The 288358-nt window shown below is 39.3% G+C and overlaps 1 long non-coding RNA gene and 2 pseudogenes across 1 annotated transcript; 1 reads left to right on the plus strand and 2 right to left on the minus strand.

Moving 5' to 3' along the window:
* The first annotated feature begins 2311 nt into the window (after positions 1-2311).
* On the plus strand, positions 2312-182385 carry LOC129135469 (uncharacterized). The gene is made up of 5 exons (XR_008536340.1): positions 2312-2362; positions 28790-28897; positions 33087-33136; positions 177485-177596; positions 180743-182385. It is a non-coding gene; the product is annotated as an uncharacterized LOC129135469 (long non-coding RNA).
* Positions 146307-161396, minus strand: LOC457496 (large ribosomal subunit protein eL29-like; annotated as a pseudogene).
* A 1597-nt stretch (positions 182386-183982) lies between the features above and the next one.
* On the minus strand, positions 183983-187316 carry LOC107973763 (small ubiquitin-related modifier 1-like; annotated as a pseudogene).
* Between the last annotated feature and the right edge of the window lie 101042 nt (positions 187317-288358).

A 288358-nucleotide genomic window follows, 5' to 3' on the forward strand; every position in this document is an offset into this window, starting at 1 on the left:
AGGTAGGCCTTATGTCTTCATCAAGGAATCCTAAATTGTTAGACCTGAAAGGAACGTGAGAGATCATATTATGGCTGATGATATCTTTTTCTGTTTCCCTCACATGACCTGGCACCATACCTTGTATACAGTAGGGGGTTTAATAAATAGCAATTGTGTAAGTAGATAAATGCTTTGTACGCTTTGTAATTTGACCTCTCCCCCATATCGTCTATGAACAATGATACAGGAACAATTTGAATCTCTGAACACAATTATTATGTGTTTTATGCAATCATAACCACTCCTATAGGAATTTGCTTGTTTTTGTAAGTGTTTTCCTCCTGAAATGACCTTTACTATCAGTTAGGTTTAGCTTAGAATATGAATTCCATGTATTCAAGTATTTTGTAGAAAAAATACCTCTGTCCTCTGTGATCATATTAGAGCTACCTGATGACAAAAACAGCATTTGGGTAACACCATGAAACTGCATCACTCACTGTACTTACTTCATCAGTATATCGTCTGTACCAAGCCTGGAAACCAGTTTACCTCTGCCCTGGCTTTAGGGCTGACTTCATCGGTGTGCAATCTATGCAGTTACATGGCGTCCTTAGCTTAGTGGAACCCCCTGCTTGGATTAATGCTCAGTTGTCACCTTTTTGAAATTCTTAATAAATTTTTTAGCAAGTGCCCTGCATTTTCATTTTGCACTGGACTCTGCAAATTATGTAGCAGGTCCCGACTCCCTGTCTGTGTTTGAGCATTTTCTCTCTCCCTTTCACATCCTCCAATCTGGCTTTCCAAAGGCAGAGACATCACATACCCTCATCTTAGTGGGACCTGAAACATCTGCCAGGCCTTTAGAATAAACTAGTAAGTGAAGTATTCAAAATAAATGGATATTCATACATACTGGAAAACTAATGGAATGGAATGATCATGCATAAATCATCAACTGGTGCCAGCCACTGAGCTATGGGTTTATATACTAATTTTGTTTAACTGCCACCTCAAACCTGTGAGAGAGTGCTATTATTCTGATTTTACAAATGGGAGAAGGGAGGCTCAGGAAGGTCAGTAAGTGGCAGAGCTCACATACTGAGTTCTGATGTGTTTGAGTCCAAAGCCCATTCCCATTTCACTGCATTCCTAACTGAGGCCTGGAAAACTTACCCCTGAGATCACAGCATTGCCTGAGAGGAATAAGGACTTTCCTATGGTTTTCACACCTTCACTTTTTGCACTGGATCTTTCAGTTGTCTGGTTAACAACTAGGTTACGTCATTCTATATGGGGCTTTCAGATACAGAGCAACTTTCCCAGGACCACCCATGAAACTAGAAGTGAAGTGATATCGTTGTTCTCACTATGATGGTAGGGTGAAGGAAGCAGATTGGCCATGCCAAAACTGATGTCCTCTGAGATCCCGAGGCCCAAGCCAACATTTAATGGCATACCTCACTCAACAAGACTTTTACCTGTGTAATAGAAAACAACAGCCATTTATAACTCGCTTATTCATTTTTTTTTCCACAGGCCTCTGCACAGCATCTGCTATGTGCAGGCACTGTGCTAGGCCCTGTGGAGACAATAATGAAAAAGATATAGCCCCTGCTTTTCAGACGGTCACAAATTGGCAGAAGGGTGCAAACTCGTAACTCTCTTTATTCCAACATTTTGCCAGCTCTGGTTGTAAAGTTGAGGAGTTAGGAGTTGGAGTAAATTTAGGAAATGGGTAGAATATTATTTCTGCAGCTCATTGGAATTCTCCCTTGTTACAGATCAGGGTCCTGGGTTGGGTGGCATACCTATGCCTGTCATTATTTGCATCCTTGGTTTAACAGATGGCTCTGGCCAATCTCATACGATCCTCTACCTTAGCAAACAGAAACACAGTTTTTGAAAATTCACATGAAGAAGAGTTGAATAGCAAATAAGTTCAGCCTTGAGGCTCCACCTATTACCTGGCTGTTGAGCTTTGTAAAACCATTGATTGTTTAACAGCCAGCAGGGCAAGAAGGCCAGAATTATGCTCAGCAAATGCAGAAACAGAGTACAGTTGTCTATGTGTGTTTCCATGGTAACAGTGATAACAGCTTATATTTATAGACTCTCTATCTCCAAGGAGCTCAAAGCACTTTACAAACACATCATCTCTCTTCTATAGGAAAGAGAGAGAAGGAGAGAGAGGGGGAGAGGAAGAGAGGTAGAGAGAGAGAAAGAAAGGGAGAGAGGGAGGGAGGAGGAAGGGAGAGAGGGAAGCAGGGAGGGAGAGAGAACAGGAGAAGAGGGAGGAGGTACAGAAGGACTTGCTGTGCTATTATGCACATTTCACAGATGGCACAGAGTGGGGAAGTCAGTGACCCAAGGTGGCAAGGTAAGCCAGTGACAGATGGTAGATTGGATGGACCTAGTGGCTCATATAACTCCTGGAACTTTTGCTGCTGGCCTTGAGCAGATGTCAGGGCTGAGCTGCTGTCTCCTAGTCATCTCGCTCTGTTCAGTGTCATCTAGGTGATCAGATAACTCCGGGGACATCAAAAGCAGTTTGGCTCAGTATTGTTGGTGGGAAACACAGGGAAAATTCTTCCATGGGGAGTTGGGGATAATGTCCAAAGTCCTTATAGCCAGACAGCCACCAGGCAATCCCAGACTGTGTTCTGAGGGATGACAGGCTCAGATGTGCTGTACACTCATACAGAGGCTCTGTGCACATTGATGGAAATGGTTTTCTTCAAATAGAGCCCATTTCACAGTTTCTGAAGGACCTTTGGAGGAAATGTCTTTTGGGTACTTCTTTCTGAGACAACTATTAGACATGTGATGTGACTTGGAGTTATCTGAAGGCTGTAGCCTATGAAATTGAAAATGAGTTTTGCAAATCTCAGATCTACTATTTTCTGTATAAAATTCTTGTATGAATAGAGCCATGTCCTCTGGTGGAGGCCTGAACTCTGGGAGTGGGTTAGCATGAATCTCAAGCTCTTGAGTCCTGGAGCAGCCTGTCCCCATTCTTCTTTAGCCAGAGTTGGCCTTGGTCCCCACTTCTTACCCTCACAGGCCTTCTGTTTTCCCCCTCACTGCCACCTCACTCCACATTTAGCCTTTGGAAAATAGCAACTATTTTCTCTTCTAAAAAAGAGTCATTTTCTGCAGAGCATTCAGTCAATCCAGCCAGCAGTCCCCATGGCAACACTGAGATAAGATCCTTCCTCCCGCAGGTTTTCAGTGGTCTTGATAAACAAATCCCACCAGTTCCTGCAGCCCATGACCTCAGGCTGAAGCCAAAGATGAGCTTCTTGCCTGTTTAGGCTTCAGGGATACTGGACTAAAGGGCTGATAGTTTGAGTAGCTGAGTCCCAGCAAAGTTTAAATGCTTTACAAATAGGCTTCTGACCCCCAAAGCAAAAATGAATTAAGCAAAGAACCTCCTGAAGGAGGAGGAGCAGTTGTTGGAGGGCCTTCTGGTTTCTGCACCATCTTAGTAGTTGACCTACATCCACCAGCGCCTGGAGGCTCACCCACCTAGGGGGAGTGAGTGGGCTCTTCCTCTGACCCTCTCAGGGTGGGCTGCACTCAGACTGAAGTTCTTTCTCTTCCTCCAAGATGCCAAGCTCCCTCTTACCTCCTGGCCTTGAGCTCCAAGCAGGAAGGAGCCCCAACCCCTGGTTTTGTGCCTGGTGCATACTCAGAATTTGTAAAGGAATGAACTCCTTTTGGCTGTTCCCTCCCTCCCTTAATCTTCACACCTTTTTCTTGGCCTTCCCAGTCCTCCTCCTTAAGGTCCCTCTTAGACATTCTGAAATTCCATCTCTCCCACTTCTTGCTATATAGTATTTTATCTTTCCCTCATTACAGCACTTATCACACACTATGGCAATTGCTTATTTTGATAGGAGTTTCTAGATGTCACTGAAACTGGCTTTTGGAGGTTTGTTGGAAACAGCATTTAAAGGTTTACTTCTGAATTAAAAATTAATATTCTGATTATTAAAGTTAGGATTAAAAACATAGTTTATTTGGGTTCAACTTATATGTGTAATTATTTTATTTTATATTTTTCCCAACTTTTATTTTAAGTTCAGGGGTACATGTGCAGGTTTGTTACTATTTTATTTTTTAGTCTAGCAGAGTTTAGCAATCACTTCTAAAGGGCCTATGAATAAAGTTAATTACTTTCAAATAGTTTAAGCTATGATTATTAGTTATAATCACCATCTCTTTCTTTTCCTATATGCATTTGTCTGTATTAACAAACTAAACTTTTTGGAGGACTTTAATACTCATATACATTTAAGCTCTTAAATGTATAAATATAGGATCCTAAGGTTCTCTTGTATGTTCCAGTAAACTTAAGAACTCAAAACCATAAAATTTCACATCAATTACTCAATTGTATTTTAAATGGGCCTTACAAGGCTATCATTCTAATAGGTCTGATTCTATTAAAAATTGCAAATACACAAAATAGCAACTATACACAATTTTATTCTTTAATACAAAATTATCAATACTATGGTTTGGGTCTCTCAAATCTTTCCATACTTAATTCTCAATCTTCCTGGTGTTAGGAAACACATAACCTACCTAAGGGAAGGCATTTGCCATCACAGGTAAATGAAGTTAGTTTTGCCCAGAAGATGGTCTTCTTGGTGACTATGAAGGGACTTAGCCTTATTTAATGCTTATAGAGTCATAGGTTTTCACACTAAAGAGGCTGGTCTCCCAGAGCCTTTGTCATTCCATCTGATTCTTTGTTTACTCAGAGGAAGCCTGTAGTTCCCATTCTTATTGATCACTTCACTGGATTTTGTATTTCCTTGTCCCTTAAGATTTGTCAATATATTTACAAGTAACGCTAACTTAAACTTGATGGAATCATAAGATTTATATACATTATCTTCTTGTTAATAATAAATACATTTGACCTTGATGGGGTTTCCTATTCTCTTGTATTCTTAGGATCATACACGTCTTAGGGCTATTACACGTGATACTCTGTTGGGTTTTGTCTGACTCGTCATGACTCTTGAGGTCATTCTGCTTGCTGCTCCAAGGTCTCCTCCATTAGACTGTGAGCTTCCTGAGGGCAGGGCAAAGATGATTTGTTTGGAGTCATAAGCCCAGAATTGAGCATCTTTCTTGGCAAAGGACAGACATTATTGTCACTTGACCCTCCAGTTAAAGATAACCAGGAGCACACCTATCATTGAACATCTTGGCCCTATTACTCATTGCAACGAGGCAGAATGCACACCGTGGACAACCATGGGGTATCTCAGTAAAAAGGGGCCAGAAGGACTTAGTAAAGGATTGGGCTTGTGTTAGGTTATTTTGAGTAGGGTTTAAAGAAGGAGGCTCTGCTCTGGATTGGATGCTATCAGAAAGCAGGAATAATTGAGTATGAGGAGTGAAGACTATAAGGAGTGAAGACTAGAATGGGGCTAAAGCTATGATTGCCAAAGAAGTAGCAGTCACTCATATTATCAGACTAGGGGAATGTTTAGTCATTTCTGAGATTTGAATAATGTTCACATTTTTGTCTGTTTATGTAAGATCAGAGGAGTGTTCTTGTTTTTGTCTTGCTCCATTATGGTCACAGAGTTTCCTCTGTTGTGTGAAGTTGTTTCTGTTTAACAGAACACCAAAACCTCTCTATTAGTGCTGGGCCAGCTGGTAGCAACACCAGGGCCTAGCAGTGGTATCAGGGCAGCTCCCAGATGTCAGGGGCTGCTTTCTTTTTCTCACTATGCATATTTGAAAACAAATAAATGAAGGGATGTCTCATTTAACTCTTACTGCAATTCTGTAAGGGAGCTGTATTTCCATGTTATAAATTAAGAAACTGAAGCTCAGAGAGGTTCAGTAATTTGCAAAAAGTTGCAGAACTATTCAGTAGAAGAGCTGGGATTTTAATTTGGATCCACTGGACTCCAAAGCCCAGGCCACCACATGAATGAACAACCATTCTGGCACAAAACAGTTCTGAAAACTGGTCTGCTGCCTCATTCCTAATGGATGTATATTAGGATTAGAAGCCACTTATTGCTTGCATAAAGAATGAATCTTGTAATTCAAGTTGTTCCTGGAACTGAGGGTTATGATCTGTAGAGGAAAGTAGATTGACTGAGGAGTCCATAAAGAAGTCTGAGGAGAACGTGAGGGTGGTAGATGTTGGTACACACACAATCTGTGAGCTTCTTAAATCTAAAGACCGTGGGCAAAGTAGTAATCTTGATTGGGTTGACAACCGAAAGCCAGTTTCCTACCTGGCAGTAAACCTACAGACCCATGTCCAAATGTGATAGGTTTCCCCAGAACATAAAAGAAACCACCCACCACAAATGCCACCAATAAACATAATAAGATAATTGAAATGTGTGGAATAATGTAAACTTCCACTTATTTCGGAACTGTATGATATACGTCATTGTAGAAATGGTCCTGCAGACTCTTGATCAGAGTTCATAAAAGTTTCATTTGTAACTGCTTGCCTATAAGGGGCCCATATTCTCAAAAGGCACGGGGGCTGGCAGGAAAGTTTTGATTTGAATTTCTTGCAATGTTAACTGGATTTCAATCTTATTGCAGATCATCAACAAAGTCCTTACTGTGGCGTGCAAGATTCTATACCTTAACCCTGGCTGCACATTCTTAATTATTTGGTGAATCTTTTTTTTCATAGCAATGGGATCTCACTGTGTTGTCCAGGCTAGTCTTGAACTCCTGGGCTCAAGTGATCCTTCCACATCAGCCTCCCAAGTAGCTGAGACTACAGGCACATCCCTTGGCACCTGGGCTGTGATTTCAGGAGATTTTTAAATATTTTCATGCCAAGATCCCACCCTGGACCAACTGAATCAGAATCTCTGGGAGTGAGGTTTATATAGGGATCTTTTTCATTATGGTATAATTGACATACAAGAAATTGCACATATTTAAAGTATACAGTTTGGTAAGTTCGATGTATATAACCCCCATGAAAACATTACCATAATCAAGATAGTAAACATATCCATCACACCCAAAACTTTCCAAAGTTTTGTGTCCCTTTGTAATCCTTTCCTCTGACCTCACACCCCTCAGCAACCAGGGATCTGCTCTCTGTCACTATAGGTTAATTTGCATTTTCTAGAGTTTTACCTTAATGTAATCATGAGTATGTACTCATTAAAAAAATCTGCCTTTTTTTTTACTTGACATAATTATTTTTGAGATCCATCTGTGTTATTGCATATATCATGGGTATTTTCTTTTAAAATCATTTTTTTTTTCTTTTTTTACTGTAGCCAGGTTGAGAGCAACCAGCCAAGGTCTACACTCAGGGGTGCTGGGGAATTCCAGATGCTCCTCAGCATCTCATTCACAAAGGCTTTGAGCAGCTCTAAGACAGGGCTCCTCTAAAGGCCGGATCGGAGTGGCCCTTAGCACAGCTTTGGCTGGCCCAGGCTTATTCTCCCACTGTACCCGCTTCAGATTGACTGGGCCCAGGAAGTAGCTTGTATATGGCCTTAGCATCTAATACCTCTTTTCCCTCTCCCCCAGCTGCCTGTCTCCAACATTCACCTTTCAGTGTCGCAATGCTCTATGCCTTGGAGTCTAGGGAGCAGGCTGGAGGGCCCAGCCAGCAAACATTTCCCTTCCTTGCATGGGCTTTTGCTTACCCATAGGTCAGATATTTCCACCCCGGTTGGTGGAGTCAGCAAGGCTGGCACAGACCAGGCTCTCAGCCCCCTGCTGTTTACTTGCCAAAAATATTTCTGCAACTGGAATTCAATTTGGAACATGTTTTACATTTGGATTTTCTTAGGAGAATATTTTAATTTCCTGATCAAAGTATGATGTGCTGTTCTTCTGGCTAACAGCTCCCGATGTTTTAGGAAATGGAGATCCCAGCCGATTTATCTTCCTCGATTTCATCCCAGTTCCTTAATGTGGACACTGTTGAAACTAGCAAAGACTCCAAACATAAAAACGCCTAAAGTGTACAGACATATTTAAAATGTTGACTCAGGGAACTTGTTATTTCTGCAAAACCTTTGACTGGAAGGGAAAATGTCCTTTAGAGGAGCCCTGTCTCAGAGCTGCTCAGAGCCTTTGTGAATGAGATGCTCAGGAGCATCTGGAATTCCCCAGCACCCCTGAGTGTAGACCTTGGCTGCTTGCTCTCAACCTGGCTGCAGAAAAAAAAAAAAAAAGAAAAAAAGTGAGTTTAAAAGAAAATATCCATGATATATGCAACAACATGGATGGATCTCAAAATAACTATGTCAAGTTTTAAAAAAGGCAGTTAAAAAAAAAAGAGTAAAAAGCCCAGCGCTTGATTGTTTGTGTCATTTACTCTCCAGCAAGTCTGTTCTCCTATTCCATTTTCACCAGCTATGCAGAGTCACTTTGAAAAGTATAACTTTTGAAGAATGACTCCAATCTTTGTAAGGCAAGAAGGAAAATATCTACATCTATGTCTATCTAAAACATTATTGCAAGACTTTTTGATAAAGAAATTTTAGGTGGTTTTTAGAGTGACATTTTAATTCTAAAACCTGCCTAGGAAGTGAACTATATTAAAATCTTATCTGATATTGGATAGATATATAAATATCTTCTGTCTCAAAAAGCTGATGTTGTGTTTGTTAGTAATAACAATGACTTTCCTCTGGGAATGCTTGTTAAACCTGCAAGATAAAGAAGATGTTGGTTCCTCCTTGGCCTTTAAGTTAAATTGCAGAATATCTTTAACCAAAAAAAAAAAAGAAAAGAAAAAAAAACCACCACTGTTCCTTAGAAAGACTATTTGAATGAAGAAGTAAATTGCTGGGGAGAAATTGAAAAATAGGTAAGATTTACAGGTTGATTTATTGTTGATAGACATTGGCCTCTTTATAGACTTGCGTTTTAAGTTTTATATAAATGTGATGATGGCAAAGTACAGAATCTAAGTGTGCAGTGGGTCCTGGCATGATGGAACATGAACTGTTCTGAGAATCAAGAGACCTGAATTCTAGTATAGCCTTCGCTGTTACATTTTGAGCTTAAGCAAAACATGAAAACAAAAATATCCGGATCTCAGTTTTTGTAAAATGAGAATTACTAGCTGTGAATCTATTATGTTCCAGATAGCATAAATATTGTAGATTTTGTAGGTACAAATGCATTCAGTCAGTCATTTACTACAGGAATCTCACAGAAAAATAACTCTATTATTAGTGCATGCTGCCATTAGGTGTGGATGATACTTTATCCATAGGTTCTGTGCTCCAAAATGGTAGGCTGGGAGGCTGAGGTGGGAGGATTGCTTGAGCCCAGGAGTTTGAGACCAGCTGGGGCAACATAGCAAGACCTTGTCTCTACAAAAAGTAAAAAAAACCTAGCTGAGCATGGTGGCATATATCTGTGGTCCCAGCTACTCAGGAAGCTGAGGTAGAAGGATCACTTGGGCCCAGGAGTTTGAGGGTACAGTGAGCTACGATTGCACCACTGTACTCCAGCTGGGCCATGGAGAGTGACCCTGTGTCAAAAACAAAAACAAAGAAGCAAACCAACCCCCCCAAACCAACCAACCGACCAACCAACCAACCAAACAAACAAAAAACCCAAAGTGGTAGACTTATGCCTATACTTATGCCATACCTGTGGTGTATCTGAAATACATGCTATATTTCCACTTTCACCCCTTTAAAACAATATTTGTTTAAACATTAAGCTTAGCCATTATCACACACTTACTAGTCACAGTCATGACTTGCTCAAGATCTCATTATTATTATTATTATTGAGACAGTGTCTCACTATGTTGCCCAGGCGGCTGGTCTCCAACTCCTGGGCTCAAGTGATCCTTCCACCTTAGCCCCCCAAGTAGTTGGAGTTACAGGCACCCAACTATGATCTAATTTTATCCACTGTCTACACGTGCTTCTTGGTCTAGCAGCTCAGACTGGGCTCTTGGTGATAGCAATGTGGTCCATCTCTGTGCCCCTAAGATTATGAAACAAAACCTTGTCCAACCAGAAAACAGTAATTCCCCTGTTTCTCCAAAGGCTGGAAGTGCTTTGTATTAATGGAAAGATCCTAGGTATTAATAGCTTAACTAGATGTTTACTTGAAGTGTAAATATTGCAGCAAGATTTTTTGTTAAGAAAATTTTAGATAGTTTTTTTAGTTGCTTTTTTTTTTTTTACTTTTAAAACCTGCCTAGGAAGTGAACTATTTTAACAATATCCTATTTGAAAACATTTGTTTATTTTCATCATTGTACATTATATGCTAAATAAAATGAAAATACAATAGTTCACAAGGTTTTTCCAAATAGTGGGCTTTCAGGAGAGAAGACCTTATCAAAAGTTCAGTTGGGGACTTAAAATTTAATCCTATGCCCTTCAATAGCAAAATCATAACTATAACATGTGGCAGCTGGAGACCAAGAAGGACACTGGGAAACATTCAGAGGACAGACTGTCTGGCATAAAAGCCTCCATTAGCACCAAAACCAGCCTTAGGCATACAGATCTACTGTATTGATTTTGGCAATGTGTCTACCTTGTCAGGCCAATAAAATTAGCTGAAGTTGAAAATTGAATTAATAGCACAACCTAGTTCCCTCTGTCTCTCCTTTCACTGGATTGCAATTTGGTCTGGCTGAATGTGGCAAGACCTCTCTCTCTATGCCCAAGCTCTTCCTCCTCTCCTGGTCAGGACCTGGGCAGCCCCAGCTTCAGGAAGAGGCAGGCTGCCTGAGAAAATCACTCTTGTTGGCTTCACACATCCACAGGCACTTGTTGTCTGTTTAAGAAAAATTAAGCTTCTGTTTACTCTGCAAAGTGTATTCAATATGATTCTATCTACAGACAGATGTGTGCCTAGTTAATCCAGTTGTGCAGAAAAAAAAAGATTAACTTGGATCTAGCTAAACAGTAGCAGCAACAAGGGAAGCATTTCAGCACTTGCTTGGGTGGCTCATGGGACATTCCTTTATGCTTGCATAGCTTGGAGATCACAGAACAGGTGTGCCCAGGGGAACCATGGATGGAGGGAGGGTAGGGTGGCAAGAACATCTACCTGTCCCATATCAATTAGAAGTTAGGATTAAATATATATATTTTTAAAGAATGCCTTATAGCACTCCACCTGAAGGCAAAGGGAAAGGAAGGATGTGGGCTTCTTAGAACCATGGGCTGTTTGATCTGGAGAAGCCCTTAATTGTTTTCAACTGGAACCTGCTCATGTTACAGGTAAGAAGGCATAGTTCCTGAAAGGATAGGTGTCTGCCCAAGGACACATGGCTGATTAAGTAACAAAGCCAACCTCAAGACCTGGGTTTCCTGACTTCCTGTCCAGTGGTCTTTTTATTATACAGTGTCTCCTTTATTTACTAGAGACTCTGACACTTTGGAAGACAATGGATTCTAATCAAAGCCTCGCTGCTGATTTTCCGTATGACTTTGGGCAAGTCACCCTCTCCGTGCTTGAGTTTTAGTCTCTTCAGATGGGGCTGGAATGGGCCAAAGTGACTACTGTCTAGAGCTCAAACTCCCTGGAGAAAGGTACACTCTAGATGTTATTTCATGTGAGCTTCCTGGAAGGATGCTCTCAGTGGTAAACTTTACCTAGACATGCCTGCTTTCTTTGCTTTTCTTTTGGACATGGAGATTGCTTTGTTTCTTCATCAGAGTTTGTTAGAGATGGCTTTATACAAGTGTCATTAGTTATAGAAATCTACCTGTTAAAAGACAAAATTGCAACAAATTAAAGATCTCAATCGGCTTTACTGCAATTCTAGAATCGGGCAAGACTTTTTTCCATAAAATAGAATGTATTCTCATAAGTGCAGCAGAGGAGGCTGGTTTTAGAGAGAGAAAGGACTGAAGAAAGCAGAAACAAAGAACAAAAAATAGACTGGTCATTTCAAAGTTTCGTTATAAGGCAGAGACAAGAAGACAGAACAATAAAAAGATAACTGATTAGTTAACATAAGGTTAGTTCAGGCTACCTTTTTGTGTAAGGATTAAAGTACAGGTAACTTTATTATCATGCCAATTGAAGATTGAAACTGGCCAGTTTGGGAAATTGGTGTTAACTCTTCTGATTTCTTGGAAGGGCAGTAACAACTTTTAGATTTATGATGTGGAATTTTAGCATGGGTGACTCCATTTTGATTTTTCGTTTGGTCTGTTGGGGCCTAGTGCAGGAGCTTAGTCCAAAACAATGGTCTTCTCTAATTTTTATTTAACAATTCAAATTCTTTAAAAATGTGAATTCTTCCCTTTCAGTCTTTTCCCAAAATCGTGGAGAAGGTGACTGTACCCTGCAAATGGGGAAAGTAAAAATGCAACAAAAACCAAGATCTTTCTTAATATGATTGAGATTAATGCTTTGATCAGGATATTACAAAAAAATAATTAGTTGGTTGTTTTCTGGTTTAAGGAAATCTAAAAGTTGAAATGCTGTGAACTTCCAAGAAGAAACTCTCAAGGCACTAGTTATTCCCATTCTCAAATGATTCTTTGCTTTCTTGCAGATTTTTTCATTAGCATGATGGAAAAATGCAATTCACTTTACATACATCTGTTGTATGAAATTTTTAGAACTCATTAGGGTCATGTAGTATATGATCCTCTTTATCCCGTATTTACCACACATGAACCACAGTTCTGGTGATCTCTGTCTTCTCCCATTATTAAGTCATTTTAAGTATTATTTTGAAGAAAAATAACATATATATGTTTTGTAAAAGGCACATGTAATTATTGTGAAAGAGTAAAAAATTACTCCCCAATTCTACCACCCAGAGATAACTACATTTACCACCTTGTTACATATCCTCACAGAACTATAGATATAAGAACACTATTATGTAATACTAAAAGTACTACATAACTTATAATAATGCTAATGTATTATTTTCTGCATATTTTCTTCAACCTGCTTTTTTCTATTAATATGTTATGAATAGTTTTACTGTTGATAAATATTAACATAATATTTTAATAGCTATAATTTATGCAGACATTCATACACATTTATTTTGCTAATGCAATTGGTAGACATTAAGTTGCTTTCAGTTTTTATCTATTAAAAACAACACCACAATTCAATGTACATCTTTAAAACTAAATCTTTGTGCATGTCCTTGATTATTTTCTTATGGTAAATTTCTGAAGTGGAATTGCTTGGCCAGAAGCAACACTTACTTTAAAACGCTTGATACCCATCATCAAACTTCTCTGAAGAAAAGTTGTACCCAGAATCTGTGAGTGATTGTCTTTCTCCACATTCCAATAGCCATGTGCATTATCTTTTCACTTTTGAGATACAATTGACAAATTATAAAATTCACTCATTGCAAGTAAACAATTCAATAATTTCTAATAAATGCATACAGTTGTGTAATCATCACAATTCAGTTTTAAAGCATGCTCATCTTCCAAATTTCCTTCAGCATTATCTCTTAAAGCTTGTCTTACTGCGATATAATTGAATACAGTAAAATGTCAAATTTTAAGTGGGTTTTGACGAACGCATGTCCAGACACGGGGCATTTCAGTCATCCATGAAAGTTTCCTTGGCTCTTCCCAATCAACGCCTCTCACTCTCCACTCCAGAAGAAGCCACTGATTATTTATATCACTGTAGATTCTAGAATTTCATATAAATTGAACCATATATGCTTTCATTCAATATAATCTTTTTGAGACATACAAGTTATTGCAGATATCAGGAATTTGTTACCTTTTTATTGCTATTACTCTATTGTATGAATATATAACAGTTCGTTCATCCTGTTGCTGAATATCTGGATTATTTCTAATTTTAGCTATGATGAATAAAGCTGCTATGAACATTCTTGAACAAGGCTTTTTGTAGACATATATATATATATATATATTTGATAAATAGCTAGGACTGGAATTGCTGGGTCACAGGGTAGATGTGCATTTTAACTTTTTTTTTTTTTTTTTTTTTTTTTTGAGATGGAGACTTGCTCTGTCACCCAGGCTGGAGTACAGTGGCACGGTTTTTCCTCACTGCGACCTCCACCTCCCATATTCAAGCGATTCTCCTGCCTCAGCTTCCCGAGTAGCTAGGATTACAGGCATGTACCACCATGCCTGGCTAATTTTTTTGTACTTTTATTTAACAGAGACGGGCTTTCACCATGTTGGCCAGGCCTGTAATCCCAGCACTTTGGGAGGCTGAGGTGGGTGGATCACTTGAAGTCAGGAGTTCGAGACCAGCCTGCCCAAAATGGTGAAACCCTATCTCTACTAAAAATACAAAAATTAGCCAGGTATGGTGGTGGGCACCTGTAATCCCAACTACTTGGGAAGCTGAGGCAAGAGAATTACTTGAACCTGGGAGGTGGAGGTTGTAGTGAGCTGCGATCATGCCACTGCACTCCAGCCTGGGCAACAGAGTGAGACTCCATCTAAAAAAAAATAAAAACAAAATAAAATAAAATAAAGCAGTTATACCAATTTCCACATTGGTCAGAGTCCCATTTATTGTACATCCTCTCCAACATACATGTTGTAAATCTTTTTCATTTTAGAAATTCTAGTGGGTATATAGTGGGATTTCATTGTGTGAGGTGTTTTTTTTTTTTTTTTTTTTTTTTTTTTGAGACAGGGTCTTGCTTTGTCGCCCAGGCTGGAGTGCAGTGGTTCAATCTCAGCTCACTGCAACCTCCTCCTCCTGGATTCAAGAAACTCTCAGCCTCCCAAGTAACTGGGATTACAAGTGGGCGCCACCATACCCAGCTCATTTTTTGTATTTTTTGTAGAGGCGGGGTTTCACCATGTTGACCATGCTGGTCTCGAACTCCTGGCCTCAAGTAATTTGCCTGCCTTGGCCTCCCAAAGTGCTCAGATTACAGGTGTGAGCCACTGTACCTGGCCTTCATTGTGGTTTTACATTATCTTCAAAATGGTACTACATTTTTGATTACTTGATTACCAGTAAGGTTGACTAATTTTTATGCATTTATTGGTGATCAGATTTATCTCATTCTCCTTCATAAATGGAAATGTCCAAGAAAAGCCACACATGAAATATTTAAAAAGTCAGAAAACACTAGATCTCTTTTAGAATTAGTGTTTAATTTCCAAACTAGTTTTAGATTTCAGGACATGGACCCGTCCTGGCTTTCAGTGTTATCTATGGAAATAATGTTTTCTTCCAAATTTATTGTGCATTCATTAGGGAAAGAACATAAGTTTATCCCCCTTTTTAATTTTTAATTGTTATTATTTAACAAATGAGGCTTAGATAGAGACTCACTTAAGTTATAGAACTAGTTACGTAGCCAGTACATTGTATACAATAGATGCTTTAAAAACTTTTATTGCATAAAGGGATAAATGAATGAATGAGAAATTCAAAGCCTGGGATTCTTTCTGTTGCAACTTCTGTTCTTTTCACTTGTGTTTGGTTTTCTTCCTGTTCTTTCCTTGCTAAGGTTTCAGTAACAAGGTGCTCATGTGGATATTAGGACACTGACTCTTTGTAGTTTGAGTGTCTTTAGATAGAGTACCTGTGGTTGACAGAAACTGGAGGAAGTTAGAGTCTTAATTACTTTCTTTGTCCTTCTCTTCTATGTATTATTATTTATATTTTGCCATTCGTGCCTGTGTGCTTGTGTGTGTGTGTGTGTGTGTGTGTGTGTGTATGTGTGTGTTGTAAGTTGCCCTCCAGCCTTTCTGGAAAGGATCACAGAACAAACAAAACTCAATGCACAAAATATAAAAGAGCTAGCCCTGGCCCTAGAGCAGGAACAATCTGGCCGTGGACAAACAAAACACAATGCACAAGAAATAAAAGGGCTAGCCCTGGCCCTAGAGCAGGAACAATCTGGCCGTGGAGACAGATCCACCCACAGGAAAGCTAAGAGCTCCAGTAGATGCAGGGGTAATCCCAGCACTGAGTGATCCACGCCAGCCAGGGCTTTTGGGGAAGGAATATTGGGAGGTGGACCTTAGGAACAACTAGGATTTAAATAACAAATATTGCAGAAAACGAAGACAATGTAGACATGCAAAAGGAAGAACATTAATGGGGGTATGTAGGAATAAAATAGGTGAAAGAGTAGAGGAAAAAACAAACAGGTGAGCAAATGTTTGTGGTAGGAGAGAAGTGCACACTGATCAGGAGACAATAAAGCTGGGGTGGAGTGGATAATGCACATTACAGAGAGAGGCAGGGCCCAGGCAGAGAAGGGGAGTGGGGGGTATGGTAAAGTAAGACACTTAAAAGCCAGGCTGTGGAACTGGAGCATTCCACATGGATAATTAGGGACCCCTGGGAATTCTTGAGCAGGGGAGCAATAAGATGAAAACCAGTGTGTTAGCACAATTAATCTGGTAATATTTGGCCAGCTGTCTGGAATCTGGGAGAGACTGAAGAGATTGATTCTGTGATAACTTGGTAGAAAACTTTTCTGTTCTACACCCATTGCTCTGCCTTTCTCTGACAAAATTCTATGACAAAAGAATTTTATCACCTTCCTAAGATGTTAATCAAGTTTTTCAGGCTGGACATAGTGTCTCATGTTTGTAATCCCAGCACTTTGGGAGGCTTAGGTGGACAGATCACTTGAGGTCAGAAGTTTGAGACCAGCCTGGGCAACATGGGGAAACCCTGTCTCTACTAAAAATGCAAAAGGAAAAAAGAGTTAGCTGGGTGTGGTGGTGTGTGCCTGTAGTCCCAGCTACTCAGGAAGCTGAGGTGGGAGAATCTCTTGACCCAGGAGGCAAAGGTTGCAGTGAGCTGAGATTGCACGACTGCACTCCCTCCTGGGTGAGAGAATGAGACTCTGTCTCCCAAAAAACAACAACAACAACAAAAAAAACCCAAAATAAAAAAAGATATTAATCAAGTTTAATCAAGTTTTTCAATATTTTCTTCATATTGCTTGTACTTCATTAAGCACAGTTTTCTCCACAGTTTTGTCTTCTTTAAGAAAATATATTATACAAAAGTCAAACTTAATAGGACAAACTAAGCTGTTGTTATTTTCCATTTGAAAGTATATTTTACTTTATGAATGTCTTAAGTAAGGAGTCCAGCTGAGAGTAGCACTGGACACATTGTAATTTACAATATCTCTCTTTTTTTTTTTTTTTGAGATGGAGTCTCTCTCTGTGCCAGGCTGGAGTGCAGTGGCAAGATCTTGGCTCACTGCAACCTCCACCTCCCGGGTTCAAGTGGTTCTCCTGCCTCAGCCTCCTGAGTAGCTGGGACTACAGGTGTGCGCCATCACTCCCAGCTAAGTTTTGTATTCTTAGTAGAGACAGGGTTTCACCATGTTGGCCAGGATGGTCTCAATCTCTTGACCTCATGATCCGGCCACCTCGGCTTCCCAAAGTGCTGGGATTACAGGTGTGAGCCACAGCGCCCGGCCGTAATTTACCATCTCTATAGGGGGCTATTACACATTTACAGAGCACTTGCATGGACATTATCTCAGGTGATTCCAGAGCTTAATGTTACAGATGAAGAAAATTGATATTTTAATTAGTGTATAGGCTGGGTGCAGGCTATAATCCCAGCATTTTGGGAGGCCAAGGTGGGCGGATCACTTGACGCTGGGAATTCAAGACCAGCCTACGCACTCCATCTCTACTCACAAATACACACACAAAAAAAACAAAAAAAAAAAACATTAGTTGGGTCTGGAGGCGCACAGCTGTGGTCCCAGCTACTCAGGAGGCTGAGGTGGGAGAATCACTTGAACCCGGGAGGTGGAGCCTTCAGTGAGCCAAGGTTGAGCCACTGCACTCCAGCCTGGGTGAAAGAGTGAGACTCCATCTCAAAGAAAAAAAAAAAGAAAGTGAATAATGTTGCCTAAGAACATAAAGCTAGAAAGAGGTGACACAAGGACATTGTTTAAAGTAAAGAGTTAAATTTATCAAAATCAGACAGAACTGTTTCTGGAATTATAAAAGAATCTAATAGAAAAACAAGGTTTAATTTTTAAATATTTAAATCCAGATAATCTCTCAGGAATATAGCTTTTGTGGGATGTGAGCTTCCCTAGAGTATTCTTTGAAATCTAATCTTTTTTTCCTGACTCTTTGTTGAGAATTGCTAAAATATCACCACCACCATCACCACCACCACTGCCATCACCACCACCGCCACCAGCAGCAGCACCACCACCATCCCCTTTTTACCCCAGGCTTATTTCAAATCCCACCACTAATATAATACACCAGCATTTATCAAGTGCTTACTGCGTGTGAGGCACTGTAGTAAGCACCTTTCCACATCACTTCATTTATTTCCTACAAAGACCCTGTAACGAAGGCATTATTATGATTATCACTTCCATTTTATAAAATGAAAAGGAAGGCTTAGCAAGAGAGAGTATGAACCTTGCCCAAGTTCACACAGCCAAGATGTAGAGGAGCCGGGAATCAAATCCAGCTTTGTCTTCCTGAAGAGTCCCAGCTTTTAACCACTGAGAAGTAAGCCTAAGATATTTCTCTGGTTTCATTTCCTGGGAAGGTCCTGGACACTCTGTCAAGAAGCAGGGAGTATCTTGTTTTTCTTGAGTGTCTTCATCTCTGGTGAGTGACAGGCTTGGGCAGCTCAGCCAGCAACCAGTCCTCAGGGGAGAGCTGGTATTTCACTCAGCCTGTTTCTCATGTTTTTTGTCCTCTTTCTTTTGCCAATATAAGTTAGTGCCAATAAAAGATTATTGGCTTGTGAAGAAGATGCCAAAAAAACTGTATAGGAAAATATCCTCAATAATAATACTCTGTGCTTGGCACATGATATCTGAAAATCTTCAAACATAGTGCAGCCTGCAGGTCCCTGAGTCACACACACAACCCAAAAGACGTTTCATGTGCCAGGGGAAGAAGGTGAAACAGAGATGGCCATTCTCAAAATCTTCCCAAGGCAGTAACATGAGGCTGACCAAGAAGTTATCATTCCTGACCTTACCTTAGTAATAGGCAAAGAGATACAGAAGGCAAAGGTTGGTCCCTGGAGACAGTTTGGAAAGTCTTTTGCTCTACCAAGCTCTGCCAAAGCCTGAAACTATGCGAGGTGGTGGAAAAGTAATTAAATGCACAGGTTCTAGACTCAGACTTATTGGCTGAAGCTCAAATAACCAAATAATTCTATGCCTCAAATTTCTCATTCGTAAGATGGGCATGATACACTTGAGTGACTGCTTTGTAGAATTATTATGAGGATTGTGAGACAGTTCTAGAGAGATGCTTAGCAAAGTGGCACCTTAGTTCCCAGTCAATGGTAAATGTATGTGTAAAACTTCAGTGGGAGCCAACCTCTTTTAACATAAGGTGTTGGTTACTAAGGAGGAAATCACAGCAATAAGAGAGAGGCATCCTGCCCTTGTGAGGAAAACATATTAATGAGCACCTTGTCTATGGTGGTGGGTGTTTTGGATGGATTGAGTTATGTATTATTGTTACCATTTTATAAGTTAAAGTGTGGAAATTCAAGTAGTTTGCTCAAGTTAGGTGGGAAAACCATGATTATAACTTAGTTCTTTCTGAATTTTAAGGATTTCCACTCTATTATGTCTCAGGTACGCATTTTTAGACATAAGGTGTTAAGATGTTTCTATGAGCTAACACCTCAGCGTGACTTAGCTCTGCTTTACTGGTATAAGAAATCTGACTCTACAAAAGTGGAAAACTCAAATGCCCATGGGGTCCAGGGAGGGGAATCTGAGTGGATGTAAGAGAAATAGCAGGGCAAGCTGCATGATAGATAGCAAAGAAACCTGGGCCTAGCTGATAGACAATAGGGAATGGTGAGGACTGGGATTACCTGGCAAATGGGATAACGGGTGCAGGCTTGAGGTACAACTGTTGCTCCTCTCCAGCATGTTTTAGCCATATTGGGAAGTGGGTCAGATCTTGCAGTTTTTTTCAGTGAAGGTAGAGATCTAGATTTTTATGTGAAATCACATTAAACTTTTTTAAATTAAACTTTTTTATTTTGAGAAGATTGTAGATTCACATGCAGTTGTAAGAAGGAATACAGAGAGGTGCCTTATACCCTTACCCAGTTTCCCCCAATAGTAAGTTCGACATTGTGATTTACAATAAGAAATATGAATTTGATCTTTCTCCTCCTTTCCTGGCACACAGCTCCTAAAATGCTTGGACTCTCCAAAGTGATGGGTCTTGTTGTATGCTAATAAGATAGCTGATGGCTAGGGGCTGTTGATAGCCTTAGGATGGGAGCTGGGTGCCAGGGGAACTAACCCTGTGATTAGAGGATTGGAACTTTTAGCCCCATCCTCTCAACTTCTGAGGAAAGGAAAGGAGCTGAAGGTTGAGTTTATCACCAATTGCGAAGGATTTAATTAATCATGTCTTCATAATGAAATTCCATAATACCAAAAAGGACAGAGTTCACAGAATTTCTAGTTTGCTGAATATGTGGGGGTGCCAGGAGGGTGGCATGCCCAGAGAGGGCTTAGAAGCTCCGTGCTCCTTGCCCCATATCCTGCTCTATGCATCTCTTCCATCTGGCTGTTCCTCCATTGTATCCTTTTATAATCACTGGGTGAATGTAAGTAAAGTATCTCCCTGAGTTTTGTGGGCCATTTTAGCAAATGATGGAATCTGCAGGGAGGTTGTGGGAACCTCTGATTTATAATTGGTCAGTCAGAAGCACAGATAAACAGCCTTGGACTAGCAATTGGCATCTGAAATGTGGGCAGTCCTGTAGGACCTAGTCTTTAACTTGTGGAATCTGATGTTATGTCCAGGTAGATCGTGGTCAGAATTGAATTGAATCATAGGACTGGAGAATTGCTTGGTGTGTGGAGAAAACGTACCTCCCACATCTTGATAACCAGAAGTGATAAGTGTTGAGAGTATAGCAGGAGAAAACTGTTTGTTTGTTTGTTTGTTTGTTTGTTTTTTGAGACAGGGTCTTACTCCAGTGCTCAGACTGGAGTGCAGTGGCGTGATCATGGCTCACTGCAGTCTTGATCTCCTGGGCTCAGATGATTCTCCCACCTCAGCCTCCTGAGTAGCTGGGACTATAGGGATGTGCCACCATGCATGGTTAATTTTTGTTTTTTGAATTTTTTGTAGAGACAGCGTTTTGCCATGTTACTCAGGCTGGTCTCAAACTCCTGGGCTCAAGTAATCCACCCACCTTGGCCTCCCAAAGTGCTGGGATTACACGTGTGAGCCATTTCTAATTGAATTATTTTGAGCTTTGAAAGTTTTTAAAATGTATTCTAGGTGCTCATCTTTGGTCAGATGTGTGATTTGTAAATTTTTTCTACCATTCTGTAACTTGTCTTTTTATTCCCTTAACAGAGTTTATAGGAAAGCAAATTTTAAAAAATTGTGATGAAGTTAGTTTATTAACTTTTCCTTTTTTTGGCTTTTGTTATCAAGTCTAAAACTTTTCACCAAGTCTTAATTTCTGAAGATTTTCTATGTTTTTAATAGTTTTGTAGTTTTACATTTTACATTTAAGTTCATGATCCATTTGAGCAAATTTTTATATAAGGTATGAGACCTAGGCAGAGAGTCATCTTTTTTGCTTACAGATGTTTATTTACTTCAGAATCACTTGTTGAAAGTCTTTCCTCCACTGAATTGCTTTAGCACATTTATCAAAAATATATTGGGCATATTTGAGTGGGTGTCCTGGATTCTCCATTCTGTTTCATTAATATGTGAGTCTATCCTTTTGCCAATTCCATTTATTTAGGTCTTCTTTCATAACTTTTATCAGCATTGTGTAGTTTTCCAAATACAATTCCTATAGATGTTTTCTTAGAGTTTTATCTATTTCATTTTTTGTGCAATTGTAAATGATATTATACTTTTAATTTTAGAGTCCACATGCTTATTGCTAGTGTCTAGAAATACAATTGGTTTTTGCATGTTTATTTTGAATTATGAGACCTTGCCAAACTCACTCATAGTTCTGACATATTTGTTTTTAGACTTCTTGGGATTTTCTATGACAATCATGTCCTTGACTCCCTTCCAAGTACTTACCAGGCACAACCCTCTTTAGCTTCTGAGATCAGACATTCAGGGTGGTATGGCCATAGACAATCATGTCCTCTTCTAAAAGATATAGTTTTATTTATTTCTTTCTTTCTGATTTGCATGTCTTATTTCCTTTTCTTGCCTTATTACGATGGCCAGAATATTTAGTACCATGGTGAATAAGTGTTGTGAGAGTGAACTTCCTGACTTGTTCTTCATCTTGGGGGGAAAGTACTCAGTCTCTCACCATTAGGTACAACATTAGCTACAGTTTTTTTGTAGATGCTTTATCAAGTTGGGGAAGTTACCCTCTATTGCTATTTTCTTTTGAGGTTTTATCATAGCCTGTTAGTATGGTGGATTTCATTGATTAATATTCAAATAATAAACTAGGCAGGCTTGCATCTCTGGAAAAAACTTCACTTGGTCATAGTTTATAATTCCTTTTCATATATTGTTAATTCTATTTGCTAATATTTTGTTAGGGATTTTGGCATCTATATTTCTGAGGGATATTTGTCTATAGCTTTCTTTCTTTCTTTTATACTGTCTTTGTCTGGTTTTCATGTCTAGGTAAAACTAGGTACATAAAATAAATTGGAAAATGTTCCCTCCTCTTCTATTTTCTGGAAGAGATTGTACAAATTAGTTTTTAGTTCTTTAAATGTTTGATACAATTCTTCAGTGATACCATATGTGCTTGGAAATTTTTTTCTTTTTAAAAAAGTTACTAATTCAATTTTCTTAAGATCTATAGGGCTGTCCAGTCCCTAAAATTCTACAGATAAGAAATAGGCTGATAGAACTATGCAGCTACAAACAAGCACTGCCTTTCATGGAAAAGAAAGGATGACCCCAAGGATGGAACTGTGAGCTCAGAGGATAGAGCCTTGGGCCACAGAGGCCTTGAAACCTAAAAATTTGCCTAGCTGCATTTCCCAAAAGTCCCAGCAATAACAAGGCCCAAAAGTTATTTGGGACTTGTGACTCCTTTCTTTCATTTTTCCTTTCGAATGGAAATGTTTACAATTGGTATATTATGGCAGTCCCATCATGCCATTATTGTATTTTGAAAACAGATAATTTTTTTTGTTTTGTTTTTTAGAGATGGGGTCTCACTGTGTAACCTAGGATGGGGTGCAGTGGTGGGATCATATCTCACTGTAGCCTCAAACTCTTGAGCTCAAGAGATCCTTCTGCCATGGCCTCCCAAGGTGTTGAGATTACAGGTATGAGCCTCCGCACCTGGCCCTGTTTTTGTTTTCAGTTTTATAGATCCTAGATGCAGAGGAATTTTACTCCAAGCTGATCATACTCAGAGTCCTACCCATATATATTTAAATAACATAGAAGAAGACATTTGGGGCTTCTAAGCTGGTGAGATTTAGATGAGAATTTGAACTTTGAGTTGATGCTGTAATGGATTGAGACTTTTGGGGATCTTGGGATGTGGCGAATGTATTTTACTTGTGGAACAGACATGAATCTCTGGGAGCAGACTATTGTAGGTAGAAGAATGGCCTCCCAAAGATGTCTACATCCTTACCGTGGAACATAGGAATATGTGACCCTTCATGGAAAAAAGGACTTTATAGGTGTGATTAAATTAAGACTCTTGAGATGGAAAGATTATCCTGGTGAGCCAAATATAATTACAAAGGTCTTTATAAGTGAGTGTGAGGGGCAGGACAGTCTTTGTCAGAGTGATACAATGTGAGAAAACATGACAGGTCATTACTGGCTTTGAAGATGGAAGGAACTCACAAGCCAAGGAAGGTAAGTAGCTTCAGGAAACTAGAAAAGACAATGGAACAGATTCTTCCCTAGAGCTTCTATAAGATAATACAGCCCTGACTCATCTTGATTTTAGCCCAGCAAAACCCATTTCAGAATTCTGACCTCCAGAGCTATAAGATAATAAATTTGTATTGTTTTAACTGACTGTATTTGTGATAATTTGTCACGGGGGCAATAGGAACTAATAGAAGTCCATATATTGAGCTTTCAAATCTTGATTTAAAAGCTAATACCTTTTAGTTCTGGGCTGGACAAAGTGGCTCACACCTGTAATCCAAGCACTTTGGGAGGCCAAGGTGTGGGAAATGGCTTGAGGCCAGGAGTTGGAAACCAGCCTGGTCAACACAGTGAGATTCCCCATCTCTGCAAAAGAAAAAAAATAAAAAAATTAGCCAGGCATGGTGGCACATACCTGTAGTCCCAGCTACTCTAGAGGCTGAGGCAGAGGATCATTTGAGCCCAGGAGATCAAGGCTGCAGTAAGCTGTGATCACACCTCTGCACTCCAGCCTGGTCACCAAAGTGAGATCCTGTCTCAAAACAAAACAAAACAATCTTTTAGTTTTAAATTTTCCACTTGGTTCTTTTTTTTACATCTTCTATTTCCCTGCTGACATTTTACATTTATTTGCTGAGGCAATTTTTCTATTTGTTTCAAGCAGGTTTATAACTGCTTGTTGAAGCATTTTCATCATGGGCTGCTTTAAAATCTCTGTTAGATAAATTTAATATCTCTGTTATCTCAGTGTTGGCACCTATCGTAGGACTTATTTCATTCAGTTTGAGAGCAGCTTCCTGGTTCTTGGGATGATGACTGACTTTTTATTGAAACCTGTACATTTTACATTTATGTTATTAGGCTCTAAATGTTCTGTAAATCTACTCTTTTAGCTGGTCTCCTCTGACACCATTCCAGCAGGGTAAGAGGGGCCTGCCACCTTATAACTTTCAGGTTGGGGTAGAAGTCCAGGCTTACCACTTGGCCTTTGTTGACAGGTGGTAAGAGTTCAAAAAACTCCTTATTACTGCTGGTGGGATGGGGACTTCAGTGGTGGGGGTGTCTTCATTACTGCTGGCTAGGAGTGAAAGTTCTTATACTCTATGAGGCCTCCTCTCACACCTTCCTATTGGAGAATGAGAGATGTGCCTCATTACTGCTGCGTAGTGGTGAAACTCCAGGCTCCCCACGTTGGAGAAGGTTAGAGCTGCCTACTGGTCATAGTAGATGAAAGTCCTGGTTCGTTCCTCGGCTTTCACTGACACCACCCCGGTCAGGTGGTTGGAGTGCCTTGTGATATAGCCTCCTGATGGTGGAAGTTGAAGTTCCGTAGTGGGCTTTGCTGTTGTGGGTGAAGTGGGGCCACGTTTCCCCCCACCACTCCTCTAGTGTTTGGTTGGAGTAGAGCAGTTATGGTCTGAAAGTTTTCTGTTTTGCTAGGTTGCTTTTTCCCTGTTTTTCCGGCTAGGGATAGCACACTTTTCTTGGCACTATTTTTGTCTGCTCCAGTTGGTGTTTCTGGGTTGTGGGCTTCTTCAGTTCTAAGTCTGGGATGTATGAGTCAAAAAGAAAACCCATGGAACTCACTAATTTGCTGTTTCTCAGGTCCTCAGTCTCTATCTAATCCGGCTTCTTCTCTTTACATTTTGGAGCCATTTATATTTTATAAATAATGTCCAGAATTTTTTGTTGCCTTCAGTGAGAGGAATAGGGAAAAAGTACGTCTATTCCATCTTCCTGGAGGCAAAAATCTCTCTTCATTTTTTAATACTGACAACTAATAAAAAGAAAATTAACACATTTTGGAAAGGGGCATCAAAGAAAAGAGATCTATAGACCCCATTTGGCCTAAGGGTGACTTTTTGTGATTTCTATGCTAACAGGAGGGCATTGAAGGAATAAGAATCTTTACTTGTGTGTGGTGATGTGGTCAGGAGGTATGGTGGGAAAAAGGGAGGGATAATAGAGAGATAATGTTGGAGCCTGGGGATCCATGCGGCATGGCTTAGAAGTCAGACACTTCTAAAACAGATCACAGCAGGTCTCTTGAGGGAGCACTCCTGGCTTCTGGGAAAACTTTAGTGCTTGAAATGCTGTGTTCAAGTTTGTTGGAGTACTGTGAAACTAAAAAAAAAATTAACTCAAAAGAAAACTGCTTTTCTGATTATAAAATTAATATGGTTTCCTGTTGGAAAATTAGGAAAACACAAAGAGAAAGAAGGAAATAATACTTAAACCGTTTTTCCAGAGACTACTGTTAATATTTTAGTGTGCTCCTTCCATTCATTTTTTAAGTCTGTCTATCATGTATATAAATGATACTGTGGCTATTCTTTTTGCATACTTTTAACTACTTTTTTCCACTTTAGTTATATCATAAATATATTCCCCTGGCAATGAATATTTTGGTGAGAGTGTGACTTTTGATAGCTTCATTGTATTCCATTATGTGAAATTTAGCAACAGTTCTACTGTTAAATGTTTTGTTGTTTATGACTTCTCAGTATCATACATAGTGCTGTGATGAGAATGTAAGAAATATTTGGCCACATGTCTCATTAATTTTTAGAACTGGGATTACTTGAGCAAAAGGCATTTAAGGCTTTTGATTTATATAATTGGATTATTCTCCAGAAAGATTACCAATTTACATTCTCGTCAGTGGTATGTAAATCCCTGCTACACTGCAGTCTTGCAGGTATTGAGTGTTATCATTTAAAAAAATCTTCACAAATTTGAAGCCAAATAGGTATCATATTATCTAATTTATATTTATTTTACCAGTAATTGCCACTAAAAATTAAATAGCATTTCTCTTTTTGTCTTAATTTTTTTCTGATAACTGCTCTTTGTTATTTGTACATTTTTTTTCCTATTGTGCTTTTCTTCTTGTTTGTTAAATCTGTTACAAGGATGTTTTTCAAGTTTGTCATTGTCTTTTAATTTTGTATGTGATGATTACTTTTGAAATAGAGCAGTTTACAATTTCAAATCTATTATTCTTTCCTTGGATTCCTAATGAACTTTTGTGCTTAGAAGGTCCTTCCCTACCAGTCCAGTTTTATCTGTCACTGCATATCAAGTGACCTCAAAACTTAATAGCTTAAAACAACAGCTGTTTTATTGTATTTTATAATTTTTTTTAGGTCAAGGATTTGGGCAGGGCTCAGCTGGTGGGTTTTCTGCATTATGCATGGTGTTGACAGAAGTCATTCAATGTTAATTAGCTGGTGGATGGGCTGATTTGGAGAGTCCAAGATGGTGTAGTTCATGTGTCTGGAGACTTGGTAAGAATTGCTGGAAGGCTAGGCTCAGCAGAAATGCCCTACAGAGTGCTTGTATGTAGCTCATCCAGTGATCTTGTGGTAGTTAGAACCTTTACATGGCAGCCCAGGGCTCCAAAAGCAAGTGTTCTAGGAAACAAAGAGGAAGCTGTAAGCCCTTTTATGACAAAGCCTTGGACATCAGCTACTCTGTTGGTGAATGCAGTCTCAAGCCTACTCACATTCAAGTGGGTGTCATGGGAGATAGCACAGAATCTGTGGCCATATTTTAAAATTGCCACAGCACCTCAAGATAGGTTAAATGTACACTTATATTTTCTTCTTGCTTGTTTATGCCCCTCTCCCTCCTCCTGCCCCTCCTCTTCCTTTTCCTCCTCCTTCTCTTCCTTTTCTTCCTTTATAGAAATGTTAAATCCTTAATCCGTATGGAGATAATTTTATACAGATTTATAATGAGGTTCAAATTTGAATTTTTTCCCTAGTAAACAGTTTCACTGTAATTTTTTTGTTGTTGGATAATCATTTCTTTACTGACAGCTGCTAACTTTTGTAGACACTAGGGACCGTGTGAATGTTCTTTTAATGGAGAAAAAAAATACCCTTCATGCTTTATGCTTCATTTTCTAGCACTTGTCTCCCTAGTCCAGCTTTCAGTCTGAGAAGAAACCAAGCACACTGCTGATGCAGGGCTGGTCAGTGTGTGTCTGGGTGGTTTGGTTTCTCTGGGTTGCTTGCTTTCCAGATGGACTTTCTTGGCTAGAAGAGCTCTGAGACACGGGGCCTGATTGTTGACCTCATTTAGAGGGGCTCTTACTTTTCAATCTACTCAAAATAGCAGGCTCTAGTACTTTTGAGAGTTCTGTCCCTTGGACTATTGCCCTGGGATGTGTCTGAGGTAGTTTTGTTGTTATGATTTTAAGTGTGATAGTTCCTGGGGGAGATTATTTCTGAGATGAAGTAACTTGACTGTTTCTAGTGGGGAGAGCATTAACTCATTTCATTAACATACTAAACTAAAAGAGGGGAGAAACTTCCATACCACAGGAAGGTTTCCCTACAACCTCCCCCTCTATCTCAAGATCTTATCTAACCCTGGCTCCACTCAACATTCCTCCACTCCGGAAGGACCTTCTGACCTGGCCCAGCTTCCTCACCCACATCTCGACTTCCTCCTTTCTACTTCTATTATCACCAAGAAGTGCAGAGCTCAGCCCTGTGTCAGAGCTCTTGAAATGCTAAATCTTGCTTGGTCATTTGTTTTATTAATAACTACCAACCCTATTGCTGTTGTTGCTGCTGCTATTCACTTGCCTATATACCCTATAATCTGCTAGTTTTACTATAATATCTTATTTAATTCCACCCAACAGTTTGTTGAGATAGGTACTAGTATTCTCATTTTTTAAAATGAGTGGATGGTGGTTTAGAGATGTTGAAAAATGTGTTCAAGCTGTGTAGTTGGTAAATAAATGGTGGAGCAGGACTTTTAAGTTTGGTAGTCTGCTAATTTTTAGACGCTGTGTTTCTTCCTCCCTTCTCTCATAGTAATCCCCAGTTCCTAACTATAGGTGGGTATTTCCACTTCTCCTCCCTGGAAAAGGGCCACATGCTGCTGATATTGTGGGTCACAGGGAGAGACATCTACTTGAGGACATACAATCCCTGTCTGGCAGGGACCCACATTTGAAACTCAGTCCTCCTGAAGGTTTACTTACCTGATCCCTCTGCTTCCAGCCAGCTCTTGCTGATGGTCAGGAGCCTCATTATCTTAAGACAACACACAGTGGAGACGTGCTTTACGTAATTGGCCTGCCCTGTGAAAACCCCTGGCTGTTTTTTCAGGTGAGTTTTCTTATAACTTAACTGCAGCTCCGTGACTTACTGCTTCTTTTCCAGGCTCTTCTAGGGAAAATTTGCGTCTGTGGCCTTAGTCCAGAACACACCCTAGTCTTCTCTGGAGAGAAGCACAGCCAGGGAAGGAAGAGATTTTGTAATGTGGACATTGTTCAGCGTTCATCGCTGAGGAATCTGAGTGTCAGTTTGCATTCATCATGGGCGGAGGGCCCCGCAGCTGGCGGAAGGCCAGCTGCAGTGTAAAGGTAGGACTAAATGGAGAGGACTTCCTGGGGTGGAGGAGGTAGAGAAATCAAAGGATGCTCCCTGAGGTTATGCCCCCTTGCTGCCTGTGTTCATTTTCTGGAGCTGCCATAACAAAATACACAGCCTGGTTGGCTTAAACAACAGGAATTTATGGTCTTACAGTATTGCAGGCTGGAAGTCCAAGATCCAGATGTCTTCAGGTTTGGTTTCTCCTGAGGCGTCTCTTCTTGACTTGCAGATCATTGCCTTCTTGCTATGTCCTCAGATGGTCTCTCCTTTGTGTGCCCCTGGTATCTCTTTTTGTGTCCAGATTTCCTCTTCTTATAAGGACAATAGTCAAAATGGATTAGGGCCCACCCTAATGACCTCATTTTAACTCAATCACCTTTTAAAGGACCCGAGCTCCAAATACAGCCACATTCTGAGGTCCCAGTGGTTAGATCATCAGCAGGTGACTCTTAGAGGGAACATAATTCAGCCCAAATGACTCCCTTTTGGCCATTCTGAGAATACTAAGCAGTGGAGACCTGAGCTTTTAGCACCTCTGGTCCTGCCAGACCTCAGAGAGCATGAATGGGAGAGAGAATGGCCAGCCTAAGGTTAAGTAAATGAATAATGAGTCACAAGTGTAGCAACAATTTGATCATCAAATTTTGTGTTTAATATAAATCTTGGCGAGGGAAACTTATTGGCATGTCTTCAGGGTCAAACAGTTCTCCTACCTATTTTTCTATTTCTTTCACAAGGAATTAGATGTTTTCAAGTTAAAAAAAAAAAAGAAAAAGAAAAAACTAAATCTTTATAAAACCTTAGCAGAGTCTCCAGGGAAGTTGTGAATTGTGTGTTTTGGTCCATAAAAAAAAATACTGTATTCTCCAGAGGAAGGCATTGGTCAATTTTGTAACAGAGATTGAAACTGAGGCCAAATATTACCATTTCACTCTTGATATTTATCTGGATTAGGATGTGTACAAACCTTGTGACCTAGCATTACAAGAAGATTTTGTTTGCTTTGCATTAGTGAGCCTACTTGAACATTTGCTATACTAGAAGATTTTGGTAGTGCTTTGCTTCTATTGCAGCCTATATGGGTAATGATTGTAAAATCATCTTGAGCTAATGCTTCTGAAAAGGCTTTATCTCTGAAACCAGATTGTAGCTCTGAGTAAGAAGGGTCCTTGTCTTACATTGGCTTGATTCTCCTAAGCATAAAATTGGAGTAATTTTACTCATTACTTACTACTTAGAGGTCCAACCTTCTCTGTTGCAGACACTGTTGGTTGCCCACCAGGGAGTTATTTCCCCCTTTTTACCTTGCTATCAAAACCCTGATTTTAGTAACCCTCCTCTGAGGGGTCATGTTCTTTTTAAGAATTTAGTCTCTACCCAACCATAGAAGGTAAATCTTCACCAATTTATGGTGGTCTTTCCTTGTCTGGTGATTGTTTAATTAGGGATAGACTATGCTGATTCTTGACAAGGAAAGATAAGGGGATATCTGGTAGAGGGACACAAGATTGGGACATTCTCTTTTTCTGCCTCTGAAGATTGTTGATAGCATGTGAGACCTGACCCACAGCAGATCTTGAGACTGTGGAGGAAAACTGCAGAATAGCTGAGCTAGATCCATACTGTGTCTGTGTCAGTGAATTAATCCACCTTGAAATTGCTCTACCTCCACACTTCATGTTATACACAATAATAAATGTCCTTATTGTTTAAGCTACTCTTGGTTAGATCTTCTATCATTTGCTACCCAAATTATCTTCCACAGACTTTGGAAAGTTGCTGTTGCCTGGGAAGCTGAGTGTCTTGGTCCATTTTGTGTTGCTGAAAGGAATATCAGAAACTAGGTAGTTTATAAAGAAAAAAGGTTTATTTGGATCACAATTCTGATGGCTATAGAGCTCAAGATTGGGCATTTGCATCTAGTGAGGGCCCCAGGGGGCTTCCACTCATGGTGGAAAATGAAAGGGAGCCAGCATGTGCAGAAATCACATGGTGAGAGAGGAAGCAAAAGAAAGGTTGGTGGTGCCAGGCTCTTTTTAACAACCAGCTCTCATGGGAACAAATAGAGTGAGAACTCACTCGCCTCCTAGGGAGGGCATTGCTGTATTCATGAGGGATCCACCCCCATGACCAAAACACCTTCCATTAGGCTCCACTTCTAATACTGATGTTCAAATTTTAATGTGATGTTTGGAAGCAACAAACATCCAAACCATAGCACCGAGTCAAAATACTTCCTTTCTCACATATGAAAAAAGAAAGAAGGCAGCCATGTTTGACTAGCAGTTCTGGCTGGTCTGTCTCCTGAAGAAGCTTCTCTGCTAATGTTCTTCAAAAACATGCTACTGATGAGAAAACTATTTCCTAAGATTGAGCTGGTTCAAAAAGAGAACACATTCAATAGGTAGCAAAGAAAGATCTCTTTCCATGTGACAGGAGACAGGATTCATTGCTGATGATTTTCTGGATACCAAGAAGAGATTCAAGCCAGGTAGGCATTAGTTGATTGCAGCAATTTTTGCACAAACATGATGTCAAAGTGTGACACTCATCTTGCCAACTTGAGATTGAGGTAAAGATCTAGGTGTCAGGCCTCTGAGCCCAAGCTAAGGCATCATATCCCCTGTGACCTGCACGTATGCATCCAGATGGACTGAAGCAACTGAAGATCCACAAAAGAAGTGGAAATAGCCTTAACTGATGACATTCCACCATTGTGATTTGTTTCTGCCCACCCTAACTATCAATGTACTTTGTAATCTCCCCCATCCTTAAGAAGATTCTTTGTAATTCTCCCCACTCTTGAGAATGTACTTTGAGATCCACCACCCTGTCCGCAAAACATTGCTCCTAACTCCACCGCCCATCCCAAAACCTATAAGAACTAATGATAATCCCACCACCCTTTGCTGACTCTCTTTTCAGACTCAGCCCCCACTGCACCCAGGTGAAATAAACAGACTTGTTGCTCACACAAAGCCTGTTTGGTGGTCTCTTCACATGGATGCGTGTGACACTAGCCAGGGATGGAGAGTGTGTAATACTGAGAGTAGGGTGAGAAATGAGCACTGTACCCAGGTGTAGGGGCATGCTGGCAAGCACACATCTGACACTAGGGAGCAATGAGAGCTGCCTCTGTTGGGATTTCAAACACAAATAAATTCATTAATTGGACTGACAGTCACTGGGTGCATACAGTATGTCAGGCAAGATGCTTGAGAAAGAAGGAAACATGGTCTTTGCCCACAAGGAACATACAGTCTACTGTACAGTCCAGCCTTTAGGCAATCCCTCCCCAACCCCACCACTGTATGTCAGTCCCAATTTGGCACCTTGATGCTTTAGACATCTCCTCCCACTGCTAAGTTATAGTATTATTGGAGTAAAAATGCATGTATGCCAGCTGCTGTTACACATATTCTATATGATAGAATCCTTGTTATCAGGATTCAGAATTGTAGTCAGTTTAAGGCTGTGAAGAGTTACTAAGCACCTACTATGAGCCAGTTGGTGTAAGACACACAAAGGTGAATGAGCTATCCTGTACTTCTAGGAAACAATAGCTCAGTTGGAGTTATATGATTTGCACACTAAAAGTCAGAGAAAGCAACTAGGTGACAAGCAGCATATGAATGGAGCAGACAATAAATGTCAGAGGAGTTTAATTCAATTAAACTTATATATGTTGAGCTCTTCAGTCTGTCAAGTGTGAATCAGGCCCCTAAGACATAGGAATGGATGAATTCAATTCTTTCCCTTCTAGGAGCTCACTGTGAAAAAATGATACAATACTACTAGTTGTAATCAGCTAACATTTATTAAGGATTAATTATTATTAAACACATCTATATGCTTTCTATATAATAGCTCACTTAGTAATTAATCCTGTGAGGTAGATGCTAATATTATCTCTATTTTACAGATAAGGAGACTGAAGCATCTAGAGTTGGAGCAATTTCCACAAGATCACAGGTTAGTATGAAAGGTAAGAGATTAATGAAGCATTTATTCATCAATCTTACCTGTAATAGGTCTAGATATGGAAGAGCTAGGATCTTTAGGCAGAAGATCTGTGATAACAATGAATTGCTAGCTTACTATGGGACAGTGATATGGAGCAGGGAGTGGGTTAAGTTGCGTGAATATTCCCTCAGCACTGCTAGAAGCCACAGAGCCCAGTGATATCACTGCCAGACAACTGTGCAGTAGCTAAAACCATCGAGAATAGGAATCTGAGCTTGAGGCCAGCCTGGGCAACATGCCAAGAAGCCCATTTCAAAGAAAAAAAGGTAGCTGGGTATGGTGGTGAGAAACTGCAGACCCAGCTACTCGGGAGGCTGAGGTGGGTGGATGACTTGAGCCCAGGAGTTTGAGACTGCAGTGAGCTCTGATGACATCACTGAACTCCAGCCCGGGTGACCAAGCAGACCCGGTCTCAAATTTAAAAATAAGGAAAGAGAAAGAAAGGAAGAAAGAAAGAGGGAGAGAGAGAGAGAGAGAGAGAGAGAGAGAAAGAAAGAAAGAAAGAAAGAAAGAAAGAAAGAAAGAAAGAAAGAAAGAAAGAAGAAAGAAAGAAAATAGGAATCTTAGAGGGAAAGTAAATTGTGGTAGGGTGGCAGCTTTCTTCTGTCCCACGTGCTGAGCTGAGGTTTATTTGGGACATTTGGTAGTGGAACACCTTGTGTTAGGATTCCATTGAAAGTTAGTGAATACTACCATGTTAGAATTCCATGGAAAGTTAAAATCAGACTAGGAGGCCAATCTCCCCAATCATGCTATCTAAAAAAGGTCATCATCAGCAACACCCACTGAATGCCAGAGGGGGCTCCTTGGTACCCTGCTTTGGGCTCAGATAGACTGAGGAGTATGGGGAAGGCAGTTCCTGGTCTGCATCATATTTTCCTCCTGAGGGACCCAGGAACTCTCTTCTGCTAGGCAAATCCTAAGTAATCTTTTCAAAATGATACAACCCACGATAAGTCTTACCCTGGGATGGCATATGACCTACATTTGATAGGGGTTATAATCTTTCACCTACAAAGCTATGGACAGCTCCAAAATGAGTAGTTCCTTTAGATTGTAAAGATAGATTTCTACTCCCTGCAACTGAGTTCTTGAATTCAGTGTGACCTCCAACCTGCATTCTACACATTTTTCTTCATTCTTGGTATATTTCATACCTTATCCTGTAGGTAGGAGCCAATTAACTACCCAACTACCTTCCCACCATCCCCACCAAACCAATTTATCTATATTCCCTAGAAGAATCTTCTGAATAGAAGACAATGCTCCTCAGTCTCCAGGAAGAATCTAAAATGGTCAAATAGGAAAGAAAGTCAGAGAGCAAAAGATAAATCTCTCTAAAAGCCTTTGATCATTCATTCATTAAAAAAATATTTATTAACTACTACTCAGGAGGCTGAGGCATGAGAATTGCTTGAACCTGGGAGGCGGAGGTTGCAGTGAGCCAAGATTGTGCCTGGATGATGGAGTGAGATGCTGTCTCAAAAAAACACAAAATGTTTATTCAGGTCCTACTTGGTCCTACTTGGTGCTATGCTCTGTGATAGACACTAGAGATGCTGTCATGAACAAGATAAACATCTCTGCTCTCAGGAGTTCATAGTCTGAAAAAGACAGAGAAGGTGACAAAATATTCAATTATAAATTTGAATAAGTGCTTCATAGGACAAAAACTGGATAATAAGAGGCAAAGCGTGGAGGGGCAAACCTACTGTACTTTTGCAGTCAAGGAAGGAGGTCACATTAAAACAAGACCTGAGGATCAAGGAATCAGTTGTGAAAAATCTTTCTAGGAGAGGTATACACTGTACTTTGAGACACGGTGGTAAGAAGAGACTTGAGTGTTCAAAGAATTAAAAGACAGGGCATATGGCTGGAATATTGAGGGGAAGGAGAGAATTAGAAAAGGAGACTGGGTCTGGGTGTGGTGGCTCACACCTGTAATCCCAGCACTTTGGAAAGCTGAGGCAGGAAGATCCCTTGAGTCCAGGAGTTCGAGACCAGCTTGGGCATCATATTGAGACCCCATTTCTACAAAAAATACAAAAATTATCTGGCCGTGGTAGCACATGCCTGTAGTCTCAGCTACTTGGGAGGCTGAGATGAGGTGGGAGGACTGCTTGAGCTTGGGAAGTTGAGGTTGCAGTGAGCTATGATCTTGCTGCTGCACTCCAGCCTGGGTGACATTGTGAGACCCTGTAACAAAAAAAATAAATAAATAAATAAAAAGAAAAAGAAAGAAAGAAAAGAAAATGAGATTGGAGAGGTTGGAGAGGTTGGCAGGGGCTGCGGAAAGGATTTGGACTTTGGATTTTATTCCAAATGCGGTGGGAAGTCAACCTCGCAATGGCAGCTCCCCTACCCTGCTTCCATTTAATAAAAACTATGTAATTTCATTTCTAGAGTGCAGGAAAGAATGCTTGCATGCAGAGTGATAAGGGAGGAATATTTGATTTCCTGTGATATCACCAGGCTTTTGAAAGAAGTGTGCCTGACTGTAAACGATGCTATGTCAAGTATGTGATTTACAATATCAGGATTAGCACTATTAATATAATAAATTGCCCTTCAAAAGAGAACTTGATGAACCAATGTTTTAAAAGGAAGTTCTGATTGAAGTAATTGTGAAACCTTCAGATTTGACTCAGTTTCCCACCCAACTTCCTCAGTGATATAACCAAAGTGACACACAGTCAAAATAAGTACATCTTTATTGAGTATGTATTCCATGCCTAACACTGTGATAGATGTGGTGGCTTCAAAGACGTGTGGATGGCCTCTGCCCTCAAGGACTTTAAAATATAGTAGGGATGGTAGAAAGAGTACACCAGCACAATCACTCGAAATGCATATAACCTCCGCTTTGGATTTCTAATTGGCACATCACACCCAGAATTCAATCTGATCGAGGGATGAGGATTGGAAGGATAACTTAGGAGTCATTAATGAGGGTTGGCCAAGCAAAGAGGTGAGCAAGAATAATGACATTCTGCTTACACAGTGTTATTTCTTCCCACAGGATTATTCTAGGCACCTGAATAGAACAGCCAGCCAGGGTGGCTTGTTCCTGCTCTCCTATGCTTCTATCATTGGCAGTAAACTTGTGCAAACACTGGGATCCCTGGATACCATGGTAATTTCCCAGACTTTGAAATTACCGTGGGTGGGGCCTGTCCCCATGTCATACTTCCCCTTTTTGATACAAAGCATGGAATAGGAAGGAAAACAGGGTTCCACAGAACTTATGTAGAGAAATCCTAGGTTCTCAGGCTTAAATGCCTCTGAGATTGCAGGCTGGCATGGCAGAATTCAGAGTCTGAGCCTTTCATCTTGAGCTGTAGCAGGACCACCCACAGACAAAACTCCTCAGACACCGAGTTAAAGAAGGAAGGGGTTTATTTGGCCAGGGGCATCGGCAAGACTCCTGTCTCAAGAGCTGAGCTTCCCGAGTGAGCAATTCCTGTCCCTTTTAAGGGCTCACAACTCTAAGGGGGTGCGCGTGAGAGGGTCATGATTGATTGAGCAAGCAGGGGGTACATGACTGGGGGCTGCAGGCACCGATAATTAGATCGAAACAAAACAGGATAGGGATTTTCACAGTGCTTTTCTATACAATGTCTGTAATCTATAGATAGCATAACTGATTAGGTCAGGGGTCGATCTTTAACTACCAGGCCCAGGGTGTGGCGCCAGGCTGTCTGCTTGTGGATTTCATTTCTGCCTTTTAGTTTTCACTTTTTCTTTCTTTGGAGGCAGAAATTGGGCATAAGACAATATGAGGGGTGGTTTCCTCCCTTAGAGCTAGACGTTCAATTTTATTCTATTGGAATGAACAGGTTGGACTTTATGAATGCCAGCCAATAATGTCCCATTCCACCTAGTTGACCCCATTTCTCCTGGAAGTAAGGGTCTCAAACTCCTTTTGGTGGAGTCAGAAAGGTCTGTCAGAAAGATCTCAACTATCTTGTTAGAGATTATATAGGGTACAGTCATGTCTTTAGTTAAAGAAAAGTCTAGCGGTGTGTTCCTAGATATAGCTGTGCCAAAAATCCTTCCCCAGCCTCTGCCATGCACAATAGATTTTCATTTTTCTCTGGCTTTGTTTTCACTAGAATGGGCACTGGAATTGTTGGTATTGTAGGTAATGGCAGCATCTGGGAGTGGAATTGATGAACTGGGAGAAGGCCCCTGTTTTATTCACCCATGATTCAGTTTTTTGTTCCACAGACATTGGATGGGGTGGTTATTATGTGACAAGACATTGTCACAGACACAGGCCTTACAGCTTTTTGGAGTCAACATAGCCATTACAGAAAACAGGCTGATTACCTCAAGTGCTGTCTTAGATCAGCCCTCTTAAATGACTTCATCCTTCCTGGGGTTCAAGCCTTGGGTCAGAGTGTTGAGTTGTATTTCTAACCACTCAGCTACTGGCATGTTAAAAATACCACCCAGAAGAGGGTGTTTTCTTTGGTTTATATTTGGAGTTACTGTTATTTCGTGGTGTCCCTTCCAAAATTCACTTTGAAATTTAATCCCCAATACAATAATATTAAGAGGTATGGGCTTTGGGAAGTTATTGTCACAAGGGCTCTGCCCTCATGAATGCAATTAGCACCCTTAAGAGAGGGCCAAAGGTTGAAAGGTGCATGCTCATACCCTTTGGCCATATGAGGACACAGTGTTCCTCCCCACTGGAGTTTGTAGCAACAAGGCACCATCTTGGGAGCAGAGAGCAGCCCTCACCAGTCACTAATGCTGCTGTGTCTTGATCCTGGACTTCTCAGCTTCCAGAACCAAGATAAATAAATTTGTATTGCTTATACATTACCCAACCTGTAGTATTGTGTTACAGCAGCTCAAATAAACCAAGACAGAATCCTCCTTTATCCCTTAGTGGGCTTCTTGTTATCCCAGGCATTGTGACATCTCTCCTTCAGGCTTCCTCCTCCAATGCAACTTATCCAAAGGGTTCAGACCCTGAGATGGCTCATTCCTTCTTAGTCACAAAGGAGAAAACTCAGGAGATGTTTGTCAACAAAGAGTTGAAGGCAGCTTGTTGTGATCCAAGGCAGATGATTATTTAGAGCGGTAAGACCTCTAAACTTGGGTTTCTTCACTTACTAGTTGCATGATGCTGAACAAGTTAATCACTGTAAATGAAAATTTTATCATCAATACAACTAATTTAGTGTCTATATCCTAAGCTGGTGAAGAGAATCAAATGAAGTCAAATACACAAAAGATCTGGGTAAGCTACAAAGTATTACATAGATGCAAATCAGTCCAGTTAGTCATACTGCCAAGGTAAGTGACAGATGTTAAGAGTGCCTGGCTCAATTCAACTCCCACCACTCCCTCTGTGGAGTTACAGGGTCTAAAGATCCATGGTTTCTCATTTTATCCATTTGATGCTGTAAGCATAGGGTCTAGGGTTTATATCTTTTCAAGGGTCTGTTAAAATATTTGCGACATGTGAGACATGGTGAAAATGTAAACACAAAACATACAGAAAACTGCAATATAAAAAAAGAAATGAATGTTTAAGTTAATGTCTATGAAACATTTATTTCCAATTAGAAAAGAAATTGAACAGAACTCTTATTCTGTTGTATATCAATTATTTTAAATGTGTGATATGTCTGTATCTTAATATGCTTGATATAATAAAAAGTAGGACTTCTGAAAGGAAGTTTTTAGAGCCTGTGAGATATTTGGGCAGCTTTGTCTAAATCTATGGAGAATGTGAAGCAAGAACAAAGGCCTTTTCTTTTTTTGTAGTTAAACTCACATTTGTCTGTTAGGATCTAGTATCATATTTATTTTTAACTGGATCATTAAATGCTCTTTTCACTTCTTTCCTTCCTTTGGTGTCTTGCAACTTATCCACTTCAGCTAAAGAAGATGAACTAGCTCCTTCTATTCAACTCCGACATCAGATATGCCCACTTTCTGTAGGTTTTGGGAATGTTTATATTTCAGGAAGTTCACCCCAATTCCCTTCCCCACATCTGCCTCTCAGCTTCGTTTCCTATTCTTGTGGTCTGCTATATGGGACTCTTGTTACTTGAAGGTATTTGTAGAGTTGTAAGAAGGCTTTTTGGCCAGGTGGGCCCAAGCTGGAGCTAAGAGGCTTTGTGAAAACAGATGAACACCACATGGGTTTCCCTTCTTGCCTCTGCCACTCTGCTGCCTGACCGTGGGCAAGCCCTTTCCTGTCTGCTCTTCCAGGAGCTTCTCTGTGTAATGAGATGCATAGCATTCAGGAGAGTGGATGAGCACTAAGACCTAGCCTTTACGTTCTGTTCTTCTGATTACACTTTCCAGTGATCCTGGCATACAAGTGTGTGCCCAGCCACTCAGTGGGGAGGCATATCCATAACCTGCTCAGTGGAAGAGGTCAGGCTTCAGCAGAACTCGGTTTGCTGCTTTCTTCCAAGCTGACAAAACTTTTCCAAATTTGGAAAGCAACTTAATGGACTTGGCTAATGAAGTGTTGCATAAACCAGATGATTAAAAACAAAAGCATAACAAAGCTCTTTCATCTCAGGAACAGAAAGCCACTTGACATTTGTTTCTCCCCCATTAATCACCCTGCTTTCTCATAGATTTCTTTGTGATGGTGGGTGGGGGATGATGGAGGTGTTGAGGTCACACTCCGGTGGCTGCATGGCTGCCGACAGCCATTCACTGCACTCTGTCTTACTAACTGAACCCTGATTTGGCTCAGGTATCAGTGGCCACACTCTTCAGGGATAGGCACCTCTAGGAGGTGGAAGAATCTGGATTGGATAAGCCAATTACAAAAATTCTATTCCTGCTGCTTGTAATTTTGTGCTATGATTCCATCCAGTGAGATATGAAGGGAAATCTGCTAGGGTGGCAGAACCTACTGGAAAAGTTCTTCTCATTTTTTAAAAAGGATTCAAGGTAGGACTGCTCCCTCTCTTTCTGCCCCCCTTATCATTGTGTGTGTATATGATGCTTGACTGTCTGGATACTACAAAAACAAATATCAACAAGCTGAGAATGGCAGAGAGAGAAAATGGGAAGAATCTTCATCCTTGATGACATTTTTGAGCTTCTCATTTAAGCAACCTTGGAGCTTCTTTACTTTGGAAGCTCTTACTGTGAGAGAGAATAATTTGTCCTTGTTGCTCAGGGCCACTTCTAGTTGGGTTTGCTGCTACAAGAGCATGCTAACAGCTGAGCGAAGCTGCCTCTTTCGCTCCCATCTGCCTCTCCCTTCTTAGAGAGCATTTGGGAGAGGTTATTGTAAAGGCAAGGGCACCATCGGAGTGCAGGTCTCTTACCAGAACTTTCCAAACCAATCTACAATGTAGGGCAGAGGAGAGGGAAAGTAAATCCCCTGTAGAATTGGTTGGGGTGGGGTGAGGCGGGGGGCAAAGCCTAAAGCTGCCAGTCAAAAAGCTGAAATTTATTTGACTTCCTACATTCTTAAACTTTGAAATTCACGTGAAATTTTCATTCTAGTTTTTTAAATGTCTTGTTCTTAATGTAAAACTCCTCTTTTATCTATTTAACAGTTCAATTATTTGGTGCTTCCTACCATGTAACATTTTCAATTTAAAGTGAGGCTATGCCAACCCCTGGCAAGGCTTGTGCCCCACATGATACCAACCAGCCAAGTACCTGCTTCCAGAAGCAATCTGTGGACAGAGCTTGCAAAGGTCCATGAGATCACTGTTGCAAACCGGGGAGAGGTCAAGGCAAGAGGAAGTATCTTGGGTGGATTGTAGCAACTTTCCCCTCCCACAAATCCTCTGTCTGGAAAGTCCAGGCAGTGAGTGATGACAGAAGCCAGGCACAGACCACATTCCTGCCACAGGTAAGGTCTGTATGGGTGAATTTCCAGGCTGCACAGGTGGCCCTTGTAGGATGGCTGAGAGGCCAAGTGACTTGCTGCAGGCCGTCGTTCAGTGCCAGAGATGGCATCTCACTTCCATTATGCTTCACAAACTCTGGCAGGCTGCAGTTTCAGTTAGATGTAAAAGGAAAATTACTGACATTATTTCGAATGTTTTTCCTATGTTGCCCTCACCCACCACCTAGGCTATTTTTTGGTGAAATCTGAATTCTTCTTTTGTTAAGGCTCCCTGGACTATAAGCTCAGGGAAGCCAGAGACTTTGCCTATCCTGTTTCTTGCAGAATCCCTAGTACCTAGAACCATGTTTGGCACATAGTATGTGCTTCATAAATATTTTTTGAATGATGGACTTTGAATATATTGAATTAAGGATACTTTGAAGGCTATCCTAGAATAAGAGAGAAGAAAGTACTTTGAGGGCAACTATAGTCTAAAACAAGTTCAGACAACAGGGATGGAAAGGAACAAATGAAGAAAGGGCCCTGGACACCCAGGAGTGGATCTCAGAAGGCATCCAAGGAATGAAATGCTGGAGGAGGCAGTGGTGGGGACCTAAGTGTGGCCAACTGCAAGAGGCATTGCTCTAGTTCTCAGGAGCCCCGAGTGAGACCACAGCTCATCTCTACCTGTGCCAGAACCTCCATGGGTCTGGGTCCAGGGTCTGAGCCACATGATGCTCTTATGGACCCTGGAGAAAACTGTGCTCCATCCCCTTAGTGCCTCACCCAAGGCCTTACCAGGAAGACTGAATCTGATGACAAGATTTTCCTCAGTCCCTGTTCAACAATCTCTTCCTGTTTAATCACCCAGCAAAGTTTCAGGACACCTGTCAACTCAAAGTGGGGTGGTTTCCACATCCTGAAGGAAAGGCTGTGGGGAATCCCCTGAATTATTCCTGGTGGGAGGAGAAGTAGGAGGCGGTGCCAAACTGCACAAACTTGAGATAGCTAAGCTGGCACAGTGGTGGTGGAAGAGACCCTTGTTAGACTGTTCAAGGCCTTCTCTGCTAAGCATTTGGGGAGAGCCCAGTAAGTGGCTGAGTGGGGCCAGGCATCCCAGCCTCCCTGCTACCTGGCTGTCTGGCAGTCCTTTACTTCTCGTGCTCTCTTCTCATCAACAACAACCTGGCATTTGTCTTTCCAGACTCAAGAATTTTTGAATTATTCGGTTCTATTCCACCTGCTCCCTTAGGTACCCTGCCTCTCAAATTGGTATTTCCAAGGGAGGGAAAAGTTAAGCCAAAGGTTTCCCAGCTGCTTATCTCAGCTGAAATGATCTCAGTAGTGTGCACAGTGGTTGGGCACAAGGGCTCTGGAGTCAGCTCGCCTGTGTTCCACTCCTTGTTATGTCTTTACTAAACTGTCTAATCCTGGATAATGCATGTAATATTGGTAGACTCTAGAATTCTCCATAAAAGGAGGTTAATGATAAACCCCTGGGATCATTCTGAGGATTAAAATAGATAATGTATGTAAGGCGTATAACACTGGGCTTGCCACAGAGCAAGTGATCAATAAATGTCAACGATCATTGTTTTTGCCTCCCCTTTTTATGCTTCCTTTTTACCTTTGCCTACATTGCTAAGTGCTTTCACCTTGTTTCATGGTGAGTGTGTTTGTGGAGAGTGAAGATAGGAATGATAGGGCACAGAGGCATTTTTTTGGTCTTATTTTTCAACTCACCTGATACATAAAAAAAATTGCTGCTACTTATTGAGGACTGGGCATTACACATACTATGGTGTTTTCAAAGCATGTCCACAAATTTTCGGCACTATTTCAAAAAACAGGAGCGGTCTAATTCTGCTCCCCTAGAATACAGTCTGGTGGTAGTGATTTGCTTCTAATAAATAGAAGGCAATGGAAGTGATGTCACTGTGTGACTTTCCAGCCAGGCCAGAAAAGAGGATATGGTTTCACCTGTTTCTCTCTCAAGTGAGATACATGACTTTGGAGCCCTGAGCTACCTCATAAGAAATCTGGAGACCTTGAAGGGACCATGCAGAAGGACCATGTGGTGGGTCCCAAAGGGATAGAGGGAGGTGCCTGGGGAGCCACGGCTGCTCCAGCCCCTGCTCCAGCTATTTGTCTTCCCAGCATGGGAACAAGACCTGTGAATGAAGAAGCCTTGAAATTGACCCCAGCTCTAGCCACTGACCAGTCTGCCTCAATCACCTGGGAGACCCCGAGTCAGACTAGCTCAGCTCAGCTGCTCTCAAATTCCTGGCCTACAAAACCCACAAGAGCTAATAAACAGCATTGCTCTTGCAAGGCACTAAGTTTTGGGCTGATTTGTTATGCATTGCTAGATAACAAATAAATGCATGATATCAACTAATAACTCTGTGTGGCAGGTATTGTTATCTTAGTTTCACAAATGAAGAAACTAAGGTTTAGAGAACTTGAGAAGCATACATACAATACCACTAGGGAGACGCAGAGCTGGGACACAAACTTGTGTCCACGAGACTCCAGAGTTTGTCAAGGATCCTCTGCACCAGGAGGCTGCCTCACTGGATGCTGGAGGAAGTTGAAAAAAATAGGTAAAATTGTGTTTTTCTGTATCTGCCCTACTAGCCTCTCACGATTCTAAGATTAAACACACGATCATATTGTGTTTGGAAGATCACCACCTGTTCAAAACACTCTAGGCTCATAGTTAACTGGCAGAACCAGCCCCTGAAGTGAATTTACTAAAAGGCTCTGTGTCCTGCGTCTCCTTAGGAACAGTGCTGGGTTTCAAAGTAGGCATCAGGGCAGGGCTGCTAGTTAAAGGGGGTGGTCAGCAGGCCCAGAGGGCCCAGGTTGCCCTGGGGAAGCCTGGAGAAGGCTGTGAAGTTCCAAGCTTAAGGCAGGCAAGGAAAGGCCATATGGTGTGTGGTGAAAAATGGCGGAGGAAAACAGAACAAACAAGGCTGAGGAGTGGGGGCACAGCTGAGAAGGAAGTGAGAAAAGCACGATGTGACGGAAGCTCTCAAGAGCAATGAGGGAAATCTTCACAGACTGGATGGCTGAATGCTCCCCAGAGACACAGAAGGGCTCTGCTGCTGCTGCCAAGGGGAAGCAATTGGTTTGATATTAGACCCAAGGGGATTTACATGCCAAGGTCCACTTTAGAATTTCTATCCTAACCTCTGAACCCATGTACTTCTAAAAAGTATATGTAAATGTTTCTGAGAAGACAGGGTCCATTCATTCAGGTTAACGTCTATCAAGCACCTATTATGTGCTGGGTGACCAGTGACAATGGGACATACAGAATATAAATTAAACACATTTTCTGCCCAAGAGGAACAGGGTCTGGAGGGAAATGATAATTTTTGGACACCTATTGTGTGCCAGGTCCTATCTGGGGTGATTTACTTAAATTTTCTCATTTAATCTTGACACCTATTCTACAAAATAGGCATTACCTTTATAAGAAGCTGAGCTTAGAGAAATTAAATAACATGCTTAAAGTTATATACAGCAAGCAAATGTGTATGTTTTAACCCAGGTTAATCTAATTCTAAAACCCATAATTGTTCCACTGTCAACCCTGCCTCTCAGGCTTATGGGTTCGCATTTCTGGGTGCAGATTTCATGGAACTGTGTACAGAGGGCTTTAAGTCAGCAGAGAGGAAGTGGTTAGTCCTGCCTTGAAGAAAGTGCAGGAGGGGACGTGGTTTCACAGAAGTTATTAGATCAGGGCAGTGTAGGGAGAGGAGGAGTTTAGTAGTTAGAGAAGGACACTGTAGACAGAGGGAGTTGCAAGTCAGAGGGAACAGTGTGCCAGGAATGGAATGGAGGAAGACATAGTTGGAAAGACAGGCCAGGGCTAGACTGTGAGAAACTGTTTCTTTTCAAAGGAATATGGGCAAAGGGAAGCACTGAGGTTTTTAAGCAGGAAAGTGACTTGATCAGATGTGCCTTTTAGAAAGGTCATCCTGGTAGCTCTTGGCAGTATTGTTAGGAGCAGAAAGAGCCTGGCCATTTTCACTTAGATGTTGCACTGACCTCTGAATCTCAAAAATCTCACAGTGAAATGCATGATCTGTCTTCTTCCCGCTTGCAAACTCTCATCTGCTCCTGGGTACCTAACTTGGTAAGCACCTCACCATCCACCCAACTGACCAGGCCAGGGGCCTTGGCTTGTACAGAGGTGGGTGTGCACAGATGCTGACAAAGCTTAAGCATCAGGGCCCCTCACTCACATGAGCACTCTCCAGGCCCTGCACTGAATTTTGTGTTTGCAGCTTTGTAGTCAAGAGCTGTGCTAATCTCTTAGTTGTGCCATTTTTTCTCTTAAACTCTTTCTAATTTGGCTTTCAGCCACTATCTGCCACCTGGATCCCTGTAGTGGGTTTTGCTTAGGTTAGCCTGCTTCTCTACTTGCCACTGGAAATTTTATTCTCAAAGTAATTCTTCTAAAACATAAGTCAGGTCATGTTATTCCTCTGCTTAAAACCCTGTCATAGTTTTCACTGAGAGTAAAAGTCAAAGCCCTTACATTGCGCACTAGGGCCGTGCATCTCCTGACTGCTGTTTCCTTTTTGAGTTTTTGCCCACCACTCTTCCTTACACTTTGTGCTGCTCTAGCCACACTGGCCTGGAGCCACTCCTCAACACTCAGGCCCGCTCCCATTGTAGGGTCTTGGCTTTAACCTTTCCCTCTTTCAGGAGGCCCCTCCCACAGATATTTTCTCACCTCCCACAAGTCTGTGCTCAAGTCTTGCCTTCTTAATGAGACCTATTCTGACTACTATTCTTTTTTCTTTCCAACTTATATTTTAGGTTCAGGGGGTACATGTGCATGTTTGTTACGTGGGTAAATTGTACGTCACAGGGGTTTTGTGTACAGATAATTTTGTCAACCAGGCAATCAGCATAGTACCTGATAGGTAGTTTTTCAATCCTCTCCCTCCTCCTACCCTCCACCCACAAGTAGGCCCCAGGGTCTATTGTTTCCTTCTTTGTGTCCATATGTACTCAATGTTTAGCTCCCATTTATAAATGAGAACATGTGGTATTTGGTTTTCTGTTCTTGTGTTAATTTGCTTAGGGTAATGGCCTCTAGCTGCATCCATGTTGCTGCCAAGGATATGATTTCATTCTTTTTTGTGGCTATATAGTATTCCATGGTGTATATGTACCACATTTTTTTTTTATCCAGTCCATCATTGATGGGCACCTAGATTGATTCCATTTCTTTGCTATTGTGAATAGTGCTGCAGTTAACATACATGTGCTTGTCTGACCACTATTTTTAACACTGCAACCTGCCCCTTCCCCTCTCCCCTGCAGCCCTGGTTTACCATATTTTCAGAGATAGAAATCATACACTTTTATGTAATCTATGTATTAGCTAATGCTCTGTATCTATATATATTGACTTCCCAATTATTGATAACAATATTGACTCTTCAGAGAATTTTAAAGCTCCGAAATCCTTTTTATATCTATTCTCTCATAGGAATTATAGCCTTCCTGTTATACATAATAAAACTAAGCTCAGAGTTAAGTGAATTGTCTATTAATAACTACCAAATTTTGGCACCTACTCTGTGCCAGACACTATAAATATATCATGGCCAATGCTTACAATAGACCCATGAAGTGGATATTGTTTTCTGTGTCTTGCAGTTGAGAAAGCTCAGTGTTTGACGCTTATGTGATGGTCTAAGATCCCATTGCCTGTCACATCCAGGCCTGCTTGATTCCAGAGCCTGTTCTCTTTCCATTGTTGTTCCTGTTCATTTCATTTCTTCATGTTGCCTCCCAGATGTGGGCTCAACAAGGGGAGATACCTTGACTTAGATTTCTTCTTATGCATCTTAAAGCTAGTTTTTAAAATTTTCCATTTTAAATTTTTATTGATGCCTAATAGATGAACATGGTTTCAGGGTACATGTGATAATTTAATACATTCATGTAATTTGTAAAGATCAAATCAGTGTACTTGGAATATCTATCACCTTATCTGTTTGCCTTTTCTTTATGCTAGAATGATTCAAATTCTTCTCTTCTTGTTATTTTCAAATACACAATAGCTTATTGTAAACTATAGTCACCCACTGATTTATTTAACACTAGGTCTTATTTCTTCTATCAAACTGTATATATTTATACCTACTACTCAACTTCTTTTCATCCTCTCTCCCCCACTCCACTCTTTCCTGCCTCTGCAACTACCAATCTACTCTCTATCTTCACGAGATCCAGTTTTTAGCTCACACATGTGACTGAGAACACATGATTTTTCGTCTTTCTGTGCTTCGCTTATTTCACTTAATATGATAACCTCCATATCCATCCATGTTGCTGCAACAACATGACAGGATATTTTTTTATGGCTGAATAACATTCCATTGCTTACATATGCCACATTTTATTTATCCATTCATCCATTGATGGGCACTTACATTGATTCCATATTTTGACTATTGTGAATAGTGTTGCAATAAACATGAGAGTGCAGGGGTTGTTCTGATATATTGATTTCCTTTCTTTTGGATATATACTGAGAAGTGAAATTGCTGGATCACATGGTAATTCTATTTTCGGTTTTTTGAGGAACCTCCATACTTCTTCATAGTGGCTGTACTAATTTACATTTCCACCAACAGCGTAGGAAGGTTCCCCTTTCTCTGCATCCTCACCAGCATGTGTTATTGCCTGTCTTTTGATAAAAGCCATTTTTGCTGGGGTGAGATGACATCTCATTGTAGTTTTGATTTGCATTTCTCTGATGATTAGTGATGTTGATCCTTTTTTCATATACCTGTTGGCCATTTGTATGTCTTCTTTTGAGAAATGTCTATTCAGATTTTTGCCCATTTTAAAATTGGACTCTTTTTTTTTTTGCTGTTGAGTTGTTTGAGCTTCTTATATATTCTGATTATTAAACTTTTGTCAGATGGGTAGTTTGTAAATGTTTTCACCCATTCTGTGAGTTGTCTCTTCACTTTGCTAATTGTTTCCTTTGCTGTGCAGAAGCATTTTAGCTTGATGTAATCCCATTTGTCAATTTTTGCTTTGGTTGCTTGAGCTTTTGAGGTCTTCCACAAAAAGTCTTTGCCCAGACCAATGTCCTGGAATGTTTTCCCAATGTTTTCTTCTAGTAGTTTTATAATTTCAGGTTGTGGATTTAAGTCTAATCTATTTTTATTTGATATTTGTTTAAGGTGAGAGATAGGGGGTCTAGTTTCATTTTTCTGCATACAGTTATCTAGTTTTCCCAGAACCATTTATTGAAGAGACTGTCTTTTCCTCATAGTGTGTTCTTGACACTTTTGCTGAAATGGAGTTGGCTGTAAATGTGTAGATTTATGTCTGGGTTCTCTATTCTGTTCCACTGGCCTGTCTGTTTTTATGCCAGTACCACCCTGATTTGGTTACTATAGCTTTATAGTACATTTTGAAGTCAAGTAGTGTGATGCCTCCAGCTTTATTCTTTTTGTTCAGAATTGCTTTGGCTATTTGGGGTCTTCTGTGGTGGTTTCATATAAATGTTAAGATTTCTTTTTCTATTTCTGTAAAGAATGTCATTGATATTTTGATAGAGATTGCATTGAATCTGTAAATTGCTTTGGGTAGTATTGTCATTTTAACAGTATTAATTTTTCTAATCCATGGACGTGGAAAGATATTCCATTTTTTTGTGTCCTCGTCAATTTGTTTCATCAGTGTTTTACAGTTTTTCTTGTATAGTGCTTTCATTTCTTTGGTTAAATTGATTCCTTGGTATTTTACATTCTTTAAGCTATTAAAAATGGGATTGTTTCCTTGATTTCTTTTTCAGACTGTTTAATATTGGTGTATATACATGCCACTGATTTTTGTATGTTGATTTTTCATTCTGCAACTTTACTGAATTTCTTTATCTGTTCTAACAAGTTTTTTTTTTTTTTTTTTTTTGGTGGAGTCTTTAGGTTTTTCTAAGGATAGATCATCTCATCTGTAAATGAGGCTAATTTGATTTCTTACTTTCCTATTTGGTTACCCTTTATTTCCTTCTCTTGGCTGTTTGCTCCAGCCATAACTTTTAGTACTATATTGAATAAAAGTGATGAAAGTGGTCATCTTTTTCTTGTTCCAGAAGTTAGAGGAAAACTCTCATTTTTTCCCCATTCAGTAAGTAAGTTAGCTATGGGTTGGTTGTAAGCCACATTTATTATTTTGAGGTTTGTTCCTTCTATATCCAGTGTGATGAGGGTCTTTATCATAAAAGAATGTTAAATTTTATCAAATGCTTTTTTAGCATCTATGGGAATAATCATGTAGTTTTTGTTCTTGGTTCTGTTAGTGTGATATATTATGTTTATTTGTTTGTATATACTGAACCATTCTTGCATCCCTGGGAAGAATCCCACTTGATTGTGGTCAATGATTTTTTTTAAGTGTTGTTCAATTTGGTTTGCTAGTATTTTGTTGAAAAGTTTTGCATCTATATTCATCTGTAGTTTTTGACCTGTAGTTTTTATTTTTTTTGTTGTGTCCTTGTCAGTTTCTGTATCAGTGTAATGCTGACCTCATAGAATGATATCAGAAGTATTCTTTCCTCTTCAGCCTTTTTGAAGAGTTGGAGTAGAATTGATATTAGTTCTCCTTTACATGTTTGGCAGAATTCAGCAGTAAAGCCATCAGTTTCTGGGCTTTTCTTTGATAGGAACCTTTTCCCTATGGCTTTGATCTCATTAATTATTATTCATTTGTTGTGGTTTTCTATTTATTCCTATTTCAATCTTGGTAGGTTGTATGTGTCCAGGAATTTATCTATTTCTTCTATGTTTGTTAATTTGTTGGTGCAGCATTGTTCATAATAGTCTGTAATGATTCTTTGTATTTCTGTGATCTCAGTTGGTATGTCTCCTTTTTCATTTCTGATGTTTTTTATTTGAGCCTTCTTTTGTGTGTGTGTGTGTAGCCAAAGGTTTGTCCATTTTGCTTTTCTTTTCAAAAAACCAATTTTTTGTTTTGTTTATTTTCTATTTTTTTTGGTCTCAATTTCATTTATTTCTGCTGTGATCTTGATCACTTCTTTCCTTCTACTAATTTTGGATTTGGTTTGTTCCTGCTTTTCTAGTTCCTTGAGGTTGTTTATTTATCGTCTTCGTACCTTTTTGATAAAAGCATTTATTGCCATAAACTCCTCTCTCATTACTGTTTTTGCTGTATCCCATAGATTTGGTTATGTTATATTTCGGTTTTCATTTAAGAATTAAAAAAATTCTTCTTAATTCCTTCATTGACCCATTGGTCATTCAAGAGCATGTTGGTAAATTTCCATGTGTTTATGAAGTTTCTAAGGTTCTTCTTGTTATTGATTTTTTTGTTTTATTCCACTGTGGTCAGAAAAGATACTTGATATGATTTCTACTTTTTAAAAAATTTGTTCAGACTTGTTTTGTGGCCTAAGACATGGTCTATTCTGGAGAATGTTCCATGTGCTCACGAAAAGAATGTGTATTCTTCAACAGTTGAGTTAAATGATCTATAAATGTCGGTTAGGCCGATTAGGTCTAGTGTGTAGTTTAAATCGAGTGTTTGTTGATTTTCTGTCTGGATGATATGGCCATTACTGAGAGTGGGCTGTTAAAGTCCCCTACTATTATGGTCATGCAATCTATTTCTCCCTTTAAATTTATCAATGCTTGCTTTATATACTTGGGAGTTCTGGTGCTAGGTGCACAGATATTTATAATTGTTTTATCCACTTGCTGAATTGATCCCTTTATCATTATACAATAACCTTCTTTGACTCTTTTTACAGTTTTTGATTTGTAGTATATTTTATCTGATATAAGTATTCCTACTCCTGCTTTTTTTTTTTTTGGTTTCCAATTGCATATAATATTTTCCACCCTTTCACTTTTAGTCTGTGTGCCTTTATGAGTGAAATGAATCTCTTGTAGGGCAGCATATAGTTAGGTCTTGTTTCTTCATCCATTCAGCCTTTCTGTGCCTTTTAATAGGAGAATTGAGTCCATTTACATTCAATGTCATTATTGATAAGTAAGGACTTACTACTGCCATTTTGTTTCTTGTTTTCTGATTGTCTTGTAAGTCCTCTCTTCCTTTCTTACTGTCTTCCTTTGTGGTTAAATGATTTTCTCTGGTAGCATGTTTTAATTCATTGCTTTTTATTTTTAGTGAATCTATTATAGGTTTTTGTATTGTGATTACCATGAGGTTTACATAAACATGTTATAGATATAACAAGTTATTTTAAAGATGTATCAACTTATTGATCACAAATACAAGAATAGAAACAAACAAAGGCAAGACAAGCACACAAAAATTCTACACTTTAACTCCATCCTCCCATATTTTGACTTTTGGTTGTCTCAATTTACATATTTTTATATTACTTATTTGTGAATGAGTTGTAGCGATTATTGTTCTGGTAGAGTTGTCTTTTGGGCTTAACACTAGAGTTATGAGTGGATTGTACACCATAATTACAGTAATAGAGTATTATGAGTTTGTCCATGTACTTAATTTTACCTGTGGGTTTTATAGCTTGAAAAGTGAAGAACTCCTTTTAGCATTTCTTTTACTATGAGTCTGGTGGTAGTGAATTTTCTTAGCTTTTATTTGTCTGGGAAAGACTTTCTCTCCTTTCATATTTGAAGGATAACTTTGCTGAGTACAGTATTATCGTAAAGCAGTTCTTTTATTTCAGCATTTTGAAAATGTTGTTTCACTCCCTACTAGCCTGTATGGTTTCTATTGAGAAGTCTGTTGCTGGAAAAACTGGAGCTCCTTGTATGTAACTTGCTTCTTTTTTCTTGCTGCTTTTAGAATCCTCTTTGTCTTTGACCTTTGAGAGTTTAATTATTACATGCCTTGGGGTAGTCTTATTTGGTTTGAATCTGTATTCTCAGACCTTCTTGTGCCTGGATATTTGTATCTTTCTAAAGTTTGGGGGAAGTTTTTTGTTATTCTTTTTTTGAATAAATGTTCTAGTCCTTGCTCTTGCTTAGTTCCTTCTTGAACACCAATAATTCTTAGATTTGGTTTTTTGAGGAGATTTTCTATATCTTATAGGTAGTCTTCATTCTTTTTTCTTTTTTTCTCCTCTGATTGTGTATTTTCAAATAGGTGGTCTTTAAGTTTACTGATTTTTTTCCTCTGCTTGGTCTGCTTTTCTGTTGAGAGCCTCTAATGAGTTCTTTATTTCTATAAATGTATTTCTCAGTTCCAAGATTTCTGTTTGACTTTTTATTATTTCAATCTCTTAGTTAAATTTCTCTGATAAATTTCTGAATTGCTTTTCTGCGTTTTCTTGGAGATCATTGAGTTTCCTTAGACCTGCTACTTTGAATTCTTGGTCAGAGAGCTCACAAATTGCCATCTCATTAGGGTTAGCCATTGAATTTTTGTTTTTTCCTTTAGAGGATGTCATGGTGCCCTGTTTGTTGTTGTTCCTTATGGGTATACATCTTTGTGTTTGCATTGAAAGGTTTAGTTACTTATTCTAGTTTTCTCTGTCTGGGCTGTATTGGTTTTTATTGCATATTTTGCTTAGCAAATCTTTACCATTATGTCAGATTTCAGCTCTAGTTGATGTCTTAACTCCAAGTTTATCTTGGCTCAAGTAAATGATTAGAGCACTATTCTTCCCGAATTGGGACAATCCAAATGGGGATATCCCAGCATTGTGGCAAGACTGGCTAGGGGTTAGTGCCCAGGGGACCTATAAGATGAATCTTCTACAGCACTGTGCTGCTGAACAGTCACTCTGATTTGGCTTTTCCTTTGGCTGAGTTACACTGTAGAGTTTCCGGGGCTGGGGATGATAGTTCCACCTTCCCCCATTGTCTCTGCCTCTGATTGTCCTCAGGGATATTTATTCCTTCAGGCACTAGCAATGCTTCCCATGGGTTAAGGCAGGTACGGGTCTCCTGCCAGGGAACCCAAGACGGTGAGGAGGCTGGTTATTCACCTTGATCTCACTTTTTGCAGTGTAGAAACAGTGAATTGGTAGAGAATTTTCTGTGTGCTTGATGGTAGAATTGGGAATAGAATGGGAGGAATGGCATCATGAATGTGGAAGTCTGATTCTCTTACTGTCTGCTCAGAGTTTTTTCCACTTCTCTGTGGCCCTGGGAACTGTCTCTTCTTCATATTTGAGTTCTGGGATATTTCTAGTGATACTCTTAGTGCTGTATATTTGTTTTTGGTTTTCTGTGGGGATGAGTAAAGCCAGCTTGCTTCTTTGCTGCCATTTTTGGAACCAGAGGTCAGTGCCAATATTCACTTAGAAAATTATTTACTAATAAATGTGACATAATTTATTCATTAGTTGCAAATGTGTATTTTGTGTTTTTGTCAGTAGCAGTTAATTTTGGGAGGAAAAGCTCCTTTGGAAACTTAAATGTTCAAATGAATGTGGATACTACTATTTAAGGTATAGAATCTTGCCTGTAGTTTACTAGCTAGCTTCTCAAGCTGTGATTTTAAATCTTTTTCGATTAAGCCATGGATTTTTTTTCAAATAATATTATACACAGAATCCCAACATAGATCAGATAAATCAGAGAAGCGGTGTTCCTTCCTGAGGAGTACCCACAGGCCTATGGCCACAGTTTACTTTTTGAAAAATTAGTTACCTCACAAAAAAATATGTAAAGAAGTAAAAATAAAGAAAAATCATTGACTTTGACAAACAGGTTAAACTATCTGCTAAAATAGCTCTGGATTCTTAGTTTCTACTTTCCACTATTTATGCCCACATAATTATGTGAGCCCAGGTCCTTGAAAAACCAGGTCTCTGAGAAACAAATAAAGAAATTGAACCTGATATGCTGTACCACATCTCTTTAATTCATTTCAACATTCCTAATTTGTCAGTCTCAATGAAACAACATAGCGTCCATTAGCCAAAGTCAGAGGTAGGGAAATTTGAGACTTTAAAATAAACCTCACTCCCATTAGGCCACTTTTTGTTTTCATGGGGAATGCAGCTGTCTTCACTGCCAATCTGGGTACTTCCGCATAAAAGGGCTGGGAGGCTCTGCCTTAGGTCACTCTAGAGCCAGGGGTTCAGGTTCAGAATCCACAACCAGTGGTCTTTCCACTGCGCAACATCATTTCTTGGTCAATGGTCGATGGCTGCTCCATCATAGAGGGCCTTCCTCTTCTCCTCAGTCTGGCCAAAATAGTTTGATTTTTCATTTCAGACTCAAATCTAGTTTCATTTCTCTCAGAAGCCACCCTTTGTTGCCTCTTTGCCTATGATTTTTTTGTTCTTTGATGTTAGAACTGACACTTGAATACCTTTTCCTATTTATCTACCTCATTCCTTATGGGCTATACTGTATCTCAGCATAATTTGTCTGGTTACATGCTAGATTTTTATGTTTGTATTACATTTTGATGTTGAAAACAATGTGGTAGTGAATATCATGATACTTTTCTCTTGGCACATTTGTCTCAATAGATGGGTTAATTCCTACTACTAAAGCTGCTGGGTTAAAAGGCATACACATTACATGTTTTTGATAGCTATTACTAATTATGTGAGAGTGACTTTCTGCACACCCTCACCAACATTGGGTATCATAAATATTTATGTAGAATTTATTTGGTTTACATGTGTTAGGTTAAGTATATAGTTAGTGAGACACTTAATAAATGTATGTGTGCCTGCTATAGACTGAATGCTTGTGTCCCCTCTAAAATTCATATGCTAAAATGTAATCCCCAGTGTGATGGTATTCAGAGGTAGGGCCTTTGAGAGGTGATTAGATGATGAGGGTAGAGCCCTCACCCTCATGGGATTAGTGCTCTTATAAAAGAGACCCCAGCTAGATCCCTTTCCCCTTCTCCCATGTGAGGACACAATGAGAATGTGCCATCTATGAATGAAGAAGCAAGCCCTCACCAGACACAGAAACTGCTGGAGTCTTGATCTTGAACTTCCCAGGCTCCAGAACTGTGAGAAATAAATTGATGTCGTTTAGAAGCCACCCAGTCTATGGTATTCTATTACGGCAGCCCAAACTGACTAAGACAGCACCCTTTCCTTTTTTCTCTAGAGAAAGGACTTTCTAGGTGGGGTGACATTGAACAAGAGTCATCTATCTGAGTCTCAGTTTCCTTATTTGAAAAATGGGATTAAGAATACCTCCTCATCAAGTCGTTGTAAGGATTAAATAACACAATGTAAATAAAGAACCTATCCCAATGTTTGATAATGCCCAATAAATGGCAGGAACCTTCTCTTTGTGTTCCCTGCAGTGCTTGGTACATATGGCATTCAATGAAAACAAAGTGAGGAAAATTAGTTTATGACTGTCCTACCTAACATCTGCTGAATATTGACCACATCTGGTCACGATTCTAAGTTTTTAAGAATTGGCTCATTTAATGCTTGCCACCACACAGTGGTGGGTGCTATTATTATCCCTATTTTATAGAAACATAAAGTTACAAGCTAGTTAGCAGTTGATCCAGGAATCTAGAACTTGGGATCATAAATACTCCACCTTTTGGAAATGAGTATCTGCACAACAAGTTGTCTGCCTCTTGTCTGTCGTGGGCTGACATGCTTCCTCTAGAGCGGCCATCTTGAGAAGGCTGGTCAGCTTCCTCAGGCCAGCCTTTACCGTTCCTCCCCTGGGAGTGATATTACGTTTACAAGCAACACCTGTTGTGGTTCAACAACAATACTGTAATTAAAGAGAACAGCCAGAGGAAAACAAAGAAGATGTTTTCTTCAACAAAGTTGAAAAAAATTACAATTACTTATTTATCTGAAGATTGATTTGATATCTACTGGGTACTGTAGAAAGCCCCTCACATTAAAATAAAGCCCTATATGGATCTCCAACAGCCAGCATTTTACATGAGGCCTTTATCAGTGTGCCTTGAATAAGTCATGGGCTTGTATGTTTTCAGGTGAGTATTTAAAATGTATTTTTTATTTTATTTTGTTATTTTTTTGAGACCGGGTCTCGCTCTGTCACCCAGGCTGGAGTGCAGTGCCACGATCTTGGCTCACTGCAACCTCCACTTCCTGGGTTCAAGTGATTCTCCCACCACAGCTTCCCGAGTAGTTGGGACCACAGGTGCCTGCCACCACACCCGGCTAATTTTTATATTTTTAGTAGAGACAGGGTTTTGCCATGTTGCCCAGGCTGGTCTTGAACTCCCGGGCCCAAGAGATCTGCCCACTTTGGCCTCCCAAAGTACTGGAATTACAGGCGTGAGCCACTATGGCTGGCCTGAAATAGGATTTCAAAATAAGTATAAATACTCATTTTGCAGCTTTACTTTTTATAATTTCTATGCAGATGCCAGCAGGGGAGGACTGTAGTAAGAGTTGTGCACTTTAATTTTGAAATAGAGAATATCCTCCAAAGTTCAAGGATATAGGTAATTTTATTTTAAATACAAATGCCTAACTTTTAATAAAGTAGGGGTGACAGATGGTGGTGATCTTATTCTCAATTTACAAATAAACATTGAGGCTGTGAGCATCAGGCAACAGGTTTGAACTTTTGTTGTGCTGTTAGGGCAAATGGAGGCAGGTCTGTGGAGGTGCATCCTTGGGCTTTCAAAAGGGGCCCTGCTCTGTGCATTTAAGAAAGATCAGATATAATCACACACAGAAAAAAAATCTGGAAGGATATACAGCACAGTGTTAACTCTACGTGGTGGGATTAGAAAATTTTATATTTTAAAAGTACCTTTCTGAGTTGCCTGAGTTTTGTTTTAATTGAGAATTTATTCCTTTTATAATCAGAAAAATTAAGAGAAATTAATGAGGAAATACAAAGGCTGGGCAGGGTGGCTCACACCTGTAATCCCAGCACTTTGGGAGGCTGAGGCAGGTGGCTCAATTGAGCTCACAAGTTCAAGACCAGCTTGGGCAACATGGTGAAACCCTGTCTCTACAAAATATATATATATTTTATATATATATATAATATATATATAATATATATAATATATATATTATATATATAATATATATATTATATATATTATATATATATTATATATATATTATATATATATATATAATATATTAGCCAGGCATGGTGTTGTGTTCCTGTTGTCCCCGCTACTTGGGAGCTTGAGGTGGGAGGAGCCAGGGAGGTCCAGGCTACAGTGCGCTGAGATGGTGCCACTGCACTGGGTGATACAGCCAGATCTTGTTGGAAGAAAGAAAGAGAGAGAGAGAGAGGGAAAAAAGAAGAAGGAGAAGAAGAAGAAGAAGAAGAAGAAGAAGAAGGAGGAGGGGAAGAGGAAGAGGAAGAGATGAAGAGAAGAAGGAAGAAGAAGGAAGGAAGGAAAGAAAGAAAGAAAGAAAGAAAGAGAAAAAAGAGAAAAAGAAAGAAAGAAAGAAGAAAGAAAGAAAAAAGAAAAGAAATAATGAAAACTATGGAAAGCAAAGAAAGGAGGCCGTGCCTTCTTGGTCTGGAGGTAAACGAATCTTGGCTGGATTCCTTCCCTCCTGGCAGTCCTTCCAGATCTCTTCTCAGATTAGCCTGCAGATTTGTGTTCTTCCTCTCACTGCACTAAGATGTGGCGTCTTGTGCTTCAGCTTCATTCTGTGAACTCACAGCAGCCCTGGAGTTTCACTCCAGGAGAGTTCCAGCCCAGAGCCCTCTGCTATCTGACCTATCTCCTGTACTCAGCATGATTCCTCAAATGAATTCCAGACCTTGAGTTACAGAAAAGGAGGGCTTTAGAATCAGATGGCCACATGAACAATGTTTAACCAGTCTTAATTTTGGTTTCCTTATCTCTAGAGTGTAGAAAATCATACTACGCATTTTTTTTTGTTTGTTGTAGATGTCAGAGAAAATATACGTAGAGCGTTTACCAAAGTCCTCGGCCTTTGCTCATTCAACAATAGCCATTAATTGTACATCTATTTATTTGCCAAGCATTCCTCTGGGAACTGATGATACACAGAATAAATGTATTTTTAAAGAGAAATATGTATTTTTCAACTTCTTATTTTAGTATAGAACATCCTTTACTTAATGACCTTTCAACTTATAATTTTCTCAGATGACAAAGCTATGCCCCAAAGCTAAAGCATATTAACTCTGCCCCCACCAACAGGTGGTATTAGTAGTCACCTTAGGTCATTTTAGAGTTGTCCTCATTCATAGTCTAAGGTAAGTTTGCTGAGTTTTGCTTTTTTTGAAAAGCAAAGTAAGACAAAAAGAATAAGCTAAAAAAACTGTCAAATTTAATATATTTTGATATTACAGGCATTTCAGTTTATTGAAAAGATACTCTCATTGTCTAGATATCAGGATCCTAACTAAAAGAGATTTATGAAAATATCTATAATTGCATAAGACATAGCTTGTTACAAATTTTTTATGTAGTAAAGAAAGACAAAATAAGAACATATTTTTAAGAGAATTGAAATAAAAAAGAAGAGTTGAAACTAATGCCATCAACTTCTGACTCCAGGATTGGACTCAGGATCAATGTACAACTTAGGCCTGAGAGAAGATCAGGCTCACTGAATCGTGATTAAACTTAGTATAGGTCATCACAGAAGCCGTTTGACCTAGATGATTTTGTTTCCTTATTCTCCAGATTTTATCTTTATGTTTATATTTTGGGAATAACTAACTTGTTGCCTTATATTCTTATATAAACAGTTGGTTTTAAAAAAAATTGAAATTTTAATTTATTTCTTAATTGACAAATAATGGCATCCATATATTTTTGGGGTACTACATGACGTTTTGATATATGTACGCATTGTGAAATGGTTCAGTCAAGCTATTTAACATATCCATCACCTCACATACTTATTGTTTTTTGTTGAAAACACTTAAAATCTACTCTATTAGCAACTTTCCCATATATACTATATTGTTTTTAACTATAGTCACCATGGTGTCCAGTAGATCTCTTGAACTTATTTCTTCTATCTAACTGAAATTCTGTATCCTTTGGCCAACATCTCCCCAATTCCACAGCCCCCTGCCTCTGGTAACCACCATTTTACCCTCTGCTCCTTTGAGTTCAACTTTTTTAGGTTCTACATATAGGTGAGATCATGTAGCATTTGTCTTTCTGTACCTGGCTTATTTCACTTAACATAAATAATTCTGAAACTTTTATTAAAAATGTTAAAGTCAGTATTAATCACCAGACTTAAGAATAATATAAGTGTAATAATATAACTAATAGAGGATGACTTGCTTAAGGAAATTACACTTAGCTATAATTAAGTACTTGCCCTACAAATCCTTCATCTAATGATTCTAAATTATTTTTCTTTCTTTTTTCTTTAATGTAAGCCATCGATTTTAGAAACTTTTGGGGACATTGCTGGTGATAAATCCATCATGGCTCAAACTAGTTTCGTTACAAACTAAGAGTTATAATGGTGGTGATCTTGTTGCACTGTGAAAATGATCTACTATCTCCTCTTTCCCTTGTGTCTCTGTGGAAGAGATGTCCCTTTTCCAGTCCCTGGGTACAGACCCTCTCTCTTCTCATGTTTGCTGGATGCTGCCTCATGATTTATCCTGTCTTTCCAGATTGTCTTTTTCTCCTTTTCTAGTGGTTCTACTACCCTGGTTTCAGGAAGGGTCATCTCTATTCTACTACAAGCGACCTGAGAGAAGGGGCTGTGGGCTATTTATTTTTGCATCTCCAAACCTACCTAGCACGCTGTAGGAGGTGAAAATACAATTATTTTTAGAATTAATATGTGATTATAAGGATAACTTTGATTTATTTTTCTTCTTAATCTGACTTGGTGAATGGAAACAAGTTAACCTTAGCCAGAGTTCAGCTACGCATTCACTGAGTGCTCAAGTCCCTTTATTGTGGTAGCTGTGACTTGGTTTTAGCTCCTGTGCTACCAGAGGGATGATTGTGCAGGGAAGAGGTGGGAAGAGATGAGTAGAATGCTTTTTTGGGTCATTTTTGTGCCTAACTTATCTCCCGGAGACAGAAGCAGAAAGAGAAGTACTGTAGTATCTCTGTGTTAATGCACAAAACCCCATCATCTCTTATCAGTCACGAATCTCTCTACCAGTTCAGCTTTCTAGGCCCTTCATTAACACTCACCGTCCCACAGTCCTCCCTGCAATATGGTTTTCCTGAAAGGGGAGTCCTGACAATAGTCCATGCAACCCTATGCAGTCTACAACTTGCTTCTGAGAAGAACTTGGAGTTACAAAATCTCAGCACGTAGCAGGCTTTGTTTCTTGGGACAGTCAGTATCTCCTCCAGAACAAGCCATTTTAGGCTAACCAGAAAACAGATCTTTCTTTCTTTCTTTCCTTCTTTTTCTTTCTTTCTTTCCTTCCTTCCTTCCTTCCTTCCTTCCTTTCTTTCTTTCTTTCTTCCTTTCTTTCTTTCTTTCTTTCCCTCGCTCCCTCCCTGCCTCCCTCCCTCTTTCTTTCTTTCTTTCTTCCTTCCTTCTTTCCTTTCTTTCTTTCTTTCTTTCTTTCTTTCTTTCTTTCTTTCTTTCTTGTCTTTCTTTCTGTCTTTCTTTTGTCTCACTCTGTCACCTAGGCTGGAGTGCAGTGGCGCAATCTCAGCTCACTGCAACCTCCACCTCCCAGGTTCAAGTGATGCTCCTGCTTCTGCCTCCCAAGCAGCTGGGATTACAGACGTGCGCCCCCATGCTTGGCTAATTTTTGTATTTTTAGTACAGACGAGGTTTCACCATGTTGGCCAGGCTGGTCTCGAACTCCTGACCTCAAGTGATCCACCTGCCTCAGCCTCCCAAAGTGCTGGGATTACAGGCATGAGCCACCGCCCCCAGCCAGAAAACAGATTTTCTAAAAGTGCTATTTAAGGTATTGTACATAAAATCACACATGTGTCATGAGCTGCAAAAGTGATCACCTCTGACCAAGAGAAGTGAGAAAAGAAAAGCTCAAACATGAGCCCTGAGTCTGGGAAGCCAGAATGGGAATTGTGTTTGGTTCACTGGAGAGAGGGAAAAAGAAAATAATCTTATCTGTCTCCAACAGTCCTGTCTCTCCTCAAGGCCATGCAAGTACAGATCATTCTTTTGAGCCAGCAGAACTACAGAGCCCTACGCACTCTTTTGGCTCCATAGTGGTCTGGCTGAGGCCGTCCCCCCAGTCTACTCCCCCAGCCGCATGCTTTTAAGCATGAGTGACCAGTGGGCCGGAGGTGCAGTGGTGCTGAGATTTGCAGAATATGGTGACATGCCAGTGATAATCGAAGGAAAGGACAATGTGTAGCTGAGAAACACTGACATCTGAGAAGTGTTCTACTCCAGTGACTCCCTAAATTGGTGGTTGATTGCAGTTATTCATAGCAGCACTAATTTCTTTTCTTGCCCTCTCTCCTTCTCTCTGGCCAAACAGTTTTAAAACAACATCAAAGGAATGAAAGAAAAATGCCAGAGAGCATCAACTTGAATCTCTCCACTCTAGCATGCCTAAATTTATTTCGTTTTATGTTTTTGTGTGTTCTAATCTTTTAATCTGTACAACAGATTAGTTAATGATATAAAAGGGAGCAGAATCCTTTACATAAATTTTCCAATTCAGCCAAGGTCAAGGAGATATTTTCATGCGGGTAGGGAAGTTCTGGCAATGTAGTGATGGTGTTTGTGACCTTGGCAAAGTGACCTCATCTCCCTGTGCCTTGTCTGGAGTGGCTGAGCTCTGCCTTGGCCTGCAGAAAGGAATGGCCCCAACATATCTGTGGGAGTGTTGATACTAATAGTTAACTGGATACACTCTACTTTTGCTTTGTAGTGGTTAATATTTCCCCAAACTTTTCTTTCTTTAAAAAAATTCAGACCTACAGAAAAGTTACAAGAATAGCACAATGATGTTCATTTACCCTTTATCTAGATTTACTAATTGTTAACATTTTACCACATTTGCTTTTTCTTTCTCTCCACACACTTGCATGTTCACACAAATATTTTTTTGGTAAGCCATTTAAGAATTCATTTCACAGAGAATTCAATTACTGTTACCCTAAATATCTTAACACATGTCTTCTAAGAACAAGGACATTCTCCAACATAGCAACAATACAAGTATCACATTCAGGAAATCTAACATTGAAAACATAATATTATTTGATGTATAGGCCAAATTCTGATGTCTCCCAATTGTCCCAACAGTAATATTTTTAAAAATGTTTTTTCTTATTTTTCAATCCAGGATAGAATCAATAATCATTCATTCCATTAGCTGTTCTATTTGTTTAGTTTTTACAAATCTAGAACAAGGCATGGCGCCGTGGCTCATGCTTGTAATCCCAGTACTTTGGGAGGCCAAGGTGGGTGGATCATGAGGTCAAGAGATCAAGATCATCCTGGCCAATATGGTGAAACCCCATCTCTACCAAAAATACAAAAATCAGCCGGGCATGGTGGCGGGCACCTGTAGTCCCAGCTACTTGGCAGCCTGAGGCAGGAGAATCGCTTGAATCCAGGAGGCGGAGGTCGCAGTGAAACGAGATTGTGCCACTGCCCTCCAGCCTGGCAACAGAGCAAGACTCTGTCTCAAAAAAAAAAAAAAAAAAAAAAAAAAAAAAAAAAAAAAAAAAAAAAAAATCTGGAATAGTCCTGAGCCCCTCTTTAAAAACAAATTTCTTATCTCCTTAACTTTTTTTTTTTTTTTTAATCTTTTGCAATGGAGTCTCACTCTGTCACCCAGGCTGGAATGCAGTGGCCTGATCTTGGCTTACTGCAACCTCCACTTCCTTGGTTCAAGTGATTCTTCTGCCTCAGCCTCCTGACTAGATGGGACTACAGGTGCACGCCATCATGACCGGCTAATTTCTATAGTTTTAGTAGAGACAGGATTTCATCATGTTGGCCAGGCTGGTCTCGAACTCCTGACTTCAGATGATCCACCTGCCTCAGCCTCCTGAAGTGCTGGGTTTACAGGTGTGAGCCACTGTGCCCAGCCTCACCTTGACATTTTTGAAGAGTTCAAGCCACTCTTGAACTGTTTTGTAAAATGTCCCTCAATTTGGATTAATCGAAGTGTTTCCTTTTCTTGGATTCCAATTAAACATTTGGGGCAGGAATACTGCATATATGATACTGTGCCCCTCTCCATGCATCACCACAGCAGGCACAACATAGCACAGAGTTACAACACTGATGTTCACTTTGATCACATAGTGAGGTCGGTTCCACCAGATTTCTCCATTTGGAGATACCTTTTATTCACTCCTTTTTAAAGTTAATAAGCAACTTGTGGAGTAGTTTTGTTTTTTTTGTTGTTGTGTGTTTGTTTTGTTTTTTTGGGTTTTTTTTTTTGAGACGGAGTCTTGCTCTGTTTCCCAGGCTGGAGTGCAATGGTGCTATCTTGGCTCACTGCCATCTCTGCCTCCCGGGCTCAAGCGATTCTCCTGCCTCAGCTTCCCGAGTAGCTGGGACTACAGGCACGCACCACCACACCCAGCTAATTTTTGTATTTTTAGTAGAGATGGGGTTTCACCATGTTGACCAGGCTGGCCAGGCGTGGTGGCTCACGCCTGTAATCCCAGCACTTTGAGAGGCTGAGGTGGACAGATCACTTGATGTCAGGAGTTGGAGTAGTATTTTAAGATTGTTCACTGCTGGTGGTTTCTTGTATGCTCATTTTTGCTATTGCAGCAAATATTTTATTTCATTCATAACAATTATTTTTTTAAAATCTGACAATTCCGTAATTTGCAATTCTTGGGTGTCTAAATCTATTGTCACTAGTGGTTTGACTTCTTGTGTGCTTGGTCATCTTCACTGGTTCATCACTTGAGCTTAAAGAGATGTGAGTCCTATGGGTCTGACTTGGTGACCCTTCCTCCAGAGAGGGCTTGACTTTGACTTCTGCCAGTAGAGGCACCACTTGCAACCCTCCTTGTAGCTTTTGACTTTGAATGAAAATGCCAGGTTCAGCTTCCCTGCCTCAGTGTTCCTCCAGGATTCACTCTGTTTTCACTACAGAGAGGCAATTGGGAGCTTGCCTCCCTCTCTATTTAAAAATAGGGCTTATAGGAATCTTAAGGTCACTGTTCCATAACAGCCTTACAGGGAGCCCAAGGTGGAGAAAGACTTAGCTCAGAGAGATTTGCAGCTGTGGCTGTTTGTCTAATGGAATAAATTATAAGTTAATATGCCAATAGTTCACAAAGTTTTTAAAAGAATCATATTAACTTGCACAGAAAGGAACAGAAACAGTACAAATGAAAGTCTGAGACCTTTGGACTCCCCCTTTATTACTATAGACAGGGAGCTGGTTGAGAAAACCACTCAGCTATAACTGGTGTTCCAGTTGATTGCCCCAGCTGAAGACCCAGCCAACAGTCAGTATTGACCACCAGACATGTGAGTGAGCCTTCGGAAGATTCCAATCTCCTGTTGTCAAGTCACCCCCAGGCTTCAAGTCTTCCCAGCTGACAGCTCAGATTGTACCACAAAGATAAGCTGTCCTTTTCTGAATTCCTGACCCACATATTATGTGGGTATAGTAAAAAAAAAATTGGTTTGTTTTTGTCTTAAGTGTTGAGTAGTTTGTATGACAGCAATAGGGACTGGAACATTGAATATAGTTTGCATCTCACAGGGAACACATGAATGTTTTTTTCTACAGTTATTCTTGTTATTTCCATTGCCTCCAAATAGAAGACATTTTTGAAGGTAGATGTGAGAGATCCTTCCTCCTCCTCCTCTTCCCCCCCTCCCTCCCTCCCCCTTCCTTCCTTCCTTCGTTCCTTCCTTCCCTCTCTCTCTCCTTCCTTCCTTCCTCCTCCTCCTCCTCTTCTTCTCCTTCCTTCCTTTCCTTCCTTCCTCCTCCTCCTCCTCTTCTCCTTCCTTCCTCCTCCTCCTCTTCTCCTTCCTTCCTCCTCCTCCTCCTCTTCTCCTTCCTTCCTTTCCTTCCTTCCTTCCTCTCTCTTTCTCTTTTCCTTCCTTCCCTCTCTCCTTCCTTCCTCCTCCTCTTCTCCTTCCTTCCTTCCTTTCTCTCTCTCTTTCTTTCTTTCTCCCTCTCTCTTCCTTTCTTCCTTCCTTCCCTCTCTCTCTCCTTCCTTCCTTCCTTCTCCTCCTCCTCTCTCTCTCTCTCTTTCTTTCTTTTTTTGAGACAGGGTCTTACTCTGTCACCCAGGCTGGAGTGCAGTGGTGCAATCTTGGCTCACTGTAGCCTCAACCTCCCAGGCTCAGGTGATCCTCACACCTCAGCTTCCCAAGTAGTTGGGACCACAGGTGCATGTCACCATACTGAATTTTTGTATTTTTTGGTAGAAATGGGATTTTGCCATATTGCCCAGGGTGGTCTCGAACTCCTGAGCTCAAGCAATCTGCCTTTCTTGGCCTCCCAAAGTACTGGGATTGCAGGTGTGAGCCACCATGCCCAGCCGAAATCCTTCATTTTTAGTAAACTAGAAGTGAGGAATTAGGTGTTGAGGGAATGAGGCCGAATGCCAGATATTGCCTGAAGAAAAAAAGTTCTTGAAAATGTAACACTGCTGGTAGAATGAATCTATGCCAAAGCCAGACTCAGAGTATATATCAAATACTGTGCTAAATATCAGGGTATGGTACAAATGGGAGGGAAGAGACTAAGAATATACAGCATTCATATTTCAGCTTTTTCTCCTGTGGCCAGCAGGCATATTTTCCACTTCAAGTTCTCAGGAAATAATTTGTTTCTCCTACGTATTTACTATGGTCCCCCACTGGACAGAGTTTTCATATTAAGCCACTTGATGAACTTCTAGCTAACCGATGGATTGGGCGAATAGCTAACTCATGCCTATGGATCAGGCATCTGCTCCATTCTAATCTATGATAGAGATGATTGAAGCTGTTTTGGGCTCAATTGTATGCTGTCAAAATTTATATGCTGGAGCCCTAAATCCCAGTACTTCAGAATGTGACTGTATCTGGAGATATGGCCTTGAAGAATGTGATAAGGTTAAAGTGAGGTTGTGAGCATGGGTCCTAATCCATTCTGCCTGGTGTCCTTATAAGAAGAGAAAATGTGGATGCAAAAAGAGATGGCAGGGCACACAGAGGAAAGACAGTGTGAGAACACAGCAAGGCAGTGGCCATCTGCAAGCCAAGCACAGAGACCTCAGGAGAAACCAGGCCTGCTGACACCTTGATCTTGGACTTCCAGCCTCCAGAGCTGTGAGAAATACATTTCTATTGTTTAAGCCCTGTAGTCTGTGGCATTTTGTTATGGCAGCCCCAGTGAACAAATACAGGAACACAGTGTGGCTGCTCATTTGGTCTAATTCCTTTTAAAAGGGGGCTCTGGGTGAAGCAGACACACAGCTTGTTCTATACCCAGATGTTTCCTTCAAACTATATAATCCATTTGTAGGAAAAAGACTAACAGATATAAAAACCAATATATGAAAATTAGGTATAAATTAAGTGCCACAATATAGGATACAGAAAATTATGTGACACAGTGTTTATGCTGTAAGAATTTGGAGAAGGGGGAGCTCAATGTGAATTATAGCAGTGAGGGTGAACCTTATGGAAATGATGGGATGCATCATCAACCTTTTTTGCTGAGTGGGATTTAAAGAGGTGTGAGGGAGGTAAAAGGGTACTTTGGATATGGGTGACTGGTGTGAGCAAAGCAAAGAGGAAGCACTAAGGGTGACACATGAAGGGTTGAAGGGTCAGTGTAGAAGTGGCAGACCAAATGTGTTGGGAACTAGTGGGAGAAAGGATTGGGCATGCAGAGTAGATGGAGATTATAGGTGACCTTGGAAATCAGGCCAAGGACTTCTCATGGATTTTAGGATTGATCTGCAGGGAAAGGTTATCCCTTCAAGTATCCCAGGATTCACTAGCAACAATAATATTTATTTATTTATTTTTGAGACAGAGTCTCAGTCTGTGGCCCAGGCTGGAGTGCAGTGGCATGGTCTTGGCTCACTGCAACCTCCGCCTCCTGGGTTCAAGCAATTCTCTTGCCTCAGCCTCCTGAATAGCTGGGATTACAGGTGCACACCACCACAACTGGCTAATTTTTAATTTTTTTTTGGTATTTTTTAGTAGAGATGGGGTTTCGCCATGTTGGCCAGGCTGGTCTTGAACTCCTGATCTCAAGTGATCTGCCTGCCTACGCCTCCTAAAATGCTTGGATTACAGGTGTGAGCTACCATGTCTGGCCATTTTGTTTCCTTTTGTTTTTTTTCAAGTTACAAGGTGACATGGGTATAATAATTCATTGAGAAAAACATAGTATGAGAGATAAAATATTAGTAAAAGGGGTTTCTAATTATAAGAAGGAAAATCCAACCTGTGTGTTTGGGGGGAACAGAGAATTATTCATTCATTCAGCAAATATTTGCTGAATGCTTACTAAGGGCTGTGTATGGGACATAGAGATTAGAGAGATGTTATTGGCTCTTGGGACTTTTGATGGACAGGGAGTTTTAGGTGGGCTGAACGTCAAGGAGGGCATTCCAGAAGATTGAAGGTCCAATGGCAAAGGTACAGAGGGAAGAATAAATGAAGTGGAAGATTTATTCATGGGGCAGCTGGAAGTGATGCTGCAGAAGAGAAATGAGCTATTATAGGGTTAATGTTGGGCTTTACAAATAAGGCAGAGGAGTTAATCTAGTAAGTCCCCTTTCCCAAGGCAGAAATGTGAGCATCATAATTTAGAAGGTATCTATCAGAAGATGATGGAATGAAAACCTTGGCATTCATGAAAAGGAATGAGATCATGTCCTTTGCAGGAACATGGATGGAGCTGGAGGCCATTATCCTTAGCAAACTGACATATGAACAGAAAACCAAATACTGCATGTTCTCACTTATAAGTGGGAGCCAAATGGTGAGAACACATGGACACATAAGGGGGAAGAGAGACACTGGGGCTTTTGGAGGGTGAAGGGTAGGAGGAGGGAGAGGATCAAGAAAAATACCTAAAGGGTACTAGACTTAATACCTGGGTGATGAAAAAGCTGCACAACAAACCCGTATGACACAAGTTTCCCTATGTAACACACCAGCATTTGTACTCTTTTTATTTTAAAATAAAAGTTTTTAAAAAACCTTGGCATTCTAAGAGTTAACTTATTTATATCAAACACACTACACTCACCAGCCCATAAGATAACCAAGCTATAACACACACTTGGTCATCTTCTCTTAAAAAAATACTTTAAAACACAAAATAGTCATCCTTGTAAGGAATTAGAAATACTTGAGGAAAATTGTAAAATACTATACATATAATTAAGCTTGTTGGCATTAACTTCAATTTAAAGGAGGTCATAAAAACAAAATCAGTTCTTACTTTTTTTTATGTATTTATTAATTTTTTTTAGAGGCAAGATTTCACTCTGTCACCCAGACTGGAGTGCAGTGGCACAAACATAGCTCACTGAAGCCTTGAACTCCTGGGCTCAAGAGATCCTTCTGCTTCAGCCTCCTGAGTAGCTGGGACTTCAGGTATGTGTCAGAATGCCTGGCTAATTTAATTTTTATTTATTTATTTATTTATTTATTTTTTAAGAGATGGTGTCTCACTATGTTGCCCAAGTTAGTCTGGAACTCCTGACTTCAAGTGATCCTCTTGTCTTGGCCTCCCAACATGCTGGGATTACATGAGCCAGTATGCCTAGCCTTAATATTTCTTTTTTTAAAAAGGCACTTGTATTGTCTAACACCTATGGCTGGAGAATGAACATTTGGTCGAGTTTTGACCTCAGAATGTAAGTGTCTATCTAGTTAGATCAAGATGGGCATCACATTTCAGGAGACTGGTGGGTTTCTTCTAGATGAAAAGGTCCTTGGAGACCCTCTATTCTAACTGTCTACATCCCAGAGGAGAGACTTGTCCATCAGAGAGCACCTGCCATCCTCCCAGATTCAGGCAGTTACCTGGAGAGCAGAATCGGGCCACTCCTGGAGCCCACCTGTTGCTTGCATAGTCCAAGACAGTTGAGTTCCAAAGTCGAGCATTTAAAATATCAAATTCTGAGGAGAATGTCCTCAGAGTTTCGTGTGCCACAAAGTGCCCTCCTGAGAATGGACATCAGTATTTCCCAACACCTCCCCCAGAAGCTCCTGGGCTGGTTATTTTTAAAAAGTACAGATTTATAGGACCCCACACATACCTAAAGAATCAGAACCCTGGAACATGGACTAGAAATCTGCATTTTCAGGAGCATGTGATTTTTATTTGCACTCAAGTTTGATGACCACTAGCCTAGGACAAGTGCAGATTTTTGCAGTTGCCTCTGACAATTAGTCCTCTCCCTAACACCCTGCTGGGTCTCCCAGCTCACTCTCCTGTGGCCTTACTTTCTGTCCCTGACTCTTCATCGTTTGACTGCCTGAGCGTTTTTCCTCTTCCTCTTCTCTCCCCTTCTCTTTGCTGCTCTTTTGTGCTTTCATTATTCGTCTCTCTTTTCTTCTTTCTCTGTTTTTTATTTCCTCTTTCCCTTGCTCTCTGTCCCACCCAGCCCATTCCAAAGTGGTGCTGGGATATGCAGGAGGAGCTAAAGGCAATGAGTGGAGCCCAGGTGCTCAGAGAGCTGAGTTCTGATCAGAGAATGCAGTTCAGAACACACCTGGGGGGCTCAGAGACACCGAAGCTGGACTGCAAGGATATGGAGAGCTCAGCTCAGAGGATGGATGGGGTGGTGGGGAGAGGGAAGGGTGCATATTTATGACATGGGAGATTCCCTGAGGAAGCAGATCAAGGAGCCCAAGGCACTGGCAAAGCAGGGCAGGGAGCCCCATGAGCACCTGTCCCCTACCTTCCCTGTGACCTGGGTGTGGGTGAGCTAATAAGCTACTGGGAAGCAGGTGTACACTGTTGCATAGACACTCCCCCACACCTTCTCCTGAGCACTTACTCTGAGAAACTTTGTCCTCCATTTGGCAGACTTGAGACTTTTTAAGAAAACAGTTAATATATCTTATAGGTGAGGAATCTTAATCCTGCAGGAAGGGAGGCTTTCCCCAGATGTCCCTCACACAAAGATACAGAAGTCAGAATTCCCAGTGGGAATGTATCTTGGGCAAGATTGAGAAACAGTCAAAGCTTTGTCCAGTATAACCTAACAAGCTGGCATATCAGCATTTATACTTGGTGTCCGAGCATATGCATGTGTGCACTTACACTCTGGCACAGAGAAAGCACTCAGTGCATTTTCGGTATTATTTTTTATTATTAGGAAATCGTCTTGTATTTGCTGTATTGCCTGTATTTATCATGATTTCCCTTTAAGGTAGGTTATAGATTTGGCCTTTTGAATGTCTCACAAGGAGGTCTTTGTGGCAGAACACCTGGAAGGATGACTGCAGGCAATTTCTCCCTCCCCTGGAGAGCACAGATGCCACCCTGTTGGGTGCGGACTGGGTTCTTAGGAGGCCCAGGAAGTGCCGTTGCTTCTAAACCCTCTGTTTGGCGGTTTCCTGCACCTGTTGCAGGAGGTGTGGCACATTTCATAAGCTCCAGGGGGCAGGACGGCACCTGGGAGAGCTGCTGAAGGGTCCTCACCTGGGAGCTCTCATTTGCCCGGTACTCCCACCCCCGAACAGTGCTGTCTGTGAGAAGGTGCATCAGTGGATGGGCATCGTGGCACCTGAGGCCTGAACTTGGGGTGACTCTCCTTTCTTGTTGGTCTGAATAAGGCAGAAACCAACTCCATTTCCATATTTCCTTTCTTTGAATTCCCAGTATTCCCCCCACCCCAGATAGCTGTATTCTTTAAGACTGGGATGGCCCTGGGAGTAGGGGCTGTCCTGTTGTCCCTGCCCCACCTTCCAGGGCAGAGAATTTTACTAGACATTCCATGCAGATGCTGTCTCTGAATTTGAGTCGGAGTTTCCTGACCCTTTGCAAGCTGCATTTTAGAATCAGAGGGTATGTGGCCTTAGCAAACCTTGAGACCCATCCTCTCCTTCTACCTTTCTCCACCACCACTCAGCATCACTCATCACCCCTTGTGCTTCCACCCTTGCTTGCTTTTCTTCATGCTCTCTTCTCCACTTGAAATATTCTTGTTCACTTTCTTTTCTGTTCATCTTCCAGTCAAGGCCCAGCTCAGAATAAATTTCAGAAGCTTTCCCTGTCTCCCTCTGCTCACTGCCCTCTCCATCCCAGCAGAAAGAACCTGCCTGTCCTCTGTGATCTGCTGCCGTTGCACACACCCCTGTGACGTTCTCCTATTGCCTCATTAGATGTTTACACCTGTGCCTCCCCCAGGTAGGACTGGGGTGGGGTTGAATGAGAGCTCCATAGGTCTTTTAATGGTGTCCCCAAGGCCAGCCTCAGGGCTTCAACACAGTGAGCTCTCAGGAATGGCTGCATTTTATTCTGACTGTGTTTCCAGAATCCCAGTCCTCTCTCTCTCACTGACCCTGAAGATAAGCATTGGAAAGGGGAGCTTTGGGGAAATGAATCTGCCCTGTCATCTGCGTATAGAGCTAATCTTAAATCCCAACTGCCAAATGGATCCTGAGGTGTCAGAAACTCTCCCGAGATAAGGGGGCTTCTAGCGACCATCTGCATTCTGGACCCAGCTATGTTGTGTTTGTAATCTCATTCACTCACTTGTTCATTCTTCCATGCCTCCCCTGATCCCCTTCCTGAAGTAAGAGCCTTCTGTTGATGTCGATGAAAGAACCCTGTTTATTTTCTTCAACTGAGAGTCTAACACACTGTGCCCTGGGCAAGGTTGAGAATCAGCCAAAGCTTGTCTTCTTTGTCCAATATAATCTAATAAATGGGTGTGTAACCACTTGTACTTTGTGTACGTGTGTGTGTGGGTGTGGGTGTGGACCTGATATTCTGGCACAGAGTGAGCACTCTCAAATATTAATCTACAATTGTTTCTCTACTACTAATAGATCATGATCTATAATGACTCAATAATCTATAATAATAATAAATCTGTAATTATAATTATCTACAATTATTTATCTACTTGGTATTGTCTGTCTCACCTCTATTACGATACAGACTCCTTGAGGTGACAGATTCATACTCTCAGCCCTTTTTGCTCTTGTACCCTCGGCACCAAGTACAGTGCCTGGTCCAATATTTGTGGAATGAATAAATGAATGACCAGACATTCATTTATTTGCACTATGTCTTTGTGTGTCAGACTTGGGGTTAGGGACAGGAGATACACAAGAAATAAGACATAGCTTTTATTTTTCAATAGCCTCATTTGCAAGTGGGGGAGGCAGGTTACAGTTACAGTGCACAGTGATAACTAAGGATATAGCAGAATACAGGGGTTACGAGAGGATGGAGGACCAGTTCAGACTAAGGAGGAGGTGGATGTCCGGGAAGTTTGATATTTGGGTTGAGTCCTGGAAGGGAGGAAAAGTTGGCCAGGCAAATGAGGTTGGCAAGGACATTCTAGGGAGATGAGGCCACGTGTACAAAAGCCCAGAGAGAATGGAAGATGAAAGGATGTGGGGCAGTAGCTGGAGCCTGGTGTGCAAGGAAGCCCCAGGACAAGCTGGCCTCTTGGCAGGGCAGTTGGCTGTCCCTGCATGGTCGAGTGCTGGGGCTTTACTTCCTCTGGCTCTGGGCCAGCATGCAGACTTCAAGGTGGGGAGCAGCCTGCCACGAGAAAGTAAAATGTTGCATCCCTTGATGACCCCAGTTCCTGGCTCCACATGTTTCTGTTTGCTTTATTCTGGGGAGGCAGAAGAGAGACAGGTTTGGGGTAATCCTGCCCAGTGACCTCTGGGCTGAGAAGTGTAGAGAGCACCAGGCTCTCTCTGTAGGGTGAAACGCTCTGAGAAAGCCATTTAGGGAAGGGCCATGGCTGCTGTTTTGAGAACTGTGCTGTTTGCAGCAGGAGTAGGAGAAAGGGAGAAGAAGGACACAGGAACTTTGGGAAGCGCCCTTTCAAGACTCTGTGGGTCCCTTAGCTAGTGCATTCTGAGGTTTGAGGTGCCAGGGAGTCAGGGTGATAGCCAGCCTGGCTTTTCTCTGCCTCCTTTTCTTCCTACTTTCTTCCTTTAATTAATGCTTATAGAGTGTCTGTTGCATGCAGGGCAGTGTTCCAGTCACTGAATATTTGACATTGAGCAAAGCAGTCAAAGTCCATTGCTTTTTGGGAGAGGGGATCAGGGATGGCCTCACTGAAACAGGGACATTTGAGCAGAAACCTGAATGAATCAAGGGAGACCTGTGGGTCTCTGGGCAAAGTGTGCAACTGTTAAACAAAGGTGTTGCACTCTAAGCAGGTATCTGGTTTAGCAGGGAGAAGATGGCTGAAAATAATCTCCCGCTCCACAAGTGACAGAGAAATCTAATAGAGTGGGGATAAGATTTAGAGAAAATAATTGAGCATTTTTCTCTTTTTGCAATTCCTTGCCATCCTTGAACTTACCCTCTATTCATTTAGTAACCTGATTGTATCAGGTGAGATTTCAACAGTTGAGTGAGATTGTATCAGTTGAGGTGTCCACCTATTGACAGTAATGAGTTACATTCCTGGCTTTCGTATTCCAAAATAGATTGCTTTATTGTTATAATTTTCCTGTAAAGTAGGTATAATTACGTCCATTTCTGAGGAGGAATCAGGGCTTAGATATTCTTAAACTTGAAGCAGAAACAGTTATCTTAAGAGCTGAGGTTTTGATTTGCAAGAGTCAAATCCCTTTTAATAATCTGTTTGAAACCAGCAGATTGTTAGAGAAATGCTGAGCCAGCAAAAGCCCTGCTCCCTCAGAGACCAGTTCAGGGTGGCTGGGTGGGGAGAGAGGAGAGTTAGTTAGATGGGAACAGGAGACCCCAGAGCCAAGTTCAGTGGCTGTGGAAGGGGCCTCTGAGTCTGGCCTCCCACTCTGGGATGAAACGATGTGAGGCGCTAGGAATCTGAGAGCCAAGGCCACCTTTTGCTGTAGGAGGTGGCCACCATGCCTCTGGAGGTAGAGTGGAGGGAGAGAGAGGGCTGCATGGGTCTTGGTAGCTGGGGTGATGCAGCCCTTCTGAGTCTCCCTCCTCTTGTCTCGATGGCGCATCAGGAGGAAGGGCCCAAATAATCTCCTGGGTGGTTAAGAAGGGCTCAAAGTTAACCAAGTGATGGGCTGTATACTTTGAAACCTGGATGAGGCAGAAACAGAGAGACCCAGATGCACCAAGGGCTAAAAACCAAGAGTCTTAGATTTTCCAGCAAGTGCTGGTGGGGACAGGTGTCCATGAATGAATGAGGGTAGCATGGATGGCTGCCAACAAGCAGAGGTCCCATGTGTCCCAGGCCATCATGCCATGCAGACCCCTAGAATGTAGATGCCACCTAAGGGTGAGGAAGATGGGGGAGCGGAATATGGAAATGACCATGTTTAAATTTGAAGTGACCAGTGTTTTTACCTCAGGGGACGTGATCAAGTTTCTGCCAATAGGCAGAATTGGTGCATAAAACAGAAGTTGAGTTACGGAAGAGTAAAGAAAGTTATTATCGTTATTATTTTGCACATTTGGATCATGTAACTTGCAAATTGAGTATTTTCAGCAGCCATACTAATGTTGATTAGGTAGCAAGCAGATATGCAAAGAGCTATCTGGGAGATTTTCCAGCTAAAAATGACAATTATCAGTTGAGTCTTATGAACCCAGAAAATGTGGTAAACTCTCCTCAAAAGAAAGACATGAGAAATTCCTTAACTTAAAAGCCTGTGGTTCAAAGAAGGGCTGAGAAGTCTGTCTCCTCCTTGCCTTTCTAGAAATGTTGCAGTTAGCATGGCACCTCATCTTACTGAAACAGCCTGCCCAGTCTAGAGTCTTCGAAATTCTCGGCACAGGCTCCTGTGTGATGCTCTCTGGGAATGTTGACATTCTCAGGGGAATGTCTATGCCAGGGGTTTTGGAATAAGGCACAAGGGAAGTTTCTGGGCTAGAATGGAGTGTGGTCTGAGAGGCCAGGTAGGGTGTAAAAAAAGAGAATTTAGAATTAGGTTTTGGCTTTCCTGTTTCCTGGCTGTGTGACTTTTGTAAAGTTACTTTACCTTTCTAAGCTTCTGGTCAATCATCTTGAACATGGACATTATGCCTATTTTTATAGAGATACTATACAAATAAAATGAGGTAATATATTCGTTTGCCAGGGCTACCATAACAAAATACCACAGACTGGGTGGCTTCAGCAACAGAAATTTATATTCTCATAGTTCTGGGGGCTGGGAGCCCAAGAAACAAAGTGTTGGCAGGTGTGATGTCTTCTGAGGCCTCTCTCCTCAGGTTGCATAAGTCCACATTCTCACTGTGTCCTCACATGGCTGCTCCTCGGACTGTGTGTTGTCTATGTCCTAATCTTATAAGGACACCAGTCATATTGGATTAGGGCCCACCCATATGGCTGCATTTTACTTAATTACTTCTTTAAAGGCCCCATCTCCAAATACAGTCACATTCCCAGTTACTGGGCATCAGAGCGTCCACGTACACAGATGGAGGGCTTACAGTTCAGCCCATGGCAGGTAGTATATGAAAGGGCTCAGCACACAGGAGGTGCTTAGTCAATGTTAGCTCCCCTCACCATTTCTTCAGGCTGTAGTATGAGATTCAAACTATTAATGACATTTACTCTAAAGCGATGTTCGCCTCTGAGGCCGCCTGTGGGCAAGGGGCTTGGAGGCAACACAATGAACAAAGGGATTTAATAGAGCCAGAATATTTAATTCTGCTGCCACTTTTGAGAAATTTGAACTTGTATCAAACTCATAATTTCTCTGATTCAGTTCTGATACTAATTAGCCAACAGGGTGAGTATCAAATTTATAACAAAGTAATAGATCCGAAAGTGCCAGCACATTACTTGACTTCTGTTAAATGCTTCATAAATATTTCTTTAGTTGGGCACAGAGGCCTTTGGTAAAGTACACAGTGTTAGATATATGTGAGATATTATGTTCACTTGCTCCCCTGGCCTCTAAGTTTTGTGAAGTGGAAATACCCACAGGTTATAAAAGACCCAATTTGCTGGCCCCTTTCATGCTGTCTCCTAGGTGACTAGTTCCCTAGGATGTGCAGGGCTGGGCGGCTCCACCTTAGGTGCCACCTGAAGAGAAATCTCCAGGTAGCTGTCGTTCTTCAAGGCCCGAAGGGAGAAACTGGACTGGCTATTGCTGCTGTTTTTACCTCTGTTGTGCTGGAAATCAGTGAGAGAGCTGTGTGGAGCCTGGGAGGTCACCTCTCAGGCTTCCCAGTATCTTCTAAAAAGACACACAGAACCCTCCATCTCCCTAAATGATGCCTCTGGGAACCAAATGTGCTTTAGAAGCTTCTATGCATAATTGGGCCTCCTGAAGGCAGGGCCAGGGACTGTTTCCTCCTCAGATCACAGGTTCCTGCCATCATGTCTGACAAATGGTTAGTGCACAAGCAGTGTTTGATCAATGGATGCCGGATTTCCCTGTTCTTGGCCGAATTGCCTTTGAAAGTAGTAGGAGTCAGTCTCTCAGGCATTAATAGTTCCCAGAACCTTCTCCATCTCCATGGAGATAATGTCTTGGAGAAGGCTTCTGTCAGCTGCCAGAACCCCACAGGAATGGGGAGGACTCCATGGAAGAGAAGAATTCCAGTCTGTGTGCTTCAGCAAGAAACTGTAAGGTAAGAGTTGACCTGTATTGCTCGGTCTTATTTTTTATGGAGCCAGCTTTTGTTTTTCATTTTTGTTTTCTATGTCCCTTGAGGCCTTACCTCTCCAAATGCTCTGGTTTATTGAAACCTAGAATGTGAGTCAAATGACCTCTTTGGGTTCACAGGGGATTGCCTTCATGCTGTTGATGAGACACTTGTGTGGGAAATGAATCTTCAATTCACTTCTCCTGCTTCGAAAGACTGGCATGGAAATTTAGTAGACAAAGACACTTAAAGGATATGATTGAAAAATTCAATTTGTTGAAGTTTTCCTCTACAGTGAAAAGAGATGTGTTTAGGCTCCCAGGACTGCCTGGAATGCCCAGTGATGTCAAATGTAGAATGATTTCATTGAATTATTCCCCTGCAAAGGAAAATTTTGGTTTGTGCAGTATCTTGATACAGTACCTAAAATTTTTTTTTTTTTTTTTTAGAAAACCCCGTTTGGTTACAATGATTCCTTTTTAGTGGCTAATATTGACTTTCTTGAGTAGAGAGGTGATTTTTGGTTATGGTATTAGCTAGCAAAGAAGAAGCCATGGTTCTCCAGAAAGTTAGTTTAATTGTGGTGATGTTTACTTGCTAATATAATGTTCCTGGGAAAGTAATGCTGCCCAATATTATTTCTTGGCATATGTGGTATAGATTCTTGCTGTGGATTGGTGGTCCTGCTTCTACTTTGGATACGGGTGTTCTTACCCTGAAAAGGAAAGGTCCTTTATTCCTAGGGTGATGATAATTAGATAATGATTGCCACATATGAGGGCACATTATGGCTCCTTGCAGGTGACAAAGGATAATATTAATTGCTACCTTGATTTGGATATATTTGTTCCCCACCTCATTCCCCTATGAAGTAAGTTGTGTCTATATTCAAATTATACAGATGAGGAAGCAGGCTTAGGGAGGGTTAATAGCACGCCTAATTCCACAGCTAGTATATGGCCAAACTGAGATTCAAACCCAGGTCTAATTTGACTTTAAAGCTTTTTGTCTTAATGGTTACTCTCTCCTGTCTCTCAGTTTGGGGGTTACCTTACAGAACATCCCAACAGTAGTTCTCAAAGTGTGGTCCTTGAACCAGCATTGTTAGCATCACCTGGAAACTTGCTGAAATGCAAATTCTCAGGCAATTTCAAACTATAGAATTAGAATTGCTAGGGGCTCAAACTTGAACATCAATGTTTCAAACAGGTGGTTATATAGCCTCTGCACTGAGACCTCCAGAGACAGGGCTTTTACTCTCCCGTAGGGCAGTCATTCTCTGTGCTCTACTAGTTTAACTCCACCAATTGTTAGGAAGTTTTTCTTTATATTGGGGTACAGTTTGCTTCTGCTTAGTGTTCACTCATTGGTTCTAGTCCTTTTCTTTGTCCCGTCAACATGATAGCTGAACATAGCTATTTAAACTCACACGATCAAGAACAGAAAATTGCTGAAGTATTAAGAAGAGCTTGTCTGATGGAAGGTGTAGTTTGAATGCCAGCTGCCTTTTTTGGTATGTTTACCAGAGTTGCTTTATTCTTTGCCCCACAAGTAAGATAGAAGTGGAACATTTTTGAAAAGGAGAAAAAAGAAAGACTGAAGCGTCAGAGTTCCAGGGTCTACTATTTCTTTAGGAAGTAGTCCTTCTAGCAATTCTGGGCCTGGAATATATTCTGTTTCCTGCAAAGTCACAGGTTGGATATCAAATCCCTCCTGAGGAACAAAGTGGATCATTGAAACTTGAGTGAGTTTCGACAGAAGTGCAAGCCTGGGCTGGTTAAATTACCATAGGTCAGAGTGCCCAGGAGAGGTCAGCAGACAAGGAATCAGATGTGATAAGTGGGTTATTGAATCTGTGTCCATAGGACAGCAGTGGAATTCTTGTACTTCTCTTTTAACCTGGGTGCCCCAGAAAACAGAACCTGAGGCAAAGGGCTTCTGTGCTGCTACTATATCAATTGTCATCCTGAGGAAAAAAGAGTGTTGGAAAAAGAGCGTGAGCCGGGGAAGATGGGAAACCAACAAGTCGATGCATTATTCAGTTGGCTTCTACTAAGGACAATTGCTTGCTTGCTTCTGTTGGACTGGCTCTGCAAAGTCAGATGACTGCATTGTAGGACAGTGGTTCTCAGGGGAGAAAGTAACTTTATTTACTGGCTTCCATTTCAAATCTGTCAAAGCTTCATCCTACAGAGAATTAACTTCCCCCAAATCTGGATCATGCATATGTGGGCTCCATCTTGGGTCCTACGACATTCCCATGCCTTGTTGTCAACAAGATGGGATGCAAGAGGCACTTGGTTACAGTCACACAATGAAACACTGTCAGATTTCACCTGTATGAAATTGGTCAGAACCCAGGCAGAGCTGGTAATGGTAGCTGGACCAAGAGTTGAGAGAGGCTGAGAGGATCAGAAATGGCCCATAAGAGGTTTCTGATATAATACGCCTCAGGTAATTCTGAACAAAAAGTACCTTTATATACATTACAAAATTGATATCTAAACCTTTTCTTCATTAGTCTAAATGTTGGCAGAAGATATAATTCCCAGCCTATCATAAATGTTGACATTCTAAAACAAAATTGGGCTCTGTTTCCAGGTATGATGAACCAAAACCCTACTGAATGACCACCCCACACTTCTTCTATCCATGCAGAAAACCACTGCAAAACCTGGCCATAAGGAGCATACAGACTCTGGTGTTCAGATGTGCTTGGAGAGGGAAGACTATAGAACAAATATGTTCTATAAGACAGGAACAAATCCTGTCTCAGGGCTTTTGACTGGGACTAAGTCCAGTGCCCATGTACCAGCAGCACATATGACCAACTTGCAATCTTTCAGGCCTGAGGAGTAAAAAAGTGAAGTCAGGAAACCATAAACACTAAAGATAGTGAAAAAATTCTGAAAGGGAAAGAACCAGAGAGGGGATCCCCAAACACTATCTACTCACATCTCTGACTGACTCCTGAACTAAAAATCTATTTTAGATTTTAGTTAAAAATCTATTTTAAATTGAACAACCATTCTCCATAGTATTACTATACAATTGGCTAAAACAATTTAAGTGTATTACATACTTTGATGAATATCAACAGAGTAAAATTTTATTGCAAATTCATATCTTAATGAGATAGATGAGATTATTTTATTGTTTAAATGTATTTATATATTCTTGGATGAATATTACTTATAATGCAAGCTCATATTTTTATCTTTTATATGTGTAAATACTGAGAAACTTCATTCATATAAATAAGTAGATGGAACTGAAAGGGAGTTATATCAGTGGCAGTTAGTAGTTATCACTCATCAAAAATGATTTTTAAAGATTTCTCAACTAACATCTTCAATTTTGTAGGGAGCAAAGAATTTGAAATCACCTGATTCATTATTTTTTTACTCTAGGTCATTAGAGCTACTCACTTTCTTGTCACAGAAACAATATTTTAAATTGTCCCTTTTGGTGCCCTAGAGGGTTTTTTTTTTTTTTTAACACCCTCAGGTGATGCATTGAACTAAGTTTTAGAATGAGTAGGAGGTGAGTTTTTCCTTCATTAAATTGGACAAAGATGATTATTAGTAAAGAAAAAGCTAGCATGAGCAGCCATGTTATCATCCAAAGCAATTCAGGGAATAGTTTGGACAGGAGTTGAATTTCTAGAAATTGATTTTGTAAACTACTCACTAGTATGTACTTTCTGGAAACTCCTTATATATGTGAATGTATTCTCCAGTTTGAAGACTACTGACTTGGAGAATCAGGGAGCCTGAAACCATCTATAGGAGCAAGAGACCTCAAAGAAAGTTTAGGTTTGAGAACCCGTCTTTACCTAGAAGGGTACGAAAAAAATCCCAGGCTAACTCCAGCCAATAGCTAAGTGTAAAACTGGGAAACCTTTAGCTGGTACAGATTAACACAGTACGTAAAGTGCAACTGACAAAAATAAAGTCTTGGATTTCTTGAGGAGATGGAGAAAAAAGTTCTCTTAGTAGTATGATGCAATGAATAATTGTAGAAAAATACCAAGAAACAAAGATGTAGGAGATCAGCAGATGGATTTAAAAAAAGCAGTGTCAGCAGCACTTGCAATAAGTGGTAGAAAGCCATGTTCATTAGATGCTGGATTTGAGTTGGAGTTGGAAAAAAGCTGTGGAAGTGTCCTCCTTCTAGATATATTAATAACATCAGAGGAAACCATCAGTTCAGTGAGGTTCAACCTGGGACTTAAATACCAGGCATCTAGAATTGAAGTAGTGATGGCACAAAATTGAGTGTACTGAGTGATCAATGATAGTTACTGGTTATAATATGGTGCAGAAAATAGGGTCCAGTCTTATGCTAACACCTTCTTTCTACATCATCCGCTTGCTGTGTCATGTGACCCTTTAATCACCTTGGACTATCTCTTTTGACTGTACTCTTGATTATCATATAATACCTCAGACAGAGCCCAATATTTCAGCTCTTGCCTCTGAACAGGCATATTGGAACTCTGTTTTTCAGTTCAGAAAAAGGGGTAGAGAATTACAACTGTTGTCATTTATTTAGCATCTACTATGTGTAAGGCACTGATCAAAGTGCAATATCAGTCAACAGTGTGATGTGGGTTACTAAAGTAAAGAAGAAGAGAACTTGCTCTATGGGGCAGTATTAAGTTCCTGGAGGACTACAATCAATTTTGGTTATCACACTTTAACATGCAGTAGAATCAGTAGGATAAATCCTCAACCAAGATATAAGCATCAGGAATTTTTTAGTCACAAGTGACAAAAACCTGACCAAGCAGGCTACACAGGTTTTATAAAAAGGTATTATTGGCTCGAGAAATTGAAGAGTTCCTGGGGTAACTATCGCTGCAGGTATGTACTGATTCAGAACCCAAATGATATCACCAGGATACATTTCTCCACTCTGTTTCTACTTGTGTGAGTCTTATCCTCAGGTTCAAGTTTCACACAGGTTCTCTGACAGTTTTCCCAAATTTCATATCCTCACACCATCAAGCACAGAGGAGGACAGTCTGTGTCCCATTATTTACAGCAAAAGTGGCAACATTCACTCATATTGGATTGGCTTAAGTCATATGTTTCTCCTCCTCCCTCTGAACCATCATTAGAGCCATGGGAAATAAGATTTACTGATTGACTTAATTAAGAAGCCATTTGGGGTTCACTCCTGGAGCTGAGAGTGGGTTCCATGTAAACCAAACTGTATAGGTATTTCCCAAAGGAAAATATGGGTATGCTGGGGTAAAAACCAACACATGTCCAATTCATCATGTGGATAAATTTCAAAACATATGTGGTGGTCACCTTCACAGAATTTTAAAGTGGAAACCAATCTCAAATCATGTAGTCTAGTCTTCTTAGTGGAGAGTCTAGTAAAAAGTCAAGGGGAAAATAATAGATTAAAATATTCCGTGATGTTGTATGGGAAAGGAAGTAAACTGCTCTGGCCCCCAAAGACTAAGCTAGAGTCTAAGCTAGGAAGTTAGAGGCAGACAGAATCTAAGGAAAAAAATGTTTTGATTACCATAAAAGTCTAATCCTGGAATAGAATTCTTCGGGCAATAGTTTATTTTCTGTTTTTGGAGTTGTTCAAATGAGGCTAAACATAAACATTTAGGGATGTAGTAGAAGAAAGTCATGAGTTGCATGGGGATTAGAGCCGACGACTGCGACGCTTCGTTCCAGTTTTAGCATCCTATAAGAGAACACTATATGAATGATCATAGCAGCATTATTCCCAATGGTCAAAAAGTGGAAATAAATCAAATGGAACTTAGATCTAAAGGCTTAACTAGCTTGGGGCCTCCTTTAGCCTTTTTCTCCTTCTGTTTTATGTCCTCTATCATGCACAACAGGTCATTACTATTTATTATAAAGTAGTTGCTCATTTTTATTGTCCTCTAATGTCCTCCTCATTGCCACGTTTAGAACAAATAGTCTGCATCAATTTTCTCTACCTATTCACACACACTTTTCCTCTAATCCTTATATAAGACTTCTGTTTCTACCACGTACAAAAATAACTCTTTCAGAGATCACTAGAAATTCTTTAACAACAAATCCAATGCCTTATTCCTAGTGTTATAATTAATGATGATCATCATCACCAGGTGCCAACTTCCATTTGCAGCCTTTTAACAGTTTACAAAATACTTTCACATATTATTCAGATTTTTAGTCTTCCCCCTTTCAACTTCATCCCTTCTTTCTTGACTTTTGTTCTTGCACTATTTATTTTTTTCTTTTTAAAAATTTTTTTTGTTTTAAGTTCTTAATGCTTCCAGCCATTTCTGAGACCACAATTTATCCTTGACTCCTCTTTTTTTTTTTTTTTTTCTGATACCTCACTGCCCATTTGTCAGTAATGCTTGTTGACTGTAACTTCAAAATATATCCAGAATTCTGCAATTTCTCACCATGGCCACTGACATCACACGGTGTAATTACCATCCTGTCTTACTAGGATAGTCTCAATGGCCCTCAGCTGTTCTCCGCGCTTCTACTCAGGCCTCTCTTCAGTCTCTTCTCTCACTGCAGCAGCCAGAGTGATCTACTAAAGCATAGAATGATTATGTTAAAATTTGTTTCAAAAACTGTCCCAATGAAGTTGGAGTCCTTAGAGCGTGACCAAGGCTCATCATAATCGGCACCCTGGCTTACTACAGTCTAGCCATCCTGGAATCCTTGTTCCCCTTAGTTGCCTCCTCAGAGCCTCTGCACTTGTGCTTTCTTCTTCCTGGAACACTTTTTCTCTGGAGATCTGCAAGATTTGTTTGGGGTCTTTGCTAAAATGTCACATTATGAGTAAGACTACTCTATTTAAAATTGCAACCTGTCCCTCTCGCCTTCACATCCTTTTTCTCCCATTACACTGCTCTGCTTTCCCGCCCGCGCACCCTTCCATGCATTCATTACTTTGGGCCCCTAGTGAGAACATGCCATACAAAGGGAAGCAGGGAAGGCAAACTCAAAAAGAAAGGTAGAGAGACTCTACATTTTCCCTCTAGCTGGATCCACAAATATAGCATTTCCCCTTCATCTTTAGCCAGCCTGCTTTCTTATCTTAGCACCTGAGAGTGAACAAGAAGGGAGGATGATGAAAAGTTTTAACACAGAAGAACGTTTGGAGGAGGGATTTGAATCACAGGCTTTTTCAAGCTGTGACCTTCAAATGCTCTTTGAACTCTGGATACCCCTCACACTCTATCTAGAAACCATTTCTACATTTGCTCCTGTAATAAGACATATTTACCTTATGCCTTTGCAACTTTTGCTCAGCTCTGTGAAAGGCAGCAGTGAAAAATGTAAGTGTCAGATCAAAAAAGGTTGGGCACGGCCTCCTAGCTCTCGGGAGCAATGGTGCTGAAAACAATCAAATGGTGTGATACTTTGCCTTCAAATGAGTGCACAAAGCGTCCTGCTCCTGGTCACTGACATACTGCTTGCTGCCAAGGCCAGGGAAAATTATAGACTGTCCATCCCAGGGCCAGGCCCAGAGAAGACTGATGAATTTGCCTTGGTCAGGGCTGCCTTGATGTCTGTGCACAGATGTCTCTGTCCTGGTGGCCACCAAATCTGCCTACATGGAAAGATCTCTTTGGAGCCTTGCTAATTATACTGATTTCTAGATGTTCTGAATCTGAATCTTTGGGAGTGGAGGGTCCAGAAATCTGTGTAACAAGCTCCCAGGTGAGTCTTCTACAGCCCATTGGTGACTGTTACATGGACCAGTGTTTGGGAGCCACTGTTCTTCCTCACTCTCTAACTGTTACCCCCATCTACTTCTGATAGCTGGTTGATTGTGAACTAAATCCGAATCACAAATAACTTTGTTCTACATGAGATAGAGGTGGTGTTTTCTTCTAGTTCCTAAAACCTCATCTTATTTGTAAGTTCCATTATTCAGTCATATACTGTGTATTTACCCAGGAAGTACCCACAGTCATCAATTATCTCCCTAACATGGTCCCTAGACATGGGCATCCCTCTCCACAAGAGTGAGATTAAGTGGTATGCATAGGGGAGGGGGATCTCTGGGAGGCACCAACTGATAGGGAGCCTTAAACACAGCTGGGTATGGAACAAGTCTAGGGGGGTTGTATTTACCAGCATTTAATGAGAGAGAGTGCAAAGTATAGTTTGAAGGGTTACTTTGGAATGTGGCTTGGGGAAGGGGTGACTCTTAGGAATCATGCTTCAATAACAACAGATGGTCTTCTTGGGATGGGGCGAATTTGGTTAGTGGCAGAGTTTAGAGAAGAAAAGTATCATTTGGGATCTTCTGGTTTGAAACTTGGGCTCTATAAATCCATCTCTGCCTTTCCCCTCATAGGAGTCATCATCTTTTCTGAACAGACATTGAACAAATATGGTCTAACAGGAGGCAGACTCCAACGGGGAGTCAGACAGTACAGATTTTTGAATGGCTGTCACTGCTCTGTGGTAGCTTCTGTAATCTTTCCCAGAAGAATGAATCCCAGCCCAAGCATTTTCTATCATTGTGGTGTGGTTTACAGATTGACTCCTTATGGGCTGAGCATCTGTCTGCCTCTCCTACAGGTTGTGAACTTCTTGACGGCAGTGCTCCTCTTTCATGTACCAATTTGTTAATTCATTCTATACGTTATTTAGTGGGTATCTACTATAGTTAAGTCTCTTTGATTTGACAAAGTAAAACCATAGAATAGGAAAGAGATAAGAGGGCAATAGCAACAGTGAACATTAGTCAACACTAATATTAAACTTATTTATCTTTAAGGCACTTTGCAAGTTTAATTTATTTGACCATCACTGTAATCCTATGATGTAGTCACTATTATGACATTCTTTTACAGATGAGAAATTGAGACACAGAGAGGTTAAAAGAGCAGTCAGAGTCCCAGGGAGAGGCAGGAAGCTGTCACGTTCCAACTAAAGTCGACCCAAAGCCATTTCTGTCTGGCCATTAAGTGGAGGCTGGATTTGAGTTGAGGGAAGAGAAGTATCTTTAGAAATCAATTGATGAAGACATTTAAAATCAGAAATTATAGCAATTACAGAAACGAGTCTAAAATTTTTAATTTTCAATAAATTGCAATATGATACTAAAAAGTTCAACCACCCTCAGTTGCTATTTCCATAAAGTCCTCAGTGAAAGTACTCTTCAGATGTAATTATAAATAGCTTTCTGGGTCTGTTGGGCTCCAACTGAGAATTATAGTCAAGATTTTATCCAGAGTGGGCAAATCAGGAAACAGATCCACTTAGAGAATGCTGTTTTAAAGAAGGATTCTTACTCTCTGTGTGTGTGCGGTATTGCACTCAAGGCTGGGGGCCAGGGACAGTGGGGGAGGGAACATAGAAGAGAAGTTCCCAAAAAAAGTGAGAGTTCTGTGTGTTTTGCTCACTGTTATATCATTAATTCTTGAAGACTTGGGGGTGGCTGGCAAGATGGCTGAATAGGAACAGCTCTGGTCTGCAGCTCCCAATGAGATCAACGCAGAAGGCGGGTGATTTCTGAGTTTCCAACTGAGGTACCTGGTTCATCTCAATGGGACTGGTTAGACAGTGGGTGAAGCCCACAGAGGGCAAGCCAAAGCAGGGTGTGGTGTCACCTCACCCAGGAAGTGCAAGGGGTGGGGGAACTCCCTCCCCTAGCCAAGGGAAACCATGAGGGACTGCGCCATGAGGAACAGTGCATTCTGGCCCAGATACTATGCTTTTCCCATGGTCTTCACAACCCGCAGACCAGGAGATTCCCTTGGGTGCCTACACCACCAGGGCCATGGGTTTCAAGCGCAAAACTGGGCGGCTGTTTGGGCAGACACTGTGCCAGCTGCAGGAGTTTTTTTTTTCATACACCTGTGGTGCTTAGAATGTGAGATAGAACCATTCACTCCCCTGGAAAGCAGGCTGAAGCCAGGGAGCCAAGTGGTCTAGCTCAGTGGATCCCACCCCCACGGAGCCCAGCAAGCTAAGATCCACTGGCTTGAAATTCTCACTGCCAGCACAGCAGTCTGAAGTCGACCTGAGATGCTGGAGCCTGGTGCGGGGAGGGGCGTTTGCCATTACTGAGGCTTGAGTAGGCAGTTTTCCCCTCACAGTGTAAACAAAGCCTCTGGGAAGTTCAAACTGGGCAGAGCCCACCACAGCTCTAAAGTCACTGTGGCCAGACTGCCTCTCTATATTCCTCCTCTCTGGGCAGTGCATCTCTGAAAGAAAGCCAGCAGCCCCAATCAGGGGCTTATAGATAAAACTCCCATCTCCCTGGGATAGAGCACGTGGGGGAAGGGGCAGCTGTGGGCACAGCTTCAGCAGACTTAAACGTTCCTGCCTGCTGGCTCTGAACAGAGCAGCAAATCTCCCAGCACAGTGCTGAAGCTCTGCTAAGGCACAGACTGCCTCCTCAAGTGGGTCCCTGACCCCCATGCCTCCTGACTGGGAGACAGCTCCCAGCAGGGGTTGACAGACACCTCATACAGGAGAGCTCTGGCTGGCATCTGGCGGGTGCCCCTCTTAGATGAAGCTTCTAGAGGAAGGAACAGGCAGCAATATTTGCTGTTCTGCAGCCTCCGCTGGTGATACCCAAGCAAACAGCGTCTGGAGTGGACCTCCTGCAAACTCCAGCAGACCTGCAGCAGAGGGGCCTGTTGGAAGGAAAACTAACAAACAGAAAGGAATAGCATCAACATCAACAAAAAGGATGTTCACACAAAAACCCCATCCAAAAGTCACCAGCATAAATGACCAAAGCTAGATAAATCCATGAAGATGAGGAAAAGCCAGCGCTGACAATTTGAAAAACCAGAATGCCTCTTCTCCTCCAAAGGATCACAACTCCTCGCCAGCAAGAGAACAAAACTGGACTGAGAATAAGTTTGATGAATTGACAGAAGTAGGCTTCAGAAGGTGGGTAATAACAAACTCCACAGCTAAAGAAGCATGTTCTAACCCAATGCAAGGAAGCTAAGAACCTTGAAAAAAGGTTAGAGGAATTGCTAACTAGAATAACCAGTTTAGAGAAGAACATAAATGACCTGATGGAGCTGAAAAACACAGCACGAGAACTTTGTGAAGCATACACAAGTATCAGTAGCCAAATCGATCAAGCAGAAGAAAGGATATCAGAGATTGAGATCAACTTAATGAAATAAAGCGTGAAGACAAGATTAGAGAAAAAAGAATGAAAAGGAATGAACAAAGCCTCCAAGAAATATGGGACTATGAAAAGACCAAACCTATGTTTGATTGGTATACCTGAAAATGATGGGGAAAATGGAACCAAGTTGGAAAACACTCTTCAGGATATTATCCAGAACTTCCCCAACCTAGAAAGACAGGCCAACATTCAAATTCAGGAAATACAGAGAACACCACAAAGATATTCCTCAAGAAGTTCAACCCCAAGACACATAATCTTCAGATTCACCAAGGCTGAAATGAAGAAAAAAATGTTAAGGGCAGCCAGAGAGAAAGGTCGAGTTACCCACAAAGGGAAGCCCATCGGACTAAGAGTGGATCTCTCTGCAGAAACCCTATAAGTTAAAAGAGAGTGGGGGCCAATACTCAACATTCTTAAAGCATTTTCAACCCAGAATTTCATATCCAGCCAAACTAAGCTTCATAAGCGAAGGAGAAATAAAATTCTTTACAGGCAAGCAATGCGGAGAGATTTTCTCTCCACCAGGCCTGCCTTACAAGAGCTCCTGAAGGAAGCACTAAATAAGGAAATAAAAAACTTGGTACCAGCCACTGCAAAAACATACCAAATTGTCAAGACAATCGACACTGTGAAGAAACTGCATCAACTAATGAGCAAAAAAAGCAGCTAGCGTCATAATGACAGGATAAAATTCACACATAACAATAGTAACCTTAAATGCAAATGGGCTAAATGCCCCAATTAAAAGACACAGACTGGCAAATTGGATAGAGTCAAGACCCATCAGTGTGCTATATTCAGGAGTCCCATGTCATATGCAAAGACACACATGTGCTCGAAATAAAGAGATGGAGGAAGATTTACCAAACAATGGAAAGCAAAAAACAAAAAAACAAAAAAACAAAAAAAACACACACACAAAAAAACAAAAGCCAGGGGTTGCAATCCTAGTGTCTGATAAAACAGACTTTAAGCCAACAAAGATCAAAAAAGACAAAGAAGGACACTACATAATGGCAAAGGGATCAATTCAACAATAAGAGCTAACTATCCTAATATAGAGACCTACAAAGAGACTTAGATTCCCAAACAATAATAGTGGTAGACTTTAACACCCCTTTGTCAATATTAGACAGATCAACAAGACAGAAAATTAACAAGGATATTCAGGACTTGAACTCAGCTCTGGAGCAAGTGGATCTAATAGACATCTACAGAACTCTCCACCCCAAATCAACAGAATATACATTCTTCGTAGCACCACATCACACTTATTCTAAAATTGACCACATAATTGGAAGTAAAACACTCCTCAGCAAATGCAAAAGAACAGAAATCATAACAAACAGTCTCTCAGACCACAGTGCAATCAAATTAGAACTCGGGATTAAGAAACTCACTCAAAACCACACAACTACATGGAAACTGAACAACCTGCTCCTGAATGACTACTGGGTAAATAATGAACTTAAGGCAGAAATAAATAAGTTATTTGAAACCAGTGAGAACAAAGACACAATGTATGAGAATCTCTGGGACATAGCCAAAGCAGTGTTTAGAGAAAAATTTATAGCACTAAATGCCCACAGGAGAAAGTGGGAAAGATCTAAAATTGACACCCTAACGTTACAATTACAAGACCTAGAGAAGTAAGAGCAAACAACTTCGAAAGTGGGAAATATCTAAAATTGACACCCTAACGTTACAATTACAAGACCTAGAGAAGTAAGAGAAAACAACTTCAAAAGCTAGCAGACGACAAAAAATAACTAAGATCAGAGCAGAACTGTGAAGGAGATAGAGACATTAAAAACTCTTCAAAAAATCAATGAATCCAGGAGCTGGTTTTTTGGAAAGATTAACAAAATAGACTGCTATCCAGACTAATAAAGAAGAAAAGAGAGAAGTATCAAATAGACACAATAAAAAAATGATAAAGGTGATATCACCACTGATCCCAAAGAAATACAAACTACCATCAGAGAGTAATATAAACATCTCTACGCAAATAAACTGGAAAATCTAGAAGAAATGGATAAATTCCTGGACACATACACTGTCCCAAAACTAAACCAGCAAGAAGTCAAATCCCTGAATAGACCAATAACAAGTTCTGAAATTGAGGCAGTAATTAATAGCCTACCAACCAGAAAAAGCCCAGGACCAGATGGATTCACAGTGGAATTCTACCAGTGGTACAAAGAGGAGCTGGTACCATTCCTTCTGAAACTATTCCAAACAACAGAAAAAGAGGGACTCCTCCCTAACTCATTTTATGAAACCAGCATCATCCTGATACCAAAACTTGGCAGAGACACAACAAAAAAAGAAAAGTTCAGGCCAATTTGCCTGATGAACATCAATGTGAAAATCCTCAATAAAATACTGGCAAACTGAATCCAACAGCATATCAAAAAGCTTATCCAACTCGATCAAGTTGACTTCATCCCTGGGATGCAAGGCTGGTTCAACATAGGCAAATCAGTAAATGTAATCCAAACCCTTCAAATGAAAAACTCTCAATAAATTGGTATTAATGGAAAGTATCTCAAAATAATAAAACCTATTTATTACAAACCCACAGCCAATATCATACTGAATGGGCAAAAGCTGGAAGCCTTCCTTTTGAAAACTGGCATAGGACAAGGATGCCCTCTCTAACCACTTCTATTCAACATAGTATTGGAAGTTCTGGCCAGGGCAATCAGGCAAGAGCAAGAAATAAAGGGTATTCAAATAGGAAGAGAGGAAGTCAAATTGTCTCTGTTTGCAGATGACATGATTGCATATTTAGAAAACCCCATTTTCTCAGCCCAAAATCTCTTTAAGCTGATAAGCAACTTCAGCAGTCTCAGGATATAAAATCAATGTGCAAATATCAAAAGCATTCCTATACACCAATAATAGCCAAATCATGAATGAACTCACATTCACTATTGCTACAAAGAGAATAAAATACCTAGGAATACAATTTACAAGGGATGTAAAGGACCTCTTCAAGGAGAACTACAAACCACTGCTCAAGGAAATCAGAGAGGACAAAACAGATGGAAAAACATTCCATGGTAATGGATAAGAAGAATCAATAGTGTGAAAATGGCCATACTACCCAAAGTAATTTGTAGATTCAGTGCTATCCCCATCAAGCTACCATTGACTTCTTCACAGAATTAGAAAAAACTACTTTAAATTTCATATGGAACAGAAAGAAAGCCCATATAGCCAAGACAATCCTAAGCAAAAAGAACAAACCTGGAGGCATCACACTACGAGACTTCAAACTACACTACAAGGCTACAGTAACCAAAACAGCATGGTACTGGCACCAAAACAGAGATATAGACCAATGGAACAGAATAGAGGCCTCAGAAATAACGCCACACATCTACAACCATCTGATCTTTGACAAACCTGACAAAAACAAGCAATGGCAAAAGGATTCCCTATTTAATAAATGGTGTTGGGAAAACTGGCTAGCCATATGCAGAAAACTGAAACTGGACCCCTTCGTTACACCTTATACAAAAATTAACTCAAGATGGATTAAAGATTTAAACAGAAGACCTAAAACCATAAAAACCCCAGAAGAAAACCTAGGCAATACCATTCAGGACATAGGCATGGGCAAAGACTTCATGACTAAAACACTGAAAGCAACGGCAACAAAAGCCAAAATTGACAAATGGGATCTAATTAAGCTAACGAGCTTCTGCACAGCAAAAGAAACTATCATTGGAGTGAACGGGCAACCTACAGAATGAGAGAAAATTTTTGCAATCTATCCATCTGACAAAGGGCTAATATCCAGAATCTACAAGGAAGTTAAACAAATTTACAAGAAAAAAAAACCCCATCAAAATTGGGTGAAGGATATGAACAGACACTTCTCAAAAGAAGACATTTACACAGCCAACAAACATATGAAAAAAAGCTCATCATCACTGGTCATTAGAGAAATGCAAATCAAAACCACAATGAGATATCATCTCATGCCAGTTAGAATGGCAATCATTAAAAAGTCAGGAAACAACAGATGCTGGAGAGGATGTGGAGAAATAGGAACACTTTTATACTGTTGGTGGGAGTGTAATTAGTTCAACCATTGTGGAAGACAGTGTGGCAATTCCTCAAGGATCTAGAAATAGGAATACCATTTGACCCAGCAATCCCATTACTGGGTATATACCCAAAGGATTATAAATCATTCTGCTATAAAGACACATGCACACGTATGTTTATTGCAGCACTATTCACAATAACAAAGACTTGGAACCAACCCAGATGCCCATCAATGATAGACTGGATAAAGAAAATGTGGCACATATGCACCATGGAATATTATGCAGCCATAAAAAGGATGAGTTCATGTCCTTTGCAGGGACATGGATGAAGCTGGAAACCATCATTCTCAGCAAACTAACACAGGAACAGAAAAACCAAACACCGCATGTTCTCACTCATATGTGGGAGTTGAACAATAAGAACACATGGACACAGGGAAGGGAACATCACACACTGGGGCCTGTTGGGGGTTGGGGTCTAAGGGAGGGATAGCATTAGGAGAAATACCTAATGTAGATGATGGGTTGATGGGTGCAGCAAACCACCGTGGCACGTGTATACCTATGTAACAAGGGTGCAGCAAACCACCGTGGCACGTGTATACCTATGTAACAAACCTGCATATTCTGCACATGTATCCCAGAGCTTAAAGTATAATAATAAAAAAAAACTTAAACAATGACTGGTGCTTTTTATGTGCTCAATGATTATTTGTGGGATGAATAAATAAGTGACAGGGGAGAAGTGCAGATAAAGTTTTGTAGAAAAATGCGCAGAATAAGTACTCAATAATTATATGTGAGGTTGGATAGAAAAGACAGGGTTCACTTAGAGTCCTCAGTAAGGAGCAAATAGAGTAAAAACCAAATAAGAAAAACAAAAAAATCATTGAACAAATTCAAAGAGAGGCAGTGAAAGCCTGCCTGACATTCCGTGTATTGGCCTGTGATAGCATGTGGAATATTCTAAGTGCTGCTTCTAGCATAGAGTCCCTGTTTAGATGTCCCCTCCCTACTTCCCTCTTCTCCCCTATCTGCTATATGGTGATTCACATGAAAAAAGCTAAAGGTTTCTGCTCTCATCAAGTCTTATCAAGGAGAGCTGGGGTAATATTAGAGAAGAATGAAGACTCAGTCCTGAAAGAACTTGGAACAGGGGCTGCTGAAGGAGACAAGAGGTGAGAGTGTTCCCAGAAATCCTGGGCTCCCTTTGGCGGGCCCCGTGTGAGAAACCCTCCTCTTTACTATTTACTATGTCATCTCTCCTCACGCTGCCATTGCGTATTTTTGCTGCTTGGGTCTCGTTTGCTGCTTGACCTAGTTTGCCAGTGATGAGTATGTATTTGTCACACTGGCATTTTCTGTATGTGTAGGAGGACATGTCTGCACATGAAATAAGACCTTTCTTGTCTCTTCTGGTGCCTTGCTTGGGAAACCCCTCTGTCTAGAATGGCTTCCCGGCAAAGACTTGTTTTTCTAGAAAGCCTGCCTCGGTGTTAACTTTAAAGTCCTCACCAACCTACTCAGGTAGAAATAATCACGCTGTCTACTTTGCTATCTGCTTTTCATATACAATTACTTCTATTACATGAATGGATGAGTCAGTGAGTCAGGACATCTTATCATACCCTTCTTGGCAGCTCCAAAACTTTGCACAGCACCCGGCCTAAAAACTACAGTATCATAGTACACAGTAGAAGTTCAATAAGTATCAATGGTATAGAACATCACTTTCCATTTTCTCCTCTCCTCCTTGATATGATGATCATAAAATATTAGATTTTGTGGGAACTTCAGCGATTATCTGCTCCATTATACTAGTCAATGTAGAAATTCTCTGTCGAGCAGGTTTTATTGTATATTCGAACATCTCCAGTGGTGGGATGCTCACTACTTCTTAATCCAGCATGGTCCATTTCGAACCACTCAATCTTCAATGAAAAATTCTTCTACATTAAGCTGATTATTATCTCCCTATAACTTTTACTTATTGGTCCTATTTCTCTCTGCTGCACACACACTTGGAATTATCCAAAATAAGTCTGATTGTCCTCCATATGGCCATCCTGAAGTACTTGAAAACAACTGTCATGTCCCATTTAATATTCTTTTTTCTCAAATTGGGCCATTCCATGCTAAATTAGACTTCAACAGTTTCTCATATAACAGGATTTCTAGGCCATTCCTCTTCTTGGTATTTCTCCTTTGACTTCCAGTTAGTCAGGCTGGCCTCTACAATGTACTACTCAGGACAGGTACTATAGTATCAACAAGGTTAAAGTCTAGGTATATTCCCTGTTCCTTCTTTTGAGTGTTCTGAGTTCCAGGGCAGTGCTAGGCACTAAGCATTCAGAGATGGCAGTGCTGTGGAGGAAAAGGGCTCCTGGAGGAAAAGATGCTACACCCCAAAACTCTGCTCCGAGACTGTTCGTCTGGCACATGCTGCTATGGCAGGGACAAGGTGCTTTCTCAAGCTGCAGCTTGGATCAATGGGAGTTTCCTTTGGGTGGTCTTTTTTCTCCAGCTTTACTGAGGTAAACTGACAAAAAAAATTGTATATTTTTAAGGAGTACAATGTGATGATTTGATATACATATACATTGCAAAATGATGACCACAATCAGGTTAGTTAACACATCCATTTATCTGTTGACAGATACTTAGGTTGTTTCCATGTCTTGGCTATTGCAAATAATGCTGCAATGAACATGGAATGCAGATATATTTTTGAGATACTGACTTTGTTTCCTTCTGATATACACCCAGAAGTGAGATTGTTGGATCATATGATAGTTCTATTTCTAATATTTTGAGGAATCTTAATCCTGTTTTTTCATAATCAGTGTACCAATTTACATTCCCACCAATGGCGTACAAGGGTTCCCTTTTCTCCACTTCCTCACCAACACTTGTTATCTCTTGTCATTTTGATAACAGCCATTGTAACAGGTGTGAAGTGATATCTCATTCAAGTTTTGATTTGCATTTCTCTCTGATGATTGGTGATGTTGAGCATATTTTCATATACCTGTTGGCCATTTCTATGTCTTCTTTAGTGAAATTTCTATTCAGTTTCTTTGCCTAGTTTTTAATTGGAATATTTGTGTTTGTTTTTGTTTTGTTTTGTTTTTGCTGAGTTGCATGAGTTCCTCATATGTTTTGGATATTAACCTCTTATCAGGCATATAGTTTGTAAATATTTTCTCCCAATCTTGAGGTTACCTTTCATTTTGGTGATTGTTTCCTTTGCTGTATTAAACTTTCTAGCTTGATACAGTCCCACTTGTTTATTTTTGCATTTGGGGCTTATGATGTTGGTGTCATATCTAAAAAAAATTGTCAAGACAAATGTCAAGGAGCTTTTTCCTTATGTTTTCTTCTAGGTGTTTTATGGTTTCAGGTGTTATATTTAAGTCTTTAATTGATTTTAAGTTAATTTTAGTGTGTGGTGTAAGAGAGGGGTCCAATTTTATTCATTTACATGTAGATGTCCTGTTTTCCAAACACCATTTATTGAAGAGAATGTCTTTTCCCCCTAGTGTATTCTTAGCACATTTGTCAAATATTACTTGACCATATATGTGAGGATTTATTTCTGGGCTCTCTATTTTGTTTCATTGATCTATATGTCTGTTTTTATGCCCTTATAATGCTGTTTTGAGTACTACAGCTTTGTAATATATTTTGAAATAAGTGTATACCTTCAGTTTTTTTTCTCAAGATTGCTTCAGCTATTCAGGGTCTTTTGTGATTCTATACAAATTTTAGAATTTTTAAAAATTTTTGTTAAAAATGTTATTGGTGGTGAGGTGCACTGGCTCACGCCTGTAATCCCAGCACTTTGGGAGGGTGAGGCAGGTGGATCACTTGAGACCAGGAGTTCAAGACCAGCCTGGCCAACATGGTGAAACCCTGTCTCTACTAAAAATACAAAAAATAGCCAGATGTGGTAATGCACGCCTGTAGTCCCAGTTACTTGGAAGGTTCAGGCAGGAGAATTGCTTGAATCCAGGAGGTGGAGGTTGCAGTGAGCTGAGATTGCACCACTGCACTCCAGCTTGGGTGACACAGTGAGACCCTGTCTCTAAAAAAAAAAAAAAAAAAAAGTTACTGGAATTTTGATAGGAATTGCATCAAATCTGCAGATCACTTTGGATATTTTAACAATATTAATTCTTCCATAGGATATCTTTCCATTTATTTGTGTCTTCAATTTCTTTCATCAATGTCTTATATTAATAGTTTTTAGCGTACAGGTCTTTTACCTCTTTGGTTAAATTTATTTCTAAGTAGTTTATTGTTTTGGATGCTATTTTAAATGGGATTATTTTCTTAATTTTCCTGTATTTTTAAATGAGATTATTCTTTACTTTTCTATATTTTAAAATGGGATTCTTTATTACTTTTCAGATAGTTTGTCTTTAGCATATAGAAACACAACTGATTTTTGTATGTTGATTTTGTATCCTGCAACTATATTGAATTTATTTATTAGTTCTAACAATTTTTTGACAGGGTCTTTAGAGTTTTCTATGTATAAGATTGTGTCATCTGCAAACAGACAATCTTACATTTTCCTTTCGAATTTGGAGGACTTTTATTTCCTTCCCTTGTCTAATCGCTCTGGCTAGGACTTCTAGTACTATTAAATAGAAGTGGTGAAAGTAGGTGCTCTTGTCCCCTGAGCTTAGAAGAAAAGCTTTCAGCTTTTGTTTGCTAAGTATGATATTGGCTGTGGGCTTTTGATATATGACCTTTATTCTGTTGAAGTACATTCCTTCTATACCTACTTTATTGAGAATGTTTATAATTAAAGTACGTTGAATTTTGTCAAATTATTTTTCTGCATCTGTTGGGATAATCATATGATTTTTATCCTTCATTCTGTCAATGTGGTGTTTATTGGTCTCTCTTAACTGAGGTGAACTGGAACGAATGAGGCTGCCCAGAGTTGGAGAGTGGATGAATGGGGAAGTGGTCAATGGTAGCATCTGGGGCTCAACCATCACTAGCAGAGATTGAGGAAAACTGTGTGTGAGGGGATGGGACTGGGTGTCAAAGCCAGGAGAATCCCCAGACAATGGGAGAGGTTGGCACAGCATTGTGTTCATTTTTGAGACTTGATGGGAGTGCTGTGGCAGGGGAATCTCAAATAACTCCAGTTGCATGCACCACTGGCCATAGTCTACATTGTTATCTGTAAGTGTCCCCTTGCAAGGATGGGAGAGGCATGCAAACAGTCTAGAGTAGGTGCCAGGTGTCAAGCACTTAGGGAAAAAGTGAGTGGGAAAAGAGTTAGGCTTCAGTATCTTTCCCCACAATATTTACAGCAGATGCACGAATACTCTAAAAGTTCCAGACAAGACCTGGTTCAATTAAGAGATGCTTTTGGAAAGGTTTTCCCTACTTCCAACCTCCAGGTGGGGTCCATCTGCTAAGCATCTGGAGAAATCCAAAGAGGGTAACATTTGCACTCCTCTGGGGTCCTTCTTACAAAGGTCAGGGAATAACGTCCTGAATTTATTTTCGGGAATATTCTGGGGCTGACAAGACTCAGGTTATTCTCAGCTTAGAAAGATCCATAATGAAGAACTTGTAAAAAATAAAATCACGTGATGGAAAGAAAATGCAAACATAAAAAACAAGAAGCAGATGAAAGGGAGCTAACTGTGGTGAATGGAGGTCATTTGATGAACCCAGAACCCAGAACCCAGAATCAGTTACAATGACAGCGATGGTCCTTTGCCCAGAGAAAAGCAGACCAGGAGGTGGCGGACACAAGCAGAAGAAGGCAGTGGGAAAGTCTGAGCTGGGACTCAAATGGAGGCTGTGACAGCAGGGATTTTGGTCTCTCAGTGTGTGTGTCACTTGAAGGCAGAGACCTTAATTATGGGGCCCTGTGTGCGACTCTGAGCAAGCCTGCACCTTCAGGGAGAGGTAGGGCATTGGAATTGTGGGTTGTGTTGCTGGGGAGGCAGAGGAGACCTGGCTGAAGCTTCTTTTCAGACATTGGACAGATGGATGAGGGAAAAACTGGCCGTTATACCAAGCTCCTCACAGGTAGAGTCAGTGCAGCATGAAGTGATATCAGTGATACCTCTTCTGTGTGTCCTCTAATATGAGTTCTGTTGTGGCAGTATGATGGAAGGCCAAAGCTAGTACAGACTCCTTGGTAAAAGGCATGCTCAGAGCAATGCCAGATCCTGCCTAGACACCTTAACCTGCGTTTATGCCTCTTCTGTGTTTCTGATTCTGATGAGTACAAAGTGCTCTGCTTCTTCTTCTCTAACTCCTTATGAATTAGATGAGTTTGTTCTTTCCCACACAAAAAAAGAAAAGATCAAGAGAAGGGGTGGAAAGAAGCCATGAGTGTTATTCCAGGGCAGGAATTCTTAACTTTTTGGTGCCACGGACCACACTGGCAGTTTGGTGAAGCCTATGGATCCCCTTCTCAAAATTACTTTTGGAAATTCAGTCAATAAAATACATAGAATTGCAAAGGAAGCCAAATGTACTGAAATTCAAAATTTTTTGTGCTTTAGTAAAATACATCCTTCTTAATTAGCCCATTAAATTAATTAGCTCATCATTCTCTAGTGGCAGATTCAATAATTACTATAATTTTGAAATTTTGGGTAGCATAACACATATTTCAATATACGTAATGTGATATAAAAATATCTATGGTTTCTCTTGATGGCAGAGTTACAGATACTGCTAAATCGACGTGGTTAGTTACCTACATTAGAGTTGGAGAAATCCTAACTTCAGGTAAAGTTTAGCGATGTGGTTTGGCTCTGTGTCCCTATGCAAATCTAACACTGAATTGTAATCTTCAATGTTGGGCAAGGACCTGGTGGGAGGTAGTTGGATTATGGGGTCAGATTTTCCCCTTGCTGTACATATGATAGTGAGTTCTCATGAGATTTGGTTGTTTGAAAGTGTGTAGCACTTCCCCGTTTACTCTCTCTCTCTTCCTCCTGCACTTGCCATGTAAGACATACCTCCTTCTTTGCCTTCTGCTATGATTGTAAGTTTCCCGAGACCTCCCCAGCCATGCTTCCTGTAGATCCTACGGAATTAAACCTAAGTCCATTAAACCTCTTATCTTATAAATTACCAAGTCTCAGGTAGTTCTTTATAGCAACATGAGAATAGACTAATACAGTTAGTAAAAATAAAGGTACAAATTTTCCTATTAAAGTTCAAAAACACTTGCTCCTGCCATTTTTATCCCCAGACTCAATGCCCAATGGACTTCAGATGAAGAATCTTTTCTCTAAGAGAAGTCCCTTCATCAAAACATGAGGTCAGGAAAGTAAAAGTTCTCCCTAAATATTAAAAATATTACAGCTTCATACAAATTAATGAAAAATAAAAACCCTCAAGAGATGGAGGGGCCAAGGACATGATGAACAAAATAAAATGATAAAAATTTGAATAAAAATCAACTTCAGAACAAAGTCGCAGAAATTTTTTTTTTTTGGTCTATTAGGATGCAACATGCACCCACACAAACACAAATTCTGCAAGTGACACTGATATCACTATTCTCACTGCTGCTTAAATTAAAATTTGTACAGTTATTTTGGAAAACAGATCTTAAATTATTCACATTTTGAATCATTAACTTCTTAAACCAACTTAGATGATTGTCATTTAATAGCTACACTTTAAAATTTTTTTTCTTATATAACCCAGACTACCCAAATCTTAAAGGACCCACTGGATTATATATAACAACAGCTCCCTCCATCACTAACAAACCAAATATTTTCCAGTCTCAAAAGCATAAAAATAATGAAATCCACCACATTCCATCATATATGTTTAAACCTCCTAGGGACTAATATATGCTGACCTCTCCTTTGAGTCTACTGGACTGTCACAGTATTACAGAGGATGGCAAGCTACCTAGGGAGAGCACATATTTATTTGGGCGTGGGTTTTGGACACAACATTTAGAGGCCTGTATTCAATTTTTGCCTAGAAGGTTTTCTGTGATCACATTTTTACTATTATCTTTGTTTTTCCTTTGGCCTTTCTACCAGTTCATACTTCCTATCAGTCTTTTGTTTTGAATTTGGTATCATTGCCCTATTCCTTTAATACATATTTTTTGAATACCTATTTTGTGCCAAATATTGTGCTGGATATTAGAGACTCAGTGGTTAATCAAAAGATTTCATGCCTGTCCTTCTGGAGCTTACAATCTATTGCAAGGGTAATTAAACTACAGCCCATGGGCCAAATTTAGTCTGCCATCTGTTTTTGCACGACCTGCAAGATAAGAATGGTTTTTAAATTTTAAAACATAATAAAAAATGGAAAGAATAATAATATTTTATGACACATGCAAAGTGTATGAAACTCAAATTTTTGTGTCATTAATAAAGTTTTATTGGAACACAGCCACACTAATTTGTTTATGTATTGTGTACAGCTGATTTTATGCTGCAGTGGCAGAGTTGAGTAGTTGCAACAGAAACCGTATGGCATAAACCTAAAATATTTACTATCTTGCTCTTTACAGAAAAAGTTTGCAGACTCATGATCTAGTGGAGTAGACAGAAAAGAGGCAAGCAAGCAAATAATAAAATAATCACAGATTGTGGTAAGTGATACAAAGGGGGAAAAGGAGGAGCAGATGAAGAATGCTAGCAGCATGTGTGTGGATAGAGTCTGTAAGAGAACGTCTTCGGCTGGAAGTGATGCTTATACTTACACAGAGGTCAAAAGGGTGAGAAGGATCCAGATATGCCAAGAGCAAGGGAAATTCTGCTATGTTCAGAGCAGGGGCAATTTTGTTCCAGGCAATGGAGACGGGGATGGGTGGTGGCAAAGGTGCTGGTGTGGGAAAGATCTTGGTGTGTCGGAGGAACTGAGAATCCATCCTACCTGGACAGGAGTAAGAAGGAAGACTGACCCGTAAATACATGAGGAACCACCAAAGGGTTTCAAGCAAAGGAATGACATGGCCTGATTTGCATTTATCAAAGGTTACTTCATCTGTCCTATGGAGAATAGATAGCAAGAAAAAAAAAAAAGAATGTTACAAGACTATTGCCTTACCTCTCCCTGAAGGTCCATTTCACACCTTGCTCCCATTGACATGTACTACGATGGGCTCCAATAAACCTGTCAAAATGAGGGGCTTCAGAATTTCATAATATTTTGCTATTATTCTTTCAAAAATCAGTTATTAATGAAGTTTAGATGTGTAGAATAGCAACTGATAACATTTTCATAAAAGCATGAGTTGGATGTCAGATTTCACTCTAATAAGAACTTAATGAAGAACACTTTCTTGCTAAAAATACAGAGTTTTCAAATATGGTGCAAAGAATATAAAAAGTGTTATTAGAAAAGATAACTGGTGATAGCTGCCCTTGCCTCCTGCCTTAGCAGTGTAACTTTTCTCTGGAGGGCATAGCCTTTTGTCTTGCAAAATGACCTTATAGACCATAATGGGGAGGAAGATGAGGTCCAGAGGTCAACACTGATAGCTAAACATCTATGCATAAGAAGTTAACAGGAATCTGTGGAGAAGATAAGATAGAGGCTGAGAAACCTGGCTGTGGAGACCAGTAAGAAATTTCCGGAGGAGGATTAGCCTGAGGACATAAGTACCCTCATGTTTACTTCTTTTTTATTTTCTGCAAAGCTGCCATATTAAAACCTTCCATTTTTTAAACCTTCAATGAAAGTCTTATACAAGCATATACTTGGATTGGCAGTTTTCTGGAAGTAATTGGGATGCTGTCTCACAAAGTTATAAACTAGTACAGAAAAGTGACATGTATGGGTGTCCAGGTGATCTATAAAATGAAGTAGTTTGGCAGAGGTAGAAATTCAGAGCCAGGTTGACTAGGAAAAATTTCTGTAAGAAATATAAGAATCCTAAGGAAGACCAAGTTTCTCAACACATGTAATAGGGATTTTGAGGCAATTTCATTTGACAGTTTAAGAATAGTGTGAATCCAGCTTACATATGGATTACATACAATTTTGCTCTGTTCTCATATTAATACCATGATTTACAGAAGGCCAAGTCATGTCGTGTCCATTTCAAAGACTGGGAAGAATAGCCAGAGAAAGGTTAAGTGACATCCAAGGGCATGGACATTGACACAGATAGAATCACTATTGTTCCTCTGGCCGCTGGGCCCTTGATGAAGCCTGTACTTCTATCCATTTGGTGGATGAGAGCCAAGGTAAAAAAAAAAAAAAAAATCAGAAAAGAACACAAGTAAATGTTTATGGAAAAACACAATCCAGCATTTACGGGAAGCAATGGCTTCCTCATGAGTCCTGCCCTTTCTGAATTTTGGGCTTTCCTGAAGTTCCATTTTTAGAGAAACTCACGCTTAGGCCAATTTTTGCTGAACCACTTCCCCACCAATCTGTTTCTGGGTCTCAGACAGCGACTTAGAAAGTGCAAAGCATTCATGTTTCCATAGTGCCTTCCTGTCCCCCAGTACCCATTGAAAATGCATATCAAAAGAGAAATCAAACAAATTTTGTTTCAAGATCTCAATTGAATTGGGCAACACTTCGTTCCATAAAATAGAGTAAGTGTCCCAGTGAGCTGAACAGAGGGGGTTGGTTTTATAGACAGAAAGGGCTGAAGAAAGCAGAAACAAAGATTTAAAAGCAGATTGGTCATTTCTTAGTAAGGCAGGAACAGGGAGACAGAACAATAGAAAGATAACTGATTGGTTAATGCCAGGTTATGCTGGTTACTTTTTGTTGAAAGGATTAAAACAGGTAATTCATTATTGTGACTGTTTGGAAAACGGGCTGTTATCTTTCCCTCCTGATTTCTCAGAAGCTCAGAGAACAACTTAGTTTCAGTTTGGTGACATGGAACTTTAGCATGGGTGACTCCATTTTGATTTTTAGTATGGTCTGTTAGGGCCTAGTACAGAAGCTTAGCCCAAAACGGAGAAGGAGTCTAGCTCTGTCGCCAGGCTGGAGTACAGTGGCACAGTCTCGGCTCACTGCAACCTCCACCTCCCAGGTTCAAGCAATTCTCCTGCCTCAGCCTCCTGAGTAGCTGAGATTACAGGCATGCGCCGCTACGCCCAGCTAATTTTTGTATTTTTGGTAGAGACGGGGTTTCATCATGTTGGCCAGAATGGTCTCGATCTCCTGACCTCATAATCCGCCCACCTTGGCCTCCCAAAGTGCTGGGATTACAGGTGTGAGCCATCTCACCCGGCCAACAGTGGCTTCCTATAATTTTTGTTTAAAAATCACCTTAGCCCAAAACAGTGGCTTTTTATAATTTTTGTTTAACAATCATAATCAACAAGAGTTGAACCACCACATTTCCTCTCTACTATGGTTTAAAGTTCCCTATTCTATCACAAGATTCTGTAAAAGCCCTCTCTCCTTCCCTGATATCTTGGATAAAACCCTGATATACCTGGTAGAGATGGGCACAGGCCAGATAGAGGGTGCAAAGCCCTCCTTCCATGGAAATGGGAGTCAATGCGTAGATGAGAAATTAGCCTGTGATTCTTTTTTTGTTTCTTTGAGATGATCTTACTCTGTTACCCAGGCTGGAGTCAGTGGCATGATCATAGCTCACTGTAATCTTGAGCTTCTAGGTTCAAGTGATCCTCCTGCTTCAGCCTCCTAAGTAGCTAGGACTATAGACACATGCCACCATACTTGGCTATCTTAAAATTTTTTTGTAGAGGTGGAGTCTCACTATGTTGCCCAGGCTGGTCTTGAACTCTTGAGCACAAGCAGTTCTCCTGCTTTGGCTTGCCAAAGTGCTGAGATTACAGGCGTGAACCACTGTGCCCAGCCAGCTTGGGTTTTGTGATCCTGCTTTTCTCCATTTTGCTAGACTCAAAATAATTTTATTCTTTCTTTTCAAATTGCAAGAATGAATGAGATAATCGTCTACAAAGCATCTCGAGTTTCTTGAAGAAAAGTATCATCGGAATATAAAAGTGAATGTGCTAGACAGCTATCAAAGCTCAAAGCAAAGAAAGTCACAGGCTGGGAAGAAATTCACGAAACAGAACTTAACACTTCAAAGTCAAAATCTTGTACAAATGACTAAGTGGCATTTTTTTTGAGGTCAAGACAACCTGTAGAGCCTGCAAGTCCCACTAAACAATAACAATAGCCAATCCTTGCATAGTGATTAATAGTTTGTAAAACATTTTTATATGCATGGCCTTATTTCTCATACATGAGACATTGCATATGAAGCAGAAACATTGTGAGACAATAGCTCTTCTTACCATCATTTGAAAGGAAGAGACTGCTGGACTCAGCAAGGGTAAATTTTATTCAAAGTCGCTTAGCTATTAAGTGGTAGAATCAGGATCTGAATTCAGATCTCTTGATGCCAAAGTCCATGCCATTGCCACCACTTCTTCAGGGAGCTAAATATCTCCCTCCTCTCTAACTTCCTGTTTTGTCACCTCTTCAGAGAGAAATCAGCATTTTGGATTACAGAACCATTCTTGAGTCACCCACCAGAGCAGAAGTTAGCTATTTCTAAGGAGATTTAAGTCTAGTCCCCTAGATGCAAATTATTTCTTCCTCTCAAAGCTTCAAAGTGAAGTATGCATTTTAAGTCATCAAATAAAGTAAGTTTAAATTTTAAATCACCAAGAAAATCCTCTAAAAAAGAGTTTATTTCAGACAACTACCCCTCAGATATATTGTCATTAGCAGTTTCTTAAATACCCTTCCTGAAATGGGCATTAGCACTTTATATATGTTCTCTCAGTCACTCTTTCTGGATTTATTTTTTGAACACCTAAAATGTTTTAAACATGCTTCATAGAATTGCAACAGATACAACAGTGAACAAACAGTCAAACTCAACTCTTAATGGAGAGCAATATGCAAAATAAATAAGTAATATGTCAGGTGGTGATAAGAGCAGTGGACAAACATAAAGTACTCAAGAGGGCTGTGAAGTACCAGGGTTGGGAGGTGTAGAAGTGGCAGTGTGATATTGCTCTAAATAATATAGGTGATGAGGGTAGGTCTCTGACTTGAGCAGCTAACCCAAGGACATGAGAGAGCAAACCATGTGGTTATCTGAGGACAGAGCTTTCCAAGGAGAGAGAAGAGAGTGCATATGTCCTTGGGATACAGTTCTGGGTATATCTGAGGAATATCTAACAGGACAGTGTGACTGGAGCAGGAGTACAAGGAGAGAGAGGTAGAAGATAAGATAGAGAGGAGTTGGGGTGAGAGAGCCAGAAGGCTTGGAGGCTGTTGTAAGAACATGAATTTCCAATGAGTCTTCACAATAAATCGGTCTAATTACTCCTATTTTACAGTCAAAAAGATGAGCAAAGAGAAATTTCATAGTTATTCAAGGCCACTGTGGAGTGGTCAGGGATTTAAATCCATAATTTTTTATTCCAAACTTTGTTTCCTGTTCTCTCTCTATCCTGAGGATCCTTCTGCTTCCATGGTCCTGATTCAAAACCTTAGACAAATAGCTATGTCCACAACATTCACATATCTGGATATACATTTTTACAGAGTAAACAGTAAAAAATAATACAGGACACTGTAATGAAAGGCAAATTCCTATCTTTGATAGGCCATCTAATGAGTTGGGATTTATAATCCAGACAATCTAAAGCTTGGCTGTGACAGGAAGAAGAAAGATGAGAGAAAGCTATGGTGAGCCTGGAAATGCAGAGCATGAGGGCATATTGAACAACCGGAGATCAAAGAGGCCAGTGGAAATTCAGCCAACAGGAAAAGCCAGGCCAATCTCCTGAGCGTGAGACAGAGAAGTTTCAGTTCTGTTATTCGGAAAATCTTCTGAAATGCACATAGTAAAAATGCTGTCCTGTGCTTTGCATCAAGTCCCTTTGACAACAGCTACAGAAGCTGGAAAGATTCAAGCTTCTCTTTCCTATGTTGCTTCAAAATGCTGGTACAGAGTCGGTCAGTCACATGATGCCACCCCATGACCCTGTGATCATATTTTCTGATGAGCCCTGGGGCCTCCGCTCAGACTCAGGAGCTTATTCCACTTGGTGTCTACTCATTCATATCTTGGCTATTGTACTGTGTGGGACCATCCAGACCAGGTGCATCAGATATCTGCTTCCCCAGATATGATGCCCCATGGGTCCAAGCCAAGTCACCTGGTGTATTCATTTTCACACAGCTGTAAAGATACTACCCGAGACTGGGTAATTTGTAAAGAAAAGAGGTTTAATGGACTCACAGTTCCACATGGCTGAGGCGGCCTCAGGAAATTTATGGAAGGGGAAGCAGGCACCTTCTTCACAAGGCAGCAGGTGAGAGAAGAGTGAGGAGTGAAGCAGGAAGAGCCCCTTATAAAACCATTAGACCTTGTGAGAACTAACCCACTATTATGAGAACAGCATGGGGGAAACCACTCCCATGGTCGAATAACCTCCCATTGGGTTCTTCCCTCAACATGTGAGGATTATAGGGATTACAATTCAAGATGAGATTTGGGTGGGGACACAGAGCCAAATCATATCACCCGGTTTCCTGTGGAAATGGATGGAACAGCATAGCCTATTGACCATACAGGCAGGTTGAAAAACAGGGGCTCGCTCTCTTCAAAGGAGCAACTTGATAAAATCCTACTGCAGCGTCAGCTCTCAGCTCTCAGCAATGACGATGTTTGAAGGAATTGCAAGGCAACTCCGGATTCCATCACAGCAGAATATTTACTGGAGGTTCTGTGTGTCTTCCTCCAGTTATCCACCTGGCTTCCTGAGAGCTATCCTTTATATATGGAAACCAAGCGGAATTCTGAGTCCATGTCCCCAGAGAAATCCCTTAATTAGCCCAGGTGTGGGGGCTACGTAGGGCTGATGAGAAAAGTTAATTGAGAGTCGGAGGTTTAAACAAAGAAGGGTGTTGTTTTGGTAGGCAGGACAGGGTGCTGACCAACATACAGAGGCTTACTTGTGAAAAGATCAACTGGACTTGCAGCTTCTGCTATGGTATAACTTCAGAAACGCCAGGAAAAAGACATCATCTTTTCAAAACACCTTCCCTCTTCTGATTGTTGCTGCCTAAAGTTTCTTTCACTTATAAGTAGAAGAGCAAATATAACTTGAGGTTAAACAAAATCACAACAAAAAACCTGGGCACAGCAACATCTCAGCTGAAATTCACTTTATGGGGGAACTAACCGATCCATCCTTGGAAGAGTAGGTTGTCATGAGAATAGGGAAATGTAGGGGTATTTTTTTTCTATTGCTGGCATAACAAATGACCAAAAACACAGTTTAAAACAACACACATTAATTGTCTCACAGTTCTGTAAATCAAAAGTCTCGGTGATTTGGCTGAGTCCTGCCCAGGGTTTCACCATACCAAAATTGAGATGTCAGCAGAGCTGCTTTCCTTACTGAAGGCTATGTAAGAGAATCCACTTCCAGGCTCGCTCCGATTGCTGGCAGAATCCAGGTTTTTGCAGTTGTAGGACTGAGGTCTCTGTTTCCTTGCTGTCTATTGGCTGAGTCATTCTCAGCATCGAGGCCACCTGCCTTCTCTGGATTGTGGCTCCTTTTATCCATCCTCAGAGTCAGCAATGCTGATTGCATCCCCACGCTCCACATCTCCCTGCCCTCTCCTCTGCCTCATTTCTCCCACTGCTTCTTTTGCCACTTCTCTCTGACTCCAGCTGGAAAAATTTCTCTGCTTTCAAGGACTTATGTAATTAGACTGGGCCCACCAGATAATCCAGGATCATCTCCCTGTCGTAAGATCTGTAACCTTCCTTATACCTGCAAAGTCCCTTTTGCCACACAATTTAACATATTTATAAGACCCAGGGATTGGTGTGGACATCTTTGGGAAGGGGAGCATCATTTGGCCTACTACAGAGACAAAGGGGAGGAGGTAAGCCTTTTTATACACATGACTTCATTTAATCCTCACAATTACAATGAAGAGCCAGGAGCTTGGAGAGGTTGAGAAACTTAACCCAGATAACGTGGATAAAATTTGGCAGTGTTGGGCCAGGTGTGGTGGCTCATGCCTGTAATCCCAGCCTTTTGGGAGGCCAAGACAGGCAGATTGCTTGAGCCTAGGAGTTTGAGACCAGCCTGGGCTTCATGGCAAAACCTCATCTCTACAAAAAACACAAAAATTAGCCGGGTATGGTGGTACATGCCTGTAGTCCCAGCTACTTGGGAGGCTGAGATAGAAGGATCTCTTGAACCCAGGAGGTTGAGGCTGCAGGGAGCTAAGATTGTATCACAGCACTCCAGCCTGGGTGACAGAGCAAGATCATGTTTAAAAAAACAAAAAACAAACCAACAACAAAAAAACTTGGAATCTGAATACAACTGTATCAACTCATAGACAAATAGAATATTAGATCTAGAAGAGGCATTATAAACTATCCAGACAGAAATTCTTACTCTAGGTCCATAGATCCAATGTCCATGGTTCCATCAGGGAGTAGGAGAGCCAGAAGAAAATTGAAAACAAGGATGGGTGTATATAAAAGCATGTCTTTTTTTTTTTCTTTTGGAGAGAGTTCATGGTTTTCGTAAGAACCTCAGAGGGCTACTGCAAAAACAAACAAACAAACAAACAAACAAAAAACTTATGAAGCACCAAGCCCCATGTTTCATTGACTGGGTTTCTGTAAACATCACCAATAACTGATTTTGTTGTTGCCGTGAAAGAAAGATACCTAGCCTTGAACTGGGGAGATCTCCTCTGCAGATCTCCTTTACATCCATTAACAATTTCCACTTCTATGCTAACTTAATTCCATTTATCAACAGCAATATAATCCTATAGGGAAGGGGTTATTTAAAGGCTGGCATAAAGCCAACTAGATATTAGCACACCTAGGACTTCTGCATTGTTGTCACTCTTAAGTTGTCATAAGCAAGGAGATGATCTGATACAGCAGAGAGGCATTAAAAAAAGGGAAAGGCTGTGAAGTTTTGAAGCCAAAGTGTAGGATTTCTCTTTCAAAGGCCGGTAATTTTAACCTTTATCTCAACCAAGCCTTTTTAGCTAATTTCACTTACAGTTCCTTTGGTTTTCTGTGCCAGCCTTCTTCACTTCTTTCATTGTTTACCTTTTTCACTCCAGATTTTGACACCCTTGAGGTCACGCCTACTTTGTGCCAGGCACTGCACTTCAATTCATAACACTAAATAGAGGCACTTTTTGCAACTATAGAGCTTACAAGCTCATGTTTTATCATCATCATCATCATTAGTAGTAGTAGTAAACAGACTGACCTAAATTGCCCACCAGATACTTTGGCCGTAAAATTTGTTCAACATTATATTGTAACTAATGCAACTAAAGAGCAAAATCAATTAATTATTAAAATAATTTACTGACCAATGAAACAGGAACAAAGGGCTATTTTCTATAATTGTCTAATTATAGAAGGAGAGTGGAAAGTATTAGAATGTTATAGTCTTTATAACCAGATTTCAAGATAATCTTATATACTAAGAGAACAAAAATACAAAACAAAGTAGATCTTCTTTGATTTTTCTTTTAATTGAGGCAGAATAAAATAGACGTAGACATTGGATGGAAATACCTTCTGGGATACATATGAAAGTAAGAAAAGTGAAAGCAAATTAAAATTTCCATTCAAATAAAATTATCAATCACTGGCTTTGCATAGCAGAAACAAATAAGACCATATGACTTTGGATATATAACTTAAAAGTTCTAAACTTCAATTGTCTCATCTGTCAGGTCATGACAATAATATCTTCCTTACTATATTTATATAGAGTAAATTGAAAAAATTAAATTATGTAATTTATTATTTGTAAGTAATTACTGTTTAAGAATGCATGTCACAGTAAAAAGTATCTTGAAGACAGTAGCAGATTTTCAATATTATTATTATTAGATTGTATTGTACTTGTGTTTAAAACATCAATGAAAAAGATAACTATGAAGGATCCAAGATGTATCATTGTTCTTAGAAAGAGGAAAAAAAGGACTCAAGATACCTTCGGTAAACTGTAAACACAGGAGAAACCATATTATTTTTTTCAGTTTTATCGTGACTTCTTTTGGTGATCTTTTGTTTTTTTTTTTTTAGATAGGGTTTTGTTCTTTCTCCCAGGCTGGAGTCACAGGTGCGATTATAGCTCACTGCAGTAACAAACTCCTAGGCTCAAGTGGCTAGGACTCCCACCTCAGCCTCCCAAGTAGCTAGGACTATAGGCAGGTGCCACTGTGCCTGGCTAATTTAAAAAAATATTTTTGCAGAGACACGGTCTCACTATGTTGCCCAGGCTGGTCTCAGACTCCTGGGCTCAAGCAATTCTCCTGCCTCAGCCTCCCAGAATGCTGGCATTACAGGCATGGGCCACTGCACTCAGCCTTTGGTGACCTCTTAGTGGAGTCTTTGTCTTTTGGGAATTTAGCTAATCATCTGAATCATACTTGTACCTACTACAATGATAAGGTCCCAGTGTCAACATAGAAAATAAGTCACTAACTTAAGGAAGATGCAAAGGAACATGGTTGTGGTTTGACCTCAGTTGTGTTTTGTGTGGCCTTTTGAGAATATTAAAGCATGGAGGCCAGATGCAGTGACTCACACCTGTAATCCTAGCACTTTGGGAGGCTGAGGCAGGAGGATTGCCTGAGGCCAGGAGTTGAAGAGCAGCCTGGGCAACATAGTGAGACCCTGACTCAATATAAAAAGAAAAAGAATTTAAATTTAAATAAAGAAAAAGCATGGAGCCTGAGGGTCCTCAGCGGACAGACCTGCAGCACAGCCTGAGGAGGACCTTGTCTTGCTGTTACCACAGAGCATGAAAAAGGTGAGTGTCTCTACTTCACATGTACTTACGGCGTTTTCCCAAGGAATAACCTCTCCGTGGACTAACTTTGCAAAGGTCTGTCTGGTTTGTAACTGTATCCCATCTTAACACAGTGCTTTGTATAGAGTAGATCTCAATAAATATTTTTTGAATGTATGAACATATGACTCAGCGTTTATGCAATTTGGTTCAAATATATGGCAACAATACCAAAAAAACAGCTAGCTAAGCTGTACAGTGCTTTATTTGTCAATATGGTGACATGGTGGATCAACTGTTGGCTGTGTAGACCGAGATATCTACAATCACTGGCTTCTATCAATGTGTATGTCAGCCTCTTTACACAAGGAAAATACCTCATTCCTCAACGAAACCCTTTTCTATGGCCACAGTTTTTTCCAAGAGAAGAGTCCTTAGATGGGATGAAGAGAAGGACAAAGAGATGAAGGAGAGGCAGACAGACACAACGTAACAAGCTATCACTACTACTGTACGAATGATCTAGGTATCCTGTGTCAAAAGGAAGAGTCTAGGCCTTGTGTTCTTTTTCACATTAATTTCTTTCATCTTGTGTTTTAACACACCTTTAAAAATCCCTCTGAAGATAGCCCTGGGCTCTGCAACTTGCCATTTTGTACATTGAGGCAAATTAATTTGGGCTTCACTTTCCTCATATGTAGGATGAAAATAATCAGGTATGACAGGAGAAGGGAAGTAGTCGGGCACATGTGTTTTGTAATGAAGTCCCAGCCTGATCCTGTGGGGGAGCTTTGAGTATAAGTAATCCTGTGGCCAATTATCATTGCTGGGAAGGGATGGGGAGAATGTAAATTACTAGGCCCCAGTAGCCCTGAGTCAATCCACTGGAAAGAGTTGTAAGTCCCCTATTTAAACACATAAGCACATATTTGCTGGAGAGGAATACACAGAACTCTTAAGTAGGGTCTAAAGGGACCTGAACAGAATCCCCACAGTGTCAGCCTGTGTTGAAGGTTAGATGATACCTGCATATAAAGCCCTTAGGATGGTACCTGGCACACTGTAAGCACTTACTGGACGTTTGCTACTATAATTAATATTTTTATTTTCTTCCCTCCAGTAGTAGAGGCATTGTTCACCATGGCTTCATTCCAAGCACAGGTTATAAACCCAAAAGCTGTCGGGTAATGTAAATTGGAGAAACTGCTAGGAGGAAGACTGGGAGGATGTGGGATAGGGTGAACTGGAGCACACCTGCACCACTGAAAATCAGATATTTAAAATGAAGTGTTTATAAAACACTGCACACTCAAAGTCAAGTCAAACAAAGCCAAAGCGAAAACCCATCTGGCTGTGGACTGTCAATTTGCCAAGGCTTGCTCTTAACCTTTCTCAGGATCCCTACCCTGCAAGGCATTCCAGTCCTAGCAGGACAGGACTGGGTTTGGTTGTACACTTACCAGTGCTCTTTGCCAGGCCTTCTGGGAAGCCATGAGACCTTGGAGTGCTTTTTATTCGAGTAGCCTGTCCTCTTCTCCCTGGCTGCATAAACTTCTGATGAACTCCTTTCTCCTAGTGGAGGCTCTGAACTTCATGATTGCGTAGATGCTTTAGTCTGCCTGCTTAGTGTGTTCCCTAATCTGAAAGAGGGTCTGTGATGTAAGGGGTGGCACCATGCAATGGAGAGTGGGCATTTGTTTTTTTGTTCATTCAGGGAGTAGTTATTGAGCACCACCAAGTTCTATGCTGGAGGCTACAGCTCTTAATGTGAAACAGACTGTGTGTGTGTGTGTGTGTGTGTGTGTGTGTTTGAGAGAGAGGGATAATTTTTTCAGATTAAAACATTGTTCAGAAGATCCCCTCACCTTCCTTCTAGGGAATATAAAGCATCGGGATGAAAAATTGCTTTATCTATCTATCTATCTATCTATCTATCTATCTATCTATCTATCTATCATCTATCTATCTATCTATATCTGTCTGTCTCTTTATCTCTCTATCACCTTCATTTAGGCCACTTGACTCACCCCTTTCCCAGCACCTCTTAACATTCCTTTCCTTCTCATAGTGACTCTGGCTTTGTTAAATTTACCATTCAACCTTATACCTGCCGTGTGTATAGCTCTACGCTTAGTCATTGAAGGTGGGGGTTTGTGTGCAAGAGAAAAATAAAAGGCAGTCCTGGGGAAACAGAACATGCTTTCAGTGAGCTATCCGAGATGTAGGACGATGTACAAAACAATGTTGACTTGTAAAGACGAGACTACAGGTGCTAGAAGGGGAAGGAAGAAAAATGACTTAGTGATGCGAGGGAAAATTCTCTGGTCATAACCTGGCATGACTTTTGCCTAATTTGTACATTATATTTCCTTTATTATTTTTGTTTTATTCTATATTAATATCGTTTCTATGATTAAAATTTAATATGTGTTCCTCATAGAAAATTTGAAAGGAAAGGAAAAGAGGGAATTAAAAACTATCCACAGTTCTATACCCAGATGTAGCCACAATTGAAATTTGGTGGTTTTTTCTTTCTAGATACACACATTTTCACTTTCCTCAGACCACTCTCTTTTGAAACTTGCTTTTTTTTCCCCATTTAATACGTTATCCTGAACTTTCCCCTATATAATTAGGTACTCTTATACATGTTTCTTAATGGCTATGTAATATTTTATCACATAATTGTACTATAATTTATTTAAACACACTCTCATTTTCTCCCCAAGATCTGTGTCCCAGTCCCATATTCCAACTAAAGCCAAATTTTAAAGCTATCTGCAGGGCCCCAGAAGACAGCAAGACGGCAATAGATGATTTGTTCTGTTCCTCCCCAAGACTTCAAAGAACTGCAAGAAGATAAACTGCTCTGTTGCATTTCCATAGTGACTACAGTGACAACTCAGCTCAAGGCTACTGCAAAGATAGGACTGAGGCTGAGGTAGGGTGCTTGGGAGGCAGGATGGGCTGGGAATGAAAGGATTTCCAATGGCCAGATAGAGAGCAGCATTAAACCCTTCTCTTACAGGCTTCTTTCAGCAAGCAAAAGAAACCAGCTGAACTCCTAGGATTGTTTTGAAAGCCAAGGCAAACGGCACATTTGAGAACTGAATTTGGCTCCATTTGTGCAAGAGAAGGTGGGTGGCTTCAGCTGCCTAGGAAACAGGCTTTGAATATGCGCTTCCCGGAATTCTTTATGATTCTCTCCTGAAAAGGTTCCTAGTGTTCCTGATAAAGGATTCCTATTATTTGGCATTTGCAGGCAGCCTAGTTTTGGCAACATTTAGCTCAATTCTCTATGTCAGTGAGCTCTTGTAAAGCCCTGTATCTCCTCAAAGCGAGGCCGAGGCCAACATCCTTCCTTCTCCCTGCCTCTGTCTCCTTCCCCCTCTGGGCCTCGCTCCCACCTACCACCCTTGTGCATACTTTTATTTCCAATGTGAAAGCTGAAACTCTGGCACAGTTAGGTGAAGCTACACATGGAGCATCTGCTACAGCATCTTCAGTGTTTCAGGATGCTGCTTAGAAGAGTAAATAGCATCTGCAGGATGTGGGTGCTATATTGGAAATGAAACAAACATCACCATTATCGGCTGAATTTTGACCATGCTGAAGGTGTGACATAGACTATATGGTCAAAGCCTCTAAGACGGTACACTAAAAGAAACAAAAATAAGACTTGGACTGTCCTTGTCCAGATTGGTGGTGTGGGAAACAAAGGCGACAGAAGGTCTAGCAAGAGAAGCTTTGGTCTTCATTCATTTGCCAATTCATTCAGTGGATCTTATTTGCTTAATTAATTAATTAGCATGTCACCTATGAGACCAGCGCCTCTCAGCAAAAACTAGCTGAGCACTTCACCAGACTGGGGAAGCTGAACTTCTGTAGAAAGGTTGGAACTATGTAACTTGCTGAGAAAGATGAGAAGGGGAGATAGAGTTGTGAGCCTAAGAGGATATTTATTCCAGGATAGGATTCTCACTGTAATCCTATTGGTTCAGTATGCTGGCAGTGGAAGGGGAGCCAAGGTAAGCAGTAATAGGAGCCCTGCCTAGGGAGACTTCTGTTTGGGGATTCTGTCACTATTTCATGACACACACACACACACACACACACACGGAGTTTCTGCATTCAAGAATCTTGAAATCTGTGGATACAAATCACAGAGAGCTGAAAAAAATTTACAGTATGATACAAAATAACTAGACTTACCACGCTAAGTTCTGTAGGAATATGAAAGTGTTTCTTTTCTCAAGAATTTTTTGATATTTGAAATAAAAGAATATTGTTTTGAAATCTTTTGTGCAGCAAGTGACCATACCCTAATTTACCCTTTCTTTGTATATATCTTTTATACATATTGAATTTCATTTGAAACAATTTTCTACTATAAAAGCCATTGAAAATCCATGATCTAGAGTGTTTACTCTGTGGAAGAAGTGGGGGAAAAGACTTGAAAGATAGGCTGGAGTCTTATATAGAATGACCTTAGAAGCTATGAGTGTAGAACCAGATATAGGTATGAAATAGATACAAATACAGTTAGCCATTTACATACCTATACAAAATATGTCCTTCTAGAGAAGAGGCATATGCAAAGAATTCTAATAAAGTTAAGTGATCAATATATTAATTGAGTCAATTGAGTGGCAATTCTACCTGGGCTGGCATATGGAATATTTTCCAACCTTAATCAGGCAATAAGGTTGAAATTGATTATTAAATAATTAAATAAAGATGTAGACAGAAATTTGGGAGTCAGTTGTGTAAACAACCCCATTTGAGGCAAATGGATTAGATCTCCAATTGGCAGAGTGCATTATAAATAGGACTCAGCAAGGCTTGCAAAGAGGCATTGCTCTGGATATGGGCAGTTCTAGAATTCACTCCTCAGCTGAAATCACTGGTTGATAATCACTCTTTTTGAGTTGAGAGTTTTCTAGTTTGCTTGTAAACCTCAGGTCACTGAGGTCATATTCCCGTTTCTTTTATTAGTTGTGTCTTTTTGCTCTAAGAAAAATTATACAACATATATAGATGAGATACTATTTTCCTTTTAATGCATTATCATTATATGTATTTATATATGTACATATTTATATAATATATTTTATTACGTAAATTTAAGGTGTGCAATATAATGTTTGATGTAAATATCCATGGTGAAATGATTATTATAGATAAGCAATTTAACAGATTTTTTTTGTGGTAAGCACACTTAAAATCCATTCTCTTGGCAAATCTTCAATATATAATACAATATTAATAACTGTAGTCCTCCTGCTATACAGTAGATCTCTAGACTTATCTTACACAGTGACAAGTTTGCACCCCTTGTCCTACATCTCCCCATTTCTTCCTTCTCCCCATCCTTGGTAACCACTGTTCTACTCTGTTGCTATGTATTTGACTTTTTTTTTTTTCAGATTTCACATGTGAGATCATGCAGTCTTATTCTTTCTGTATCTGGCTTATTTCATGGAGTATAATGCCAATTACAACAACATGGATGAAACTGGAGGATGAGATACTATTTTCTACCTGTCAAGACTGGCAAAAATTTATAAGCTTGACAATACACTGTGTTAGTAGGCTGGGGAAGCAGGCATTTTTATACATTGCTGATAAAAATGTAAAATGGTACAACATTTATGGAGGTGACTTTGTTGATACATTTACCCTTTGACCGTAGAGTCTACCTTAAAGATATGCCTGTAACATTAAAAAAAGCAAAAGTTTATTACAGCATTATTTATACTGAAAATGTTTTGTGTATTACGTAAATGTACAAGCATAGGAAGTTAGTTGAGTAAACTATGGTGCATTCACATAGTATAGTGCTATATAATTATGAAAACAATGAGAAAGGTCTCTATGAATTGATATGGAGTGATTACCAAAAGATATGTGAAGTTAAAAAAAGCAAAGTATATATATAAAGCATATATATATGTAAAAGAATATCTATGTATGATATATTGCCCTTTGTGTAAGAAAGAAGAAATTTTAAAAACATATGCATATATTTATCTTTACAAAAAGAAACACAGGGAGAATAAACCAGAAGACAATCAAGTTAGCTACCTACAGAGGGTGTTGGAAGGGAAATGCAGAGGAAGGGACATGGAAGAGAGTGGCACTTTCTAAGAACATCTTTCTGTACAGTTTTGTTTTTTAGATGCATGTGTATGTTCTACCTCTTTAAAAAAACATGTAATTAAATCAACAAGGATGGGAGGAGAAAAGAACCTAATGCTGAAAACCAATGAAAACATATGAACCCTAAGATATTTTGAATGAATTGCATAACCACACAGAATGAAAAATGGGAGCAAGCTGGCTAACTTAAGAACCTTAAGAACATGATATTTGACTACATACCCTAAGTCTTAGGAGGAGGAAAGCAGCAAACAAACCCTGAACTTTTTTGAGTAGGCTTTCTTTTTGTGGTTATATGAACAAGGAAATTCTGAAACTACTTTAGATGTATTATAGGATTAAGCAAATGAATAAATGCACATATCTTGTTGGGACCCAGGTATTCATTGTGATGAACGGATATATATGAAATGGTGTAGGAAATCCATCCCCACAGGGGATGGATTGCATTTAATGTTATCTGTGCAAACTTGTGATTTCTAATCTGTGTAGATTGTTTGTGTAAATGTATGTGTGTGTATATATGTGCACTTTTCATGTACATATATTTGCATGTGTATGTGTGTGTATAAAAATTCATGTATTTCCTAACTTTGTTTCCTAAAAGCAAAAACACCGCAATAGCAATGAGCCCAGCTAGCATCTAGACCTTGGTTTCTAAGTAGCATTTGCCCATGAAAGGAATCAGAGCTTCTTGGAGAAAGGGAAAATTCTAGATCTGGGACAGGGTAGGTAGAGAATAAGTCTGGAGTGTTTTTTTATGTTAGAAAGTAGGAAAGTTCTTTAAAAAGAAAGAAAAAAAGATACAACATCCATCAAAATGGGGCTCTCATTCACCAAAGTCTGAGACAATTTAAACACCAAAAGAATTAAGAACAGCAATGAGCTTATATTGTTAATCAATAGATAAACAAACACATAAATGGGTGAGAAGCCAGGGCTCTTGCCTATAGTACAGCCAAGTACTGACTAGTAAGTGTGGAGGGAATGTCAGAGTTGAAAAATCCAACATTTTGCAACCATCATAGTGAATACTACTTCAGGCAACAATCAATGATGGATACTAAATCTAGTAGGGCACTCAGATAGACCAGGCCTGGGAGCGAGGCATGACACTTCCACACATATGCCACTGACCAAAACTCATTGACATGGCCACACCTAACTTCAAGGGAGACTGGAAAATGTGGTATTGCTGTGTGCCTGGGAAGAAGAGGAGAACACAGATATTGGTGAGCAACAGCAGTCCTTGTCACAAGAACTTTATATATAATATATATTATATATAATTTATAAATAAAATATCACAAATACCTATATATATGTTTTTGGTATTTATGATATTTGTAAGCTTTCAGAAATTTTGGCATACTGGATTATCTAACTGTGGTAACTAGTCTTTAAGGAGAGTCATCCAATGAACCACACTTCCCAATATTTACACTCTTGTTCAGTCCCCTCATTGAATTTGGGCTGGTCTATATTCATGTTAGCCAATAGAAGGGGGTGGAAGTGGCTCTGTGCCAGTTCTAGGCCTAAACTTTAAGAGGACTGGTAGCTTCTCCTTTTTCTCCATTGGGTCTCTCTCTCTCTCTCATCTTCAACTTTTATTTTAGATTCAGGGGGTACATGTGCAGGTTTGTTGCACAAGGGTATATTGTGTGGCGCTGAGGCTTGGAGTATGACTGAACTTGTCACCCAGGTAGTGAACATAGTACCTGACAGGCAATTTTTCAGCCCTTCCCCCCATCCCTCTCTCTTCCCTCTTGTAGTCCCCAGTGTCTACTGTGGAACTCTCACTTTTGAAAGTCATGTGGCATCGTGTAAGTAGTCTGGCTGTCCTGCTGGAGAATCCATATGGAGATGCCACTTGGAGAAGGGACACTTGGGGCTGCTTGGTGAGAGAGAGGCCCAGCTGTCCCAGCACACTCCAGTCAAGCCTCCAGGTGGTGCCAGCCCCAGGTCCTGCATGATTACAACTGAATGAGAACTGCCCAATCAAGCCCAGTCAACCCACAGACTCTAGGAAGAAGTAAGATGATGGTTATTCTAAGCCACCAAATTCTGGGGCAGTTTGTTTCATAGCAATAGATAGTTGAAACACCAGCAGCTAAGACTAATGATTCAAATTTAAACTGAATGGTTGATTGAGATGTGTAATTTTTTAATATGAAAAGTAGAAGGGGAATTAACTATGTATAGAAACAACATGGTAATGCTAAGAGAATATAAGATTCACCATTGTTTTGAGTCTTATTTATTATATTTATAAAAGCTATCTAAATATTTGGTAAGATTCTATTAGTCAGATAATTAAGTACTTACAAAGCAAATAAAATAGATTAAATTGATTGATGCATTTTATGTTCATGAGTATTTAATCAACAAATTTCTTTCTTAAAAGTGGTGCTCAAGTTTTCTAGATTCATAACTAGAATAACAAAATTTGTAAGTTGAAGTAAAATGCCTAAGAAATACTGAATTTCTTAGCCAGGCATGGTGGCATGCATGTGTAGTCTTAGCTACTCGGGAGGCTGACAAGGAAGGATTGCTTGAGCCCAAGAGTTCGAGGCTGCAGTGAGCTATAATCGCACCACTGCACTTCAGCCTGGGTGACAGAGTGAGATTCTGTCTCTGAAAAAAAAAAAGAAAAAAATTAAAAGAATTAAAATATTTAAGAAAATAACAAAAGAAGTATTAGATTTTAAAATTATTATTCAGAAAATCAAATATTAATGAAAATATCCAAAGTAATTACAGATTGGTGTGTGTGTGTGTGTGTGTGTGTGTTTGCACTACCTAAAAGCCTACTCTCGGGGATACCAAAATTATTTTGATAATATTGTTGACGGCTTTTAAGCCTAGGGACTTGGATCCGATACATTTCCAGGATCTCCAATTTTCATGCTTTGCCCTCATTGCTTCTTTTTTTCTAAGTACCTGTGTGAGTACCTCAGTGAGTACCTCCCTTTCTCAGTGAGAATTCATGCAAGGAAATTAAGGAACAAACCCCCTCTTCTCCTTGGCTTGAGAAGCAGCTATACCTGGGTGAAATGTTCATAGCTCTTTAGCATGACTTCAATTATGATTTGTGTTTTGTTTTGCTTTTTGGTGGAGATGGAGTCTTACTATGTTGCCCAGTGTGGTCTTGAACTCCTGGCCTTAAGTGATCCTCTTGCCTCACCTTCCCTAAGTTTTGGGATTACAGGCATGTGGCACTGCACCTGGCCTGAGCATGCTTTCAATCTAGATTTTTTTTTTTTAAATAAAGAACAAAATCAGGCCCAATAAAGTGATCTTGGCTGGGAGACCCATGCTGGCTGTCTTACCCCATGATAGAAAATTTAGGACTAGATATCTATAGGTAAATTTCCAAAATAGTAACCCTGACCCCAGAAGGGCTGTCTCATAATCCTGATGTGCACAGAGGGGCAGAGTTCATTCTAGAATGCATTCCCAGACTTTCCTCCTCAGTTTGTTCTAGACCATCCCACGTGGTTGATGGATGGCTAGAACATTGGCTTTTGTCCCTGCTTATAGCACCTGAGACAGTTTCAATACCTGTTTTCAGGGAAGGATTGTATCTCCTACTCATGTGACACCTCTGTGTTCCTAGAACAGTGTTACTCCCACCAGTGATGATGCAGATTAGGGGAAGGCCAAAGGCAGAACTGAGAGAACTCTAGACCCAGAGACTTGACAGCTTGGCAGATAGGGCATAGGACAAAAAAAAAAAAAAAGAGTCATTTTAGAAACCTGATGTCAGAATTCCAAAATTCCAAGTTAGGGACCAGGTTTTCCACGATGGATTTTGTTTTTGAAGGCATCGAGATAGGGAATGAAAACTTTTGAAATAATGTATAAAGCCTTATTCTGGGGCAGTCGATGAGAAATTATCAATCTTTACGCATTATATGTTGACTCCTCACTGTGTAGACTGAGTCTCTGAACTAAACAGAGCCCAGGTAGCCAGCATGCACATAAAGCAGGCAGGGAAGCCCGTCCTGGTTTGAATCCTCTGATTGGGTCATTCAGACTCAGAGGCAATGTGAGAGGGGCCTAGGGTGCCCAGATGACACAGCTCTTACGGACCAATCAGGTTAATTAATGGAAAGGCCTAGCAGAGATTTGGTCAGGCAAGGAGGATGATGCGAACATCTTTGTGGTTCTGCCAGTTTAGTAAAGAAGAGCGAGGAACTGCTCAGGATGAAGTCAAGCAGTGCCAAAAAGCCCACTGATTGTTCAGAGGGGTGGGCAGGAGGGGGTGGGAGTTAGAGATGTGCAGAGAAAGAGAGAAAATGGAGGAAGGAGGAGAAACAGGAAAAGGAAGGAGGAGGAAGGAAGTCTTATGTTAAGCTCTGTCGATACCTAAATTTAGTGTCTATGTTTAGACAGCCAATAATTTATTTCCAGGCCTGTGAAATCACTTATTCTGCCCTACTGTCTATGTGAAATCTCATACACACTTCACAGAAATGGATTAGATCACTGAGGCTGGATTTTAACCCACGCTCCTTGGCACTGGCAGTGCCGGCATTTCTGTGTAGGAAGTACTCAGGGGTAGTAATTTAGTGGGAAGAGTGTGGCAGGCTAGAAGACTTGCATTGAAATCATGCTTGAATAGTGAGCATGCTTTTTAAAAAACTTACACTGTGTGCTTATTTGTGATGGGTTGAAAGGGATCTAAAATCTCCTCGATTCTCCCCAAATCCTCCCTGGCACCTCTGCCTAGAATAGGCTGCTGCAATTGCCACATTGTGAGAACACTGTCTGTGTCCCTGGCCAAAGTGACTGGCAAAACTGTGGCTAAACTGACCACAGACTGGCAGTCAGGCAGCCATACCCTATGAAACCCCCAAGGTCCTTGTAGATGTGTGAATTCCCCTTTTATCAAATCACCTGGATAGTTTATCCAAGCCACCTTAAAGTCAGTTTTTCTCTTGGTTCTTTAATGATCTTTCCATGCCAGAAATGTGGGAACCTCAGCTTTTTATATGTTTCACTTATATGATTTTAAAAGGCAGAATGTCTAGGTTGTTTCTAAGACAGTGGGCAGTTTTCATTGACTGTCTCCATCCTTCCAGCATCCTATTCTAAACTAACACCACTTGAACTGTGGTCCTGGGACCAGCAACATCAACAACATTTGGGAGCTTAGAAATGCAAATTCTTAGGCCCCACTCCAAACGTACTGAATCAGAATCTCCGATTTTAGGGTCTAGAAGTCTGTGTTTTAACAAGTTTTCCAGGTGATTTTGTTGCCATCCTAAAGTTTAAGAAGCACTGTTCTAAGGCACTTCATTTGTCATTTTGCATTTTTTTCCCTTTTCCTACTGATACTGTTAATTACTGACTAAAAATTTATTTTTGAATATAAAGGTACAAATTAAATATTTGCTCAAGCAAGGTAATTTGAGAGTTGCTGCAACATTTTACATGCCCAAAAGACACCTCTGAAATATGATGTTGCCATGGCACTGTCTCTGTTCTTGTTAGTTTCCACATTGCAAATGAATGAATGAAAGAGAATCTTTAATATGCTTTAGACATCAAGACCCAGGAGGAAAGGGGCTTGTGTTATTTAGCATTTTGCTTCAGCTGCTACGCAAAGAGGGAACTAAAGTAATAATGGAAATTGGCTGGGCGCAGTGGCTCAGGCCTATAATCCCAACACTTTGGGAGGCCGAGGATCACCTGAGGTCAGGAGTTCGAGACCAGCCTGGGCAACATGGCAAAACCCTGTCTCTACTAAAAAACACAAAAATTAGCCAGGTGTGGTGGCACACACCTGTAATCCCAGTTACTCGGGAGGCTGAGGCAGGAGAATAGCTTGAACCTGGTGGGTGTAGGTTGTAGTGAGCCAAGATCATAACACTGCACTCCAGTCTGGGCAACAGAAGGAGATTCTGTCTCAAATCAACAACAACAACAAAAAAATGGAAATTGATTAGTCACATTAAAAGTTCATTTCTCTTTCACATAAAAATCTGATGACTAGCATTGCAGCTCTGCAATTATCAGGAACCCAGGTCCCTTCAGTCTTGCTGCTCTGCCATCCTCAAACTGCATCTTCTATCTTGTGGTCCTACATGGCTGTTTGTTCCAGCTCCCACCATCACATCTGTATTTCAACCAGTAGGAGGAGAGTAAAGGGAAGGGAATCATACTTAATTGATAATGATGAGACAACATCATTATCACAGAAGAGCTGCAGAAGAGGCATATCCAAGGTACACTGGGTACTGTGTTGATCTTGAGTCTCCTTACTGGAGTGCAGTGGCACGATCTCAGCTCACTGCAACCTCCACCTCCCGGGTTCAAGTGATTATCCTGCCTCAGCCTCCCGAGTAGCTGGGACTACAGGTGCGTGCCACCACGCCCAGCTAATTTTTGTATTTTTAGTAGAGATGGGGTTTCACCGTGTTGGCCAGGATGGTCTTGATCTCTTGACCTCGTGATCTGCCTGCCTTGGCCTCCTAAAGTGCTGGGATTGCAGACATGAGCCAGCGCGCCTGGCCTGTTCCTCCTCTTTTTTTCGTTCCTCTTGTTTCGTTTGAGGACTGATCTTGCAGGTTGCATCTCCTAGGTTCCCCTGTCAGTGACCTTACTTGGATTCAGCCAATGGGAAAAAGGGAGAAGCTGAAGCATTTCTTCCTATCTGCTTGTCTCGTAAGTGGCTGCAGTGATGACTGCACTTTATGGATCTGCTCCAGCTGGCCATGGGTTCTAGTAACACTGACTTCCTTCTTTCCAGTCCTTGGGTGGTAATAGCTTCTTGCCAGCTGTTAAGCTCTAGGTTGCTTCACCATCCTGTTTGGGTTTAACTTTTCCATCACCTGGAATCAATTCTTTATATTAAAACACCCCAGTTGTAAGTAGTTAAGGCAGTCAGACCCTGGCTGACACAGGAAGGGGTAGTCTACCTAGGGAGAATTCTAGAGGAAGTCACGTTTGTACTAGATCTTGAAGTTTTGCTGACTGATTTCCATTAATTAATTCCAGTGTGGTCATTCTGGACTCTGGTCTAGAGAAGACGCAGGGGAGAAAGTTTGGAGCTCTGATCACTCAGCTAGGATTAGCAGAACCTAGGACTGTGGGTTACAACTGTTTCTAACTCAGGGTTTCTCACCCTCAACACTTGATATTTTGGGCCAGAAACGTCTTTGTTGAGGTGCTGTCTTGTGCATTGTATGATGTTTAGTGCATCCCTGGCCTCTATTCATTAGGTGCCAATAGAATCCCCCCATCCTGCCTAAGTTATGACAACCGGAAATGTCTCTAGACATTGTCAAATGTCCTGGCTGGGCGGGCTGTAAAATGTCCCACGTTGACAACCATTCTTCAAGTTTTGCTGATGTCTCAGCATCCAAGTTCCACACAGGAGAACCCTTTGATTCTAGGGTCAGAAAGGCACTACCTTCCAAAAAGAGCAGCTGCTACTCTGCTCTCTCCTTCATCTCTACTTCCCTCAGCCAGCAAGTGCCTCCATTTTTGATAAACACTGTCTACTAGAGAACAATGATCCCATAGTCTGGAAGGGAGTGTCAGGGCCAAGCCATTTTCTTCCTGCCAGGAACCAGTGACACAGGAAATGGGGAATCATCAACCATTACAATACTATAATTCTCTTTGGAGTTTTGAGATAAAAGTTGCAGAGCTCTGAAGGATGTTTACTTTTATCCTTCATGATAAACTTTTTTCATAAGACAAATTTTCTGCCTCTTACCACCTTAATACACACACCTAACCTGGTCTATTGAACAAAAAGGAACAAATATACTTATCCTCTTTGAGAAATAACAACATTCCTACTGCTATTACCATTCCATCAAGAGCTGCCTATGACAAACCAGGCATTTTGTATGCATGTCAATGTATCTGGTTAATCTTCACAATAATGTAATGTAAATATGTAATGTAAATATGTTTTGCAATGTAAATATGTTTTTCTCGGTTTTATAGCTAAAGAAACTACTTGCCTAAGAAAACACATTTAGTGTTGGTGAGGGGCATCAAAATTTCCCTTATCAGTTTAAGATAATGGCCACACCTCATGCTTGCATTGTGCTTTATGAGTTTGTAACTATTACTTTACATGTATTGTCTAAGTTATACTTATAGCTTAAGTACTATGGAAATTCAGAGAAGCTCTAAAATGTTTGAGGTGGATAGAGAAAGTTTCATAAAGAACTGGGGTGATCGGAGGAAGTTTCATAAAGAAAATAAGCTGGTCCCTGAAACCGATGTGTATCTGAATACTTATTGCTAGTGGTGTTGGTAGAGGTGGTAGTGGATGGTTCATTTTAGACAGAAAACATGAGCAAAGATCCAGAGTTAAGAATAAAGAGAACAAATATCCCGAGTTAAGAATAAAGGGGTATGCAGGGGAAGCAAGGGAATAGGCTTTCCCAGCAGGAGCTGGTGATTCATGATGGTGGGGAGAGAGATGGGGTAGGGATGTCTAGAGGATCAGTGTATACGGAGCCTGGAGATCCAGACGAGGGAGTCTGGATATTATGAAACAGTCATTGAGAGATGATTGAAGTTTGTAAGCAGAAATGAATATTTTACTTCCCACTCAGGTGTCACTTCCTCGGAGAAGCCTTATCTACCCCCTTCCTTGTGCTCTGCTTTGAGTGTCAGTCTCCCATGGTGCCCTGGTACTTTTCTTGATCATGGCCATATAAGACTGTGAGCTCTTGGAGGACAGAGCTCTTTGTGTCCCCAAGGCTTGGCACATAGTAGGACCATCTTTGTGTTCCCAAGGCTTGGCACATAGTAGGACCTCAGTAAATAGACTAAGTGATGAATAAATGGACCCTAACAGGGAACCACATCCTCCTCTGACTTCTCAGGGCCATTTGAGGATGGATTTCCGGGAGCAGAAGCCACTGGATGTGTGAAAACACAGGTTGTGAATGCAGGAAGGTGCAGATGGAATCACAGCGCTTTCTCAAAGAGGTTCACTTCAGAAGGGCGTAGCTGGAGGGTAGATGAACCAAGAAATTTTCAGGTTGTTGAGAACAAGGAAATGTGGGTGAGAATCACCAAGTTCATCAAAATGTACTTGAAAAGCATGACCATCTTCACTCATCTTGAAACGTGGCATGTTTCAGACATTATGAGACAATTAGTCATTGCTGTTGCTTCAACTAATGTCCACTGCTTTTCTGTAGGAAATAAAGTAGTCTTATTCTTAATCTAAAACACCAGAAAATATTCTTCCAGATGCTTTCCTCTTCCTGCATTTCCCCCCACTCCCCTCTCATTCACATTGGCACGTGGACATGTTCTCACCAAGTGAGTCAGTTAGATAGGAACATTAATTTATTTGAGCAGATGTCACTTTAAAAAAACAACATTGCACCATGGCACAAAGCTTACAAATAATGTCTGTCATGTAGCAGTGGTGCTAATATAAAGAAAAGGGGTAATTTTGGTGAATTCAAAGAAGATAAGATTACTGTAATTATGGGAAACTGCTTCTAAATAATCCCAGAAAAAAAGAAAGGCTGTTTTGTCTCATGTTGAGATAGGGGAAGGAGGAGGGCGGCAGCCTGGCAAGGAGGCAGGCTGTCAGAGGGGAGGAGGTGGAGATGGCGATGTTTAGTGGTGTGTTCACGTGGCTGACTTTGCCTGTCTTTAGCAGAACGCTTCCCCTAAAAGTACCTGAGATGTTTGAAAGTCACTGGGGGGAATATCCAAAAGTTTGCTCAGAATAAACTACAACTCTCCCTCCTCACAGGTTGCCTAAATCTAATCCATCTCTCAAAGCCCTTCTCAAATCCTTTGCTTCCATGAAACCATCCATTTCAATCTAGCTTATAGGACCCTTTACCTCTTGAAAGTGGGCAGTGAGTCATATGGCAATTAGGGTGAGTTTTATGACTTTGGTGTTGATAAACTATCTTTTATTGTCATTTAGTTTTTCATATGTTCACATACTGATTCCCTAATAAGGTCGACATCTCCTTGAATGGAGGCATGGTCGTGTATATCGCCCTGGGGTCCCACACAGGGCCTTACATAAAGTAGGCCCTTAATGCGTGTTGGTTGGTTGATTGATTTTCAGTATTAATGTGAATGGCTGCCAGCTATGGTGGTCCACTTATGTGAGGGGCGTCTGATGAATTAAACAGAAGAAGGAAACTAACATCCATCAAGCACCCATGAACCAGGCCCTTCATTGGGATTGGATGATCTTAATTTACTTATTTAAAAGAGAGGTTCCCAACCCCACATCTGTGGACTGCTAGGAATGGGGCTGCACAGCAGGAGGTGAGCAGCAGGCAAGTGAACCAAGCTTCATCTGTATTTACAGCTGCTCCCCATAACTCGCATTACTGCATGAGCTCCACCTTCTATTAGGTCAATGGCAGCATTAGATTCTCATAGGAACATGAACCCTATTGTGAACTGCACATGCAAGGGATCTAGGTTACATGCTCCTTACGAGAATCTGATGATCTGTCACTATCTCCCATCACCCTTAGATGGGACCTTCTAGTTGCAAGAAAACAAGTTCAGGGCTTCCATTGATTCTACATTATGATGAGTTGTATAATCATTGTATTATATATGGCAATGTAATAATAATAGAAATAAAGTGCACAATAAATGTAATGTTCTTGAATCATCCCAAAACCATATCCCCTGAGCCCATCTGTGGAAAATTTGTCTTCTACAAAACTGGTCCTGGTGCCAAGAAGGTTGGGGGGATCACTGATTTAAAACACCATGAAAGAGATATCCTAATTAAGGATGAGCAAATACAGATTCAGGGAAATTAAAAGTGGGTTTCCCAAGCCCATAAAACTCTTAAGTGACAGAAGCTAAAATGTAATATTAGACTTGTCTGATTCCAAAGTTTCAGATAAGCTTTAATGCCCCCAATATCCTCCCTTTTCATTTGGGTGATAACAAAGTGTGGCAGTTTTATCCTAGTAGCTTGAGACTTTGACACCTGTTGAATTAAAAACACTCCTAGGGAGCACCCAGATTCATAAAGCAAGTTCTTAGAGAACTACAAAGAGACTTAGTTTCTGACACAATAATAGTGGGAGACTTTAACACCCCACTGTCAATATTAGACAGATCAACGAGACAGAAAATTAACAAGGATATTCAGGACTTGAACTCAGCTCTGGACCAAGCAGACCTAACAGACATCTACAGAACTCTCCACCCCAAATCAACAGAATATACATTCTTCTCAGCACCACATCGCACTTACTCTAAAATTGACTACATAATTGGAAATAAAACACTCGTCAGCAAATGCAAAAGAACGGAAATCATAACAGTCTCTTAGACCACAGTGCAATCAAATTAGAACACAGGATTAAGAAACTACTCAAAAACCATACAACTACATGGAAACTGATCAACCTGCTCCTGAATGACTACGGGGTAAATAATGAAATTAAGGCAGAAATAAGTTATTTGAAACCAATGAGAACAAAGACACAACATAACAGAATCTCTGGGACACAGCTAAAACAGTGTTTAGAAGGAAATTATACCCACAGGAGAAAGTGGAAAAGATCTAAAATCAACACCCTAACATCACAATTAAAAGAATTAGAGAAGCAAGAGCAAACAAATTCAAAAGCTAACAGAAGACAAGAAATAACTAAGATCAGAGCAGAACTGAAGGAGACAGAGACGCAAAAAAACTTCAAAAAAATCAGTGAATCCAGGAGCTGGTTTTTTGAAAAGATTAACAAAATAGATAGACCCCTTGCAAGACTAATAAAGAAGAAATGAGAGAAGAATCAAATAGTCACAATAAAAAATGATAAAGGGAATATCACCAGTGATCCCACAAATACAAACTACCATCAGATAATACTATAAACACCTCTATGCAAATAAACTAGAAAATCTAGAAGAAATGGATAAATTCCTAGACACATACACCCTCCCAATACTAAACCAGGAAGAAGTCGAATCCCTGAATAGACCAATAACAAGTTTTGAAATTGATGCAGTAATTAATAGCCTATGAACCAAAGAAAGCCCAGGAACAGATGGATTCACAGCTGAATTCTACCAGAGGTAAAAAGAGGAGCTGGTACCATTCCTTCTGAAACTATTCCAAATAATAGAAAAAGAGAGACTCCTCCCTAACTAATTTTATGAGACCAGCATCATCCTGATACCAAAACCTGGCAGAGACACAACAAAAAAGAAAATTTCAGGCCAATATCCCTGATGAACATTGATGTGAAAATCCTCAATAAAATACTGGCAAACCGAATCCAGCAGCACATCAAAAAGCTTATCCACCACGATCAAGTTGGCTTCATCTCTAGGATGCAAGGCTGGTTCAACATACAAAAATCAATAAAAGTAATCCATCGGGGCCGGGCGCGGTGGCTCACGCCTGTAATCCCAGCACTTTGGGAGGCCGAGGCGGGCGGATCACGAGGTCAGGAGATCGAGACCATCCTGGCTAACACGGTGAAACCCCGTCTCTACTAAAAATACAAAAAATTAGCCGGGCGTGGTAGCGGGCGCCTGTAGTCCCAGCTACTCGGGAGGCTGAGGCAGGAGAATGGCGTGAACCCGGGAGGCGGAGCTTGCAGTGAGCCGAGATCGCGCCACTGCACTCCAGCCTGGGCGACAGAGCGAGACTCCGTCTCAAAAAAAAAAAAAAAAAAAAAAAAGTAATCCATCACATAAACACAACCAATTAAATAAAACCACACAATTATCTCAATAGATGCTGAAAAAGCCTTTGACAAAATTCAGCACTTTTTCATGCTAAAATCTCTCAATAAACTAGGTACTCATGGAATGTATCTCAAAATAATGAGCTATTTATGACAAAACCACAGCCAATATCACACTGAGTGGGCAAAAGCTAGAAGCATTCCCTTTGAAAACCAGAACAAGACAAGGATGCCCTCTCTCACTACTCCTATTCAACATAGTATTGGAAGTTCTGGCCCGGGAAATCAGGCAAGAGAAAGAAATAAAGGGTATTCAAATGGGAAGAGAGGAAGTCAAATTGTCTCTGTTTGCAGAAGACATGATTGTATATTTGGAAAACCCCATCCTCTCAGCCCTAAATCTCCTTAAGCTGATAAGCAACTTCAGCAAAGTCTCAGGATACCAAATCAATGTGCAAAAATCACAAGCATTCCTATACACTAATAGTAGACAAACAGAGGGCCAAATCATGAGTGAACTCCCATTCAAAATTGCTACAAAGAGAATAAAACCCCTAGGAATACAACTTACAAGGGATATGAAGGACCTCTTCAAGGAGAACTACAAAACACTGCTCAAAGAAATAAGAGAGGACACAAACAAATGGAAAAACATACCATGCTCACGGATAGGAAAAATCAATATCATGAAAGTACTGCCCAAAGTAATTTACAGATTCAATGCTATCCCCATCAAGCTACCATTGACTTTCTTCACAGAATTAGAAAAAACTACTTTAAATTTTATATGGAACCAAAAAAGAGCCCATATAGCCAAGACAATCCTAAGCAAAAAGAGCAAAGCTGGAGACATCACGCTACCTGACTTCAAACTATACTACAAGGCTACAGTAACCAAAACAGCATGAAACTGGTACCAAAACAGATATATAGACCAATGGAATAGAACAGAGGACTCAGAAATAATGCCAAACATCTACAACCATCGGATCTTTGACAAACCTGACAAAAACAAGCAATGGGAAAAGGATTCCCTATTTAATAAAAATGGTACTGGGAAAACTGGCTAGGATATGCAGAAAACTGAAAGTGGACCCCTTCTTTACACCTTATACAAAATTTAACTCAAGATGGATTAAAGACTTAAATGTAAAGGCCTAAAATGATAAAAGCCCTAGAAGAAAACCTAGGCAAAACCTTTCAGGACATAGGCATGGGCAAAAACTTTGTGACTAAAACACCAAAAGCAATGACAACAAAAGCCAAAATTGACAAATGGTGTCTAATTAAACTAAAGAGCTTCTGCACAGCCAAAGAAACTATCATCAGAGTGAACAGGCAACCTACAGAATGGGAGAAAATTTTTGCAATCTATCCATCTGACAAAGGGCTAATATCCACAATCTATAAGGAACTTAAATAAATTTACAAAAAAAAAAAAAACAAAAACCCATCAAAAAGTGAGCAAAGGATATGAACAGACAATTCGCAAAAGAAGACATTTATGTGGCCAACAAACATATGAATAAAAGCCCATCATCACTGGCCATTAAAGAAATGCAAATCAAAACCACAGTGAGATACCATCTCATGCCAGTTAGAATGGTAATCATTAAAAATTCAGGAAACAATAGATGCTGGAGAGCATGTGGAGAAATAGGAACACTTTTACACTGTTGGTGGGAGTGTATATTAGTTCAACCATTGTGGAAGACAGTGTGGCAATTCCTCAAGGATCTAGAACCAGACATACCATTTGACCCAGCCATCCCATTACTGGGTATGTACCCAAAGGATTATAAATCATTCTACTATAAAGACACTCACACATGTATGTTTATTGCAGCACTATTCACAATAGCAAAGACTTGGAACCAACCCAAATGCCCATCAATAATAGACTGGCTAAAGAAAATGTGGCACATATGCACCATGGAATACTATGCAGCCATAAAAAAGGATGAGTTCATGTCCTTTGCAGGGACATGGATGAAATTGGAAGCCATAATTCTCAGCAAACTAACACAGGAACACAAAACCAAACACCGCATGTTCTCACTCATAAGTGGGAGTTGAACAATGAGAAAACATGGACATAGGGAGGGGAACATCACACAGTGGGGCCTGTCAGCGGGTGGGGGACTAGGGGAGGGATAGCATTAGGAGAAATACCTAATGTAGATGATGAGTTGATGTGTGCAGCAAACCACCATGGCACGTGTATACCTATGTAACAAACCTTCACGTTCTGCACATGTATCCCAAAACTTAAAGTATAATAATAATAAAAAAAACTCCTAGGGTAAAGTGTGGTAGACAGAATAACGGCCCCCTAAAATTCCCAATTCTTACCCCCAGACCCTGTGAACATGATCTGTTACATGGCTAAGAGCAGCTAAGTCTGCAGATGAAATTAAGTTTGTTAAATGGCTGCCTTTAAAATAAAGAGATTATCTTGGGTTATCTGGATGCTCCCAATGTAATGGTGAGGGTTCTTAAGTGATGGAAGAGGGAGATAGAAGTATCCGAGTGAGGGATTCAATGTAAGGATAACTTGATGTACCATTGCAGGTTATGAAGACAGAGAAAGGGGTCATGAGCCAATGAATGCAGGCAGCTTTTAGGAACTGGAAAAGGCAAGGATGCGCATTTTCCTCTAGAGGCCCCAGAAAAGAATGAAGTCCTTACCATGCTTTGATTTTAGCCCAGTGAGACCTGCATCAGTCTTCTGACCTGCAGAACTATAAGATAAATTTGTGTGGTTTTCAGCCACTCATTGCAACAGCAATAGGAAACAAATACATGAAGCAATAAATAAATTAGTGTCTGCTACAAACTTATAGAGGATTTGAAAATGGGTTTGAAGGGTTTGAGGAAGAGACTAGGGGCCCACTAAACTTAGAGGGACAGAGAAGAGCCACCACACACACACACACACACACACACACACACACACAATGTAGAACAAAGGTAGGGGATGGGGACGGGAACTCCTGGAAGGCAAAGATCATTTAATCTATCTTGGCATCCCCCCCACCACACACACAGGGCCTGGGCTATAGCAGATGCTCCCTTAAAAAGACATTTCATTAAACAGAATGAATAAATGGTGGAGGAAATGGTGAATGAATGAAGGAAGGAGACACCAACCAGAGGAAAGAAGAAAGGGAGAAAAGAAAGGAGGTAAATATGTATAGACTTGAGTGGTACATAAGGGGAGAATAGGATGGGTAAACAGCCAGACTGAAGGCTCTGAAATGCATTTATGCTCAGGCCAGTCCCTCAGTGAAGTGTGCATTTGCTTCCGGAAACTTAATAAATGATAAAAGTTTTGCAAGTTTCTCAACCATATCATTGCTGGCTCTTAAGTCTCTCAACCTATAAATATATTAACCAGAGAGAAACTCAGTCTGTCAATATGGTAGCAAAGGGCAGTGGAGCAGTGTTGGTTAAGAACAATGATTTTTTTGCAGGCATTGGATTTGAAAAAAAATGTTTTTTCTGATGTCTCAAGTTTTTGTACCAATGAAACTTCATTCAGAACGAGAAGGAATTAGGTGATAATTTCCTTTTCACTTAGATTTTCTTCATTAATCTTATTCTTCTATTGGAAAGCTTTGGATATGATGGTTAAAGTAGGTTTTTTTATTGCTAATTATTAAATCTCTCAGTTCCCATAAAATTGGAGCCAAAATCTGCAAGTCTAACAATATCCAAATATAGGTGTGAAGTTACGTGCCTTTAAGTTGTCCAGCCAACATTTAAAAAATGATGGAAAGTATTTACTGGCTTGAATGTAATATACTATAAAGGCTATTTACAGACCCATTTCCTTGAGCATTAGAAATATTAATTACATAAGAACTGGAGTCTCAAGTTCAGGATACAAATGATATTGAGTATTTTTTCTTTGTTACTGTTTCTCTTCATCTTTTTATATTCTCATTATTCTTCTCTTTCTTTTTCATAGACAAATACATACACACACACACGCGCGTGCACACACACACACACACACACCCCTTTAACACCTAAATTTTAATCTATCTGCATTACATAATCCATAGACTAACCACTGTTAGAGGTCATCTAATCCAGTTCCCTTCAACAGATAGTGAGATGAGATTGTGGCCAAAAGAGATAATAAGTGAGAGCAAAATCCCAAATTCTAGGTCTCCTGAGTGCCCTCAGACCTGTGCTTTCTACTGAACCATACCATTTCTAAGTGTAATAAATATGTCAGTGAAGGTTATGAAAACACCCTGACCACTTATATTGTGTCCTTTCCTCCTCCTTCCCTCAGCTTAGATTCCATTTTTTGTTAATTAATCAGGTCCATCATCATTTTCAACCAACGTGGGTGGGAAATCAGATGTTTTAATGTCTGTCTTGGAGCGACAATGCCAAACTGATGCAAGATGATGACTAGGAGAAATGCTGGTATTAGTAGAATTTTTTAAAGATGAAAAAAATCAAATTATTCATTAGTTGGGAAAATGTTATGTAAATTGTTATAGCCATACTGTGAAAATTAGTGCATCAATTAAAACTAACAAATTAGCTTTATATATACTGACATGGAAAAGCATCTCCGGTACATTACATGAGAAAATCAAATCACAGAATATGATGCATAGAGTTATCATATTTTTGTTCAAATATATAGAGAAATATGCGGAAGGATACATATATCCTTCCCAGATTAACCTGCTGGCTAGGTCCCTGCATCTAGCCTAGCTCATGCCAGTCCCTTGTTTGGTGTTAGCCAGCTCCCATAGCCCCAGCTTGAGGCTGGCTTCTATGCATGGACACGTGTTCTACTTAGAAGATTACCACTGTCTGTCCTGACCTCTTCCTGTGGCTCTGCCTTGCTCATAACCTGGAATGCTCTGATGTGGTTAGTTTCTGGAATTTAACCAATGACATTACTGTACCCTTTTTGCTTTCTGTGCCTGGACCTCCAAATGCTATTCCCATAGTGACTTTTTATAAGGCCGATCTCTACTCTGCCCGAGATTTTTCCTATTCCATCCTCATAATATTTCTTCCTAACAGTCCTGGACTATTGAGTGACCTGTAAGTTCAAGTTGTCCCATCAGACAAAACTTAGGCAGTTTTTTACTGTAGGAGAAGAGGGTAGACCTGAGATGGGGGTCAAAAAAAATGCCCAAAGTGCTACAGAGATTTACATACAAGGATGTTAATAACAGCATTTATTTAAAGTAGGAAGAAACTGGTTTAGAAACAAAGAGGCTGGGCCCGATGGTTCACACCTGTAATCAGATGGCACTGCTGCACTCCAGCCTGGGCAACAGAGTGAGACTCTGTCTCAAAAACAACAACAACGAAAAAACAAAAACGAACACAAAAAAACTAAAACAAAACCCAAAGATCCAGCCAAAGAGGAATGGTTAAAATTATGGTAGTTATTCACGTGGACTGTTAGTCACTAAAAACCGTATTTTGAGAACATGCTTTTGAAAATTTTTTTGTATTATCTAAAATCTATGTATCATCTATGTACCTAGCTATCTAGTACATACTTGAGGGTACATGTGATATTCTGATATATTTATGCAATATGTAATGATTAAGCCAGGGAACTTAGGATATCCAGTCACCTTACAACCAAAGCCACATTTTGCAGTCCATGTAGTAATAAGATGGAGCTCCTCCATACCATGGGAGATGCTTCTTCTGCTTAGACTCACAAACCATTAGGACGTTATTCTCAGTTTCCACAGTGTCCTTTCCTTGTTTTGTCTCATTTTCTAATGATTGGCACATTTCTGCTCAGCAAATTTCCTGTGGTATGTTGGTGATCTTTGAGGGTAACACACGGCATGATGTAGAGAAAAAAAGAGATCACTTAGATCTACACTCAAATTCTAGCTCTACCATTTGCAAAGTATATGAGCTCAGTTTCCTCTTTCTATGGAAAACAAATGGAATAACAATATCTACCTTTCAGGATTGTTGTGGGAATTACCATGAGATAATGTATATAGAAGAGGCTAGCATATAGTTGGTACTCAGTGGATATTGGTTTATTTTCTTCCTCCAGATGGGCTGTGGGCTGGTTGGTCTCTAGATGAACTGATGTTTATAGGATGACAATATCTGTGCCATCTGTAGCAATTTAGTACTGATTAGGAACTCAAAATGAAAGACAAAAATGTATGGCACAGATTTGGCTTGAGATTTTTGATATCCCAGATTTGTTCTTTTTCAGAATTTAGAAAATATGTCATTTTTGTTCAAATCTATATGAAATTTTTAATAAATAAAAACTCAAAATATTTGATTTAGGTGGCAGTTGGGAAGAAAAATGTCTTCCTTTTATGATTAATGTTGCTTTATTTTACATGATTTTTCATTCATATTACTCTTTTGTTTAAATCTCTCCTTTAACACACACACACACATACACACGTGTTAATCTTAGTGTGCAAAAGCAAAACAAGCTTTCTTATTGAACTGGTACCTCTGTACAATGATCTCACAACCAAAAGGAGCAATTGTATTTGATGAAGAAAGGTCTATATATATATATATTTTTCCTGCTGTGTTAAGAGATGAACCAGCCAGATCCTGGTTGCTTGGGACTTCAATAGAGGAAATGATCAGATGGCAGGTGTTAGGGTAGCTTAGATGTCATTAGTGCCCAGTACCTGAAAATGGACAACATCCCTATGACAGGGAAGTCAGGTCGACACCATTAAAACAGTGGTTCCAGTTATGCTGCTAATCCTATGTCCTCGGGCAAGTCATATCAGCTCTAGAAGCTTCAGTTTTCCCATCCATAAAATTAGGCATTTGGTGTAAATGATCTCTAGGTTCTCTTGCAGCTCTGAAATTCCATGGTTCCTTGAATACAAAAGTGGTAATGCGACAAGAGTCAGCAATGGAGGCCAGAGGAGTTAGCCCAAGAATATTGACATATGCACTTAAAGTGAATCTGAAAAGCAAAGAAAAGTATTATCTGGAAACTGACAATGGGTAAATTCAGGGATGAGGGGAAATATTGGTCCAAACAGAACAATGTATAATTGGTAAGGGGGATATTTTATCATGATCTGTGTTCTAACTTTTGCTGTCTACACTTGATTCTCCCACTGCTGTTATAGAACAACAAAATCCATTGGGTTGCATTTCTGGGTGAGCCACAGACATGCTGGTAAAAGTAACATGCCACAGAGAGTGATGAGTATGGGAGCCAAATAGGGTGACTGGAAAGAAGCATGATCCGATCTTAGTTGGGGAAGTTACTGCGAACAGTATCCTTACTGCATTCTACTAACAGAAAAGTCAGGAAAGATAATTTTCCAAACATGGAGCGATTGTTGTAGGTCTTTTTTTTTTTAAAGAGAAAGGCACTGGAGAGAATCATAAACACAAAAAGTATGTGACATCGTCATAGTACGCATGGCAATGGCAATTTGGCTAAGTTATTTCTTTTTTGTTCTCTCTTTCATTTTAACGAAGGGAGAGATGACACCTTCATTAACAGGGATCTTCCAACTTCTTCACACAACTCATTCTGTTTTCAGTTGGCTCTGATTATTAGGAAGTTATTTCTTTGGTGGCCTGAAAGATGAATCTCTAACACATCTAATCTCTGCTCCCTGCTTTATTTCCATAGCTACAGAGAACTCTGAAGACAGCTGGTGTGTACCTTTGGAATCTTCTTTTCTTAATATATGCTTTTGTTTCTCCCTAATGGTCTAATATCCAAACTTTGAACTCTCTTTCCATCAGAGGTTGCATTAGCTAAAGTTGGCCTTCTATGGCAGTCTTAGATCCCCTCAGTTCTGTCTTCATGGGTATATTTGCCTGAGGTTCTCTGTTGTGGTTGTGTTTCCTGGTTGGGTTCTTTCATCACATAATCAGGAATTCATTTCTGGAGAGATGCAGTTTTCAGTCTACAAAGGCCCACATCTCAATCTGCGAGGTAGATACTCTAGCAGAGCTGATGAGAGCTAAGCACTATCTCCATCATTTCTAGCTTAAGTATGCTGGTTGGCCACAACTTTCTTCTTGAAAAGTCCAGGGACACTTGCATCTTTGGTACCATCAAGAAGCTGCTTATAACCCATAATGCTTATTCTTTAACATTTCCACAAAATAATTTGGCTGCACGATCTCATAAGACAACCACTTCAGATATCTTATGCAGCATTAGAACCTGGGAAAAAAAACCAGAATGCTTTCTTAAAGGCAAATTTGTCAAGATATTGCTCAATATATTGAGCAGCTTAATATAGTAGGAGGAGAGTGGATTTGGAATCCTAAGGAACTGAGTTCAAGTTGTAACTCTGCCATTTACTATCTGATTGACCTTGGGCTTTGGGGAGATTAAATTAGATAATAATGACGACATGTCTGGTACAGTCTACAATGCCTCGTAGGTGCACAATAATTGCTATTACCCTAATCCTTTTCTTGGGAACAAATCCTACATTATATTTCCTGGGATTACCTGGCAACCTCAAAGCAGCATGTTTTCTTACCTTCATTTAAAATATAATTTCCTGGCTAAGAAATATGTCCTGTTATCCAGGACACCTGCCTCTTTGCTGATTTCCCTATCAGCATAATTATTGACCCTGAACCCTTCAGAGTGATTTTTCTTCATTGGGCATGCATTCTCAGTCAGGCTGCCTCACTGCATACATCACCTGTGCTCCTACAGTTTATCACCTGTGTCATTCTTGTGACTTTGAATTGACTGTAGTGGAATAAACAGAAGGTTGCTAGGCATCTGGGCGAGGCTGAGTGAGCATTTTTAATGGGGGTTGTGCTGGCGCCACTGAACTCTCCAAGCTCTTGGAAACTGAAGAAAGCAAGTAAATGCTACTTTTGATAAAGTTGAAGACCTGGAGGAGAGCCCCCCCAGAATCAAAATATATTTTAGTTTTTATTCAATATTTTTATGGTCATAAAGGATTTATTGTTTTATATGTGTAGTGTCATGCATCTTGTGTTGTGGCATCTTATGGGTGTTTTGTTTAATATGTCTAAATATTCAGTCTTGCTAATATAGATTAAACTAGCCAAAAATGAGGTGGTTGATCTGACATTAGCAAAAATTGATATCCAGCATGGTCTGAGAATCATAGTATGTAGGAAGAGAACACTCAATTAACCTCTCGTGTGATATTGGACTCAATTCCAGCTCTTCTCTGTCAGATGGGATAACGGGATGCAGCGAGACAGAGAGGCAAGAACCAGGTCCCCTGAGTTCAAATCCTGACTCTGTTGCATGACTTTGAACAAGTACTATAATCTCTCTGTGTCTCAGTTGCCTCATCTGTAAAATGGGATTAATAGTACAACTGGTTTCAAGGGTGGCTGTGAGAATTAAATGTAATAATTGTGTAAGACACTTTGAATAGTGCCTGGTGCATGTTCAATTTTATGTCTAAGATTGTTGTTGTGGTCAAATCCCTGATAAAATACCCAAAGCTCAGAAAGAATCATCAGATTCTACTCCATAATCAAACTACTGTAATTGTTGAACAATTATTTCTTATTTGTATTAATCAATTTAACAAATAGTATTGGTAATTTAGGATGTTCCAGGCACTCTTCTAGGTGAACAAAGGCAAATAATTCCAGCCAAGCTCCTGCTTTAAGGACTCAAAATCTGTCTCCTGGTAAATTTCACATGCTGATTTTAGTTTTTCCATGGAAATATGGAATAAATTTGCTCCTTTTTCTGCATGGCAGCAGCTCTTTAATCTGAGAATACTTCAAGCTCTTCTTTAGCTTTGCCTTTTGTGATTAAACAGGTGCAATTCTTTCAACTGCTTCAGATATGGCAGATGATTTCTAGCTGCGTTCCTGGGCTCTCTCAGGAACCAGGACAGGAAGGCTGAGCTATGTGGGACTTTAACCAGGGCAACACTGGGGCTCTAAGTCCTGTTCCTGGCAGTCCCCCAAGTTCTGCGTGACTTCACTCTTGACCTTCTTCCTTCTGCTCTGGAATTAGCTTTCTCACTTTATACCTTTCATAGGGCTTTAGATCAAGTCATTCTCTGGCTCTTTCTGCTCCTGCTTGCTTTTGAATGCCATCCCACCGCTGGGACCCTACTCAGACCAGATCCTAAATCTCCTAATAGATCCCAACCCAGCCCCTAACTTAGAGAGGTTTTAAATCACTGTACATTTTCATTTGTTATAAATGCTTTGTTTTAGTTGTCCTAAATTCCTTGAATTGTGAGCTAGAATTGCTCATAATCAGCAAGGGAACAAAATAAACTGCCAAATGAATCCAAGAAGCCCTTGATTGTAAGACGTACCAATATTTTATGTACCTCCCCCCAACCCCAGGCCTTCTTATTTCTCAGAATTTTTATTTATTCTTGTTGAAAGAACTCTTCTAAACTTAGTTAGCAATAGACTTTTATCTGTGTCGCTCTTGTACATAAATAGTAACCAAGTCCCATTAGGTTTCAAAAGCTTATTCTTTAGCTATTCACCTTTATATATTCGTAAAATGCTTGAAGGGTCAACATACTTGGATGGTTCAGTATAGCTCCTGGATTTCTAACTTATCTAGGCCTTTCATAAGCTCAGAGGTCATCCCTCAATGTTCTCTGCAAGCATAGTAACATCTTTGAGAAACATTTTATCCAGGGGCAGTGACAGGTTCACTTGTAGTTAATAAAGTTTCAATTTTAGGGCTTCTCACTAGCACATCCCATTCCTTTCTCTGTATAGATTATGATAATGCAGAATTTTGTCATATGGAAAGGTAAAGATATGTAGCCACAAAATATAGGGAAAAGTATGAAAAAGCCATGCCAAGCATCTAATTTATAAAACATTCTTTTTTTTATACTTCTCAGCTTCTTAAGATTTGTAGTTTACCATAATTTATTTTGCCTTTCTTAATAAACATTAATTGTTGTACATAATTTTGTTTTCTTTTTTCTAGAGAAGGATCTACAAATTGCATAAATTTGGAGTTCAGTAATACCTAGATTTGCCCCCTTCTTAGGTAAATACTTTTTAGTTTAAATTTAAATATAATGGCAACTCTAGGACATTCCAATACAAATGACGTCACAGTCATATGCTACTTTTTATAACTGTTGCTTGTGATTTTGATTGTTTAGCTCCTTTAACATTGATGAAGTTATTTTGAGCCATTTTGAAGTACATCATGGTTTCATTAGCATTTTCTGTTTGACAAGGTTCAATTTTGTTTTTTCCTTAATTGAATCACATGTTGTTGGAAGTTGGGAAGATTCTGTTCAAAGTCAGATGGAAATTTCTGATGAATTGATGATCCGCCCAATGTATGAATTGGTCATATCACTCTCTCATTGCTTTAAAATTTCTTTCTTTCATCTATTCCCAGGGATTTGGGCATTTTTTTTTTCTGTCTTTAGTTGATGTATTACAGCCAAACATTTTTTAACTTTTTACTTTGAATAACCTGAAGCTGATAACCAAACATTTTTTAACTTTTTATTTTGAATAACCTGAAGCTGATAGTTTCAAGAATTCTTTTATACTCTACAACCAGATACCGCAATTACTAATATTTTACCATATTGTGTTGTTCTGTCACTCCCTGCATGTATACATTTTATTTTTTTCTCAACCATTCAAGAGAGTTAGAGATATTAAGCCCCATTACACCTTAATGCTTCAGTGTGCATTTTCTAAAAACAAGAACGTTCTCCTATATAACCATAGTACAACCATAAAAATCAGAAAATTCACATTGATACCATGTTACTATCTAATCTACTGATCCTAATCAGATTTTGCTTATTGTCCCAATAATGTCCTTTCAAAGGTCCAGGATCATGCATTATATTTACTTGCCATATCACTTTAGTCTCTTTCGATCAGATAAGTTCTTCAGTTTCTTTCTCTTTTAATGACATTGAAATGTTTGAAGAGTCCATAAGAGTTACTCTGTAGAATATCCTTCAGTTCGTGTTTGACAGACATTTGCTCCTGAATAGATTCAGGTTTTGTATCTTTTGCAGGGATATCACAGAAATGATGCTGTGCTCTTTTTAGTATATTAGTTCAAGTAGCATACGATTTCTGGTGATGTTCATTTTTACCACATGGCTAACATTGTGTCTTCTAGATTTCTCTATTGGAGAAGTTAATTAATACGTATTAAGTACTTATTAATTAGTAAGCATTTAATATATATTTTATGAGAATATACTTTAAGATTAGGTAAACATACCATCTCTCATCAAATTTTCAGCCCCTAATTTTTGCTACTATTGAATGCCCATGTACCATTTATATAAATAAAGTTTTCTCATAACATAACCATACCTTTTCTTTTATGACTTTTATGTGGCTGCTTCTTTGCTACAAGAACAGAGTTTAGTATTTTTGACAGAGACCAAGTGTCCTACAAAGCCTAAATTATTTACTTTCTGTCCCTTTACAGAAAAGCTTGCTGACCTAGCTCTCATGAGCCTGATCATCTGTATTTTAACAAGTGCCTAGGTAGTTAAAAACTTTGCCAAAGTGTATTTCTTTCTCTGTACTGCTGAAGTCCATATTTTATTACTTAAATATTTTTTCAGTTCATAGTGTCATTTGTCCTTTTGTATCTTTTTTTTTAAAGAAATAAGGCCATGAGGTTTACAAAAGCTGATGATAAAATTCGTGTCTTTGAAATGTCAATTGCGTAAATGAGACAGAGAATGGTATCATAAATAGGTTTTAATAGATGGTCTTTAATATTATAGTGAGTGGAAAAACTTCACAATTTCAAAAAAAACCTAATAGTATTCATAATCATGACAACTTTGGCTTGATTTGCTGTCTCTCTAGTGTTCTAATTTCTTCAAATACTGCTATTAGATTAACTTTCTTAAAGAATAGCTCTGAGTTTCTCATGCCTGGTCAAAAAGCAAACACAAACAGTATATTTCATAATCTCCCCAGTTCTAATGCCTATGGCCCATAGTTTTTAGTCTGGCATGCAAAAGCCATCAAGGGTTGAACCCAGTCTACTCTGAATAAGGAAAGATGAGGAGCCAGGAGTGGTCTTAGAAAGAGAGAAAGAGATTGGAGGGCTTTTCCAAAAACATCTTCTTCTCCTAGCCATCCCATTTTCAATGTTTTAGATAGCTCAGACTTTTAGCTCTTTACCATAACTACTTCATGTTTAGGTTTCTCTTCAGATCACACACACACACACACACACACACACACACTGCATCACATTCCTAGCTGGTAGCTTCTATTGGTACGGTCCCATGACCTGTCCTTTAAAACTGTCTCTACAGTTCCAAACTCTCTCTGCTCCAGTTTAAATTCTATGTTTTTGAGAAAGCTCTTTTTCCTGCCATGGTTTGGAAGTAATATTTCCCTTCTTTGGCCACAAGTTGTACTTTACTTGTATTTCTCTTAGGAACTTGTTTTCTATCTTTAATACAATTCATTATTATCTGCCCCACTATTTTATAAAATGGTCAATGATAAGCTTTCTATTGGATTTCCCTTCATAGTACAGTGTTTCCTCCTTAATAGATCCCCAGTAAGCAGTCAATGAGTGACTCACAGGTCTGTCAAGGTGCCCATCCTCACCAGAACACCTGAGTGTGAGTGGTGTAGATTCAGTGTGCAGCTGAGTACCTAATATCTCTCTTGGGGCCTTTGAGTTCCATTCGCTGTAAGATCTGAGGCTAATCTGAGGGAGGCTGGGCCAGTTTGCAGCCCCATTTGCTGGTACGCTATCTTTAAGAGTATAGCATGGAGCACTGTGGGAAGTGGGAGTCAGTGTCTTTTTTCCAGGCCACCATTCATTCACTCTGGATTCCTTAAGGAGAAGTCAGGCTGAGGTCAGCCTAGGTCCTTCTGATTCCTTCTGTTCCCATTAGTTGAACAAGCTCTTTACCTTGGTAAGTGATTCTTTTTGCTGCTATCAACTCTCCTTTACTTTGCCTTTTTGCAGATGTAAAGAGATGGAAATAGGAAAAACATACACTGTAGATCAGGGAGAGGGCAACCAAGGCAAAGTTACAAAAAGAAACAGACAAATTTCAGTATAGACAGACCTAGGTTCCAGTCCCAAATCTGCCACAGTCACTGTGGAATGTTAAGTAATTTACATAACTGCATCTAAGATCCAGTTTCCTAATCTGCAGAACTGGAATAATAATAGCTACCTTATGTGGTAAGTGCTAATTTATGTAAAACACCTAGTTCATAGTAGGTGCTCAGAAACTTGCTGTTATTAAATGGTTCTTTGGAGAAACTGGCCAAAAGAAAAGGAAAATTTTTTAAAAGGGGCAATGTGGACTGTGAATATACTGATGGAAAACATTCCATAGATGATTAACTAAGTTACTGTTAAAAATTACTAAATTAAAAAGTTTTTAATTATGAAAAAATACATTTAAGTGGGAGCTGAAAGTTACCCAATCCACAGCACGGATGAAGAAGTACTCAGACAACTAGAGAAACACAACTTCATTGGAAAGGCAGTGAGGTAACAAGAATGGGTATTGACAAATGCATGTAAGGTTGTAGGTGGGATGGCAAAGCATTGAGGGCATTTCCACTTCATGGCTTCTATTTTCTTCATTAAGTAAAAGGCATTCTATTTTCTCCACTAAGAATAAGGAGGGACCAAGGTGAGGAAGATGATTTGATAGGCCACAGAAGTTAAATAAAAATTGATACAGGTTAATTCAGTGTTAGGCTATTTACCAAGTGAGACATTGAAAAGACAGTGAGGCAAGGTAGTAAAAGTTTTGGCAAGAAAATAATTCAGGTGTGGAGATATGGACTCTAAGTTGAACGATGAAAGATATGAAGACAAGGATGGTCTCTGAAGTGAAAAAGGAATAGGAGGACTTGTGGATCAGGAGCAGGTGAAGGAGTGACTGAATGAGACAGCAAGAAGGACAGGATACTGGGATTGGATAGTGGTGGGTGGGAACTGAACATTTCAAGCATGGAGTTGTAACAAGTGTCTAGGATGTTCAGGATGTGGTTGTGGGAGTGGGTGACCGAAGTGGGGGTGTTGAAGTTTCCTAGGGATGGCAAAACCTAGAAACTGATGTGGAATAGTTGACTATGGAAATGCAAAAGTCATTCTGAATAATGGAAGTGCTTTCGTGTGATAAAAAGAAAGTTAACTAAGTACCTAATCTTAAAGAAATATTGGGTGTGGTGAACACAAGAGATAGTAGCAGATGAAACAATGAAGACTACTTACACAGGTCAAGAGTCAATGGGGGTCAGGCACAGTGTCTCACGTCTGTAATCCCAGCCCTTTGGGAGACCAAGGTTGGGGGGAATCTCTTGAGGCCAGGAGTTCAAAATCAGCCTGGCCAACATGGCAAAACTCCATCTCTACTAAAAGTACAAAAATTAGCTGGGCGTGGTGGTGGGTGGCTGTAATCCCAGCTACTTGGAAGGTTGAGGCAGGAGAACTGCTTGAGCCCGTGAGGCGGAGGTTGCAGTGAGCCAACATGGTACCACTGCACTCCAGCCTGGGAGAGAATGAGACTCCATCACAAAAAAAAAAATAAATAAATAAATAAATAAAAATAAAATAAAAAAAAGAGTCAACTGGGTTCTTTGTAAATTTTTAATTTTAAAAAAATTTTTATTAAATTTTTTTTCCCTTAGCAATGAGGACTCATTCTGTCCAGGCTGTCTCAAAGTCCTGGGCTCAAGTGATCCTTCATCTCAGCCTCCCTAGTAGCTGGGACTACAAGTATCTGCCACTGTTCCCAGCTCAACTGGATTTTTAGCAGAACAAAATCTGGGTATTTTCAATGACACTATTCCCTACCTGCCTCTGCAAACAATAAAGTCCTTACATTGTTAGATTGACTTTAGGATCTTAGTTAGAGCCTGCTATCACTCTGTGTCTGTGCCCTGTTATGGGAACAGAAGTTTCTCCTCATTCCAGATTTTAGTTAGTAAATTGGTAAAATTTCCTTCCTGGCTGTTGTGCCTGAAACTATAGCTTGTTGGTTTCTGATTTTTGTTTGTCTTTTACATCTGATAACATATTTAACTCTATTGTCCACTTGCAGCTCAGGCTTGACTGACTTGTGTTTGTATAATTCTAGTAAATAAAATAGCCCCCAAAAAAGACTTTTGTGAAAACTATGGTAGATCACAACCTTCAACAAATCTTCATCTTGCAATGCAGGGGAAAGGCACATCAATATTTACTGGAGTCAGAAAACACTCCCCAGCAGGTGCATAATTACTTTTATGAAGGATGCCTGTGACTCATTCCTGCCCTGCCTACACAAGACGCCTCTCCTCATTAGCTTGCGATATTATCTGTCTTTGTATGAAGGTCATTTTGAATCTAACAGCCAGGATAATCACATGGAAAAATTACTGGAAGAATCCCCACTCATGTAATTGCTAACATAATAAAGTTTCAAATTAGATATCAAACAGCACTTCAGTGTTTTGTTTCTTAAAATCATGTTATCTGCCTTATGGGGATCTGTGTGTATATTTTCTTAAGGTGACATTGTCTCACCTTGAATATCTCTTTTTATAAGTGACTGGCCTTAAAGATAGAAAGAAATGCTAAGGCTTTGGATAGAACACCTTCTTGATGACTCAAATAATGTGTTAATGATTTTGAAAGCACTGAGGAAACTTATGCCCATTGAGTGCTACAATAATAGACTAACTGATTTATGAGCAGTCTGTACATTCCTAAGAGCTCTACTTCTAGGAGTGTGTAGCCCACAGGAGAACTAACTTCACCCTAACTGTAGAGTCCCATGCATTGATCTGAAGTACTCATTCTTAGTCTATTACCAGGGAGGCATATATGTGTTTTGGGGGCAGCATGTAAAAATTTGAAAAAGTATAATCACTATTGAAATATAAATTTTAATTGAGGAAAAACCATATTATTATTATTATTGTTATTATTTTCCTGCCTCAGGCTTATTTATACAAATAGCACAGGAAGACACCAGCCCCATGCTGATGGCAGCCCAGGGTGGGTCACACCAGTCCTTCTGTCCTCATGTTGGCAGACAGAGATCTCTACTCTGAAGTCTTTGTAGGGGCCTGGGCATCTTTGGGAGCCTGAGCTGAAACTGAAGCTGGAGCTGCAGCCTGGGCCTTGGTTTGATCCTTGGCTTTGGCCTTTGGCCCACACAACCTGAGACCCTTGGCAATGCGGGCACAAGCACGCTTCCCAAGCTTGGGGTGGATAATGTAGGCAAATTGATTGAGCTTGCGGCTGATACCCTTTGGCATCTGGGCTTAACCTCCTTTGGCTTTATGAGGACCTTGATAGCCTCAGTACGTGCACTCATGGCCTTGGCATTGTTGGCCTGCATCTTCTTTAGGCCCTTCTTGTTGCACTTCTTGGCAAAGCCCATGTTCCTCAGGAACTTGGGGTCCATCCCCTTAAGAGATTCGTATCTTTGCAATCGGGGTTTCTTGATGCCATTTCTGTGCCATTTTCGGGACTGGTTGTGTGTGGTGTGGTTCTTGGACTTGGCCATGTCTGCACTGTAACACCCAGCTCCCAAAGCACCTGGAACCGGAAGAGACCATATTATTTTTATACTGTAAGCTTCTGAGGGAAAAGCCCAATGAAATCATTTTGGCTGGCAAGACTACACCAACACAAGACTACATTATTTACGTGTCAGTGATTTTCATGGACAACCAGAAATAAGTGGCAATTTATTCATAATTTCTATTACTGACTATCCATTCCATTTTCCTTTGAATCCAGCCAAACCCACAGCTGGATGGGGATTTTATCTGGTGAGGAGACCCTAACCTTTATTCCCTTGTGATACTGTCTTTATGTGATCATTGCAATTTTCTATTAACATTCAGTAGGTCCGCACTGGTGCTGGCAGAGAGTGGTAGGCAGGGAAAACAAATCTAAATAGATAACAACTCTATTCTAGTGAGGATAAATTTTTTCCCTCTCCATGCAGAATGGTATTCAATGTAATCAGCTTGCTACCAGCTAGCTGAGTGGTCCCTGTTGTATGAGACCATATTGGGTATTGGGGTTAAACGTAGTAATTGGCAAATTGGATTTTCAGCTGTGGTAGTAGCTGGGTCAAATTCCATAAGAAGTCCCCTTTGCAGAGATTTTTGCCTTGCTTCTAGGTCAATCACTATGGCTAGTTTGTTTTTTAAGACCACTGAACAAACTCTAGGGTGGTTGTAGAAGGAGACTGACTGATATTTAAATTATGGGTCATCCAAGAGACTCACCTAACACATAAGGACTCACAAAAACCTAAGATAAAGGGGTGGAAAAAGAAATTCCATGAAAATGGACCCCAAAAGCAAGCAGGGGTAGCTATTGTTATATCAGACAAAACAAACTTTAAAGCAACAGCAGTTAAAAAAGACAAAGAGGGACATTACATAATGATAAAAGGCCTTGTCCAACAGGAAAATACTGCAATCCTAAGTATATATGCACCTAATACTGGAGCTCCCAAATATGTAAAACAATTACTACTAGACCTAAGAAGCGAGATAGACAGCAACACAATAATAATAGGGGACTTCAATACTCCACTGACAGCACTGGACAGGTCATCAAGACAGAAAGACAACAAAGAAACAATGGATTTCAACTATACCCTGGAACAAATGGACTTAACAGATATTTACAGAACATTCCACCCAACCACAGAATATACATTCTATTCATCAGCAAGTGGAACTTTCTCCAAGATAGACCATATGGTAGGGCACAAAGTCTCAATAAATTTAAGAAAATTGAAATTATATCAAGTTCTCTCTCAGACCACAGTGGGATAAAATTGGAAATCAACTCCAAAAGGAACCTTCAAAACCATGCAAATACATGGAAATTAAATAACCTGCTCCTGAATGATCATTGGGTCAACAATGAAATCAAGATGGAAATTAAAAAACTATTTGAACTGAACAATAACAGTGACACAATCTATCAAAACCTCTGGGATACAGCAAAGGCGATGCTAAGAGGAAAGTTGATAGCCTTAAATGCCTTCATTAAAAAGTCTGAAAGAGCACAAATAGGCAATCTAAGGTCATACTTCAAGGAAATATAGAAACAAGAACAAACCAAACCCAAACCCAGCAAAAGAAAAGAAATAACCAAGATCAGAGTACAGCCAAATGAAACTGAAACAAACAAACAAAAACAATACAAAAGATAAATGAAACAAAAAGCTGGTTCTTTGGAAAAATAAATAAAATAGGTACACCATTAGCAAGATTAACCAAGAAAAGCAGATAGAAGATCCAAATAAGCTCAATTAGAAACAAAACAGGAGATAGTACAACCAACACCACAGAAATACAAAAAGTCATCCAAGGTTACTATGAACAGCTTTATGTGCATAAAGTAGAAAACCAAAAGAAGAAGGATAAATTCCTGGAAAGATACAGCCATCCTAGCTTAAATTAGGTAGAATTAAAAACCCTGAACAAACTAATAACAACAAGTGAGGTTGAAATAGTAATAAAAAATTACCAACAACAAAAAAGTCCAAGACCAGACAGATTCACAGCTGAATTCTATCGGACACTCAAAGAATTGGTACCAATCCTATTGACTGTATTCCACAAGATGGAGAAAGAGAGAATCCTCCCTAAATCATTCTATGAAGCCAATATTACCCTGTTACCAAAACCAGGAAAGGACATAACAAAAAATAAAAAGAAAACTACAGACCAATATTCCTGATGAATATAGATGCAAAAATCCTTAACAAAATACTAGCTAACCAAATCCAACATCATATCAAAAAGATAATATATCATGATCAAGTGGGTTTCATACCAGGGATGCAGGGATGGTTTAACATATGCAAATAAATAAATAAATAAATAAATAAATAAAATAAAAACAAAAATCACATGATCATCTCAATAGACAGAAAAAGCACTTGGCAAAATCCAGCATCCCTTCATGATGAGAACCCTCAGCAAAATCGGCAAATAGACGACATACCACAGTGTAATAAAAGCCGTCTATGACAAGCCTACAGCCAGCATAAATAATGAATAGGAAAATTTGAAAGTATTCCCTCTGGGAACTAGAAAAAGACAGGATTCCCAGTCTTACCACTTCTATTCAACATAGTACTGAAGGTCCTAGCCAGATCAATCAGACAAGAGAAAGAAATAAAGGGCATCCAAATCAGTAAAGAGGAAGTCAAACTGTTGCTGTTTGCTGATGATATGATTGGATACCTGGAAAACCCTAAAGACTCCTCCCAAAAGCTCCTAGAACTGATAAATGGATTCAGCAAAGTTTCAGGATAAAAAATTAACATACATAAATCAGTAGCTCTGCTATACATCACCAGCGACCAAGCTGAGAATCAAATTAAGAACTCAAATCCTTTTACAATAGCTGCAAAAAAAGATAGTTAGGAATATACCTAGCCAAGGAGGTGAAAGACTTCTACAAGGATAACTATGAAGCACTGCTGAGAGAAATCACAGATGACACACAAAAAAATGGAAACAAATCCCATGCTCATGGATGGGTAGACTCAATATTGTGAAAATGAACATACTGCCAAAAAACAATCTACAAATTCAATGGAACTTCTATCAAAATACCACCATCATTCTTCACAGAACTAGAGAAAACAAAATTCTTGTGGAACCCAAAAAGAGTCCACATAGCCAAAGCAAGACTAAGCAAAAAGAACAAATCTGGAGGCATCACATTACCTGATTTCAAACTATACTTTAAGGCCACAGTCACCCAAACAGTATGGTACTGGTATTTAAATAGGCACATAGACCAATGGAATAGAATAGAGAACCCAGAAATAAACGCAAATACTTACAGCCAACCAATCTTCAAGAAGCAAACAAAAACATAAAGTGGGGAAAAGACACCTTATTCAACAAAAGGTGCTGGGATAATTGGCAAGCCACATGTAGGAGAATGAAACTGGATCCTCATCTCTCATCTTATACAAAAATCAACTCAAGATGGATCAAGGACTTAAATCTAAGACCTGAAACTATAAAAATTCTAGAAGATAACATTGGAAAAAACCCTTCTAGACATCAACTTAGGCAAAGACTTCATGACCAAGAACCAAGAACAAGGCAACAAAAACAAAGATAAATAGGTGAGACTTAATTAAACTAAATAACTTCTGCATGGCAAAAGGAACAGTCAACAGAGTAAACAGACAACCCACAGAGTGGGAGAAAATCTTCACAATGTATACATCTGACAAAGGACTAATATCCAGAATCTACAAGGAACTCAAACAAATTAGCAAGAAAAAACAAACAATCCCATCAAAAAGTGGGCTAAGGACATGAATAGGCAATTCTCAAAAGAAGATATACTAATGGCCAACAAACATGAAAAGATGCTCAACATCACTAATAATCAGGGAAATGCAAATCAAAACCACAATGCAATACCACCTTACTCTTGCAAGAATGGCCATCATCAAAAAATATGGATGTTGGCACGGATGTGGCGAAAAGGGAACACTTCTACCCTGCTGGTGGGAGTGTAAACTAGTACAATCACTATAGAAAACAGTGTGAAGATTCCTTAAGGAACTAAAAGTAGAACTACTATTTGAAACAGCAATCCCTCTACTGGGTATCTACCCAGAGGAAAATAAGTCATTATACAAAAAAGATACTTGCACACATATGCTTATAGCAGCACAATTCACAATTGCAAAGATATGGAACCAACCCAAATGCACATCAATCAATGAGTGGATAAAGAAACTGTGATATATATATACACATACCATGGAATACTACTCAGCCATAAAAATGAATGAATTAATGGCATTCGTAGCAACCTGGATGGAATTGGAGACCATTATTCTAAGTGAAGTAACTCATGAATGGAAAACCAAACTTTGTTATGTTCTCACTATTAAGTGGGAGCTAAGCAATGAAGATGCAAAGGCATAAGAATGACACGATGGACTTTGGGGATGCAGAGGAAAGGGCGGGAGGTGGGTAAGGGATAAAAGACTACAAATTGCATTCAGTGTGTACTGCTCCGGTGATGAATGCACCAAAATCCCACAAATCACCAGTAAACAACTTACTCATGAAACCAAATACAACCTGTTCCTGCAAAACCTATGGAAATTAAAAAGTTAAAAAAAAAAAAAAGACTTGAACCAGACAAAATGGCACACATTAGCCTCTACCATGGTGCTTTGCAAGACTGCAAGGTGAAAAAATGTTCATTCCAAACCCCATCTTGTATGTAAGGAAACTTTAAAACAAAATTGAATGCTATCTTATGGGCATTGTTATGAGGGAGAAATGAGTATATTGGGTAAATTAACTGTATTATGATGTTTATGGTCTGCATGCAGGCAGAATTTGATTGTGTGAGAAGACAAAAGAGGTTCCTTAGGATGACTAATACATCTTTTTAAATGTACATTAGAGAGAAGTGAGAAGTGCACAGAGTGTGCATATCACATCTGAAATTTTCTATTGTTCTGTCTGTTTTTCATTACTCTGAAATGATTACTGCAAAAATTCCTAAATTGGATGCTTTTCAAAGAGGAAGATTAAAGACCATAAGCACAGTCTTGCAGCTGTGCGAAAAAGAGTGTGTTTCTGTAGATGCATGGAAAGCCTTAGCAGCTTCCCCTTGAGCTCTGAACAGCATATGGAGAAACCCGAGGCCCACTGGGAAGTGTCAGCCTTGCTCCATCCATGAACTTGGAGGGACCTCAGTTAACTTTTTTAGCGTATCTGCCCTGAGCTAACCACCATCTGCTTGGCATTATTTAATTATTTAAAGCCTCTTAAATGCATTTTGGTAGGGCCTGGGTCTCCACGATGCCAGGACAAGGAGGCAGAGGTCTTCTGAAGAAACCCCTTGACCACCATCCGCTTGGCATTATTTAATTATTTAAAGCCTCTTAAATGCATTTCGGTAGGGCCTCGGTCTCCATGATGCCAGGAAAAGGAGGCAGAGGTCTTCTGAAGAAACCCAGAGAGAAACCTTGCACAGTTGCAAAGGAGGAAGAGAAGTCAAGTACAAGCATTACCAAAATACTGAGCAGTCTTGCTTCCAAGACTACCTGGGAATTTGTAGCTCTTTGATTAAAGATCAGTACTGTTTTGAAACAAAACAACAACAACAACAACAACAACAACAACAAATGGATCCTCTTACTTACTTGATCTGGAAGAATATCCTCCATGGAGGAGTATTTTGTTTGAGTACTTATATCACATGAGACACGAGTGTATTCTGGGATCATTGCCAGTTCGTATACATAGCTCTTCTCTAAGACTCTTTGTCATCAATTCTGTTTTGCTTCTTTAAAGAACCTGCTAGTAGGTGTAGATGCTTACCTAAGAACATTTCTCCTTTCATCCTGACCACAAGTTAAAGCATTTCACACTTGTCCCACTGGAAGAATTTTAGTTTTCACTATCCTTCAGAGCCACCACTGTTGCATTGTAAAAGTCCATTTCTGTCTATGTCATGATAAGCCTTCTGTAAATAAGACTCAAAATACGGTCCTAGACAACTTTTTATAAGGCTATGAGTGTGGGAGAAGGTAGAATGTCACTGTGTGGCTGGAGTAGACATGCTAGGAGTGTGAGCTACTTGCTTGTCCAACCTAGGGAACTGCAACATTCAGATCTTGAATATGTTTACTTCCACTAGATGATGGAATGCTTGTGGGTATGCCCAACTTAATGATAGGTGGATTAGAAACATCCAGTTCATTATGAATATATCAATTTCTGTGGCCACTTGGTCTACTGCAGTCATGCATTAAGAATCTTATAACCTCTTCCAACCCTAGTAATTTTACAGTTATGCATTCACTTTCTTTTCTTTTTGTGTTTCTCTTAAAATTCTAATATGCAAACTTTCTTTAACAAAGTATATAATTAATCACTCTCTCTTCCCTCTATTGGAAAAATACAAGAGCCCTGAAACACTGGAACTTTAGTTACCCATGATTCTGTATTAAATGTCAACCTTACATACTTTAGTTTGAACTTGTTTTTGTACTTCTAAAGTTAATAGCTATTGTGATTATATTATAAAATTCGGCAGTTTGCTTGGAATTACTTATTTTTTTTTCAGTCTCTTTGCTCACACTTCCTTCTTTACAGATTGAGATTCTTTCTTACTAAGGCAGATACTTAGAAGTTCACTAGTAAGTGTCTGTTAATGGTAAACTCATACAATATGGATCTGAAAACACTTAATTCATTATCATTCTTAAATGGTAGTTTAACTGGACATGGAATTCTCTCAACAGCAAATTGAGAGTTACTTTATCTCAGCACTGAATATATTGTTTCATTATCTTTTGATTTCTATTGTTACCATTGAATTTATTGAGACCAGACTATACATTATTTCTTCTTAGATAATATGCTGCTTCTCTCCAGATGTCTTTAATATTTTCATTATATCTCTTCTGTTCTACCATTTTACTATGTTGTCTAGGTGTGAACTTATTTTTTTATCCTACTTGGGACTGTTGGGTTTCTAAATTTCACAATTCTTATCTTTTATCAAGGCTAAAAATTTCAGATATTATCTCTTCCAATAACTTATCTCCTTCAGAAAACCTTTCCAGATATGTTAAGTCTTCTCATTTTATCCTCCATGTCTCTTTATTTCTCATTCGTATTTTCCATCTGTTTACCTGTCAATACAGCATTCTTACTAATTTTTTAAAGATATATCTTCCAGCCAATTAATTTTCTTTATGCTTTTATCTACATTCCAACTTAACACACCTACTGTTGTGATTTCAGTGGCTATATTTTTCATTTCAGGTATTTTCCCTCCAAAACTTCCTGCTCCCCATATATATATATTTAGTGTGTATATATATAGTATATATATATATATATATATATATATATTCAGTTTTTCTTTCTGTAGTCATTTTAAACATTTTTGTTTTGTAGCCTCTGTCTTATTGTTCAATTATAAACTGGTGGGGGGTATAATCCTAATATTTATATGTCTGCTTTCTCTGGCTCATGGTGAAATTCCCCAACTATTTTGTAACTTTGGATTGTAAACTCCTATTCAATGTGGCTTCAGTTGTGAGAATTTTGTAGATCCTGGTTTTTGAGTTTGCTTTTGTCAGTACTTTTGGAGTATTTTCAGTCTTGACCAAGTCTGAAGTTAGTTATGCCTAAAAGATTCCTGGACAAGACCTAGTTACAAAACAAATAATGTTTTTAAAAGCAGAATAATTACCTGTTTTAGAAAGTAAAGAGGGATCAGCTTTACTTCAAAACTCTAGATATCTTTAGCGTGATTCTCCTATCATGATTTCCCTCAGGATACATACAATATTCCAATCTACTGCAGGTGTTGTGATTCCCATAAGGTTCTTTTTGTCATATAAGGGCAGAGTGATAGATCTGTTTATACAATATCCTAGACCAGCCAAAGAGTCATCTCTTGAGCTGGGTCTTATTTAACACTGGGTGACAGACACAAGTGTAAATGTGGTATATAGTGCCTCCAAAATTCAAGGGCTCGACAAGTACAATTTAAGTAATTTCGGTGGTAGAAGGTAAAAGGGGGATCATTTTTTTCTTTCCCTTTGATGAAATATATCTATCTATTCTCATCTACTATAACTTAAATAATTTTACTGCTCTTGTAGGCTGCTGTATTTTTATAAGATTTATTCTCTCCTCTCTGATACACACATTTCTATCAAAACATTTAGAGTGTGATATTTCTATTTTATGTTTTCCAGGTTCTTTCACTTATAAACGTAACGAATTTATGTGATATCCTATGGAAAGCTACATTGTCAGGGTAATTGTGGAGGAAATTGTGGCAGAAAACTGGAGAGCTGACAAAAACATGGGCAAAATATTCAAATTAATTATGTGTCATATTGTTTCAAGAGTTTTAAAATTTTCTTCATTTAAGGGAATCTGAGTTTCTAAACTAATTCAGAGTTGGAAACTGAGGCGTTTTGACTCTCTCTGTGGTTGCTCAAGTCTAGCCCCTATTTACCAGACCTAGAAGTTTCTTTTAATGTAATAAAATAAAGTTGTTTTGAGAAGTGTCTTTTTATGTCCTTTGCCCATGTTTTAATGGGGTTGTTTGTTTTTTTCTTGTAAATTTGTTTAAGTTCCCTGTAGATTCTGGATATTAGACTTTTGTCAGATGGATAGATTGCAAAATTTTTCTCCCACTCTGTAGGTTGTCTGTTCACTCTGATGATAGTTTCTTTTGCTGTGCAGAAGCTCTTTAGTTTAATTAGATTCCTTTGGTCAATTTTTGCTTTTTCTGTCATTGCTTTTGACATTTTCATCATGAAATATTTGCCCGTGCCTATGTCCTGAATGATATTGCCTAGATTTTCTTCTAGGATTTTTATAGTTTTGGCTTTTACATTTAAGTCTTTAATACATCTTGAGTTAATTTTTGTATAAGATATAATGAAGAGGTCCAGTTTCAATTTTCTGCATATGGCTAGCCAGTTTTCCCAGCACCATTTATTAAATAGGAAATCCTTTCCCCATTGCGTTTGTCAAGTTTGTCAAAGATCAGATGTTTGTTGCAGATGTGTGGTCTTATTTCTGAGATCTCTATTCTGTTCCACTGGTCTGTGTGTCTGTTTTTGTACCATTACCAAGCTGTTTTGGTTACTGTAGACTTGCAGTGTAGTTTGCAGTGGGGTATTGTGGTACCTCCAGCTTTGTTATTTTTGCTTAGGAGTGTCATGGCTATGTGGACTCTTTTTTGGTTCCACTTGAATTTTAAAGTAGTTTTTTCTAATTCTGTGAAGCATGTCAATGCTAGTTTAATGGGAATAGCATTGAATCTGTAAATGACTGTAGGCAATAGGGCCATTTTCACAATATTGATTCTTCCTATCCATGAGGATGAAATGTTTTTCCATTTGTTTGTGTCCTCTCTGATTTCCTTGAGCAGTGGTTTGTAGTTCTCCTTGAAGAGGTCCTTCCCTTTCCTTGTTAGCTGTATTCCTAGGTATTATATTCTCTTTGTAGCAATTGTGAATGGGAGTTCATTCATGATTTGGCTCTCTGCTTATCTGTTGTTGGTGTATAGAAATGACTGTGATTTCTCCATATTGATTTTGTATCCTGAGACTTTGCTAAGTTGCTTAGCAGTTTAAGAAGCTTTTGGGCTGAGTCAATGGGGTTTTCTAGGTATAGGATCATGTCATCTGCAAACAGAGACAGTTTGACTTCCTCTCTTCCTATTTGACATCCTTTATTTCTTTCTCTTGCCTTATTTCCCTGGCCAGAACTTCCAAAACTATGTTGAATAGGAGTGGTGAGAAAAGGCATCCTTGTCTTGTGCCTGTTTTCAAGGGGAATGCTTCCAGCTTTTGCCCATTCAGCATGATATTGGCTATGGGCTTGTCATAAATGGCTCTTATTATTTTGAGGTATGTTCCATCAATACCTAGTTTATTGAAAGTTTTTTTTAACATGAAGGGATGTTGAATTTTATCAAAGGCCTTTTTTCTGCATCTATTGAGATGACTATGTGATTTTTGTCTTTAGTTCTGTTTATGTGATGAATCACATTTATTGATTTGCATATGTCGAACCAGCCTTGCATCCAGGGGATGAAGCCAACTTGACCGTGGTGGATAAGCTTTTTGATGTGCTGCTGGATTTGGTTTACCAGCATTTTATTGAGAACTTTTGCATCAGTGTTCATCAGGGATATTGGTCCGAAGTTTTATGTTTTTTGTTGTTGTATTTCTGCCAGATTTTGGTATCAAGATGGTGCTGGCCTCATAAAATGAGTTAGGAAGGAATCTTTCCTTTTCAATTATTTTGAATAGTTTCAGAAGAAATAGTATCAGCTCCTCTTTGTATCTCTGGTAGAATACAGCTGTAAATCTGTCAGTTCCTGGGCTTTTTCTTTGTTTCAGAACTTGTTATTGGTCTATCAGGGATTCAACTTCTTCCTGGTTCAGTCTTGGGAGAGTATATGTGTCCAGAATTTATGTGTTCATTTCCTCTAGATTTTCTAGTTTATTTGCTTAGAGGTGTTTATTGTATCCTCTAATGGTTGTTTGTACTTCTGTGGGGTCAGTGGTGATATTCCCTTTATCATTTTTTAATTGTGTCTACTATGTAGCCAACAAACATTTGAAAAAAGCTCAACATCACTGATCATTAGAGACATGAAAATCATAACCACATTGTGATACCATCTCACTCCAGTCAGTATGGCGATTATTAAAAAGTCAAGACACAAAAGATGCTGGCGAAGCTGTGGAGAAATAGGAACACTTTTACACTGTTTGCGGGAATGTAAATTAGTTCAACCATTGTGGAAGACAGTGTGGCGATTCCTCAAAGACCTAGAACCAGAAATACCATTTGACCCAGGAGTCCCATTACTGGGTATATACCCAAAGGAATATAAATCATTCTATTATAAAGATACATGTATGTGTATGTTCATTGCAACACTATTTACAATAGTAAAGACATGGAATAAACCAAAATCCCCATCAATGATAGACTGAATAAAGAAAAATTAGCACATATACACCATGGAATACTATACAACTGTAAAAAGGAAAGAAATGGTGTCCTTTGCAGGGACATGAATAGACCTGGAAGCCATTATCCTCAGCAAACTAACACAGGAACGGAAAACCAAACACCGCATGTTTTCACTTATAAGTGGAAGCTGAGCAATGAGAACACATAGATCCAGAAAGGGGAACAATACACACTGGGGTCTATTGGGGTGGGGAGGGGTGGGTAGGGGCAGGGAGAGTATCAGAATAAATATCTAATGCGTGCAGGACTTAACGCATGCAGGTGTTCCATTGATCTGTGCAGCAAACCACCATGGCACACGTTTACCTACGTAACAGAGTTGCAAGTCCTGAACATGTATTCCAGAACTTAAAATAAAATTAAATTAAATGAAAAAGAAAAAAAAGTTGTTTGGTCTTAGTAACAGTAATGAACTCATCATTAAGATATCCGTGGATAGAGATTTCCAAACTTTCTCAGTCTTAGTGTCCATAGTGTCTCAGTAATTTTTTTTGGTGCCTCTAGGTCAAATTAAGTAACTGAAAGTTCCATTTATTAAGTAGTTGGGCTAAAACAACTTCATACATATTTATGTCCTAATAACTTGTGGATTATATAAAGAAATATGTATAAAATGAACAAAAGTATTTTTGTTTTATTCTTAAATAACCTCAACTACTTACCAATGGGATGTGTACATGAAGAACATAGGACACATAAATTGGAAGAAAAGAGTACATTTTTGTTTTATCTTTAAATAATTTTAATTTCTTACTTGTGGAATATATATACCTGTTAGGCACTACTTATCTTTTTAAATCTGGGAATCACATTAAAAACTACCACCCTTATTTTCTATTCAACATTAATTTTCATGTCAGTATCTACTTTTTACCACAGCAGCCACCAAAACCCTGTTTTTCAAAGATATGATGTTACTGAAAGGAATTTGGCATGATCTAAAGTGGAAATTGTAAACTATCTTGAGCTAGTAGTACATGCAGTATATTTCACTGTGTTTTCCTTTGACATTTACGAGATATTGGGCCACTTCTGTGACTTTGCTGCAGAGCCTTGGGCATCTTAGTATATGGTTTGAGAACTGTGGCTTTTGAGTGAGATCATTCTAATTACCATACTGACCCAAGCAATCTATTTTGGTAATAATATACACCTTATATCTGGTGGTGAAGTTCCACCCTGAGTCTTTCAATCCGTGTTGAAATCATTGAGCTCATTTCAACCTCAGCATCTCTCACCTACAGAGAACAACTTGGACACTTTATAAAGACGCTGGGGTTCCCTTCACCAATATATTTTTTAAGGCTTTAGTAATGGGAGTATTTTGAGGACTGGTCATAGTTGGGTATGAGGGTCAGTGGATGATAAAATTCACTTCAACAGTCTTTCAATGTCTCTCTGGATAACTTTCTTAATAACATTCCAAGAAATTTATGAAATGTCAACTTTATTTCCTGTGGCCAATGTTGAATGTAGAATTGAGTCAGTTAGGAAAGAAACCAAACCAAATGCCCATCAATGATAGACTGGATTAAGAAAATGTGGCAGATATACACCATGGAATACTATGCAGCCATAAAAAAAGAATGAGTTCATGTCCTTTGTAGGGACATGGATGAAGCTGGAAGCCATCATTCTCAGTAAACTAACACAAGTACAGAAAACCAAACACTGCATGTTCTCACTCATAAGTGGGAGTTGAACAATGATAACACATAGACACAGGGAGGGGAACGTCACACACTGGGGCCTGTTGGGGGGTGGAGGGCAAGGGTAGGGACAGCATTAGGACAAACACCTAATGTATGCAGGGCTGAAAACCTAGATGATGGGTTGATAGGTGCAGTAAACCACCATGGCACATGTATATCCATGTAACAAACCTGCACATTCTGCACATGTATTCCAGAACTTAAAGTAAAAAAAATAAATAAATAAATAATAAAAAAGAAAAGAAAACAATAAGATCCAGCAGCTTGAACTAACGTATTAACTTTAAAAATCTGTTTACTGCACCTATATTAATAAATTCAGTTAATTAAATTGCAATGCCTTTCTTAGTCGAACACTCTCAGAATCCAGAAATTAGCACATATATAAACCATGTCTTTCCTAATATAGCTTACACTATTTTTGCAATTATTGTAACATAGATTTTATCTTCTCAGATTTGGGGCACACTGGGAATCTGATTCTAGTTAGGATTCTGGGGAAAGTGAAGGGTGGGGTAATGGGCCATGAAGAGAAATAGCTTCCAATTATAAATTAACTTCTACAGACTAGAGAGTTGCAGGGTCCTCGGGAAAGGCAGGACTAATTATTTGAGACAAGGGAGAAGCTACTTCCATTGAGAGAGGAAACTAAATGGAAGCTGTAGGTTCTTGATTTTCCAAGTCCTCCAAAACCCCCCATTAGTGCTCCATTCCAATTTTGGGCATTTCATGTGTTCTCTGTCAGTGTCCACATTTTCAGAAAAAGGCCTGGGAAATCTGTGAACTCAATGGATGTAATTCAACAATGTGCATGGTAGAACTTAGTGCTTATTATTCATTTATTTTAGCTAAGTAGCTATAAGAGATTAGAGGCAATTTTACAAAATTATATTAGTCCCTATAATTGTTTATAATTTTAACTAATAATTTAGGGTTATAATATTGTCATTTGACTTCATCCTTCAATTCTTTAGACACTTTTTACTGTTCTATGGCAATGGATACTTGTTTCCCCTCCTTCCAACTGGTTTGTGATCGTCTCAGGTAATCACAAGTAATAATTTTCAGAATCTTTATTTTAAACATTTTCAGCCACATAAAAACTAGAGAAAATAGCATAAATAAAATATGTACATACACCACTTATGTTTAATGTTTACAAATATATTGTCAAATTTATTTATAGACAAAATGGCTTTTCATTGCAAATATGGAAATATGCATATTTAAAGAAATAATATTTTCTTCCATAAACACAATACCATGACTATACCTAACATATTGAACACAAATTCCCTAATATCATCAAATCACAGATCACAATTTCATTAGTCATCCTATCAATCTGTGCCAAGAGCATCAGTATTCCCATCCTTTAACGCTAGCTATATTTTCACTGCCTTTGTCAGCAAATAAGCTACATAACAAATTCCATGTATTGTTTTGTCCATTCCTCTTTCATTATCCTATAGCTCTGTAAATTGCAATAACTTCTACTAGTATTTTTGTGGGAGTCAAGATTCTATTAGTGAATAAAACAGAAATTAATCTGGTTAACTTAAGTGGAATATAAATTTATAGGAATAATATCCCATACCTCCATTTGAAGGATAATAGACTAGGCGTAGATGGAAACCAAAGGAAGTGAAGCATAGTCAAAGATATGCCATAGGAGTTACCCTCTTAGATCACTGCTGGTTGGCATTGTCACCATGCGTCCTTTGTGACCTCACTACTGGGGTCTCAACTCTGTAACTCTGACCCTGAACCTCCGGGTCATTCCTTCAAATTTCAGAGGCATGAGCTCACACTCTAGCTGACAGGAAGTAAAGGGTGATAATGTCTGTTCTTGTAAATAAGATTTTATCTCTCACTCATATTGGGATTCCCCCAATTATGAAAAAATATATGGATGTTTGTTTCAGGTCAGATTCTCCACATAGCAGGCTTTGAGATAAAGATTTGCTCAACTGGATTTTAATGCACACAGACCAAACATTGTGGGAGGAAATGTTCAAATTTGAAGTGTCTTTCAGCACACCTAGATGTCTAGAATTACATAGAAATATCTGGGATGTTTCTTACCTGGTTTCGTTTGTTTGTTTGTTTGTTGTTTTGGATGTTTCTTATCTGTAACCATAATGACAAATGGACTATGACTTGTACCAAGAAAAAAGCCAGAATGCCTCTACATTTTTTCCTAGAAACTAAAAATAAGTACAAAATGTGGGAAATATATTATCTAGCATGAAAACTTTTAACTAGGTGAACAAAGTTAGGCAACAGAGTGAGCAGCTGTTTGACTTCACTTTTAGTTACCATGGCGGCTTTTAGTTAGGACACAATCCTGAACCATTTAAACTGGGTGATCAATTGAGGTCATTGCATTCTAATTAAGCATTCCCCTTTGAAACAGATGCAGATACTTTATGAATACGTTTTCCTACATATCCTTAATATGCAAAGTTGGTGTGCTTTCTCAATTTTGCAATTCAGTTATTTAAATCATATGCTTTTTTTGTTGATCAATAGCCCTTATTTGTTCATTGAAAATGCCATTATCCAAATGTTAACAATGTGAGTTTTACCTAATATTTTTGAAGTTTGAAATATGTAACTCTAAAAAGTACAATGATTGACAAAAGATGACTTAGCATGTTATGTGTATGTGTAGCTCTGTGTGTGTATACTTGAAATTCAGTGCTTTAAAGTAGTTGCTATTTTTGAGATATATAAACAATAAAGAATCATCAACTTATTGATCGCCATCAAGACTGTTACAATATCCTTGCCGTTGTACCTTAAATTCTGTGTCATCCAGTCTCTGTTATGCAAGTTGGTCTTTATGGAATCACTGACAGGTCATTCTTAGTTCAGCAGATTCTGCTTTCCCTATGCATTGTACATTAGCAAATCATATTTTACTCATTATATTAGTATAAATTTGGAATTAAGTAATCATAAAAATAATCCAGTTAGGACCATTTTTTTTTTGTTGGATTCTTTTGGTGCCTTCTCTCTCAGATAAATAATGATCTACTGAGAACATTATTCAAATTCAAATGAGACTTTTTGTGGCTGTTTTTTCTTTATATCGTTAACATGTCTGTGTTATCTGCCAATCATATGTAAGCTGCTTGATGGCAGGAGCCTGGATTTTAATACCTGCATAGCCCATGCAAGATCTAAGTCAAGTTCACGTTTGGTCAGGTCTGTGGTGGCACGTGGCGATCAACCCTGCAGTGTGCAAACATCATTAACAAGAGACTTTTCTGGCCCTCCTGGCTTGAGGAAATGGAAAGGAAGAATGAGCTAGTCAGGAGACAAAACTAGAGGCAGGAAGAACAGTGGCCCTGAACTACATTGAGTCAGTGGTGGATTTAGGAAACCTATTGAGGAGAGGTGGAAAGGACAGACACTGGAAGCCAAAGTGGGCTCAATTGAGAAGGGACATGCTGGGCCTGGACAGAGCCAGAGAGCACATGAGAACCACTCTCGACTAGACAGAAGATGATGACAGGCATGAGGACCAGGGCCAAAGTTCATTAAAGTGGTCGTGGTGGAAGGCTGGGATCATAAAGAAGAGGGACCAAATCTGGAGTGATGGAGCGGGGAGTGAAAGAGAAGTGGGAGTGAATGTGACGAGGGACCAGAAGAAAGATATCTAGGTTCTGTTCCAGCTGCACTTATTCCTGATCATCCCATGGGTCTGGCCTGCTTCTGACAGATGCACATAATCAAATATGGTTTATGTAGCTGTCTCTGGACTTTGCTTGCCCTTACTTGCTCTCTTTCTTTCTCTCTAGCTCTCTCACTTTCGCTTTTGCTCTCTCTCGTATCATGAGACCACAAAATACAATTAATAGGTAATTCAAGTCATTACTATCATAGATATTAAAGCCAAGAAAATGACACTTCTAAGTTCAGCAAACTACATGAAAAACAGTAGCATGAATAAAGGATACCCGGCATGGTCCAGAATGATAACAAAGAAAAATGGAGAAGTGGTGAGGGCAATTTGGAGATGGCCAGTGAAATGACAGTTGAATTTATTACAAGCCAGATAGCAGTCTGGAGTCTCTCTTCAAGCTAGTTCTAATTTTGAAACAGTGATGGAAGGCAGATATTATTATTCTGCTTTTAAAATAAGGAAACTGAGGCTCAGAAAGGTGAAGTAACTTGCCCAAGGTCACATAGCTCAGTGACAAAACCAGTATTCATATCTGGATCCCTCTGACTCAAATCTGGGCCTCTTTCTGCTTCTTTCTGAGGAAATTCTCATTTTGGGAAGATCCAGTGGCTTCTGAATCCCTCAGAGCCATGTCTTTGTTGGTGACCTTTTTCCTGATATTGATGAAAAGAACAGTTATCAGTGGAGTCTTACAGATTTACTCAGTGGAGTCTTACAGATTTACTCATGGGCATTCTGTGGTATCCCCCAGAGCCTTTGTTTCTTGACACATTCCCATCTCCCACTTACCTAGATATTACAAATGGAATAGTACAAATGAATAAAACAGTTTTTGATAAAAAATAATGTGACTCAAACCATTTATGTAACTGGTCTTGAATGCATGGTCTGCTGCTTCCTCACTGGAGCTAGATTTAATTCTTAATTCTGCCGCAGAAGGAGAACTTGAGTACATCACTATTCTCTGTGCCTCTGGCCACTTGCTTTCTGCAGGAAGGACATTTATAGAAACTAGAAGGACGAGGAAACTGCATCTAAACTCCCTGTGTTGGCGGGATCAGCAGTTGTAAGCTGCTAGGAAATTGCCAAGTACTGTTGAAATTTCCGTGCCTGATCCAAGATGTTGTTTACGCACAAGGCCCAAATCTTTCCGGTCTCAGGAAATACCAATGATCTTTGGCTGAAGTCAATATACCAAACAACCTTAAGAAGTTATTCAGAAACTAATTCTGAAAGCCTCCCATGGTCATACAAGGCAAGCCAAATACTGACATTGTATGTGGAAGATAAGGCTGCAATTAAACATTCACGATGGATCCAAATTTTATATGGTCTACTTCTGTCTGGGAGTGTGTGCTTCCCTAGGAAAGGAGCTCAGTCAGAAGTTGACTTGTGATTCTGTGACTTCCTGCTGGCCTTTGAAGGCTTGGTATCATTAGTCATCATGGGGTGATTTGTTTACCTTTTAGTCATAACTGATTAGTACACATTCATTCATTCATTGAAAAAATATTAGCTGAGACTCTACTATGTGCCAGATTCTGTGTAGGAACTGAGGACACAATGCTAAGCAGAAACAAGCACACTTCTTATATTCAAGGAGCTTATAGTCTAATAAAGGAGAAAGAGAAATAAAATCACAGAAATACGTAACTTCTAACTGTGAGTAAATTGGAGAAAATGATAGCCACGTTTTGAGAATGCGTAGCATGGATTGAATCTAGTCTGCATTGTTGGGGTAGATGTCCTTGGGAAATGATGTTTGAACTGAGATTTGGAAAACATGGACCACTTCATGAACCCTGGGGACTGACGATGAATTAAGACTAGGATTTGACAAATCCCTGGAAGTGTGCAGACACTAACATCTGAGCAGTCAGCAGAAAGCTTGCTTGGTTTTAGCTCTTAAGATGGCGGCATATTTCGGCAAAGGAAGGCGGAGCCCATGCTTGTGCAGACACAGTCTCATCCAAGTGTGATCCATATCCTCTCTCCAGATCATCCTTGATATTTGGTTTGGTTTGCGTTAGCTGTAACCCATTTCTCCTATATGTTTTACAACATCAGAATCAATTGATCAGCTCCCTCTTGAAAGTCTTGTGGTCCATTACTAACTACTGAGCTGATTCTACCATTTTCTTTCTTCTTTTCCTGCTTTCCTACCCTCTATCCACCATTCTGACCCCATTCATTACTGCATTTCTTCCAATTTTCTCTCTCTTTGATTGTTATACACACATTATAACTTATACACGTTATAAACATTATAACTTATACACAAGTTATATATACATTGTAAGTTATACACAAGTTCCAAGACTTTTAGGCTGTAACTGTGACCACTGGAAATTGAGACAAATGCAATTCCTGAGTCACGTGTTCCTAGGTACAGTGAGCAATGCACACAGGCGTCTTTTTATGTAATCTTCCCCCCACCATATAGCAAAATCTAGTGGAGTTGAATCACTTTTATGATGAAATTTGCCCAAATCTATCCTCCTGTGGATTATCTTTACCTGGGAAATATGTGCGCTAAGAGCTTTTAATAAAAGAACTGTAGTTCTCTTCCTTTATTGTGTTTCACCGAGGCTGCAAGAGGTGTGACACATAAGCTGAAAGTAAATTGAATAGGAAACTGAGGTTTTGTTTCCCTAGCAACGTTAATTCAGTCTTCTTACAAATGGAAACAACACTGGAGGCCTTTGTTTCTGCATTCCCAGCTCTACAGGGCAATGTGACATGCTAAGCACTCTGGAAACAGTGCTGTATAATAGAATTCTGCAGCATTTACTTTAGAATTTTCTCTCGCTAAATTTCATACAACCTTGTGGGCATTCTGCTGGAGCTGATAGTCATCCTGTTTGCTGAAAAAAATGAGGACAGAGGAATATTCAGTGTTGTGACTTAGTACATCAGGGCATTCATTGTCAGCAGGGCGGGGCACATTATGCAAGGGCAGAAGGAGGAGTTTGGTGATTCAAGAACAATCATGGCTAGAAGGATCTCCCTATTGTTCAAGGTCAAAGTGGACAATGGTCCAGTAGCTCAGATATTCAGAGCTGCAGCACTGGTGTGTAGGAAGAGTAAACATACCACATACATGGCCACTTGTTCTTACCTTTCATATGTGTCTTGAATATTTTATACACAGTCAAGCAAGTTGTAATAAAAACCCTAAAGATATAGTAATCCACATTTATCCATTTGAATAATTTGCCTTCAAAAGGCGTTGGTGAGATTTGGTCCATTTTCAGCATCTAGGAGATTTCATGGGCATATTTCTGGGAGTCTGGGAGGCTTTATAATACAGTGGTAGATGTCCAGGGTTCTAGTGACAGACTGCCAAGATTTAAATATTGGCTCCACCAATTTCTAGCTGTGAGCTCTGGGGAAGCCCCTAACTTTTCTGTACCTCCATTTTCTCATCCATAAAATGGTCACAATAGTACTGTAGGGTTGAAGAGATGGTTAAACTGAGACATCTATTTAAAGCACTAACAATGCCTAGAGCCTTATAGTAAGTGCTTAGTATGTGGTAGACGTGGAACTGCCACACACTCCCACCTATTTGCGGCAGGAAGGGAGCACTTGCCGATCTTTTTGAGCCCTTTGGGGAAAATTTCACTAGAACAGACAAATGTACAATTTTTCCCTCGCTAATTTAATGATAATTTGTCCCTATTTTGTAGCTGCTTCTTTAGCCATGTGATGGGGCAGGGGCTTGGGTTCATGGAGGAGAAGCAAGGGCAGGAAGAGGTGGAGGAGGAAGAAGAAAAGCAGGAGCTGAGAAATCCAGTGGCTTCAGAGCTGCAAACCAGTTGACACCCACATACCTCCTTCCTCTTTTTCAGCGAGGTTTGCCCATTCCCAGTAACTGGAGACCCTGTGAAGGACTATGAGTTGCTTTTATCCCAGATCCCTAAGAGCCAGCTCTGAAACCTAACTCCTCAATGTGAAGTTACTCACCAGTTATTATGTAGCTCTGCATCCTGCAATAAGAAAACGTGATTAGTACAGCAACCCTGCTCATCCTATGAATCCAGAGATCTGCGTGGGTGTGATGTGAAGGCAGACTCTTTTTCACTCTTAAGGTTAAGCTCAGAAAAAAATAAAAAAAGGACTAACTCCCTGTTTTTCATCTTAAACATTTACCTTGCAATTTCAGAAAATTAGAGGGCATAGTATTCACTTAAGACAGTGTTAAGACTTCAGATCAAAATCAACTGAAAGAGCAAATGCCATATTTTCTCTTCCTGTTTGTAACTACATGTCACTTTATTGAAGCCCTAATTGTGGGGCATTCCTCCTCCTTCTCCTCCCCATTCACATTCTCATGTTCCTGAGAGATATTAGAGCACAAGAGACATTCTGGCCAAATGCATTCTTGGGGAGAAATTCTGTCCTAGATACAGACACTAGGAAGGGCACCCTTAGTTACTTGTGATCTGGCCTGCAGACATCTCCCTGCATTTCCCCTCCACATGTCTTTCCCACCTCACTCTTCAGGGGCACTAATCCTCACAGGATTGCCTCTTATCTCCAGCCCTGGGCTTATGCTGGTGCTTCCACCTGGAGTACTTATCCTCTTCCTGTACTCTCACCTCAACCTGTACTTTTGCAAACTCATGCTCCTTTAGACCACAATATGATCTTCCTGGAGACACCTTCCTGACCACCCCCAATACCCTTAAGGCATTCTTTCCTCCGGAATTGCTTAGACATTGTTCACATCTCACATTTAGCACTTGTCACATGAAACCCCATTGTATAAAAATGATGTGTGTTTGTGTGTGTGATTGGTTTCCCCTATACATAATGATAACCTTAAGGATGGGGACCAGGTCTTGTTCATCTTTACTTCCACAGTTTCTGGAATAGTTTTTACACAGAGATAGTTAATAAAAGCCCCTTTTATGTATGAAAGAATGAGCAGTGTCCAGCCTCCTCTGCCACCTTCCTGCCAGGTACTGGACACCCTGGGAGGACACCTCCCCCAAAGGTCTCCTCATCTCTCCTTTGACCTTCCAGCCTTCCCTACTTTCTCACTTTCGGCTCTGCCCTGGTCCTCGTAAGGGCTTCCTGAGACTCAAATTAGATTTCCAAATCCAAAAGAGAGCAGCAGACAGTGCAGGAAGCCCATAGGCCAAGCTAACCATCATCGGCCCTATCATCAACAAAGGTAACTGACTAAAAGATTTGAAGGTACAAGAATTTTCTTTTTTTAATCCTACCTTCAGTGGAGTCTGGTAGGAGCTGAGGAGAGGAGAGACTCTATGGTGCCAGCTCAGTCCAGTATCAGGTATTATTTTACCTCCTTTAAATCTTTTCTGTGCTGGTTTCATATTTTGTGGGAAGGTTCTGTCAATATTTTTTCATGTATCCTCTTCCACTGCATGTCATTAGTATCCTACAGTCTTGATCAAGCTTGACTTCTTCACATAAAAGGTCAGTTATGTGAAATTCAAATGCCAATATGAATATTTATGGTCAGTAGTAGCTCGTGATTAAGTCCCAGGCTATTAGGTAGGAAGATAATGGTATTATTTGATTGGTGCCTAACTGAAACTAATTAATTAATTCCCTTGCTCTCTGCTTTTCTCTGGTACCTGTGACATCTTTGTGGAATGAGTGTTTTCTACAGGAAACGTGGTTTCTTGATTTCTGGGTTTGTAGAAATCAGTGAAATTCAAGGAACTTGTCAATCAACATGTACTTTTTATTATCTGTTGTGACTTTTATGGACACTTTAGATGTCACGGGAGAAGGAAGGGAAGGTCATGTAGCTTTTCCCCTTCTTTTTCTCACTTTTCTCTAAGTAGATAGTGTTATATGACTGGGTCTGAAAGCTACACTCCTCAATGGGCTTGATATGGACTATAAATATTGGAGGCTGTGTGAAGAGCAAAAGGGTTACATGGATTAAGTGCTAATGTGAGGTGATCTCTCAGTGTCTATTGGCCAAGATGAGGATGATGGCAACAGCTAACACTTACTGACACTTATTATTCTCAGCGTTTCCCAGGTATAGTCTCATCGAATCTAAGTTATAAACTATTAGGTCTAGATGATTATTATACCCATTTTACAGATGAAGAAGATGAGGAGATTATTTTACCCATTTTACAGATGAAGAAGATGTTGCCTAAGTCACTTATCCAATTTTATGCAGCTTGTGCATGTCAGAGACAGAACTCAAACCTGAGTCTGTAAGATCCCGAGAGCCAGACTCTTCCCAAAGACACTATCCTGAGTTATGGTTCATGTTGATTCCCTCTCCATTCTCAGGGTTCCTGAGTTCCTGAGGGATAGTTGTGAGCAGTCAGGAGCAGATGAGGTTCTGGAAGACCCATATTTACACGAAAGATAAAATAAGGGATAATCATTTCCACAAAAAGGTTTACCAAAGTGTCACTTTAAGGAAGAAACTCCCCAGTAACAACAGACAAAATATCAGTTGTTGTATAGAGATTCATACTACACATCTTGTCTTCAAGCACATAAAACAAAGCAGGACTAGATTTTAGCATTGGCCTGAGACACAGTTTTTTGGTGTTTGGACTCTGAAGTCATGTTGAAATGATTGCTGGGTATATTAGATGTTTTGATTTTCTGAGATAATTCAGTTAAATCATTCTGGAATTCTTACAGATTTTCCTTGTATACTGTATATATAAGGGGAGCTTGGACTTTCCAGAAGATTTGTCTGGGTCTTATTATATTTTATATATATATACACACACACACACACACACATATATATATATACACACACACACACACAGAGTAATGTATGTGTTATTTCTCTTTTTAAAACCAATAAATGCCTTGTGATCTTTTCAATAGTGGGACATCAAAGTTTACCTAGTCAAGTTTATTTTTTCTGCATGTCACATTGTGATTTAGTGGCCTAGATTTCATCCCTTTCATCCCTGTAAGTGAGCAACCTACATTATTCAGATTCAGGTTCAAAAGATGATTGTGGAGCCCTACTATGTGCTGGGCACATCTCCTTATGTTTTCTTATGTCATCCTCACAACATCATCTTATGGCTGGGATTCACAGATGGGAACTCCGAGGCTCAGAGGGTTGTTGCTACTAGCACAAAGTGAGATCAGCAGCTGGGATTTTGACTCAAGTTTCAAACCTTACAGGAATAATGGTGCTTTTATGATATCAAAGCTCTGTTCTCTATTTTCTAATGGATTATGTCTCTCCTCCCTAATAAGTCAGTGAATGGTTTATGGTATCTTTAAAACACAAGTACATGAATAAAAATCAGATTTTACCTTTGTATGCTATTAATGTCTTCAGCATTTATACCCAACATGAATGACATTGGGCTTCTCATGCCCATTAGTTGAGTTTGGCAATTATGAGCCAATTGCTTAGTTTCCAGCAGAGACAGAATTTGGAGGTGGAATGCTCAGCTCCTCAATGCCTTCTATTCCTGTAATTATCCCTCTGAGTAATTGCTTTGTGCCCTTTGGAGGTGGAAAACAATAACCAAATTGCTGCAAGCTATTTGTGAAAATGATGGTGGGATTTTTTAAAGGTTCATTTTTAACTTTTATGTTTTGAAAAGAGCACATGTAATCAGATCATCTAAAACTGGGGTCCATGTTAAACTGAAATTAAAATCTATCCAACTGGATCATAGTTTTTTCAGAATCATGTCAAAAATCTTCCTGTCTCTCTTCTTTTGAGGGCCCCCAGGATTTACAGTGCTGTTGGCAACTGCCCCAGCAGTGGGTGCTGAGGGAGGGGCCGGGATCAGGAGTGTCAGGGCAGGCTCCTTCCAGGGTTGCCTCCTGGGCCACCAGCATTCCAGGCAAGGCCTCCTTTCAACACCAGGGGCAATTTGATATGATGTTTGAAAAACAATATAATAAAATGAGCAAATGAACAGCACTTCTCTTTTATAAGAGTTGCAGGGTGACTTTGCCTTTTTGCCCATAAACTCGATTTGCCCATAAACTCGAATGCAGTTTTGATGAGTTTGTTTGATTAATTAATGAGGTATATTAATGAAGCCAGATTCGTGCATTTGATTCCTATATGGACCACTTAGCTTTTTCCCTCCCCCCATTTTGACTGATTGAACTTTTAAATCTTGCCAATCTAGGGTCTTGATCACAGGCTGGCCAGTTGCCAGGCTCCTGGAAGGTACTTGCTGTTCCCTCTCTCTCACTGGTAAAGTAACACAGTGGGGGTGGGGCTCCCTCTGAATATGAAGAGTGCGTATCTTCAGAAGCAGTTTCAATGGTACTCTAAATCCCTGTGAAGTAGACTGAAATTGTCATCCTAGCTGAAAGGTAGGAAGTGTGTGATGTTCTATGCCTATACCCCCATCAGTAATTGCACACATAACCTTGAGATTGCATGGATTGCACAGACTGCCTTTATTTTTTATGGAACCCTGCTGCTTGTCGGAAGGAGTCTTGGGGTAGGGAGGCATCGGACTTTAAGAGCACAGACACTGTTTGGCAATGAAGTGTCTTGGTTTGAATTTTGGCCCCACCTCTTCGTTAGCTATGAAAACTTGAGCATCTCTTAACTCATTTAAGACCTCATATTCTTCATCTAGAAGACGGGCACAGGCCAGGCGTGGTGGCTCACACCTCTAATCCCAGCACTTTGGGAGGCCGAGGTGGGTGGATCACCTGAGGTCAGGAGTTTGAGACCAGCCTGGCCAACATTTTGAAACTTCGTCTCTACTAAAATACAAAAATTAGCCAGGCATGGTGGCAGGTGCCTGTAATACCAGCTACTCGGGAGGCTGAGGCACAAGAATCGCCTGAACCCAGGAGGCAGAAGTTGCAGTGAACCGAGATCACACTACTGCACTCCAGCCTGGGCGACAGAGTGAGACTCTGTCTAAAAAAAAGAAGATGGGCATAATAAATATTCAGCCTCATGAGGTTGTTTTAAGGATAAAACAAGGTAATCCATGTAAAAGCACTTAGTATAGTGCCTTTAAATAATAAATCCTCAAAAAATGTTAGCAGTGATTAATATGCTAATTTCCATCTTGTGGAAGGAAAATAAGGATGTAGTAGATTAAATAATTTATAAAATCATCTTTTGGTGCTAGGTCTGGATTGATAAAATATTAAAATACATTCCGTATAAAGGTTAACTTTCTGCAGTTGAGAGGCAGTTGAGATAATTGGTTAAATATCATATTTAATGTATGAGGAACAAACGGAAAAGAAAAGTCAGATGTGTTAAATTTTCATTTTTATTTTAAATTTTTTGGCAAGAACCTTCACACCAACCGGTCTTCATAGTTTTCTTTGGCAACAGAGCAAATCCAAAGAGTCTTTGGTTTGTAAAGCTCCATTGACCAATGAGAGGCTCATGGTGAGTCACTTATTCTGAACCAAAGATTTCCCATTGTACAAAAAGGATAAGAAATCTTAGTTCACTGGGTTCTCATGAGGCTTGAGTAGGATAATTCGTATAAAAGGACTTCCTAATCCACAAAATGCTTCAGAAAGTAAAGTATATTATGATTATTCATATCTTAGATGGTTGAAGAGTTAAGGGACAAAGAAGCTCCTTAATTCCTTGAAAACAGTGCAAGGAGATAATGCTGAAGGCCAGTATAGACCCAGCTCTCCTCTTTTAGGTCTGTATTATTGATCAACCACTGGACAGATGGCATTGTATTAAGTGGGCTTGCTCTGAATCTTACTGATGGCACTTTTTCTATTTTGCTCTTTGCCCTCGCTGGCCACATAAGACAGAACTACTCAACTTTTGTCATCCCTTTGGACATCTTGGTCTTTTTTTAGGAAAAAAGCCTTTCTCCTTAAGGAACTGAAATGCATTTATTGATATGGAAATTATGTATCGTGTTGGAAAAAAGTCTATTCTCAGAGAATGTCTCACAAAGAAAACACTGAATCAGATGGTACTATTCCTGCAGATTCATTCATGAAAAACAGCTGCCCCTCTAATGGGCAGTGAGGATGAGGGTCCTCAGGGTATTCATTTGTGGTTGTAGGGAAGCTAATGTCACTTAACTTAAGCTGGAAGGTATTTTATGTACACAGTTACATATTTCTTGGTTTTTGTTTTTTTGTTTTTTTTTTTTTGAGATGGAGTCTCGCTCTGCCGCCCAGGCTAGAGTGCAGTGGCACAATCTTGGCTCACTGCAACCTCTACCTCCCAGGTTCAAGCAATTCTCTTGCCTCAGCATCCCAGGTAACTAGGATTACAGGCATACACCACCACGCCTGGATAATTTATATATTTTTAATAGAGATGGAGTTTCACCATGTTGGCCAAGCTAGTCTCAAACTCCTGACCAAGTGATCCACCTGCCTTGGCCTCCCAACCTTTCTTGTTTTGAAAATGAGAAAACTGAGGACTGGAGCATGTTAAATCTCCCACCATAAAAACATATCCAGTTTTATGTCTTGCCATATTTCAGGTTTTATTTCATGTTTAGCCATACAACATTGTTTTCCTTTTAGTCTTTGTAGTGTTCTTTGCACATTTTTATGTCTGATCCTTTGCACATGTTATCCCCATGTCTTAAACAGTCTATCTCCCCTACCATTCATGTGACTGCATCCTGCTCTATACTGATTAATATTAATAGTACTTCAAATTTTTCCATCTCTCTCTGTCTCATTCACCAGATTGTAAGTCTAAAGGGAAGGACCATTTTACCATTGTATATTATTGTATTCCTTATTCCCTGTCAAGCACCTGGCTCATTTTACATGTTCAGTAAGTATTTATAGAATGGAAAAATAAATAAAACTATGCCACTATTTTTATCTTTAAGATTTTAATTTCCTAGTGACATTTTTGTAGTCTGCAAGGGCCTAAGATCCTTAAGCCCTTGGTGTCAAGATAAAACAATGAGGATTCCCTATTTCAATCTAAGCAAAGACCCAGTCATAAGCAAAACTGCTTTTCTTGTTCAGCTAAGTAACACCTCAAAGATATACTAAAAAATGGAAGAGATTATGGAAAATGTTGGATTCCTATGGGGAGCTGGTTGCTTATGAGAAGACTTGTCTTTGGGAATAGCTCTAGCTACACGAAGGAAATTGAAACCCTCACAGTGGAATAGCTTATTGGTAAAAGTGACTCTCTATGTGTGGACTAATTATCAGTTGAGGAAGATGAACTGAAGAAGAAAATTCTTACCTTGAGGGTTTTGGGCGTAGGGCTGGGCATTGGTTCAGTTCACCTTGGAAGCCTCCTTTTTATTTGAGGGCACAGCGCTAGGTAGCAGGCAGCCATGTATAATTGTTTTTAATACTTCTGTTCCCCTGACTTGAGTTGGAATGCTCCCAAGGGCAAGGACTTGTCTCAGTCATCTCTGGACCCTTCAGAACTTGCACAGAGCCTGGTATAGAACAAGCTTTCAATAAATGCTTTTGAATGAATTATTGAATAAATGGGAGGTAGACACACCAAATAGTTCAGATGTTTTGGTGTTTGCATGTCCATATGTATACTCTGATGACTCAACGCTATAGACAGAATGGCCGGCTACTTGCAAATGGCAGCCTGGGCAGTGAGTCCTTTGTCTAGCATTCAACAGTGGGGAGGCAATCCAGAGTGTCTAGTAAGGTGCTCTAATAAGGCCTGAGCCCCAATGTTGCTTATTAACTGTGTGACCTAAGTCAAGTTGCCTAGCAAACTTGGCCCCTAGTATCTCCATCATTTGGAAGAGCCTATAATATGATTTACATCTTTGAGTGGTTGTAAGAAATAACTGAATTTACACATGTAAAATGCTTAGCACTGTACTGGTGCATAGTAAGAACACAAGAAATGTTGGTGCAAAAGTAATTACTGTTTTGGACCATGAATTTTAAATCATTATAATGAGGCTCAAGCACATCTTTATTAATCAAAATAGGAACCATTACAATCAACACATTTTTGCCTACAAGAAATAAGTTTGTTTATTCCTGTAGCCTAAAAATTCATGCCTCCAGATTCGGCAAACTCTTGGAAAGCATTTTCTGTATCCTGCTGGTTGTGGAAGTGTTTTTGCTGCAAAAAGTTGTCAAGATGCTTGAAGAAGTGGTAGTTGGTTGGCGAGAGGTCAGATGAATATGGCAGGTGAGGCAAAACTGCATAGCCCAATTTGTTCAACTTTTGAAGCATTGGTTGTGTGACATGTGGTCGGGCATTGTTGAGAGAAGAATTGGCCCTTTTCTGTTGAGCAATGCCGGCTGCAGGCATTGCAGTTTTTGATGCATCTCATCGATTTGCTGAACATACTTCTCAGATGTAATGGTTTTGCTGGGATTCAGAAAGCTGTAGCGGATCAGACTGGCAGCAGCCCACCAAACAGTGACCGTGACCTTTTTTTGGTGCAAGTTTGGCTTTGGGAAGTGCTTTGGAACTTCCTCTCGATCCAACCACTGAGCTGGTTGTCACCAATTGTCATATAAAATTCACTTTTCATCACACATCACAATCTGATTGAGAAATGATTCATTGTTGTTACATAGAATAAGAGAAGACGACCCTTCAAAACGACGATTTTTTTTATTTTCACTCAGCTCATGAGTCACCCACTTATCAAGCTCTTTCACCTTTCCGATTTGCTTCAAATGCCAAATGACTATAGAATGGTTGGCGTTGTGTTCTTCAGCAACTTCTCCTGTAGTTTTAAGTGGATCAGCTTCGATAAATACTCTCAACTGGTCATTGTCAACTTTTGATGGCTGGCCACTCCGCTCCTTATCCTCAAGGCTCTCCTCTGCTTTGCAAAACTTCTCGAATACCACTCCACTGTACATTCGTTAGCAATTCCTGGGCCAAATGCGTTGTTGGTGTTGCGAATTGTTTCCGCTGCTTTACACTCATTTTGAACTCAAATAAGAAAATCACTTGAATTTGCTTTTGGTCTAACATCATTTCCATAGTCTAAAACATATATAAAATAAACAGCAAGTAGTATGTCATTAGCAAAAACTAATAACAATAAAATAAAATAAAGTGAGAAATGTGCAGTAAAATGATGTATAATACAACCACATTTATTTAAGAATGTATTCCAGTATCAAATGGCAAATTCCAACAATGCAAAAACCACAATTATGTTTGCACCAACCTAATAGCAGCAAATGTTAACAACATCCAACATTTTTTGAGCACTACTATATCTGTGTGTTTATGTATGTAAGTATGGATGTATATGTATGTATGTATGCATGTGTGTGTTCTCATAACCTCAAAGCAGGCCTGAGAGAAAGGTATTACTAATATTCATGTTTATAGATGAATAAAGTAACACAGAAATGTTCAATTACCTGTCCAAGTTCACATAAACAGTAAGTGACAGAGCAAAGATCTGAACCTCTGAGTTTACCATTGTGATCTCTTTGCTTTCTATTGCTTCTTTGCTAGTATTACTGTTTTAAAAAGGAGTGGAAAGTCTATGGTCAGAAGTACTAATTGCATTAGGTTCTGTATAAGGCAGTTTAGTAACCTAGCCATATTGCCACACAAAACTTTTCCCACTCTAGTGTGACTTTTAGCACCTATCTTTATATAATCTAGATAGCTTAGAAGTTCTCTGTTTAATTATTACAGCTATTTCAGCAAGCCACTGAGTGGAAAGGGAATAAAGCCACTAAAGATATAAAGCTGTCTTTGGCTCAGATTTACCTCACTGGTTACAATCTCAGCGTGACCATAGGTGATGTTATGCTGCTATGTTTATGGTGCTCACTTTGGGTAAATTTTATCAAAACATACTTCTCTTAGTGGAAACCAATCTGTATGCAGGAATACCTTTTGAGTTAGGAAAAGTTTGCATTAATGAAATATTGAGAAAGAGAAAGGAAAAAAGAAATGGTTGGGGAAGTTGTATTTCACTGAGGGAAAACACATGTTTATTTTTAACACACCCAATATTAGCATTGGTTAGTGCTGTGGAATCCATCTATTTCTGTTTCTTCTGAAAGTGACCTCCCATTGGAGTCAGTCACTTTATCCCTAGACATAAGGTTTCTCACTTAGTCAAATGGAAACAAGAGTTAACAGCAGAGAACATTTACCATGTGTGTGAAGTGGGTAAACAGCTAGTTAGTCTCCAACTAGGGCTTTTGTTTCCCTTTTAGAGCTGAAACCACAGGAAGAGGCCAATATGGACTTCTCTGCTACTTTATTTCCCCTGAGCCTGGTCAGCTTCTTCCAAGGAGATTACTGGGAGGAAGCTTCTAGGATTTCTGGGTATGTGAAGTTGGGGATTGAGTGGGGAGGGAGGAAAGGAAGAAAGGGCAGAGAAGTTCAAAATGTGACAATGCGAGTACCTTTGAGAGTAGCTATTCTTAACACAAGTGTCCACATCAGGCAGTATAGATTCAAGGACCATGGCTGGGCAGAAACTGTGGGCTTGGTGAAGGATGCACAGGAGGAGTGTGAGGCTAATACTAACCACAGTATTGATCAGATTGAACTTAAATAATTTTGCTAGTTATACATCAACACATCTGCCAGATGCAGCCTCACAGCGCCTGCAAGCGGGGTCCTTATGCATCAAAGCTCTTAACAGAGATATAGATGAATATTTCCTCTAAGACAACTCTGAGAAAACTGTGGCAAGGGAAGGAGGCAATCGCAGAGAAAATGCTAAATATCTTTCTGTAGGCAGCCAGCAGGAACTCTGGAGCTCTTGATCTGTCCAATGAAAGCTCTAATGTGGCACTTCTGCCCAGAGGCCTCAGCACACGTGGGTCATCATAGCCTTGAGAATAGATGTGACTGTGCCATAGGAGAATAAAAAAAGCTAAATTCAAAAGAATGTCATCAAACCAGTTTGATGAATAATGTTTGCCTATTGCTTGTATGCTTTTGAAAGAAACATAAAATCAAAGGCCAAATTGTTAGGACAGTACACAAAGCAGGTAGCTGGTTAGCGTGGCTTTCACGTAATTCCAAAGCTAAGCTCCTATGTAAAAAGAACAAGCAGGCTGTTGAAAAGACTTTCGCAATTTATTCAGAAAGGATCTCATGTTCTAAGGCAACGACCACATTTTCCTTGTTAGAGGTGAGCAAATACCCAAGTTCATGGCCATGAGATCAAATGTAATTAATAGAATGTTAACCCATTTCTGACATTAAATCCCCAGATATTGAGTGTGAGAAGGAAGTAAAAAAGCCACTTCCCTGAGAGGCTGTGGCTTATAAAACCAAGAAGAAAAACCACCAGCATTTTTGCTTTTTGCTTTAAATTTCTATAACAATGAATAGTCTATAATTTTTATGGAAGCTGACAGTTTTGAGTATCACAAAGTTAAAAAGAATGAGTATTAGTATTCTCATTTGTTGGTGAAAAAACTGGGACTCAGGCTCAAATTCTCAGAATGAGTGCTACATCTCCTTTTATGCCCTCATATCAAGGCACATCCTATCATGTTATGATTGCTTCAAACTCTGCTTAATATGGGAAGAAGCAGACAGGATCTGCCTAAGTTACATCCAGGCTGTCTCCTGGTAGGCTCCCAGATCGTTTGCGGTTATCCTAAAAAGGAGAGGCACAGGTAGTCATAATTCTGGTTTGATGACATGCAGAGGATTGATGATTATACAATAACTAAGAAATGAGCAACGACTGGCACTGTGTTAAGAACTTTCTGTGTATTACCTTCATAATAATCCATGAAATTGGCATTATCATAATACATTTTACAGATGAGGGCACTGAGGCACAGATGTGAAGTAACTTGCTCAAGGTTAGATGGTAAGTTCAAACCCATCCAGGTCCATACTGGTGGGCCTTAATAGTTAATACTTTGTCATTAACTTTGTTGTCAATGCCATTCCTATGCATTTGAATGCATTTAGAGGAGCAATTCATATAGTAGATAGGAGCACAGACTCAGAACCAGGAGGCCTGGGTTCTAGTCCCAATTCTGCTACTGATTAGTATGGTATCCAGATCTCATGTTCCTTATCTGAAAAAATAAACCTTTATGCTACATAGTTTCTATACGTTCCTGAAAATCTAATGGGGTATATTCGATTAAAGTTTCTGCCTAGTTACTCAAGGGTCTTCATTTTCTAACTAAGGTTTGAAGATATTCTCCTGGCTTCTGTAATTCTGCAAGGCTGTTTTAGTTGCTTTTGAAAAACTAAATTTCTAAGAACTATTTTATTGAGTGCTTGAGCCTTTCAGAGCTCCTAAAAAGGTTCGTAACTCATCTTCTCACATTGCTGCTTGTGTTGACCTTGGCATCCACTGTCCACAAACTCCTCAAGGCCATCCTGAAAGGTGAGTGGGAGGTGGCAGATCATTGTAGCAGGCACTGAGAGAGCCACCACCAAACACCTTCCCTTTGGTTGCTTTCAGCAGCTTAAAAATCACTTTCACAGACTGTAGGGATTCATTTATTCCTCACAACACACTTTGAGGTAGGCGCTAGCATTCTCATTTTATAGATAAAGAAATTAAAGCCCAGACAACCATCTATCTTGTCTAAGCTCCAAACATTTATAAATAAAGACCTGAGTTCTAGCCTACATCTCCTGACTCTAAAGCTAAATATATTTCCATTGCTTCTTTTAAGGAAGGCTGCATAGGAATTGGCAGGGCCCTATAGTGGCAGGTTTGACTGCTCCACTCTTTATCATCCATGTGTTTTGGGTAAGCCAACTAATTTCTATGCCTCTCTTCTGTGAAACAGATTAATAGTACTTGCCTTGAAAAATTATGGCAAGGCTCAATGACACATCCAGAATTACCTAGCTGAGTGTACCTAGCACAAAATAGATGCTCAAAGTCATCATTATTTTCACTTCTCTATGTTTGAAAAACTACATTTTCTTTTACTTCTAAGGAGTTTGCAGTTTTGTTGTTGTAATCTACTTACTACACAAATGAAGAATCTTAAAGATCTCCTATAGAAATAATTTTCTTATCAGTAAACAGTAAAGAAGAGGATAAATTAGAAAAGTGAAAAATTTGTCAGTCGATACATCAGAATAATCTGGAGCCACAGAGTTAAGGCTTTCTTGCTATTTTTATGCCTCTTTATTCTTTTAGCTTCTAAATCTCAATTCCATTTGTTAAACTCAGATTTAAAAAGTTAACTCACAAATGATATGATGTAGTTGTCAGGCTGTTCCCTTAGGCATGATGCTCATAAAAGTAAACTCGAATGGAAACTCAAGCAATGTAAAATCTCTATTTAGCATACACAACTGTGTCCATGGTGAAACATTCTCCACTTACACTGTAATAATAAAAAGACTGGTACCCTAAAAGAATAAATAAGTCTCTAAGCTAGAATTTTCAATTTTTCATATTTTTATTCATGTGCATTTATTTTAGAACAGAAAATTTTATTTTGACCACCATCATCATTTTTCAGTTCCAGACATGGGATTCCCTGCTGGTTTCCCCACCTGATTATTGAAATTGATTTCTGGAGTTGAGGAAAAAAGGCAAGTCATCATATATCAACCTATTATGTGTGTTAGGTTGTTTGCATTATCACATTTAATCCATTTGATGCTGTGAAGGAGCAGGTAGTGTTATCTGACTCAAGTCTGTCCTTCAATTAATCTCACCACCTCCAGGATTCCTTTATGCTCTTTGTCAAGAACTCTGGTAGAGCAAAGAAAATGGGGATGGTTTGCCACGTTCAAAAATCATATTGACCAAGACTATCCTCTCTCTCTCTCTCTCTTTTTTTTTGAGACAGAGTCTCACTCTGTCACCAGGCTGGAGTGCAGTGGTGTAATCTCAGCTCACTGCAACCTCCGCCTCCTGGGTTCAAGTGATTCTCCTGCCTCAGCCTTCCGAGTAGCTGGGACTACAGGTGCATGCCACCATGCCCAGCTAATTTTTGTATTTTTAGTAGAATCGGGGTTTCACCATGTTGGCCAGGATGGTCTCGATCTCCTGACCTCGTGATCTGCCCGCCTTGGCCTCCCAAAGTGCTGGGATTACAGGCATGAGCCACTGTGCCTGGCTGATAATCCTCTTTTAAGAAGAAGGGGTATATATTTACCTAGGGAATTCCCTAGAGAAGAGGCAGAAAGGCATAAAAGGAGTATAGTAAACTGAAATCAAGACATCTAAATCTAAGACCTGGCTCCATTACTGTACCCCTTTGGAACTTTGGGTAAATTCTTAACTCTTTCTGGGTCTCAATTTTCTCTTTTAATAAAACAAAGATTTGGAGTAATAAAACTCTAAATTCCTTTCCAGCCCTAGCACCTTATGGTCTACAGTGAGACTTCTTATATGATTCTAGTTAGGGTAAAACAATTCAGGATTAATAATAGTTATGTTAAGTACACTAGGTTTTTAAGAGCTCAGTTTTGATTATGTATAATAATGAGTTTGACAAAAAAAAAAAGTTGAGTAAAGATGGATGGCTGAAACCCTCATTTAGCCTCTCCCTAGACAGGGGAATGAATAGTTTGCAAGGGAAAGTTTATTTTCTGGCATTGTGCCAGAAGAAAACAGGATAGGCCTAATAATAGTCTAAAAGATGCAAGCACTTTGAGATTCTTGCTTCCATACCATAGTCAGATTCTCAGGGTCTCAGTAGACATAGCCTTGGAGTTGGGCAGGGAGTCTTAAAGCAGCGATCATCACCTAGGTTTAAGCTGAGATTCTTACTTTACAACGTGCCTTCTGCCCAATGACTAATGAATGACACAGACAGTTATGGGTACTGGGAGGTGGGAATAATCACTTAAGGGTGGCAGTGTTGGAGAAAAGTATAAGGAGGTGACTGGGAGACTGGACCTTCTTTGAAGGTTGGGTATGATCTAGAGAAATAGAGAATAGTTGGGGTCTAAGAGCACAGAAAGAGATGGAATATATAGTATAGCTGAGGAAAAATAAATGGAGCAGCTTAACACAAGCAACTCTGACATAGAAGTCTTCTGAATCAAAAGCAGAATTTTGAGGCACTCAAGAAAGAGGGGTATTAACTATATCGGTTATAAACTTTTTAAAAAAGTGATTTTACAGAGACTAATCTGGAGCGGGTAGTTTTGATATCTTCATAAGGATGACCTTGCCTTGACTCATTCTTTTAAACATTTATTTTTTATTTTTTATTTTTTTGAGACGGAGTCTCGCTCTTTCGCCCAGGCTGGACTGCAGTGGCGCTATCTCGGCTCACTGCAAGCTCCGCCTCCCGGGTTCACGCCATTCTCCTGCCTCAGCCTCCTGAGTAGCTGGGACTACAGGCGCCTGCTACCACGCCTGGCTAATTTTTTTTATATTTTTAGTAGAGACGGGGTTTCACCGTGTTAGCCAGGATGGTCTCGATCTCCTGACCTCGTGATGCACCCGCCTCAGCCTCCCAAAGTGCTGGGATTACAGGCGTGAGCCACCGCGTCCGGCCGCCTTGACTCATTCTTTAGCATTATTGTCCTTATAGAAAGTAATGCTATTAAAAATTTCATGTGTGCATTGAGTCTTGAATTTCTTTTGGCACCTGCTGTCTCCATTGATTCAACGCAAGGAAGCTGTGTTCTCTTTCTTGAGCTTTATGAGTTTAAAGTACAGCCCATCCTATTGAGTGAGTTCTATGGGGCCATTGTCAAATCTAAAAGTGCTTTACAATGCTCCTGAGTAGATGGCATCCCACTGGGGTCATATCGTTCACTAATTGAAGGTAACGTTCTTGGATGATAGCAAAAACCATATATAGCTCTAATAGCTGCTCTACAGATAAGCCCAAGTGCTATACCAAGCCAACCCCAATCTGTTTATATAAACCAACTATAAAATAATTTGCATGCAAAATATTATTTTACAAACTCCAATATCACAGGAGTAATCTATCTATTGAAAAAGCTGTAAATATTTGCATAAATGTTGCATAAACATGATGGGCTTTAGTTTGGAGTCTTTGTTAATATAAACATTTTTAGAATTATCTTAACCTAATTTATTTTAGCTCTAGACCAATTAATATTTATTCATAACCTATGTCTTTGGTAACTTGCCTAACTAAAAAGAGCCTCTGACATTTCTTTCCCCTGGTATAATTAAAAATTAAAATTTGTCATTGGTAACTTATAGAAAACTTTTTTCACGCTTATTTTTATCTTTTATAAATTAGTATCTTGGAGCTCAAAATTGCTCTTTGGAGTAAAAACTCTCTGTCTAGTTATTTAAAGAATCTATAAAATCCTTCCTTCCTTCCTTCCTCTTCCTTCCCTTCTTTCTTCCTTCCTTCCTTCCTTCTAGCAACTACAACAACATTTAGCATGTATATACATTTTAGTAAGCAAAGCATGGCGAATCAGAGGCAAATTATCCCCAAATCTCTGCCTTCTAGGAATACAAAGCCTAAGAGAACTAGATCTAAATAAAAACTGTAGGCTACTTGTAGATTGAGTTGTCCTGCTTATTGAGATTAAAATGAGATTTATTTCAACCCTAACCTGTAAGCTGTAGTAGCCTTGAATCCCTCCCAATCTTTCCAAAAGTACTTTTGAGAGGGAGGATGGAGGGAGGGAATAAGTGGTGATTGGTATGATATTTACATGCCCCTTAACATTTCTTGCTGCATATGCTGTTCCTCAAATGCTGTTTCTGCACCATATTGCCCAAGATGTGAAACACAGTCTCTTTACCCCTGAGAACTTCACTCACACAAGACATTTGCTTGTGTGGTAGACTTTGCTGAAAGCTTGAGATGATGGAGGGGTTTCACACAGCCCATTATTTGCCCCCTCCCTTGATACACATCCTTTTCTACATTGTCCACGTCTCCACCCTATTAACACAGAAGAGAGAAGCTGAAGAGGATTTTGGAAAGTAAGGGATGAGACAAAGCATGAAAGATGACCAGGTGCTACCCAAGTTGTGGGGCACTTTGCTGAAGAGAGGGATCCCTGTCCTCATGTGATAGGCAGAATCTTCATCTTTCTTCTTCATGCTCTCCTGTCCATGGACTCTTGGGTGTCTGCTTAGCATGAGCCACCAACTCCCATCTCACATTTCAGTGGCACTGAAGAATTGCAGAGACTTTGAAATTTTCTTTCTCTTCTTTTGCTTCTCTGGCATAAAGGAAAGTAAGCACTATACAGATTAATTGACATTGAATTAGGCCATTTCTTTTAGAAGAAAAGAGTGACTGTTTTAAATGTTATTTCTTCTCCCTTTACAATTGCAACACATTTCTATCTAGTCCCATCCTACAGCCAAGTGTTAATATGTTCTCATTCAGTGGATGATGGATTCTTTACTTTTCATCTTAAAATTAAATAGCTATGTTCTATACCAGAGAAGTGTTCACTGGCTACTAGAGAATTCACTCCCAAATGAAAAATAAATGACATTAAATACATAATTCCGTCACTACTAGAGCACTGTATTATTTTGTTGTCATAGTCAATAGATACTTGTTCACCTTTTGGCAGCAGTGAAGGTAATTTTAAACTATAGAAAGGAAAAAGTTCCAGTTATACAGGAATTAATATTCTAAAAGAAATGTGTTTTCTGAATTTAATCTTTTAGATCAAAATGATAGAATTGTAAAGTCAAAAGGAGAAAAATTGAGGATTGGCTGGTTTGTATTATCATCAGTTCTCAAATGTTTATAAGGGCCATCTAAGAGTGAAAAGACAATGGAAACATGTAAGTCATTTCCTAATCTTATTTTAACCTTCAGGTTCAAACTTTTTATAGAATAGATGAAATGATAGGTACTTCATTGATAATCTTTTCACATAATCCTGTTTATCCCATAAGTGGAAATACTTCTCAAGAGTGAAATAGCCAAATGGAGGAAAAGGTCTTGGATAGTAGCACATTTTAATGTCTTGTTTAAAATTGTCATTCCAAATTATGATAGTTTGTTTCCAAAGATGGCCACCATCAGTTTCTTGTTTCCCTGCACATATGCACAATTGCCAAATCAAGAGGTGAAGTCTAATTTCCCTCCCCTGTTATCTGGACTGATCTTCAGTTTTTGTTTGACCAATACAATCAAGCAGAAATGATATTACAGCACTCCCAAGCCTAGGTCATAAGAAACCTTGCACCTTTCCCCTGGGCCACATGGAACATTCCTCTTGGGATGCTCTTGAAACACTTCAGTCATACTGTGAGAAATTCAAGTCACATCCAAAGACCACATATAGAAGCTTCAGGAGACAGTCTCAGCAGAACTGCCAATCAATAACTGGCCATATGGTACAGCTCTCTTGACCATAAAACTCATTTGGGCCTTCAAATGGTTCCAACCCCAGCCACCATCTGTTAGCACCTACTTGGGAGACTCTGAGCAAGAACGACTCAGCTCAACCCAGTTAACCTAACAGAACTTTAAGAGATAATAATAAATTGCTCTTTTGAGCCACTAAATTTTAGGATGGCTTATAACAACAATAAATAACTGAAACGGAAATACAAATATTTTGAATAATCCACCTGTTCTTTCTTTTTTCAACTCTTTGGATAGTCTCTTTTAACCAGGTACTATGCTAGGTGCTGGTGATGGATTCAAAGATGAAAGAGATATAAGATGTAAAGCCTGATGTATTTTCACAAGGAACATTTACTTGGTGAGACAGACAAATGAGTAGAAGAATATTATGCCATATGATAAGTAATATAAAAATGCACATGGTTCTTGAGGGATCACGTAGCTTTGGGAAAACTAATTGACTTTTTTTTTTTGGAAGGTTATTAATAAATAAAACTAAAAACTAAGCAGGAGACACAGAGACTCACCTGAGCAGCAGCATGGGGCAAAGATGGCATGTGGAACTTTCTTGGAATTGCAAATATTTCAGTCTGGCTGGGGCATAGAATATGAAGACTAAGTGGAGAGATATAATTGGGAAAGTTGACAAAGAGCTCAAAAATGTCTTTGTATACTGTCAAACGAGTTTGGATTTTATTTTTCAATGTAAAATTCTAGCCATTTTCATCCATTCATCTTTTATTTTACCTTACAATCCTTCAATAACTAAAAAATAATCATACTCCTCCAATGGCTACGTTGAAGGATCTTGAGGACAGGAAGAGAGTCACATTGTCTGATTTATGATTCAGGATGATGGAATCTTCTGACAAGATTTTTATTTTTTAGATCTTAAAATGCATTCTTTTCAGTGAAGCCATCTTTGGAGTTAGTCATTACTCTCACCTTATCTGTCATCTTGACTCCAATATGCTATTCCTCTTCTTTTGGTCTAGACTCTCTAATTTTAAAGCTATCTTCAAGTTAAGGAAAGGTCATTTTTTCCACAGTTCAGTTCTCTGAAAAGCTTACATCCCCCAGTGAAAGTCACAGTCCAGGAGTGAAGCAATCACATGCTAGAACTTTAGGGCCAATTGGGAAGTCTTTACAAACACTTGCCTTGGTCGATCTTACTTATTGCTACAAGCCTGAAAATGCACAGTCCTAAAACAGGTGGTCTCTCTGTGCACACATGTAATTTTTAAAAAGGAGAGGGCAATACGAAGGGACCTGAGGCTTGATCACCAAAAATCAGCACAATGAAAGCAAATGATAATGAATAATGAGCACTAGAATTCAAATTACCAGATGTTTTAAAGAGATGGAGTGCCAGTTTTCAATTCCATTTTGAGTACCACATTACAAAGGAACTATTTTAAAAATAAAAAAATGATTGAGGGAAAAGAAAAACAAATAAAAGAATACCTAAACTACTGAATGACCTCATTTGCTCCTGATAAACTTCAATCACATCTTCTTACTCCATCCCCAGTTCTTTTATGGTATGAGTAGCAGCAATTCTCTGATCTTCAAAGACAAATCTGAGTGAATTCATTGGAACTCCCTGTCTTTGACAGTATGATTCTTTGAGTTTCTTGAGATGTGTTGTCATTTTCACTTTGAAGTGAATCTCACTGCTATCCTGTCCAATGACTTTGAGTTTAACATATTCTCATTCCTTCTTATCCTCCAAGTCATCGGTTGAAGGTTTTGCCTCCTGATCTTACATAGGTGACAGTGGCTTCACCCAGGGGTCACTGCTATGCAGTGTTTCTAAAGGCATGAGGGAAGGGGCAGAGTGCAGTCAAGAAGCCTCTATGCGGTAGGTGAGAGCTGTGGCATCCAAGAATAATGGAGAGGGTGGTAGGTAGGTGGCTTCTAAAAAATGGTAAGGATCTGTAAGAGCTACTGTAGAATAATAGGATTGGGCTGACTTGAGTCTCAGAGAAGGACTGCTGCATAGCTACATGGTCAAGCTAAAGATTAAAAGAATGACTTTATATTGTCAATAATCTGCATGGGTATGTTACCTTTTTTTCCTGGCACTCAGCAATTCAAGTATGGCAGTGGGAAGGTGAGTAGCTGGATTGATCCAAGGTTATGACTTTTCTGGGCAGGTGCAATGAACTCAAAAACTGGATGATAGTTAAGAATATTGACAAAAGAGTAGTGAGAGAGATAGGACACAGGGTCTAAGCAATTGACAGCGTCTAAGCAAATGACTTGGACAGCTCATTCAGGTGAAAGAATGGGTTTAAAAGTAAGAAAGCTGAAAGGATCAGGAGCTGTGGTTAGAGAGAGGTGTTGCACAGATTGGAGACTGAATGGGCTTTCCTTCTGGGCATGAGAGACACAGGGTGATGTAACACTTCTAGAGAAGAGATTATGAGCTATCCATGATAGTGATGACATCACTAGTCATCACCATCACTTGCAGTAGGAGGTCAGTAGAATCCATCTATGTCAACAGTGAAGAATGCTAGAGCTATAGTACATGAGCCAACAGGAGCCTCAAAATAAGAGAGAAATACAGAAATGATGATAAGGAACAGGCTGATTAACTCTGAAGCATTGAGCAGGTAACGTCTGAGCTTAGCTTTTAAGGATCAATAGGAGTTCTTCAAGGAGATGAAAAAGGTGATAGAGGAGATTTCAGATAAAGTGAGTATCACCTGCCAAAGTTTAGAGGCATTTAAATTGTTTTCTACCACAATATCCTCAGGAGGTATAAACCATAAATACATGTTCTACTTTCTATTTTTCCTCTTTTCCTCAGACCATGACCATTCTTGAAATGAACTTTCCCATAGAATTAAAATAATCCCATTTCTGGATACCTGAGTAAGTTTGACTTAAATCTTTTCTCAGTTTGCCAGTTGCATAGTCTGAACAATCCTGCTACCTGTGGTTCTTAAGGAAAAGTGGTCATAGGTAAAGTTGGTGCACCAGCCTAATATGATTCTATAGAACTCTTGTTTAACTTTGAACAAATGCCTCTTTTATTACTTTACAAAAATGGATATCCTAGAATCCATGATTTCTTCATGGTCCATTTTCTTTTTCTATCCGTTTTTGGAAGCAGGGTGATTTTAGAAAGAGTATGTATGGCATTCAAGGCTAAACAGAGTTGGTGTTGAATTGTGCTAACAACACCTACAAGCTGTGTAACATTTGGCAACTCACTTGGCCTTTCTGAATTTCCGTTTTCTCTTTTGTGAAATACAGATAGCATGTCTATCTCCTAGAATTATGAGAATGAAATGCAATGTCAATAAGGGATGGTACAGAATAGATGCTCAATGTTTCCTCTTTGTGGTTCTCTCTGAATCTCCCTTGCTTCTCCCAACTCAAGCAAATTAGTTTTCCTGAGCTAATTTCTTTCAAGCATATGGCTGCTGACCTTTTATTTTTCTTAATCCATTGACCCCTCTATATTGTGTATCTGCCCCCTGCCACAGCATCACGTAAATATATGATAATTCCCTGAAATTGTCCTGCTTTCTTAGAACTTGACTTCTAGCAGACTAACTCAGAAACATTCAAGAGAAAAAGATGAGGAAAAGGGAATCCCTTTTATACTGGATAGTTTTAATAACAGAATCCTGGAGACAAAGTCAGAAAGTGATCATGGGAACAGAAAATAAAGAGAAAAAATACAAGAACATAGAGGAGACACCCTAACAATAAGACTACGAGCAGGAAAGTGTCCTCCCATGCTTTGCTGAAGCTGAGTGATATCTGGTTAAAGTTTCCTTGGGCTCTTACTACCTTTCTGAAACTAAATGTTGTTTGAATAGGAGGAGCTAAATTTTTCATAAATAAATCTCTCTGATGGTTTGTTACATGTTCTTTATTTTTTTCTGTGTTAAAATGTAATCCATATTTTAAAGTTTTCCCACTTGCCAGACTTATTTTACATTTTATCTCATATAGAGGTCTGCACCCAAGGAAAACTGAGATTCTCCCACCGGTTCTCCACGTAGACTTTCAGAACAGAGTAGCACACTGTATTTTGGTGGATGACACTCCCTGGGGTTGTGCAAGCATGCTTGCCCTGAGAATTACAGAGGCTGGGTTTTCAGGGACCCAGGACACTGAAATCCCTGGAACTGCCAAGCCTCAGTAGTTTCTTCACCTTTTCCTGTTAATGATCACACCACACTACCCAAGTTTCTATGAAACTATACAGCAATGATAGAAAGATAAGTTTGTAATATAGACAAGACCATCAAAAAAGTAATTTACAAAAGGAGAAGTATAAATGGCCAATGAGCATATGAGAGGATGCTCTGCCTCTCTAGCAGTGAGAGCAATGACACTTAAAACAGCAGGGATAAGCCATTTAGAGTGATTTGACATTGATAGCATAAAATAATAACCATTGTTGGTGTGAATGTGAGAGAAGCCTGGAAGAGTTTATTCCTATTTTTATTTTCCAAATTTAATATATGATTATGATGTGAGTTATGTCTATTGCAGCAAGGGGCTAATAGAAAGTTGTCCAGAGAAGTGGCCAGGCACAGTGGCTCACACCTGTAATCCCAGCACTTTGGGAGGCTGAGGCGGGTGGATCACGAGGTCAGGAGATCGAGACCATCCTGGCTAACACGGTGAAACCCCATCTCTAATAAAAATGCAAAAAATTAGCCAGACGTGGTGGTGGGTGCCTGTAGTCCCAGCTACTCAGGAGGCTGAGGCAGGAGAATGGCGTGAACCTGAGAGGCAGAGCTTGCAATGAGCCGAGATCGCGCCACTGCACTCCACCCTGGGTGACAGAGCAAGACTCTGTCTCAGAAAAAAAAAAAAGAAAGAAAAGAAAGTTGTCCAGAGAAGTATAAAGAAGAAAGAAATCATCCATGGTCACCTTGCTCAGTGAAAACTTCCATTGCCATTTACAATTGATTTATTTGAATCAGGATCCAGTTGAGATCTAATCATGGCATTTGGGATGTCTTTTAAGTCTCTTTTAATTTAGAACAGATTCCCCGCCCCCCACACTCCTTTTTTTTCTGGTCCTTGACTTCTGGAAGAAACTGAGTTAGCTGTCCTACAAATTGGTTCAAATTCTGGATTTGTCTATTTGCTCTCCAACTGGTCTGCAAACTAAAAGTTAGACGTAAGTCTGGATTCAACTCAAGTTTAACATTTTTTGGCAAGAAAAGTTTGTAAGTGATGTTGTGTATTTTTTATTGCATTACATCATGCAGCACATAATGTCTGGTTGTCTCATTTTGAAACCGCTTACATTGATCAATGGCTTCAGATGAGACAGCCTGATTCTTCTGTTGTAAAGGTCCCTATCATCTCTTCTCTTAATGGTTTTAGCATCTGTTAATGTTTATTGCCTGAATCAATTATTTCATTAGTGTTGTTAAATGGGGATTTTCTAATTTCACTAATTCTTCTACATTTAATAACTATAATTCTTCTCTAAGGAAAAAGATGTTCCTCATCAACTAGGGATTTTTTTTTATTTTGAAATGTAGTAAAACAGGACAACCAAAATGAGTATTCCCTAATTTTGTCCACTCAAATTCTTAGAAATAATGACAAACCAGTGGCAAGAAACATCCATACGTGTTCAGATTATGGTTTCTAAGTAACATTAACACTAAAAGGGACCAGAAATTCATGGAGAAGGGCTGAGTCCAAGTCCAGGGTGAAATAAGTAAGATGAATCTGATGATAAACCTTGCGGTGGCAATAAAGAATCTCTCAAAGGTAACAGGGCTGTGTCAAAAAGATCTCCCAGGAACTAGTTTGAAAGAACTTCTGCCGGTGCAAGATGGGGCAATCTTTACATCAAAAACAATAGTGACTGAAATTGACTATCTCATATTGAATATATTTTAAGCCTATTAGTTCATAATAACACAGACAAAAAATAAAAACTGCTAGAGAACCACAAAACCACCAGCCAAAACAAAAACACAACAAATACCATTTCAGAAAAGTAGGGCACCAACCCCTTGCTCTGAAAAGTGGTAAATTACAGGGAAAGGATGATTTATGTTTCTAAATGATCATCATGGCTGCTGTGTGAGGAGTATGTTGTAGGAAAACAAGAGTAGAAACAGGGAGGCTTGGGCCAGGCTCCAGGGACTGTGTAAATTGCCAGGGATACATGGATGATGAGCTAGCCCCTGACCTCCTGGAGCTCTCATCTCCAGTGGGGAAGGCTGCCTTGTCACCAGGCAGTTGGAATCAAGCGGGAAGTATATAATAACAGAGGCAAGCAGACGGTGCCACTGCAGCACACGAGAATGGCATCAAGCCATCCTGGGAGCTCTAATACAGAGGAGTACATACCCAAGCTGAGTCTTACATTGAGTCAGAAATAAAAGATGATCATATCCCAGACCAACTCCAGAACCAGTTGGAGCCTGCTGGAACTAAGGCAGCTCTAGTCAGTACTGACTCAGGACCTGGATAGGATTAAGCTGGCAGGAGGAAGGGAACATTAAGTCCAGCAGAGAAGGGACTAGGGAAGATGGGCTGAAAATTGATCCAACATAGCCACAGGGAGGATAGGGCTTAGATTTCTTTTGTACTACCTTCATCTCTCTGTTTATCTGATCATTGCTTGTAACGGTGAAAGATGCTAAATGGGGGAGATGAGAGGAGAGCTATGAGGAAAAGTAGGGAGGCAGACATCAACGAAGCACAAATCACAGCTGTTCTACATGGAAGATGAATCATGCTATGTTGCTGAGCTGCATCATAGGAAAAGAGGTGCCGTGTCTATGCTGTGTTGTGCTATGTTAAAATTTTAATCACTAGAGATGATATAAACACTGAGGAATCAAAAACACACTGAGAGATCACTGGCCAGACAGAAGTAACACATGCAGACAGACTCAAGCTGTAGAATAACATGAGATGATGTCAGAGTAGACCCTTACATGACCCAGGGAATCTGCAAATATCCCAGATCCTTGGGATATTTGGATGGATGAAGTGGACCCTGCCCAAAGGAGGGTGAATAATATGGACTACCTCTGCACAGAAATACAGAGAAGAGTTACAAGCCAATGCTGAGCTGAAGTGTAAAGTTTCAGAAGAGAGTTTAAACAAATATTTAAAACAATGATAATATTCAGTTGTGGCAGGAGTGCAGTAAAATTGCTGTTTCGATGTACTACTAGAGAGAGCTGAATCAGTACAATCTTCCTGGAAAAAAATTAACGGTATGTTTAAATATTCTTAAAATGTTCTTATACTTTTTCCTAATAATTTTATCTTTGAAAATAAAAGAAAGGCCGGGTGCGGTGGTTCACGCCTGTATTCCCAGCACTTTGGGAGGCCGAGGCGGGTGGATCACAAGGTCAGGAGATCGAGACCATCCTGGCTAACACGGTGAAACCCCGTCTCTACTAAAAACACAAAAAATTAGCCGGGCATGGTAGCGGGCACCTGTAGTCCCAGCTACTTGGGAGGCTGAGGCAGGAGAATGGCATGAACCTGGGAGGTAGAGCTTGCAGTGAGCTGAGATCATGCCACTGCACTCCAGCCTAGGCGACAGTGCAAGACTCCGTCTCACACACACACACACACACACACAAAAGAAAATATAAGAAAAAAGCCCCCAAAATATACAAGAATATGTATACAAAGTATTATCAGAGTATTAGTTTAGAGGAAAATAGAAAACAATCTAAATTCCCACCAGTAAGGAATGATTAATTAAGGGTGGCATATGTATAATTGGAATATTATGCAGGAATTAAATGATTACAGAGATTTTAGTAATATGGGGAATGTTTATTATTTGAGATTAAGTTAGAAAGTAGAAAATAAAGTGTAAAACTTTTTTAGTTTTTAAAACCATAGAAAAACTATAAAGTAGAAATACAGCAAAATTATCTGTAATCAAATTATGTTATTTTTAGAAGCTTTATCGGGAGATAATTTACATACAACAAAATTCACTAATTTAAATGTCTAATTTGATGACTTTTGACAACTGTTTATACCTGTGTAACCACCACCACAATTAAAATAAAGAATATTTTGATCACCACCAAAATTTCTATGCTTTTTTGTATTCCCTTCCTCTGACTCCCTGACCCCTAATAACCACTATCTGCTTTCTGGTGCTATAGTTTTGCTTTTCCTAACATTTCATGTAAACAGATTCTTATAGTGTGTAGGTTTCTATGCTAGTGTCTAGCATAATGGTTTTGAGATTCGTCCATGTTGTTGGATGTATCAATAGTTTGTTCCTTTGTGTTGCTGAATAGTATTCCATTGTATAGATATACTACAATTTGGTTTTCCATTCACTAGTTGTTGGGCATTTGGGTTGTTTCAATTTGCTTACTATGATAAATAAAGCTTCTATGACCATTAGTGTACAAGTCTTTGTGTGCTCATTTTCATTTCTCTTGGGTAAATATGTGAATTTTTAGAAGGAATGGAATTATTAGATTATTTGGTAAGGGTTAACTTCATAAGAAACTGCCAAAATTGTTTTCAAAGTATAATAGATGTATAATAGATGTACCTGTTGTAATGTATGAGACAGTTCCAGTTATTCCACATTATAATTTTGAGGATTCCTTTTAGATTTGATTTCTAGTTTTATTCTGCTGTGGTCTGAGAAGATACTTGATATGATTTCAATTTTTTAAAATTTATTGAGACGTGTTTTGTGGCCTGTCATATGGTTTATCTTGGAGAATGTTCCATGTGCTTATCAGTAGAATGTATATTCTGCAGTTCTTGGGTAGAATGTTCTGTAAATATCTGTTAAGTCCATTTGTTCTAGCATGCCTTTTAAGTCCATAGTTTCTTTCTTGACTTTCTTTTTCAAAGATCTGTCTAGTACTGTCAGTGGTGTATTGAAGTCTCCCACTACTATTGTGTTGCTGTCTATCTCATTTCTGAGGTCTAGTCGTAATTGTTTTATGAATCTGGGATCTACAGTGTTAGGAATATATAAATTTAGGAATGTAATATCTTCTGTTGGATTGATCCTTTTATCATTATATAGTTTACCATTAACCCTTTGAAGTCTGTTTTTTGTTTTCCTAATATAAGAATAGCTATTCCTGCTCACTTTTGCTTTCCATTTGCATGGAATATCTTTTTACACCCTTTTACCTTGAGTTTATATGAATTCTTACATGTTAGGTAAGCCTGTTGAAGACAGCAAATATTTGGTTTGTGATTTTTAAAAATCCTTTCTGCCATTCTGTATCTTTTAAATGTAGCATTTAGGCCATTTACATTCAATGGAAATATTGAGATGTGAGTTACTGTTCTCTTTATCATGTTGTTACCTAAGTTTGATTTTTTTCATTGTGTTATTGTTTATAGCCCTTGTGAGTTTTAAGCTTTCAAGAGGTTCTATTTTGGTGCATATTTGGCTTTTATTTCAAGGTTTAGAACTCCTTCTAGCATTTATTGTAGGGCTGGTCTGGTGGTGGCAAATTCCCTCAGCATTTGTTTGTCTGAAAATGATTTATTTCACCTTCATTTATGAAACAGTTTTGCTGGATACAAAGTTCTTGGCTAACAGTTGTTCTGTTTAAAGGGGTTGAAGTTAGAACCCCAATCTTCTCTGGCCTATAAGGTTTCTGCCGAGAAGTCCGCTATTAGTCTGAAAGGTTTTCCTTTGTGGGTTACCTGATACTTTTGTTTTAGTGCACTTAGAATTCTTTTTATCATGTTGACTTTAGATAGCCTGATGACTACAGGCCTTGGTGAAGATCTTTTTGCAATGAATTTCCCAGGAGTTCTTTGATCCTCTTGGATTTGGATATTTAGATCTCTAGCCAGACCAGGGAATTTTTCTTCAATTATTCCCTGAAATATGTTTCCCAGACTTACTGTGTTCTCCTCTTCCTTAGGAACAACAATTATTCTTAGGTTTGACCATTCTACATAATCCCATATTTCTTGAAGACTTCGTTCATTTCTTTTGATTATCTTTTCTTTATTTTTGTCTGATTAGGTTAATTCAAAAGCCTTGTCTTTGAGCTCTGAAATTCTTTCTTCTACTTGTTGTAGTCTATTGTTAAAACTTTCCACAGCATTGTGTAATTCCCTAAGTATGTCTTTCATTTCCAGAAGTTCTGATTGGTTTTTCTTTAAAATATCTGTCTTTCTAGAAAATTTTTCATTCATATCCTGAAATGCTTTCTAAATTTCTTTATGATGGTTTTCACCTTTCCCTGAAATCCCCTTGAGTAGCTTAATAATTGACTGTCTGAATTCCTTATCTGGTATTTCAAAGATTTCATCTTGGTTTGGATCTATTGCTGAAGAGCTAGTGTTATCTTTGAAGGTGTTATAGAATCCTGTTTTGTCATATTACCAGAGTTTCTTCTCATTTGGGTAGCCTATTTCTTCTCATTATTCTTGAATTTATGTTTTATGTAACTGTCTTTCTTCATTTGTTTGTTAATTTCTTTTTTCCCCTTAAGGATGTGACTTTAATGCTTATAGTTAATTATATTTGGTTCTTGATGCTTTCAGGGGTGAAGACTCTGTAAGAGTTCCTTGATAATACAGAGTCTTTGTATAGTGGCTTTCTCATATGCTGGTTGTAGTAGCAATGTGCTCAGTGTGTGAGCAAGTTCACTGTCTCCTTTGGGGTTGGAATGGTAGAGGTCTCTCAAAGCTTATCATATAACCATGTGGTGTGCACCTTTTTATTTATTTATTTATTTTTCCCCAGTATTTTATTTACTGGTTTGATGGTTTAGGCTTCAGGCCAGTAGGGGAGGTGTCTCTGGTTAGCAACCAGTTGTGGCTAAAGCAGGTGGGCAAATGCAATACCCAATGGTAGACAGATGTCCAAGCCTTGACAGAGGGGGCTGGAGGAGCTCTCAGTGAGTCACACTGAGGTCTTAACAGGGGGAAGGGTTGGAGCCACCTCAGGTCCCCTGACAGGTTAGCAAGAGAGTTATCTAACTCTTAGACACACCCCTGTCTCAGTGCTGTAGCTATTCAGATCACACAGGTGCCTCTTTTCATCTGTAGGAGTGTTGATATTCCAAGTAGAGAGGAAATGTGACTCTGTCTCTCTTGTAAGCCTGAACCTGGAGGGTGTTCCTTCTGCAGGAATACAGTCACTCCAACGTGTTTGAGAAAGGCTGTCTATAGTTGCACCCATGCCAAGTTCCCATGGAAGAAGCCCCAACTGTGCCTGCAATAGTGAACAAGGGGGGAAAGATGTCCCCTTCTCCAATACCCTTTACACACACCAGGTCTGTCTGACTGTTGGGTTAGAACTGAAGATGCTCCCTGCTGAGCCCAGCACTGCAACTCTGCCTCTGCTGAAAGAAACTTCCCACCAGTGGAAAGATCTGCTGCTCAAGGCCTACCATACAGATTACTTTGTCTCACAGGGTATTCCCTTGCTGTGGTACACTCCCTCTTCCCCTAAGAGTGGGAGTACCTGGGAGACAGACTATTTTGAGTGTTGTTGCTCCTCTGGGTCTAGCCACCCAGTAAGGTTGCCACACTCCAGGCAGGAGCTGGAAAATGTCTGCAAGGGATCAAGTGATATGACCTCAAGTCTCCCAGCAGGGGGTAGCAGCACCAGCTCTAATGGGAGTGGCAGGGGAATGATGTATACTCTGTGAGATTCCTTGGTTATTGTTAGCCTTAGTGTATTGGCTTTCTTGAATGCCAGTTAAAGTAGTAATGAAGTAGTCATATAGACAGACTCAGGACCTCCTGGTTAGCCAGAGTGGTGCAGGCAGTGGTGATAGCTCAGATCATGCAGCTGTTTTCTCCTTCCTGGGTGCAGTGTTATTCTATCAGGAGATGCTGTAATGGACTGCATTGGTTGGTCTCCAGCTAGGAGGTGGTGCTTGCAAAAGAGCATCAGCTGCAGTGGTAGCAGTGGGATTTTTGCTTGCCTTATTTTGCCTGGGAAGTGGAGGATACTCTGGTTTCTCAGGCAATGAAAGAAGCCATATAGCTCCCAAAAGATTCTATCTTTTGTATTTAGTTACCAGGGCAGGTTGTGGGGCAAAGCCAGGTGGGGGCTGAGTCAGGTAGGTTTGTACTGTGAGTCTCATGCAGGGTAAGCAGCAGCCCTTGTGGGTGTCAGAAGACAGGTGCAGTTCTCAGGCCACTGGGTTGATATTCCAGAGGGTAGTATTGCTGCCTCTGCTGCACAGAAGAGTTAGCACAGGGAGAGGGGAGTAGCAGGTGATGGTAAGCCCCACACAGATCCCACACACTTGGCGAGGCATAACCACTCGTGCAGTGTTCCACTGGCAGCGGTGGGCTCAGTTCCAGGTGGCCTGCATTCAGAACTCACAACTGCTCCAAAGCATATGCTTTCCCTCTGGAGATGGCAACTGTGGCTTTCAGTCCATGCCCCTCCCTATCCACTGCAAAGCTGGGCACCCAGCTTCTGCACTTGTGGTTCCTGCACTAGCAGCTGGAGCACACTTTTCACTCCCCTGCCCCAGCCCTGGCTAAGGGAGTTCATCCTTACCCAAGATTATATCGTGAAACCCAGTTGGGGGCTTCTTTCAACCTGAGACCCCTGCCTGAACTATTTGGCTGTGCTCTGCAGGGTCCTCTGTGAGGAACAGTGAAAAATGCTTTCCCTCCGTCTGCACTGGAAACTGGGAGTGCATGCAAGGGTCTTCCCGTGCTGCTCCTACTTTTATATTCCATGTGCCTCCCCAGGTTGGTTCCTGTACTGTGTAGGGTTAAGGCCTTCCCCTGGGGCCTAGACTTCCAGGGTCCCTGGAGGGGCTGTGTGTCCCAGGGGCAGTCTCTCCTCTCACCCTAGGGACTCATAGCCCTTTACCTGACTCACTGTGTAGGCTGCAGCCTGTTGCTTTCTTCAAAGGGTCTACAGATTCCTTTGGTTACCCTGTTCAGTTTCTGCATCACTTCCTGAAAAAAGTTCACAGTGTGAATCTCTACACACGATTTTGTCCTTCCAAGTGGGAGAGGTATGCTGGCAATGCCTCTAATCCACCATCTTGGACAAAGAAAAAAGAAAGAATTGACATTATTTCTTCAATAAATGTTTGAAAGAATTCAACTGTGAAATCATCTGGGCCTGGGGTATTGCGTGGGGAAGAATTTTTAATTATAAGTTCAATTTCCTTCAAATATAGACAAAAAAACTATTCAGATTATCTTTTAGTTTTTGAATGACTTGGGTAGTTTGCTTCTTTTAAAAAAACTTTCCAGTTTTCAAAGCGAATGCTTCCGGTTTTTGCCCATTCAGTATGATATTGGCTGTGGGTTTGTCATAAATAGCTCTAATTATTTTGAGATACATCCCATCAATACCTAATTTATTGAAAGTTTTTAGCATGAAGCCTTCTTGAATTTTGTCAAAGGCCTTTTCTGCATCTATGGAGATAATCATGTGGTTTTTGTCATTGGTTCTGTTTATATGCTGGTTTACATTTATTGATTTGCGTACGTTGAACCAGCCTTGCATCCCAGGAATGAAGCCCACTTGATCATAGTGGATAAGCTTTTTGATGTGCTGCTGGATTCAGTTTGCCAGTATTTTATTGAGGATTTTTGCATCGATGTTCTTCAGGGATATTGGTCTAAAATTCTCTTTTTTTGTTGTGTCTCTGCCAGGCTTTAGTATAAGGATAATGCTGGCCTCATAAAATGAGTTAGGGAGGATTCCCTCTTTTTCTATTGATTGGAATAGTTTCAGAAGGAATGGTACCAGCTCCTCCTTGTACCTCTGGTAGAATTCGGCTGTTAATCCATCTGGTCCTGGACTTTTTTTGGTTGGTAAGCTATTAATTATTGCCTCAATTTCACACAAGGCAGGGATGCCCTCTCTCACCACTCCTATTCAACATAGTGTTGGAAGTTCTGGCCAGGACAATCAGGCAGGAGAAGGAAATAAAGGGCATTCAGTTAGGAAAAGAGGAAGTCAAATTGTCCCTGTTTGCAGATGACATGATTGTATATCTAGAAAACCCCATTGTCTCAGCCCAAAATCTCCTTAAGCTGATAGGCAACTTCAGCAAAGTCTCAGGATACAAAATCAATGTACAAAAATCACAAGCATTCTTATACACCAATAACAGACAAACAGAGAGCCAAATCATGAGTGAACTCCCATTCACAATTGCTTCAAAGAGAATAAAATACCTAGGAATCCAACTTACAAGGGATGTGAAGGACCTCTTCAAGGAGAACTACAAACCACTGCTCAATTAAATAAAAGAGGATACAAACAAACGGAAGAACATTCCATGCTCATGGGTAGGAAGAATCAATATTGTGAAAATGGCCATACTGCCCAAGGTAATTTATAGATTCAATGCCATCCCCATCAAGCTACCAATGACTTTCTTCAAAGAATTGAAAAAACTACTTTAAAGTTCATATGGAACCAAAGAAGAGCCCACATTGCCCAGTCAATCCTAAGCCAAAAGAACAAAGCTGGAGGCATCACGCTACGTAACTTCAAACTATACTACAAGGCTACAGTAACCAAAGCAGCATGGTACTGGTACCAAAACAGAGATATAGACCAATGGAACAGAACAGAACTCTCAGAAATAATGCCGCATATCTACAACTATCTGATCTTTGACAAACCTGACAAAAACAAGAAATGGGGAAAGGATTCCCTATTTAATAAATGGTGCTGGGAAAACTGGCTAGCCATATGTAGAAAACTGAAACTGGATCCCTTCCTTACACCTTATACAAAAATTAATTCAAGATGGATTAAAAACTTAAATGTTAGACCTAAAACCATAAAAACCCTAGAAGAAAACCTAGGCAATACCATTCAGGACATAGGCATGGGAAGGACTTCATGTCTAAAACACCAATAGCAATGGCAGCAAAAGCCAAAATTGACAAATAGGATCTAATTAAACTAAAGAGCTTCTGCACAGCAAAAGAAACTACCATTAGAGTGAACAGGCAACCTACAGAATGGGAGAAAAGTTTTGCCATCTACTCATCTGACAAAGGGCTAATATCCAGAATCTACAAAGAACTCAAACAAATTTACAAGAAGAAAACAAACAATCCTATCAAAAAGTGGGCAAAGGATATGAACAGACACTTCTCAAAAGAAGACATTTATGCAGCCAACATACACATGAAAAAATGCTCATCAGCACTGGCCATCAGAGAAATGCAAATCAAAACCACAATGAGGTACCATCTCACACCAGTTAGAATGGCGATCATTAAAAAGTCAGGAAACAACAGGTGCTGGAGAGGATGTGGAGAAATAGGAACACTTTTACACTGTTGGTGGGACTGTAAACTAGTTTAACCATTGTGGAAGTCAGTGTGGCGATTCCTCAGGGATCTAGAACTAGAAATACTATTTGACCCAGCCATCCCATTACTGGGTATATGCCCAGAGGATTATAAAACATGCTGCTATAAAGACACATGCATACATATGTTTATTGTGGAACTATTCACAATAGCAAAGACTTGAAACCAACCCAAATGTCCAACAATCATAGACTGGATTAAGAAAATGTGGCACATATATCAGAGAAATGCAAATCAAAACCACAATGAGATACCATCTCACACCAGTTAGAATGGCAATCATTAAAAAGTCAGCAAACAACAGGTGCTGGAGAGGATGTGGAGAAATAGGAACACTTTGACACTGTTGGTGGGACTGTAAACTAGTTCAACCATTGTGGAAGTCAGTGTGGCGATTCCTCAGGGATCCAGAACTAGAAATACCATTTGACCCAGCCATCCCATTACTGGGTATATACCCAAAGGACTATAAATCATGCTGCTATAAAGACACATGCACATGTATGTTTATTGCGGCACTATTCACAATAGCAAAGACTTGGAACCAATCCAAATGTCCAACAATGATAGACTGGATTAAGAAAATGTGGCACATATACACCATGGAATACTATGCAGCCATAAAAAATGATGAGTTCATGTCCTTTGTAGGGACATGGATGAAACTGGAAATCATCATTCTCAGTAAACTATGGCAAGGACAAAAAACCAAACACCGCATGTTCTCACTCATAGGTGGGAATTGAACAATGAGAACACATGGACACAGGAAGGGGAACATCACACTCTCGGGACTGTTGTGGGGTGGGGGGAGGGGGGAGGGATAGCATTAGGAGATATACCTAATGTAAATGACTAGTTAATGGCTGCAGCACACCAACATGGCACATGTATACGTATGTAACAAACCTGCACGTTGTGCACATGTACCCTAAAACTTAACGTATAATAAAAATAAAAATAAAAAATAAAAAAATAAAAAACTTTCCATTTTACCTAAATTATTGAATTTATTGGCAAAAAAGCTGTTCCTTATATTTCCTTATTTTCCTTTTAATGTCCCTAGGAACTCTAGTGATGTTTTCTCTTTCATTGTTGATATTGTCAAGTTGTGTCTTTTCTCTTTTGCCTGATCAGCTTGGCTGGAAGTTTATCAGTTTTATTGATTTTATTTTTTAAAAACATTTTTTTCTATTTTATTGTTTTCTAATCTTTATTATTTCATTGCTTCTACTTACTTTGGGTTTTGTTTGCATTATCATAATCAGAAAACAGTCAATAAACAAAATCACATATGATAGCCAAGATACACTAAAATTATCTTTTCTTGAGTTATTAAAGTAAAACATTTCAGTTTGAATAGAAGACTAGAGACTCACCCAATCTTCAAGGACTACAAGCAGTTCAACAAAATCAAATAAGACATTATTTGCTTTTCTGTAGGAACAAATGCTAGAGAAGGATTTTCACTGGCACAGGGGGCTAAGAAAGAATTTTACTTTTTTATGTCAATTTTTATCCTGAATCTTCTCAATATATTTCATAAAATCACTGTACTATGCTTTTCTAAATTTAGAACAAAAGAATGGCAGGGAATGATCTTTATCACTCACCTCCTGAGAATATCTTGACAAAAACTGATGAATAATTGTGAAGTGCCCTATGAAAACAGCTGTGGAGTATAATTGCCAATATGCTAATTAAAATTTATAAAGTGTCAACATATTGACATTGAGAGTCTCCAATTTACCTAAGAATGATTAGAATTCGTAATTGAAATGATGTCGTTTCAACAAAGCAACTAATGTTTATAGAATGTCAGCTTGTGTATGGCACTGGGCTAGCAAAGAGGACCCTGCTCTCAAAGAGTTAATATGTTCATTGTGGATCCAACACATACATGAAAAGATAAGTGCTACAGGTTGTCCAAAGCTAAGTGCCAAATGACTAGTGCAGAGCTCTAGAAATTCAAAAGCTTACAACATATAAGGGCTATGATCATGGATCAGGGATGTAGAAGAACACTTTATGGGGAAGATGAAATGTATCTGGATCTTAAAAGAAAAAATCCAACTGAAACAAGAAGAAAGGAAAGAAACAAATCCACTCAGAGGAATCAGAGTAAGCAAAAGTGAAAAGAAAAGACTGCTTATAATGTGCTTTTGAAACAAGCCAAATGGTTGTACTTAAGTGGGTTTGTGAAATGCAGTAGAAGAAAATAGTTGGGAGAAACCAACAACCTCCTAAGGTGTGTTTTATGTGAAATGGTTTGCATGCACTTTGCACATTATCATTGGGCCCGTGATGTCTTTGTTAGAGTGCAGGGATTATTATTCTAATTTTACAGCAGAGGAAGCTGAGGCTCAGTGAGCTAAAATTACTTGCCCAAATTCAGTCAGGAAAATCTGGCAGACATGGGCTGATTGGGGAGGGAAAATAACATTTAAATTTGGATAAGCTGAGTTTGAGGAGTAGTGTGGCATCTAGATAGAGATAAGTGGCAGGGTATAGGAACCCAATATAGTGCTGAAATTTACAAATAACAATTAAGGGAATGTACAAGTAGGGATCAAGGTTAAGAATCTTCTTAGAATGCTTTTCTATAGCTGGTCCTTTCTAGAAGATTAATTCTGCCTTTAAATTCTCCATAATTAAAGAGAAATCAAGAGATGCTTTGGAAAGGTGATGAAGAGCTTTGGCAAATCAGTCTTATGAAGAAAGGTTTTATAATAGCTGTGCCAGCAGCCAAGATGGATGAAATATTTTACTATGAAGAATTCACATTTGTTGATTGCTTACTATGTACTGGATGCCTTTCATAGTCAACCTCATCTAACACTGACAAAACCGGTAGATAAAATGATGGAAGAATCTCATAGCGGAATTATAAAGCTTAAAAGAACCTTGGAGTGCTGTTCAGAGATGAGGAAATGTGGACCCAAGAAGGTTAACTGACTTACTTTCTGAAGAGTTTTAAAAAGAAAAGTGTATTCTTGTTATTTTTATGTAATCATACTCCTGTTTAAAGCCATAAAAAAGGATGATGCACCCTTATAAAATCTTTTCTGGGTGTGTGAGTACATTTTGGAATTGCGTTTAGTAAGGATGACCTCTCCATCATGGTACAGTCTTTGGCCCTGTCTCTACTCTTGGAGTGACTAGGAAACCAACAAGCATACAGCCTCTACTGATACCTTGCATGCAACTGGTAATTGAACATTTCTGCTATTCTAAACAATTAGCAATTTTCCTCAGAGCCTCCCATAGGTCAGTCCCTGTAGCCTATTTTAAGCTATTTATACTACTTAAGCTTCTTTTTCCTTCTAGATTAACATTTTCCACACTTGATTTCTGCTCTGAAGAAAATCTTATTTTTGGAAAGTTCTAAAGAAAATCTGTGCAGCTATTTTTGGGTTTTCAGAGTGAGAAAAGTACTTTGATGCTTTAGATACCCAGATAATTAAAATCTGTCTTCTCATGGAAAGTTCTAACTCAGCATGCTTATCGTTCTCAGAAAAAAAAAAAAAATCAGCTGCTATGCAGAGTTTGACAATATTGGCTCAGTTTTAGTTTTCTATTGCTGTGTAACAAATTACTACAAACTTTGCAGCTGAAGCAACACACATTTACTATTTCACAGCTTCTGTGGCTGAGGAGTTTGGGCACAGCCTAACTGGGTCCTCTGCTTAGCCTTCACAGGGCGGTGATCAAGGTGTCCGCTGAGGCTGAGCTCCCATCTGGGGGGTCCTCTTCCAAGTTAGTTCAGGGTGCTGTGATTATACGATGAGGTCCACATTTCCTTGCCAGCTGTCAGGCAGGGAGCACCCTCAGCTCCTGGAGACCGCCCTTCTCTGTAAGCAGCTCAGAGAATGGCTGTTTGCTTGCTTCCTCCAAAGCCAGCCAGAGAAAACTGCATTTAAGGGCTTACCTGACTAAGTCAGCCTCTCCCAGGATAAGATCAACTTATTTGTGACCTTAATTGCATCTGTGAGATCCCTTTGCCGTATCATGTAATACGATCAGCAGAGTGATATTTCATCTGATTCACAGGTTCTCACCACACACAAGAGGAGGAAATTATACAAGGATGAGAGACAATGGGCATGATGTTATCATAGAATTCTGCTTACCACGGGTCCTGAAATAAACTTGTTTCAAATGAGTAAAAGCTGTCATAATATATAGTAGTCTATCAAGTCCTCTATCAAGATTTTAGAGTCAGCTGGTTGCATAACTTAAACCACAAGTTTCTTCAGAAACTCTGTGTTTCTCCACTTTGTACTGCTGCAAAGAATAAGAAAGCTAAATAGAGGTTAAATCTGTCTTAGGCACTGATGAGAAGAGTAGTGGACACCCATTCATTCATTCATTAAACAAATGTATGTGTGTGTATATATATATATACACACATATATATATACACACACATATATATACTCCTATAGAGAGGCCAGGCACTATCCTAAACAGTGGAGATGAATGATAAAACAGATAGGGGCTCTGCCCTTGAGAAGATTTACAGACTGGTAGGAGTAACAGGAGAAAAAATTAAGGTGGAAGGAATAATTGCCACAAAGACAATTGTAGCATGAGAAAGCATGGTATATATGAAGAATTCAAAGGAAGTTGCCATGGCTGGGTCACAGAGAGCAAGGGACATTGCGGTTTGAGATACATTTGGAAAATTACTTAAACAAATAGAGAATACAGAACCTTTCAGACCATGGTAAGGATTTTGCTCTTAATATTGTGAGCAAGGCAACAACACACAAGGGGTTAAGCAGAATAGCGTGATCAGAATTGCATTTTGAAAAGATCACTCTGACAAGAGGGTAGATAATGTATTGTAAGCTGGCAAAAGTAAATGTAAAAGACCAATTAGAAGACCATGATAGAGGCCTAGTTAAGAGAGAAGACAGCATGAAGTAGGGTGCTGGTAGACTGGGTGGAGAAAAGCAGAGTTGGAAGAACCTTAAGAGATAAAACAAACATGGCTTGGCAATGGGCTTAGTAATGGGGTGAGGAGAAGACAAAGGAAGGGTCCAGGAGGATGGCCAGGGCCCTGAATTATGCAGTGGTATCACCATTTCCTGAGGTGAGGGTAACTGTAAAAGGACCAGACGTGTTATGTCAGAAGAGAGGGAGATGGCAGATGGAGATCATAAATTTGTTTTTGGACAAATTAAGTGTAAGATGTTTTGATATAATCAGGTGGAGATATCAAGAAAGTATTTGTATAAGTGAGTCTGGATCTAAGAACAGAAGTCTGGACTAGAGCGATATAGTGAATTCAACTGTATTTTTTTTTTCTTTTGAGACAGGGTCTCACTCTGTCACCCAGACTGGAGTGCAGTGGGGGTGATCTTGGCTCACTGCAACTTCTGCCTCCTGGGTTCAAGCAAGTCTCATGCCTCAGCCTCCTGAGTAGTGGGGACTACAGGCACGCACCACCGCATCTGGCTAATTTTAGTATTTTTAGTACAGACAGGGTTTTGCCATGTTGGCCAGGCTGGTCTTGAACTCTTGACCTCAAGTGGTCTGCCTACTTCGGCTTCCCAAAGTGTTGGGATTACAGGCATGAACCACCGTGCCTGGCCAAATCCAACTGTATTTGTTGCTCCTGTAACAAAGTACTACATCTGTAGTGTCTTAAAACAACACAGATTATTCTCTCACAGTTCTGGAGGTCAGAAGTCTGTAATGAATCATACAGGACCAAAATAAAAGTGTTGGCCAGGTGCGGTGGCTCAAGCCTGTAATCCCAGCACTTTGGGAGGCCGAGGCAGGCGGATCACAAGGTCAGGAGATCGAGACCATCCTGGCTAACACGGTGAAACCCTGTCTCTACTAAAAATAGAAAAAAAATTAGCCAGGCGTGGTGGCGGGCGCCTGTGGTCCCAGCTACTAGGGAGGCTGAGGCAGGAGAATGGCGTGAACCTGGGAGGCGGTGGAGCTTGCAGTGAGCTGAGATCACGCCACTGCCCTCCAGCCTGGGTGACAGAGCGATACTCCGTCTCAAAGAAAAAAAAAAGTGTTGGCAGGGCTGGTTCCTTCTGGAGGCTCTAGGAAAGAATCTGTTCCTTGCCTTTTCCAGCTTCTAGAAGCTGCTCCTGTTCTCTTCCTTCCTATTCAAAGTTAGTTGTGCAGTATCTTCCGAACTCTCTCTGCTTCTGTCTTCATATAGCCTTCTCTCTTATAAGGACCCTTGTGATTATATTGGGCCTATCTGGAAAATTCAGAATAACCTCCTTGTTATCTAAAAATCCTTAATTTAATCATATCTTCAAAGTCTCTATTACCATGTAAGGTATGTTCACAGGCTCTTGGAATTAGGACATGGAGATCTTCAGGAGTGGGGACATTATTATTATTATTATTATTATTAACTTTTATTTTAAGTTCAGGGGTACATGTGCAGGTTTGTTACAGAGGCAAACTTGTGTCATGGGGAGTTGTTGTACAGATTATTTCATTACCCAGGTATTAAGCCTAGTACCCATTCATTATTTTTCCCGAACTCTCCCACCTCCCAACCTCCAGCCTATGACAGGCCTCAGTGTATGTTGTTCCCCTCTATATGTCTATGTGTTCTCATCATTTAGCTCCCACTTATAAATGAGAACGTGTGGTTTTTGGTTTTCTGTTCCTGGATTAGTTTGTTCGGTATAATGGCTTCCAGCTCCATCCATGACCCTGCAAACGGTCCGTGGTATGCATGTACCATATTTTCTTTATCCAATCTGCTATTGATGGGCTTTTGGGTTGAGTCTATGTCTTTGCTATTGTGAATAGTGCTGCAGTGAACATACACATGCATGTGTCTTTATGATAGAATGATTTACATTCCTTTGGGTGTATACCCAGTAATTGGATTGCTGAGTCAAATGGTATTTCTGTTTTTTGGTCTTTGAGGAATCACCACACTGTCTTCCACAATGGTTGAACTAATTTACAATAATGTATAAGCATTCCTTTTTCTCTGCAACCTTGCCAGCACCTATTATTTTTTGACTTTTTATAATAGCCATTCTGACTGGTGTGAGATTGTATCTCATTGTGGTTTGGATTTGCATTTCTCTAATGATCAGTGATGTTGAGCTTTTTTTTCATACGATTGTTAGCCTTCAGGGGTGGGGACATTGTGAAACCTATTACATCAACTCTGCTAATGCAGATAGAAAGGGATTATGAGCACAACTACTATATTATTATATGCTAGGCAGATTTTTATACATTGATATATCATCTAGGCACTTTATATACATTGACTCAGATCCTTAAAGATCTCCTCAGGGTAGATATTGTTATTACTATTTTACAGATGCAGAAACAGAGGCAAGGAGAGGTTAGGTGACTTATAGCTTGCACAGCTAATTAGAGGGAGAAGAAAAACTTAATCCAAGTCTGTCTAGTTCCAAAGTTCTCATAGTTGCCTCTATGCTGAAGAGCTTGCTTTTGTGGCAATCCAGTCCACTTTTGAGAGCTTCTTCTCTTTCAGGCCTGTTATCCTTCACTCACTTCGGGTACCTACTTAATTCCTGCTGAACCAAACTTTTCTTGTAGTGAGAGAGGCAATTAAGAAGCAAATCCACAAAGGGTTATATAACATGTATGGTCACCATGGGTATTTGCTTTTGAAAGAGGAATACATAGCCATAGCCATGTTACACTCAAAGTAATTCTCGATGATAGAATTTTACCCTCACCATACCAACAAGAGAAAGGGCAACAGGAAGAAATCGTCCCTGAATCTTTTATGATGCCTGCCTGGTTCTTGGCTGGGTTAATAGAAATACTGAGCTGTGATGACTGTAGTTATCTGTCTAAATGGGAGGGAGAACTTAAAGCCTGTGACCCCACACCATTTTCTGCATAGGTTCAAGGACGTGGGTTGGCTAAGGAGACAATTGAGCCACATTCACAGGCAGTGGGACTTTTGATAGTTGTACAGATTGGCCTTTCCTGGAGTAAATTTTTCTTTATTGTTCTTAAAACATGTCAAAAATGCTGTTCTTTGGGTTTACCTTTCCACGCCTCTACTTGTGCAAGTCATGATAAGATTCTGGAGGGTCACACTTGGAGAGTGGTTCTAGCTGGCTGTAGTGTTTTTTCAGGTGGAAGAGTCAAATAATCTTCTTATCTCTGTAAGGTCCAGCCTGGCTCACCTGGGCTCCATGTAAGGACTTTGGCACATACATCTTTATAGAAGTAGACTGCTGGAAACTGCCTGGAGTAAATTTTTTGCATATCTTCCTGGCAAGTCTAAATCTGTGGTACCTGATTGAGAACCCAACATTGTGGGAACAAAATATCTTCCTATGTCCCTTTTCACCAGAGATGTAATTAAGACTGGCCTGTTTTAAAAACCACATTTCAGGGAACAACATCAATGCATGTTCTGACTGAGATTTACTTGGAACTTGTCTTGTTTTGAAAAATATCAAGACTTGTGGCCATATAATTAACCATTATGCATCCCCAAGTAGGATTGGAGTTCCATTTACAGAACCATGCCACTCAGATGAATTTGTCTCAGAAAAATCAGCGAATAAGGTTACTGACCACTTTTCTGTTGTTTTGTGTGGCACACCGAGGTATTATTCTGTTAGGCATCAATCTCCCTAAAGGCCCCTCTTTGAGATGCCAATATTTTTTTCTCTGTCCCTGACAATGAATTATGAGAAGAGGATTTCTGCTTACCACTTTCTGTTTTTACTAACTCTCCACCTTTACATCAGGAGTTGCATTTTTTTTGGTGGAGTGCAAATGAAACCTTGCATTCCTGCTGCCTCTGGCAGATCTGTTGTTTGGCAGAAATTCTTGCAACACAGCATATTCTACTTGCTTCAGTTACACTCAATAAACTTAAGTTTGAACATCCATCATATGTTGGTGTTATCGGGGATGCAGAGATAAGTAAGCATCACATCTCTGTCCTCCAGCAACTTCCCAACAGATATTCTCTTTCTATAGCTCAGAGTAACTCCCACTGTAGTCTCCTAGAGAAGAGAAAATTCTTCTGCTCCTCAGGCCACATCTCCTTTAATTCTCTAGTTAACTCCAAGGTGCTGCTCAAGATAGCTTAGAATTCTAATCCCCATTTCATAGATGAAGCCACTAAGGCATGAGAATTCAGCAGCACTTTGTCTGTAAGTCAACAGTGACGCTTACTATTGAATTAAACTTTCTTTGTCTATCTACCCCACTTGGCTATGGGTTTTTTGTTAAAAATCGTGCATTATGGCTGCATGCGATGGCTTACACTGGTAATCCCAGGACTTTGGGAGGCCGAGGAGGGCAGATCACCTGAAGTTAGGAGTTCGACACCAGCCTGGCCAACATGGCAAAACCCCATCTGTACTAAAAATACAAAAATTAGCCGGGCATGGTGGTGGGCGCCTGTAATCCCAGCTACTCAAGAGGCTGAGGCAGGAGAATCACTTGAACCCTGGAGGCGGAGGCTGCAGTGATCTGAGATCGCGCCACTGCACTCCAGCCTGGGCAACAGAGCAAGACTCCATCTCAAATAATAATAATAATAAATAATAATAATTGTGCGTGATTCATTTCAGTGTTCCCCTCAGCTGGCATGCTGTCAGATAGTGGGTAGTTAATGTTAGCTTTTATTATAATTGTTATTATAGGTTGTGTATTCCTTATATAAAATGCTTGGGACCAGAAGTGTTTTGGATTTTGTGTATTTTTTTTTTTTTTTTTGAGATTTTGGAATAATTTGCATTGTACCTACTGGTTGAGTATCCCTAATCAGGAAATTGGAAATCTGAAATGCTCTAATGTGCATTTCCTTTGAGTGTCATGTCAGCACTCAGAAAGTTTCAGATTTTGGAGCATTTTGGATTTCAAATTTTCAAATTAGGAATGCTTAACTTATACTTCTGAACATCAGTTCTGAACTTATTGTGTATGTGAATCTCAGTGCTGTGTTCTTTGTTTGGTTCGTTTAAGGGAAGGTCAGTAACATGTTTGAACAAGGGGAGACTCCATTTATGCTGAGGGTCTTCTTAATCTTGCACTCTAGTCTCAACCACCATATTCTTAGCTCTGCAGGATACATGGCAGAAACCTGGGAAGATGCTGACTTCCATTCCTCCCTCTTGCCTAACATCTCCCCTTCCTCTTATTTTCCTCTGTTGAATGCAGTTCCAGGGAAGGCCCACAGGTGTTCAATGCAGCCATTTTCACTTTTTTAAGGTTAAATTGCAAAAATCCCTATTACGCCACCTACTTTACTTACATTTTTTTCTTCTCAACCCTCCATCTAATATAAAATAAACCTTTAGGGTACTCACTGCATTTCAGCATTCTTTTTTCTTTATTTTCACACAGAAAAATAAAAGATATCCATCTTAATGTTTTCTTAACAAAATAGGTGAATTCGTAATTTGAGGGAGTTGCCTCATTCCACCTCTTCACTGCACATTCACCATCTGAAGGATTCTGGAGGATTTTTCCCAGAGTTTCCATGCACATTCGATTCAATTCAGCAAACATTCATTAAGTGTCCACCAAATGCCAGACTCAGGGTTAGGCTGTTGGGATGCAAAGATGAATTAAATGTTGTTTCTGCCTTTGAGATGCTCATGGTCTAGATGGGGAAGCAGAGCAGCATATGCAAAGCTGTTGTGAAAAGACATTTCAAAGAAGAGTTATGAGAGAAACATGTGGCTAGAATATAGAGGACTTGTGGGAAGTGGTGGAGATCAGGGGGAGGATATAAGTTTAGGCCAAGTTGTGAAGGGACTTGAATGCCAATATAAGTTATTGGGATTTTGTCCTGATGTTTATGGGGTGACCTCTAAATGAGAAGATTAGATTTTTGTTATGTTTTGAGTCTGATGCAAAAACAGAGCTGAAATTCAAATAACATTCAAATAACTTTTAAAGTAGATAATTCAGGGGCATTTGGTGCATTCACAATGCTGTACAATGGCCGTTTTTCTCTAGTTTTAAAACTTTTTCATCACACCACAAAATACCTTACGTTCATTAAGCAATCATTCTCTATTCCTCCTCCACTAATCGGCTTTGTGTCTCTATGGATTTGCCTATTCTGAGTATTCCAAATACAAGGAATCATACAATATGTGGCCTTTTGTCTGGCTTCTTTTGCTTAGCATAATGTTTTTGAGATTCATGTATCAGGACTCCTATCAGGTATGTAGCATGTATCAGGACTTTATTCCTTTTCAGGGCTGAATAATATTTCATTGTATGTATATAATACGATTTGTTTATCCTTTCATCCATTGATGGGCATTTGGGGTTTTTCCCATCTTTTGGCTATTGTGAATAGTGCTGCTATAAATGTCCATGTACAAGTCTCTGTGTGGACATATGTTTTCATTTCTCTTATGTTCCTAGGAATGGAATTATTGGGTCAAATGAGAATTCTGTATTTAATTTTTTGAGGAGTTGCCAAACTATTTTCACAATGGCTGCACCATTTTATATTCCCACCAGCAATGTACAAACTTCCCTATTGCTCCACATTTTTGCCAAATGTGTTGCTTTCCATTTTTAAAATCATAGCCCTCCTATGGAGATTGCAGTGAGCCGAGATCGTGCCACTGCACTCCAGCCTCGGTGACAGAGTGAGACTCTGTCTCAAAAACAAAACAAAACAAAACAAAACAAAAAAAACATAGCCCTCCTAGTGAGTGTGAAGTGATATCTCTTTGTGGTTCTGATTTGCATTTCTTTCTCTTCCTTCCTTCCTTCCTTCCCTCCCTCCCTTCTTTCTTTCTCTCTTTCTCTCTTTCTTTCTTTCTCTTTCTCGATGGAGTTTTGCTCTTTGCCTAGGCTGGAGTACAATGACCCTATCTTGGCTCACAGCAACCTCCGCCTCCTGATTCTCCTGCCTCAGCTTCTCGAGTAGCTGGGATTACAGACACCCGCCACCACACCTGGCTAATTTTGTATTTTTAGTAGAGATGGGGTTTCAACACATTGGCCAGGCTGGTCTTGAGCTCCTGACCTCAAGTGATCCACCCGCCTCTGCCTCCCAAAGTGTGGTTTTACAGGCATGAGCCACTACAACAGGACTGATTTGCATTTCTTTAGTGACCAATGTTTAACCTCTTTTTATGTGCTTGTTGGCTTTTTTTGCATACCTTCTTTGGGAAAATTCCTATTCAAATACTTTGTCTATACTGTGTTTCACTAGACAGCTTTATTGAGGCAAAATTCACATGCTATACCACTCATCCATTTAAAGTATATAATAATTCAATGATATTAATATATTGACAGGATTGTGTGACAACCCCCAGAATCTAATTAATTTTAGAATATCTTCATCACTTCAAAAAGCAATGAACTATCCACCAGCAGTCACTCCTAATCCCTCCCCATCCCTCAAGCCCTTGACAACCACTAATCCACTTTCCATCTCTATAGCTTTGCCTATTCTGAATGTCTTATATAAATGGAATAATCTAATATGTGGTCTTTTGTGACTTGTTTCTTTCACTTAGTATAGTGTTTTCAAGGTTCATTCATGTTGTACTATGATCAATTCCTCATTCCTTTTTATTGTCAAACAACAGGCCGTTGGAGGGATATACTACATTTTGTTTATCAGTTCATCAATGGATTGAAATGTGGGTTATTTATACCTTTTGGATATTGTGAATAGTGCTGCTATGACTATGATTGCATATGTATTTGTTTGAGTACCTGTTTTCAATTCTTTTGCATATGTACCTAGGAGTGGGATTGCCAGGTCATAAGGTAACTCCATGTTCAACTTTTGAGGAACCACCAATCTGTCTTCCAAAGTGGCTCCAACATTTTACATTCCCAGTGGCAATGCATGAGAGTTTCAATTTCTCCACATCCTCTACAATGCTTGTTATTAGCCACTCTATAGTGGCTTTGTGAAGTGGTATCTTGTGGTTTTAGTTAGCATTTCCTTAATGAATGATCATTGTAAGCATCTTCTCTTGAGCTTATTGGTTATTCATATGCCTTCCTTAGAGAAATGTCTACTCTGATTCTTTGACCATTTAAATATTGGATTAATTATCCTTTATTATTCAATTGTAGGAGTTCTCTTTATATTCTGGATACATGTCTCTTGTCACATGTGTTATATGATTTCCAAATATTTTCTCCCATTCTCTGTGCGATCATTTGTCTTAATAGTATTACTTGTATTATAAAACTTTTAAACTTTGATGAAGTCAAATTTATCTATTTTCTTTTGTTGCTTATGCTTTTAGTGTCATTTCTAAGAAGGCTTTGCCTAACTCAAGGGCACAAAGATTTACCCCTGTGTTTTCTTGTAAGAGTTTTATAGTTTTGACTCTCACATTTAGGTATATAATCCATTTTGAGTTAATTTTTTTTGTGTGTAATGTAAGGAAGGGGACTGGCATCATTATTTTGCATGAGTTTGATATGTTTGGATTCTCTAAGGAAAAACTAATGATAACTTTAGTACAGTTTAGACGGAGGTGCAGAGAAGAGAAGAAAATCTCTTCTCTGAAGAGGACAGTCAAGATGATAGGATTGAGCTTTGTACTACCAGGGCCGTAGTTCAGGAATGTGATGTGACTGAAGCCAGCTCAATGAGATGCAATCTCAAGACTTGCTGGAACTATTGGAATAAAACTCTTTTTTTTTTTTTGTAGGATTATTATCTGTTTTGATGACTTAAGTCTCAAGCTACCAGTCTCTTTAAGTAGGCAGCTTACTGGAAAATGGGTCAATAAAACGAAAAGCAAAGCCAATAGGTGGCGTGAGACACTGAGTTTGTTAATATTGTTTGAACTTTTGAAACAATACTTGAAAATCTACTCTTAAATTTTCAGTTTTAGATTTTTTTCACTTAATTACCAAGTAAGTGCATAACGGCACACACCTGTGTCTTGCTCCAAATACTCATCAACAATATGCACTAGAGAAAGAATACATTTATTATAGTTTCCTGATCATTCTTTGAAGTTTGACATGGTTGTTTCTTCCACTAGGAATGTCTTTTCTCTAATTCACTTGATTAACACGATCTTTCCTTCAAAAAGCATGAAAAGGCCTCAACTCCTCTCCTAGAAGCCTTTGCTAATATAGCAAGGCAGGGTTGAAGTCCCTCCCCTCAACCCGGCCTGAGCCCCAGTAGTGTCTGTCTCATTTCATTTTAGTTTTCTGGCCCCTCAACCCGGCCTGAGCCCCAGTAGTGTCTGTCTCATTTCATTTTAGTTTTCTGGCCCCTCAACTTTTGAGAAAGTAATGGACAGTGAACACATTTATTCATCTGTGTATTTCATGTGCCTAGACCAGGGCCTAGTACATAATGGGCAATCAGTAACTTTTGTTGAATGAATGGTAAATGCAATAGAGCCCCCATACCGTTAAATTTTATTAAGATCTCACAGTCCTCTAAATATATAACTATTTTCTCTGTGTCTAGCTTGTTCCCTCTCCCCTCGTGTTGAATTTTAAAACAGTCCTACGAGAAGACACCTAAGACTAAGAGAAGCACAACCTGATATAATAGTTTTAGTCAGTGTGGAATGCAGCTGCCTTCTTGCTTTCTGAACAAAGTGATGCCAACCAAGTATAACAGCTATATATATATATAGGCTTTTTTGAGTCAGAAGGCCAATGACAAATAATCCCCTTTGCCTTCAGACACATTTAGCATTCTTGAACTTACCTTCCCACTCAACAACACCCCCCATGTTTCTGGAGTTGCTGTATGGTTTAAGTCAGAGCAGTGAGCAGCTGGTGTTACTTTAATTCCTTGTGAAAACTTCTTCTCTGTTCCAACCAATATCCACGCAACCTCTGTTCTTTTAATATTTCCAATGTTAATTCAGTTTGCTTATTCTACACATGATAGATGGCTGACCTGTAAAGATTTTGAGGCAAAGGAAAGAGCACTGGAGCCAGGCAAGTAGCCTCAGTTCCTCCATTAGCTTATTATATTTGATGTCTTCGGTCCTCAATTTCTTCTCCTGAATCATGATAAGCCTGGATGGAAGAGCCCCTAGGGCCCATTGCAGTTCTCAGATTCACAGGACACTCGATGTTCCTATGGTTCTCATTGAAGTTGTTTGTGATGCTGGATAGAGGCTGAGGGAATTTGGCCTTCTAACTTTTGGTAACATGTTCCCAGGAGGTATGCACTGTTAATTGTGCTGTTAATTGAAGAGAAAACATTGGCATTAAAAAGAGAGTTCCTTTTTACTTAGGAAAATCTGTCTTTACTTTCCCCCTTTTTGTTTTTATCTCTTTAAATCCCATGTTGTGACCATTTTATGGAACCGCCCAAATAATCAAAGTGGGCCCTGTAAACTGCCTCATTTCTTAAAAGAAGGCAATACACTGCCTAGTCTCTAAGACTTTACATAGCTGGGTTGTACAGTCAGAATAGGCCAAATACTATACTAAATAATCTTCAAATTTCAGTGTTTTAACACAATAAAGATGCATTCTCACTGATATCATAATCCAGTGAGAGGTGGCAGGGGTGAAGTGTGGGGATGGATGGGGACGTGAAGGTGTCAGAGAAGCTGTTTCCACCATGTTCCAGGACTTCAAAGTCTTTCACTGGGTCTTTTGGTTCCACCAGCAGATGCAGGAAGACAGGAGAAGGGTAAATGGTTTTGTGGCCACACGAGGGAAGTTTAACTGTACGCCGAAGACAAAGAGGAAATGAGTTTAGTAATCTCTGCTGGGTCACCTAGGTATGGCAGAAACATGCACAGGGAGATGTTTATACAATAAGGTAATGATACAGACAGACATTATTATACACATAGACTGAAAAGACTCATGAGACTGGAGGGCCACAAAGAAGGGCCAGGTGGTGATTCTGAGTTCAGAGAGGGGACTTAATGCAACCCCTCTTGTTTTATAGCCAAGGAAATTATGACCCAGGTAAGGAAATTATGACCCAGGTAAGTAAAGTGGCTGCTCAAGGTCACCACAAATTAACTGCTTATCTGAAATGAGAACTCGTTGGTCAGCATACTTCCTGGCATTCATGTAGTAGAATCACAGGTGCCAGCATTCTTTGGAGAAAAGCCTACTTGGCTCTGGTTTAAGACCAAAGTGAAATATCAACCTTAATTTTTTTTTTAAATGGAACTGATCTAAAAACCATGGAAGATTTTAAAATTCTGAATAACTGTTGAAAGTCACCAAATGTGTAAGAGCACAGGGTAGGCATTTAATTAGAGAGAAGAGACAGAGACACACAGAGAGAGAGAGAGCCACTAAGAAAGAGTCAAAGATCTGTTAAAGAAATATCCTTTTGATAGTACACCTGACCTATTGGTTTTGCTGGCTCTAGGGGTCTATAAATTTTACTTCCTGTTTTTTTAGTTCTAAGGAGAAGAAGTCCCTACACAAATATTGAGAAAGATAAAGGCTGTCTTTGGGCCCTTTGCCCCTTTGATGGTATTCCTCTTCTAACATTCAAGTTGTACCAATGTCTCCCATCCCTCTCACCAGATAGCAATGCCTTCATTCCATTCCCTTGTCAATCTGATCACTCCATTTTCCATCCCCAAAGAGACTATTATAGTTATGTGTAAAGTGCTGATTACATACATTCATTGTCTCCTTTAGAACTCACATAAACTTTAGGAGCTAAGTTTTAGTATACCAATTTTATAGATGAGAAAAAGACCAATAGATAGAGCTACCAATTACTGAATACCTGCTATGTTCCAGATGCTTTATATACTCTATCACAATTTATACGGCAATCTTGCAAAATATTATTATATCACTTCCCCTTAAAATATGAGGAATCAATATCAGAAGGGTTAAATAATTTTGCCGAGATCACCAAGCTGGCAAGATAGAGACAGATTTTAAACTTGGGTTTATTTGATTTTAAAACCTATGTTTTCCATGATGCCAAATAATAACAATGATGATTTTATTATTATTGGTAATCATTTTTACTGTTATTAAGTTTTTATTTTATAGTCTTTCCAGAGAAAATTCACATTCTCTGATGGGATTCTTAGAGGTGCAATGCTTTAAACATTATGAATAAATGTGGTAGTTCAATTTATCAGTTAGGGTACTTTTAGCTGGAAGTTAAAAACAAACAAACAAAGATAAATGATATAAAAAACAAGTAAACAAGGCTATTTATTTGCCCCTTAAGGAGAAATCCAGAGCTAGAGGAATTCTAAAGCTGGGTAATTCAGTGTCTCAGTGATGCTACCAAGAACCCAGTATCCATCCTTTCTGTTCTGTCATCTACAGTAATTTGCTTTATCCTCTTAGGCTGGTTCCCCTGATGGTACCAGATGGCTCTCTCATTGCAGGTATCTTAAGCAGGTGACAACATCCAGAAACAGAAAATAAAACTGCTAGACTTGTGTTCATTTTTAGGAGTGAGAAAACCTTCCTAGAGCCTCACCGACAGACTTTCCTTGACATCACTTCAGCCAAAATTAGATCACATGCCCATGCCTAAACAAATCACTTTCCAAGGGGAATGGAGTTGCCATGTTTGACTAAACCACTTAAGGATTTAATGTCCTTTGAAATAATTGACTTCTCAATATTTTAGCAAACTTCAGTTTCTGTTAGGAAGAAGGTTCAAGGCAAATTCTTGTGGGTAAGAAGCAATAGTGATGATCACATTCAGGCACCAAGACTCGGTGGGATAAGGATGGAGGTAGAAACTTTCAGGTTCACACAGAGGTCTTGCCTTCTCATGAGCCCAGACCCATTATGAGTCATGTTATAGAAGTAAATACTGTAAGTGTTTGGGGAAGAATTTTCACATTGTCCCAAAGTGTTATTTTGAAATTACAAAGATTATCAGTTGACTGACTAGAAAAAATATGAAAAAAAAAGCCAACTTCTGACTCAATAAGGGCCACTTATGTTATTATGCTGTGAACTAATTGGTCTCAAATAACTTTAGAGCCATTTAGTTCAATTCCCAGATCTTTTGTTATAATGCCTGTCTTCCTTCTACAATGTCTTTTCCGCTTGATTATGTTACCTCTGCTACACATTTTGTGGCAAGGGGCTTACTACTTGTCAGGCCTCTGAGCCCAAACTAAGCCATCATAACTCCTGTGACATGCAAGTATACATCCAGATGGCCTGAAACAACTGAAGAACCACAAAAGAAGTGAAATAGCCAGTTCCTGCCTTAACTGATGACATTTCACTATTGTGATTTGTTCCTGCCCCACCCTAACTGATCAACTGACCGTGTGACATTCCTTCTCCTGGACAATGAGTCTCAGGAGCTCCACACCAAGCACCTTGTGACCCCTGCCTCTGCCCACAAGAGAAAAGCCCCTTTAACTGTGATTTTCCACTACCTACCCAAATCCTATAAAACTGCCCTACCCCTATCTCCCTTTGCTGACCCCTTTTTTGGACTCAGTCCTCCTGCACCCAGTGATTAAAAAGCTTTATTGCTCACCCAAAGCCTGTTTGGTGGTCTCTTCACACAGACGTGCAGAACACTACTTACACTCTATTATCTTTGAGGGCAATTACTTTTGTTACAAAGTTATTTCTCATTTTAAACTGAAGTTGCTAACTTTAAATAAGTATATATTTTACATAGACACAAATGTGCTGTGTAGAAAAAGCAGGTTTTGGAGTCAGACAGAGTAAGGTTAGTATCTCAGGTTTTCCAATAACTGGTTAGAGGGTTGGGAGCCAGACAATTGGCCTTAAATCTCAAATATGCTATTTATCAGTATGTAACCTTAGGAAAGCACTTAATTCATCCCTTTATCCCTCCATGACCCAGTTTTTGTAGCTGCAAAATAAATCCTATAGTGGTATCTCCTTAATGAGGTTAAGTCAGTCAATACATGTAAAGTCTTAGTGCTGGAGACAATAAATATTTCTTATTACTGCCAAAACTAGCTGTGAGGACATATGAAAATGGTTTGAATTCTTTGGTACTCAAGAAAATTGATATAATCGTAACATACTTTTGAGGTTCAGTATAATGATTAAGTGCACAACAAACATTAGCTATTGATATCGTTATTATTTCACAAACTCAATTGTTGATGCAGCTAATGGGATGGGGGATAGTGGAGAATACAATTATTCCAGAGCTTTCAGTATGTATTTTCTTTCTTTCCTAGCCAGAAATTCAAATGTCTACTTTTCCTCTCCCAAGATGTAAGTCATATCCACAAAGACCAGCCAGCACAGTGGGCAGGGAGTTCTAAATGTCTTGTGGACCTGTGGACCTATTTCCTGCTTATCTTTGCTTTGGCTGGTGCCACTTTTTCAGTTCAATTTGCAGTTTGAAGTCATGCAAATTGTATTTTAAGTGAATTAACCTAAGTAAAAGTTTGATGACTTCTGCCTCTAAACATGCTTTGCCTAAATCACTTATTTTTGCCCTTCGAAAGATAAACTGAATTGCTTATGAAATATGGCATATGTCACATTCAATCAAAACACTGATCCATTCAATCTAACCCTCTCTTCCTGCTGCCATCTCAAGGTATGGATTGCATAAGAATTTTGTGGCATAAATTTGAAAACAAAACCAAAAACCGTTCTTCATTTTCTTTTATGGATTCTCCATTATGGATTAGTCTTAATGTTTCTTGAATTTCTGTTAGGGAACATCAAGGTCTGTGTCTAGTTCTTGGGATCAAGCTTGTGTTTTCACTAAGGTCTTGTAGCTTCTGACCTATTCCCAGCCTCCTCCTTAGCTGACCTAAGAGGCCTGCTCTATACAATGGCTGCTCTCAGCTTTGTGGGATCTCTTCTTTTAATCTTTGGTATGCTTGAACACTAAATAATGTATTCAGATGCTGCCTGCCCAGGAAAGATGTCCACACTTTTTTCTCTTAATACATAACTTCCTGATACCAAAGAAACCTATTTATCTAAGGAGCCAGAAATTCAGAAGCTACAGTGAACTATTCTTACTTGGGAACCAAGTGTAAAATCTGACGAGTTGACTCCTACTTTTATTTTAGCTGGGCTGGGGCGTCTGTATAAACAGCCTTTCTTATCACAATTTGGCAGTCTAACTTTTGGTCAGGAAGAGAATCAACAAATGCTTTTATTTCTCAGTCTCCATCCTTATCCACCCACCCCTTTACTGACCTTTGTTTGAACCAAGACTAGAGTTTTATTGGGGCTTTGTTTTGTGTCTTGGGCAAGAGTTTTGGATCAGCCGAGGTCAGATCTCATTTTATCTAAATCAGTTTGCCCTCCCCCAATCTCAAGGGAAAAACTTCAACAAAAATACATTTACACGTTAGTCTTAGTTTTCATTGAGTTCTGTCTTGGCAAAGGAGGCCAGATTCTTATCCCTAGAGGCACTTAGCCTCTTAAACAATGTTTTATTAATTTTTTTCAAACAACCTCTACTCAATCATAAATAAATTGGCTCTCCTGCTTCTGATTCTGACTCCAGAGGCTTGTGGACTTTTGACGTTTTCTGTAATTTTTAATCTAGACATTGTCTCCCACATATAGCAAGAAGCAACATTATAGAATAGAGAATAGAGGATTGGCGGTCAAGAAACCTGGGTTCTAGTTCTGACTGTGCCACTATGCATAACTTTGGGCAAATTTTTAAATCCTAGGCTTCTCATCTCAGTAATAGAGGACTGGATAATATTTACAGTTTCTGTGGACTATAAGATTTTATGATTGGATTGAGAGGAACTGAGTGGAAATCCAGGACCCCAAAAGTAAATCAAAAGGCATTGGACTTATGTCAGAATTCACAATTTTATTAATTTTTTAAAAAGATTTACTATTATTATTATTATTTAGAGATGGGATCTCACTATGTTGCTCAGGTTGGAGTGCAGTGGCTATTCACAGGTGTGATCATAGCTCACTGCAATATTCAACTCTCAGCCTCAAGCGATCCTCGCATCTCAGCCTCCCAAGTCAGGTGCACCACCGAGCCCAGCTAGAGCACACAATTATCTGCATGGTTAATTAAGCCAGAGGTACTCCTTGAGTTCCCAGATTAGGGTAATGTGAGGAGCAATAGAGAATTTTTGGCATATCAGACCTGGAAGGGCCAATAGAGGCTATCATATCTAACCCATTTCTTTAATAGATGAGGAAACTCAGGCATGAAGAGGAGCAGAGGCTTTCCTAAATTTGGTTAAAAAAGCCTCCATGGATTTTCTCTTCATCGCTTTCACTTCATACTACTTTGCCTCTTTATACTACTATTCAGAGGTATTCTTTATAATAAATGTTGTTAGTATTGTGTTTTGAATAATTCTAGTTTTGAAAAACTCTGTCAAAGGCAAACCCGTTAGGCCATTCTCTCTTCCGCATTAGGACGGTAACCATAAGCCAAGGGGCAGTGTGTTGGTTGACACAGTGTACATACATCCCCACATCCCAGTAGTTTAAACACATAAGAGAGGAATTTAAAGAACCACCTGTGTGAGGCCACGTGAATTTCCTCTCTCATCCCTTTTTTTGGTTCCATGTATACCGATTATCCAGTATATTCAAGCCTGAAAAATGCTTTGTTGTCACAGTTTTCTAAAGACTACCTTTATTCAAGGTATCTGGGTAGCTGAAGTCCAAATTTATTTCAGAAAATTGAATAATCAGGATTGCTAGCTGTGGGAAGTTTATATACTACATTAAAGAGGATAGATTTGGTTTTGTACACATCTCCTCTCACCCCCAAACTTTATGTGTTTCCAATATTCCTCAGACAATAAGGACTACACGTTTCATCTTAGCAGGAGTCATATTTAAGTTCAGAGTTTGCCAGCAAATATTTTCTACCTTTCATGATCTTACCTTGTTTATTACACATTTCAGAAGATGAAAAGGATCAAATACATGAGTTTTTTCAGACAATTAGTATCTTTATTTTAAAAAGCACAATCCTAGTTTTAAATTGATAATATTTGGCAAGATACTTGATTTTATACATAGATATATATATTTAACTCAAGTAGTTTATAGATGTTTTCACATCATTTGAATGATCAAGCTTCATTATGAACATCAATTATTGTACAGTTCCTGATAATACAGTGATTACCCTAGGGGCTACTAAAGGGCATGGGGCCATCAAATGACCCCAGCAAGTACACATTGGTATTCTGGGGGCAGTGGTGGTATAAATGATATGTCACCTATGAGGTCCTATCATGAATAGTGTGATAATTTTTGGTAGCCTCTCATGCACCTGAGAACATACTGCTTTGGGCTTTAAACCAGATAAGCAAATTTGTTATAACTGTGGGAAGAATGAGAGAGATAAGAATCTGAGAGAGGCTTGTTGGACTTTAGTGCATGGAATTTTACTGCTCAAAGATCTCTGCTATTTACTCTAGCAATAACTAGCTTCCAGGAGGAATTTTCTCTAGGGTTTACAACCATGTATTAGTTTCCTAATTGGAATTTTGGATCAGTTTGTTTACATTCTTCCAAATAAAAACTTGAGTCATTCTTGGAACTAGACAAGTTATAAATTATGAATGATTGAGTAAATAATTAAGTAAACAGAATTTAGATATACACAGTAGATTCTCTTACAATTCATTTTATTTCTAGGAGACAGCATAGTATGCTGTTAAGGAGAACAAGCTTTGGAGCCAAAGCAACTTAGATTTGAATCCAAGTTCACCACTTTTTAGCTCTACAACTTGAGTAATTCCTTTAACTCCTATTTTCTTCACCTATAAAATGCATATGATAATAATACCTACCTCTTATTTTTTGTGAATGTTAAATGTGATAATGCATGCAAAACCCTTAGTACAGGGCCTGGCACATAGCAAATGATCAATAAATATTAAATTGTATTTTAAGGCACACCTTCCTGTTTATCTTCCAAATGTCTCTAATCTTTTTTGTCCTTCAGGATTGGCTGACTGCTATAATGAACACCATTTAAATTTCAGGGGCTTAGCATAACAGAAGTTTATTTCTAACCTATCTAAAGTCCAGTCAATAGTGAGTAGGGTATAAGCTCTGTGTTCCACACAATCATTCAGAGACCCAGGTTCCTCCCAGCATGGTTCTCCATTATTGCCTTGGGCGGAAAGCAGCAAATGATGGTCCATGGGCCAAATTGGCCTGTTCCAGTTTTTTTTTTTCTTCTTTTTTTACAGCCCATGAGCCAAAAATGGTTTTTATCTGTTTAAATGGCTGTGTTTTTAAATGGTTACAAAATAACACATAATATCCTTGATTTTGCTTCTTAGTCTACAAAGCCTAAAATATTTACCATCTTGCCCTTAAGAAAAAGTTTGCCAAGTCCTTTCCTAGGGCCCTACAGCAGAATTGTCTGCTAGGTTCTTGGCTTTGGGCTGTCAAATGAAGGAAGGCAAGAAGTAGAGGATCACACGGGAGATTTTTGTAGGTTCATTCTGTAAATGGCATGCATTATTCTCACCACATTGCTTTGGCCAGAAAGCAGCCAAAGGCATCTTTGCCCAGGAAGGCAAGGAGATGTGATCTAGTGTATGCTCAGGAGAAAACATAGTGGATTTTAGTGATGACAAGGCAGTACTACCATACCATTGTCAAAATAAACAGAAACTTAGCAATTCTTCCAATCAACACCCTGTTGCATACCTAAAATTTATACTTTCCTTGTATCTGTATTTTGCCTTAACCAACCACTGTCTCCTTTTTAACTATAGATGACTTAAATTTATTTATGCATTAGTAATTTATAAGTGTTTCACTCATTAGTTCAATACATATTTATTGAGAAACTATTATGCACTCTATTACGCTTTTATCTAATTTTTTTCAGGCCATCCAATATAAGGATGCCAATTTACTCTTGATTTCAAAGTGTCTGTATCTGCTTACCTCTCTCTCTCTGCTTCTTTCCACTATCTTAGAGGATAAAGAATCTCCCCCATTTTCTTAGGCTTGTGCATTTAATCACATACCCTTTTATCTCTGTTAGAGCTAGTCGTATCAATTATTCATTTTCTTTTCACGTTCCACTCTGAATGACTCTACCTAAAATTATGACTTAGTATCCTCCATTCTAGAAAACCAAACTCTTCTCCTGATCCTACTTCCCGTTACAAAAAAATCCTGTTTTTCTTTTTCCTTTCTCACCATTTTTTTTTCAGAAAACCTGCTTTGTGTATTTTACCACAAATTAATATTTTAATCTCCAGTAATCTAATTACTCCTCTCCCCTCCTGAACATGGTTCTTCTTAAATTTTATTTTATTTTATTTTAAGTTCTGAGGTATATGTGCAGGACCTGCAGGTTTCTTACATAGGTAAATGTGTGCCATGGTGGTTTGCTGCACCTATCAACCTATCGCTTGTGTATTAAGCCCAGCATGCATTAGCTGTTTTTCCTGATGCTCTCCCTCCCGCTGAACCCCCTTCCTCAACAGGCCCCAGTGTGTGTTGTTCCCTCTCTGTGTCCATGTGTTCTCGTTCTCATTGTTCAGTTCCCACTTATGAGTGAGAACATGTGGTGTTTGGTTTTCTTTTCCTGTGTTAGTTTGCTGATGATAATGGCTTCCAGCTCCATTCATGTCCCTGCAAGTATATTATCTCATTCCCTTTTATGGCTGCATAATATTCCTGTAATATGCTTATGCCCTGAATGGTGTTGCCTCAATTTTCTTCTAGGGTTTTCTTAATCCAGTCTATCATTATGGACATTTGGGTTGATTCCATGTCTTTGCTATTGTGAATAGTACTGCAATGAACATACTTGTGCATGTGTCCTCACAATAGAATGATTTGTATTCCTTTGGGTATATATCTAGTAATGGGATTGCTGGGTCAAATAGTATTTCTGCTTCTAGATCTTTGAGGAATTATCACATTGTCTTTCACAATGGTTGAACTAATTTACATTCCCACCAACAGTGTAAAAGCATTCCTATCTCTCCACAGCTTCACCAGCATCTGTTGTTTCTTTACTTTTTACTAAGCACCATCTGACTAGAGTGAGATAGTATATCATTGTGGTTTTGATTTGCATTTCTTTAATGGTCAATGATGCTGAGGTTTTTTAAATATGTTTTTAGGCCACGTAATTGTCTTCTTTTGAGAAATGTCTGTTCATGTCCTTTGACTACTTTTTAATGGGGTTGTTCATATTTTTTGTGTGTAAGTTTGTTTAAGCTCCTTGTAGACTCTGAATATTAGACCTTTGTCAGATGGATAGATTGGAAAAATTTTCTCTCATTCTGTAGGTTGTCTGTTTGCTCTGATGATAGTTTCCTTTGCTGTGCAGAAGCTCTTTAGTTTAATTAGATCCCATTTGTCAAATTTTGCTTTGTTGCAATTGCTTTTGACATTTTTGTCATGAAATCTTTGCCTGTGCCTATGCCCTGAATGGTATTGCCTAGATTTTCTTCTGAGGTTTTTATAGTTTTGGGTTTTACATTGAAGTCTTTAACCCATCTTGAGTTAGTTTTTGTATAAGGTGTAAGGGAGGGGTCCAGTTTCAATTTTCTGCATATGGCTAGAACATGGTTGTTTAAAAAATTTTTTTTCTTCATTTCCTATTAAAAAAAAAAAACAGGATACATGTGCAGAACGTGCAGGTTTGTTACATAGGTATATGTGTGCCATGGTGGTTTGCTGCACCTATTGACCTGTCCTCTAAGTTCCGTTCCCTCATACCTCACCCCCCAACAGGCCCTGGCATGTGTTGTCCCCCTCTCTGCGTCCATGTGTTCTCATTGTTCAACTCCCACTTATGAGTGAAAACATGTGGTGTTTGGTTTTCTGTTCCTTTCTTAGTTTGCCTAGGATGATGGCTTCCAGCTTCATCCAGGTCCCTGCAAAGGACATGACCTCATTCCTTTGTATGGCTGCATAGTATTCCAGAACATGGTTTTTCTTTAATGGTAATCCTTGACTTAATAATTACTAAAGCAAGTTACTTTTTCTTATTGTTTATTCCTCCTGATCTCTACCTTCAAATTTTTAAAATTAATATAATAAAATAAACCAAATAAATTCTAAGTATCTTTATAATATATCCCAATTTCTGGTGGTATAAGTGTTCAACTTTGTTCATCTTTAAGATTATTTTGGCTATTCTTGAATCTCCATATAGATTTTAAAATTAGCTTGTCAATTTACACACACACAGACACACACACATACACACAAACTGCTTGAGATTTTTATTTTAATTGAGATTGTACTAAACATGCCGATCAGTTTATAAAAAATACACATCTTTACAATACTAAATTTTCTAATCTATGAATATGGTATATCTGTTTTTTTTTTATAGGGAGTCTCACTCTGTCGCACAGGCTGGAGTGCAGTGGCACAATCTTGGCTCACTGCAACCTCTGCCTCCCAGGTTCAAGTGATCGATTTTCCTGCCTCAGCCTCCCGAGTAGCTGTGACTATCTTTTTCTTTATGTAAATTTTCTGTAATTGATCTTGGCAATATAGACTTATTCCTAGGTAATTGCTGCTTTCACAGTTATTTTGTAAATCTTTGTTTTCTAATTTTTTGTTGTTGATATAAAGAAATTAAACATATTTTTATATATTCATTTTATATCCAATAGACTTGATAAATTAATATTTAATTCTAATCTTTTATCTGAGATTCTTTTTTTTTTGGAGATGGAGTCTCACTCTGTTGCCCAGGCTGGAGTGCAGTGGCACGATCTCGGCTCACTGCAAGCTCCACCTCCTGGGTTCACGCCATTCTCCTGCCTCAGCCTCCTGAGTAGCTGAGACTACAGGCACCCGCCACCACACCTGGCTAACTTTTTATATTTTTAGTAGAGACGGGGTTTCACCGTGTTAACCAGGATGGTCTCGATCTCCTGACCTCATGATCTGCCCGCCTCGGCCTCCCAAAGTGCTGGGATTACAGGTGTGAGCCACCGTGCCTGGTCTATCTGAGATTCTTTTGGATTTTCTATACACGTGATCATAACGTCTCTGAAAAACAAGAGTTTTCTTTCTTTCTTTGTCTTTTTTCTTGTCTTATTGTACTAATGAAGGCATTCAACACAATGTTGAAATGGTGATGGTAAGCTCTTTGAAGTTTTTTTAAAATCATGAATGGTGTTGAATGTTGTTAAGTAACATTTCTGCGTCTATTGTGATAATTATAATATTTTCTCCCTTTTTTCTATTATTATTGGGAAACAAATTGGTTGATTTATATATATAAGTCAACTTTGTTTCCCAGGATTAAACATAAGTTGGATATAAAAATCTTATTTTTATACAATATTTAATAGCATTTTATTTGGAACTTTTGTATCTAAATTTATAATTGACTGATATGTTTCTTTTCTTGCAATATCTTTGCCAGGTTATAGTATCAATATTATACTGGGAATATAAAAAATTGGGATGTGGTCACTCTTTTCCTATTTTCCTGAAGAGTTTATGTAACATTAGTATTATTTCTTTTGTAATTAATAAATTTTATTCTTAGAGTACTTTCATGTTTACAGCAAAATTGAGTGGAAAGTACAGACAGTGCTCATGTTCCTCATATGCACAACCTTCCCCACTATTGAAATCACATCTAGAGTGGTATCTTTGCTATAACTGATGAACCTACATTGACATATCATTATTGCCCAAAGTCTACGGTTCACTTTTGATGTTGTACATTCCATGGGCTTTGACAAATGTATAATGACATGTATCTGCCATTGTAGTATCATACAGAATAGTTTCACTGTCCTAAAAACCTCTGTGCTTTGTCTATTCATTCCTTTCTTCCTCCTAACCCCTGGCAACCACTATCTTTTAATTGTTTTTATAATTTTGCTAATGTTATATGGTTGAAATCATACAGGACATAGCACTTTCAGATTGACTTCTTTCAGTTAATAATTTGCATTTAAGTTTCTTCCATTTTTTTCGTGGCTTGATAGTTCATTTCTTGAGTACTGAATAATATTCCACGGTTTGGATGTATCACAGTTTACTTGACTATTCACCCACTAAAGAAAATCTTGGTTGCTTTCAGGTTTTGGCAATTAGGAATAAAGCTAATAAAAACACCCTGTGTGCAGGTTTTTGTGTTAACATAAGTATTCAATTCATGTGGGTAAATACCAGAGCGTGAGTGTTGGATCATAGGATAAGAGTGGGACTAATTTTGTAAGAAATTGACAACCCTCTTCCTAAGTGGTTGTATCATTTTGCATTCCCATCAGCAATAAATGAGTTTCTGTTGTTCTACATCCTCACCAGTATTTGGTATTGAAGGTGTTTTTGAATTTTGGCCATTCTAATAGGTGTGTGATGGTATTTTATTTTTTAATTTACAATTCCCTACAGACATATGATGTTGAACATCTTTTCATATGCTTACTTGCCTTCTGTTTATCTTCTTTGGTGAGATGTCTGTTATGGTCTTTGGCCCATTTTAATATCTGGTGGTTTGTTTCTTATTCTTGAGTTCTAAGAGTTCTTCATACATTTTGAATAACAATTATTCTTTACCAGATTTGTCTTTTGCAGCTATTTTTCTCCCATCTTGTGGCTTTTCTTCTTATTCTATTGACATTGTCTTCTGCAGAGCAGAAGTTTTTACTTTTAATAAAGTCCAGCATACCAATTATTTCTTTCATGGACCATACCTTTGGTGTTGTATCTAAAAAGTCATTGCCATACCCAAGGTTATCTATATTTTCTCCTCTATTATCTTCTAAGAGTTTTGTAACTTTGTGGTTTACATTTAGGTCTGTGATCCATTTTGAGTAAATTTTTGTGAAGGGTGTAAGGTCTGTGTCTAGGTTCATTTTTTCTTTGCATGTGGATGTCCAGTTATTACACCACCATTTATTGAAAACACTGTCTTTAAAAAAAATATTAACAGTTTACATAGAAAATGCAAGTGGATTAATATGTAAAAAAATTAACTTCACTAGTAGTTGAGTGTAATCTTAAAAAATAAGGTATGCTTTGTACCTACCAAAATAGCAAACATTTCAAATATTTTTTGAGGATATACTGCAACAATTACTTGTAGAAGGGTAAATGTCTCTAACTTCTCTGGTCAGAAATTTATCAATAAATACAGACTCTTAAACACTTCCAAAGAAAAAGAAAGAAAGAAAGAAAACACTGTCTTTGTTCCATTTCATTGCTTTTGCTTCTTTGTCGAAGATCAGTGACTATACTTATATGAGACTCTATTTGTGTGCTTTCTATTCTTGTCTATTGATTTGTCTCTTGTTATGTGAATAACACACTATCTTAATTACTACAGGTATATAGTAAGTCTTGAAGTAAGGTAGTGTGTCAGTCCTCTAGCATTCTCTTCTCCTTTCAACATTGAGTTGGCTCTTCCAGGTCTTTTGCCTCTTTACATAAATTTTGCCTCTTCATATAAACTTTAAACTTCACATAAACTTTAGTTTATCAATAGCCACCCAAATAACTTGCTGAGATTTTGATTGGGGTTGCATTGAAGCTATACATCAAGTCAGAAAGAACTGGCATCTTGAAAATATTGACTCTTCCTATCCATAAACATGGACTATTTCACCATTTATTTAATTATTTGATATCTTTCATCAGAGTTTTGTAGTTTTCCTCATAGAAATCTTGTACATATTTTATCGGATTTATAACTAAGTATTTAATTTTGAGGGGTGCTAAGTAAATGATAATATGTGTTTAATTTTAAATTCCACTTATTAATTGCTAGTATTTAGGAAAGCGATTGAGTTTTATATATTAACCTTGTATCCTCCAACCTTGCTATGATTACTGATTATTTTCAGGAGGCTTTTTTTTTGTTTCTTTGTTTTTGTTTTGAGATGGAGTCTCGCTCTGTCGCCTAGGCTGGAGTGCAGTGGCGTGATCTCAGCTCACCACAACCTCCGCCTCCAGGATTCAAGTTATTCTCCTGCCTCAGCCTCCCTACTAGCTGGGATTACAGGCTTCCACCACCGCATCCAGCTAATTTTTGTATTTTTAGTAGAGAAGGGATTTTGCCATATTGGCCAGGCTGGTCACGAACTCCTGACCTCAAGTGATCTGCCCGCCTCGGCCTCCCAAAGTGGTGGGATTACAGGCATGAGCCACTGCACCTAGCCTCAGGAGGTTTTCTCTTTTTTTGTCAATTCTTTTGGATGATGGATAGAGAATCATGTCATCTGCAAACAAAGACAGTCTTATTTATTCCTTCCCGGTCTGTATGCTTTTTATTTTTTCTTCTTGCCTTCTTGCATTAGCTAGGACTTGTAGTATAATGTTGAAAACACATGGTAAGAGAGGCTCTGATAAAATATTTTCTTCTGAGGGTGGGCCTTATTGAGAACAGAATGCTCTGGCATATTTCAAAATGGTTACTTTTCTCTTCCTTCTTCTAGAAGCACAAGAGGACTTTTCTCCAATATTCACTGTAATGACCTGTAGAGCTCCGGGAGTTAAAACTCAGAAAAGCCTGGGTTCCCCTGAAGTTTTAAGCTCTTGTCCATACTGAGCCTCCAGCAATTTGTCAGTTATAGTTTTGGTTGTTTTTGTTTTTGTTTTTGTTTTTCTGCCCTAGAACTTGTTCCCATGGAGGTTTCTGCTCCAGGAAGTTATAATTCTTTGTTTCCACCTGTCTGTCTCTCCAAACTGAGGGACAGTGGTTTGCCCTGTGACTTTATATCTCTGATGAATCTAGGAAAAGTTTTTGATTTTTCACTTTGTTCATCATTTTACTTGTTAGGATGAAGCGGAAACTTTAAATCTTCTTACATGCCAGACTAGAAACCAGAAGTCTGTATTATTTTAACGTTTTAGAAGAACTCCCACTGAAGTCATATGGGCCTGGAGATTTCTTTGTGAAAAAGGTTTTAAATTACAGATTCATTTCTTAATTGTTGTAAGATTATTCTGGCTTTCTATTTTTTCTTGTGTCAGTTTTTGTAAGTTATATTTTTCTAAAAATTTGTCTATTTCATCTAAATTTTTAAATCACAATTATCATAAATTGACAATAAAGTCCTCATACTTGTACTATGTGTAGGACCCTCGGTGATATCTCCTGTTTTCTTCTTGATATTGGCAATTTATTTTTTTCTCTCTTTTTTTCTTCATCAGTCTTACTAGGAACTTATCAATATTGTTAGACTTCTCTAAGAACCAACTTTTGACTATGGCTGATGATCTCTTTTGAACCCTTCACTATATCATTATTTCCTGACTTTATAATTTCTTGCCTTCTACTTCCTTTAATTTAATTTGCTGTTCTTTTGCTATCTTTTTGAGAGGCTATTTAGATGTTGGTTTTTAGCCTTTCTTTTTCCAATTATACACATTTTAGAACTTTAAATTTATCTCTAGTATTGCTTTGGTTGTATCTCACAAATTTATATCTTCAAAATTATTAATTTTATAATGCTTAAGAATTTTTAAAAAGAGATGTCTTTTTTGAACTAAGGGTTATTTTGAATAATATTTCTTAATTCCTATATACATTTGAGAAACTTCTAATTATCTTTCTGCTATTTTTTCTAGCTTAATTTCACTATGACCTGAGAAGTATACCCTGAATTATTACAATCCTTTGACTTTTTAAAAAATGCATTTTATGAACCAACATATGGTCAATTTTGGCTAAGGTTCTATGTATGCTTATAAAAATATGTATTCTGATATTGTTCATATATCTATATCTCTATATATTTATAGATACCTCTATATAGAGCTATTATCTCTATGAATCCATATATCTATATCTCCAAGTTTTTAATCATGTTTTTTAAATCTTCTCTATACTTACTGATATTTTTGTCTGTTTATTCCATTCATTTCTGAGATAACATTGTTAAATACTCCTCTATGATTGTATCTTTGTCTATTTCTCCTTTTACTTTTGTCAGTTTTTTCTTCATACATTTTAAACTTATATTAGTGGTGCATATAATTTTATAATTATTATATCTTCCTGATGGGTTGACCATTTGGCACTTCAAAATATTCTTTTTTAAACTCCAGCATTCTTTTAGGTTTCAAGTCTACTTTATCTGATATTGTTACAGTTTCAGGTGCTTTCTTTTGGTTAGTGTTTACAAAACATATTATTTTTCATGCTTTTACTTTCAATCATTTTGTGTCTTTATTTAAGTTGTAGCTCTTATAAAGAACATAGAATCATGTTTATTTTATTCATCCAGTGTGATAATTTTCAGTTTTTTTGAAATATTAACTTGTGTACATTTAGTATAATTTAGGGTAACCTGGAGGTTGGAGGAGGAAAAAAACCAAAATGTCTTCATTTCATTTTCATTTTGGGATGATGTATTTACTGGCATAGAATTATGGATCAGCAGTTATTTTCTTTCAATGTTTTCAATATGGCATCCATTGCTTTTGTTGAGAAGTTAGCTCTCAGTTTTATTATTGCTTCTTAAAATGGATTATATTTTTATTCTCTGGCTTTTAATATTTTCTCTAATCTCTGGTTTTCATTAGTTTTAATACGATGCATGTGTGTGTGTGTGTGTTTGTGTGTGTGTGTATATTTATCCTGCTGTGGTTCCTGAAAGTGTGCTTTCAGTCTTGTCACCTTGTCCCTTTGAGTCCATCCTGTAGATTGAAAATCTAACGTGTTATTAACTTTAAAAATTTTCATATGTATATAAGATAAATCCCAGGCTCCTTGTGCAAGTCTATAAAGCCTTCATGACCTAACTTCACCTACATTTTCACCCTTATTTCCTGAATCTAGGCTTCCCTGTAACCAAAAATGAAGTGCATCTTTCGTACCTCTACATCTTTGCTTTTGTTGTACTCCGTCTGGAATATTCCTCCCTATTCCTAACCACACACATATCTTCATTCAGATAGCTCCTTAGCTCCTTCAAAATTTATTTTAGACATCAGCTTTTCCAGGAAACTTCTCTGTGGCCTCAGACTGAACTGCACATATAACACCTGCACAGACCTCCATTTTAACTCTTCCTGCTCTATACTTCAGTTGCCTTTTTAGGTAACAATCTCCCCACTGACTACACTAAATACCAAGCTACTCAGAATTATTCATAATTAGCTACTCATTAAATTATTCATAAATTAATGCCTGGCGCTTAATCCAATGCCTGTCACATTGCAAATACATGTTTATAAATAAGTTAGATAAAATCAAAATAAGTAGGCCCCAATGAATATCTATTTTTCCTCATTTAATAAGTTCTTTCTGGGCACCAGACACTAAGCTAACTGCTTGACACTTGTTACATCTTTTACCTTCTACAGCAACCCTATGAGATAGGTACTATAATTATTCCCATTTTACAGATGAGGAAATTGAGGTTCAGAAAGGTTATACAATTTGCTCAAGATTATATGGCTAGAAAATAGCAAAGCTAAGTTTCAAACCCAAGCCAGAACACAAAGGTTTACCCACAAAATTGTGCACTGATTGACCCCCCCTTAAATGCTGATTTCTGACGGTAGCACCCTCTTCACAGCCCTCACTACCCTCACCAACCATTCCCTATATTTGCACACTGAATACTGTGTTATCACTAATACAAAGCTGTTTCTGGAATATGGAAGCCCTCAATAAATGCTTATCAAATAAAAAAAATTTTTTACTATGCCTGAATTCAGCTGACTCATTTCTGAGCCATTCAATATCGCGGGGGCACTCTGAGATTAGAATGGGTTAGATAACAGAAAATTAAGAAATATAATTCAAATTCTCCTCAAGGTCTAGGTGTAAATTAGACTCTTGGAGACAGAACCTACACTATTTTAGGCCACTTGTGTAGGAAGTTTTACATGAATTATTTGACACTGCTGATTAAACATACTTATGCATATTCTACGGGTACAAGAAAGAGCCAAGTGTGCTAAGCATAGTGGTCTTCCTTGGCTGAAAGGATAATATGGACAAAAGCCTCTCTATGTAAGTTCACTGTGGCCCGAAAAAGTTAAGAGTCTTCCCAAGGAGCCTGATTTGCAACAGGAGTGCCAAGTAGCCCCAAGAAGCTACTGAATCTCAAGGCAGCATTTCCTTCTTCCCAGCGCAGTATTTTGTATTGTGGGCCATCTCTCAGGTTTTGTCCATAGTGAGTGGGAATTCTCGTCACTGGAGAACATGTACATGATATGCATGATGTGCATCTGTGATACAGCAGGGGCTCTTTGCTCTTGGGCAGCCTTTTGGAGGCAGCTTCATCCTGCATCCTGGAAACACATTCCTTGACTTCAGTGGCAAAGAGGGGGAAAGGGATGAAAGTGGGAGTGGTGGCTAGATGACAGTCCCTGTCTTCATAGGGCACTCCTTGTATATTCAATTCCTTCCAGCTCCAGCCTCCTTAGAGTATTACTCCCCTCAACCAAAAAGGCAGGAAATGGATGGTACAAGTGAGAGTTTCTACCTCACTGGGTATGAATGTGAATGTGTTTTATATACTGGGAGTTGCTATGAAATATAAAACATGATTATATTACATATTACACTCTTTTTTGAGGGGCAAATGTTGAGTTGCAAAGAAATCACCCATGGCTGCCTAGAACAATGCCTGTGACAAAATTAACCATGCAAGTTAGCCCTGATAATTTAACAAGGGTTAAGAGAATTTGGAAATTTAGACTGAACATAAAGGACACAAGAATAAAAATAGGTTTAGGAGGTTCAGAGGAGTACATTATGGTTTTCATTTGTTGGAGAGAGTTAACTCACTGTGATACCGACAATTTGCACAAAAGGCTGTATTTTTCAAAGCTCTTTAACATATCACCTCTCATGTAATTTGATCCTCAGAGTAACCATATGAAGAGGATAGCAATATAACCCTTTTGTACAAGGGAGGAAATAGTTATCCAGGCATTTGTTCATGTCCATTACTTATTGTCCACGGGAAGACAGGGTGGGACTGGAAAATAAAACTTGCTCTTCTGGTTCCAAATCTTTAATCTTTCTACTACAGTGTAGAATTCTCCAGTGTACTGGAATATAATGTTATTATTAAATCAGTTTTCTTCCTATGTCACACCTTAGACAAAAGCAGAAGGGTGGCAATAACATTTGTGTAGGCTTGAAGGGCTTTTGTCATTGACTCAGAGTTACAGTGCAGAGGGAGACATGCACAATTTAATCAAGAAATTGTGATCGTAGGTGCATCTTGATGCTCCCCCTAATTCAGCCCTGCCATTCTTCTCTTACAGTGGTGGAGCAGATTTTGTCAACAAGTGTGCTTTGGGCACTGTGCTGGGCACCATAGGGAATAGAGTTGTAGTTTATTGCAAGATCCTTGCTCCCAGGAGCCTGAAATCTAGACTACATAAATTCACACACACAAAAATCTATAGTACCAGCTCTGTTTGAAATTCATTTAAGAGAAAAGAGACCAGTGAGGGCAAGACTGCAGGAAGCTGCAGGAAGAAGGCATCCTTTACAGCTAGTCAGACATAGATAAGGAACTAAATATACTGAAGGGTGAAGGCACATATTTCCAAGGGAAAACATGAGCCAAAGCTTAGAGGCAGGAACAACCAGGGTATGTGTGAGACAGTGAAGAAGCCATATTGCCTAGGGCAGGAGGGTAAACCACAGTTACCTATTAGGAGGAGAAACTGACAGCCAGGCCCAATCAGTGGCAGAAGCAATAAGAGAGAGATTGATGATGCTGTGGCAGGGACTCCACCCCGCCCCAGGTGTATCTGTACTGTTGACCAGAATGATCCTCAGAGGGATGTACTCAGCGTGGATGTAATTTTTTTCCAGGAGTGTGAGAAGGAGGAAGTGTAGGGAAGTGGGAGAGAGGAGAAGAAATGCACTGGGGTGGGGAGGTTGTAGGTTTCTACCAGCGCACATTGTCCCACAGGAAAAGGCTTTCCACGAGACACATCTCCTTCCTTGTCTTTGCAGGCTGATTCCTGCCAATGATCTTCCTTTGGGAGATTTCCCATTTTCTCTTCCCGTTCCTGCTTGGTACATACTTTTTCTTCTTATGGCAAATTTTGTATTTTTAGCCCAGGCAGTTGCTGTGGAAACCACTAGAGCTGAACATTTTGTTTCCCAAGAACAAATGCATGCTTAAATATTCAAGCAATTTTCTGTTGTTCAAAGGAACTCAAATTTCTAGTGTATTGTTCAGACCACATGAGAGAAATTGAAGTTTTTCTCCATTACTTTTGGGGTTCCCACAGTAGTCACAATTTTCTAGGGTTGAGAGAAGGTCAGGTTTAATGTTTATATCAAACATGGTAATCCCTTTCAAAAATAAGCATAAGGAATAATTTTATAATGTTTCCCTTCTTCCTCCAACATGTTTTAAAGATCTTAACAATGAGTCCTCTAGACAATGAAGATGGGAGTTCATTTCTTCCCTCTTTGGGAGGGGGAGATGCATTAAGAGGCATGCTTCTCCAGCCTTTCAATAAAGAGGTGCCATCTCTTTCAAGTCTAACTTACCTCAAACAACATTGGCATTGAAAAATAGCTTTTTGCTCAATATTGCTCAACCTGCCCCTACTTTGGACAAATTGTAGAAATTGCATTTGCTGTATCTGAGTAGTCTTTTTCCCCCAAGAATATTTCATATACACATTATAGCCTATGAATTGCAAGCATGTCCCTACTTTGGTATCTGAGGTTCTGAAGCCTACCCCAGCCTCCAGATTTCTTTCAAGTACATTAGAGAATAAGAATGGATTTCCCACACATCTAGATAAAGAGTTCTTAACCTTGGGTTCACAAACTTGGATGGAAAAAAACCTACACCATTATTTTTGCTAACTTCTAACTCAGATTTATAATTTCTTTCACTTATGAATGTAGGCAACAAATCAGAAGTCTAATGATGACTTTGTCACCACTGGAACTTATTACAGTTGCTGAAGAGGTATATCAAAATTTTGTGCTTGCTTCACACTCCATTGAAATTAGTCATTAGATATGCTGCACAGTCCAATCTTGTTTCTTGAGTTAATAAAGAATATATATATGTATTCCTATGGATATTTGATTTATAGTATTTTGAAAGCTATATTTAAATATAATTGCTATTCTTTGTAATAAATTATATTTTATTTTATGCATTTAAAAATGTTATTTTGAGAAGAGGGTCTGTAGGTTTTCCAGACTGCCAAAGGGGTCCATGGCACACAAATATTTAACAACTCTAGTGTTACCATCTCTACAACAAGCTGTCGCCATCTATTCACCATTACTTGAGACATTTTCTGCACTCTGTTTGTTACCTTTGAAAGCCACATGTAAAATTTATAATATAAAACAATTCTGTGGGAAGAAGTGGTATCAGTTGGGGTAGTGTCAGGACTGAGAAACCATTCTGGATATTTTAAGCAGGAAGAGATGTAATGTAAGGAGTTATAGACTGGAGCTGAGGGAGCAAAGGTCAAGGAATACTACCACTGACATTCTGGAAATCAGAAAGTTTAAAGAACTTTAGGAAGCCTTCACTAACCTTCTTAGCTGCTACAACACCAAGGGGTATGATTGGTGGCAGAAGGATACCTGCAAGCTTCTGGACAGTGTCACATCTACAGTGTATGCAAGTCCACACCATGCATACAACTGCCTATTGCTGCTGCAGAAAACTTAATAGTTTCTATTTTTTCTCTGTTCTCGAGTTCTTGCGTTGCTTCACATTGTTGAAACATAACTCGGGCTGGGATTCTGAGAAATGTGGATTTCAGGCTTCCAGCCTCTGGAACACAGAGGCAGCATAAGGTGGGAAGCAGGGAGCATGGAACGAGGAGTGCTGAGCCAACAGCACACCCAGCACGCAAGCCTGGTGCAGCAGTGGCATCATGGAGAACATCAGGTTTGGATGTTGGGATATCTAATAACCTTGCCTCTGTGCCTTTGGGTAACTCACACTTGTCTTTTCTGAGACTCAACTTCGACATTTACAAAGATTTAATTTTTAAATTAGACTACATTTTGACTCAAGTCCCTTTTAGCTCTGAATTCTGATGGTTCTGGGAATGTAGTTCCTTGGAATTCAGTCCCTTGAAATAAAATTTACTTTTCCATTCACAAGCACTGGTGAATGAGTGGGTCTAGGAAAAGTAGAGCTTGTCAGGCAATAGGCTAAGGAATTTTGAAAGAATTGTTTAGATTTCTTTTGCTCTGAAGAGAGGATACCTGTCCTTTCCAGTACCACATAATTATAGGCTGACATCTTTCTCTACACTGTTGCTTGGGCAACCTACGTAGAAAGCAGTAAGACTAATTCCACAAGCTACACAGGAGGGTTTGATTGCTTTATCTGAGAGTCTCATCACTTACATGTGTTTACATGAAGTGTTTGAAGATAATTTCTTACTAACCTAGAGGCATCTCTGTGTGATATATTCAACCACTTTGAATAATCTCCCTCTAATCTGGTTCATATTCACCTTCACCATTTCCTCCACTTACTCCACTTCCTCATCATCTTGCCAAGTGAGGAAAAAAACAGACCAGGAATACAAATATTTCAAATACCTACAATAGGTCAAAGCAATATGGCTTGGATCAAGAGGCATTTTGTTGCTGTTCCATCACGGTCATATTAGCTCCCCAGAGGGACTCTGGCTCAAGCCTTCCAGGGAAAGTTCTCTTCTATCCTGCAGGCAGGTGCATCCTGGAGGGCAGGAGCACTATGGTCAGAAGGCTGAGCTCCTTAACCAAAAAGCCTCAGGGGTGCCATGCTGTCACCCATCAAGTGAAAGCTTGAGGAAAGAGGCTTCGAATGGCCAACATTGATTCTCTGAGCTTATTCTCTTGAAAGTGAAAGGATTATGTGCAGCTGGGAGATCTAGTTTAGCAGGAATTTCCTTTCAATAAGGAAAGGGCTTCATATTTGATTTTATATATTACAAGGGCAGGTCTTGGTTTACAGAACATATCAACAATTCTATTCCTGTCCTGAGAGTGGGGAGACCTCTAGGCAGAGGTGGGGCAAAGTCAGAGGGCCAGGCTTCCTGGAATTCTTGGCTCTGTTGAGAGGCGATAAGCTGGTTGAATAGTCAAGTGGGGTGCAATTTTGAAGATCTCTGCTTTACATTGCCTACTTTCTGCCCTGAAGTGACTAAGAGAAAATCAATTGAATTCACTTTTTAAAAGCAACTGTAGATCACATATATGTAAAGACCCATGCTGAAGCTATTGCATATTCAGAGGTGAAAAATACCTCGTTTCTGTCTTCAAGATTTTATAAGCTGACTGGAATGAATTACACATCCAAATAAATTTGATACTACTCTGTGATGACTGCTAAAAACCATATTTTCTGAGAGAAAGAATTATTTCTGTCTCTGTGAATCTGGGGAGTCATCTAAGAAAATATGAGATTTGTATGGGCCTTGAAGGAAACAGAGGAGTTTAATAAATAAATGATGGGAAGATTAGTAAGGGAGAAGGAAACATTTCATGCAAAAGCCCAAATTTATACTGAGGCCTGTAGTAGAAGGGTGGAGGACATTATTTGAGAAATAAGGAGTGGCCATAAGTTCAGTGTTAATGAATCAATACTACATATTAAATAAGGTGTCTTTAAAGAGAAACACACATAAAACAAGCTTATGTATTCACTGGTTGACAAAAATGTTATGACCAGATGCTCACAGGAACTTAACCTTGTATTTCTTCTAGGATCAATGGGTCAGTATTTGCTAATTCATTGCCTGCAGTAACTTTGCAGAACACAACTACCATGAATAATGAGAATCAATTGTATTTATCATCTCTGGGCTAGACAATAATACAAATAATAGGTACACTTAATTACTAAGTACTACTTGGCAGTCATTGTGGTAGTTGTAAGAGATACAGTGATGAGAGAGAGAGACACATCCCCTTTTCTGAAGTTTATAGATCATAGCGGATTTAGATGCTAATGTGCTCATCGCAAAAGTGATGGATATGATGAAAAGGGAATTATGGCATGCTGTGGGAAGATACGCAGGAGGACCTAATCTACAGGTAGGCACTATTATTCTCCTGTGCATGGGGGACTTGGAGGCACACAGTTCCTAAGTAATTTGTCCCAGGTTCCCTCATCTCACTTTGCACAATTATCTCTGGGGGTGGAAAATGTTGGGAGGTTGGAAGGCAGAAGTGATGAGTAATCTCACTATAAAAGGAATCTTGATTTTATTGAGATTCACTTTAAATACTATGGTGCACAAATGCAAAGTGTCAGGAACTACTGCAAATGAAGACAGAAATGATGAACCTGCAGTGCTTCAATTTCAATGGTTGTCAGTGAGATACAAGTCAGTTTTCTAAGGATTTCATTATTCACAACTTTTCAAGATAAATCTGCTACATAAGGCAAGGTAATTCTCATGCAAATGAATTCAAGTTTCTAAAATAGGGAATTTCATAGAGAAGCCTTTTTTCCTTCTTTCTTTTTTCTCCCTTCTACAGCTCTGCTGCTTTTCTCTTGGGACCACGGTTTCTCAACTGAGCTGTATTCAATTTTATAATTAAGTTTTGTATTGATATTTTCTGGTTCCTGAGAGTAAGAGAATCGAGGAAAGAAAAGCAAGTAGTACATGGTTTCCTCTTACTTTGCTCTCACTTTCTAGAGATTTAACTTGTTCCTGGTAATGGGTAACAATTCCCCAGGGACCTCGATGACACATGCACTACAAATGGAAAAGTCTCTAGGGAAGCCCCTGTTTTCCTTGTTTATGTGAATACAACAGCATCCCTCTGTCTTTGGGCTTAAAGGAAGAAGCGCTTGCCAGTGACAAGGTAAAGGCACAAGAGAAGGCAAGAAATGAAGAGTTCTCCGTAGGGGAGAAGGCCTGGGATGGGGGATAAATGGGGGAGGCATTTGTTTGGTGGAGACGTTAATGAACAGCCTGACAAAGAAATCCCATTTCCAGACTAAAGACGACCACTTCAGGATCCTTCAAGAGGGCACAGATTCTATTCACCTTGTCTAGTGGCACATGTCCCAGTTCTGCTTTTTGTGTTTTGGAAACTTTTGCTGTTTCAATTGTGGTTGTGTAGAACAATCTATTGTATGCACAATGTTGTTCTACTTCCCTATACTCCTTCACAGTACAACAGTTCCTGAAGTGGGTGGAAATGATTACCCATAGGTTTCTGATGGGAAGCAAACCGTTGAGAGAGAAAATGTTTGTCCAGGGCTCTCCACCCAGTGAGTAACATAGCTGTGATTTAAGGTAACCATTACAGGCAACAGAGCAAACAGAAAAATACAGACAAGAAAATGTCTTTCTCTGGAAGACGAACTTGCCAACTTAACACGTGCTGAGAGCTCAATCACTTGCTTTTAAAATCAGCTGACTTAAACAAATGTCTGAAAATCTTATACTCTACCAATGTCTATTTAAACATGGCTGATTAAATCCAAAAGAAGGGCAGATCAAACAAAAATAATGTTTGGACTTCAATTGCCAGATCGAGCCATTTGATTAAAAATATGCCTGTGCCTTGAACAGAGATTCTATATAAAAATATAGCTGAGCTTAGCTTTCTTGTTTAAAATAGGACACTTGTAAAAATGGAACACATGTGGGAGATTCTTCACAAATGGCCATTATTGTTCAAATTGGAAGAGGTGGATACATGTAGGGTTGCCAGATAAAATGCAGGATGCTTAGTTAAATTTGAATTTCAGATAAACAATGAATGATGTTTTAGTATAAGGATGTGCCAAATACTGCGTGGGCCATGCTTATTCATTGGTTATCTGAAACCCTAATATGACTGAGTGTCCTGTATTTCTACTTGCTAAATCTGACAAGTCTAGTCATGTGCTTTAAAATCAACATCTGGTTCTGGATATCAGAAATGCAAATAGTATCATAAATGCAATGCCTTTCCAAAGCATTTTCTAGTCCCTATTGCAAAGTTGATACATCTTGAAAATGGATTATACCCTGAAAATGGAAATCCAATCAAAGGAACTTCCTCATGCTCCAAACATAGAAAATTTGGATAAACTATGCCAACAAAAGTTACATATGCTACTAAGCTCAACAAAAAAGGAACTCCATAGGTATTAGAAATAAAGATATTCTCAAAGTCAAAAATGGTGATAGCCTAAAGCCACAGTGGCTCATGGGACAACAGGTCCTTGATATACTTTTTAATGTACGAATATTGGGTTTTTCATGCCCACAGAGGATGGGCTATGAGATCTAAAGCCATTTGAGATAAGCAACTGTAATGGAGTCTTTTACATATTGCTACAATTCTTGAAAGCAGATTCTATCCGTAGAAAAATGATTTAAAAAAACCTCCGCATATTAATGACCCAAGGAACTAGCTATCCGTAACACCCGTAAGAATTCAGAATCTTAAAATTACATAAGGAATGGGTGTAGAGTCTAAATATACCCCACCCATGAGGTGTAGGAACCCCAGATTTAGAAAGTAGCATAAAACTGGTCTAGCTTTGGTGAAACCCTGAGGCCCTGGCAGAGGCAAATATGAAAATACTGTATAAGTGCACTTCCGTCAATCAGCACAACAAAATTCCCAGTGAAACCCACCTGCAGTAAAGATGAACTTTTAAAAGTTACAACAGGCAACACAAGAAAATTCTGAGGAAAACTAACAACAATGTGAAAAAGAAAATGACCACTTCAGTAAAAAAAAAAAAAAAAAAAAAAAAAAAAGAGAAAATGAATGTATTTAAAATATTCATGTTAGAACATTATAAAAGGCATAGAAATCCAAAGACAAGAAGAAAATAGTATAAGAAAAGAAAAAGCAGAAAAATGGCATCTCTAGAAATGAACAAATATGTAGTTCAATTAAGATAGCAAATTATGAATTAAACTAAAGTACATGCAGCTGAAGACAGCTTAATTAGTAGAAGGTAGAGCGGAATAAAACACCTATAATGCAGGAGTGATCGAAATGGGGTGTTCTATAAAGAGATTAAAAGATATGAAAGTTAGAATAAGAAGATCTAATATACATCTGTTAGAAAAAATGAGAAGACACAATATTCAAAAAGATACTGACTTGGAATTTTTCAGAACTCCAGAAAGATGTAAGTCCTCATATTAAAATTATGCAAGTAATCCCAATGAGAATTAATTTCATAGTGAAACTGCAGGACAACAAAGATCAGAAAAAATAAATTGTGCAGGTTCCAAGAAAAAAAGACTGATTACCCACAAAAATAACTACTAAGACTAATAGCATACTTTAGCAATAATAGAAGCCAGAATGAAATGGAATATTTACAAAATGTTCAGTTAAGTGTCATTGAAAGGTATGGTGAAATAAAATTATTTTTCTATAAAGGAAGGTTGAGTTTATAAATCACATATATTCACTGAAAAAAATACTAAAAGTAACGCTGATTGTATAAACAACAAAAAGGCTGTTTTGAGAAGCTTGAAAACAAGGTGAAACTAATGTAAAATAACATGAAAATGGAAGGGGATTGGATTTAAAGCATACCAAGTTTCCTCTATTGGTCAATAAGAGATCTTTATTAGAATTGGACTTTGTTAGGTGTCCATGTTAAAGAACAGAAATAAAACACATATATTCAAAAGAGTGGATGAAGAAAAGGAAAGAAAGAAAATGGATCTGTTATTTAAATACCTAAAAAGTAAGAGCAGAGAATATTTTCAAGTAAAAAAGTTTTAAAAAGCTATAGTAGGAAAAAAGAAAGCTGTTATTGCAATATTAATATCAGACAAATCTAGTTTTTAAGGCACAATAGTTGTAAAAAGGGTTATTTCTTAATGATTAAAACAACAGTTCAGGGCCAGGCATGGTGGCTCATGCCTATAACCCCAGCATTTTGGGAGGCCAGGGCGGGCGGATCACCTGAGGTCAGGAGTTCGAGACCAGCCTGCCCAACATAGCAAAACCCCATCTCTACTAAAAATACAAAAAATTAGCTGGGTGTGGTGGTGGGCCCCTGTAATTCCAGATACTCAGGAGGCTGAGACTGGAGAATTGCTTGAACCCAGGAGGCAGAGGTTGCAGTGAGCTGAGATCACGCCACTGCACTCCAGCCTGGGTGACAAGAGTGAAACTCTGTCTCAAAAAAGATGACAAAAACAAAAACAAAAACAAACAAACAACAACAACAAAAAAGGTACATCAGGAAAATATAATAATCATTACATACTACAAACAGAAACTGACAAATACAAAATCGAAATGGGAGATTTTTTTTACCTCCCATCAAAAACTGGTAGATGAAGCTAATAAAAACTGGTGAAGATATAAATATTTGAATATTCGTGTTTATAAGCTTGATTAAGTAGACATGCTTAGAACACTTTACCTATCAGTAGAGAATATAACACATCCTTTCATCTTATAAGCATTTTTCCAGAGGAAAGGAAGCAAGCAAAAACTCCCCAAGTCAATTCGTAAAGCTATTCTAACTTTGACAGACAAACAAGACAAGAATAGTAGAAAGAGACCTGAGGAAAAACTCTTCATTTATAAACATAAATGCAAATTTCATAAAATATAAGGAAACTGAACCTGTCCATTTATTATTTTTAAAAAGTTTATCATGGTGAAGGAGGGTTTATTTTAGAAATGCAGGGATATATTAACATTAGGAAATCTATAAAGTACCCCATCACATTAACAGATTCAAGAAGAAAGTCAGTTAAGCAACTCAATAGATCCAGACAACGCATTTGATAAAAATTCAACATTCCTTGTGGTTTAAAACAATGCTTAACAAACTAAAAGAAGTTTCTTAGATTAAGAGAATCTAACAAATGTGTACAGTGAATACTATACTTACAGCCTTAGAATCTATTCTTTTAAAGTCAGAAATACAGCAGAGATGCCCATTATTATTTCTAACCTTCATTGTACCGAAGGTCTTAGGCAATACAAAGAGACAAGGAAATGAAATGGTAAGAATAAGGATCAGATTGGGAGAAACAAAACCTTCTATCTACAGACAAGCTATTGCAAGTTATAAGAGAAGGAAGCAGTGTTCAGGGTGTGGGTTTCATTCTGTAGGAGTATAATGACTTAAACACACACCTACTCCAGCCATTCCTGCTTCAGACCTGGGTTTAGTTTGGTTACTCTCTGCAGTCTGTCATTTTTTGGTGATAGATTCTTTCTTTGGTCATATTCCCTACATTGACCACTGGATTATATCTTTCCATAAAACATGTTCTCCCTCTTCTTTTACTTACAGATCTATAGTATAATGGCAGCATAGGCTATCAAAGATATTTCGGTGTTTCTTTTTTTTTCAATTTAACTTGTATTTTAAGCTCAGGGGTGCATGTGCAGGTTTGTTACATAGGCAAACTTGTGTCATGCACATTTGTGGTACAGGTTATTTCATCACCCAGGTATTAAGCATAGCACCCATTAGTTATTTTTCCAGATCCTCTCCCTTCTCCCACCTCCCATCCTCCAATAGGCCTCAGTGTGTGTCATTCCCCTCTATGTGTCCATGTGTTCTCATCATTTAACTTATGAGAACATGTGGTGTTTAGTTTTCTGTTCCTGCATTTGTTTGCTAAGGATAATGACCTCCAGCTCCATCCACGCTATGAAGAGAACATAATCTCATTCTTTTTTATGGCTGCATAGTATTCCATAGGGTATATGTACCACATTTTCTTTATCCAGTCTACCACTGATGGGCATTTAGGTTGATTCCATGTCTATGCTATTGTGAAGAGGGCTGCAATGAACATACATGTACATGTGTCTTTATGATAGAATGATTTATATTCCTTGGATATGTACCCAGTAATGGGATTGCTGGGTAAAATGATAGTTCTGTTTTTAGGTCTTTGATGAATCGTAACACTGTTTTCCACAATGGTTGAACTAATTTACATTCCCATCAAAAGTGTATTAGCGTTCCTTTTTCTCTGCAACCTTGCCAGCATGTTTTTTTTTTTTTACTTTTTTAATAGCCATTATCAGAGAGATTTTGAAGCACCATCAAATACATAGCAAGATTCCACATTCCAGCTAATCCACACTTTCAGTCAACACTGTGATGAAGGATTTTAGGTCCCTATATTCATTAATAAAAAGAAATGCTACCAAACTTAATAGGAAGTTGAATATTTTGATGCTTCCCTTTCAGTAACTGAGGATAGAGGCATTTACAATACTTTTTTTTATTTTTTATTTTTTTATTTTTAGTATTTACTGATCATTCTTGGGTGTTTCTCGGAGAGGGGGATTTGGCAGGGTCATAGGACAATAGTGGAGGGAAGGTCAGCAGATAAACATGTGAACAAAGGTCTCTGGTTTTCCTAGGCAGAGGGCCCTGCCGCCTTCCTCAGTGTTTGTGTCCCTGGGTACTTGAGATTAGGGAGTGGTGATGACTCTTAACGAGTATGCTGCCTTCAAGCATCTGTTTAACAAAGCACATCTTGCACCGCCCTTAATCCATTTAACCCTTAGTTGACACAGCACATATTTCAGAGAGCACAGGGTTGGGGGTAAGGTTATAGATTAACAGCATCCCAAGGCAGAAGAATTTTTCTTAGTACAGAACAAAATGGAGTCTCCCATGTCTACCTCTTTCCACACAGACACAGCAACAATCCGATCTCTCCCTCTTTTTCCCACATTTCCCCCTTTTCTATTCGACAAAACTGCCATCGTCATCATGGCCCGTTCTCAATGAGCTGTTGGGTACACCTCCCAGACGGGGTGGCGGCTGGGCAGAGGGGCTCCTCACTTCCCAGACAGGGCAGCTGGGCAGAGGTGGCCCCCACCTCCCAGATGGAGCGGCCGGCTGGGCGGGGGCTGCCCCCCACCTCCCGGACGGGGCGGCTGCCGGGAGGAGACACTCCTCACTTCCCAGACGGGGCAGCTGCCGGGCAGAGGGGCTCCTCAGTTCCCAGACGGGGTCACGGCCAGGCGGAGGCGCTCTTCACATCTCAGATGGGGCGGCGGGGCAGAGGCGCTCCCCACATCCCAGATGATGGGCGGCCGGGCAGAGACGCTCCTCACTTCCTAGACTGGATGACGGCCGGGAAGAGGCGCTCCTCACTTCCCAGACTGGGCGGCCGGGCAGAGACCCTCCTCACTTCCTAGACGGGGTGGCCGCCAGGCAGAGGCTGCAATCTCGGCACTTTGGGAGGCCAAGGCAGGCGGCTGGGAGGTGGAGGTTGTAGCGAGCCGAGATCACGCCACTGCACTCCAGCCTAGGCAACATTGAGCACTGAGTGAGCCAGACTCCGTCTGCAATCCCAGCACCTCGGGAGGCCGAGGCTGGCAGATCACTCGCGGTCAGGAGCTGGAGACCAGCCCGGCCAACACAGCGAAACCCCATCTCCACCAAAAAATACGAAAACCAGTCAGGCGTGGCGGTGCGCGCCTGCAGTCCCAGGCACTCGGCAGGCTGAGGCAGGAGAATCAGGCAGGGAGGTTGCAGTGAGTGGAGATGGTGGCAGTACAATCCAGTCTCCGCTCGGCATCAGAGGGAGACCGTGCAAAGGAGAGGGAGAGGGAGGGGGAGGGGGAGGCAGAGGGAGAATACTTTTTATCCTATTGTGGAGCTTCAGTCAAAGGACCCAGAGAGTGAAATTTATTTGCTCTGATAATTTCACTGATGAAATGACTGTCACAGCTGGAATAATATGCAGAGAAGGGGACAGCAAGGAAAAAGTAAAAGAACATTAAAGAACACTGGGACTCTATCATTGCAGGTCGAGGAGGCTCATATAGTAGGAATAGTTCTTTCCTCCTTTTAAGAGTGATTTTATCTTTTTCCTCCTAGATTTCCTTTCCTTGGTGGCTGTGGGAATCTGTGCCTTTGCACAGTAGCCTCCAGAAGCTTGTAAGCAAATAAGATATCTGACATTTACAAAATGTCTTACAGTTTACAGTGCAGTTTCACATACATTATCTCCTTAGATGCTCACAACATCCCTGAGCCTGCCATGTGGTGTCATTCCCACTTGATAAGGAAGGATACTGACTTTTCAGAAAGGTTAAGTGACTATTCAAAGTCATGCAGCTCATTTAGTCACAGGGTCCAGATTCAAGCCAGGAGGTTGTCAATGTTTTTTCAGCAATGCATTGAAACTCAGTGACTGATACAATGAGTGGCAGTAAATAAGATATCAGAAGCCATCTATCTGTAGGTGACAGCTTTGCTGGGATCCCAGGTCTCTGCGGAGGACAGAGGGCACAGAAAATGTCTTTGGAGACTATTGCACATATCCTTAGGGCTCCAAAAGTTTCACCCACTGCGGATGGCTCTAACCAGGTCTCTTGAATTCTAGTCTTGACTTGTCCACTGTGTTTGGAATCTTGGGCAACTTATGAAGTTTCTCTGGTTTTACTTTTTCTTTTCATTAAATACAGTTACTGATAATTACCCTAATAACATCAGGATTGTTGTAAGAATAAAGCAAATAATAAACATCATCTCAGAAGGCTTAAAGTGCAATATAAAAGCTAGAAAGGTACTGTTATTCTTGTCAGTAATAATGTAATAAATAGTACAGTAAGACTTTGGTTTCAGTTAACATTTGACAGATGTCCACGGACCCCACGCCAGGTAAATACTGCAGTAGCTTCCTAGAATTGTGTGCATTTATTTTTCCAATTTGAAAAAATACCAAGACATATCAATATAAAAATTATCCACATTTCTAATATTGAAAATTAATACAAATTAAGAATATGACATCTCCTGTCCTCATCTCCCCTCCCCTCCCCTCCCCTGTTCTTCAACTTCCCTATTACCTCCCAATCCCACCCCCAGAGTTAATCACTGTTGACTGCTTCTTGTTTTCTTTGCTTTAGTTCCTGGATTTTTATGAAATGTGCTACACTGAGAAATAATATTGCTATGCAAATAATGACCACATCTTACAATCACACAGAGGCTTATAGTTTATGAAATACTTGTTTGAGTACTATCACCTTTAAGCCTCCTAAGAGTGCCTGAGAAGTGCTTATTATGCCCTTTGTATTGTAGTTCAGTCAGAGTAATACCATGGAATCAAAGACATGAATCCTGCAGCAATCAAGTTTAGTGAGGGAGATGAAAAATTATATACAATATGCTTATATATTTTTTAAAATTTATATTAAAATACATTTTAATTATACACATAATATAAAATAAACTTTATATTATAAAATGTATATATATTTATATATTTTAAATATATGTAAATGTATATATTTTTATTATAAAGTATATATATTTTAATGTGCTTTAAATATATAAATGTATGCTCTAAATATGTAAATAAAACATATCTGTTTTATATATATATACACATACATATATACACACACACACATATATATATATATATATATATTTAATTCTGTCTAGGGCCTGGTAGAAAAGAGAGGCCAGGAAATATTTTATATAAGAGATTACAGTAGAGCACAATTATGAATGATATTAAAATCTAGAGAGCAGTGATTACTCAAGGTCAGACCACTAGAAAGGACTCAAACTCATATCTTATGGCTCCAAGTCCAAATTTCTTTCTCCCACACTTTATTGTACAGTTTATGGTTTGCCCATTCAAAGCAGGCATGTTTTATGTAATATTTAACCAGAGTCAAAGGAATTTCCCAGCTTCAAAGACATTTAGTACAGCTGACAGAGACATGTGATTGCCTGAATGGATTCTAAAGTTCATAGAATTGCCAGTTACTGTGAGAATACCCTTGATGTGTCAGGATGTGTGTGGTGCAAAATAGATGAAGTAAGGAAAGTTTCCTTTTGGAACATTTCTCCTCAAACACTTCAGACTTCCTGGCCCTCTTGCTGTCTCAGGCTTCTGAGGCTCCACTGTGATAACACAACCAAGGCTACCTGGTCCTTAACATGGGCCTATCCCTAAATTATCCAACACTGACCAGCCAGTGTGTCATAATGATGCTTAACAGGCTGCAGCGGAATCTGGTGTGAGTACATTACCATGATGTGATCCATTACTAATCATGGTGTAAGAGTGTTTTAGGTGGTGAATATTTAGTTCATTTAGGCATGAGATATATAGAAACTAAAGTCCCTTGACTCAAAGATATGCCTTTATAAAGCTGCAATTTGAGACGTACTGCCTGAGGAGGGAAATATGATTTGTGTTGGGCAGTGGGGGTTTAGAAACCACCAACTCTTTTTACATGTGACGCTGGATCTCACAACAGCAGAAATAACTGTGACCTTGCTTAGCTTATTTATTTGTTTTCCATGCTGGTGGTGACTGGCTACTTTGGTGGGGGAGGAAGAGTGAAGGTTTTTCTAAGACAAAGGACAACACACGGAGTGTTCAGCCAAGAGGGGCTCCCTCCCCTTGGCCTTGTGTCTTATCACCCCTGTGGCAGGAAGGAAGATGCCTGCTGCTATTGACAGCTCTGGCAGGGCCACCTCCGGTTTCCTGTTCTTTGGGCTGCCTCAGTGGCAGGGGGCAGGTAGCAGGGGGGAAGCACTGGCTACCAGAGGAGGGGTAGCTTAATGAAGGCAATAATGCTCCAGGAATTAGGGGAGAAAAAGCCAGGCTTAAAGAGGTCCTATTTGTTTCAACCAAGAAACACTATTATTTGGACTATGAGAGCTCAAAGGCCCTTCCAATGCCAGCACTCAGTGACTTCATAACTATGAAGGGAAGGGGCAGAGTGGTATTGGGGAGTTTCTGCTGAGGGAGCCAAAAGTTTTGCCAGCCTTTGCCTGTCCCCATGACACCTCTTTTATTTCCTGTCCTTCCCATTGCCACGGGAATTTGCATGGGTAGTCACTATGCCTACTGTGTTTATTGGTTCATTGCAGCACTTAGCACTGTGTCTGACACATAATAGAAAATTAATAAATATTGCTGAATGATCTTTATGACTATCTATATGTATTTGAAGTAAAATCCCATTGAACTATTTCCTTCTTTATAGTCTATTCAGACTTAATACTTTGGTTAACAAATAAATTAAACTTGTGCATAGGACAAAAGGCTAGAAGGAAATTATCAAAATATTAATAACTTTCTTTGGGAAATATAAACATGTTTATTTCTCTCTGTTCTATTTTGGTTTAACTTCTTTTTCTACCTTTCTATAACTAAAAAAGTGTGTTAACTTTTGTAATGAAAAAAATCGTCAGCAAACTTTATTAAAAAATGTAAAATCTTTTTGGGGGAACTCTATTTTCTGAAGAAATAACAACTACTGACTTCCTATAATGTTTGGGTGTGGTGCAGCCATGGGTGGGCTTTCGTGCACATATGTACACATCTACATATGTAATACCTGTACCTCCCTCCAATGGAGATGTTAACTCCTTCTTTTAAAGTTCAGTGTAGCCAAATAAAGACAAGCAATGTACTTGGTAAGCTCTTCCAGGACAGTAGCATTACACAATTCTTCCATGAACATCTGCAGAAGTGCTTTCCAGCTTCCCAGCTGATTAATTCTACAGCCTCATCTCTTTCTGGGCCCATCTCCTCACTGCCGCCATACTGAATTGCTTGTAATTCCCTGAGGAAGCTGAGTCTTGCCTATCTCTGCTTTTGCACCTTTCCACCTAGGAAACACCTCTCCTTCAGAATGCAGCTCACTAAAGTGTCACGCACTCCATAAAGCCCTTTCTGGCTCTTTTCCCAGCTCTACTCTTCACCTTTATGGACAACTGATCCCCCATCCTCTGGGCATTCCTTGCACCCCATGAGGGTCCCCATCGCTGGCCTGCAACCCTGGACCATGCTTATCTGTACAAGTTTGTTCCTCCACTACCCTTTGGCTCTCTACAGGTGTGCAGCAGGTCTGAGTGCCAGAACCTAGCACAATTCTTTGCACCTAGAAGGACCTCGAGGGTTGTTTGATAAAGGAGCATAACTGACCTCAGCCTGCCAGTCCCAGTGACAGGTTAATGGCAGGTGGTGACATAGTGGGAAGAAATGCATGGGAGGGAAGACGTGTTTAAAATTGTAATGGAAGTCAGAAAAAAGGAGAATTTACTGCAGCCAACTTTTAGAGATGTAAACTGACTTGCCATTTGTTTTGGATCTCCCTATGCACTACTTTGTTGTTTTTGTCTCGAAATGTCATCTGAGATGATGCTGTTTATATCTTGTCTATCACAAGTTCTACGGTTTGGTGGTAAGAACACAGAAACTGGGTTCTATGCTGCTATGGTAATCATTGCCTGTAAAAAACAAAATCAAACAAATGACTTTTCTCCTTGAGGCCATAAAAAAATAAACAGCTTTGAGATACTTCCTAATTAAGGTGAAAGTGTTCATCCCATATACTCCAAGACAACTATGATAATTATAATAGCACATTCATTATATTCACAAACGTTTGCAGAGCACCTACCATGTGCCAGACACTGTTTGTAAGTGCTGGCATGGCTCTTGCCATGGGGACTGGGGAAAATAGGTCCTTTCTACCATGGTGTGGCTGGGAATTTAGCTGCTTCTTCCTTTCCCCCAATATCCATGGGGCACCATGTTCTGACCTCAGCCTGAGAAGCAAAAGGCATTTAACCCCTACCTGAGCATGTGAAGGAGGGAAGCCTATTCTCTTTTCTCACGGCTCCTTGATGAGAGATGCACCAACCATGGGGCTTCTGAGAATGAGGGAGACCATCATCACAGGGAGGTGCAAAGGTAAGGAGAGAGAAAAGAGGCTTTCATGTGCTGATGATGGGGTGGAAGGGCAGTAAGACAGGAGACTTGAGAAATGGGAATTGCAGCAAGGAGCTATCAAGACAAGAAATGCATAAAGAGAATGAACTAGAAGTTAGAAAAAAATGGATAGATGGAAGCTGGGGAATAGACAGGGTGTGGGAGAGCTAGAACTAGAGAAAGAGTGGTGAATGACAAAGCAATTATGTTACTTCACCGTGTCCCAGTTGTGTGCTTCTCTTGGGGAACCTGGGGCCTCTCATTGTTTAGCGACTTTAGCCCAGCTCGAGATCCTGGGTCAGCTGCCCAGGCTCATTTATTTATTTATAAAATGCAAGCTATCAAACTTAGAATCTAATGAAGATTCTTCCCTTGGCATAATAGGGCCAATCTTGGCGTAGGGCATGATCTGGTTCCTAACCCACTCTCCAACCTCATTGCCTCCTACTCACCCTTTTGCTCAATCCACACTGGGTTTCTTACTGTACATCAAACATTCTTATCCTGCATTTGGCCTTAACATGAGTTGTTCTTTAAGCCTATAATGCTCTTTGGGCAAATATTTACATGTCTGTATTCCTCTGTTTATTCAGATCTCTGCTCAACTGTTACCTGCTCCTAAAAGGCTTCCCTGACAAACCTATTGAAAACAGCTTTCCTTATCAATCTTCATGCCCAAACTGTTTTTTATATCATTAATTACTATCTAACTTCACACATGTATGCATTGATTCATTCAATCATATATTTATCTTTGCCATTTAGAAGATAAGATCCATGTGTTGGGAGAGATTTCTCCATGAGTCTCACATTTCTGCCTTTTGTGTGAACAGAGACATGGACTTTGTTGCCGATGATCTCTTCTAGTCCATTTGTATAGTAAACACCCTGGAAAGCGGAGAGAGTGTCTCACTCCAGAGCAAAGACCAGGAAAGCTTAGTGACCAATTAGAAAAGATTTAGATTCCCTAAACTCAGTGTTCTTCTCCTGTAATACAACCCACTGCGTGTTCCCCTGTCACCTGGTTCCATGGGTCCCAGTTCTCACAAGGTGATGCCAGTGCAAGAAGAGGCTGTTACTCTGCATCCACTGAAAATGTTTCAGGCTAACTTTTAGCTTGCAACTAGGGTAAAATGCTTTAAGAGTGGATACTCAGCTATTTAATTACATTTAATTACATCTTGGTAAAGGTCCTTCCCACCCTTCCCACACTGCTACCTGTGCTCAGATTCCCTGTTCCTCTATTAGCCACTATTGGTGTCTAGAGCATAATAAATTGCAACCTCCCTCAGTGAAGCATCCCAAGACCTAATCAGGACTCATATGTCATAGCTTAGGGAAATTCCCAACCAGTGGGGCTGATCTCAAATCTCCTATCTCCCTCAGATTTGCACCCAGGAAGTCAATTTAGATAATCCCCTGACTTTTCCCCAGCGCTTGCAGAGTTTGAATTTTATCTGTGGGAGTTATTTATAGAGAGTTTTCTTTGTGCACGAGCAAGACTGAAAATTTACAATGTTGTTTTGGTATCTCCCTGATCCTCAGCTGTCTTAAGAACATTCGATTCAAAGGGCAGTTTTGTAGCTAATGCTAGTGGATCAGTTGGTGAGACTGAATTGCTGTTTTGCCTGACTTAACCTAAGTATGGTTTTAAAGAGGTATAATTATTTCTTTGCATTGGTAATAGAGGCACATGCAACAAACATTATCCCCAAAGGTCTATGTAATTGAGTTATTATAGATCAATTTGTATTTTCTCGTTCAATTACATTACAATTTTAGAGGTAATAGTACTTATTCTCAGTGCTTAATGGTCTACAAATGGAAGTGATTACTGCCTCAATTGTCATTTTCCAAATGCTTATTGAACACCTATAATGTCCCAAGAATAGCGTTAGGCTTGCAATAAAGCCGGCAAACAAGTGCACCCTAATCAGATTAGAGCATGATACGTGTCTTAAACATAAACGAAAGGTTAAGTATCAGTATAAGCAAAATGCCATGAAGGTTTCAGGAAATGGAGTGATGGGGAGTGAATAAGGTTCTTATAACATCAAACACACGGCTTGATTTAGATTAAGTTTTCAATAAGTGCTTGTGTAATTGAATGCAGGAAAGACAGCATATCTTTTGGGGAAGATCAATGATTTTATGGAATAAATGTTATTTCATATAGATCTTGAGAAATAGGCTAACGCAAAATCTCTGGGAAAGAGTCCAACATCTTAGTAAATGTATATGAAAGTGAGAAGGTGGAATTCTCTGCCTTTGAACTCCTTTTACTAATGTTTCATGACTTTGTTCTCTCCTCTGCTTCTAATACTAAGTAGTATTATTAATTATATTATTAATTATTAATTACTACATATTATACTATATAATTAAGATAATTACTACTAGTAATTGTATTATATTAGTAATAATCTAATTATATATTAATAATTACAGTAGTAATATAATTACTAGTAGTAATAATGACTAATTAGTAAAGTTTCTTTATCACAACATATTAATCCTTGTTTTCTTTTCTAGTGCAAATAAATAATTTTGATGTTGACTAATGCATTTTTTTTATGTTTCCAAAGTAAGTTTAGAACCAGGACCACGCTAGACAAAATTGTAGTAAAGCAAGGGGAATTTGTCATTGGCGTTCCTTCCCCAGGCAACACATATTCTGAAACATTATACTCACACCAGTATAGGCCATTCTTGGTTCCCAAATCTTAAAGAGTTCCCTGTCTGCTAATCCATAGCTAAGTTGCTTGATAAACAAATGACAAAAAAATTTACATTGTAATGGCTTGCTTTTATCTGGTGCTACATATTTAAAGATGGCAGCATGGAGCCAATCTGAAACTCATAGTCTTAAAGCAATGATTCAAATAGTGGGGATTTTGTTCACTCTGACAAGCTGGTGGTTGAATATACCACACACTGCTACATTTATACTATCTGCTTTGGAATCATAGAATTTTAAAGCTACAAAAGACCTTGGATATCAACTTTTAAAATAAGGAAATGGAGGCCTAGAGAGATGAAAAAAAACAAACAAGTAAGCAAGAAAATAAGCAAACACAGATTATCCAGTCATGATTCATGCTAGCAGCATCAAACTAGATGAAATGAAAATTCAGTGCTTTTAACACATAACTAGGGTTCTTAGCAATTTTAAGAGCCATTACTTATCATTGTTCTGAAATAATTTAATTTCTAATTAAGACCAGGTATCAAACTGATAGTTAATGGGTCTCATTATATGAAAAAATTTCTGAATATTATGATTCAATTATATATTACAGGTTTGTTTTTTCTGGTTACATCAAAGACAAAGCAATTTTCATTATAGAAAATTTAAAAGCTAGTAATTTCTAAGTGACTGCTCTAAGGTCATACAAAGTGTCAGTGGTTCAGCAGGGATTGGGACTGAAATTATTGGCCTGCTTTTTAAAGCTTTTAAGTCCCAGAACTTCTTCAGTGGACACTTATTTCCCACAATATGCCCAGCTGTGTGTAAAGTTTTAAATACACAAATGTATACTCAAGTATTTGTGAATGTATTTAGGCAACTGCTGTCTGAGATCCAAAGAAGAATAGTCTCTGATGTCAAGGAGTTTCCATCTGGCTGGGAATTCTCAGGGAGTATTTTCTATCCAGGAACAAGGAGGTTAGATGATCATATGGCTTGTAAGCTTCCACAGATGGTTTACACCTTGAAGTAAGTAAGAGTAAGAGTAACATAAACCAGAGCAAAGTTTTTGACGAAAGGCCCTAGAAGCTCATAGATTTTCTGTCTGACATTTTCACTCCTTTCAAGCCACATATTAATGATGCTGACCTTTTTAGTAATTTGATTTTGACAGTGACACAGCAGCAATAGTACTCAAAGGCTGACAGCCTGATGTGGGCAAGCCAGGGAAGTAATTACTGCTTTAAATCAAAGAAGAACTGTTTGTGCCTCTGTAGCAGGAAAATTCCATGTTAAGCAGGAACCCTTCCATCCTCTGAACCATATTGTATCCATCATCTTTCTGTGGGTTTACTTCCCAGGGCTCAGAAAAACTGGCTGCCTATTCGTGCCTCCAGACATCATAAGCATGTTTTTTGTTGTTTTTGTTGTTTGTTTGTTTGTTTGTTTTAAGACAGGGTCTTGCTCTGTTGCCCAGGCTAGAGTGCAGTGGCCTGATTACAGCTCACTGTAGCCTCAACCTCCCGGGTTCAGGTGATGTTCCCACCTCAGCCTCCTAGGTACCTGAGACTACAGGTACGCACCATCACACCTGGCTATTTTTTTTGTAATTTTGAATAGATTGGGTTTTGTTATGTTGCCCAGGCTGGTCTTGAATTCCTGGACTCAAGTGAACACAGACCCTGGATATGTCAGACTAAGATCTCAGTATCCAATAGATAAATTCACAATGAAATAAAGGGGCTTATGAAAATGTATTTTCGCCACATAACCTTCAGGCCATAGTTTTGGATAAGAAGGAAAAGGGCAAGTTAAAGAATATTTTTAACTTAAAAAGTGTAAGCAAACTCAGTTTGCAAAAGGCTAATTGGATTTTCTGCCTAGCCATTCCTTATTTCCCCATTGCATTGCACTTTTCCTGGAAGAATTAGATCAGGCTGGGCAATTTTGCTTTTGGTTTGTAACCAGATTCATTTTGTATCCCTCTTGGGTTTTAGCAGAGTTAGCTTTTAAACTATAGGAGGGAAAAACCACATTCTCACACTCAGAGCCAAGATTTCAAACTATTTTTCAAACACCGTTGACTTCTGTAATTATCAAAGTCACTTCTTCAGCACTGTCCTTGGACCATTCTAAACTGTCTAGTTTCTCATACCTACTGATGATATATCCAAAGCGCAGAGACTAAATGTGGACTTCTTGCTCCTATTTACTGAATTTCCTCTTTCATGGGAAATAACTCGTGCTTAGTCCCCATGAGTATAAGGCCATCGTTAACGTACACAGCACATTTGGAAAATGGCAAAATATCCCATCTTTGGCTAGATGTACAAATTACCTAGCAGAGGGTGATTTTGTGAGAAACAAAAGGGCCTCCTGCCTCTGAATAAATGCTGCCCTAATCTAGTGCTTTGGATTTGCATCATGAATACAGCAGAGGGAGTTAAGCTAATACTAGCTGCTAGAACAAACTAGCTCAAAATGACCAGTGGATTAAAACAACAAAAGTTCACCTCTAGTTCATGACAGTTGCTTATCAACCTCCAATAGGCAGATGGGAGAAGGCAGAGAATGGAGAGGCCAATCTGCTTCTTGATCTCTTTGGCCTAGAAATAACACACTTTACTTCTGCTCATATTCCACTGACAAGAACCAGTCACATGGAGCTTTCTAGGTGACAGGGGATGGGGGGAGTTAGGAGGTATAGTTCATATCCTCCTGAGAAGTGAAGGCAGTCACTTCTCAGATACAAGGGAATTTCTGTGCCTGATGATTTAATAACATTCATTTTGAGCAAGTCAAAATGTTCTTGTGGAGCCCCATTTTCACCAGGACACCGCAGAGCTGCTAATGTTCGATTTAGGAGGCTGAGCTCCAAATGCTTTTCATATGCTAACGGCTTCAGGCTATAAATTCATGTGAGCATGGACTTGGGAGTCAGCCAGAATTATATTTAAAATCTCACAAATTGCTTAGCCACTCATGGTCTCAGTTCTCTCATCTATACAATACAAAATAGAGATAATAAGAATCCCAGTTCAACATAATGAATTGAATGGCTTGTTTGTCTCTGCTCCTTTCTGAAGTCCCAGTAAAATAAATATGAAATGTAACAATGTTATAATCTTTAAACCCAATTGGACGGTGACAGCAAATAGAAATGTCAATAAATTTCAGCTGATAGATGGTGGACTCGTGAAAGAGAACTGATTTGATGTAATGAAGCAAATAAAACTTTACAATGTAGTGAGGGGGTGAAGAAAGCCAGCAACAAGCAAACTGATTTATACCACAGAACCCTATAAAGGCTCAGAAATTGGAGAAAGGAGGTATGTTTGAAGAAAAGAGTGTAAGACGGAACTGAAAACAAGATTAACTGCCACCATCCTGGGAGCTGGAAAGAGATGCAGTGCCACACGAAACATGGACTTACAGAAAATCAGTGGATGGTATGGTAAAACCCTTATCTTTTTCTCCTGCTTGGTTCCCAGATTTTGAGAAGCCAGGATTACATGTGCTTTCTTCTGGAGAAACTTCTGGGCAAAAGAAAAGGCCTATACACATCATCATTGGGGTGTATTAGTTTCTTGCTGCTGCTGCTGCAACAAATTCCCACAAACTTGGCAGCTTAGACCAACACAAATTATCTTACACTTATGCAGTTCAAACGTCCAAAATGGGCCTCATTAGACTAAAAGCAAGGTGTTGGCATTCTAGGGGATCTGGAGAAGCATGTTTACTTGTCTTTTCCAGCTTCTAGAGGCTTCCCACATTCCTTGATTTGTGGCTCTCTTCTTCCATCTTCAAAGTCAACAACATCAGACCAAGTCTTTTCCACACTGCCATCTGTCTGATTCTCTCTTCTAATGGCCTCTTCCACTTTTAGGTACCCTTGTGATAATACTGGGCAGCCCAGATAATCCAGGAAAATCTCTCTATTTTAAGGTCAACTGATTAGCAACCTTAGTTCCATCTATAACCTTAATTTCTTATTGCCATGTAACCTGATACAGTCACAGATTCTGGAGATTAGGACATAGCTATCTTTGGGGGACATTTGATCTCATCTCACAAAAATGCATTTGTGTCCTAGTCTGATCACCTTGTGAGGCCCACTGGCTGCCAAGCTGTGCCCATGCAGAGAGAGCTCCCAACTGGCTTTTTAGAGCCTCTCCCTTATACATGAACTCACAGTCAAGGACCATCAGACATTAGGATACCTCTCAGAGGTAAGGGAAACACATACAAGCACACACAAACACACATCCATGCACTGCACTGCACTACACCACACCCCCCCACACTTATACTCAGATCCCTTTCACCTCTCACCCACAAGGCCCACAAGGGTGAGAGGAATGTGAGTATAAGCGTGGGTGGGTGTGGTTGTGGTGCAATGCATGGATAAAGGCTCACCCCCTGACCTTTTATAGGGTTCTGGGGTATAGATCAGTTTGCTTGTTGTGAACTAGTTTTTAGCTTAACAACCTCTGCTGTATTTATGATTATGGCATCCCTGACTGCAGATAGAGCAAGGATTTTCATCAGGCACATGGAGCAATTCCAGAATGAATAGGGCTTGCTGTATATTCTCCCTCTTTTCCCCTAGAGTGACAACAGAAGGAAGGCTAGAACAACATATCAAAAAGCAGATGAAGCTGGAGCCTATTGCCCTTGGCATCTGGGTCCTATGGTCCCAGGCCAAGTAGAAGATATGAAAGAAATGTTCTGGCCATGTGTGAAGAGATTAGAGTGTGAGGTAGAGTTGGAATACCCTGGTCTACTAGGTGCAGACAAATGGGCCAGGTCAGAGAAAGCTGTTGGGTTGTCGGGTAACATGAGAGGCTGGGGACATGGCCATATATGCTACATGATTTCACCCTGTATCTCTCCCATTCTTTGCCTTCTCTTTTCCTTCCTTAATCCTGCTATTTCTTTCTTACCTCTCTATAACCTTTCCGCCCTTTGGAAAAGGGGGGAACCTTTGGATTTTGTCCAAATCTCATATGGAATTATAATTCCCAGTGTGGGAGGTAGGGTCTGGTGGGAGGTGATTGGATTGTGGGGGCAGATTTCCCCCTTTGGTGCTGTTCTTGTGATGGAGTTCTCATGAGATCTGATTGTTTAAAAGCATGTGGCACCTTCCTCCTACTCCAGCCTAATGTCCCCTTTGCCTTCCACCATGGTTATAAAGTTTCCTGAGGCCTCCCCAGAAGCTGAGCAGATGCCAGCATCATGCTCCCTGTACAGCCTGTGGAACCTGAGCCAATTAAACCTCTTTTCTTTATAAATTACTCAATCTCAGATATTTCTTTATAGCAGTGAGACAACAGGCTAATACACTTCTCCTCTTTTTTTTCCTTCAGTGTCCCTGCATGTCTTTCTGTCTCTCTACCTCTCCATATTATGACAATATCCTCTTAGTTTATACATAAATATGTACCAGAGTCAATGTACTTTTCTCCTCATTTTCCTGAAAATCAGTTTGATAGATTATTGCCATTTCTGGGCATATTATATCCCTGCCTCCCCAAGATTTCTAGGAATATATGAAATAGGAAATGTAAGAAATTGCTTTTCTTTCATAATAGCCTTTCATGAGGTATTCTCTGAGGAAGTGTGCTAATGGAAGAGGTAGAAGTTTTATTGTCTCTAATCAATAAACCTAATTAAAACATTCCAAGTGCTCCTCAGTTTTTCCCTGAGTTAGTGGAATCTCATGGTTACAGTCATTTTTGGAGTGATGGTGGCATCAACGAATGCTAAATGCTGGGGGAGAGCTTGGGGTTAGCTCAGAACATTCTGGCCCTATTCTAGTGATTAGCCTCCTAACACCTGCCAAGAGGAAAGCTTTGAAGTTCTAGTTCCCAAGCTGAGTATTCACTAGAACCATCAGAAACACCCCAACAGGCAAGGGATAAAGGATCATGAGCTATGATTTCTCTCAAAAATGAAAGGAAGAAAATTGTATTATTCTCAAATATGTAATTAGATTTAGGTTTCTACATGATCATGTCCAAATTGATATAAAAGAAAAAAAGTTTGCTTCAAAACATCTTAAAACTCTCTAACATTAAGTTCTTATATACTTAACTTGTTTCGTAAGGTGTAACTAATGTTTAATTTTGTATTGAAATAATACATATACGTAGCCTAAAGATTAAAACAGTACTACGAGGGTTATAATGAAAAACAGCAGCTCCACATTTCCCCAGTTCTGATTTCTACTCCTATATGTAAACATTCCATTCTTTTAGCTGTTTCTTCTGTTATTTATCTTCATCTTGCTAGATGAATACTTATACTGCCATTTCTTGATTTTCCAATTTTAGACACTTGATTTCCTACAATATAAAATAGGGATTTAGACCTCTTGCTCCATGTCCCCTTTGCACACTTACAGATTTATTCCAAATACATTGACATCATAAATTTTGGTTATATCAATATTCAGGACTCACGTTGTTATGTTTATATTAATAGACATCACAGCTGGGCCGCTGGCAGTGGTGTCATTGCATTATATTTCTCATCTAGCTTTTCTATTTCAATGAGATTAATCATTGCTTTTATGATGATTTGCTTAGTTTTTGGTGTCCTTTCACTTCCAAATTCTCTACCAGATCTGTAAGATTCCTCTCATTATAGTCAGGTTTATCACAAACTGTATGCATTATTTTTATTTTTTCTTAAAGACAGCCCCTCTGAAGGCTTCCATTCTCTTGCTCCTAGCTGCACTGCTTGTTCAATAGACTGTGAAACAACTGGTTATTTGGGGGCCTTCTCTTCATCATTATTCTAAAAAATGCCTTTTTTTCTATTTAACTCTTGCCTCTTGGATTCTAAATCCCTATCCTTCCTTATTTTTTTGCATATTTCCCTTTTTAAAAACATGGAAAACATCCTTTAGCAACTTTCTAAGAAGGGCATAAGGGGGTTAAACATTTTAAGGCTGCCTATAAATGAAAATCTTTTTATATTCCCATAATTGAGTGGTCATTTATATGGGCCCTGAAGTAAGGGTTAGAATTTACATTTTACTCGGTATTTAAAAGGCGTTTCTCTATTATCTTCTGTAGTCTAGCTTTGTTGTTGATAAATTCAGTACCATTCTGATTTCAAGTCGTTTGTGACCTGGTTTTGGTTTGTTTTCCTATCTGAAGAAGCAATGAGAATGTCTTGACAGTGTTCTGAAATTCTCTAATGATATGCTTTGATGTGAGTAATTTTTCATTTATAATAAAGGGCCCTTAGTAGACCTTTCAGTTTCAGGCTTAGTCTTCAGTTCTGAAAGTTTTCTTATAACATTTCTTTGATAATCTTCACACTTCCACCATGCCCCACCCCCACACTTTCCTGGTCTTCAATTCCTGGATCTTCTGATGATTCTTTAATCTAATCTCATTTTAGAGATATTTCCTTAACTTTATCTTCCAACCTATGTATTGACTTTTTTGTAAATTTCTGCTATGTTTAATTCTCCACGATATTTCTCTTTCTCTCAATGTTTCCTTATTATGGCACTCTGTTTTTATGACAATAAAATCTTGGCTACTTAAATAAATTAATTTTAGGTTTTCAAAGTTCATTTTCTGCCAGCCAGCAATGTCTCTACTTCTTTTTTTTTCTTTCTTTCTTTCTTTCTTTTTTTTTTTTTTTTTTTTTTGAGACAGAGTTTCGCTCTGTCGCCCAGGCTGGAGTGCAGTGGCGCGATCTCGGCTCACTGCAAGCTCCGCCTCCTGGGTTCACGCTATTCTCCAGCCTCAGCCTCCCTAGTAGCTGGGATTACAGGCACCCGCCACTACACCTGGCTAATTTTGTGTATTTTCAGTAGAGACGGTGTTTCACCGTGTTAGCCAGGATGGTCTCGATCTCCTGACCTCGTGATTCGCCCGCCTCGGCTTCCCCATTTCTTATGAGTTTCCCTTCCTTCTTTGCCCTTTTCTTTCTTTTTCTTCCTGTCTCTTCTTTCTTCCTTCCTTCTCTTTATTGTTGTGAGAATAATTAACATGAGATTTGCCCTCTTAATGACTTTTTTAAAGTGGATAATAAAGTATTATTATCTATAGGCACACTGTTGTACAGCAGATCACTACAACTTATTCATCTTGTATAACTGAAAGTTTATACCCCTTGAATATCCACTCTCCATTCCCTCTCCCCTCAGCCCCTGGCAACCGCCATTCTACTCACTGCTTCTTTGAATTTGACTATTTTAGATACCTCATATGAGTAGAATCATGCAGTATTTGTCTCTCTGTGACTGGCTTATTTCATTTAACATAATGTCCTCAGGTTCATCCATGTGGTCACTTATGACAGAATTTTTGTTTTTTTTAGAAGTTTCCCTCTTGTTGCCCAGGCTGGAGTGCAATGGCGTGATCCCAGCTCACCGCAACCTCTGCCTCCCAGGTTCAAGCGAGTCTCCTGCCTCAGCCTCCCAAGTAGCTAGGATTACAGGCATGCACCACCATGCCCGGCTAATTTTGTATTTTTTTAGTAGAGACAGGATTTCTCCGTGTTGGTCAGGCTGGTCTCAAACTCCCAACCTCAGGTGATCAGCCCACCTCGGCCCCGCAAAACGCTGGGATTACAGGCGTAAGCCACTATGCCTGGCCAGAATTTTCCTTTTTTTCTGACAATAAGATTCACAGATATATGGATATGGTGTAAATATTTATTACGTCTTCTTTATCCTTTTATCAAATGATGGACATTAAGCTTGTTTCCACAGCTCAGCTATTATAAATAATGCTGCAAAGAACATGGGAGTGAAAATATCTCTTTGAGATTCTAATTTCAATTCTTTTGGATAAATAACCAGAAGTGAGATGCTGGATTATATACTAGTCCTATATTTGATTTTAATTTTTGAATGCTTGGAGAAACTTTCATACTGCTTTTCATAGTGGCAGCAGCATTTTACATTTACACTAGCAGTACATAAAGGTTCTAATTTCTCTACATCCTTGCCAACTCTTTCTTTTCTTTTTCTTTCTTTCTTTCTCTTTCTTTCTTTCTTTCTTTTCTTCTCTTTCTTTCTCTTTCTCTTTCTCTCTCTCTCCTCCCTCCCTCCCTTCTTTCCCTCCTTCCTTCCCTCCTTCCGTCCTTCCTTTTTTCTTTCTTTCTTTCTTTCTTTTTCTTTTCGTAATAGCCATCCTAACACATGTGAGGTGGTTTCTCATTGTCGTTTTCATTTGTATTTCCCTGATGATTACTGATGTTAAGTATCTATTCATACACTTGGCCATTTGTGTATCTTCTGTGGAGAAATTCAAATCCTACTCAAGTCCTTTGCCCATTTTTATATCAGGTTATTTGGTTTTTTGTTTTGTGTTTCCTATTTAGCTATAGAAGTTCCTTATATATTTTAGATATTGACCCCTTATCAAATATATCGTTTGCCAAAAATTTCTCCCATGAGTTATTTTTTCTTTTTATCTCTTATTTTTCTTCTCATTCTTGAAATGCTATTTGTCTGTCAACTCATAATTAAATTGGAGCCACATAATTAAATTCAACTTAGGTTGAATGGGGGTGTAAGTGTGACTGTCTGCACTTTGGGTATCGGGTTTGCAGTAGGTTGTACTGTTCAACTTGTGGGCTTTTACTTCATTTCTTTATGATTCAGTGTAGGGCTTTGCCTTTGCCCTGAGGTAAGTGGGGTACCCCCAAATCCTGAGTTCCTCTACTCTAACCTCTCTTTAGAGGAAATCTCTATCATTTTCCAGAGTGGGAGAATGAGTAGATGAGGATGAGTAGATGAGTAGAGAATCTGCAATTCTAAGCTCCTTATACAAATTTATAATCTTCTTTTTTTCAGCCTTCCAGACCATCCGCACCCTTTACATCCCCCTCAAAAAAACAACCTATAATTTCTAAGTCTTTCTAAGAATCTGACCTGTGGCTTGACTTGGCTTCCCTTTTTCTTGGCTTTCCCCCTACATGCTTAGGGCTCAGCTTTCTATTTGATCAGTTACTACTGGTGCTTTTGTTTTTCATTTTCCAAAATTTTGTCATTGCTTATAGACTATTGTTTCTCTCTATCTTCCTTTTTCCTTATACATTTATAAAATCCTTTACTATAACTTTAGTATGCTTCCAAAAGGAAGTGTTCTAGTGTTCAGCCCACCATACTTAATACAGTCATCTTATTTAAAGTTATGATGTAATAGAAATAAACTGAACTTGCAATGAGAGTATAAGATTGGATTCTATTTCATCTTAGCTTACATGACTATGGTCAAGTAAATTAATCTGCTGAGGCATCTCATTTTTTGTCCTTAAACGGGGAAGCTTCATTACACCTGTATACCTGTGAAGTATAAAATCCCAAACACAGCAGGTTTCTGTAAGCCTTTGTGAGGATAGGTGTTGCTAGTCCTACTCAACAGTGTGTCCAGTGCCCAGCACAGTGACTGATGCATACTAAGTATCCATTGTTGTTATTAAATGTGAAATCACTTTGTGAAGTATAAAATAGTGAACATTTATAAGGCATTACCAATGGGTATTATGGGAAGGCAATACTGAAAAGACTTAATCGAGAGTTTACTATATGCTAGGCACTGATCTAAATGTGTTATAACATTCATGCTCTCATTTATTTCTTATACAAACATTCTGAGATAAGAACCAGTGTTATTCCCATTTTATATATTAAAAAAACGAGGAACTAGTGGTTAAGTGACTTGCCAAGGGCCATGTAAAGAAGTAGAACTAGGCTGTGATGCCTGGTAGACTGGCTTTAGCAGTCAGGTTGGTATTTACTACATTGCAGGCTCCATGACAGGAGACCAAAATATTAGAAGGAAAATTCCAGAGACTTAATTTATAGTGGGGTAAAACCAAAAATATAACTGGAAGATAATCAGCAAGCAGCATATTAAAAAGTGCAAAGTATATCACTTATTTAAATAATCATTGTGGGAATAAAAACACAAAAGGAAATAGACAGTTAATCCAAAAAGGCTTCCTGGGATCAGTAAATTTTTAAGCCAAAAAAAAAAAAAAATGCCTGTAGAAACTCCAACTAAGGTTCAACTGTAGTAATTTAGGGACATTTAAAATGTTAATACAAATTATTCATAGCCCACCCTGTCCCCAATTTTCATGCCTTAGTCAAACCAAGTTATGGATGATAATGCAATAGTCTCCAAAAAGGTCCAGAATTCAGCCCTGCAATCTTTCCTTCCTTCCTTCCATGCATCCATCCATCCATCCATCCATCCATCCAATCATCTGTTTATTACCCTAGGCTCTCAGGCACAAAGTTGAATACATCATAGTCCCTTTCCATAGAGACTTTGTAGACTAACGGGAGAGGCAGACACCTAACTTATGCCATAGGTATAATAATATAAGATAGACATCAGGAATTATAGAAGGAAGAAGAAGGGGCTCTTGAGAGTAAGGAACGGCTTCATTGAAGGAAGTGATGTCCAAATTAAGTATTAAAGGATGAACTGAGATTAGACAAGCAGAAGAGAGGAAAAGAGAAGGGGTAGTAAAGAAATTATAGATCTGCATTGCTGAAGCAAAAAGTTTAATCCCTGAGAACTGAGGCTAGAGAAGTCAGCAAGTACCCATTAAGGAAGGGCATTTATGGCTGGTTGTGGAGCTCAAATGTCACGCAGTGTTGGAAGGAAGCCACTGAAGGCTTTTCATTAATGAAAGATACTCCCAAACCCCATACTGCCAGGCCTAGTACCTAACATCTCACCCTTGTATGACAGTGGGAGCTATCCTTCAGGCAGCCAAGAGTTGGACACCCTTTCTATAATGGCATTTTTCCTTCAAATTACTAGTTCATGGGCCTTCAACTCGCCCAAGACAGACAAAGGCAGTTGACATCCTAAACCTACCCCTTTAACGTTGCTTCATGGAACTTCTTGTTTCAGCCCAATGAATCAATGGACAATGAAGCATATCTCCAAGCTCACTGCAATACCTGCATGAATGCCATTGTTCTTACAAGAATAGCAGAACAATCCATCACATCTTATATTCCCTGTTGACCCTCATGATTTTCTCTTTATTCATGCAAATTTTAACAGTTGACTGAGTAACAAACATAAAAAACTAATTTGTTCTAAGGAACTGATACTTAATAATGTCTTACAATATTAACTTCACCAAAAATTGTTTGCATATTTTCTGGGATCTTCAATCCCTAACCCAAAGAAATCCTTAAGGTGAGAATATCAACAAATTGTCAGACCAATGGATAAGGTATCTGTGGTTAGAGTTGCCATTACGCATTCCTCCAGTCTTATTATCTGTGTGGACACTCCCATACTCTTTTTTTCTTTTCTTTTCTTTTTTTATCTTTTCTTTTTTTTGAGACAGGCTCTTGCTCTGTCACTCAGGCTGGAGTGTAGTGGTGCAATCATGGCTCACTGCAGCCTCCACCTCCTAGGCTCAAGTGACCCTCCCACCTCAGCCTTCTGAGCAACTGGGACCACAGCCATGCACAGCTATGCCTGGATAATTTTTTTTTTTTTTTGAAGAGGTGGGATCTCACTATGTTGCTCAGGCTGGTCTTAAACTCCTGGCTTCAAGTGATCCTATCATCTCAGCCTCCCAAAATGTTGCAATTACAAGGTTGATCCACTGTCCCTGGCCTCATCTTATTTTCAGAGTCAGAGCAGCTGAATCTATTCCATTAGGATACCTGGACCATTTCTGTGTAGGCTCAGAGCAGGGATCTTCCATGGAGAAGATACTGACTTTCTGAAGAGGGCTGCTTTCAACCCAGATCCTGGCTCCACTAAATTGAATGTATCCATGAAAGTGTTTCCACAACCATGGATTGCCTTGCAAACATATGCTGCCATTGAGATACCAGGATATGAGAAGATTATATTCATGGCTAGGTTCATACTCTGATCTTCTGATGTGATCCTTCATTGCTCAAAGTGACCATGAATGATTTCAGAGGATGTGTGCTTGTCCTTGATGGAAGTGGGCCTGAAGTTCAGTTAGAAAGATAAGGTATCAAGTAAATCTGAAGAGGAGGAAAAATGAAAGGAGTTCAGGTCTCTGATGATTAAAGAGTTAGGGTTAGGACAGTAAAAGTACTTCCTAGTTAATTGGTGCACACACTGACACCAATTTACAGAATAATTTTTGTCAATCTGCTAAATATTTCCATCTGAAGCTTCTTAATTTTTTAAATCTAAAAATTACTTGGCAGCCAAAGTGAATATATCTTAAGTCAGTGTGGTGAATATGATTTTCATTTCACATCAGATCTAAAAGAAGCAATTTAAAATAGATTTAAATAGCTTAAAATTACATTGAGACATTCTCTCCATATATGTATGTATGGCATGTCTATAGAAATTTTTTTCCTTCAACTTTTAAGTTCCAGGGTACCTGTGCAGGATTTGCAGGCTTGTTACATAGGTAAATGTGTGCTATGGTGGTTTGCTGCACAGATCAACCCATCACCTAGGTATTAAACCCAGCATCCATTAGCTATTCTTCCTGATGTTCTCTCTCCCCCTGCACCCCGCTCCTCGACAGGCCTCTGTGTGTTTTGTTCCTCTCCATGTGTCCATGTGTTCTCATTGTTCAGCTCCCACTTGTAAGTGAGAACATGTGGTGTTTCATTTTTTATTCCTGTGTTAGTTTGCTGAGGACAACGGCTTCTATCTCCATCCATGTCCCTGCAAAGGACATGATCTTGTTCTTTTTTATGGCTACATAGTATTCCATGGTGTATATGTACCACATTTTCTTTATCCAGTCTACCATTGATGGACATTTAGGTTGATTCCATGCCTTTGCTATTGTGAAGAGTGTTGCAATGAACATAGGCATGCATGTGTCTTTATGATAGAATGATTTATATTCCTTTGGGTATATACCCAGTAATGGGATTGCTGGGTCAAATGGTATTTCTGCTTCTAGATCTTTGAGGAATCTCCACACTATCTTCCACAATGGTTTAACTATTTTACATTCCCACCAACAGTTTAAAAGCATTTCTATCCCTCTGTATCCTTGCCAGCATCTATTGTTTCTTGACTTTTTAATAATCAGCATTCTGACTGGCATGAGATGGTATCTCATTGTGGTTTTGATCTGCATTTCTCCAGTGATCAGTGATGTCGAACTTTTTAAAATTTGTTTGTTGGCCATATAAATGTATTCTTTTGAGGAGTGTCTGTTCAGGTCCTTTGACCACTTTTTAATGGAGTTCTTCATTTTTTTCTTGTAAATTTGTTTAAGCTCCTTGTAGATTCTGGATATTAGACCTTTGTCAGATGGATAGATTGCAAAACTTTTCTCCCATTCTGTAGGTTGTCTGTTCGCTCTGATTATAGTTTCTTTTGCAGTGCAGAAGCTCTTTAGTTTAATTAGATCCCATTTGTCAATTTTTGCTTTTGTTGCAATTGCTTTTGACACTTTTGTCAAGAAATTTTTGCCTGTGCCTATATCCTGAATGGCATTGCCTAGATTTTCTTCTAGGATTTTTATAGTTTTGGGTTTTATGTTTAATTCTTTAATCCATCTTGAGTTAATTTTTGTATAAGGTGTAAGGATGGGGTCCAGTTTCAATTTTCTGTATATGGGTAGCCAGTTCTCCCAGCACCATTTATTAAATAGGGATTCCTTTCCCTGTTGCTTGTTTTTGTCACATGTGTCGAAGATCAGATGGTTGTAGGTGTGTGGTCTTATTTCTGAATTCTCTATTCTGTTTCATTGGTCTGTGTGTCTGTTTTTGTACCAGTATCATGCTGTTTTTGGTTACTGTACTCTTGTAGTATAGTTTGAAGTCAGGTACCATGATGCCTCCAGCTTTGTTCTTTTGGCTTAGGATTGTCTTGCCTATTGGGCTCTTTTGTGGTTCCATCTAAATTTTAAAGTAGTTTCTTTTCTAATTCTGTGAAGAATATCAGTGGTAGTTTGATGAGAATAGCACTGAATCTATAAATTACTTTGGGCGGTATGGCCATTTTCACAATATTGATTCTTTATCCATGAGCATGGAATGTTTTTCCATATGTTTGTGTCCTCTCTGATTTCTTGGAGCAGTGGTTTGTAGTGTTCCTTGAAGAGGACCCTCACTTCTCTTGTTAGCTGTATTCCTAGGTATTTTATTCTCTTTGTAGCAATTGTGAATGGGAGTTCATTCATGATTTGCTTGCCTATAGAATTTTATTTAATTAATTAATTAATTAATTTGAGACAGAGTCTTGCACTGTCGCCCAGGCTGGAGTACAATGGCTCGATCTTGGTTCACTGCAACCTCCAACTCCTGGGTTCCAGTGATTTTCCTGCCTCAGCCTCCCAAGTAGCGAGGAGTAGAGACACCTATCACCATACCTGGCTAATTTTTTGTATTTTTAGTAGAGATGGGGTTTCACTATGTTGGCCAGGCAGGTCTTGAACTCCTGACCTGGTGATCCACCCACCTCAGCCTCCCAAAGTGCTAGAATTACAGGCGTGAGCCACTGCACCTAGCCGAGATCTGATGTTTTTATAAGGGGCTTTTCCCCCTTTTGCTCAGCACTTGTCCTTGCTGCTGCCATGTAAGAAGGATGTGTTTGCTTCCCTGTCTGCCAAGTTTCCTGAGGCCTTCCCAGCCATGCTGAACTGTGAGTCAATTAAACTACCTTCTTTTATAAATTATCCAGCCTCAGTTCTGTCTTTATTAGCAGCATGAGGAATAATATAGTGTTTTAAATTATAAAATGCATAATCCTCACTGCAAATACTAAATGCATGTATTTTAATTTGCATTGAACACATGAGGAGAGCAAGGCTCTCAGAAGTTAAGTAACTTGCCCAACATCACATAGCTTGTAAGTGGCAGAACTGGGAGTACAGGTGGGGCGAGTGGATTTATCAAAACTAGGGCTGTTTGACTCCATGGCCCAGGCTCTTATAAGCTCACACATTGATGTCCTTTCTTCTGCAAGCCCACTAAGGTGCAATTTTACATTTTAAAGGCTGTGACAGAAGACCAATTCCACTATACATTTGTTTATCCATTTCTTTAATACTTTTTTTTTTCTGTCATTTACATCCTTCTCTTATCCTGCCACATGGCTGCTCAAACCTATCAGTTTGAGGCCCACCCTCTGTCCTGCATATTCAAGGCCATCTTGAATCTTGGAGATTTTTCTGGAAAGATCTGCTTACTGATCTTCCTTCACAATATTATAGAACAAGGAAATATATCAGTGTTCTTGATCCCAGTCCTACCTTATCATCCTCTAGTTGTCATCAACTCTTCAGGTAAAAATTAAGCTGTCTGGCTTTCCTCTGGCTTCCTGAAGCCCCATGTTCTTTTATTTTGTGTAAGGATAGAAGGGATGATAGCTCACCACCCAGTAAAAATGGTGGAGGGAAACATAAGAAAAATATTTCAAAATATTGCTTAGCAGATGGCATGGGTTGAATTGTGTTGTCGAAAAAAATATGATTGGAATTCTAACCTCTGTTGCCTCAACATGTGACCTTATTTGGAGACACAGTCTTTACAGAGATAATCATATTGAAATAAGGTCACTATGTTAAGCCTTAATCCAATATGACTCGTGTCCTTATAAAAGGGAGAAACTTGGAAATGGAGACAGACACACATAGAAGGAAGACAATGTGACAAGACAGGGAGAAGATGGCCATCTGCAAGTGAAGGACATTGACCTGGAATATATCCTTCCCTCATGGGTATCAGAAGGAAGCCTGCCAACACCTTGATTTTGGACTTCCAGCCTCCAGGATTGAAACGATAAATTTCTGTTGTTTAAGCCCCCGAGCCTGTGGTACTTTGTTGTGGCAGGCCTAGGTAGCTGGCAGGCAGGTGAGTATAAGGGAAGACATACTCCAGGAAAGCAGCCCAATGGTACTCTGCATAGGAAACATAAAGACAGGATGTGAGTCTCCAGGGAGCCACCCACAGAGCCCTACGAGCAACGGAGCTCTCTCAGGATCACTGAAGGAAAAGGATCCTTGTCTGAGCTGCCAGCATCTCATTCTACACCCAGGCTCTGGGGCGCTATTCTCTCTGTTGCCATGCCAAATGAGAAGTCAAAAATTCAAGACCATCTTTTAGCTTCTTGATCCAGCCCTTACCATGAGCACACTTGCCTCCTTAGAGCTTCCATTCTAAGGTGGATAGGTCATAGCATTCTTTGTTTCACTGATTTCAAGGTTACGGTCTATTTCTATCAATAGAAAAACCTCTATATAGTATGTGGAAATGTTCACTACAGTGTGTTGGGGCAAATTCAGTAAGTAATGTTTTGGATCTTTGTTATGCACGAAAAGATGATACCCCTCAGGGTCTGAAGTAGTAAATGCACTTCTTTCATCACTCGTGATTGCATGCGTGCGTGCATACACACACACACACACACACACACACAAACATACACACTACTTTCTTTGATTCTTCCTAGCGCATTTCCATTCTCCCCATCACCTGCTATACCACTGCAGGTATTCCTGTGGGAGCTCAGATGTCAGACTTCAGACTGTCTATTTCATCATCAATGATGAAATCATCACTTACTCACCTCTGGCTGTCTGAACAAAGGGAATAGACAAAATATCTTCTTTGTCTTTGTGCCTACAAAGCTCAGAAACAAGCAAGGGTATAGGGCATCTTCATAGAGCTCATGACTGAGGGTTTCTAGGAGCCCCTTAGCAGCTGGGTACCTTGCTTCAAGGAGATGGAGAATTATTTATGGTCTGATGATATTCACACACACACTGACTATGAACAGTGTTTCACAGCTGTGTTTAGAAGTTCTCAAGGAAATATATATTTGGAATATTTTTTGCCTGAAAAAAGAATAGTGGAAGGCAGGCAGGCAGGTGAAGGTCAGCAAGTGTCACCACAGCAACTGGAACCTAGAAGATGACAGTGGTGGCTTATTTTCTACCTCCTCTCTTTCCCCATAAATACAGAAATCATGACCACTGGGGCCTTGACTGAGTGGATAGCAAAAGTAACAAGTACAACTTTTCCAAGCTAATTTGGCATTTATGCTTATCTAGAGAGAGATCGTTTTTTTCCAATTCTTCTTTGTGCTCAGTTACTGTTGGGGGAAGGTATAAAATTACAGGGACACTCTCAGGAAGACAGCATGGTATAGACAAAGTAAAAAAAAGTGGGAGGACATCATAGAACTGGAGTATGAATAGTGACTCTCTCTCACCTCAGTAGATTCTGTGAACTTGGGCACCTTCCATACCTCATGTTTTGGGGAGAGGATCAAATAAGAGACTCTGTACTGATAGACTGCTAAGTTGTAGAAATGTATCTTTCATTCCTCTTCTCTTCCCAGGTCTCCCCGGCATCCTGCCACTGAGCACACTAGCATGATAAGTCTGAGCATCTGAATGAAAGGAAAGTGTTCTTTAAAAAAAATTATCAAATTTATCTTAAGAAGACAATTTAGAAAAGTTCTAAATTTCTTTCTGGCTGACTGAAGCGCAATGCCCAACAGCATTCCTGTTCTCCTTCCATACTTTCTTTTCCTCTGTAATACTTCTGCCCTTATAATATATGACATACGACTTCTTTATTTTCATTATTTGTCTTTACAAAACTAGGTTAAATCTCATGGGAACAGGTTTTGTTGTTGTTTGTTTCTTTGTTTTTCCAGATGCCCTTTTGCAAGGCCTGAGGTTCTCAAACTCGTCATCTGCTTCTAATTGCATTGGCTAGGCCCAAGTTTCCTTCGTTTTGGTATCGCTCTACCTTTATCTCTCTCCAAAAAATGAAACAAAACAAAATAAAACAAAAATCTAATAAAAATAAGCACACACCATGATCCAAATATCTTATTCGACATTATCTCTGAGCTTTGCTAGGTAATTAACTTATTAATATAATCAAGATACTATTCATATAATTTGTAAGTAATAATATAATAAAGCAGTAATTATATAAATAAGTAAATTGACTTATTTGATTCCTTATTTGTATATGTTTGATGTACTATTGTATTATGTTCATGTTCATTGGTATTATTGAACTTTTTGTACCAACACTTTTCCATTTTTAGTAACTATTGCCAATGACCCTAAGCCAATTTGTGGAAACCTCAAGCTCTGAGGCAGGTGGATGTTTTCTGAGCAATGGAAGTGAGTGAGCGTTATACAAGCGAATGGAAGTGAATGAGTTATACTTTGTGAGGAGGAGATGTGGTATCCAGTGAAGCAGGGCTTATGGTAAGAGCTGTCCCCATTGGACACAGGTGGTTCCTGAGGCTGCAGACTCATACAATGACCTGTATCAATTTTGCTCTGACAACAGGCATGCAGGGAGCCCTGTCTGAGGGGCTTTGAAAGGCATTGAAAGCCTCCCTGCATTGGTGGTTTTCAAGTGAGAATATGACAGGATACCCAGGAACTTTGGACTTGGAGTTGGAGGGTCTATGTTTGAGTCCTGATTCTGCCATGTATGGTTGGATGGGTATCTATGTCTTCACGGGTATAAAGGAACTAATACCACCTCCCAGGATTTTTATGAGGATTAAACTCTAGTGAAAATGTGAAAATGCCTAACATTGAAACTAGCTCTATGGCAGCTGATCAATACACATTAGTCCTAACTGGATCTCATTCCTTTAATTGCCTTACTTTTCAAAGCTGTGAAGCCACATAATGCACTAGTTTTGAAACTGGGAAACCTTCACCCTCCTCTTCATACACATGCACAGGAAGGACAGCTCTCAATTCATCAGAGCCAACACTTAAAATCGGGCTCTCAAACTCTTATATGTCTAATGTTCAGGTGGATAAAGAGAAGAAATCAACTTGCTTCTCTTGACAAAGACAAACATGAACAGTGAGTTCTATGTCTATAAACAAATATGCAGAGAAATACACACAAAAAATGATGTGTCTCAAGTTGAAGGAAAAATCAAATGGGCCTTAAGTTGACACATTGATGTTATTAAGAAGGAAAAAGGATATGGACATATGATGAAGAATATGAAAAGGGATTTCTAGGTAGATGGTGATAAACCAGCAAAACCAAAGGGGAAAATCAGTGAGATGATCTTGATTCTGCAGAGTTCTATTCAGTCACCATGTTCCTGAATATATAGGGTATAAATTGAATCAATGACATGAAGAAAGTTCTCTGTTTTTAAAAGAATAGCTTTATGAAAGTTAGGTATAAAGCAAATATTCTTCTTTCAGCTGGGTTATTTGTTTGGCACATAATGATTTTTCATATTAAATGTCTTTTAAAAGCAGGGTAACCCTATAAGCACTATTTCTGTATCTGTAAACCCAAAAGAGGCATACACCAGAATGTTAAAACACGGTGCCATAATATTTTACATGAGTTTATTTAAAGAAGAGTTTTCTAAATTATGACCATTTGGCAGAACTAGCTATCATTTTACAAATGCAGTAAATTGACTACTACGAATTATTATAAAGTTAAGTTTTGAAAAAGCTAATTCATCCTGCAGTTGTAATAATTTAAGAAACAAAAGTCAGAGTATCTCAAAGAAGGTTAAAAGACTCCAGATATCTGTTCAGAGAGAAGATGGAGGGTGATTTAATCATCCTTCCTTTGCATATATATACAGGGTTGCAAAGAATCTTCATTCATTCTGAATCTTCTCAGAACAAGATGACAACTAGGTATAAACTATGTTCTGAGGACTTGATTAGATGTAAGCAAGCTCTCCCTCCCTGTTTGGGTGTTTGAGCATTGATACACATCTGCAAGAGAGGTACCAAGGAGCACTTCCGGGGAACCCAGGTGAATAAGGCAGGCACCCAGATGGAGCCTACTTATTCTTGGGATTCTAGAAGCTCCTTCTGAATCCAGCAATCTCTGACTATGCCTCATGTGATGGAAGACCCTATGCAGCATGAAGAAGCACTAGGGCATGAAGATGCTTGGTCTATAACTGGGTCTGGAGAGCTGAATGCAAAAATATGAGTAATAACTTCGTTGCAGCTCTTTCTTAGTGCTTCCCCCCAGTACAGTCTGCCCATCATTCCCCTGGAGCAGACACATCTCCAACTATGTAGTCATGACACTTTGGATTGCAGCACTCACTGCAAAGTATGGTTATTACTTGCTTTTAGCTCTTCCTAAAATCTGTGCATTGCTTATATTTCTCAAGAGGTAAGCAATAAGCAAGCCTGCAGGAAGTGTTTGAATGAATAAGTGAATGTGTGAATGAGTGACTGTGACCTCTCAAGGAGGCTTGTGTTCTCTCTGTAGTGTCTTTAAGTTCTGGATCCATCTTTCTACCCCATCCCTCTTTTTTTAAATCAAAATATACTATTCTTACTCTCTCTCCTCACCTCTTTTGTATAGGAATTTGCACCTCCCTGGTGGTGGAAAGCAATATAAGGAAGAATTGTACCTAAATATGTTACCTCTCGAATGCCATTTCCATTTTAATTAGAGGCTTCTGAGGTTATAAAAGAGTAAGTCAGGAGAGCAAATCCCTAGTAACTGAAGAGAAATCATTTATGGATCCCCCAAGTAAAACATTTAGGGAAAAAGATTGTTTAGTCAGTGCACTGGGGTAGCTCTTTCTATAACACTGAATGTTGGAAAACATCTCTAACAATTAGAATCATGAAGACAAGTCAGGCTGATAGATGTATTGAATATTTTCTATTTAAAGTCCCACTTTTTGACTTGGTGATGCGGGCTCTCTTTTGGTTCCATATGAACTTTGAAGTAGTTTTTTCCAATTCTGTGAAGAAAGTCATTGGTAGCTTGATGGGGATGGCATTGAATCTGTAAATTACCTTGGGCAGTATGGCCATTTTCACGATATTGATTCTTCCTACCCATGAGCAAGGAATGTTCTTCCATTTGTTTGTATCCTCTTTTATTTCCTTGAGCAGTGGTTTGTAGTTCTCCTTGAAGAGGTCCTTCACATCCCTTGTAAGTTGGATTCCTAGGTATTTTATTCTCTTTGAAGCAATTGTGAATGGGAGTTCACTCATGATTTGGCTCTCTGTTTGTCTGTTGTTGGTGTATAAGAATGCTTGTGATTTTTGTACATTGATTTTGTATCCTGAGACTTTGCTGAAGTTGCTTATCAGCTTAAGGAGATTTTGGGCTGAGACGATGGGGTTTTCTAGATAAACAATCATGTCGTCTGCAAACAGGGACAATTTGACTTCCTCTTTTCCTAATTGAATACCCTTTATTTCCTTCTCCTGCCTGATTGCCCTGGCCAGAACTTCCAACACTATGTTGAATAGGAGTGGTGAGAGAGGGCATCCCTGTCTTGTGCCAGTTTTCAAAGGGAATGCTTCCAGTTTTTGCCCATTCAGTATGATATTGGCTGTGGGTTTGTCATAGATAGCTCTTATTATTTTGAAATATGTCCCATCAATACCTAATTTATTGAGAGTTTTTAGCATGAAGGGTTGTTGAATCCTAAGCCAAAAGAACAAAGCTGGAGGCATCACACTACCTGACTTCAAACTATACTACAAGGCTACAGTAACCAAAACAGCATGGTACTGGTACCAAAACAGAAATATAGATCAATGGAACAGAACAGAGCCCTCAGAAATAACGCCGCTTACCTACAACTATCTGATCTTTGACAAACCTGAGAAAAACAAGCAATGGGGAAAGGATTCCCTATTTAATAAATGGTGCTGGGAAAACTGGCTAGCCATATGTAGAAAGCTGAAACTGGATCCCTTCCTTACACCTTATACAAAAATCAATTCAAGATGGATTAAAGATTTAAACGTTAGACCTAAAACCATAAAAACCCTAGAAGAAAACCTAGGCATTACCATTCAGGACATAGGCGTGGGCAAGGACTTCATGTCCAAAACACCAAAAGCAATGGCAACAAAAGACAAAATTGACAAATGGGATCTAATTAAACTAAAGAGCTTCTGCACAGCAAAAGAAACTACCATCAGAGTGAATAGGCAACCTACAACATGGGAGAAAATTTTCGCAACCTACTCATCTGACAAAGGGCTAATATCCAGAATCTACAGTGAACTCAAACAAATTTACAAGAAAAAAACAAACAACCCCATCAAAAAGTGGGCGAAGGACATGAACAGGCACTTCTCAAAAGAAGACATTTATGCAGCCAAAAAACACATGAAAAAATGCTCATCATCACTGGCCATCAGAGAAATGCAAATCAAAACCACTATGAGATATCATCTCACCCCAGTTAGAATGGCAATCATTAAAAAGTCAGGAAACAACAGGTGCTGGAGAGGATGTGGAGAAATAGGAACACTTTTACACTGTTGGTGGGACTGTAAACTAGTTCAACCATTGTGGAAGTCAGTGTGGCGATTCCTCAGGGATCTAGAACTAGAAATACCATTTGACCCAGCCATCCCATTACTGGGTATATACCCAAATGACTATAAATCATGCTGCTATAAAGACACATGCACACGTATGTTTATTGCGGCATTATTCACAATAGCAAAGACTTGGAACCAACCCAAATGTCCAACAATGATAGACTGGATTAAGAAAATGTGGCACATATACACCATGGAATACTATGCAGCCATAAAAAATGATGAGTTCATATCCTTTGTAGGGACATGGATGAAATTGGAAACCATCATTCTCAGTAAACTATCACAAGAACAAAAAACCAAACACCGCATATTCTCACTCATAGGTGGGAATTGAACAATGAGATCACATGGACACAGGAAGGGGAATATCATACTCTGGGGACTGTGGTGGGGAGGGGGGAGGGGGAGGGATAGCATTGGGAGATATACCTAATGCTAGATGACGAGTTAGTGGGTGCAGCGCACCAGCATGGCACATGTATACATATGTAACTAACCTGCACAATGTGCACATGTACCCTAAAACTTAAAGTATAATAAAAAAAATTAAAAAAAATAAAAAATAAAAAATAAAAAAATAAAGTCCCACTTTTATAGGATAAGGGGTTTAAATGAAGCCTTTGGTTATAGGTTTCATTATTCATTCATCCAGCAAATATGATAACCTGTTATGTGGCAGGCACTGCTCTAAGCTCTTAGGATACATGAGGGAACAACACAGACAATTACCTTTGCCCTCATGGGGCTTACATTATAGCTAGGGAACCAGACATCAGCCAATACACATACAAATAAATAAATATATTCTGCTTTACATAAGATAAATAATGGAATGAGGCAAAGGAACTTGAAAGTACAGAGGGTCAGTGGAAGCGTAGCTGGGAGGTTATAGTAGTAATGAGGTGGCCAAATCAGATTTTATTGAGAAGGTGAGATAAGGGAGAAAGCCAAATAGGTATTCAGGAAGGAAGATTCCAGCAGAGAGAAAAGCTAGCACAAAGTCCCTAAAAAGAGAGCATGTGTGCCTGGCATTTTTGAGGAAAGCAAGGAGGTCAGAGTTGTTGGAACAGGGCAGCACAGGGAGAGTAACAAGAGAAAATAGACCCAATGGTGTGGCAGCTCGGACAGGGCCTTATGCCATGGCGAGGACTTGGACTCTCACTCTGAGTGTAAGTGGGGGCCAATGTAGGTTTTGATCAAGGGAGTGACATGACCTGATTTACGTTTTTAAAGCATTATTGCTACTGCTCTGTAGGGACCGTACAGAGGCAAAGACAGAAGCAGCAAGAACCGTTAGGAGGCAATTGCAATCAATATTCCAGGCAATTGATGATGGTAGCTTGAGTGAGCAGTAGCCCTGGTGAGGGCAGGAAATGGTAAGGTTCTGGATGTGTTTTGATGGTTGAGTCTACAGGACTACCTGATAAATTGTTTAACTGTGAGGAGTCAAGGATGACTCCCTGATTTTGGTCCTCTCAACAGAAGGACGGAGTTGCCAAAACTGAGATGAGGAAGGCTGTGGGTACAATAGGTTTGGGGTGAGGGAGTGGGGAAGGTTGGAAGTTTCTCTTTGGATCAGTGAGGTTGAGATATCTATTGACATCCAAGATGTTGAGTCAACAGCTCCAAGAGAGCCTTCAGAGCCCCCAAGTTATATTTCTGTGTCTCAGATATAGTGGGTCAACTCTTTGTCAGCAGGCTGATGCCCAGCCCAGTTATTCCAGATAAAAGGAGATCACTCTCCTTACTTCTAAAATCAACTAGTTTCTGATTTCTTTCTCAAAAGAAATATCAGTAAACGGAAAAAATAAGGGACTTGGATATTCTTCAAAAGGCATACATATCCCTTATGATAACGTTAGATAGCAGTTTACACAGAATATGTGCAAAGACCTAGTTACTGTTACGAATGTCTTCCCTCTGCTGGGATTACATTCATATGTAGGTATTGACTGACCATCAGAACACCAAAATTTAGGCTGGGTGCTATGGCTCATGCCTGTAATCCCAGCACTTTGGGAGGCTGAGGCAGGAGGATTGCTTGAGACCAGGAGTTTGAGACCAGTCTGGGCAACATAGAGAGACCCCATCTCTACAAAAAATTAAAAAATTAGCCAGGCATGGTGGTGCATGCCTGTGGTCTCAGCTACTCAGCAGGCTGAGGTGAGAGGATTACTTAAGTTTGGGAAGTTGAGGCTACAGTGAGCCATGATCATACCACTGCAGCCTGGGAAACAGGGAGACTCTGTCTCAAAAAAGCAAAAAAAAAAAGAATACCACAGTTTATACCTCAAAGTCTCAATTTTACTTGCTTTTTATATTTGGTTAGATTATCATGATAGCACATTAAAAGAAAAAAATCAAAATCAAAATATGTGTAATACTGTCACCCTATTGCAATGACATCTTTTTAATTTGTTTTATTTTCATGTTACTTTCCATTTATTTCCAATTTTATATAAAGGCTTGATTAGGAGACTTTTCAACTATAGGATTCAGAGAGGCCTTTGGGGGAAGTTAGCAGGATCCAAGATGTGAGGATAGAGGTATTTGCAGCTAATAGTGTGAATAAATAGAACTGAATTTCACTGAAACATTATTCTGTTTTAATAATTTTCAAAATAGATGGAAGACCTGTTTTCCTGAGTATTATCTCTGCCAGTAATAGCACCTATTAATTACACTTTTGTGTCTGTGTACTTTGGGTGTTTTTGTTTTGTTTTGTTTTTACTATTTGCTCTGTTTACTTTTTTAGTTCTAATTACTTTTTTACCATATACTTTCCACATACTCACACTTCCAATTTCACTCTTGATTTTGTATTTACAACACATACCGATGAAATAAAGCCCACCCCTTAAAATAACCTAGGAAATACTGCATCTTGCAATATCCAATTATTCACTTTCCCTACAAATTCTTAATGTCATGCAAATCAATGAAGAACCTCAGATAAATTTTACCTCCCTCTGTGATTTTTTAAAGTAAACGTTTCTTTGAAGAAAGTGCTAGAACAATAGCAACAGATTACAGACTACCTGTAGATATAGATGGCATTCTTGCAAATAGATAATTAACAACAAAAAGAAAGAGTGACAAAAAAACAGAACTCTGGAATCTGAAGAGCTCTTTTAGAGGCAAAAATAAGACCCTCTTCAATAAATGCATATATTAACCTGAGCAAAAACACCAGTAACCTGAAAACTTACCTGATGATGCATCTCTATTAATAAAAATGTTTTAGTTTGTTCCTCCAGGAAATAAACGTATTTATTTATACCAAATGAACAATTGTACTAATATATTGTATATTTTATAAAATATATGCAAAACAGAAATTAAATGTAAGTTAACGTAAATAGCATCCTAATCATTTCATCCCGCACCTCAACAGATCATTTTTCCCCATGGGCCACATTTACCCTATTTAAGAGAACACTGAACATTGCAAGTGAGTGCTGTAAAATACTTTTCAGCGAATGCAGCCTCTCTGTCTCAGTCTCCATTGTTTTCAGCTCTGGATAGCTGCCCTGTCACACCAAACACAAAACCACAGCGGTTAGCTCTTGTCACAGTGGCCTGAAAGCAACTACCCCAAGTGGTCAGCCTGAGACTGGAGACAGGAAGGCGTCATGTCACTTTAAAGGACTGGAAGGAGATAAATGCCACAGTCCCAACCAGCTCCCATCAAGTTCAGAATATGTCAGGACTTTTGTAGGGCCCTGAATGATTTGCATTAGTATCCATGTCTGCCAATAGCAATATAAAAATTACCCCTCTTAGAAGCAGCGCTTTGATGTTTGCACAAGGCGTGCTCTTCTCTCCTAGGCAGGCATTCCCTTTCATCTTCTGCTGGCCACTGGCAATCTTATGACTGCCTATACAGACATCCAGGTGCATTTCACTTGGCTGTTTCCCATCGTGGGTTCCTTATATAGAACTTGCTCTCTTTTCTCATGGAGAATGTGTGTGTCTGTTTCTGTCCATATGTACCCATGTGCATTCATGCTGTTTAAAGAAAACTGCTCTAAAAGCTGGGTTGACATCCAAAGAAGGAAATAAATGATTGTGTGTTTATTTTAGACAGATGGACAACCTAGATATTGGTGATGGGATTATTGATTTCCCCTTTATGAGACAAACATACCCACCAAGTCGTTGCCAAGACATCTTGTCCCTGGTCATAAGACAGTGTCTTAGTGAATCATTTATTTTGTCCATTTTAATGATTTGGGTGGTTAAATGGTAGAAATGACCTGCTGAACAGAAAATCAGCCAATAGCATCTTCAAAGACCATAAAAGTGAACTGTCATAGATGGTTTGGCTCACTGGTAAAGCAACTAAAGCTCTTCTATGAATGTTCTTAAAGAGAAAGAACCAACCAGGTTATAAACCAGGGTCTTCTTGAATGTGAAGGATAGTAAATGTTGCTTTAAGCAAGTCCCTGCACTATTACCAGGTTTTAACAAAGCAAAGCACATCCTACCTCTTACTACCTGCCATGATATTTGTAATAGTACAAATGAGATATAGGCCTGAAACACATTGCCATTTTAGCAATGACCACTTGTTTTCTATCCCAATAGAATATTTCAAGAAATTATTACTATTGACAATTTAAATGTTAATAGAATTTTAGTTCAAAGTAATTGACTTTTTAAAAATTTTTAGGTTTCACTTATTTATCCAATAAGTATTTACTGAAGGCCCGCTAGGTATTTCATAGGGGACAAAACCCAGTCTCTATTCTTAAACAGCACTATTGTTATTAAATACAGGTTGATAAGCACTGCCATTCAGGGGGTCCTGGGTGCTAAGGGAGAATGCAGGAGGGCGAAAGGGACACCTAACCCAGTCCAGGCATTGAGAGAAAGCATTTAGAGGGAAGTGAGGTTTAATCTAAGAAAATAGACTAAGTGGGAATTAGCTATAAGAAGAGGATATGTAGAAGACAGTCTGAACAGGGTAACATGACTTGCAAAGGCCCAGAGACTCAATCTGAGTCCAGAAAGTAAGGAGGTAAGGTTGGATTGTAAAATGAAAATGAAGCAGTTAGAGTGGAGAAAGACGAAGCTACTGTGATAAGAAGACTGGGTGATGGAGGATCTTAGAAACAATGTTAGAGTTTGAACTTTATCCTTAGAGTAATGAAGGCATTGAAAGATTTTAAGGAAAAATAATTGTATTTTGGAAAGAGCATTCTGGTGGCCATGTAGAAAAATATCTTCTTAAACTACAGGTCATGATCCATTGGTCAGTTACAAAACCATTGCAATAAATCACAAATAGCTGGATTTTTACAAAATTAAATACATAGGATAGAAAATATCAGCATATACTGCAAAAGAGTATGGGAAATATTGTTTCATGAAGCTTTTGCTTCAGAAGTGTGTGTGTGCCCTAGATCTTGATGTGGAATTTATTTCTTCCTGTGGGTCTCAACAATAAATAAATAAAATTTGAAAGTACAGAGAATAGACTAGAGTTGAACACAAAACTCCAGCAGTTCAAAATTGTAACCTGAAAACAGCAGTAACAGGGAAATACAACAGAATGGAGGAGTTACTCTAGAGGTAGAAATAATGAACAGGAATTGGTGATGAAGTAAATGTGGTGAAGAGGTAGAGATCAAAGATGACTCCTAGTAGGATAAATAGGTATATGGTGATGATGCCAGCCCCTAAAAACAGGAGCACAGAGAGGGAAGCATGTTTGCTGAGGAAGATGAAGGTTCACCGCACAAATTGGCTATGGGATGTATGTTAGTTTCTTATTACTGCTGTTAAAAATTATCACAAACTTTGGGGCTTAAAACAATACAAGTTTATTATCTTATAGTTCTGGAGGTTATAAGTCCAAAATAGGTCAACTGGGAATGACTTTTTTTCTTGACTAAAGCCTTTAGCCAGTTCTCAGCTTTTTCCAAATTACAGATTCAATCAGAGGATCGTTCAAGAAAAAGTAAAGAGGGATTTAAAAAAATGTTTTAAGTTATAAAAATTAAACTCTACTCACTATTTTGGCACATAAGTTTATTCTGGATAGTTGGATACACTGGCATATGCAAAAATGCATTATCTCCTATTTAGTATGAGCACTGTATGCGTATTTAATTCCACACTGTTCATGTTGCAGATCTGTGAGGTTTAATTATCACATATATTCACACTACTTATCCTATTCAGAAACACTGAGAGATAATATATATAAAGGCACTTACGTATCTGCCTTCAATTCCCTTTGAAGACTAAGAAAATGTTAAATACAATAAACATTGCTTCATAGAACTTTGATGCTTAAACAGAACTTAAGCACCATTTATTCTAATCCCTTTATCTTATGTTTGAGAAACCTGAGCCTTGCTCCAATGACTCACAGCTAATCGATGGCTGTGACAAGAGTAGAAGAGAAAAGGTCTGTTTTTTCAATTCCCTTTAGTTGTTAACCAGAAATGGGCCTAAACATGGCTCCCTTCAAGTAAATAACAAAAAAAAAAAAAGAAAAAATTTAAGTTAATGAAAAATTTTTTAAAGTTAAGATTTTCTCAGTATAGTTGATTTATTATTTAATGCATATTCAAGTACACTACAGAAAGCTATATGATATGGTTTGGCTCTGTGTCCCCACTCACATCTCATGTTGAATTGTAATCCCCAGGTGTCAAGGGAGGAACCTGGTGGGGGGTGATTGGATTGTGGAGGTGGTTTCCCCCATGCTGGTCTTGTAATACTGAGGGAGTTCTCAGGAGATCTGATGGTTTAAAAATGACAGTTTCCCTGCTCTCTCTCCCTCTCCTGCTACTTTGTGTAGAAGGTGCTTGCTTCCCCTTCACCTTCCACCATAATTCTAAGTTTCCTGAGGTCTTTTTAGCCATGAAGAACTGTGAGCCAATTAAACCTCTTTTCTGTATAAATTACCCAGTCTCAAGCAGTTCTTTATAGCAGTGTGAGAATAGACTAATACACTATAAAACAGTTTACTATATTAATAATATGAATATATATTATGCTGAAGTTCATAATTCTAATAGTACAAATGTCCTAACTGATTGTACATTTCCAGTTATGCACCTCCCTCCATTGCCACCAGACTATCTAAACTATATGAAACATATAAAATATAAATCTGACCACTTATCCCCTCATTAAAATTCTTCAGTGGACTTCCATTGTCTACGCAGGTCAAAGACTAAGCTCCTTCACTTAACCCTGTCCACAGCTTCAGCCTTCTCTCTTGCACTGCCTGTCTCAATCCTTATGCTCTAGCAACAAGAAGCTGGTCGTGGCTTTCATAGATCTTGTATTTATTGCTTCTGTGCATTTGTTCCCATTCTCCTTTCTGTTTGAGATGTCCTGCCCCCTCTCCCCACCCACCATGCCCCATCACAGCCTCACTCCATTCTACAGGCTCTTGCTTGAGACTCAGCACTCAGATGGCACCTTCAGGAAGCTCTTCCTAACATGTTCCCTCTTTCCTGTCTCCTAGATTAGGTATCCTTCCTCCCTCATTCTGTATTTTTCTTTGCATAATTAGTCATTGCTTTTAAAGAGGTAATTATAAGACATTGTGTTACATGTCTACCTCACCTAACTTACTGTGGATTCCTTGACAGAAGGGCTATTTTACAGCAAGCATTAGTCCTAATATATTGTAAGAGCTTGGTATGAGCTCAATAAATGTTATTGGAATGATTAAATGATTAATGATTAAGTGAGTTCATCATACAAAGTGCATAGAACATCAGTGGGCATACAGAACAGGAAGAATGCCAAGGAGTAAATGAATAACTCTAAGATCTTCCCCAATCCTGCGTTCTTCTGACTAATGAACGCTGTACTTCAATAGGAGTCAGGTGATAAGTGGATGATCAGTAGAATGTGCCAGAGGAATTGGGAAAAATTCTGATTTGGAAAACTCTTAGCAAGAATCTTCAAGTGTGGGCATATCTTACCTTGGCCTTGCAAAGAGTTATAAGAGTGAACTGCAGAAAAATCAAAAAGTCTCACAAAATAGTTTGATGAAAGTTTTTTCAGTATGCAAGGAACATGACATAGTGTTATTGCTTCAAGGCAGCTCTCCTTCCTAAGTTCTTGGCATCCATCAAATCTTTCTTTGGTCTGTAATGGTTTTGTGCCTGGTACATCTACCAGAGGTCAAACTTCTAAATACAGTGTATCTCCTTTCAATAGCACGGAGGGCCAAGAGAAACAATTTTATTTCCTTCTTGGCTGTAGTAAAAATTGCTGTTCTCTGTAGGTGGGTTGCATAGCCAATCAATCTCCTATAATAACTTGGGGAGTAGAACTAAAAATTAAACTTTTTAAAGAGAATGGTTTTCTCCTGTCCTATATCATGCCTCTACTCTTACCAGAAATGGGTGATGATAGCATTGGCAATTCAAATACTATATCTAGTTGCAGAATGATTTATGTAGGTTGCCATAGGCAAGCAGCAACTAAACCCAATTCTTTATAGTACTGATAGAATTTTTTCTGTCTTATTGTTGTTATATAGGCATACCTTGGTGATAATTGTAAGTTTGGTTTCAGACCACCTCAGTAAAATGAGTGGTGAGAGAAATATTTCAACAAAATTTAATACTCTTTTCTTATAAAATTCTCAGCACTGTAGTAGGAGAAAAAACCTCCTAAACCTAGTAACTGGCATCTATAATAACCCTACAATGAATTCAATAACAGTAAAACACTGAACGCTTTAACTCTAGGATGAGCCACAAGGCATGGATGACTGCCATCAACCACTTGTATTCCATCTTATACTAGAAGTTCTAGTCAGTGTTTGATAAGGAAAGAAAAAAAATAAAATAAAAGGTGTTCAGGTTGGGGAGAAAGAAGTAAAACTGTTTTTATTTGCAGATAACATGATAGTCTACGTAGATATCTAAAGAAATCTACAAAAATATGCTAGAACTAATAACTGAGTTTTAAAAGTTTGCAGGATACAAAAGTAATATACAGAAATCAATTGTAGTTCTATATACTAGCAATGAGCAACTGAAAATTGAAATTAAAAATGATAC

The sequence above is a fragment of the Pan troglodytes genome, chromosome 1 (assembly GCF_028858775.2).
Source record: "Pan troglodytes isolate AG18354 chromosome 1, NHGRI_mPanTro3-v2.0_pri, whole genome shotgun sequence".
NCBI lineage: Eukaryota > Metazoa > Chordata > Mammalia > Primates > Hominidae > Pan > Pan troglodytes.